The sequence below is a fragment of the Platalea leucorodia genome (genome assembly GCF_965183815.1).
Source record: "Platalea leucorodia genome assembly, chromosome: 4".
Taxonomy (NCBI): domain Eukaryota; kingdom Metazoa; phylum Chordata; class Aves; order Pelecaniformes; family Threskiornithidae; genus Platalea; species Platalea leucorodia.
In genome coordinates, this window is record NC_138826.1 from 5,810,373 (window position 1) to 6,098,730 (window position 288,358).

The window sequence follows — 288,358 nt, forward strand, 5'->3', positions numbered from 1 at the left end:
AGGCAGGGGGTGTCCGAGGGGCAGCAGCCCAGAGGGGAAAGGTGTGCGGCACCCTGGGCCAGCTCAAGGGCCAGCTCAAGCCTGAATAAAGAAGCCAAAATCAGAATTATGAATTAATTTCACACCGTCTTACAAGACACTGGGAATAGATGTTTTCCTTTCAGTGCATGCCCATAGGTTGCCCATGCTGCGAATGAAGCCTCTGCATCCCCTACCCCGCGAGCTGACCCCGCAAGTAATGTGGCAGTGATCCGTGGTAGGAGGTACGGTGCAGAGTCAGCAGATACCCTCCATTCTTCTTTTTTTAATGCCCAATACCTTATTAATAACTTTACTTAAGTGCCTCTTTTGCATTACGCTTTCCTTATTCACAAATGTGAATAAAAGCAGTTCACCCTCCTCCATAAGTTACTTTGAGATCTCTTGATGAGCCTTTAATTATTACAAATATTACCTGCCCTCTCTGGAAAGTGTCTCCTCCCTTAGGCAGATTTATTCGGCGGGGTGAATCGATATTCATCGGGCGTATTTCATGAACACTGATTGTGAAATGAAACAGAATTTCAACTCAGCTTTCAGCAGCAATATCTCATCTGATTTCCATTTCTTTTTTTTTTTTTCCAGAGTGCTAATGGATGATTAATTTCAACAAGCATCGCTATGTACATTTACATAATTATTTATGAGTAATTAAAACATCTTGCCTCCTGTTCCAGAGTCAATATCACGTGGCCAGGAATACAAAACTAGACAATGATGCAACATTAAAATGTAGGGTAGCTTATTCCTGTAGGGTGACTATGCGCTTCTTTAATGGCACACATTGAAAGCCGTGCTCAGGACCAGTTAATTTCAGTCTGTGAAGACTAAGAAAATTATTTGTATTATCTCAGTACAGATCATTGCTGTCGCCCACGCATTTCAGAAGCTTTCAAAAAAATGCAATTCAGGTTCCAGCAAGATATAATTTGAGACCTGAGGGTAATTTCCTGCTCCACACCTCTCCTTCATAGGGATGCTACAGCAAATGAACTGTACATTTATGTACTATGATTGCTATAATAAATAAAACAGCTTTCTCTGCTTCTCCATGAACACTTCAAAGGTGAAATAAAAATGTGCGCTTTGGAACAGTTTCTTATTTAAGAGTTAATTCCTGATGATGTAGGAAAACCCATTGCAAAATTAAAATTTGCATTTCAAAAAAAGCTTAAATTGGAATTGAGTTCATTTCTTTCCACTCAAATTCACATCCTTACCTGCTAAAATACAGTAGAACTGTTTCATCAGCTGTAATTATCTGGACAGTTGGATTTATCCATAGGAAAATCCACCGGAGAGTCGTTTTCAGTAGGTGAAATTCATGGAGTGTAAATAACCTGCAGGAAGAAAAGATTTGTTAATAACAGACTGGCATAAATTATTTATTCCCTTACCATGCCAGGGAGAGATCAGCCCTAAGCCGCCGTTTCCAACCGTGATGCATTCGGAAGCACTAGGAGGGGAGTCATAGACGGGACTTCTACAAATATTTGGGAAATTGTAAGACTGTACATCCAGAGTGGCTTTTGCTCTGGAAGATGTGACACAGATCAAAGGACTGATCTCTCACCGCACGTCTGCTGCTGAAGGCTCCAGGGTAAGGGCTAAACCACCTAAAATTCCCTTGCTGTGGGACACCAAGCTCCCCAGTCCCAAGGAACTTCTTACAGACCACAGGTGAGAGCCAAGTGCTCTCCTGATTTTGGGTTGTCTCATTTTTACTTGGCTTCAGGGATGAAAATTCCTTCCAGAAGACACTGAAAGAGCAAGGACAACGAACCTTTAACTTCAGAAAGCGCTGCAGCAGTGTCACTGGTGCCACCCCCTTGGTGCCCATGGCGGCACTGGCAACTCACTGACCGCTCTCGGGCATGAGAGCTTATACGGGGTAAAATACTTCAGTCTTGAGCCCAGAAGCCTGTTTCATCAAATGTCCTCATCAAAATGATAAACACAATAGATTTCTACCGTAGCTTTGCAACTACTAGAGTTGTATTGGCCTTCCTAGATTATTAATTTGTGTTTTCCTTCAACATTATGAATAATTTCTATTTCATATAATGGCCACCTGATTAATAGGGAGAAGAAGAGTGGCTGATGATTTACGCATTAGAATGCAAAGGAAAACAGCTGGAGTAGTCAGACCTACACCATGACTTGCCGTAGGGCGTGAGGATTTCAGATCGGCTGGGCAGCACCAACAGCCTGGAGGAAGAGTGGAGGCTGTGGGTGATGCATTTTGGCATCAGAGGGATACAGGGAACTGCAGAAGAGAGGTTCTGAAACAAGCCCAGGCTGCAGGAGGTGAAATGCTAGGAACCCTGCAGTCCATATCCAGCCCTAACTCGAGAGGCAGAAACCAGGGAACTCATCCGAGCCTGAGCGAGCAGATTTTCTGAGTGGACAGTTTCAAGCCAGAAGAAGACAGAAAGTATCCCTGGCTGACCATAAGGAAACCAAGCCTTGCCAGAGAAAACGTACGTGTCAAGGAGAGCGCTCGAAAGGTGAGCGTGGAGGAATCCAGTGGCCACGGGTGTTTGTGGTGACAGCTGGTGTAAAGGAAAAAGTACAGATTTTTCCAGTGGAAAAGGCGACGTCAGGACGAGTTACATCAGAAGTCGGAAAAGCAGGCTTTGTAGTGGAGGAGCCTAACAGGAACAGCCATGTATTTCTGGTTTTGCTTACCAATTGACATCAAGATCAGAAAACCTGGTTTGGGAAGGAAAAGACCATTAGTGTAACTGGTAACTAACACCTTAAAAGTCTGAAAGAAATGGTAACCTCTGCAAAGGAAGGCTCAGGTGGTGCACAGCGAGTTATAGATAGCAACAGAGACGTTGGGTCCTTCTGAATTAAACGTCTGTACTGTATTTGCCTGTGATTACGGTAACCCACGCCTGGTGCCTCCGGCGGAGCGCAGGACTGCAGGAGACCCACACCCCTAATTACGGTGAAGAAACGCAGCGGCTGCTACATGACAAACGTGGATGAATAAAGGAGCTAACTTTGCTTTAGCGTCCGTCTTCGCTCGGGTATCACCGCAAGATCAGCGAGGATGATATATTACATTTTTGATAAAGTTTTACGACCTACTCTTTCGTTTCAAATCAATTAACATTAATGAGGATTTTACATGGATTAGGGGGTGGCTCTTGTTTACCAGAGCATTGGCTATGTTTATCCATCAAGACTGGTCTCATTTTACTGACTTTCAGATCCTCACTAGATATTAAACCCAGGAACCCAAAGGGAAAAAGCCCTTCATCACATTTATCTTAAGTCGGCGTTCGCGATGACTAGGTCATGGCACTCTCTACTCATTGCTAACTTTCTTTAAATTTGAGTTTCTTTCTTATTAGAACAGAATTAACCAGATGGGATTTTTTTAGAGAGAAACTACACTTAATATCAAAAAACTGTCCTGCAGCTGAGGGTGGAAGAGCTTAAAAACAAAAGCCAGGGAGGTTTCGACTGTCAATATTTTGAACCTTCTTACAAATCTACAGACTGTTTCATTTTAAAAGGGCAGCAACAACAAATCTTCCACAAAAATTTGCTTTCATGTTTTCATGCCCATCGTCATTTCTTTGCTGTTTGTTTGTTTTAAAATGCTCCACTCCACTGGTGGCCATGGTATGCTATGTTACAACACAGTGTTTCCAGACATGGAAGAATGTTTATAAATCTGTGGGGAAAGATTTAGCTATCTTTTAAAAATAAGCTATTTATGTATCTGGGTGTAAAAGACTGATGTTCAGTTCAGAGCCTCGTCCCATCAGCCTTCCCTCTGCTCCGGGTCACTGTGGTCATGTTTACAGGGTAGACCTGGAACTATTTTTTTATGGTTGCCCTTGTAGCTGGAAGACATGACCATGAACTTCAGAGCCTTCATAAAAAATAAACTCTTAATGATGCCAATATCCCATAGAATAGTTGCAGGAGTTTGAAATAGGTCTGGATAAAACAGCTAAACAGAAAGAGGTTTTTAATTTTCTTTTTAGGTAAGATATTAAATCAGTGCAGTGTAAGAGTTCATACTTTGGGCACAATCCATTACACCTGCCTTACAGATTGATTATTTTTTTTTTTTTTGGCCATTCAACAGCATATTTGCCCGATTCCACTTTACTGCACTGGCATAAAGAAGAAGTCATTCTGTGTAAGTGAAAAACTGGAGCATAACTGGTCCAGACACCAAGCTGGGGTCTCTGCAGAAAGCAGAAATTCTGAAAAGGAGCAGGACAAAGCTCAGAAGCCAGTACTCACCCCATGGGGAAAGGCTGGCGTACGTTCCCAGCTCTGCTCCAGCGCTCCCCGACTGCGTCCCCGGAGCAATGCCGTCCTTTCTGTCCTCCGGCAGGGAGCTGAAGTGGGAATGAATGTCTAGCAGACCTAGTATTTGCACACAGGGAGATCTGGCAAGGGACATGTAATAAAAACAAACCTGCAGGCACCTGCTTTGGGCAACAGGTGATTTAACTTTTGCAAGAGTGCTTGCCAGGTCACCCAAGGACAGAAGGAAATTGGTCGATTTGTGATGTAGCACGTTATTATCATCCTCCTAAAAAAGCCTGGACACCTACAAATGTATTTTAGGATTTTTGTGTAGAAAGGCAACTCGTGGGGAGCTCGCTCCTGAGTTCAGCCCAGGTTCAGACTGGAGACGCAGCCCCATCCTTCGCGTTTGCAGAGGGCCAAGCACGGCGAGGCTTGGCTGCGCCTGGCTCGTCTCCGGCTCGCGATGGCTCCGCTCATCGCAGGGTGCGATGTGTGCTCAGCAGATAATGGCTTTTGCAGGATGCAGTAGAACTGGCCAGTGCAGGAGGTATTTAGCAGGAAGCATTACTTCTGAGGACAGTAAAATAATGTCACACCTAAAGCAGGGGGACCTACCAGGCTGACCTGGGGGATGGAGCACTCAAGGCAGTTCTGTTGGGGAGCTTCCCTGGACGGGTCTGGCAGGGGAGCTGAGGAAAAAGGTTCACTTCAAGCCGTCTTTTGAGGTCTGCTGTGTTTGCTGGTTAAATAACGAGGGGAGAGCCCAAGCCCTCGGGAAGACATTTATTTGTGAGCCCCGGGTCCCATCTGCTGGCGGGCGCGGGGAGTGCGGCGCGACGAATACCCTTGCGGTGTCAAGGGGATTTCGGCCCCTTGTTCATGCTCATAAAATTCAAAGTCTGTGGAAAAAAAAATTCAGCAACTGAAAAGATCTCACCTCAGATAGACGTAAATTGATGGGCGAATTAGTCAGCGTCTTAAATTTGGGTAGATGCCATAGTTAACAGATTTCAAGCCCAATTTTTGTCCCGTAACGTAATACAAAGCTGTGTGCGGTGATGTTATCTGCAAGTCAATGCATGCGAAAGGATTTCCCCAAGAGCTTCGAGGTGTCTAAGAGCAGCTCGATGGTTCCCGAGCCAGTCCCGAGCTTTGTCACCTCGAGACCTCCCACCCCGAGCGCGTTCCCAGACCTCAGCCATGTCCCTGTCTCACCTGGCTGGCGGCTACGGACGCAGCTGAGCAAACTCCACACTTCGTGATGGACTGACACCTGCGATAGAGAGGGAAAAAATACTTTTAAAACTTCATATAAAAAGAAATGTTTTTGTTTTGTAATCAGAAGTCAAGAGATGCGAGTTAAAAAGGTAATTTTAATAGTTAAATTGGAAAGGGGTGAGGAATCTGGTTACTAACAGCTGTTTGCCAATAAAACATTCTCTGGCATTTTCTTGGAGGAAACCTCAAAAGACCTTTTCACATTAACGGTCTCCAGAATGGGTGTTAAGTTTCCTATTATTGTAAGCAAAGCCTGGGAAGCCTGACGCCCTGCGTGGGAGCGCGAGGCCAGGCCAAGCACGGGCAGCAGCTGAGGAACTGTTGAGAAGCGACCAAGCACTGTTGCCAACTGGAAGAAAGAAGGAATTCCTGAGAAAAAGGAGTTTTGAGAAGGAATTTGAAGATGATTTGGGGAGACCAGAGCATGAATAAGCGATGGCCTGATTATTTTAGTATATGGAGGAAAAAGAAAAAGGGAAAAAAATGTTTTAGTGCTTCTAAAGAGACCGGAGCGACCAGGGGTAAGAAGGGAGGAGCTGAGGAGCTGAGACACAGCGCTCCAGAACAAGACGGCTGCTAACCCCCTCCATAACGCCATGGTAAAGAGAGACAGAGGGAAGAGAAGTTGTTTGAGAAGTTCTGAGCTGGAAGCGAGGTGCTTGTTGGAAGGGTTTCCAAATCCTCAGCTGAAAGGTGCTTTAGCTGCTGTATAACCTTGTTTCTAAAAAATAATATTACATTCCCAGGATCAAGTATATGACCCCTTGTAAAAAATCTGATTTCCATATCATCAGAATTTATTTCATCAATTTAATTTTCCTCAGGATGAAAAGGTAATGCAGATATTTCGGTTCTTCACCCTGTTAGGTGGTATCAGTGGATATCTGTATTCAGACATATATTCCTTACCTTTTATATATGTTCCTCCAGAAGGACTAATTTCTTTTTACTTGACTTGAGCATGAAAGCTCCTCTAATACTCCTCTTGTTTGGAGAACATCAGGCAGCTGATTTAATGAACCAAAAAGAAGTGATTGCTAATCAGTCAGTTCTCTATTGCTGTTTGATATCTTGCTCCATCAAAGGAACAAATCGTGAATGCGCAAATTAAGTGCGATTGAAGGACACTTAAATATTAACAGAATGGGACTGCAGATGAAATTGTAGTGGCTTTGATTCTTGTTTTTCAAAATTCCTGTCAACCGTTGTCATTGCTGTCATTATTTTGGATGTGCAAAAATGAGGTTTCCAAACCAGGCAGCTGAATAAATCAAATAAGGCGAATACAGATATGTGAAAGAGAGACACTAATAATCTCTGTCTGTAAAAGAAGTTTATATCTGGTTGCTGCTTGCCAAGAGGTTTGTGTACTCCGATAATTCAAGAAAAGTACTAAAATTTTAAACATTTATGTGTTACTTCTAGTTTAAATACCAAACCAAGAGGACTTGTTTCATGCCTGTGATCAATATTTGTTTTCGTGTGCTGCAGCAAGGTAATAGAGACATTAACTTTTTGCCATTCTCTTCCTCTGGAGATGCTGTGGGTGAGGCTCTCCTGCCGTGAGACACAGAAAATAAACCCCTGAAGAGGAAAGCAAAGTAAAATCTGGGCTATGGGTCAAAATGCCATTCGGTCACCAAGGTCACTACTGCAAGCAAGCAGCAGCACGGAGGTGCAAGCGCCATTCAAGTAGCAGCAGCTGCGTGCGTCTTAGGGATAGCAATGTCTAAAAAGTACCATGTGCGTGATGGCGACCAAATTTGCAGCCTCCCGGCTGCACGTCAGTTGGAAGAACCGTTGTCAACTCAAATATTGGATAAATACCATTGATACTCAGCTGGATTTAGCGAGGTTGTGTTGAAGAGCGCTCCCGGGAAGGAGGGTGCCCCCACGAGTGCGATAGACACCTCCTTCCTCGGCAGCGGCGCTGCAAATGGCCTAACTGTTCTTCAGCCCAGCAAGCCATTTTGCAGATGGTCCAATGGTAAGCTGTGCAAAAATAGGTTCATTCTCTAGCTAATTCAGGCGTGACGATACGCTGAAATTCTGAAGCTTTATCTGAAGCTGATGACGGGCTTCAGAGTGCACAGGGGCGTTTCCACTGACACCTTCACACTACAGATCAGCTCATCCCCTTCCTCGTGCTGAGATAACTGCTGTAGATCGAGAGAGTTTGACAATATGCAGAGTTTCCCTCTGCTGCTGCTTATTATTTTTTTTTTTTTAATTCAAAAATTTTTTAATTCTAAAGATCCCCAGCTTTCAGAAACAAGGCATTGCATCCCTGTTATTCCGGGCATGAGATGCTGAGAGGAGCACACGCCGTGGCAGGGATTGCTTCTGCCGGGGATGTAGTTTTGTAGACTGCTTTTGTTCCTGGGCTAGCTTTACCAACGTAACAGAGCTATACTATATGTCGTGTATATAAAATAATATGTCTCAGCTATCCTGGGAGCACAGCTTGGCTGCAGAATTGGAGCTATCGCTAGGGAACCGGTCCAGCAAAAAGCGTTTCACGGATGCTGAGCAGCAAATGAACGGCTGGCACAGCTCCTGCTGCGGGCCAGCCCCGTCACGGTGATGGGTAACTGAAAACTGGTTATCGCTGCCATAAGTGTCCCTCCGTGGCATTTTTTTTGTGTGCACTGTTCCCTTGCCATCAGTGAGATCATTTGACTTTTCATGGGTTAACACACTGCTTTGTGTGTACTGCTATTTTTAAAAGCAATTAAAAAGCTGAGTGACATCGCACAGCACGCTCCCGTGAGTCTCTAATAATCGAGGTGCTTACCTTCAGCTAACGGCAGCATTTTTGATTCCACTGAGATATGCAATTCTAGTTCAAGTACGCTAACTATATTTTATGGTTAAAGAACGCTACAAAGCAAATAGCTCTTCCTGAGCACTACCTCAAGTCACCAGGGCCCGCGTGGCTGAAAGCTGTTTTCTTTTTGTCCTGTCTTGAAGCCCTGATCATGATCTGTAAGGGCTGCAGCTCCTGTGTCATCCCCCTCCTTCCCAGCCCGAATTCTCCTGGGTTTTGTTGCAGCCCAGTGTTGAGGATTAGCAAATCAAACGTGCAGCTAACGCCGCTGGAGCTTTGTTAATGTACCCTCTCCTTCTGTAGGTGTGAGAAGCAGGGCTGCTCCCATTTCACTTGAAGGTAATGCAGTCCGGTGGGCAACAGCAGTCTTTCTTTGACGTGACTTCCAGCCAATATTCCAGGATAAGACACATCACGACCTGCCACAGCCAAACCTCCACCAAAACCTCGTTCGAATGGGCCTTCCCAGACCACGATGAGCTTTGTTAGTCAAAACACATGGCAATTCCTTCGTATGGACATCTGTGTTCATAGTGGAAATAAGATAGTGTAGGAAAGCCTATGGAGGTACGGCTTTTATCGGTGGTCCTTCCCTCTCTGTCTTCTCCCAGCCCTGCTTTCGTCCCCCTTGAACTGCTTCAGGGGATTAAGCTGCCAGATTTTCTTTCCACTTTTGAGGATTTAGGTTCCTGATGTGTTGCCGCCCGGGTGCAGCGGAGCAGAAGTGCGGCAGCAGCAGCAGGGGTACGGCTGGCGGCCGAGGGAGGCTGGCAGCGGCCAGCCGTTGGGTGACTTGCTCTGCAGTGTCCCGCATTCCCCATCCACTCCCGTCGCTGCCCGAAGAAGCCGAGACTGAGATCAAGCTTGCAGGAGCACGTCTACAAGCAATGCAAAAAGCTCCGGCAGTCTCTGGATTTAAATAATTAGATCCGATGAGGATCCCACAGGAAGCCCAACACTTCAAGAACACTTACAAGGAAAAAGGAAAAACTTGCATTAAAGTTCTGCTACTCGGATCAGGGAAAATAAAGTGCAATTTCCAAGGGACATCCTCTCTCAGGTCACTGTTTCTGACTTGGACCAGCATCTCCTGTAATCTCTTGCATGTGGGCAAAAAGAGTTCCTTCGGATGGGGTTTCTGGGTATATCACCTTAGCGAAGAAAAAAAAAGGAGGAAAACTTAAATATTAAAAGTTTTCAGATCTGCAGAAGGACTTCTGTGCCTGTTTCTTTTTCCAGTTTTCTTAGCTGGCCTCAGTAAAGACTCCCGCCTCCCCCCAAACCTTCCCTCACCCCTGCCTCCAGTCTGTCACCGCTGCAAGAGCATTACCCAACGCTAAGCACATTTGTACCATTTTTTTTTCTATTGTAAATTTCTATTGTTTCTATGTCATTTTTTATATTTTTACACAAATAGCAAAACCATAAGATGTGTTTGTGCTACCTATCCAGCGTGCCAACCTGGTTTTGGAGGCCACGGTGGAGCTGAGCCTGTGTGTCCCAGCCCAGACGCCAGGCCTGCTGTACTGCCCGCAGCCACCGGCGCGCCTCCGCCGAGGGCTTGAAGGCAAGTTTTCTGCTGACTGAGTGGAAGTATGTTGATTAAATGTCACCTTAAGCAGTTTCTCATCAATTGTGCAGCAAGGCAACGAAGGTGATTTTTTACCGCAGAAATAATAAAGAAGGAGCGCACTGATGCTCAAGAAAAACTCCATAAACGAGGCCCGGATTTGGCACCGCAGCCCCTTTAGGCTTTTCATGCAGAACTAGCGGAGTCTAATCCGATTTAAAATGCATCCAAATTCCCAGCAGCAACCGGCAGGAAAGCGGGACAAGGCTGACAGCCAGACGGCCAGCTCGGAGAGGGGACCTGGAGCTGAGACAGGGCTGAGACACCTGAGGGTCGGCGTCTGTCTGCAGGCACCGCGCTTCAACCAGGGCAAGCTTCCAAGGGCAGCAGCACCGCTAAACCGTGCCCTAATTCCAGCCACCGGCTCCAGTCCCAATTCCTCTGCCTGACTGGGGCTTGGGGCCACCTTGACCTCGGTTTCCCAGTTATGAAAATAATACGAATGAAAACGCTTCTGTAGTTGCTGGGCAAATCTCGAGCAAAATTGTTTAAGAAAAAAAAAAGAAAAAAAAAAAAGAGAGACAACTAGTTTAGAACTATTTTAAGAACTATTTTAAGCGCTGCAGCTGACTCTGTATTTCCCAAGACCAAAGCAGCCCACAGGCCATCTGTCTCCTGGAGAACTGGTCTCTGAGACTGGGCACAGAAACATCCTCAAGCACACCACGGCTCAGAAATCAGCTCCAAGACGGGGAGGACTGTTAGATTTGCTGGCTCGGGACACCCTTTCCATGGGCTGGTAATCCTCTGTTCATCCTCCTCTGGGAGCAAGCAGAAAGAGAGGTCACCAGGATTTGCCCCAAATAGCTCGGGTTCACAGTGTGGGCTGGAGCCAAAGTTTGGATAAGCATAAAAAGCTTTGGATAAGCCATGTTAAAGTAAAGGTCGGATGAGATCACTAGACTGCTGATCATTTATGAGCAAAGTATTTTCAGTTTCCACAAGGGATCCTGATTTTTGAGCGGGTGGAGGATGGCTTTTTCAGGGACTGCTTCTCTCTAAAGTTAACAGGAGGTGTCATCAAGGTTTTCTTTTTTTTCCCCTACCTGTCATCATCCTCAGAAGAGTCTCATCGAGGCCAGCTCCGAAAGCCTTATTGGCTTGCCCCGTTCCTAAAATACCACAGCTGAAATTGCCAGCCATCGGTGACACCCGCTCGACTGCAAAACCGCCCGCATTTCAAGAGCACTGCCCCCTGAACACGCAGATTTTTTTCCACGCACGCATCCGACTCTGGGCTGGGGTTTTGACCCCACGACTGCGCTGGGGTTCAGCAGGAAGATCTACTAAATCTAGAAGTAAACGACAGAGCGGAGCTGCACGGAGAAGATGCTTTAGCAGAAGCTCCTCCCTGTCCTAAACCTCAGGGAGATCGAACCAACCCAACCCAGGGACAAACCACCCGTTTTCATCTGCTGCCCAGGCCTCACCAAACGCAAAGCAGGCTGGTGGAGCTCTCCTCTCCACGAGCTCCTCCTACGCTTGATTACAGGAATGCTAATAAACCCGCTGCCAATGCCCACGGGCACGGCCCTGCTCGGATGACTTCCCCATGAACATTTTTCCTGGCTCAGTTAACTGCCCCACTCATGGATTTGCTTCATCCTGGTAACTGATTTGCTCTTTCCAGAGTCATATTCATTGAAACTGAATATTTAACAAAACCAGACGTGTTTATCCAATACGAGGAGTCATAGCTGGCTGGGAGAATGTGGAAACTGAAGTGATGGAGACTGCCAAATACTCATAAGCGCTGTTAACGGTACAGTGCAAGAGAAATGTCCAAAAAGACGGCTCCCAAAAGCAAAGCTTAACCCTTAGAAGGACTAAACGAGGGGAGAGATGAAGACAGGGGTTGTCACTGACTGCCCTTACCTGCCCACGTACAGCTGGTGGTGGCGGCTTTCACAGATGCAGTGAAATAGAGGTGAGACTGAAACCAGCACCGAGGCCATTTGATACTGCAAAGGTGCTTATTTCTCTTCTGTGACAGTGGATTGCTTTAAAAGCGTGTCTTAAGCCCCAGCTCTGCAGCCCCAGCAAGGCTCGATGCTCACAACTGACTGGGATTTAAATGGATCCTGCTTTAAATGCAGCTTCTGGGTGTCTGGCATGCCTGCTTGCCGGCGGGGCAGGAGTTTTTCTCCAGAGCTGACTTTTACAGCCCTTAGCCATGAAGTCTTCATACACTCAGCATAAAATAAAGTAGGGTGAAACCTACCGTGCTGATAAAGACCGAAACTAGTAGTCATCATAGAGCTGAGAGAGGCAATTTCGAGATTATTATGCTATTAGAAATGTCATTCCAGTAACACATATATATGAGAACTTGAAATTAATAAATACCCATTTTGGTATATCTTCTCTTCGTTTGATGAAAGTCCTCCAAAAGCTGCAAAAGGGGTTAAGCCCAAGTTGCTAAAGGGAGATGAACGTCCCCAGGATCTCAAGAACACATCGCAAGAGCTCTGTGAAGGGGGGAGAGCCCAGGAACAAACCCATGCATTAAAAATTTGTCTTTGAGCAAAACCAGGCCGTGAGCTGGCTGAGGAGCTGCCGGCCGGTCCCTCTGAGCCGCAGGCCGCTTCTGCAGACAGCGACCTTTTTGCACTGAAAATCAGAAACTGAGGGTTACCGGCAGTGCTAAAAATAAGATTACAGCCATCTCGGATGAAGGCGGTAGGAATCAGTGACTGCGTTTGAACACCAGCCTTAATTTTTTGGCCATGTCTCTGGCGATGTTCAAACACCTCCCCCCTTGAGTGTTTAAAGCAAAAAATGAAAAACATTTTGGTGAGGAGGAAGGGCAGGAAACCTTCAGAAAAGGGAAACAACTTCAAGTGAGAAATTCCCCTTCACCTTTCAAACATTATCTCATACTTACAAGCCTTTTGAGCTAGCAGCTAAAAGGGTAGTTTTTGAAAGAAATATTGCCCGCGGGGCTAAATCAGGCAGCTAGAAAAGGGGTAAGCAATTTAATAGCGTACTTCACGGATTGCTGGTGCTGCGTGCGGCGCGGAGGAGGGTTGGCTGGCTACAAAGCGCTCAGCATCTCCTCCCACTCGCATCCCTCTGCTTCAGTTTTGTCCCAGGGACGCGCGTTACCTGCCGCCCGCGGCAGCCCGCCCCTACGGCAACACGCAGGGCCGTGGCGGTGCAGACGTGCCAGTGCTTTGGCAGCCCCTTCTTTTTGCGACGCTTCTCACGGCAACATCCTGAGATTGTCAGAAAGATGACGAGAGCCCGCCGGTGTCCAAGATACCAGTTGGATGATTTTCTACTGAGAACTTGTTTTTGCAGTCTTTCACTCTTCCAGCTCTTGAACTCTCAGTCTGTATATCACGACTGCAATTTTATCTGAAATGTGTTGCAAAATCTATGTATTTGCCTTTATCAGCAAAAATCCGTAACCTCAAATGAGATGCTTTTGACAAGACCTACTTTCCATAAAGCCACGCTGCCAAGTATCACATGCTGCTTCTGTGGTTCCTTCTGAACTGAACCCCACATTGGCTTTTCCCTTGTTTGGTTCAGATGCGAACAAAATTTACTTGTACCAACACCACCAACACGATGAACTCCTAGCTACGCTCTTTATACACACTCTTACTTGGATTAAGTTATCATTTTTTTCCACTCTGCAGTGAGTGAATATGCGACATCTAAGCACGCCGTAAATTTCCCAATTAAAACCACCCCGTGCGCTGCTGGCTTTGGATGATAAGAGGGAATGTCTGTGTATGCAGGGTGATAACCTTCAGCTCCATGACTTGCAGTCAGGACTTCTGATTTCAAAAGCATAAAACTCCTGCCCAAGGGCAGTCACTGGCAACAGCCAACAGCTCCGGGCTACGTCCTAAACATCTACAGGGTCCAGAAAGGTTGAGACCCTTTGGAGTGATGCTCACAGCGAAATCTGTCACAGCTGGGCTTTCGTTGCACACAAAGACACGATAGCACGAGGTACAAGGGCGTTCTTTGTTTCAATCCCTACTCAACAGAGCCACACGACTAACATTTCACGTGAAAAAAAGGTTAAAAAAGAAACTGTGGTCTGTGACACCAAGATGTATTTAAAACTTCTTTCATTAAATAGCACAGCTGGTATCGAGCTAATCTTCTCTGATCCAGATGTTAAAGCTCACAAGCTTCCAGAATTGCTTATTCCTTACCAAGAGCAAGAGACAGCTTGGGACCTTACTCTCACTGCGGGAAACGTCAGGTGTGGGTGAATATCGGCACAAATGAAATCGTACGTTTGCACGTATGCTCTTTGAGAAGGTGCTCAGATGTGCCCTCCTGGTAGGGCCCAGAGGCTCTCGTTGTCTTTGAGAGGACTGGGAAAATAAGGAAACGCTATCTGTACTGCCAAAACCAGAGGATATAAAGAAATCATGGAAATAATTATGATTTGGGACTAGCTGTAAGTCCTACAGGTTACAGTGGTAATTGAGAGTTTCACTTAGAAATTGCGAATCTCTTTCTTTGAAGATTCTTTCTTGAAGGTGAGAGGGTAGCATGAAACTCAGACCCCGTGCCATGTACCAGTACTTAACGGGGAGCTACAAAGAAGACGGAGGCTCCCTTTTTACAAGGAGTCACACGGTGAGGACAAGGGGTAACGGGTACAAGTTACTGCCAGGGAGATTCCGATTGGACACAAGAGGTAAATTTTTCACCATGAGAACAGTCAATCATTGGAATAATCTCCCCAGGGAAGTGGTTGACTCCGCTACGCTGAACACGTGTAAGACTCAGCTGGACAGGGTGCTGGGCCATCTCGTCTGGATTGTGCTGGAAAGGTTGGACCAGATGATCCTCGAGGTCCCTTCCAACCTGGCATTCTATGATTCTACGATTGATTCTACAGAGCCAGCCGATCCACTGCATAGATCCACCTACTACAACAGACGAAAAAGAAGTCCTATCATTTTCAGTTGCAGCAGAAGGCATTTCATTAGCAGTTTCTGCTCCTTTTGTCCCAGCTGTCTGTCAACATTAAGGAAGACAGAAAGAGTACGCCACGCGCCGGGAACGATTAGCCTTCAGAGCAACCAAACTAAAGACAATTACTTTCTGTTTTACATGTGACTGGGAATAGCTCTGCACAGTCATGGCAATGGAAACTTCAAAATATTTTCTGTATTTTTAATGGAGTTTAAAAAATATTCCTTCTATTTTTTTCCATTTTCTCTGTGCTTGTCTTCCTGTTACTGTTTATGCCAAGAACCACTGTGAAACCCCGCTGATACCATCAATCCATGAATACGGTTTATCATTTCTAGATGTATACAGGCATGCACACTTCAGTCTCGTAATTAGGCAGGGAAAATGTCAGACCCGTAAAAAGCAAAACACAGCCCGTTTCGTGCTGGGTGGCAGAATCAAACGGAGGCGGTGGGAGGCTGTGAGCTGCCTGAAGATCTGAGTCCTGGCCGTAGTCAGGAACGACAGATGGTGTTTGTCAGGAGGATAGAGCCTTACCTTCTTATTTTATCATGGAAATATCACAGTAAGAAAATATCAACATTCACTATTTTATCTAACAGATTTAAGAAATAAATCCCACAGGAAAAAAAGCCAGAATTCCTGCTGGAAATCAGACCGCCAGATGCAACTGGAAATCCCAATTAAAAGATGCACTTCTGTTTATCAAGAGACATTGTCAGCCATCGCATGTATTTTATTTTCTTATTAGGGAAATGCACTGAGCATATACAGAGATTACATTCAGTACAGATTTATCATTACAGAACAATCAGAAAATAAAGATACAATCGATACATATTTTTTGTAGCAGAACAGATTGAACGAACTGATTCAAGCTGAGAATGAAATGAAAAATACTTAAACCAACTTAAGCGATCTTTACACAGATGAGATACTTAACTCTAAATTAACATTCTCAGCCAAAATCTGTTGCATTGTTGCAATCTTTGTATTCAACAGCTTTATCAGACTTGTGCCTAAGCGTAGACCAGAACCACCTTGTCTGAGAGCCCATTCGAACAAAACCCCAGAAGAACCGTCCCACTCTGAAGCCACAATCTACACGAGATGACGAAAGGATCCATACAGAGGAGAGTAGAATAAAATAAGGAGACAGTTTGGTCCATGTGACAGGCAACAGCTACAAGGCAGGCTAGGGTTGTACTCTACGTGGACGTTTCACTGATTTCACTTGAAGAAGCTCTCTAGAGTTTGCAGACTTAATAAAGTTTTTGTGAATGCGCAGAATTCTACGACACACTGCCTGGAATTGATTTTTTGAAGAATTACACTGAAAAAAAGTCACAACACAAAGCAAGTGGAAAAACTACTTTGCCACGTATTTTGTGAATTCCATAAACCTGACGACCAAATCTTTTTCAAATGAGCAACTAAAACTAGAACTCAAAAGACCACCTCTACTTCAATTACGCCAGCTGGACTTTAAGCCAGTCCTGGGCATTTTGTGCACCAGAGATTAGACCAGATCATCACAGTTGGACATGAAAACCTACAAGTATCACTCATCTGCTTGTCTGTCCCTCTGAGGTTTGAATCAAAGGAGGCAGCACCCTGCTCTCCAATATCACAGACCTAAGACCCCGCTTAGCGCTATCGCATCGTGCATCATGCCACTTCTCGTCTTGCCTAGTTTCAACACAACCACTTCAAAGGACCGTCTGCCTACTAGCTAGTGATGCACAACGCCTTCTACAATGTGGCCCATTCTGGATCATTTACTTGGTAAGACTGCAATGAATGGGATTATTAAAAATCTTGATTTAGTTCCTTACATCTCTAAAGATCTCCAAGTAATTTCATTCACTTTGCAAAATGAAAAGGTTATATAGACCACCACAGATCAACTCAATCACATCATTGAAGGGGGAGGTAGATACTCTTACTCTGACAGAGTGAAGTTTAGGACAGTGAAGAATTAACTACATAGTTGAAATTGCAAGAAGAATTTGGGATAAACAAAATTGTTATGACTCAAGTTATAATTTGCCTACAAGACAGGGATTAATCACTTGTTTTCAAAACCAGCAGTAGAGATAGAACGAGCTGATCTTTGGAGGGAGCTTGCCGGTTCAAAACAACTTCCAAACTCTTTTTTTTTTTCTTCTTCCTCCAATGTTGTGGCAAGGTTCTCAAAGGATTAGGAAAGAGAAGACTGGAAGGGTTTTTTTTCCAGGAAATATAGATAATATAACATACCTCCATGCATTGTTCTCTTAATGACCTTCTCTTATCAGTTTGTATTAATACTAAATCATCTTTATTTCAAGTTTTCTGGCTTTGTCCAGTTGGCAAGTGTTCTCTGAAAGACTAATTTGCTTGCTAGAATTTTCAGTCACTTTGTGCTTGAAAATTTTAGCTTGCTTTTGAACGTCTGCCAACAGTAAACAGCATTTGGAAGATATTGGTCCTTTACCCTACTACAAGGCTACTTGCAGCAAAGATTTCTCCTTCTCTTTATATAGACTAACTAAATTGTAGGAAAATGTTACATATTCGCACAATCAATCAACCCCGTATGATAAACAAGAATAGGGCAGCGTTTCTTACATATGGGTTAAGACATATTTAGCAGATGAAACAATTTTTATCTGATCATCTGTCAGGTCTGCCTACTGCTTTTTGCCTACCGAGAAACACGGTACATGGAGCAACATGGTTAGGAGATATAATCATCCCTTTCTAAGAAGGCAGACTTGTTGCTTCGGGATACTCTTTTTTTTTCCCCCCTCATGTCAGCTTCAACAACGGGTGCCACAGCAACGTAAAGACGAGGAGAGAGAAGTAGCTCACGGAGGTGGTGACTCTTGAAGCCAGGCTTTTTGCATTGCAGTTGTTTGAGTAGCAGCAGTGAACGCTCACTCCAGGCGCCCTGGATCCGTCCCTCCTTGCCCGCTCGCAGAAGGACCTGAACGAACAGGACTTCATCACGCCACCTAAAACAGAGCCACATTGAACCACACGGCCCTGCCTCTTCGTGGTCACCCGCTCCTCCCCGCATCCCCTCCGCGTGAACCTGAGCATCCCATACCGAGCAACAGCACTAGGTTTGGCCGTTCCTTACAAGCGAGTACGACTGCATCAGATTACAGCACACTAACAAGCTCCCACTTAAGTTAAATAATTGTAATTTATCTTCGATGCAACTGATGCAGCTTGAATATCTCTGAATGTGCTCAAGTGCAGTACCCCATTAGCTTCTTTTGCTCCCGAATTTCCAGGCAAGTCATTTAGCTTAAAAGTGACAGATTTAAGTAAGGAGCAGGCAATACTTAAAATGATTTTTTTACAGCTTTCACATAGCGTGGATACGGCTCATGATGGCATACTGACAAATCATACTCAGAGGGATTCTGTATCAGATTGATGCTAAACCAATAAAATTAAGGATTGAGATTTATTAATAGGGTTTGAGAGGAAGCATTTACCTTTCTTTTTCTCCTTAGCTTACTATATACTCTTCTCTTTCCAACACCTGATAACTTATTTCTATTATTAAAAATTTAATGAGTCTGAACTGTTTGTGACTACTTACTCGCTTGTCCTCTAATGATGGCACATGCATCTGAATGCCCTGGACATTGCTGAGCTCCTTGCCTGTTACAGTCTTCATCGCTAGAACCTACACAGGTGTAACACTGCAGCGCTTCGCCTGGCATCGAGGGGAAAAAAAACACTTGTAATAGTAGGGTTTAGAGTTTACAAAAAATATTTGAAACTGTCAATCAGCTACGCAGGCTTTCTAATTTTGTTTGAAGCGGAAGCAAAAAATTGCAAAAAGGTTTAAAAAAACATCTAAAGATTCTGCAAATCTTATCAATTTTTCTTTTTTAGAAGTGGTCCAGATACTGATTTTACAGATTAAAAAAAAAAAATCAGCCGTATATTATTTAGTTGTTACAACTTGCACTTAAAATAATCCAAGAACATCTGATGTTCTGTCATTGCATCCACACCTTCTTGTAACATTTTCAGAGCACAGTCCATTGTAACAAGTTGCCGTATCATTGTTTTTCCCCCTCCGTCATGATCTTTGGTCCACAGTACCGTGAAAAAGCGCATGGTAAACACATAAAATCTTATTATGATCCATATTTCATTTTCTCCTAAAGTATCACTTCAGCTGGAAGGCGCAACGGTATATCTTGAGAGTTCTGCGTTTGTTTAAACATTACAACCATAACTCGATCCTCTTTCTTTTCCTTGGTTCAAACCATATGGTATTTTCAAAGGCAAGCATGAATTGGAAATATATTTAAAATACCATACTCCAGACTTGCAGAGCAGGAGGCACACTTGCTGTCCACAGGGACATGTGCATTTAAATTTGTTAGCATACATATTTATGTTTACATTCCACAGCAGAGATGAAATTCTGTGCTGCTATCCACATACCCAAAATAATCTGAAACCAAACAAAGCCAGGAGAGCCCAGAAGAGCAAAGAGGCTCAGCCATGCCTGAAGTAGGAAATGAAAAAGAAATAAGAAAGGAAAGAAAAGGGAGTTGACTTACTTTTGGGTACAAAAAGGGAGCTGACGAGAACCAGGCTGAAGACTGTCCACATCATGGAGATACAAGAGATGCACCATTAGCCAAAGAAAGCAGTTTGTTTGCTATTAAAGCCTTAATACTTATCTTACATACCTAATCCTCTGCAGAGGATAACTTAGAGGATAAAGAGGTGTGCGAGAATGCTACTTATCTAGCTTATTCTGGTTGTGCTTCTAATCACACGTACTTCATCTCCACAAACCCTGCAGGCAACGTCTTCCAGTAGCAGGAAGAAGAAAATGTATTCACCTTTCAGTGATCGCTGTGCTTAAGGACCACCAGCCCGTCGTCGCATGTCACAGCCTCCACCTCGTGCAAAGAGCCTCATTACCTTTGCCTAGGGGATTTGCTGGATCAGGGTCAGAGTATTAAACATTTTGGAGGATTAAGCCTATGCTTGGGACATGAATAGTCCAAATCTAGCATAAATATATATATATACACATATATATTTATAGAGAGAGCAAGACATAGACATAGATATGTGCACATAAGTAGTATATTCTTGTGACCCATGGTGTGCTCCAAGCAGTGACCCACAAAGTGCTTTCTGTGAAGGAATTCATTAATGAGAGCTGCTGTATCTGGCGCTGCACATGAAGCAAGCAAGTGAAGTGCATCAAATAAAGCCATACTTATCTTCAACTTTCAACGAAAAAATTTATTTACAATAGAGAATTTCATTTAAGTGACATGCATTTTCATTTTTTTTCATTTTTAATTTTATTTTACAAATCAGCAAATGCGGATAAAGTTTACACTCCTTAAGGCAAGAGTCCCCATGCAAGTAATACATGTTTATATTAAATCCAAAAGACATCCAACATGGGAACTCATGTACAAAGGGAAGGCTAGGATCAGCAATTTGTAATTTCTTAGAGAACTTGACAATCTCCCTGATACAGGAACTTTGAGATCAACTTGCTATGAATTATACTATGAAAATGCAAACAATAGCAAGAAATTCTGATAGTCATCTTAGTACTGCATACAATTAAATCAACTTTATTTAGAAAGAAAATACAGTAGTGCATACGAAAAAGTGAAAATATAACCTGTCCACATAAATGTATGGACATCAGTGTGCCAATGGTCATATTGCACTCAATATCGAAGTCCAGAAATTTGGTTAAAAGTTAGCTTTTCCCCATTTTGGCAATCAGTTCATCACAAATCTTTGTTAATTCTTCTATCTCTTTATTCTGGAAAATAAAAGGCAATATTAAGTATTATGAAACATATTGTTGCATTAAGCTGAGGGTTTTTTTTTCAATTATCCAACCTTCAGGAGAAGTGTGGGACAATTAAGTTTTCTCCAATACTGAGAACAGAATATCTCTATATGTCTATATAGATATATATATGCATACATAGTACAGCTACGTATAGTTCATTCAAACAATATGCGTACACATTTCCACATACAGCTCCTCCGACTTCAATAAATACAATTTAGCACTAAAGCAGACAGCTTTATAGCAGTCATTGCTAGCACACGATAATAATACATAGCGTAAATTTGTTTCTAGGCTGCACTTTTATAGCATCATTTTCGCTGCTTTCCAGGGGCTCTAAGCAAGCACAAGCTGTACTATTCTGAAAGCAGGCTCCTCTGCTGAGCTAGAGGACATTAAATATAAATAGTGATTTCCTACAGTGACTTTTGCCCTAAGCCGTACAGATCTGGATCTGATCATTTTGTCTACGCTAACAGTGGAGGCATGTAAGCTAGCATTGGAATTTCAGTTAAAACTAAAAATGGAAACAAAAACTGAAAGAAGAACTAAAACAGAGATATCTTAAACCTGAGAACCAAAGCAAACCAAGGGCCCTGCTTGGTACCTAGGTGCCTGCTGAGCTTTGACCGAGTCTGAATCAGCCCCGAGCACTGGCCGGTGGCTGCGATCAAAGCCTGGCAGGTGGGTCCCTTTGCCCGAACTGCCCTTTGCATGCTGCTGGTTTTGTTATAAGGCTTGGGCAGCGCTGCTCTCCCTGGGGCCGGGGAGCTGCCGGGCCAGCTGGACGTGAGGAGCAAGACAGGTCCCTGGGCAGACCTTGGCTGTGGTCTGAGCTCCAGAGGAGAGCTGGACGCAGCCACTCCGGGGACGTTTCACTTCACTTTGGTCATCCATTGACTTCTGCGTTAACAGAGCTGAATTGCTCTTTACCTTTTGTTCCAGTGTTCTTTCCAATGCATCCACTTTCAGCTGCTCTTTACGAAGGCTGGCCTGATACGCTGCTTGCTCTTGCTGAGCCTTGCCTCTCACTTGTGCAATTTCAGCATTGGCTCTAGAAAAACACAGATTTTTGTCACGTCAGGCTCTCTACAGGAAAGGACAGCAGGTACTGAAGGACGGACTGCATCTGAACACATGGGTGGTGAGGGCAGGGCTACTTTCTGCATGTCTTTGAAACTATTCTGAGACTTGTCCCTAGAGACTTCTCACGACTCACTCTCTTGCTCAGCAGAGTCTTTTCTTAATGCCTATGTCACTCCCTTCATGCTTCTCTCAGATATCTGTGCTGGGGTCACAAATATCACTTAGGTAGAAGCGTTTTATGGCAGTTTCTAAACCTGATCTCCAGTTCTTACAGACTGGACTCACAGCTGGGACAACAGCTGGAAAGCGAATCTAAGTCTTACTTTGTTTTAGGCACTGATCAATCCTAGTGACATTTTGGAAACATCTCTTGGGTCTAGGGGACTGAGTGTATGAGTCCTGAATGTAATGAGTCCTGAATATAATGCCTAGGAATGCTTAATCAGTCATCACATGGAAGCATTAAAAAAAAAAAATCAACCAGAGCTGCCTCTCTTCAGCCACAATTTGATGTTTGCTCCTTAACAGTGGCTTAAGGAGTTCCTATCTGTGCACATCTGGCACGATCTTTTGTGCAACTGTTCCTCGCTGCCCTCAGCACAAGTTGGGCTGATCCAGCTTAGGTAACCGGTGTTACTAGGGACAGACCGCCTGACTGATTCTGCACTGAAACAGCCGAACAGCACTTACATGTTCTGTTCTGCTGACTGACATGGGGCAATGACACCGCACAGGGGCAATATCAAATCTCTGGGGGCAGGAATGCTGGCTGCAGGTGCAAATACCTGAGCACAGCCCTCCATAGCTGCATAAACCTAGCTAATGGCTTCTTTCTTGATCTCCCCTGGAAAATACATTATAGAAACATGAAGACATTTGATAAAGATAGAAGTTGAAGGTGTTCCGTACGGTCAGTAGCTGGAAGAAACACCAGCACATTACAGAAATTCTCATTACAGCATTTCATTCCACCTCCACCACAGAGCAGCCTGTGCTCTGCGTGTTGATGGAGCAGGGTTGGGACGCAAGGTCCAGCCACAGGAATCCTCCTGCAGCATGAACTCCTGAAAAGCAATGTGTACAATCAATTACCTGTCCAGTTTTTCCTCGGCGTGAATTTTGAGTGCTTGATACCTCTGCTCTTCCTTCTTCACTCGTGATAAATATTCCTGTGCACATTTCTTTAACACTTCTTCATTCTTAAATGAGAAGATTACATTAAATTTAATCCAAGAGGCTGCAGTGTAGGACAGGCACCTATTTGCAGGAGTCACATTCAGGATTTTTTAAGGGCTGCAGTCTAACACAGAGGCCATCTGAAGCAATATCACACAATGCAAAAAGCTTTACAATTCTTCTGTTTGCATTTCATACATGGCTGCAATCCTTCATCTGAGGATGACGTTATGTCGCAGACTTTTGACATAACCTCTGGCCCGAGGAATTCACGTCCTGGGTTTTAACAGAATGCTCAGGCCAGAGGCCAGCCCTGACATGTGCTCAAGTCCCGCAGTTACGTGACATTTATTGAAATCGCAGCGTCACGTATGTTACAAGTTACTCTTGTGCAAAATCTTCATCTTTTTAAAGCTATTCCAAAACGAAAGCCCAAGTGAGCATTCACGTTCTCCCTGCCCCCAGCATGCTGCAGTCTAATGCAGTACATCAGATTCGACTGGAAACAAAGAGGCGCCTTCTGCTAAGCAGCACTGGCATACATGACAGCCTGCTCAGCTTTGCTCTTTAAAGGAGGGGACTTGACTCACCTTCCGAAACCCCTCCAATACTTCTTTCATTTTTTCGTATCTCCTGAAAAGATCGGCCAGCGATTTCTCCACTGAGTTCAGATCTGCCAAAGCTTGTTCCTTCTCCACTATCAGCTGCTGAACAGTGTGATGGGAGACAGATTTCTCTCTCTGTTCATCCTCTGTTAGAAAGAAGAGAGGGTGAGGGAAAAAAAGCGATTTTCAGAAGGGTAATAGTAGTAAGAACATGATTTCACTATCATCTATAGTTCTACTATACTGTGCTCTACACTGTGCCTTAGTTAAGTTTGCAGGATCCAGAAAAGTCATTTTTATATGAAGACACAATCCTGTTTTGGAAAAAGGTTGCTAAACACAGTGACATTTAAATATGTTGATGTTGGGGAAAAATGTGAATATATCTCTGTCCTGATGACTTCTTTCACTCTGAACTCAGCTGTTCCCATGAAAAAGGCAGGTGTTGGATTTCCCTTGTTTGCCTGAAGATGCACTAGCTGAAGGAAAGGACATTTATGCATATTACTAGCACTGGCAATAAATTATTTGCCATTGCTGATATATGCTTGTCATCTCCTGGCATCTCTTCTAATCCTGTACAAACAAAGCACTTTGTTTAATGGAATTCAAATCCAATTCTTCTCTCGGAAAAACAACGCTTTGCAAACTCTCATTCTTAGGATTACTGTAGCAAGCGCCAGAAAGGAAATCTAACATTAGACAGGCTTTCTAAGCTCTGGTCTGCAGAAAACATCTTCCAAGCTTCTCCTGTGTAGAGTTAAATTTGAGGCAGGGATGGTGGCAAGAACAAGAGGAATCCAAATCCATATGGAAGAGAACTTTTCAAAGGAATTGACGTAGTAATAAATTGGAATACCCGTACAACACCAGAAGAAAAGGTCTGGCATTGTCTTCCAAAATGCTTCATTGTTTGCTTCATATCCTAAAACATGATTCTTGTGTCCATGTTTTAAGGGCTACTTTGAATGATACTGAAATGAAAACCAACCCACAAAACATAGCAGTTTTATATTACCGTTTTCCTTTGTCTATGATGGAAACTAAAATAAGGTAAGAAGCTCTCCCATGTAAAAACCACGAGGCATTTCAGAATCTACAACTTTTCATTCAGGCCTTTGTATTTTGAAATACAAAGAACTAAACAAGAGTTTATCTTGTTATTTGAATAGAAGTCTTCACCTGTATTAACTATTTCATAGCGCTGGTCAGCTCTGAAACGTCGAAGTTGATACTGTCAATTCCCAAACTGAGATTAATCTCTTCCTTTTGCATATTCAATCCTTGCATACATTTTTGCTAGCCTAACTAAGCCCAGAGCAGTGACGATGCCACGTCGTGCATCAGCCCACGTTGGCTCTGTTCTGCGCTCCCCTGCACGCCCCCTGACAGCATCTGGCTGGGGCAGAGCCTGACCTGAGGTTATTTTGCTCTATGGGATGCAGAAGATCAAAAGCCCCAGAGAAACTCTCAGGACCTGCACTGAGTTTGCAGCGCTGGAAGTTGTAACACCTTTATTTTACTGGTGAACAAATACCTTTGATATGGCAGAACTGAGAAACCCAGAGCCCTGTAATGCCACAGTTTGCTAACATTTAACGTTTCATAAAAAATAAACATTCTTTTTTATTTTGCCTTCTTAAAGACACTCTGATCATCTGTAACGTCAAAATGACTGCAGTCTCAAGGAAAATGAGGAAACCATTTGTCATCCTTCATTTATTTTTCTAAATCTGAGAAGCTGTCACCTTGTGTTCCAGCACAAGATTTGTTTAATCGTGCTGGAGATTACACACTGTCTAGCTTAATTCCAAAACACTTACTGGCAGGATCCTGTTCTTTGGCAAAACCTCTGTCGTCGCAACTCCGTGCAGGGGGAGGGATCCATTTGCATGATCACGTAAGGTGCTTAAATGCATTTAATGTCACAACTTTACTTTTTCCGAGACTGCTGTCTGCGGTATTTTAGCAACTTCCTTCTTATTTGTTTCTAGGGCAATCTAGAGAGTTAGTAACTCATGACTCACTCCCTCGCAACTACTGAGCCCTTCCTGCTCCCCCCAGGGCAGCGCGGTGCCCTCCTCTCTCCTCCGTGCCCTCCTCTCTCCTCGCTGCCTTCCTCTCTCCTCCGTGCCCTCCTCTCTCCTCGGTGCCCTCCTCTCTCCTCCGTGCCCTCCTCTCTCCTCGCTGCCTTCCTCTCTCCTCCGTGCCCTCCTCTCTCCTCGGTGCCCTCCTCTCTCCTCCGTGCCCTCCTCTCTCCTCGGCTGGACCAGCTCCTCAGATGCTCATCCCCAGCCCCACTTCAACGTGCACACGGGAATTAGGGGCAAGTGATAGCCAGCGCTCCCTTTCTCCTCGCCCGTCCACTACGTGCTAGAGGTGTCCACGGACCGGGGAGCGAGCTGAGGCCTCACTAGACTGCAAGGGGACAACGGGAATTTATACTGGGGAAGGGAGTGACATGTAAATTGGAAAGAGGGAAAGTTTCCAGTGAGCTTTAGGAAAGGGGCACCTAATAATCTCAGATAACAGTTAAGATAGATTTAAAACCAAAGTGGTGAAATACTACAGAAAACAGAAACTGGCCTCTGGCTGGAGGGGGACTGGAAGATCTGTGTGATATTTTCTAAGACTATGATTTCGCTTTAATGAAAAAGCTGCTTAGTGGAACTGCGCTGATAATAGTCTGCCAGTCAAATCTTAATCAAGCAGTTACACTTATTTCTAAGGATATTTATGAGGGTATGCGATTAAAATATTTTAATTAAATGGCTTCCATGTCTGCAACACACACTGTCCATGGCTCACCGACAATAACAACAGTAGGCTCAGGACTAACACTATCCAAATTGACAGAATCAGAGCACCACCACAGCAGATCCGCTTTCAGGCTCAGCTCAGTATTACTTACGTTACTTAATGGGAATGCAGCAAACGGAGAACAAAAGCAAAAGAAACTAAAAATGCAAAATGCTGGTGTGAAAGTTGGTGAAAAGCTTTACTTACCAGGCTTGCCTGTTTTGTTTTTGCAAGCAAATAGCAAGAAGCAACAAAAACGGAAGCAAAATAGAAAATCAGGAATTGTTAGGAAAGCAGAAAATAAGTAATGCAACAACCTGTAATGCACAAAGCATAACATCTCTTTGTTTTTCATAATGAGAATTGAATTACGTATTTAAATGTACAAGTATAAGGATACATTTTTAACAGAAAAACACCCAACATTATAGATCCATCAATAAAAAGACATCCACGAGAGGGATTTTGGAAGGGAACTGTGGATGGCTGTGATCACGGTGTGTGTAGGGTGGGGTGCAGCAAACACAGGGTTACGCAGGCTCCGTTCCATACGGCTGCCAGTGCCACGCAGTCGTGAGCTGCAAAACTTGGGCAACAGTCAGCAAAGCAGCAGCACAAGCAGCAGGCTAGCTTGGAGTGCCTGGTCTTTTTTCTCCCCCCTCCTCAATATAAACAAGAATGGGCTAGGGGCTGAGGCAAGTGTAAGAAAAAAGGAAAAAAAGAGTTAAAGCACCGGTAAAAAAATATGCAAAGAGACACTAACAGGGATCTGTATGCTGACAGCTTGCAAGCTCTGGCTGTACAGAGTGTGGCATGAAACTAAGTGCATAAGCTACGTCAGGTAATATCGGGTTCTATATGTATATGACAGCAAATCCTAGACATTCCACAGCCCTTGAAATCAAAGGCAATTACTGCTCGCAATGCATGTTTTCAGTGCCTTTATAGGCAAACATACACAATCATATATTGTTAATATGGAATATTTTCCATATTCATTATACATTCACATGACAACCTATAAAAAGCTGAGCAGGACCTACCAACCACACTGCATATTCATTAAAGGGAATTGTGAAATTGGTTCACTTGTAATGCCCTCCTAGCAGGGCTGTATAAATAGCTCAGAAGGGTTAAATCATAAACGGAAACAGCACAGGCATTTCTTTTGTTAAAATGCGTATTTCGCTTTAGCAGTAAGGCATTATTGTGATAAGAGTTCAGTGAAGTATACGCAAATAGCACACAGACAATCATTTTCCTCCACAACGTGGCATCTGAATGAGCGAATTCCTTTATCAGAAGGGACAGTAATTAACGACAAATGACAGGAGAAAGTGGGACAATTAGATCAAAAATTTACATTAAATGCAGGGAGAGGAAGCCTCCCATTTAACGTATTACCATGCTGCAGAATTTGCACGCTGCTCTAATTAACACATGCTTTCTGTGTCAGTGTTGTTTTGGTTCCTTTGCAAATGGAGAGCAAATTACATTATTGATAGCCATAGCTCTTAAAAACTTGCCATAGATCACTTGAAAAACTCTGACTGATACTCTGAATTTGAAGTTTAAAAATCTTTCTGTTTCCTCAGTGGTCAATGGCCCGATGCTTTAATTATCCTTGACTTCGTTGCAACAAGAGCAAATGGCAATTGCAGAATTTACTATGTATGTGTGGCTGTGCCTTTGCCTTAGGACCCCTAGTCTATACCTTCTTGTTGCACTGGAGTCTCACAATTTGATATTTTTTTTTAAAATCTGTTTCTCAAGAACAGAATTTGAATTTGTTATCAAAAAGAAACTTCTGTTGCTAACTATATGCATATGCTTGGGAAAAAAGGACAGGTCCTGTTTGTCCATATGAATGACCAGGTTGAGGGATGAAGCCATACCAGAGTATATTCAGTGTAAACCAAAATGAATTAAGTTCTTTGCATACTCTGTTTCGCTCCTATTTTAACACTTGCATGATGAGAATGACAGACATTATGTCAGAAGACAGGCAAATTTGCTCAGTTGTACATACAAAAGGCAACAGAGGCATAACACCATAGAGAAGAAGCCAGGCATATTATTATGATAATATATTATTAATTATTGTTGTTGTTGTTGTAATTATTATTAAATTATTAATTTATTAATTTATTTATAGGCCCATTTTTCCCTTCACTTGAAAGGAGACTGGGGTGTCTCCCAACAGCTGAGAAATGCGGGAAGGCAGCAAAAGCACCAGACATTGAACTACTTCCCCCCACTCTCTTTGGGTAAAAATAAGCAAATTTACTACAAACGTACGTAAACACAACTCAACCATTAATTAAAAAAACCCCAACAATTTAAAAGAAATAAAAAAATTTGGGGGGGGTCACACAATACTGACTGCAGATGAGGGGACTGCCAATTTTAAAAGGGGCAAAACAATATGATATGTTGATAGCTGTAATAAAAATCCTTCCCTGTTAAAAAGACGCAGGTATGCCTGTTGTGCTCCTGGCACGCTGTACTCTGTGACAGTTCTCTCAGGGGAGTTAGAGGAATATATTTTTCTTTTTATTTTTCAATAAACAGTGCAAACAGGCTGGATTCATAACCCTCCCTGCTCGCAGACATCATTAGCTAGGCTAGCCTTTCTCCTGCATCTCACAGCCCAGATTTAACTCTTAGGCCACTCCTAATGGCTTTTAACAATATTTCACAGTTCTCTGCTGCTTTACTCGAGCTTGTCCAGATGAGCTTGGTCCTGATTTCTCATCAGCCACTGCTTCTTTTCCTGCTCTTCCCAACAATTTTGGCCATAGAGACCCACGATGCCGCTCAGCCGTTCGCCTTTCTGGGAGACAGCTTGAGCTGAAGCAGGACAGGGCAGCACAAGCCACTGGCGCTTTCTATAGCCAGACTAAGAAAAAGAGCTTTGGAAATCTTATGAGGAGGCTTTAAAATCACATCCCAGGGGCCAGACCTCCCACGCCAAGGAAGCACATGAGTCCTGCAACCTTTGGGTTTGAAATGCTACTGCACATAGTGGTTTTCATTTGTGGGGCACGCTGTTAACAAAGGCTTTTTCTAATTATTGTGAGGCAAAACATGACATAATTTAGACCTTAAAGGAGACCCCTATGTCAGTAAATAACTGGGGAGGTGGATTGGCCACTCATAATCTCTCAGCTGGGATTGGAGTTAATCTAGGTTTTGGTCTGACCAATGCACTTAGCACAGCTAATCCTTGTTGTTGTAACGAGCTAAGTTTGGTATCTCCCATTAAACAGCTGGGAGTGGATGACTGAAGGGTTTTTAGGTCATTGAAAGTCTCTCCCAGAGATACCCATGAATTCTGGGCAAAGCATTTCAGTGTTTCCTATGGGACAATTTGCTTTGACGCAGAAGAAAGGGCCCTGACCTTTCTGTATTACCTGGACTGCCTCGGGGGCTGCTTTCTGTAAAATGAAGCCTAGCTTTTCATCACAAACTGGCAGCACACGCTGGTGTCCTCAGATGCATTCACAATTCCCAGCAGCGTCAGCAGATGTAGCTAGCATCAAAATGAAGCCCACAGACTTCAACCATGTTTCTAGGCTCTCTTCAGAAAATCAGAGTGGAGGATAGCATCTTTCAGAGTAGAAACACCTACCTATCATCTGAGCAATCGTCTTCTCATATTCTGAAACTATTTTCCTATAAGAGGGAAAAAAAAAAAAAGAAAAGCTTTTGGCAAACATCACAATTGCTAATGCTTACTTAGAAAATAATGCTACTCAAGAACTGAATTATGGTATTTTAAAAGAGATACAGCACCCCTTCACACTTTTATATGCTCTTTATTACCTGAGTAACAAAGAAAACTGACAGTTTAAACATTGCACGTGATTTTTATTTCTCCATGTAAATCAATATAGGTGTGGGGAGGGAAAAGGGATTGCTTTGAAACAAATTCTGTTATTTGAAACACGCCCAAAGTACATTACCAATCATTATTTAAATATAAACATAATCACATTGGTCTAATTCAAGAGTTACAAAGACTCTGATTTTTCCATTACTTTCTCCCCTCTTCTCCATGTTTGTGTTTGCTTATTTTTAATGTAACCGTTAAGTAAAATTCTAATTGGTAGCAAGTAAACCTAACGGGGGTATAGTTGGCCCTCATCCAAAATATATCTCGTCTTCCACTCTCCAAATGTGACTAAATGATCCATTAGCACTTAAGAGAACAAGACCAAAATATTCAATTCTGTAGCACAAAATCCATCGTGTCCTATTTCCCAAATCTGGTTTTGAAACAGAGGTGGCACAATGTTACTTTTAAGACTATTTTATTTCATATACTTACAGTAGGCTTTGAATTTCCTTATTGAAAAGAGGTTAGCCAAAATAAGCAGATTAAATGTGATTTAGAAAGATGATCCATCCCTTCCCAGAGCCAAATAAAGCTAATGAAATGAGACTAGCTTGATCTGTGCTTTGATTCATGAGCCACGTAGGACTGTCGACGAAAAACAAAATTACCCCACACTTCATCTGAAGTGGATATTCCAAATAGCTCACTGGTATTTGAATACATCTCTTTTGAAGTCTTAGCTCGCTTTCACTTGCTCCGTTTTGGAGAAGTCTGCTGCAGTTGGTGAGGTTACAGAAAGGATGTGGGAAATCCTGAGATGAAAGTCGGTAAGGAAAGGAAACCCGCGGAGCTCCCAAAAAACTCATGTAGTAACTCCAGTACCGCCTGTCTCAAATCTGAACCACAAAAAGAGCCCCGAAACCTCTGAGAAGGCCACTTGCCCCAAAGGTCAGTAGCGTCTCACTTGCCCTGGTGCTGCAGAGAACTCGGCAGAGCAGGGGGTTTACAGCTGCGCACCCCGCTGACCTCGCGCGGGCTTCGGGTAGAAAAAAATCTTCGGTCCTGGGGCCAGAGCCCGTCTCTGCACGGCTCGCCGTGCCTCCAGCTGCTGCCTCCACTGGGATCTGCTCAGATGCTGCTTTCCCTGCTCTCAGTCCTCTTGTTTTAATTGGCTTTTTTCTTTTTCTTTAACCATAAATGACACTTTTGAGAGCAAAGATAGCCACAAGGATTTTCCCCTAAAAGGAAGGGATTGGTTTCATGTCCAAAGAAGATTACCTCAACAGCCTGGTGTAAGCAATAAGGATTTTAAAGCCATGTCATGTCCTTGTAACACCAGGCACCTTTAGGAAGTTTTATCATCCTAGAAAATGAAGCCTAGGACCCAGGGCAACGAACATGACATTAAACACTGTTACAACACTTCCCAGCCTAGGCTGCACCACAGAAGTTGGCAGCAAAGTAGAATTACATTATCTATTTCTTTTTTACCAGCTTAGACTAGTTCAAGTAGGTACCACATTCTCTGCATTATCCAGCCTTATGAATCATGTGGCAGCTGTTCAATAGGAGTGGATACTGCAATGGCACATTGATTTTAATAATATTCAATTTAGAAAGCAAGGCAGTCAAGTGAAGTCTTGTTCCAGATTCATGTCAAAGGCCTCTTTCAGTGAAGCAGCCTACATAATGGTCATTGTGGCTGGAGAACCAAAGGATGCTGGCCACATCATTCCTCCCTGTGATGGCACATCTCAACCCTAGCTTGACATGCTGCATAGGCTTAACTTTTGTTATTTTAGATATTCGATCTATTTATTGACTTCCTGCAATTTCATAAGTTATAACACCAAAATCCAGGGCTACAAAGGATCTCAGAGGTCATCTGCTTGACTTCCCTTACTGAGGCCCAATCAATTAGACCTCCAAATAACCATATTTAAATATTTCTTGCCTGCCTCTGGTTGTACCCTTGGATTATGGTATGGCCCACCCTGGTTTAGCTCTTCAATAGTTATTACAACTTCTCGTCTTGGCTACTGTTCTCTGGAGGGGAATTTTGCCTGGTCTGACATTTTTCTGGAAACTTAGCTGAACTCGGGATATTCCAGGTAGAGTATGCAGGACTTGGGTAAAGGAGCACTGCTTCTCCTTCTGTGGAAAGTGATGCTTTTGTGCTTGCAACTCTAGATAATCCCTTCACTCCTTGCTTATCATCATGTCATATCTAAAACTGCTGCATCTCTAATTTACCACACATGGACTGTTTCAACATTTAATCTTCCAAGAGAAATCTTTCTTTGTGCACACATGCATATTTTATCATTTTGTGACAATATTAGTCAGATTTTTTTTTTTCACCCATGTGTTCTAGGGATGTGCCTGTGGAAAATTTGGCTTAGATAATGTGTTTTTTTCAAATCGAGTTTTATTGAGGGTGCAGACACACAAGTAAATTACTGTGAGGAAGAATGAAGGTACAGATCTACAGTGTGCCAGCTGCTCTGTGTCACCTCCTGCTCTCCTTTCATTAAGGAATAAGCAACCTCTGTCCGTGCCCATTTGCAGCCAGCAGGCGCGTGCACCCAGGCAGTTTCGAGAGAACAGACCGAGTGCCACACTTGAGCGTGTGCTGAACGCTGAGACGCTCCTTACACAATTCCTAACTTTGTTCATTCCTTGTTTTGCTTCCTCGGCTTGACTGCTTGCAGCAGCTCCTTTCTGTTTTGCCTCATTATGCATTTGAGGGCTATGCCAGGGTTTTGTCTCCTTTCCAAGCAGAGCGCAAGAGAGGTGAGAGAACTCAGCTGGGCACTGGGAGATGGTTTTCTGAAAGAAATAAAGCGGCTGCCCTTGCCTTTTGCAGATGCTTCTCTTAAGATGCTTTGGCTCAAAGCCCTGCGCTGCCGCTATTCCAATCTGCCATGTGCGACTCCTGGCACCCATGCTAGCGTTTTCTGAGTTCTGCACCGCAGTTCCCTTTTACCCTTTCTCCCCTAAGTACAGTTTTCCTGGATATAGTCAGGAATTGCATATGCAGGTCACCACTTGATGCAGCTCATTGGCTTTAGCTTTAAACCACTGAGACATTTAATTTTGGGAAGAAGCTGGTGCTAGAACAGAAGTGATTTTGAAGAAAATTCAGCCTCAGAAGCGACAGCAGAAATTATTACTTAAAAGGATGCTAAAATAATCTGACAGTTTCCTTTTATTTACGAGTTAAGGAGGGGGGTTGGTTTTTCTGTCTGTTTGAAGGTAGAAAATAATAGGCTTTAAAGACTCCATGAAATATTTTTATACATTCTCTTTTGCAATTGATGACTTTCTCAGATTCAGATCAATGAGCAGGTCAAGCTCATTGTATGTCGTTCTTATGGTATTACCACTGTAAAAAAAGAAAGGCTGAAACTTTCAACTGATTAAATGGGAAGCAATAGCAATTCTTTGAGCAACACCGCTCACCTCATCCACTACAGTGATTTTGTTGTCACCCTTGCATGTGGCAGGACCTGGGCTGGGAAGGAAGGTCAAACCAGTCATGTTCCAGTATACAGATGTTTAATGTAATAGAGGCAGGTTTGCAAGGAGAAATAGAATAGAACAGATACAACTAGAATAAACTGAAAAGCTCAGGATCCTTCTGTCAGCTCTCAAACGGAGCAGCAAAATCCAAGAAAACTATTGCTTAACTGAAATCAAGCTTAGTGTGTGCAGTAATTAGAAAATCATCAGCTCAGTTCAAAGAAAAGGGTGTAGAATCTCCTTGAAAGTCAACACTCAAGAGGCCAGAGTAGTTCCTCTGCAAGAAATATTTTGCTACCGGCAACTGGGTTTTTGCTTTCTATTGTTAAAGAAACTTTTTACGCTAATGTCCTGGAGGGAGCCTGTACTGCTCATACCTATCTGCACACCTTCACGTTCTTTCTTCTGTTGGCAAAACTATTTGTGGAGAGGGAATTTTAAATTAGCACATGCCTACCTCTGCCAGCTCTGCAGGCAGACTCATTCAGGCAGGCAACAGAAACATCACTATGCAATCCAAGTGAGAATTCGCAGCACAAACTGGAGGAAATTCTCCCCTTACATTAACCTAGATTGAGACCTCTCTTATCTCAGTATTTTGAGGATGCAAATGAGAGTAGCAACACAGAAGTTTTCAATGATTACCCAGAACAGGGGTGCCCACCACACAGAGCAAAGACAAAGTATCAGTTTAGGATCAATCCAAAGCCTGCAGTTAAAAATAACAAAACAAATTCAGCTAACCAAAACAGTTGTACAATCATAGTGCTCTGTGTACTGTCCACAGGCTGAAATGAGACTCTCTGTCAGTGTGATTAGTGACAAGTTCATAACCTACCTCATTTCCATCACTTCCCTTCTGCTTTCTTCATATTTCTCTTTCCATTCAGATACTTCTCTTTCCTTGGCCACAATCTGAAACAAAGCAAGTGAATGGAAAAAAAAAAAGTAAACCCAAGTGATTCATTAAAGAGGAAAATAAATAACTGTACAATATTTGATTTAATATCAAATCCTAATTAGCAGAGGTATAATTTTCAAATGCATAATGGGTTCAAATATAAGCATCCTCTGTGAATTTTTTCTTTTTCAGACTGCAAGGTGCAATTAAAAAAGTTTGGATGTGAAATCATACTCAAGTTTTGAAAAACTAACTTAGGAAAGTAGACGCAATGTTCTTGTTTCATGTTTCATTCCTGATTATAACAAGGACACTTTTCAAGAAATACTGTATTCCACTACACCATGTCTGATTTGACCGGGTGCCAAACCTGAAATACTTCTGTACATGGGTTTGGAACATGGTCCCCTGGTTGGTGCTTTAAGGGGGTTCTACTGCTTCTGCACGCATATTTAGGGCTGACTGTCCATGAAATTTTATACCCAAAGGACTGTGTTCCCTTGTGCTACCTTCCTTCACACAACCTATCATAAAGTTTGGAATACTCTAGCACTAGACTGTACCCATTTTTATTTGTTATTATTAGCCAGACTGATCTTATATGTAGCTTTGTAAAATACATAATTTTATTCCTATTTCTAGCATCTTACAATTTTTACATAATTATATAGCACTGTCATGATGCACAGAGTACACTCGAGGTTAAAAACAATAAAGATTTATTTTCATATAACATCTGCTTTTCACCTATGTCAAAAAAAGTAAAACTTACAGTGTAGCGCCTTTTGCTTTGGTAGCCTCTAGTGTGGCTTTAGCATGGCAGGGGATGGTTTCAAGAATAGAACAAGTGTTCATAACATGAATCATTTGGGAGAAAACAGGAAAGAAGGAAACCACAAGGGGCAGGTATTTCCTTTTCCAAATTCTGAAGAAAATTACCTCTGCTCTGGCGAGTCGTAGCGCAGAGTCTAAGTCTTGCTGGGGGTAGAGAAGACCCGTGGTGCTTTCTGCATCCGAGGTGCCGATCCGGGAGTACAGTGCACTTTTAGAGATGGAAACATCTGCCGGGATAGCAGGTTCTCTCTGTGTGTTTGTTTTTTTAAATACAAAGAAATGAACCATTAAATATGTGTTTAGCTTATATGTTTTCTGGGTGTAGTGCTAGGCACCAGGGTCCTGCGCTAGGACGAGAATCCTGTGCACTACTAAATTATAACAGCAATAACACTGACAAGGAACTTTGAATTTAGCAATCATAAAATATACATTTAAGATCCATAGTAAGCACAAAGAGAGCTATATTACACTTACAGAGAGAAAATAAAGACAGCACTTTGCCATCGATATTTTAAGGTCCTAGATTAGAAAATTTACTACTTTCTGATGCAGAAATTTCATCAAAACATCCACAAGAAATGCACGTCAGCAGAGGAAATTAGAATTGGAGGCAGAGAGCTTGTTAAGGGGAATTCTGCTTCCATAAAAATAGTTCAAGAAACCAGAAGCAAGAGGACAGCTCACTTTCTTAGGTCTGACCTGCCAATATACTGTATCTATCATAAACGGTATTACATAAAAAGTGTGAATATACAAGTGACGTTGCTGCCCCACTGGTATTTAGCATGCGATTAGTAAGTTAAGTGAGGTTTTATCTGCAGCTGCCAATTTTGCTCCTGCCAGTGGCCCAGATTAACGCAGGAGGAGAGCAGCATGTGAAATGAGGAAGAGAGCAAAAAAGAGGTGGGTAACACTGGGATGCATGAGATGTCTGGCAAACAACTCTAGATACAAACAACCCAAGTTACGGCACATTAAAACCAAGGAGATTATAAAAGACAGTTAGGAAGATACTAAATAAACGCCACATTTTTAGACACCATCCGTAGCAACCCCGAGCCTGCTCTGCAGCAGATGCACCACCACAGCTATATGTCCCTGTGTCTCCTACCTATGCTTTGCACCTCGCCGGCACGTGCTGGCCGCCTGGCTGGGTACTGCCTCTGGCCCTCTGGGAAACAAAATGTTCCTTCTCTCAGCTGCTGGTGGGTCACAAAATAATTTTGGGGGTGGAGGTGACCGCGTCCCTGCTGCTGGGGTTTAATGTTCCACTCCTCTGTTAGATATGCAGGGAACTGGCCGAGGGAATCAGGATTACTGGGGACGGGGAGGAGAGGGGCAGACAGTACAGAAACCACAGCTATCACCAAAACACTGCTTCCTTACAACTCGGGACTAAAACAGGGTGGAGAATCAAAATGTCACAAAAAAGTAAAATAAACTTTTTTTTTAAAACAGGAAACATTCATAGAAACCAAACAGGGGAGCAAGTTAGCGGTAGGAGGCATCTCTATGAGCTCTGTTATGCTTCCAGGCTCCAGAGCGGAGAAAGGGGACCCCCTCCAGCCCTGCAGTGCTGGGACCCTCACGACTACGCTGCACAGGCGCAGGCCACATCGTCCTCGGGAAAATTCTGCAAGACAGAGCCAGAGCAGCTCCCCTCCCCGGGCTGAGGACCCGCTCTGGCCCCCGCATTGCCCAGAGCACTCTCAGGGGAGCCCCACCTCGGGAGCACCAGGGGGGAAGACGGGCTTAGCCCTGACCAGGGATGGGCTCTCGCACTTATTAAGTGTTTTCCTTTCTCCTTCTCTTTATATGAAATCCTACCACCAAAAGAAGTTTCATAGGAAAGATCTTGTATCTGAGTATGGCTGAAACTCCTGAATTTCTGTGACCTAAGAAGATTCTTCACGTGGTGCGGATCATTCAAACACACTGACTTCAGTGGTGAGGACAGAAATGCCCAGAAATCCCTCTCTCACCGTGTATGTATACACATGACACTTGCTAATCAAAACTGCATTTTAAAATACGGAATGAATTTTTTTTTTTTAAATTTAACCTGCAGATTCAGCAGCAGAGTTTTTCAGTGGGCTCTCATGACAATTAAAATTGTCTCTAAGACGATGCCACACGTAGCCACAGAGAGGGCTGGACCATGGCCCGCAGTTTGTACAGGTGGGGAGGGAAGTCAGGTTGAGCGATGCCTTTTTCCATCCGCTGATGGAAGTGGATATTCACGTACAGCTTTTCTGGTACAGCCCTTCCTTGCTGCTGAAAAGGGGATAACATATTTTTCCAGTTTACTTGTTACCTTTGTGCATAAAGTGATATATTCTGTTCCTTCAAATTCACTAATGCAGCACCTTAGTCTTTAGGCTTTACCTACAATAATTACGAGTAGTAATCAAGATTTTTTTAATGAGCTTTTCACACAAAAGAGAGGAAAAGATTTTGGTTTATTCTATTTTAAAAGAGGGTTGGGTTCTTTTAGTTGTCTTTGTTGCTTTTTTTAAGTAAAATAGCAGAGTCACATTCTATTGCGTGAAGCGCAGGAATGTGAAAGTGAATAGATAAAGTCTGAATCAAGGCTCAGTCCTCCTCTCCGCAACGTGCACACAAACAGACCTCATTAATTGCAACACCACATGCTCTTGTTTCAACACAGTTAAAGGAAACTTTGTCAGATGCTATCCCATACATTGTTCACTTGCTCACAGTTCTTCTCACATAGCCTAGACTAATAGAAAGAATCCAAACGCACTGTTAATTTTGTTGCAATCCCTTCTGAGTTCTCACATCACTCCTTATTGAAGAAGCTGTATTAAAAATTACATACAATGCTCACTTGAGATAAACATAGGACTAGATGTTCTGGGTATCACATCTGTAGACAACATGAAGAAACCACACCGGCAACATTAAAAGACTAGGCAAGAAATTTTAATTAGAGCAAGAATAAGCTAAACAGTACTTACAAAACACTATACTGCATCTTTATTTTTATAAGAGACTCTCACTAATTTCCTCTGTATTTTCTGTTTATTTTTAAACATGGGAGTCAATTGACTATTATTTCATTTATGGAGCAGGCCATCCCTTCTCTTTTTTGCTACATTTAACCATGAACACACAAAATAATGATCAGTTCCCACATAATTAGGAGGTGCAACCTCAAATTCAGCGGATTCTCCTACCTGAGCAAAAAGCATCACAAGATCTATCAAAATTACACAGCCTATATTCTTGAAAGTATCTCCCAATATACAACAACTCTGCAGGGAAAAATACATCTGGGACACAAGTTCAGACATCTATGTAAATGTATAAATACAAAAACACATGGTGCTGTCCACAGATCTCAGTAAAGGTAAAACATCCAATAAATAAGACTACTGCTGGCTCGACTCAGTATCCTCACTTCAAAAAAATGTACTTTAGTTCCTCCTCAAACACAAGGCAAGAAAAATCGAGAGATAAAAAAGAGCCATTAGATCATCAAAGCTGCCCTCAAAAGAAAGACCATCCTGAAGATCAATCTGGTGAACTGTATGTATCATATTTCAAAAGCCTCCTGCAGCTTAATTTGCTGGATCTCATACAGAGATTGCTGGAAAATATTAATTGTGGCAAGAGAAACAGAAATTTCCTCAAGCTCATATAAAAACGTGCCCAAGTAACTGCTGGGATGATGAAAATTTTTAATGAAAAAAGAACATTTAAAGCATTTAATACATACTTATGCATATTTTTTTATATAGTGCTCAACACCTCACTAGTATAATTATGTTTTCTCTGGTTCTCTCTTGCATTTGAGTAAATTGTACAAAAGAATAGTAATAATGACATGCAAAACAACTTAAAATTTCCAAAAACTGTTGTAAAAACTCTTGGAATTTAACCATTGAGCAGAAATGCTTGCAGGAGTGGTCCAACCAGTATTGTCCTAACTCTGGAAACACTTCACACGAGTCCCCGCCGGGCTGCTGGGTTCTCTCTTTGGCAGCAGCAACCAGTAAAAGTCCTCGTGGTTTTATTTCAAAAGCCAATTTTACACATCTCCAAACTGACGTACAATTCAGTAACTCTCATTTGCTGCCTCCAAATATTCCTATTCTAAGAAAATAATATAGCCTGACCAACAGCATGGTGGTATTACCCAAAATAACTCTGTCAATGCTTTAAGTTCAACACCTAACTGCTGAGAAGGTAAGCAGTTAATTGGGGTAATAATAAGCGTAGGGATTTATAAGTCACTGAACCTCGCACAGAAAGATTAGTCTGCAGGGGAATTACTACTAAATGTAGGTCACTGCAATCTTAGTGTAAATATTTGAGAGCCCAGGGCACTTCCTCTTCTCTTCCCAGCATCTTTCACAGAAACCAGATATCTGACCAGAAAGGGAATAAATGCACATTGATTAACCAGCTGCAGTTACCTCGCTTCAAGAAGGTCAAAGTGGAAGAAAACAGAGAAAGGCACTGCAATGAAAATGAAAACTAGTTTTTATCGTACTGTTTAGGGGAATAGGTATTTGGCCCTGCTGAAAATCAGCTTGCCCTTTACAAGCATTCAAATACTGCTTGGGTGCGTATCAAATGATCTACTCTTTTAACTAATTGAGGTGTGTGCAGACAGGTCAATGGAGGCAAAACAAGACCTATTTGTGCTTGCAAATATATTGAAAAGCAAGTAAAATCCAAGCATAAGTTCTCTGCTTGTAAAGTTTTACTAGAAAAAAAGGTATGCCTGTTTGAAGGAAATATTCCTCCTTCGCTACCAGGAGAGCCCCCAAAGCTGCGATGCACTAATCCCATCTGTGCCGATGCCTTTCCTTACAGTTTCTCTCCTTTCCATGAATCTTATTTCAACTCTCAACTCTACATCGCCTCAGCATCTGTAGGGTGGTGGACACAAACCCTATTGGCTTTCCGTTCAAGTTGCACCTATAAAAAAATGGCCACAGGAGATCCTAATGGAGACTGTTTAATAGAGAAGAACTAATTCATCTCAACGCTGGAAGATAGAAATTTTGGAAAGGTAAAAATAGATGACTAGTCCTGCTGTTGTTGAAGTCTGTGACAAGAAGCCTGGGAGTGGCCAAATAACTTCCCTCTGTCTGAGAACAACAAACTGCACATCCTTATTTGCAGTCCTAGTACTAGCAGAAAATGCTTGTATTTAATCTTTATTTTACGTGACCTAGCTTGCCATAACAAGTGCTTGTGTTTTTATTTAGCAGCCTATTCTTGTTACCTCATCCTGTAATGGTTTAGCAAATGTTAAATGTAATTATACAACATTAAGAAAAGAACTGAGGCCAGCCAACCAGAAAGGAATTCTGCCAGTTAGCATCCGAATTTAAGTCACTGCAGTCGTCTGGCGGATCCTATTATACTTAATCCAGGCCACCAGTCACTGTAGGTCACAAGGGTTGTCATCACAGGCTAATTTAACATCAGCAACCTCCCACTGAAATAGTGAAGTCATGCAAGGACAAAAGTCCTTCCCAGCCTAACGTGACACCCACAGTATTGAGCTAAAAGCATTCCTATGACTGGACCAACATGGGGCTTTGTGAATGTCAAAATGCTACCGGTTCTCTGTCAGAGGGCAGAGTTTTGCTTTTCTTTCTCTCCTCGTCTCCGCTTATCGTTTTTGCTATCTTTGTTATACATATTAATGGCATTATCTAAAAATTCACATGAAAACCATTCCCCATTTCTAAGGAGTTCATAAACTTGTTCTATATAAAAGAAAATGCTGTAATGATGTTAAAAAGCATCTTTAAAATATAACTCCATGTAATCAAGTACATACTATAACATTCTTGCAGCTCAGAATCTTCCCTGGGTAGTACACAAGAATTCACCAACATACCAACCTATTCTCTGACGTCTGAAATAGTCCAATTTGTGAGTTTCTGAATTGCTGGCCAGTAGCAAAAATGCAGATGTCTAAGAGAAGTTTTTTGTATAACCTGTGAAGAGCATCTAGGTACTATTACGCATTTCATCTCGAGTGTTTCCAGGTGCTGGAGAGCCTGCCTGCTGCATGTTGCAGCAAAGCGCTGGGAGGACAAGGAGGTAGAGAGAGAACAAGGAGGTAGAGAGGATCTAGAGAGGATCCCACCTCACCCTCTTCTGCCACTCAGGGCACCGGAGCAAGGGGACACAGTCACACACAGGCTAGTACTCAAGCAGGAAAATGCTATTTATTTTTTCACTCCTTTAATTAGAAGGTTAATCTTGGTTTCTAATGAAGACAACGGCACGTTTCTCTTGATTAAATGAAAGATTCTAGCCACATACTTTAAAATACCCATAAATCTGCACAGAATGAGTTGACTTCGATAAGTTTATGTGCACTATGGAAACAGCTGGCTTGTGGGCTATTTAAGGTAAGCAAATATGATCAAATATGATCATTATCTTTTTAAAAAAGTACAGTTAATCTAAAAAAAAAATCTTTACTTTTATGAACTAGCTACTCTATGACTGATCTTCAGAGCATCGAGAAATTCTACCCTATAACCAGCTCAAATGGTTCGCACCGCATCGTAATTGAATTGTGCTTACAGGTATAATTGTTATAAAACTTGTAAACTGTGCATGTTTCGCATGCGATTCAGTTACGATGCGGTGAACTCAAGATGATACAGAACGAGGCAAAAGACTTTGCACTGACTTATTAATGAACGGTATAAGAAGAGAAAGATCACCAGAGAAGAAAGTCAGAGGCACATTCTCCTCATCTGGAATAAAATGTCTCACTGCAGCAAGACACTGCCATCCCATCGGCATCCCCTTCAGCTGATACCACCTCCCAAGAAAGCCACTAACATTTTTGCCTTGACTTTTTTGTTAAAAGCGCCACGAAGGGCATCATAAACTGGCTGCACAACTGGCTAACCACCAAACCCAGTGCATCAGAGTGAGCTTTTCTGTCCCGTTCCAAACACAGCAAGGACCACGTGCATCCCTAGAGCAGTGCAAAGCATCACTCCGAGGAGGCACTAGCCAGCACAACATAGAAGTAGCAATAAAAAAAAAGCTTTAGATCTTCATGAATAAACACACATTGTGTTGGGAGGCCTTTTTTACTTGGGAGCTCTACAGCCCTTCCAAGCCTGCTGTAGTCCCTTTTTACAGAAGCCTGAAGGCAGGGTTGATTGAACTTCTCAACTCTGAACTTTCAGGGTCAAGGTGTCTGATTTCAAGCTGAAAATACCGACAAAAGGCAAAATGCCCCTACAGTCAGAATCTATAGCATCTTTATAAGAAGCAGGTTTGGTATTGTTTTGCCATCAAACATTTTAGGACAAATCTTGCTGTAGACAGAAGACAAATGGCCACCTGATTGCAGAATTTGTCTCCTGGGAAAAGTATGTGCCTGCTTCTAGCCTTCAAATTTGCCTTTTGTTACTTTGGATGTAGCGGTACTCTGTAAGTGGAGCGGGCGACAGCATTTCCGTGTGCGGTACTGCTTTCAGCATGCTCTTCCGTGTCACACTGAGGTAGGCGCGCACAGCTTAGCACTGCACTCTGAGAGCCTTAGTTACCTTGTTAAAGAAAAAGCAGCACTCGGTTTCTTAGTCTGTGCACACTCACACACACATGGCAGGCACAAAACGGATACCTCGGAGCAGAAAGAAGACAGGGTAATCTGCCTGGCTAACTTCAGTGCTTCTATCCTCATTGCAGCAAACTCTAACTCCTCCTGTCAAGTGTTTGGTTGTGAGCAATCCACAGAAAGAAATGTATTAAGAACATAGCAAAAATGTTTAACACATTCAAAAATGGAATGTTATGTTTTAATGTATAACTCTGACCATTCCTGGGTGACAAACACATCCCATATTCCTTTCATGACTAGAACATTGGTACAAAACTCCCGTTTTTGGTTAGTTTTGAGGTAGCTGTATAGACAAACAATTTTTATTAGGCAGTAAGTATGAACAACACTTTGGGTAAAATAAATGTTTTCCGAAGCTAAAGCTGTTTTTCACAGACTCCTCTCCTTTTGTTTTCATTTTATGTGAATTTATGCCAGCTGCTGCTTTCAATTCAACTTTTGCTGTTTTAAAGTTTCACTATAAATATTCTAGAAAATATATCCTGACATACAGAACTGCTGTGCAGATAAATTTGCTTTTCCTAGAAGAAGCCATGCCAAATTACACATTAGATAGATTACCAGAAAAACAAAGCCTAATTTTCATTTCAGCAGAATTAGGGCCGAAATCTCCAAAAATAAATCTATGCATACAGACCTACTAAGGCCAGGTGTCAAGACAACTCTCCACACATCAAGTCCTGTGGTCAAGCTTAAAAGATTTGCTTTATAAAGACTTCTGAAAAATATATACATCAGTGGTATAGGATAGCTGAAAGTGTTGAAGAAATTTAAGTTTATCTTTATGTACTATAAGAATTAAATTAAAATATCTCTGTTCCTTAAGTTCCTGAAAGGCCAAAGTTACTTTGGAAAGAATCAAATCATTATTTTGCTTCTTTCCCACCACCCCTCCAAGCCTTCCCCCACCCCTTTCAGATGAGGCAAAGCATTCCTCTATCTGTGTATAGACAAACTTAAAGAAAAGCGACATTTATATTTCTGCTACAAACCTGAAGTTTCTGAGCAAATACTGGGGGGTTCTTTTCTGCTAAGTCAGGATCTAGATATTCAGGTTGATCACATATTGAGGTTTTCTTAGATATCCTATTGAGAAGAGCATCAGCAGAGACAAAGGAGTCTTCAGGAGAAGTCTGAAGGGTAAGGAGGATATAGAATAAGCAACAGAGATTTTGTCCAGGTAGTTCAGGCCAAAAGCAACATACCTGTCTGCAAATCACAGAATCATAGAACGGTTTGGGTTGGAAGGGACCTTAAAGATCATCTGGTTCCAACCCCCCTCCCATGGGCAGGGACACCTTCCACTAGACCAGGTTGCTCAAAGCCCCATCCAGCCTGGCCTTGGACACCTCCAGCGAAGGGGCATCCACAGCTTCTCTGGGCAGCCTCTTCCAGTGCCTCAGCACCCTCTTAGCGAAGAATTTCTTCCTTATATCTAATCTAAATCTCCCATCTTTCAGTTCAAAGCCATTACCCCTTGTCTTTCTTTGATTCCTAGTAATTCCATGCCCCCCTGAAGATTACTTTTGAATACATGATTCATGAAACAGACAAACACCAAGAACAATTCTTCCTAATTTAAAAGCTGAGTAAATTTTCCAAGACTAACAGGAAGTAAGTAATATTAGGACCTCTAAAGCAACGGCTTTCAAACCATGGACCACAGCCCACTCTTGATACTTCCACAATAGTTTTCAAACAGTTACCATACGTTTTGTTCATACAATAGCTTATGTTCTGTTCAGGCATCAATAAGGCAGTCCAAAAGCTTTGAAGATCACAAAAAATGAGGGGAACATCAGCAAGACTCTTTTTGCAGTCTTTACAAAGTCTTTTGCTGCTTACTGGGGATAAACTAAGTGATGTTCACAATTATAATACGCTCAGGATAAATACACAATATGAGGATGGACAGAATTAGAATGACAAAAACAAGACCTCTGGGATTTGAGTACCCAAGACTCCCTGCAGTGAGAACAGTATTCAAGCTCATAAAAAATGTTTTGTGAGATGGTATCAACAGCATTATTAATATAAATTAAGCATCGTATTAAAGTGAGCTGCTTCTTATTTTGACTCCTCAGTAAATGTATTGTCATATAGCTTAGCATGCCTAGTGCTGTAGGCGTTTGTGAAACAAGTTTGCCTCGAAGAGTGGAGGCCTTGAGGGAACCTTTATGAATTTGAGAGCCAATACTCTAAAATCTGTATGCAGCGCAGGCTGGAAGCAAGCAAGGGCTCATCACTAATTCAAATCCAATCCAGAGAAGCCACTGAAAAAAGTGACTTAACTGGAAGCTGGACTGAGTTCTAACGATCAAAAAAGTGAATCTTACATTATCGGTATCAGATGACAACAACACAGTTAACAGTTTATACTAAAATGTGAAAGGGGACCTGTTCTTTACCAACAAAATTTTGAAATTTCACAGCACATGCAACAGAACACATCATGTCTTTATGTTTATATAAACCCCCTTATTTTATATATAAAATATTTCTTCAAATATTGGGTTAAAGCACAGTGTAAAAAGGCCTGTGTGAGAAAAAAAGGACTTCAAAGTATCAACTTGGAATAAGTTATCACAAGAACATGTTAAGCTATGTTAGGAATTCAGAAAATTCCTCTGAATTCCATCAGTTCCATCAATCCACCTCCCTCATTTAGGTCCTACCACACGCTTCTACCAAGATCTTTAAGTTTCAGCGTGAGTTTCACTCTACTTTCAAGATGCACCTTTGCTACCTATGACATGAGAAATTTCTGCAGGAAAATGATTCCTAAACTCTTATTATAGATTACTCACTATTTCAATAGCCTCTGGAGTTGTTCCTAGGGTCATGGGCTCTAGGTCTTTCTGCTTTGATTTGTCAGGTGACTGTAAGTGTGCCTCTTGGCTGGCAGCTAGGACTCGGGCAGCTGGATGTTGTATTTTCATTCCAGAGGATTGCTGGGTTTCAGGGTCTTCAAAACTTGACCTGCAAAAAGATTGTGTACACGCTTTCAGGGTGGAGCACAAGGCCCTTGCAATTCTGCTTCTGGTAACAGCTAAGGAAGTCCTCTTCATTACTTTCATGTATGTGTGCATATATATATATATACAGACACATTGTTTCAAGTCAACTTTATATCATTATATCTCATAACACTTTGCAATAGCCTTTCAAAGCAATGCACCAGAGTCATCTAAATAAAGCCAGTTCTACCAGAAATGTTATGCACATTCCTTAAATATTTCTCACTTGCCTTTTTACCCCTTCCTCATTGTGACCTACATCTCTCCCCAGAAAAAACTTTTACTAACAAGAACAGATGTCCTTAACAAGCAAAATTTTTGGAAGTAAATACAACCCCCACATCCTGTTCTTATGAAATAGATTCCTTGTTCAGAAAATAGATCTAGGAAAGGCCAAGTGAAAAGTTGCAATTAGGAGATTTCCAGATTCACGTGAAAATGACCGCTGTATCTGAGAAAAAAACTGTAAGTAGGAAGCCACAGTCTAGTGAAACAGTTGCCACTGAGACTCTATTTAGTAAGAATATGAAGGAAAAATATATGTCCTTATTCTTTCCCATTATAAAACTTCTGTATCTTTGCCCTCTATTCTCTATCATATGTGTACACAGATGGGAATCTATTTTTAAACAAACAACTCAGCAATGCAGAGGCAGAGAGAGGAAGAATTGCCTGTGTATGTGCTATGATGGTAACCCATTTCCCTGACGTCCTTTTCCATTGCTGAATTTGCTTGCAGTGACATACCCTGAGCATGGTGTTGTGGAATCAGACAGTCTCATGGGAGGTGATTTGACTGGGCTCTCATGCTGTGCATCAAACATTAGGTATAAAGATTGTTTCTTCGGGGTGCTGTCATCCTGCTGGCAACAGGGAAAGAAAGACTCGTTAAGCAACTCAACCGTTCTCCATTAAAGCTAATTCAGGTCACTGAAGCTTTAAGTGACCAAATGACTTGACAGACAACTAATAATACAGGACTGTAATGTAGTCTATGCTAATACCGAGATGATCCCTTTAAGGAAGAAGCCATTAAAGAACAAAACCTATACAGTTCACTCTTTGTAATGGCTCTTCTTCTGCCACTTTGGGGTTAATCAGATTTCTGGTCCTGTCAGGCAGGAGGCATCCCTTGACTTAAAGTGTTACTAAAATATTCATTGAAACCAATGTTATTCTCATCAGTTTAAGCACCTGACATACATGCTTGATTTTTCTAACTTCCCCTGTGGATATACCCCCATTGGATCTTGTCAAGCTATCAAATCCATGAATTAAATAGAAGTAAGGCAAAATGACTGATAATGTATAGTATTGCATTCCATATTTCACATTCATTCTGTATTCTCTCCTGATTCCCTCCATCTTCTTCCAAGTTTTACTCTCAGTTTCTTAAAATCGTTCAATAGTTGATGTAGACAGCTTTGTACTCTACGCTGCTGGAAATGCTGATTTGCTTTTAATCTCCAGAAAGAACTACTATGCCGCTAGCTTAAAAATAAAACAATAAAATGGAACAAGTTCTCCAGGATATAGGAAAACAAAGCGCATGAAATTTACCCCAGTTATGCCAACTTAAAGGAACTGGTTTTGCAAATCTGCTGCAGGTAGATTATAATTAATTTAAGGGGTAGTGAGGCTGATGGCATTACCAGGATAGCATATTATGACAAGGGAATGCAAATGAATGGAAATGGACGTGAGAACTTACAGGCACAGAGGAGCCTATTTTCTCCATATATTCTATTTCATATGAGTTGCCATATTCCAATTCTGCAACAGAATCAAAAAAAAAGCCATTAAATACATGCCATGAAATGATTTTTGCATAAGTAAATGAGATCTCTTCTCATTTACAAGGGCCACTCCCATTCTGCTCAATACTTTTCTATGAGGTATTAATAGAATATACAGAGAGAAAGCAGAAGGTGCACTAATTTTCACTGATTTTCCACAATGAGCCTATGACACATTTCAGGCAAATTCATTTGCCTGAAATACTTCAGCCTTATCAATTTGCTGAAGATTCTGCCCCAGGGGCCAGAATATTAACAAAGTTTCAGAGCGCTTTCAGAGCACAGATGACTTTCCTCTATCATGTTATCTTACCACAGAAAATGCATTTTTCAACAGTGGGTAATGCTGATACCAGTTTCCTTTAATGTACACAAATAGATTTTAACAGCTGTTGAGAAATGAAGTAATTTCTATTTCTTAGTGTTTATCACACCGTTCTTAATTAAGAAGGACTACCATGGCATCACTTAAGATAAAAAGATACATAAACCCCCTCTATGCTCATGAACAAGGGGTGACACAACAGCCCAGCTTACTGGGCTGTTTGCACATTTTAGTTACAGAGGAAAAGCCTAAGGCAGGAAGATTTATGAAGAACCCTAAATCTAAACCCTAATAAAAATGCAAATCTTCACTGCTTCTCTACTTCTAATCTCCTAATTACACTGGAGGGAACAACCCGTATTTCTTTCCAATCCATGGTCACCCAGTAGTGAGCAGATACAGAGGCAGACAGATAAAACACAGCAAAATGGAAAAGAGAGCATACCTTCCTGCACCCAAATATAAGCAAAGACTTTGTTCACCGACACCTTAATTTAAAAATTAAAAACATCATTAATTTGTCCTAGTGCTGCATTTTACTCTGCTTCCATGAGTTAATTCATTAAGCCACTTGTACAATTTCATTTCCTTTATAGATAAGTAAGTCCTAATGAATGGCACACTAGCATTTACATTACAATAAAAGTATGTGCTAAAATTCTTCTGGATTTGGGCAGCTTCTCAAAAGTAGAGGTTGTAGCAGGAAGATGGTAACCATCATTAAAATGTTTGTTCTTTAAAAACAAACCGACCCTAACAGTAATCTCTTACCTGTTCTGTTAAAAAAAAAAGTTTCAAAGAGTGCAGTGTGAGTTTACAATGCTCCAAATTTTTTTATAATAAAAAATAGCACCATAGAGTACAAGCACTGTAATTCCACAAGTCTATGTATTTTGTCAAACAACCACTGAAGAGGAACAGCCACAAACTCTCAGTACCTGACACGTGGGAGGTATTAATAGCAAAACATCTAAGTGAAGAGAATGCTACAATAGCAGGCTTCTCACATTTAAATTCCTAGCACCATATGTTTTAATGGTAATAGGGAGCCAAGGAAGATAGACAACCTCCTGATATCAGCTACAAACTTCTTCCTAGTGAAAGCAGAAACAAAACTGAAACGACGAGATTCAAACCACCTCCTGGATGCAGCATTGCAGGAAAAAGCACAAAATACCAGACAACAGCATCCAGTGTTTAGCAGCTGCCTTTCTGTACTTCATTTATCTCCACGTAGCCCAGTGAGGTGCATCACGAATGTTTATGGGGCAGCTTTACGACCCCAGAGAGCGATCAGTGAGCGAGCGTGCAAGCATGCTCCTGGGCAGGAGACGGGCAGGAGACGTACCGGCACTGTCCTCTGCTGGCACAGCCGGCAGGGATCTTCCATCCGCCTTGCAGGGCTAGCAGCGGCTTTGCAATTGCAATCCAAACTGACTTTTGGGACAACACGTATTTAACCTTACTGATTTAAGGCAGAACACACATGGGAATACTTCAACTAGAAACAAAAGGAATAACATGGCTTGCTAAATGCAGTTTATTTCGTCTCATTGCTCTCAGGAGTTTCCAGCATAATTAGATACTCTCTCCTCTGCTAGGTATCTCCTCTAAGACACTATCTCCCCTCCAAAATCTTAGGCTCTGGTTATCTCTATATATTCAAAATCTCCAAATGCCCAGGATATCCCATGAAGTAAGATAATTATCTTTTATAAAGACATACGGCAGACTTACTAAGTGATGTCCTCCAACTCCTCCTACAAATAGCTGCAAGATTACATCAGAATTTTCTGCTAATAATTACTGCTTATTTCTGGTCTGTGCAACACGAAAATGGCAGCAGTTACAAGCAGCGCATGCAACAGATGAGAGCTGGATGTATCGGCTGACTCAGTAGTTGGGCTGTATCTGTACAAAAGCAGTGTTAGGTTACAGGATAACACTCATAGTAGTATCTGGGAGGGGTAAAAATATTCGCACTGAGAAACAGCCCTGGAATCACTCAAAAATTTCTCAATGCCACAGGAGCACGAATGTCAAGGGAAAAAAATTATTATTTTTAAGAGATCTGAAAAGCGGAAGCATTGTTGATTATAATTAGCATGTAATCTGAAACTCCAACTATACCATGCAGCACACATGAGACAAGACAATTAGCATTTAATTAGAAGCTTTGCTCACTTTCTTCTACCCACTTTGATAGCTAAAGTGATTGCCTTAGAGTATCTCTCACTATTCTTTTGTTCCATTTCCTTCCGTATAATTTCCATTTTCTCAGATTTGGGGGGCTTATTTTCTAAAAAATATTTCTTTAAATTATTTTTTTTTTAATACAAATGAAGTCAAGCCAATGTCTAAAATTTATAATTTGACAATGAAGTCAAATGGATTTATCCAGACTGAAATACTTATCTGAATGGAAGACTCAACAGATTTCCAAAAAGCCCAGGCCACACAAACATATAAGCATGTGCATATGAACATGTGCAATCCCATTAAAACCACTGTGATTATTCATGCCTTTTAATGTCAAACACATTTGACCTAAAAGCTTAGCAGTTCTTAATTAGGCAAAAACTCCTCAGACCCAGTCTAATACGGCATAAAGTAGCTTTAATGGTAGACTGGGACACGGGTTGAAAGCTTAGGGGAAAAAAATAAATTCTGACCAATACGAAAAAGTTTAAGCCAAGTTAAACTCATAAATTCTTCCCACCCACGACACTGAAAATCTGCCCGCGGAGCAGATGTTGCAAGGCAGTATTCCCTCTGGTAACCCCAAGGAAGGCCACACACAAAATTTTCTAAATTCTGTCTCTTCCACATTCCACAGACCTGGAATGATAGTTCTCAACAGAAACTTCCAGCTTTAGCTCACAACTGCTTACAGGAAGGTACGACAGGAAAAATCTTAATAAGCTTATCTAGAAGGAAATTTTGTCTGGCATGTGAACGGTAACTATCTCATGCAGGGAATATCCTGGACATTTTTATGCATAACGATACCTGGATCCTAGGAACCTGGAGGAGAGGTGGCATGTTAAGGATCTTAATGCAATACACAAACTTTGAGAAGAATTTTAACCTGGGACCTTCTCCCATTCAGGTTAGAGGAACAGGCTCAGGCAAAATCAGTAGTTCAGTGACTCTGGATCCAAGAGCACTAACCGAGAGCGGTATCAGACCCCCGTCTCCCGTGAAGGCACAGAGAGAACAGGTAGCACGCACAGAAGACGAGAGCCTGTCCACAATTAACCATACAAAGGAAGCAAAAGCCTTTCTCTGAAGGCCCCTTTCCTTTTCTTTAAGCTTCTTCTCTACTCTTTCTTGAAAACTCAAGGGGGGATTATGGGGGTCATACATTCAGCTCCCCATAATTATCAAGTTCCCCAGACTGGTCCAAAGAGCATCATTTTTTAGGGTTCCCAAATAATATAGTTTGCATTCAGCAAAGTATATGCCAATATTCTCAAACAAACCAAACCCCCTCTCAGTATATATAACATTAGCTGGATGCAGACAGTCCTTTATAAAGCATACCCTCTGTAGGAGAGCTGAATTTAGTCTCATTTACAAACGTAGACAGATCAGACGGTTGTGGGTAATCCTGTTTATCCGTGTTCAGGTCCACAGTCATGCAGGTCCATTTCTGACTGGTCACCGAAGATGCCAATTTCTCCTCATCTGTCGCATGAACCACCGTGGATATGACAGGAGGTGTTTCTGGAGTAGGCAGCGGAGTGGGATCCTGCAGAAAACAAGCGCCAATTAATTCTATTATCGTTCATTAACACATTGAATAGTCAAGTCCCTAAATTCCTCTGCACGATTTTTAATTCCGTACTCTTTACTACAGCTCTGTATAAAAATACTTAATGAAAAATATTAAAGTACTTCATTTAGAACTCTACTAGCAGCAAGTTGTCACAGTGTAACTAAACTCTTTGATGATAAACACTTGCATTGCAAAGCTGCCTTGATAACACGAAAGAAAGAAAATCCAGAGCCGTTTAAATCTCTTAGGCACTTGACATAAGTGGCACACATCACCCACGACTGAAGTCTTTGACTACCAAAACTGACTTTTCACGCTTCCCTCATGGGAGCAAGCCTCCGTAGGTCTGCAAGGTCGTGAACCCTTTCCTCACTTCTAGGCTGTCAGCAGCACAAATAAAAGGGAAGGACGGATAACAGGAAGACGAACAGCAGCATGGAAGGAGCTGTGCCACATCAAAGCGCTCAGGCCTTTGTAGGCAGAACAGCTTTTGTTAACTTCTCTTCCAAGAAAACCACCTGCTGGCAGTTTACAACAAGGAATAAAACCATCCAAGCACATGTTCCTGGTAGATCAGCCCACTTGTTTTATTTCTATTTCCCTTCCAGCCCACCAGTTTGATGCATTTAGTTTCTTACCTTCTAATCTAAAAATTCCATGGTAGCTAGTTACGTCTAGTTTTTCAGACAACTGATTGAAGATATTTATTCATATTGTCGCTCCATTGTAACACAGGACTTTCCAAAATCTAACGCACTAATAGTCTAACTGGAATTCCCAGAGCAAGTACTAGATCTAATATACCTTGTATACATGCTTCTAGAGACCAAAAGTTTAATACCTTATGATTATAGCCCAGTGTGCTATACTTGAACACCAATATGCTTATATCCTTTACAAAACCCTCTTCTATTATTAAATGTACAATTCTACAAATTAATAAATGAAATTTCCCTCTTTTGCCTCTACAAGAACACAAATTACATACATCAAAATCAGGCAGTACTTTACCTGAGAAGGAGGATCAGATAGTGGGGATCTTTTTGGTGATTTTTTCACCCTAAATGTATCACTGAAAATAAAGTTAAAACAGTTAATATGGCAATACCAGCAAGAATCGGGTCATTTCACACTTCACAAGAGACAGCCACAGACAATGCAACCTCTGTAAGCCCTTCTGCTTGAAAATCCCATCCATTAGGCAGCAGCACCACAGAGAAACATGCCATAGGTACACATTCTTGTCATGCACTCGGAACAGGCCTCAATTCCCCAAAAGCTGAGAAAAGCAGGATTGCCATATTTTTCATGCCAACTACCGACACATTTACAGAACGGAGCTGCTGCTTGGTTGCAATTCAAATCCCTGCTCCACCGCAGACATCCTCAGTGGCCTTAAGCAAATTATTTAGCTTCTGTCTGCTTCAATTTCCCATCTGAAAATTAGGTCTAAAACACGTCTTTAAATGAGAATTAAAACTGTGATAAACTTAGGCAGTAAGCTCCAATGACCCCATCATAAATCATTAAGGAAAAAAATGGTACGTTTTGGATGAACTACATAAAAACAGCTGAGACAGATGCTGTACCCAAGACACCAGAACAAAGCTCTATCGTTACAAATGTGCACACCAGACCGCCTCCCTCTTTAAAACAAATACAACAGCATATATGGCAATTCTGCTTCCAGTTCCCCTGACAGCTCACAGTGCAGACTGGGAGCACCGACACTGTAGCCCTTCAAAATCCCAGAGGTTTCAATCAGGCAAAAGGAATGAAGAATAAACATTATGTCCTGGTGTATAATTACGAATGTTGCCTTTATGTTTATTCATAATTGGTTAAAAATATTTTCTGACAAGGAAATAAACCAATTAATTATCCACCTGTTCTTTTGATGCATATTGCCAGAGCTATTCAAACATATTTTTGCTGCTAACTAGAAGAGGGAGAAAAATATCATACCAAACTCAGCAATAAAGAATTAATGTTTGAACTGAGATGCAAAAATTATTGCCCACCAGCTCATCCCTGATCAATGAATGGCAAGATCAACACTAGAAATTATAATGGTGGGTTTCAATCGGTAGAGGGCAAATCAATACCACATCTAGAGGGGAAAATAAATTGGACAGCTGAATATTGGTGTGTTCGACGCTACTAATTACCTAGTTATGATGCTAGAAGTAATTAGAATAACTTATTCCTTTAAGAAGGAGAAACACTTTATGCAGTATTTATGAAAAAATGATTGTACAATGTTGTTTTACAATGGTAGAAATAAAATGTTCACATTTTAGCTCAAGGATACAAAATCTATATAGTTTTTAAAAGAGGATCTTCTTTGATAGGCAAACAGATAACGAGGCAATAGATTCCTCAAACTCATTCACAGCAAGGCATTTTACTTAAAATAGCTTTCATATGTGCCAGTGGAGTGAAATAGTTAACATAAAAGCTTCATGCTGAATCATAACTGATCATGCTGCAAAATAAATGAGTAAAATTAAAAAGCCCATAAATCAAAGAGGAAACGAATTGTTAGCTTAGAATTACTTACAACAGAGAACATACAGACATCACATCTTCTACCATCCTAAGACAAATAAGACAAAGAAAAGAGAGACAGACAGAAGGAACTGACAAAAAAGATAAACCTACAAATACTGTTAATGTTAATGTGTTAAGGCAATCTGATCATGCATATTTTCTACCTGTATAATCTTAACACCTACTTTTTATTGTGAAATACATACGGAGAAAAAAAATATTCATCAAGTCCTTTAATGTTTTCAAATTCAATGTTATACTTTTGACACGCTTTCATCTTACAAAACACATTTTTCAAAGCTGAGGCCTCTGAGTTAAGTCCCTACCAACATACTAAGTGTCTTTGCCTTCCGTGACGGTAGCCACCTGCTTTCTTTTCAAAACACAGTATTCGTTATCATATGGGATGTAAAACTGTTCTTGAATGGCAGCTAGGCTTAAGGAAAGAGCAGAGTTATGCAAGGTTTTTTCATGTCTGCTGATTTGTTACGACAGTACAGAAAAAGATACTTGACCATTTCAAATCATTGACCGAAGTCAAAAAAGAAAATGACATTTCTTTAAATCTCATCTGTTTTGGCTCTCACTGAAACCTAACTTTATATTCTGACAGAACAAATCGATTGCCCCAAAACCAGAAGCAAACCTTGCCAAACAATTAAGGCTAAGAAAAGTTTTCATCGACTTATAAGCTTGGCAGCTTCTGCTCGGCTCTTCTCACGTCCAATGCTCTCGGCAGCTGGCACCTTGCGTTTCTAAACGCAGCCTCAAACCACCTAAGAGTTTCGAGAGCAATGTCTATACAAGCCACCTATTTTTATTCATCACTACAAGCAGGCACTCGGGAGGCATCAGCTGCTCTTTGTTCAGTATCATCGGAGCAAGGTGATCTATCTCAAAGCAGCTCAGCACTTAGGTACACGACCAGAGAGTAACTTGCGTCGAGCTGACGTCTCTTCTAAAAATCTCACCTCTTCACATGGAGGTCAACGCTTAGACTGCTGCTGGTTTCATTCCAGAATAAAAATTGATTATTTTTATTGATTTAACACAGGTGAGTCCTAGCATATGGCACAGATTCAAAGCAGTACAGGCTCAGCAATGGCTTAAACCCATGCCTGGCTTATCACCTCCCACAGATCTAATCTAGAAATTGCTATCTTTCCATATAAGGAACACATTTTCCAACTGGTCCATACAGTTGTATTTCTGCACCGCTCAATAGTGCTAATAAAAACCCCTGACTTCACAAAATTACCCATTATTTCGGATTTACAGGTCCTAGTATATTACAGTATCATTTCCCAACTCAAACACCCTCCTTTCTACCCCTTACAGCTGAAGCATCTTGCACTGCCTTCTCTCTCCTGTCCCACCACGACAGCAGCACCAAGAAGGGTCCCCCACCCCGTCTCCCTGCCTGGCCAGGGGTTCTGCGGCACCGCACCCCCCGGAGGAGTCATGCCAAGGGCCCTTCTTGTGGAGAGGAGAGACCAGGGACAGGCAAACAGAGCCACTGCTTCCCCTGGCATCCCCCAACAGGCCGTAGGCTAATTTTCTTCTAGAAAGTATTATGGCTCCAGGCTGCTCTGTGTATTAATATGCAGATTCTCTTCTTTGTTAGGGCCCACTAGCAAAAGTAGGTTACGGGGCTGGAGCGAGCAGACACAACACAACGCAGCGAAGCAGTCCCAGGCAAGGGCTGGGAATTCCTGCAGACCTCCTGGCCCAGGAACCTCTCAGCCCTGTTTCACTTCTCCCACCGCAATCAAGAGCAGCAGTGAACTCTGTGACTGTAGGACAGGGCCTTCCCGCGATGGATGTTCCCAAGGATGGATGTGGTTTAGCAAACTCTTTGTAAATTCGTGTTGCCCCTGAATTAACATCTTTGGGATTGATTCTAATATTCACAGCAGATGGGTGCACCCACGAGGTTTATACTGGGGGTCTGTCAACTCCACTGCAGCTGCTGGAAGACACAAGGAGACTCTGGCTGGCTGCAAATATCGGACTTAAGGATCCGGTGATATTAAAATTCCCCTTTCTCCCTCTGCACTTCCCCAGTGAAATTCAAATTGTTCCTCTCTCGCAGTCAGACTTTTAAGTCTTCTTGTTTTGGACAAAAACAGTTTGGACTGTAGGCTCGGAAAATGTGTCAGCTTAGCAAGCATCTTAGCTCCCACCTTAATTTCCCCGAAATTTCAGGCATACCTCAAAAAGAAACGACATCAGAACAACTCAAACTCAACTCAACTATACAGTGGTCTATAATTTTTGTAAGTCAGAAATGCCTAAAAAGAAAAAAATGGCACAAGCTTCCTCAAATCTGGCAAGGGACGTGAATTAGACGTCTAGAGGGTAATAGGCTGCTCAGAAAAAAATGAACAATCTCCACCTCACTCCATAAAGGAGGTAATTTTTTGTACTGCTTTACATTAACCATATTATCTCCAAATTGCCAGGCTTTTGTAATTTTAAGTCACATTTTTGTTTGTTAGCTGAAACATTTAAATCATAAAGGGACATGCAGTGAGATACTTTCTTATAGATACACACAGGGTATCAATTTCAGATAAATGGGATATAAACTTACTGATTACCAACTCCAAATAACCATGTCTGAACAGGTAAGATAACATGCACGCCAGCAAGCTAACCACGGAGTCAATGCAACCAGCCATTGAAATCATTAACCAAATATCTAAACACAACAAGCTAGAGAATTTATCCTGCAATTTGTCAACTGTGTCTAAAAGCTGGACATTTCCCTAACATGTAGCAGTCTGGAGATTTTAACCCTTCTGCAGAACTGTAAGCTCCTTCACAGAAAGGAAATTTTTCACATTTTTTAATCTTATATTTAAAAATATATATTTCAGTACTGCACTCTTCTGTTTCAGGTTATTTTCTTTTAAATACTGTAAGTCACTAGATAAAGCCATCTTCCTGCTGTGTGCAACAGGAGATTTGTTGCTGCATTACTATTTCATGTCCCACTCTCAAAACCGATGATTCACAAAATATTCTTTACTGGTGTGAATACTTCGATCAGCTTAAACAGTATCGAATTCCCAAGATGAGGTCACAGAAGATTTGGCACAAAATTGATAAAATTTGGACTTAATCAGATGCAAAGCTACAGCAAGCCCCAAAACTTCAAAAATCCAGTTGCCAGTCCAGTGGCCTTATCTGCCTTGATTTAGCCCTGGTTCTCCCCTTCAGTCTGGAAATATCAAGCTATTGAGGAAACAGGCTGAGGGAGAGCACGTACAGACCCCCGGCATGAGTCCAGTTCTGTGGCTACCAACATTCAACGGCATCTTCCTTTCTCTATTCAAATATAACCCGGGTGTAACTGTGCTAAGGGGTAGGAATGTGCTGCTTCTAATCTAGAAACATCTGTGCCCTTTAACTTACGTTTTTAGTGGCGTCTTCTTCTTTTTTGCAGGTTTATTCAAGTTGTCTCCTTCAGTTCCATTTGTTTCATTGGCAGTGGCTGGTATCTCAAAGGAAGCTGGAGATTTAGAGGGTGAGCTGGCTATCTTAGAAGAAGTCTTGAAAGGGTCGATAGAGTCCTCACACATGTCTGGCTCAAAACTGTATGTTTGTTGAGGCAGTTTGGGTGATTCTTGCATTTTTGTACTAGATGAGAACGGGTTAAAATTGGGATCATCCCACTTGTCAATATCAAAAGTGTAAGAGCCTTTTGTGATAGGGATTTCGTTTGGATCAGTGGGTGACTTGGTCGGTGTGGTTGGAGCATTGTCAAGCTTTTCCACTGACTTTTTAGTCTTTGGCCTCCGTAGTGGCATTTTAGCACCAGGCTTTTTACCTGCTTTTTTGGGAGGAGAAGTACTCTCCTGCTGGTCTTCACTCACCCCCTTTTCTTCGGAATAATCAAACTCCAGCCTCACCGCAATGCCTTTGACCGGAGGGTCTTCTTGACCCCCAGTGTCAGGCGGAGTCACCTCCACAGCCTCTGGTGCCGTTGTAAGAGGTAGTGTTTTCTTATTGGCAGGGGGAGAGTTTTGGACTTTGCTGCCTCCAGTGCTAAATGCACTAATCCCTTCAAAACTGTCTGGATCCAAAGGGTAGGATCCTTCAGGCACAGGCGGGGCCTCCTGTTTCTCAGCAGAGATTTTAGAAGGTTCAGTACATTCAGGCTTTACTGAGTCAGCCTTTGCTTCTGATACTGGTTTATCCTCACCTGGGGCACAAGCTGCTTGGCCAAGGTCAGATGGTTCTTGTGGTGTTTCCTTCACCGGTGGAGCATCCAGAGATTTTTTGGCTGACTGCTTCTTTTTTAAGGAAGCTGGTCTGGATTTCTTTGTTCTCTTAAGGGTACTAGAAGCACTACTTGAACCAGTACCGTACACATCTGCTGCCGGTGCTAATGTCTCACTATTGCCAAGATAAGATGCTCCATCAAAATCACTTGCTTGCAAGCTAAGAGAGCGAGACAATGTAGATTTGGAAACTGGGACTGAATCGGTAGATTTTCTTCGAACATTCGCTTTGGGATCACGATTCTTCGATTCGGGAGAGCTTGGTCCTAAGGCATGGAGAGAATCAACCAACTCAATGTTATCGAAGTCCAAGTTGTAAGTTCCACTGCTGGCTATTGGCTTGTCCTCATCAAAGACGGTGGAAAAAGAATGGGAAGGGGGACGGAAAGGGCTTTCTTCAACTGATTCACTGTGTGACACATCAGTTACAGGCACAGTTTCTGAACATAATCCTGTGGGAACAAACAGAAAACGCTGTGAATTTTAAACACATTTTTAAAACTGGAGCTTAATAAATTTTACTATAGTCTAATATTACTACAAGTAAAAAAAAATAAAGGGTTAAAATCATATAAATGGACTAAGCAATGATTAAAGGACATACAAACCAAAGTGACATTTCCAATATATGAACTAGATTAGAGGAAAAAAAATAGTTCTCCCCAGAAAAGGATTCAAGGCAAGTTTCATGAAAACACAAAATATGCATCTGCAATAGCCTCTAGAGCATCTCTTCTAAACTAATTATCACTTACTTAGAGAGATGGATATTACCATAACATGCTAACTATGCCAAATACCAGAAAAACTGAACATCAAGCACTTTATTACTCCCATTTTCTACTGTTATAAAGAGTTCACAGAATTATGTCAGAGCTCTTATGCAGTAAATTCCCTGTAAATTGACTGGTGCTTCAGCAATTACATGTTGATCTTAAGTTTTGTTTCCCATGTGCTATTTTTACCAATTTCCCAGAGGAACACGGCTTCCTCTCCACAACCCATCAATGCTGCTCCTCCCTCTGCCCCAAGCAGTCAATACACTCCACTTTGACCCTGTAATTCCAAGTTTATAATGAGACATGAATCACTGTGAATTTCATATGAAATCAATTATGGTAAAGGTAAGAAAATTAGTCAATTAGAGTACTGTACAAATATTCTGTGTTGAAAATCTTCCTTAAAAAAGACTGCTAGAAACTCCCTACAAATTATTTAAAAGAGATTTCTCAAAGCATAGCTCTAACTCATCGATGAAAAGAAAATTTCTAGAGAGAATGATATGCTAAAACTGTTAGACCGAGCAGCTTTTCATTGTAATTAATTAGAGATTTGCTTATTGAATGGAATCCTAGAAAGACTTCTAGAAGTCTCTTGACTTGGGATATAACAACTATATTGGACAAAGTCGAAAAAAATAGAAAACATATAGGTAGGAAAGGATTAAGATGATGGTCTTTTCTGCCTTCCAGTTCATAGAAGTTCATTAGTAAAATATTTCACAAATTCTGAGTAATGGTTTGTTCCTGCTGCCACTGTACTGCTCCCTATCTGAAGGTAACATTCCCACCTCTGCCTGTCTGTGCGTGTCCCGGTCAGGGCGTCGGAGACCTGGGAAATCTCTCTCCAGCTCACAGCTCAGGCTGGGGCGAGCCAGCTGCTCGGAGCGCTCCCTCATACCTGCTGGAGCAAAACGCCCCAGCGTTTCCTACTGAAGTATTCTTCACGTTGTCATTTTTAAAACTTATGCAATTATAAAGAAAAACAGTCAAACAAAAATGAATGCTTTGCTCATCCTTAAATGACTTCGAAGAAATTTCTACACATCTTTTTCAATCCAATCCTGACATGTTTTGCAAAACAATTCCCATTTTGCCCAGCTACATTTGTTAACGTTGCTCATAAAAGCACTACAGACAATCAATAATTACTTTTAGTCAGAAGCTATGAATGGATTAAGAACAGAAAAAAAAAAAAAATTCCTTTGTTTCAAAGGAAGTTATATGTCTGCATAGAGATTACATGACTTATTATTTATGGCTGTAGAAGACAGAAAGGATTTAAGGGAATTGGACACATTTCCCAAAGCAGTACCTTAGAGTGGCATCACATATTTCCAGAGATTGTCAAAGGAATGACAACCACACAGTTTCTCCTGTGGAAGTTTACTAAGTTACATCAATTAAAATAATATTTTAATGTGTTTTCCTGCTAAATGAATGCTAATAACATGGCAGTACTTCAGGACAGTTTATTTTTCTCCTTAATCTCCACTGGGTTGGGCTTGGTTTCAGCCTGGCTGAGAGGTCATTAATTAGACTTGATTTGCCAGCCGAGCTGGCGCTCACTTCAGACACACATCACTTTCTGACACTGATGGGACTTCTGATAAGGGGACTCAAAGGGTGCCATAAAACTCCAGCATTAGACTAATCTGTACATTTTACACTGAAACGGGAAGGGAAGACACTTAACGGGAATACATTACAATAAACACTGGCGTAGCTCTAGCATGTCAGCAGAGTACAAATGTAGGTCAGCATGAAATAAAAGGGGGATCTGAGCAAGAAATCGTCTGCAATTATGCATTGTTTTCATTCCAGCGTGCGCCAAAGGCCTCAACAGGATTGAGGCCCCTTGTTCAAAGTCAGCACAAACATGCATTTAAACAAAAAATAAAATCAAATAAACCAATGCCCTGCAGGACTTGGACTGTAAATAACAGGCATGGTAGAGCTGAGGTTAGGGATGCATCACAGCAGCAAAGAGAGCGGACAAAGCTTTCCAGCTACTCAAAGCAAAACAACGTTCAAACTTGGTGTGCTCCACAGAGTGCAGAGCTTTAATCGTCTTTAATTGCTTATTTCACAACTTCCCCCTAATCAAATCCTTCACTTAGGGTATAGATTTCTGCAGAGTGTCGCTCGACTCGCTACTGCGATATTTTTATTGTTTCTTTACGAAACAGTATGTGAAACTGTCTCAGAAAATACGGCTTTTGGTAGAAGTGAAATGCTGCTGTGGACCCTTCTGGCGGTACAACAGAATTGGCTCAGCACTAGTAACAGCAGAAATGCTGGAGAGGAAGATGTGAATGGTACTCACTATGGCAAAACAGCACGGTTTTATTACTACAGAGAGAGATGAAGACCATTCTTTCCTGACATTAACAGCCTATTCAGACAGCGGTGCCATTTGTCCTTTTACATCACAGAATTAAGCAAATCAGTATTACTAATTACAGTATTTTATTAAAATGCAAGTTGATCGCAAAGGAACACGGTACAACACAAGCTCTGAAAATTAAGGCAGGACTTGCCCTGGAGAGAGGCCAGCACAAGGTTTTAAATAAGGTTTACGCCTTTTATTGGTGCTGACAGTCACCCACAATTTATACTGGTAAGAGCTGCCCACAGGTAGCCATTAAGTTTTATAAAGCATTCCAAGAACATGAGTGATAGCAGGGAAACTTACCTTGCCATAAAAAAAAAAGCAAACCCCCAAAAACCCTCTCATTCGATTAATTAAAAGAGAAAGTCCAAGTTCTGCTCCTTCCAGAAGGAAATATCTCTGATTTCAGAGAAATTTTGCCTGGATCAGGTAGGAAAACCAAAAACAATGCCAAAGCCAAAACCAACAAGAAAACCCCAGACTTCTTGCACCCAGGTGATGAGACCTCTAAATGAGAGCTCCACGGCATGTTTAATGCTCGGCATTTTCACCTGTCACCTATTATGGCAGAAGCAAAAGTTGCTAGAAAGATATTCTAAGACTCTTTGCGTTAATAAACAGAACAAATTTCTGCTGTTAGTATCAACAAAGAGGAATAAAAAAAATATCAAAAAACCGTTTCTAATCAACTACAGAAATCTTTTTTTGTACGTTACAAAATACCAAGAGTTTGATGGCACTTAGATGCTAGTAAAGCTTCAATGTCCCCCAAGAACAGCAAGGCAGACACATACCTCACTTAACTCAGCCTTCTTTAAATAGAGATCTATAAATGGTCTGAACAATAACAAATCCCATGCATGTGCTCCAAACCGTCCGCTGATGAGGAAATAAAATTTTTACTACATCGCTACCGGTGCTTTATATTGAATATGAAAGGACAGGAGGCATTCGTAGGTTTAGAGCAGGAGTGGTATGAGGATTTACCTCTGACAGCTTATCTTTTTACAGCCTTAGGAAAGAAATGCAGAAACTCGGTGGCAGTAGTTGCAGAAGGAGCTCCAGAAGCGGCCGAAGCAAGGGCAGGCTTTTGTTTCATTTTGCTGCGGTGTCGCCCTTCTCTCCCTCACCTGCGGAGCTCTCCCTGCTGCGTGCCCTCCCCGGGGCGTCCCCCGCCACAGCGCAGGCAGCGCGCGCTCCCGCCACGTGTTCGCGAAAAGAAACATTTCCAAAAACTTTGGAACTTCAGCTTTGTTTTAAAGAGATTTTAAAGAAGAAAATGAAATATCTGCACCAGCTATGAGCTTATTGAATCTAAATCTGAACTATTTCTTTATGAATAATGAAACTATATTAAGGAGTTAGAATGTATAAAGTACTTCTAGGTATTTTTAAATATTTCTCCCTCTAAATTACAACAAATTCTTCTAGAGGGGGAGCTGCAGTGTGCACTAGGACAGTTGAGCCTTTTTTCTTTGTTGATATATCTCTAAAATAGGGGGAAACCCAACAGGCTGAAAATAGAAGGCCTTAACACTGCTGAGCTGGAAACAAAATGAAACACTATTTTGAAAGGCTTAGAAACAAAACTTAACCAGTTCTAATAAAGCAAATATAGAAGAAATTAAATTCTAGTTGTGTTTTCTTGAGAAAAACAAAGAGAAACCCTTGGAAAATACATACAGCATGCACCCACATCCTCCATTATAATGAAATAACTCAGGAGACAAGTACATTTCACCTATAGCATATAGGCATTGGAATTACCTAATACTAAAAATTTTGAAACACAGTTTATTTCAAGTTCCTGCTTGTTATGAGAAGCCTTTGAAGTTATGGAATCAATTAGTAATGCTATTTTAAAAATTACTGTAAAAATAGTTTTGCCATTTATTCTGAGAGAAAACTTTGGATATAAAGTTTATTTTCAGTTTTTCTGTGTTAGGCTTCAAGAGGAAAAGCACTGAAGAAGAATATTTTCCATCCCAAAAATTCGGTTTGTTTTTGTCTGGGTCATCGTCTCTCTACTGGAAAGCCTGACCCCAGTTTCCCTGGCACAAAAAGGACCTGAATATAGGTCTCCCATATCCTGATCGGCGGGCTGTAATGCATAGAGAAGACTCCAGCTCTCCCACCTCCCCTGTGTATATAATCTGAATTCATCACTTAATTGGGGAAGGCAGCAGGGGGACAGAAGAAATGCCCCTGCCTAGGCAGGAATTCCTGGCCAGAAACAGGGGGTATCTGGGAGAAAGGACCTGGGGCACTCTCTGGTGCTCGGATGGCTGGAACAAGGGGCAAGAGGACACTGCTGTGAGAAGCTGATGAGGCAGGCAACAATAATTTAAAATATGACAAAAATAATAATGATAAAAAATATTAAAAAGCACCCTCAAAGTCATTTGCCTCAAGAGTATAACCCATGTTTCCCACAAAAGACAAAGTATTTACGGAGGAATGGAAGGGCTCATTAGTGGCACTTTCTGGGGTTCAGAGGTACTTTCCATACATGCTCTGTTACTCCTCTTCCCCTCCAGACTCGCCCGCAGACTGACTCCCCTCTTCTGCTCTGCTGCTGATGGACTGGAGCCATGCAGCAGGTTTTACCCCACCAGGAGCTGGCACACACCCAGGATGAGTCTAGCTATATTTCACTTTCATCATGTTTATTAAGCTAGCGTTGAAGTCAACCTAATTAAAAACTCTCCTCTTGGCTTTCCAGCAGTGGGGTCCAGCTGTTGGGCTAATGATATCATGCAGCATAACTGCAACTGTCTGCATAAGTAATTATTGTCAGATATAGATGAAATAATCCTTTAAAAAAACTTACTATGCTTCCTCCTTCCACCCAAGCGCACGGTTCGTCACCAACCTCATGTAGAAGACAAAGCCAGGCAGCTGGTGAACCAAAAACCCAGCTGGATGTCGCTGCCTCTCCCTGCGCGTGTGCCAGGCTCTCCGGTTGCCCATATTCCTTACTCCTCTTTTATTGAAACCTATTTATTTAGCTGTGTGGTACAAACGAGGAACTCTGCTTTAACTGCCCATAACCCCCGAGGAAGGGACTCATTCTTTTTGAGTGCACCACATGCATAACCTATGAGGTAAGTAAACTACAAGATAACTGTTACTCAAGTGGTTTATAAAGCACAAAACATTTATCTGTTCGCATTTCTGAAGAAGCATGCAAACACCTAAGCTGTGGTTTTAGTATTATTAATTTCTTCTAAAGATTTCCAGAACAAATGAACGCTTTGTGTTGCCCTCCTACATTTGAATTTTTTCTGCATTACACATCTTCCTTCCCTCACATAAATTACCCTGTTGTATAACTTCATTTTGCATAATGTTGGAATGCTGAACATAGCTCTGTTAGTTTGCGGTAACTTGCCTCCCATGGACAAATCTTATTTGCAAATGAAATGTTTTCACCTCTGCCATCCAATGGCCTTCAATGTGGTTCACACTGGCTATGAATAGATACATTCAGTTTCCTACCTTTCTTCAGAAATATCTGAAAGAAAGGAGGGGGAGAGCTGGGATGTAGGGAGAAAAGAATCACATGTGCCAGGGAAGCACATGTGTAATCAAGGGTTTGAAGATAATCTACTGCAGTAATTAAAAACACACTACAGTCCTGTTTAGCATATGCGTTCTTTTGTTCTCTCAGCACTTATTTTGTAATCATTAGGTTACAAAAGATTAGAAAAAGGAAAGAAGATGGAGAATGAGTAATGTTGTTTGCTGCAAAGAAGAGGGAACTGTAACAGCAGAAAAGAAAAAGTGTCAGGATGTCTCAGTGCCTCGTTTTTATTTTGTGGAATCAGTTTGATGAACATCTTTCTAGCTTCTTATAAACTCGTATAATAAATCATGATCTTAAAGAGCATTCCTTAATGCATAACTCCCAGAAATGCATTAGGTGGCTCAAGACATTTGCAAGACTTATTGGTTGCTTTCCCGAAGGTTTAAATCAAAGCTGGACAGCCTTTATGATACACACACCAGCCACGGGCATTTCTTTGCCCACTGGTGAACATAGCCACTTCTACAGTGGAAATGGAAGCTTTAAAACACTGTCTGGCAATGCTGTACATCTTTCCAAATGAAATACAAGTGAGCTTTAGTCCGCTTAGAGTAAAATTACCTTTATAAAATTTAGCCAGGTGATCAAGATGACTTGACTTTCAGAGGGGAAAGAAGACAGCATAATGGGGAATTCAATCCTAAACTGTTGAGCTGTCATCTGACAGCCCAAACAAAGCTATTTTGGGCTAATAGAGTGCTTTCTACTCCCTCATATTCCATTACTCAATTTGGAGAACAAAGAACACTTTTATTGGGGAAAGGGCTTCTTTGTTTTTTTAAACAGAATATTCCCTTTTTAAAGGGAATTACTTTGCCAGTGTGTACCAATTTTTATGCATGTATACTATACATACATTCACACATACTCCCATGCTCCTCCTATACTGTACCATAGAGTAATACTATACCATAAAGCTAATATAAATATTTCTATTGTTCTATGAGCTTTTTGTTTACCTTCTGTTTCAGGCGACAACATATTTGAAATGAACATTTAGTTAACTGTCACTGTTAATGGTACTCACCCAGGTACCTGCATCTGTATCTCATACCTCATTTTTTTACTCATCTGACTCTGTAACAACCCTACAATTCTGAGAGGAGGGAATGAAGTTTGATTCAAAAGGAAGAAAGGTTTTTCTAGAAAACTCCTCTTTTCTTTATTATTTGTCAAATGTTATAGACAGATTCTCCAATACTTTATTCCAGGAGGTGACAGGGTTTTTCCTCTCAGCATGGATAAGGCCCAGCACACACTAACTCATCTTCCAGGAAACATTTTATTGGCATCAGTTCCCTGCCTGTGCTAATACAATCACCTCCCTGCAGCTTCACCCTCCTCAGTAACCTGTCCCACTCGTTACATGCTCATTACCTGTGTCTTCCAAGGGCAGCTGGGGTTTTATTTCTTGTTCTGCTATATCTGCTACAACTGCTGCTGCTGCTGCTGCCGCCGCTTCGGGGGGTGGCTGCGGAGGTGAAGGTGGTGCCTTTACCGGTGTAGTGGACTCCGGGGTCTCAAATGCTTCTTCAGAGTCAGAGCTCCTGGTGAAAATCAAATGAGAGACTAGTGAGCAGAGTGAAGATTCATGTTTGCAGGTCGTACTTGGAAACGCGGGGCTTTCTGAACTGATGGCATGGACCCCAGCTATCAGGCTACCTCTGCATTTCCCGAAGGAGGTTTTACATTGCAGTATGGTTTCCAGAGCAGAATATCATAGTTATGGTCTTCTCCACATGTAAGTATTTATGTCACTTGAGACTTCTTTGTGTTACACACACTTGGAAATAAATCCATCCTGCAAAGCCTGCTGTCCAGCGTGAAGGTGGCTCAACCACACAGACACCACCACTGACACCCCTGGGCTAGTTTCTAAAACTCTCCTTGGCACAAGCGTACCTAAATCAACAACAACAACAAAAGAATAGAAAGGATCTTCTCGAGATTCCATAGCTTCATCAAAAAAACCATCTAAAGTAGCATCAAATTTGTGTGTGTGGTCCTACAGGTGAGAAAGCAGACATGGAGATACCCGAGGTGCAGCAAATCCTTGCGCGCCCTGCTCCCACAGAAATAGTGCGTTCTACTTTTAGCAGAATTTTATCATAGCCCTTTTCAAACGGTAAGTGTATGGCTCTGTTACACAAGGTAAGACAACCTGTAAAATGCACAGTCCTGGTATTATCAATAATCCTCTTCCAGCACCATGTGCTCACACAGACACAAAAACCCAGCAAGAAAACAGCAGCCCCCAAAATGGAGGCAGTCAAATGAAGCACAAGCTTGAAAGGCAGCAGCTGTACAAAGGGATGGGTAACCTAAACATTAAGTGAGGATCTAAACCACACAAGGACACACAAGTTGCTTTTATGGCGGTACAGCCTTAGGAGACTGTCCTTCTAGATCTGAAAACTATAGATCTTATTTGTTCTTAAACCAAACGGAGACCAAATTCTGGCTTTTAAACATTTCTTCTCGAAGCCTTTTTTTGGGAGCAAGGAACAATGGTGTCATGTTCAATATGCACTGAACATATGTACAATATACTTTCACTGAGCATTTCTGTTGGTCAGATGCAGGTTTTTACTGCTGGTCTGTAATAAAGTGAATCGAATATGACAGTTTCCTAAAGGACAGGACTGATTTGCCTATTCCCAGCGATTCTTTGCAGGGCTGTAGTCTCCACTGCTCCTCACGGCTGCCCGCACCCCCCACGCCAGTGCAATGGTGACAAAATTTGCCATGAAATGAAAAGCCATTTCATCCCCCAGAAGCACTCTACAAGCTGTCCTGAATCGAGGACTCTTCTCATTTTGTTCAAGTTAAAAGATAAGTCTGAGCTGCCTGATCCTGTTTGGTTTCTCAAAGCTCATGATTATTTTAAGCAGCTCGATGTCAGGAGAAGTACAAGATTTGCATTCGATTACATTTGCCTAAATCTACCACAGCGTGAAGCCCTTGGCGAGCCGGGGAGGAAAGGACCCCGATGCCAGCCCTGGCAGCTTGAGGAGCGCGGCGGACCCGGTTCTGCCCGGCTGCCCCGCAGAATCCCAGCGGGAGCTCCCACCTCCTCGCACGCCGTCAGGGCGCACGCCACGGCCCGACGGCAACCCCCGCCGTCCCTGTCTGACCGCCTCTACTCCTGCGCAGAGCAGAAGGATTTCTACCGGATAATAGCTTCGGATGTTTGCATTGCTCGGGGATTTTTGGAGATTTTTTTTCTCCCCAAACTTAGGTCACTTTCTGGGGAACTGCTCAAAAATATCATGCCTGGCTTTCGATTATATCTATTGCTGCAGCTCCTCAAAATACCTTCTTTGTGTCATTGCTTAAATCATATTCCTTCATCAGGCCACAGAACACACAAACTGGAAGAGGTAGGCCGCAGCATTTTAGATTATAACCCTTCAAAGATGCACCATGTTTTAAGTTCAAAATATTTTAAGCTTAAGAACAGCTGCAAACAAAGAGCTTCTGTAAATAAAGCTGCACAATAGGTATTCAACAAAATAATGCTTTCTCTTCCTTCCACAGAGCTGGTTCAGGAAACTTTTAAGCTGAAGAATCAAAGAGAAACAGAGTTGTGTGATATTTTCCCAGTAGAGAAATGTTTCTTGTGTCATAAAAATAAACCTGGAAAGTTATCATCCAAACCAACAAAATGAAAGGGTAATTCATATCTCTCAGGCTTTCACATCATTCTGCATTGCGCTGTACCTAATAAATGCTTTACTCTCTTCATTTCGAACCCAAAGTGTTGCTCCGTCATACTGAAACAACAGCGGCTGCACATGTACACACCCCTTTTTTCCAAACTGTCTGTATGGCACATGTAACATATGCAGTAAATATACAGACATATGTAATACAACTGAAATTGTAGAAAGTCTCTATTTTCATGTCCTACTCATATTTGTAACTGCTTGGTTAAAACTGGCTCGATGGCACAGTTCTGCGTCCTCCTTTATTTAAACGATGGAAAGACTCTGTGCATGTTTCTCTCCCTTTTAAACCAGCTACCTTTGCCTACGTGGTCTCTTCCTTGGATGATGTGGGCATAGGCATTTGAAGTAAAGAGCAATGTCTGTTCTTTTTTGTTCGCTGTACGAACTTGCCCACTGGAGAACCTCCCGAGGCTGTGGACAGACAGTTGTGGTGCCTGAGCTCCAGCACAAGGCTTTGTTTTGCTGATATTTAATAATCCCCAACAGATTCTGGTGCAATACTCTTAAGTTTCGGCTGCACCCCTCCATAAGCAGCAATGGAATCAAGTAAGAACCCTCTTAACCGTAAACCAAATGCTGCTGAGTTTGTTATGAGAAACAATCGTGCTGGCAAAATATGGTATTAACAAAGAAATATGAAGGGAAGCTGAATACCAGAAAAACCGTTCTTTGTCATAGCCTGGGATCTGTGAGAGAGCATAAAGCCTGGAAGCACATACCAGGACTACGCTCCAAGGTCTACATTACATATATCCTGGAAAAATTAGATCCTGTGTTCAGTTTTCCTTAGTGAAAACACGGATGGTCTCTCTTGCATAGGATATTTTTAAGACTACAGTCCTACTTTCAAACTGTAAGAAAAGAATTTCCCAGAACAACAGGATTTCCTGTGAAAAGGAAATTACATATTTCAGCCAGTTCTATTCATAATGTCTCTTCTCTGAGAACTACATGGAATACACAGAAAGAAAATAATGCTGCCGTGAAGTTCATGGTGGAAAACAGGCTGCCAAATTGTGATATGCCGTGAGAATCTGCACCAATTCAAAGCTGTGCAAGGAGCAGCTACCGCGGATCCAGCTGTGGGCAGGCTCTCCCGAAAGGAAGAGCCCTTCTATCACCTCGAATATCATACTGAAGCTCCAGCCAAGGATGAAGCACGGTGAGATGGGATGCATAGGTTTTAGAGATGGAGGAGTCATTTGCTGGCCCCAGCTCAAAATGTTGTGGAGACGGGGTGTGCAAGTGCAGAGTCCAAGTCTGCAGGACTGGTTTGTGGGGCAGCGATGCGGTAAAAGCCACAGGAAGGAACACACATTCACGTGTCCTTTTAGCCAGCTTGGGAAATGAGTGGGAGCTTGCCTTGATAGCGTGTCATATATTTTCATCTGTATCCTTCGGGTTTTATACATAATGGGCAAAAAAGTATAGATTGTAGAAGCTACAAAATGATTAGATGATAGTAATAGAATACAAAATGACCAGAAATATTCTTCTAGTCCATCTCTTTCACCTCCCTTTTTGAAAGATACCAGTAACCGGTAAATGTAACATATAGAGACAGGGAGAGAAGCAGGGGAGAACTGAGAAATGCAAGAATCATACCAGACCAACACAACTCTGGCAACAACGCATCAACTTGTGGAGCAGGAGCACTCCCACTCTCATCTGGGAACTTTGAGGTCTTGCCCAGCCTGTTAGATAAATCTCTGGAGGAAATACAGAAGGGAGTCACTAGGGTTGATTTTTCTTCACCCTTGGCCTTGCAGAAATCCAGCCTCATAAGTTGCATTGTCTTTTTTTGTAAACCACAGATGCTTATAATTTTAAGTCCTCCTCTATTTCAGAATGAAAAATTGCCTTTTTGTCATTGCAGCTGGAAAGCACTCAGTAAGCAAGAATGAGATTTCTTCATTCCACTGCCTCTCCTCACTGTTTGCCCTCTTTAGGCACAACAGCCACCGCAGTGAGGTCATCCTAGCTGTCACTTGGAAACTCAATTCATTAAAAAGTAGTTTGCAACAGAGCTGTGGCCTTCAGCTGCATCGGGACCCCTGCCATCTGTCTCAGGTTCTTCTAATATTTACACTACAGCAGTATAACCGATGCAAGCGTGCACTCTGGTTTTATTTCACAGGAATGAAAGGGATGTCTGATATTTTATTGAAACCTAAAAGCAGGGCTTTGACCCCAGGACTGTGGTCGGCAGCATCATTTCCTATGGAGGGGCACAAGGGAGCAAATCTGGAACCAGTACGTGCTGAGGGAGCTCCACGGGCTTTTGTAGAGTTACTTCACTTAAAGTCAAATCTATATAGAATTTTTATTTAGCATATAGCCTGCTTCAGAAAAAAACCTCCATGCCTAACTACTTTATGGAGCACTGATCTATTGGTGTGCAATATTACGTTAAATTTGCCTTATTAGTGGAACACGTCCCAGATTGATCTGCTAATTGTTTTGTCTCTATGTACCTTTGTTTTATTGACATCAGACCAGAGGCGACCATTTCATTCTCACGGTGTCTTTGGAAATATGACATATCGGGAGGAAAAAAGTCAGGCAATCTTATAACATGCACACAACAACACCAAAACCAAGCTGTGCTCCGTTACCACTCAAGAGTGCTTGGAGGGTAATGAAACAAAAGCAAGGACTCCAAAGCTTTACCGGGGAGCTGTTGTTTACAGATTGCCCTCTACCTGTAGCGTGCAGGACGTTTGGAAACGTACAGAGAAATCGAGGGCTGTCTCTCACGATGAGCATTTCCTACCTGATCAATTTTAACTGGCAATAACTTCTAAAGTCTTTTCCTGAGCTAGAGCTGTACTCCCTGACAGGGGCGAGGCAGAAATGGATATTTTATCTTTTTTTCCATCTCGTCTTTAGATCCACATGTTCTTTAAAACTGGCTAGAGCTGGAGTTCAAGGGGAAAATGGCTGTCCAAGTACATCCATCACCTCTAGGCCACATAAAAGCACACTAGAATTATCCGCGGATCTGTTTCCCTGGGCCTCAAGAATCATATGAAAACTAAGAGCGCACAAGGCACACGCATCTGTTACCAGAAGGACGTCACGCAATGCTCGGTTCCCGCACTGAGATTCCTGTGCACCAGAGGTACCGGCAGGGCTCCGAGACGAACCGGGAGTCCAAAGCCGTGCGATGGAGGGACCCAAAGGAGCAAACACTGCAGTGCTGATACACAAGCACTACCTGTGGCAGCACCTAAAGGCAACGCACAGATTCCATCAGACCTGGCCCTCCAAAGCATCTGTGGATGTTATATCAGAAAGTTAAGGTATAAACTTCACATGAGTATTTACTGAGCCGTTTATCATACACTGTGAGAGGAATCTAAATCAGAAAAAAAAAAAAAAAAAAGGGCAATTTCTTACAATGTTCAATTTAGTACTGAAGATGAATTTTGGTTTTCATTCTTGTAAATCCCATTGGGAGATGAGCTAGAAATAAAAAGGAGGAATAAGTTTTGTAGTCTCACCTCCATCGATCATTTTCAGAGATGATCCTCATAGAACCTGCATGAATAATTCAGGTCTGGTTTACTAATGAGATCAGAACCAAGGATGCAGGACTGGCTGTATACTTCTGAGGTCCATCTGTTTTGCACATTACTTACGCAGGCACATATACGGCACTGGCAAGAGCCACACAGGCTGACAGATTTGAAAAGACACTCAGTAACTTTAAACTTTAGTTTCTAAAGCCAGAGAGGCAAGGCACTCAGAGAGGCACATTCATTTCAGTCAAAGCTCTTTCACTGTAAACAGTCTGATAAAACCTTTTCAGATTTCCTGGTGCCATTTTCAATGCTTAAACTGATTTTTCCATATAGTTCTTAAAAAAACCCAAACCCAAATAAACAACAACAACAAGAGAACACTGAGGCAGGATGTTTCAGCAATACATCTCTCCAGATGAAGATCGGTCCTACTCTCAACCCTGCCATGGAGCTGCTGCACATACATGGCCTCGGTCAGTTCGCTTCTGCATCCACCTCGAGCCTGCTTTGTCCCCTCAGCCTGGGATCTCTTAACGGCATGAACAGCTTCTTGCTGTGGATGTCAGCAGAGTCCAGAGGGGGGGAAAAAAGACTGCTTGGCACACATTACATTTGAGGGCTTTTTCCTTCTGTTCATATAAAATTCAATAACTGACAATCTCTTATAATTCATCTTGTGGTATCACTCATGTTGCAGTTACGCCACTCTGTAATACAGATACACATATAATCTTTCCTCCTTTTTCTTTTTTTCCTTCAGACTCTTACAAATACAGCTCTGGATCATAATTCAAAATCACCAAGAGAGCCCACATGGTAATTCCTTTCCCGGAGATCAAGTTACCAATTTAGGCCAGCAGCCGTTAGCTGACCCAAGGGCCTACTCACAAGGACCAAGAATATTCTATAGCTACAACAAAAGGTCATTTTTTTCATCCCAGCACTAGGTTAGGATAATATAAAAGATGTGTGAACTTTGTATGCTCTCTTTTTTCTACAGTATTTGCCTACTCAGTAACTTCCAGCTAACGTGACATTCCACAATAATTAGCTTCTTTTAACATGATGCTGTTAGCTATGCCACTGTTCACCTACATGTTTTGAATATGAAACATCCCTACAGATTTTAAATTTTAATATTAAATTTGTACAGCAACACACAGAAAGCATGGTAGATTCATCTGGCTATTTTAGGTATTAACTATTAATATTTGGTGTCTGAGTTAGTCTACCTATCAAACCTAGCATCCAAGGATCTGCTAAACGCGTGGTATTAAAAAACAACACAAACACAAACAGTGATAGGCATAAGCCTCACAAACAATATTTCCCTTCTCTCTAATAAAACACACCATTGAAATGATAGAACTTCTCTAAAGAATTAAACCGTACAGATAGCTCTGAAAACGTTTTGCCCAGAGAAGAGCAAAAGCAGTAACCTCAGCCTAGCCTACCAAAGCTCCAGGGTGGGTGACTTTTCAGGGACCACTGAAAGCCATCTGCCTTCCTGCCTTTCCCCCATGGGGAATGTTCTCAGCGCTGGATCTGACACTTCTACTGAGTCAGGAGCCGGGGAGGCACAAACATGTCACTTACATGTCACCGGTCTCCATTTGCAAGACAATTCCTTTAGGGACACATTTCTGACCATTAACTATTAATGGACTTCTCTCACGCTGTTGTAAAGGTATTCAGTGACAAGATCATCTATCCTACGATTAAATAAATTCACAACAAAGCTATACTGTGAGGAGACAAACCGCAAAACAGGTCACAAGAAGAGGATGCCGAGAGGGAAACAGTCAGATCACCACCCTTGCCTTCAGCTCACATCCTGCTCCTACTGGCATGATGCCGTTGTCCCATCTGGAACATTACTACCGATTTGCACACACAAGATGAGAATGAAGCCTTGCAAATAAAACAAAATAACGTTTGATAGCCACAAGGTAGCCGCAGGAAAACCAGAGTGTATTGGTCTCTGAGGGTCTGCTCCAGCGGCATGCAAAATGCCCCAGACTACACCAGAAGTCAGTGGGAATTCACAGCTTTCTAGCGCTGTCTGTACTAAGCAAGTACCTCACCTTACGGGGGAATACTTTTGTCTGCTATCTGATACGTACGGCATAGGTACAGAATACGTATCATATGCGTACCAGAAAAGGCAATTACGCCTTGTGCTACTCACCTGCATTGCAACATTGGTGCTGTATTTTATAGGTTTCTGACTTGCAAAGTCTGATCATCAAAACAAAACCATAATTTCATCGCAGGATTATTTCAGCTTAAACAGTAATTCTGGAGAATAATCTTAGTCTTATTTTATTGCACTCATCATTGCTGGCCTATAGATCTTCTCTATTTTTACTCTAAAACTGTACATGACTCAATGAAAAATAGGTACAACTCCAGCTTCTTTAATCACAGCAATTTAAAATAATTTTATAGAAGAAATCCCTGAACGGTGATGAAGTTAATTTCCTAGGTATCTTCATTCTTTATCCTGCTATCTTTCTGACGCATTAAAACCCTGATAAAAACAATATTGTAGGACAGAAAAACAGATAGCAAATTTTGTAAAAAGGTTTTTGTGAAAGAACATATCCAATCAAAGTTGGGAGGTTTAAATAGGAATTATGTTTTGCATTTGTGGGTTTCTGCAGCAAAGGTAATATTCCACAAAATCATCCGCAGTTTCTTCCTCAGCAGAGGTATTCTGCCCAACATAAGAGCAGGATAAACGTCACGTGTTCATTTTATGGCCTGAGCTACGACGCAGCAGAGAAGCATCCTTTGCAGTTCTCACTTAAGAATAAAGCTTTTGTCAAATAAATCCCATTCCACTGAAACGACAAAGACCTACTTTAGTGCAATGCAATTACACGAGAACTCATATTGACACCGATGTGCGCAGAAAGCAGGGCAGGCACTCCTCTCCAGAGAAGGATTTTAATATTATTTCAGCATAAATATTCCTACAAGACCCACAGAAAACATGGCTCCCCAGAAAAATAATCACTATTACATCGAAGGTGATATACTTCCCGGCCCACAAGTGATGTGTCATGACAGGCACATGGTTTAATTTAGGGACACAAGGGAGGAAGATCATTCTGCATCATGCTCAGAAGCAGCCAGAGCCGTTCCCCTGCTTTGTGCAGCTTTCTGCTTCTCCTCCACGCCGTGAGCCCAAGGGTTTCGTGTCCTCTGCTGCCCCAGCACATCGCAGACAGTTCAGCTGAAGTGTTAATGATTTACACCAGTGTAAATTTGATGTGAAAGGGTAAATACGGCTCAGTTATATACTGCTGCTGATGTGACTCTACCGAGCGACTTCACTGCTCTTCCGATAACATTCGACCTCCAATGTCAAGCCCTTGGACAACTTAGTGTCTGAGCTGAGATACAAGAATCTGATTTAAAATATTTAAAATAAAATGCTATGGCTTCCATTTTCAAATCATTATGTGGGACTTTAGCAATGGAAAGTAATACCTTGCACATCATCCAAACCACACAGGTCAGTTTGGAAATGTGTCTTCTAGAATAGATGGCAAAGAGAAACTTAAGAATCCCTTAAACATTAATCACTTACTATAAAAAGGCCAATTTTCCCTCATAGGTTGATTACATTTAGAGAACAGGATTAGAACTGCAGTAGAGGAGAATTAGAAGGGCATGCTGACCTTAAAAATAATGTTGATTTTTGGTTTTTAACCTATTGCATGATAAGTAATCTTCCTACCATAACTGATATGGCAAGAAAGAATTATGTTTTCCTGCTTTTTCTGCTTGTTTAGTCGGTGATTTTGAGAGCATTTTGTGCAGAAGCCAAATTCACACTCCCCCAACAAAAGCCGTTTCCTGCTTTCACACAGCAACCAGAAAGAAATGTCTCAAGCTGTGGGAAGCCACATCTGAAGGAAAAAAGACTGAGGAATATAACATGGCATACTTACAGCAGCACTTCAAACTACTTAAATCATTTTTCTAACTGATTAGCAAGAAGTTCCCCGTATTGCTTTAAATCATGTTAAATTTTTCCTTTTTATTGCTTTTCCTGAGATCTAACAGGGTATGTTTTTCAACACTACTGATACAAATGAATAATGAAATGAACCCCCATCCTTTCTGGCCAGCCTGCCTTCCCTTTTACTGGCTTGAGTCTGAATGATGGAAATATCTACGTTACAAAAACAGGACTCGGAATTGAAGATTTTTTTTAATCCCTATGTGCTTTTCAGGCAGATGCTTCATTCTCAGAGGAACAACAGGAAAATCCCATTCAATTAAAGGCACTCATCTTCAGACATCACAACAGCAGATATACTAACGTGTCCCTAAATCACCAGAGGCTGCTAAATATTCAAACACATGAATCTCTTAAGAGATGAGAAGAAACAGTAAAGATGCAGGATACCCCAATATCCAAGGTAGAAAATACTTACCGCATATACAGTTATAACCAGTCAATACATAATAACCCCAGCCAGTGCTGCACTTTGTTCACCCTACCAGGTTAGGGATTGGTATTTGAATCAGTAGTTGATGTTTAAGTATTTAATACCCATGGCCAATACCTCTCCTCTGCCTTTGCTAACAAGCTCTAAAGTTTTAATCCAGGAAACAACATCCTGTTAACTATCTCCTCGGAAAGCATCCGTGTGCCTGTGCTCACTGCTATCCAGCATCATGCGATGGCTTCAAGGGAGGACAATCAATAATTCATTGGGAGCCAGAGCCATAGGTTTGAAATTGCTTTGTTTATTGGAGCTACCTTTTAAATGCAACAAGGCTTTCCAGAGCCACATCTCTGCTCAGCCATGCTGCTCAAAAGCAGGACCCGGGGACAAAACAGCAACCGTGAAGTGCAAAGATGAATATATGACGCCCGTAATCCCTGGGGGACCGGTTTATCTTGAGTGGCGTGGAGATTTGTGAAAATAGTGAGATGTGGAAATAAGACTGTGTTCCTGTAATGCTTATGGTCCTTTCTTTCAGAAAGGAGATGAGGGCTACATGGAGGGTGGAGAAGGGAGGCGGGGAGTCCCTTTGCTAAAAGGGAAGAGAAAAGAGTCCCTCTGCCCCCAACCTGCTCCATATTCTGCCTATTTTACCCCTGCACAGCCTCCGTAAAGCTGAGCAGAGCTTCACACAGATCCTCACTAACCCTTATTCCTCTACTTCAACACGTGAAGCAGCTGCACGGATAGAAACACAGCCAGGAAGCAATAGGAGCAAAGGACAAAAAACATCTCAACCTCTTAACAACAACAAAATCTCTCGTTGGGCTACAATAATTTAATCTCCTGACTTCAGGGTGGGTGTGATCCTTCTGCTGCCGCTCCAGCCCGGTGTAGCCCTGGGAGATTTCTCATTGACTTCAGCTTTACCTCTCCCGTGGGCACGTTCGGTGCTGCTCCAGCTCTCAGCGCAACGAAACCGCCCCTTTCAGTGGGTGCTGGGGGAAGGCCGGGCTGAGGGAAGCGCCTACTCAGCACAGCAGCGTGCTGCAAAAGGCAGTCCCCGCTTTGCAGTGGCACCTCACCAGCTGGCACCCCAGCTGCACTGCCCACAGCTCGGCGAGGTGAGGAACAACGGCACTAAACCTCCTCTTCCCAGGCTCCCGCTTGGGAAGGGGACAGTCCTGCACTTGGGAAGTTAAACAAAGGGATTCAAATTCCTTGCTCATCCTCCTCCTCCTTTAGCAACCAAGCCTTTTCCCAGCACAACACTGGACTCATTTCTAATGAGAGCAATGAACTGTTATTAACAAGACCAATAAATACAGGTTTCTATCCTGATTAAAATCAAAACCCAAAAGCAGGAGTTATTTGATTCTAACTACTACTAGCTTTCAGATACAGTCTGGTCTATATAGAGCCATAGAAACAAGCTGCTTTTGTTTAGGAAAACCCTATCTTGTAAATGTGAACGTAATTCTAAGAATCCCGTTTAATCGGAATCAAAGAAACTTGAAATGGAAAGCCTCAGATTTTCCCAAAGTTTACGCTTCATCCCAACAGAACCAACGGCCCCAGTTCTTCCTCCCAAAAGCAGGAGGCTTCCCAAGCACCCATTCCTCTCGCTAATCAGACCTCACGGCGCAGGAGAGGAGCTGTAGCAAACAGTACCGTGGGGATGCAACAATTAATACAGCCCTACAATTACCCCGAGGCCTGTCTACAAGATATCTACACTTGCTTTAACCCAAATTTTCCCAGTTCACACACTATATTTTTAGACTATTTTATGCTGCAAACTTCACATTGGTTTCTAGAGCTAAGGAGGGATCTTACTATCTTGTCTAGTATCACCATCTATGAAGGTTCTCAGGCCAAAACATGCCTTAAAATAAATCTTCGAAAGCTCAGACTGTGGTGGAAAACAGAAACTAATTCATTTTTTTTCCCATTAAGCTGGCTCTCTGGAGCTAATGGAAGTACAGAACATGATATCCATAGTCTGCTACTAAATTCAGACAGTTGCTTCAGAGCATTTAAGGATCTGATGAGAAATGACACCTTTTTTCCCTTAAAAGTTTTTCCACAGTAAAAAATATAGGTTTTTGTTTGTTTCTTTCTTTTGTTTGTTTCTTCTTTTGTTTGTTCTTACAAACACTCCCAGTTCCTCAAAGAAAATGCAAACTGCATTGAAATTCTAGCTATAATTAAAACTCTGCCTTTTGCCCCAGAAAAGCCTGCTTACCTGGGCTAAATAAGAAGTTTGTTACATAGCTAAATCCTTACAACGCATCAGAGATGGATAAGGAAATGGTACCTAAGACATTAGCAAATACAAAAACTCTCCATAGGTGTAAGGTCTTAAAAGAAAGGAAATGTGTTTATAATAGAACCACTTTTCTATGCACTGTCATCATGTTAGAGAAATATTAAAAGCACCCAGACTATTACCTCTTGAAACACACAGGACTGAGGAGCATCTTTGATTTAAATTTAACAAGCAGTTACTTAAACTGCTGGGTCAAGCAAAGCAAAAAGCAAAAGCAGACAGGGAAACAGTTCTGACTGTGACAGCCACAATGCATGTGCAGGAACGCCTTTTCATTCATGTTTTTACTACCTCACATCAGTTTGTATTTTCCAATTTGCCCGTATGTCATAATACATAATAGATGACAGCAGCTCCATTATGCATGCCACAGGGCACACCATTCACTGTAGAGAGCTTTATAATATACACGTATTTGCCAAATGTGTGGCATGCCTTGCTAATAGAAGGGTGAGTGATTCTGGGGTCTTTTTATTTTGTTTTCAAGTCTAAACGTGACCTGCCTACTTCTAGTGACAGATGTAGCAGCTGATGTAATAACCTCTCATATCAAAGGAAGCGCTGTCATTGACTTCAGAGGTGCGATCCTTTGGACTCAAATAAGGGAGGCTGGAATAAAAGACAGGGGAGCTTGACAGAAGAATTTGCTTGTTACTTCTGGTCCATTTTCTCTGAAGTAAAACACCCCCACGTCTTCCAGCAATTCACCCTATTTAGTAGACAGATCTAGTAGATAGAGTGTGCTCTACTTATTGATGGGGATGCTTACCGATGACCGTCAATAAGAGGAAGAAGAAAACAAATTTAGGTAGAACGCTGACAATAGGCAGAACTACCTGTCAAGGGATTAACTCAGACTAAATACTAATTCAGTAACAGAAGCCTCCCCTCCTCCCAAGACCCAAATTCTTTTCAATACTTTCTATATACATATATATATCTATATATCTATATCTCCCACTCTTCCATGTATATAGTCATTAAGATGATTTTCCTAGGTATGAGCATATAAAACTGTGCAAATATTTTACCAGACTAATTTCTTTCAAACTTTTAAGAACCGTACAGTGGATTCTTTTAAGTTTGGGAAACAGAAAAATAAAAAATGTGGTAGCAAGCAAGGGCTGCATTTTTGTGCATATGCACAGGTAACTTTTATATATATATATATATATATACACACGTACGCACAGAACAGCTGCTCCCATCTCTGATGGGAGCCTCACAAGGCTGAGTCAATCCAGTTTAAATTTTCCTGAGTCTGTCCAGCAACCAACCAACAAATGAAAAGACCAGGCAGCAGAAGAAATATTGCAAAACAACCCACAAGGGCACCAACATTTTGGCCTGCTACCAATGATCAGTAACATTCAATTTCTTTCTTGGAGGCTGATCCAGCTCCCACTGAAGTCAGTGGGCATTTCACCATCAACTTCAGTGGGAGCTGGCTCAGCCTTCAGTCATTTTCCTCTTGGATTGGCAAGGGATGAAAACGTTAGAGACGCAGCACGTAGAGCTCCTGATGGGAGGAAATAACACATCATCAGCCCTTTGGCTGATCAAGAAATGGGCACTGAATGTAAATCCTGCCCAGTTGCTGCAAGGAGTGCAACCATAACGCTCCACAAAAGGAAGGTGTGGTTCGTGCTCAGGAGAAAGAAACCCTTTCCATCGGAGAAAAAAAATGATTCAGAGATGACAATTGGCTAAGAGCTACCAACATGTAAACACCTAGCAACATTTCCAGTTTTCTAATGCTTAAAAAGTATTACCAAGAGATAGAAATACATTACTATTAAAAAGAAAATGACTGATGTATAGGTGATAGCATTTGGCAAGCTGAACTGTGTTCACATCCTCAGCAGGACAAAACTGGCGTCTCAGCGTAGCACAAACGGCGCACACACGGGTACCGTCACAAGCGCGCTAGATCTAAGTGTGTACGCCCCTCAACAAATTCATGTACACTAAACATCATCATACTGTCATTGACTTTCATTTCAACCGAGTCCATTCCTATTATCTGATTGAAACGTGCCCTTGATTTAGCTAAATCTGTGACCACCAGGGTGCCTGCTCCAATTTGCAAAGCACATGACAGTGCTTATAATGTCAATAGCGAGGTCTGAACCACACCACTTTTATCTGCAGTTAACTTTTATTGCCACGGGCTTCCCTTGGGCTTTCCTGTTTTTATCATTCAAAATTGACTTTTTTTTTTCTTTAAATAAAAGGATAATTGTCTACTGCCAGTGACTGAGTCGCTAACAATCCACAATGAACAACGGAATACCCCAGGCTGTCAGTATCAATACTGGTTTTATTACAAATACTTTTAACCTGGCTGAAATAAATTTACATTAAAATTGAAAATTTGGCATACACATGCAAAAAGAGCATATGTAATTATGGATACACTCTAAAAATCCTAACCTAGACCCCTTTTCAGGATCGATTCTACTATCGATTTCTTTCTACGACTTTCCCTACTGTTTAGCGAACAAGTCCGTCATAGGACACTTTGGAGGAATTCCTAAACCGGCAGGTATTTAAGGAATTGTTTGTCTCTGTACTGTTTTGATGGTAACATAACTCTATTTCAGTAATGATTTCTAATTTACACCCCTCTAATCTAATGAACTCAGGGCAGCCAAAGCCAACTCGGCTTTCCCTTTGTTAAGAAGCTGTCTCCACTGAGCAGTCAGCCTCTGCTGATGGCTAAAATGATGACTTCAGGGATGCTGTAACTGCATGGGCAGTTACCCAACTTGCCTGGGACACGGCCAGATGTTTTTGCCTCTGAACTATCACCACCATTAAGGAATTTGCTTGTGTCTGCAAAATAAGTTAAATGTAACCTCATTAAAAAAGTGTTGGTAAAAGTTACAGTTATTAGAGTACAAAGTCGAAACCTCAGACCAGAACTGATTACCATGACATCCTATAAGGAGGTTCTTGTTTTGGGAAAACAGGCTCACACTTTATCAAGGATAAAGAAACATCTTCATACTTATCTTATTTTAAAGCGTATGTAGTTGGAGTGAAGAAAATGGAACACTCTCTTAGTGATTTATTTAATGCAAGATGAGTAATATCTTTCACAAACTCTTCCCAAGGACATCAACAGTTATTGAATGACGCCTGTGCTAAAAGTGTATCTGTTGATTCTGTTGGGCCTTAAAAGATCATATTGAAACCCCACAGGAATGACTAACTGCGGAAGATGAGTATATTTATATATAAAAGAAGTCATTGAAAGAGATGACAATCTAATTTAGTCATGTGCCCCCAAAATATATACATATATATATACACACACACACACACCCCTTGATCAATATGTTCTTCAACAGAATGAATTCTTAAAAGGCTGTGAAAATTGTAGATAAAAACCACTGAACCTTGCTTTAGCCACATCTCTTCTATTGCCCAGTCGTTGGATCACTGTTAAAAATCAGCACCAGTTTGTGCAGATGAAAATGTAATTTACAGTACCTTAAAGATAATGAGGCACCAGCTTATTCCACCATCTCATTAAAGTAGATGCTGTATATAGGAATGCCAGTACTATGTAAGATGGAACTATATAGAAAAAAATCTTAATTGGCGCAGCTGTACATCAAAGGAACAAAGGATGCAGAAATGCTGTTAGGCTTGTATCTTACAAATTTAAGACGACAGTATCAAGCAAAGCTATCTGCTGGTATACTGGAATATGACAATAGGGAGCATATACCTCCTTGGAAGGCCTATTATAGAGGCAAAACTATCAGTTACTGCTCTATCATTCCCCATTGACTCTGAAGCACTTATCTCAAACATACAAATGATGTCTCAACCATAACCAGATCTACCTTAATAAGCAGACATAACATTAAAAAAAAAAAAATTTAAGAGACCTACATGAGGCTGGTTTATAGACTAGCCCTAGTGGATACATACCTAAAACTTACCAAAATACATGATCAGAAATGAACTCGGCGTTCAGACATGTTAGATAAATGTGATTTATGTAACTGAAATGGCAATAGGAGACAAGGCAATTCTTCTAAAATCCATTCAGAGGTAAGGTCCATGCTCTAGCATGCCAGCTTAGTAGTTTGGGGTGGAGGGTTAGGGAGAAAAGACTGTTGGCTAAGTAAACCGATAAATCCTCAACCAATAAATGCCAAAATCCTGTTTACAAATGGGAAATGACTCTGCTATTTCTGCCTGCACATACATATTTGTGCACTTTCATACATGATTTAGCCATCTGAAAAAGTGATAACTTGTTCTGAATAACCGCTAATTGTTTGCTTTTTCCTCCCTCCCCTCAATGAACCTTTCAGAGTTGGCCTTCAGTGAGAAGAGATCTAAGGACCCCTTGCTTATGATTCATCAGAGGATATAATACCATGACAGGGACGGATGCTGACAAGGGTGATGTGACCTGAAAAACAGTATCTGTATAGAGAAAAGCAAAAAGAAGCTCTGAAAAACCAGTGAAATGCAGCTCCATGCTGTGCATTTTAAATAGAAAACACAGAGGTGGTGGGTTTGGGAGGGGGGAAGGGGTGTGTTTTTGTTCACTGGAAATGGTCATTGTGTTTGATTGATTATGCATCCAAAACATAAAAAGACAAAACATATGGTACACAGCTATTGCTCGACACAAATGAACCGAGGTGGTCAGTCCAAGCAAGGTGCCTTCCTACTAGGAAAGCATTATAAAAGAGAAGTCGCAATATTCAGCAAAACCTTAACTATGTCTCCAGCTGAATGCAATTAGCATTAAACAAAGGCCTCAGACACAAAAGTCAGCCCCTTAACGCACCGCACAGGTTAAGTGCAGAAAGGCTGCAGGCCCAACGGTACAGAGAGAAAAGAGGAGAGCAAAGGGAATCCACACTTACATGGCCTCTGACGGTTCCCGGTTCAGGCTACCTGTCTGTGCCTGCTGCAGAGACTGCGACCCTCCCATCCTCAGCGTGCCCTTGGGTTGAAGCTAGATGCGAGCAAGGCCAGCTTCCTCCGTAATTCCACCAGCAAGGAGCCCTGAGAGCTCTGACTGTGTAGAGGCTGCAATACTGCAGTGCAGATGGAAACAGCTGCTTGCATCAGTGGCAGCACAAGCAGAAACACTTCAGCAGCAGCTTCTCTTCTCTGAACTGTTGCCAGTTATTTTTTTCTTTTTTTGTCCAGATGAACACTATTTATAAAATAAAATAAAATCCCAGCCACTGGGACAGGCTAATCATCTGCTAAACATCAGTGGTCCAAGCAGCTACGGTGCAAGCGCCTCTAACACAGGACTATTGGCTATTGAAACTGGTTTCAAAAAGAAAAAAAAAAAAAAAAAAAAAGAAGAAGAAGAAAAGCAGACCCTCCCTTTAAGCACACATTGTCAGCTACTGTGGCTCCCTAAGGACCTACAGGCAGGACCATTATATTGTGTTGACTCAGCTGATTTGAAATGCAAATGCATGTGTGCGCTGGATGCCGTGCATACATTTCCCTTTAATAACAGGCAAGTTGTGCATATCGGGATGATTGCAGAGAGGATTAATAAGCAGAACGGCTGCTTTTTTTTCATTTAAACAAATGAGCTCATCCCTCTTGCAAAAATGGAATCTTCCATGAGGAACGGAGGGAGAATATCATGAGCAGCCAAGGTAAACAAGCCAATGTGGGAGCGGACCCTACCCGGCACAGCTCCATCCAACAGATCGGTGCACTTAACCGTTTTGCTTCTGCCTGCACAGACCCCCTTGCTGGACGATGAGGTGGAGAGCCATGGGGATGCTCATCATCTAATACCGATGCGATTGGTGGTGAGGATCTTTAAGCCCAGAAAGCGCAAGGCCAAGCAAACAGCATTCCAAACCCTACGAATAAGCTTATCCTTTTGCCACCGCGGAGGTACCAGGGTACTGGGAATTCACGTGCGTAACAAGCTGAAAGGGCTGGGCACCATCGCTCTCCACATCACCGTCTTTAGCAAATAACAGATGCTCCACATACAAGTTATGTTTCACATCATTAAAGGAGCAAAAGAAAGAAAATCAGCTGCACTATTGTCTATACTAGGAATTAAACTCTAGGGAGACAAATGGCTTGAAGCTATGTAACAATTCTGGATACATGACAGGGCAGAGAGGTCAAAAGGATCAAATAAATTGAACAGAAATATTAAAACGTACTAACTTCCAAGCACCTACCACAGCATGGCTTTTGTGTTTCAGTGGAGGCCTCACTAGGGTCACACCTTAAACAGCTTCTGGTTTTTTTCTCTGCTTGCAAAAAGGGAAATCCAGTAGGGTTTGCTTACTTTACAAAAAATAAGGGTTGCTGTATACACGTGCAAGGTTCTGTCTCTCTGGATGCACCCACAATAAATTGTTCTTGGGATAAGAAGAAAGAAAGATGCTTAGTGAACACAAAGCACATTTCATTTCCAGAGACTGCCTAAAATGAAATTCTGTTTTATGAACAGCATCAAAATAAATGTATCTTTTTTTCTCTTTTTTTTTTTTTTTTAAACTAAAGGGAAAAGCTAGTGAGCCAGCAATTTGTTTAGCCACAAACTTCCAAGCAAGTTACAATTTTGGGGTTGTTTCGTTTCTGGTGAAAGCCAAACCCTCATTTCTAGTGTCGTTGCTCAACGCTCCTCTCAAGTCCCCCAGAGAAGCAGCAGCACCACCTCGCTCAGGGACCGAGCTTCCGAATTTCTGGTGGCCAGCTGGGTGCCTGAGCCAGGTTTGACCCCGAGCGCTGCAGCAGAGCCCAGCTCTGATGCTCCCTTGTCAAGGTGGTGGCAGCTCACTACGCTTTCCCTGTTTGCCAGCTGCCAGGGGAAGGCTCTCAGTGCTTGGGCAGCCCGACCGGCCCAAACAGCCATTTCCAGTCATCGCCAGGCAAGAGGTGAGGAACCGGACCCGTCCCAGGCACCCTCACAACTCTGCAACTCTCAGAGTCAGAGTTGAAAACACAGGACGGTGTCACTTGACAGGTTTGCACCTCTTCTGTGCTAGAGAATACAGGCTGCTTTTTAGCCCTTTTAAGGCAGTATCTGCTTCACCAGACATTTACCAGGATAAGCATAAAATGCCATGAACTGGACAATTTTGTTAATGACAGCAAATCAGCAGAGCCAAATAAAAACACAACTCAGTGTGCAAAATTTTAACGTAATGTCAGGTAAACACTCGTCGGGAGCATTCCCAAGTAAGTAAAGCACAGAACTTGAAGAAAATGTATGAAAAGCCCCACGTACGCTCTAGCAGTAGATTTGAAATGGTTAATAACTCCAGTATTTCCATCCAATACGGGAAATGAATAGTACCAGCCAACAGACTAAAATTACACGGCTGTGTTCAGAGACCCTATTAGGTTGAGGTTACAGCTCAGCTTCAGTTTTGCATGTGGTAGCTCTACTGAACTACAAAGGACTGGTCTTTTGAATATCGTAAGAGCTCCCTACTGGATTTCATTTGTTACAGAGAAAAGACAGACATTAAAAAAAAAAAATTTTCCTTAGAAAGGCAAACACCGTATTGAGAAAGTAAAGCCCTAGCAGGTACCTGGAAGGCAAGAGGGAGAACACAGGCACTGTTTGTCCTGCCACTGGGGAAAAACAGGAATATTGTGGCATCGTCCTCACAAGTGTAAAGAATACACTTAAAATCATAGAATCACAGAATCACTAAGGTGGGAAAGGACCTCTGAGATCACCGAGTCCAACCGTTAACCTAACTGCCAGGTCCACCTCTAAACCATGTCCCTAAGTCAACTCCCTCAAGTTTCACATGTACATCTATTAAATAAACAAAGGCCCAATAAAAAAAGGCTTGGATTGAATCCTATTCTGCGGCAGCATGGTCCCTTCAGGAGCTGTATAGTAAAGAAAACTTTTATCCCATTCCCCAACACTTCTATGCAACAGATGTTTGAGTTCCACTCGAAATCGCAGGTCTTGGCTAGTATGTTCACTGACAGTCTGCAGGATCAAAGGCTTCAGCCTTTCAAGCCCAAGTACAGCCCTGGTCTCTTTGCACGTACTGTCCGGGTTAGCAGGGGGCTCTGGTCTATCGTGAGGGGTGTCATGACAAGGTATTGCCGCCTCCTCCCCTCGCTCCTGCCCCAGTTTGTGTGCACAGCTCACGGCACGGCTCAGAGAGTCACCACGAGGACAGCTCACCGCCTCTATGCCGCTCCTGCTTATAAAGGGGACAGGATTTAACTCTTCTCTTTGAAAAATAACCATCCAAGCAGCTCAATTACAGCACTGTGAACTGGAGCACTGGTAAATCAAGAACATGGGCTGTAACACTAGTGAGACCTTGATGGATGTGCTTCTGTCAGTTTAGTGTCAATACTTCATTGACTGGCCAGAAGAGAGCTGCTTGGAGCCTCGGGAAAATGTCTCAGACCAAAAACGAAGGAGCTCAGTCCATCACACTCAAAGGCACCTGCACAAAGAGAAGTTACATGCTCGAAAGCAGTGGCAGCTCTGACCAAGTACTACATCAGCAAGACCCAAAGAGAGAAACTAAACTTAGGGGAAAAAAAAAAATCAAATCAACCTTTACATGCAAATTTCTAATAGTGAGTACAGTTACCTCACAGGGAAGCAACATATTTAATAATTTTAAAACTCCAGACTGCAATGGTCTTTCAAAAAAAGATGTGCTGTAACTGAGCCTTGAACTTGAAAATGTCTGTTGACTAAGGGATGCAAGTGTAACAAATAAGAGACGGCAGTCTCTCGCCAACAGCGTGCAAGAAGCCAGGCTGTGGATTTACTTCTGATTTGGCCATAAAATCTTGTTACACTACAAAGCTGTCTGTGGACCAAGCCTATGTTGAGGTTTGGAGAGGATCTGTCATTCTGCTTGTTGCTACGTTCACCTGAACCCACGTATTCTTTAAACTACTCCAGGTGCTCAGAGGATCACGTCACTCATTTCACTTCTTGCACTTCAGAGAGAGGGGACATGTAATTACGCATCATGCAACTACAGCAGTGAGCTTGCAAAGCTGGCTCTGGCCTTTGATTTCTCTGTGGGGCAGAAGCACAAAGTCTGGTAGACCTCGAGTCTGAACAGAAACGCGGTGTGATCAGCAGCATTGGAAGGTTTTCCCTGCAGCGTGCCCTGATCGGTAAGAAAGACCTCGGATGAGAGGGGAGCTCTCCCTCTCCTGCCTGGCCCCGCTCCATCCTCTGGGCCTGCCAAGAAGCATCAGTTTAGTACTAAATTTAGTGCTGCCTTTTAAAAATATAAGAACTGTGTTGACACTATAAGTACATTCTGTAAGAACTTCTCTGGAACCTGAAAAACACACAGATATAGCTAAAAAAGAAAAAAAAAATAAAAAAGAAATCCCACTGTAGCTTCAAAGGACTTAAAGATGCCCCAGGCATTTCAGCCTAGGGATGAACAGCCACATAACAACTTATTGTGATCCCACTGCTGAAAAAGACTATTTAAGTATTCACTACCATCCTTTAAAATTTATCATTTTCTCTTCCTGCCTGGTTCATCCATTTCAGCAAGAGCCATAGTTTGGCCTATGCTAAATTAATGTTTTATTGAAACTTGATGTCTATTGGTTAGTGGTTTAAAATGCTGTACAGGCTCCTAAATATTTGGTCTTATTACAGTTCATGTTTATATATAAATTCAGACTTCTGTCACTTGCACCCAATTTGAAATTTTTGGCTTCCATCAAAAAACAGTGCTGGACAGGACTGTGATAAGGTTTATGAAATACTGAAATTTACGTTCTGTTTCTTTGCTCTTGGCTTCACTGTCCATCACGCTACGCATTTACGCTGGTTATAAACATGACCACGGAAACATCAAAGAGCCTACTGAAAGAAAACCCTCCCTCACACATCTACCCCCCCTGGGAAGGAGTGGGTGAATATTAAGCTATGCCTCCTAGCTGCAATGCATTATTGAGGTACTGTGCAGAAATGAGCACCATATAAAGCAAACTGCACAGAACAGAGCAAAACCAAACATCCCAATAACAAGAAGAGGTATCTCTAGTGTCCTGAAGGCTGCTGCCAAAGCTCTGAGGAACAGTACTGTCTACCAAAAACAAACAAACCAAAAAAAAAGGAAGTGTTAACAAAGGATAGATTATTGTTTAAACAGAGAAACATCCCCCCCCCCCAAAATATATTTTTTTATATTTAGATGATATTGCCTTTGGATCCCAAAGCCTTGAGTGCAGCCTGGGAAGAAGTTTTCACCCCAAGATCTCCCTTATTCTTAGGCTGACAGGTATCAAAGGGCTCATGGCTAGGGCATCCACAACATCAGACTGCTAAGAAACAACATCATCTTTCTTAAAGGACTAAAAGGACCAAACTGCTCAAAAAAATCAACACTCTTCTGTATAGACACAGTTGCAAGGCAAAGCAGTGCCTCTGGGAGGCTGGCTGTACTTTTGAGAACACATTAGCACACAAAAGCATTGACATCTTTTGAAGTGCAGCGGTGACAACCTTTTTAGGACGCCCAAGGCTGGAGACTCCTGTACTCTAAAACCCCTCCAGGAGCACCAGCCCTCCTTGGCCTTTGCTGATAGACCATCTAAGCACAGGCTCCGTCTGCTGAGTCCTTCCCAGAAATAGGGGTCTCCCAGGACCAGTGTTGATCCTTGTGTTACAGAGAAGGTCAAGCATTTCAACCACCTGGGCACTCAAGGTTTGGAGTTCACCTTTCTGAAGGTTATACAGTAAGCAGTTTTACAGGCTTTTAACGAATTCAAGCATTCTTCATTATAGGCTGCACAAAAATACATGGCTCTAGGCACCTTACTCATATTCCTGTGCTAATTTACTCACCATGCATTTTTTCAGGCCTGGGACGCTTAGGATTTCTTTTTTTGTTGTTTATTATCCAAATCACTCTCTCTCACTCCTGCAGACAGATTTTTGCTCCTTAGTCTTACCTCCCTCTCTAAAGTGACCAAGAGTGGATCTATCTTACAATTTCTACTTGCCTTGAGGAGAGTCACTTAAGAGACCTCTTCAAGCACTGAACTGCTGAGGCTGCCGGTTGAACGCTACAAGGCATTTGCTACCCTTCACTTTGGTTCTTCACTTTATCCTATTACCTCTACTCTTACGTTACGCCCAGAGATGTGCCAGCAGGAATCTTTGTGAGACCACATCGATCTTGCATGTGTTTTTCCAGCCAGGTCACTCCAGGAGCCAGCTCACTGCCTGCACTCCTGCACTGCTGTGGGACAGGGACAGCCTCAATACTTCATGCTGGTACAGTCCTCAAATCCTTCAGAAAGTCACACCTAAGCACAGAAAGCAACCCTAATGCCTTCAATCTCTCTCTCCCCAGAGGAGCAATTCTTATTTTTTTTGCTTTAGGGAATAGCCACAGTCTTGCATGTGAATAGACCACCACTTAAAATTAAAAATCTTTGTTATTTTGAAGGATGATATCCCAAAGAGAGAACCTAAGCAAATGCCACCTCCTGGAGAGCCATGCCAATTCTCAGAGAGAGGAATGACCTCTTGCTATCAGGGCACCAAGAGCAGTGGAAGAAAAGCAGATTTCTTTCTTTCTCTCCCTTAGGTTTATGGGGCAACTTTGTGCTACAAATAAAAGAGTAAGTATGAAAAGTAACCTGAAACAGGCAACAAATTTATTCCACTTTGGTTTACTGGCAAAAAAACAGTAAAGCATTAACATAAATTGTAACACTTACGCTTCAGTAGTGCCTAATAAATAGGCATTTAGTGCAGTTCATGTCCACAGTATAATTAAAATATGATTATAGTCTCTAATTAGCAATTTAAAGGCACATTCATCACCATCCTTCAAAGATCCAGTTATCCCTAATTTAATCCCACTCCAGTACAGATAAATCAGAAATTCAGCCCTAAAGTAAGAATGACAGACTGTCAGATTGAAACCACAGTCTTGTTGGGTTTTGTTTTTTTTATAGCTGTTTCTTTTTTTTTTTTTTAATGGGCTTAGCGTGGGGTACAGATTCATGACTAAAGAGTGTAAATGGACTCTGAGGAGTAAAATAATTAAAGACTGTTAAATCAGTGGGATATTTTTCAATATTCTCTTCAAGAAAAATAAAATCAATTCATTCAATTGCCTCTGTACAATACCTGGCATAACACAGCCCTATCTGTGTTGCCATGTTTTAAAATAATAGACCACAGAATAACATGAGGAGACACTAGGTGTAAAGCTTCAGAGATTTAACTTACTCTTATAGATTAAATACTTTGATAAACACATTGTCTGCTCCACCACTTATCTAGATTAACACAGTGTGAGTGCTTTATTTGCATTGATACATTGTTAGTTCACCAAAAAAACCCACTGGCTCAGAATTTTATGCTTGAGCACGCTGACAGAGTATTTCCATCTGACAAGTCAAAGAAGAATGGAGTGACCAGTGATGATGCGCCCAGGATGGACACTGCAACTCACAGGAAACAATCGCTAGAATGGATGTCTTAAAACAATAAAAATAAAAATACAAAAATAAATAACTGTGCCCCCTCCCTCCCCCACTGATCACTGTTTGGTTGCTAAGGTCACTGCTTAATCTAAATTGCAAGTGAGATTAATGGCATTAAGAGTTATGAATAACCAAGATGCCTGCTTAGTTATTGAAATTTCCTGCATGGGAAACCCACTGCAAAGATAACAAAAGGGGCCTCTGCACGGTGCTATTCAGGATGCCAGGGGGGGCTACAGTCTTTCAGAGGTCGGCAGTGAATTATGGTCAGTAACGTGAGAACTAAACACACCAGAAGATTCCGTGTACAAAAGCGTTTTATGAAATTAAGAAGCCATACAAACAGGGAGATTAGGTTTCCGAGAGCTGAGCGCACCCTCGAGTGTGGAAGCCTCCGCGGTGGCCGTGCAGAGATTTCCCCGAAGGACGAGGGGGTCTGTGTACCGCGCGGATCTACGGAGGAGACCCGAGCTAAGGCTCCAGGGCAGCCAAACCCCTGTGGAAAGCTCTTGTCCCGCATCATTCCGTGCAGCCTCTGGCCTGTCATTTGCTCCTTTGCTTTCCCCTTCTGCTGAGGCACAGACACTTCAATTTTGGATTCCATCTGTATCATGCTACTGCTGTATGAACCAGGCCTGAATTCACTGGATCACAAACAAAACTTTAAACCCCTGTTATCCAAATTTCTGGCCCAGCCTTCAGGCTGGGACCACAAGCATAACCACATCAAAGGAGGGAGTTTGTTTTACTGCTGTATATGCCTCTGCAGACCGCATCCCTGGGGCAAACGCCCAAAGCTCTGTTGACATTTCCGTGGACTGGAGTTGCAGAACCACCATCACAGACCATGGGACCTTTTCTTGCTTCTGTGCTTCCTTCTAAGCCTTTCAACATCCCGAGGTAGAAGATCCCCAAGACAGCTGGAGCCAGGCTTGTTAGGAAAGGAGCTGCGTAACGCTGGGAGGGGACTGACATTTTTAAGGGTTTTCATGCACCTGCCCTCAGCCGACAAGATCAGTGTGAATAACATTCTCCAGGGGCACCTTGTTGCAGGAGGTTTCAGGAGGCAGAATCCAAAGGTCTCTTGCCCTCGGGGCCTACGTGAAGAATTAGATTATGAAAATACAGGATGAAGAAATCAGACAAGAAATGTATTCCTGCCTGGTGCAAGTCTTTGCTGTGACTGCCAAGGATGAGTGGTCAAATGATGACTGGGTAACTTCTTTAAGTTAGCTTACAGCTTCAATTTGATTTCAAAAGAGTTAACAGAAAATTGGTTTGAAGTATTTTTGGTATTTTTCAGGGGTTTCTTTTTGCTTTTGTTTTTCAAAGATTTACCATTAGGGGTAGAGTGCTCCAAAACACAGGCCATATTTAAGCATAACGTTGATTATTGAGAAATACAAGATACACCTGACTCAACAGTTTTAACCCACGCGTTACCTGCTCTAGGACAAGAGGTGATCCCCTGCAAGTCCTCCACCCTCCTGGCAGTGCCAGGCTCCTCTGGTGCCCTCAGAGCTGTCACCGTGCGTGCCACAGCGCCAGGGAACAGCAACCCAAGCCAGCTGTATAATCTCTGCCTTGAATCTGTACTGCCGGTTTTGTAGGGTTGATGCAAGATGATTAATGCCATTCTAAAATTCCTTGTGGATGGATTAATTAGTGTAACGACATATTCATTTTCATGCTGCTGAACCTGTTCTAGCAGCAAGGAAATTACCATATATCGCCTGAGGGAACCTGTAAAATACACAGTAATAACAAGCAAACAGAGGGCTACCATCACCCTTTTGTCCACTGCCACATACAGAGAGCAGCTTTACAACACACACAAATAATTGCTCTCTTTGAGCATAAACATGCAGGCAGAACACACCCCAGAGAGCCCAAATTCTGAACAAAGACATGGTTAGAAAACGGGTGAAATTTTCCACTTCTGTCAAGCATCCATTAATGCTTTGCCTTTTAAAAATGCAGTTACTGGAAGCTATTTGTTGAATTGCTGCTGTTTTATGGAAGCTGTCCTCTGCCAGCACACAACATGGGGGTCCCCAGGCACCCCACCCATCACACACAGGACCGTGTCCCCCCCAGTCATGGGTTCACCCAGAGAAGCCTGCAGGATCCAGTCCCTCGTCTGGGGACCCCACCATACCAGTCCCACAATCAGCTACAAGAAAATGCACTTAGTCCACAACATTTTTGGCTAGAAACACAGCAGACATCCCAGGATTTGATGCTATTACTCAGGAATAGTCTGAAGAGATCTACACTGAGCAACACAGAGCATCCTCCTGCCTGGGGCTGAGCGGTTCTGAACACATCGCTCAGGAGACACAAACTCTTTTAAAAACCTGAAATGAAGGAAATGAATGAAGAGCAGGACTGTGGCTCATTCCTGGCCATTTGTTACAGACTGGCTGATTATGTGGAAGGTATCTATTTTTTATGTTGTGCTTCAGAAGATGGTGAATGCTTTTTGGGATATCCGCCACACAGCCTCAAGAAAAATCCTTGGGTTTTAGTTTCCAAGACCTAAGCAACTTCATTTCAATGCCTTCCTTCTGTTGCTATTATAAAAAAACGTCACTTCACTTGTGCACCAGACAGTCCAGACACACATTAAAAGTATACTACCATCCAGTTCATACAATACATGTAAAAAAACCACCCCACCCCACCCTAAAAAATCAAAAACCCTCAAAACCCCACACTTTGGAAATAAGGAGGAGTTGAGATTGCATTTGTATCCCTCACTTGTATTTCCCATCTCTGCCTTGCTCAGTGCACTCGTAAACTCAGTGGAACGACTCATCCCTTTCAAAAGGGTTAAATTCACTCAAGGAAAAAAGCCTTGTGTTTTTGAATCCCATTTAATCCCTTCTTGGTTTTCATTACACCATTAAAAGCAACTCAGTCTAGAGATTATCAGTATTGGTCATAAATGAAGGCAATACATTAATTTTTTACTTAGTTTTACACCAGGTGGGCAAAAGGAGAAAACTTGTTTTCAAGATGCGATCAAGCAAATAAAACCCAGAAGTCATAAAGCTTATCCTGTTTTTCTGCGTGACACCAATAATTCAGCTTTGCTTCCTCCCGGGGAAGTATTATGAAACCACCTTTTGGAAACCAACAACACAGAAAGCGGAGCTTTCTGTAAAGACTGTTGTGACTTTTTGCTTTCAGATAGAAAGATTTGTTGCTGTGCTCCCAATTTGTCCCAGGCTCACTTCAGGAAAACTGGGTAAGACAGAGATGTGTATTTGATTTCAGAGATTCAGAGATCAGCAGAAGTCCCCTGTCCATCCAGAGACTCTCAAAATGAACCGACTCCAGCCTGGTTTAGCTTTTGAAAGAAAACCCACCCTCTATCTGACAAGGAGGACCCACCTTTCCGATCACACCAGTGACATTTAACATCACAGGTGGAGCTTCCCAAGTAGGTAGTGAGGCTACAGAGGAGGACATGCACAGAGCCAGCATTTGCATTTTGCTCTACAGAATGGACTGTGTCTATCTCTCTTCCTCGTAGGACAATCAGAGGGATGGATCAGCTTTTCAGAGCCTTTCCAGCTCTATCCGTAGGGCTTCCATAAAGGACAAGCTACACTCACTAGCAATATTTCAGCACTTCTCCCAAATTATGAAGTGTCTGACAGTTCATAATGTGACCATCATAATCACAGAGGAGACTGAAATGCCTCAAGGATCCATTTTGCAGCAAATTGTGCAGTGGCACAGCATTTGCAGAAGTTTAGCACCTTGCCGTCCAGGCAGTTGCCATAAACATGACAAAGTGAAACATAACCCAATTTTCCATGGCTGATTTGACTTGATACACATGAATCACATAAAAATGCAAGCTAGTCCAAGAAGTATTTACATAAGGAGCTGATTATAACAGCAAAGAGCTATTTGGACAATGATATGTTTGCTTTTCAAGAGGATGCAAAAGTTATCTTTCGTCCCACAGATATTTGTAATTCTCATCTCTGTACTCATCTTAATTTCCATTAAGATCTGTGAAAGTCTGTGTTCACGTTACAAAAAGAGCAAACACACAAGTCCAGCTTTAGAGAAAGAAGGCTGTGGGTGATAGCACTGCTATTCTCAAGGCCTAATGAGGATGCTTGCGAGTGTACATTTTGGTTACTGACATCCTAGGCTGGATTTTGATTCTGCAGTAAGCAGTTCTGCTCACAGTACTTAATTACACCATTGTTTACCCCATCCAAGAGATTCTCACACACACATAGATATTTACATTATTAAACACACTACATCATTATCAAAACCAAACACAAACTTCAGAGGAACAAGCCATTCTAAATACGTGAGAACAGCAGCTCTGCTTGTCTGCAGAGTTCTCAAATTATTTCTCCTCTCTTTGATGCTGAATTCTGGTGAAAAGGACAAAAATAATCACCATGTGTTTTGCCAGTTTCAAATTGGATTTGTAAACGACAGTCATCTGTGACTACACTAAAGCACTCACAGAATGTGAAATTCAGTCCAGGGTATCCATAAAGTTCAAACAATTTTGGATGATTCTCTGGAAAGAGCCAACATCTTGGAGTGAATATTTTCTAACTTACAACCTCACCTGACCATTTCTCTCCATTTTTAGAGAATGACCATGGTATCTACCCTTCATTCAGAAAATTCTCTCCAGATTACAGAACTTGCATACTGGTGCAAACCAGACCTTTGAGCACTTCTGTTCCCCACCAACTATCCACAGGTTAAAAAGTGCGGGTCCAGTACAGTATCATGAAGGAACGTGACACAGGAGGCTTGGCCTAACTAGAGGCAAGCACTAGAGGTGAGGACACCATTTGCTGATCAAAATTATCAGAGCTTTAGAACAAATAGTTAACCAACATGTTTCCTAGATACTATACTGTGGACGATTTTTCGAATAGCATTTGCTGATAGGTATCCATTCACCGTTCCACAGCAGAACATGTCTATTGTGTACGTTTTCATTCCTGATTCAGAGTATCCTCCTGCTGACAGCAGCATCTTTTGACATTTCTGAACAGAGCTTCAGTGGAATAGCTGTATTTCCCATGGTGTCTCCTGTCTTGTACCGTACTTGTCACGAGATGCCGGCCTGTATTTGTGGGGTGGAGAACGCTATTCTCCAGGGAGTGCCCATTTAATATTCTCAGCTGTGCTGTGACCTTTTCCATTAATAGATGTCACAATAAGGGCATGCCTTTATTGCTGAGCCACAACAGCATACTGGTTAATCACCCACAAGACAGGCGTCATCTGAAGCTCTGACATGCATATCCAAGCGCATGTCTCGTCTTGACTATATTTGAGATGGGAGGACTCAGTTTGGGGGTTTTCCAAGCAAAAATTTCCCAGGCATCTATCAAACACTATGGCACCAACCAATGTAAATCTGAAGGAGAGAAACATTTAACTTTGGAATCAAGATAATTCAACATTTCTTCAGCAAGATCAAAAACAAGTTGAACTTCTTCCTTCAGTACTGACAACTGCAATACAAATCACTAGTGTGGGGTGGGGAAGATGCTGGCAGCATCTGAAGGGGAATGAGTAGAACAGTCCTCTTGAATATAACCTGATCTTGCACAGTTTCACACACAAAAAAAAAAGACAAAACAAACCAAAACAAACTTGAACTTCAAGAAGGGAAAATATTTGGAAAAACACCTAAAAATTTATTAACTTAAAAATAGTAGGGAAGAGCAACACAGTGATAACCAGTGTAGTCCAAGCTCCCTCTTCTGGTCTTTTGCAGTAAATATACTGGAGCAAGCAGGTCTTGATAGTCTACCACTTGGTGTCAAAATCTAGCAGCAAAGTGTTCATATAACTTAGACAAAATGCTTGTTAAAGTTATTCAGCCTCTTTCACACTACTTATGTTTTCTTAAGCAAAGGATGTATAGACATGGAAATTTATTGTAACATATGAAATAACAACATTGCACAATACCTCTTTTTTTCCCTTGTGAAACCTTCGGTTTCTTGAGCAGGCAGTTCTACACCATCACCAGGGGCCGCAGCCAAAGGTACATCCCCAGAAACGAGGGTATCAACTTCTTTGCAGCTATCAGACTTGGAAGTGCTGCAAAACAATTATTAAAAATAAGCTGACAAATTTCAGGAGTGGCCATGAAGTTTCAGTGAAGTCTCCTTAAAAGATGAACTTTGGCTGGATCTAAACTAAGGAGCTCTAAGGAGCACATCGTCCCCTCCCCAATACTGTCTCTCTCGCACCTTCCACACATTACTTCTTCCCACCAACCCTATTTCACTGAATTTCTCAGATCACCACATAACCAGTAATATTCCAAAGTTTTGACAGCTCTTATACACCGTAACATTAACTGCCAGAGAAATTTAACTGTATGTGAAATTAGTAAAATAAATAAATCACTAATGACTACTTTGCAGATCCCACACAGCCCTTTCTCCTCACTGTACAATACAAACATTCAATTAAGTGACTTGAGTGACTTGTCTTTTAGAAAAAGCTAAACCCCAGGACTAAAAAATTCTTTTACTTTAAAAGCTCTCCCTATACCGTAAAGCTAAAAGCACAATAATCCCTGAACTCATGACATGAATCTTAAGATTACAGGACTGTAATACTGCTGTATTTGTTAATTCCTACAAGTCTCTCTGCTCGGCAAAGCCCCGCAAGACCCAAGCTCAGAAGCATGACAGCCACGTAATGATTTCCAGAGCACGTAAACACAGATTGGAAAGAGCGAGTTTCTTCACAGCAAGGGAAGGCACCGCGGGGTGCCGTGGGGAGGCGTGCCCTCTCCCGCTCCCCGCAGAAAAGGAGCTCTGGCACACGGACACCAGCCAGAGCACAGGAGGGAACAGCCCTCTGCCCAAACCCCTGGCACGTCGCCGTTCCCCCTCCTCAAGGCAGACCGGAGCAGAACGCACCGTTACAGCTCCATTAACTTGCTGTTTTCTTAAGCAAAACCCAAAGTAGAAAAAACCCTCGACAGCAACACAAATAAAACACTTCTCTCATGAGCCTTCTAATGCTCTTTAAGACGGTACATCACCATGTATCCAAAAGATCACCCCACGAGAAGCTCACTTGCATTCTCCCTCACTTTAAGCAGACTGGTAACCGTACTACTCCCCCTGCTCCTGGCCACACTCATTAAACTCAGGACAGAAAAGGAACTAAATAGCCAATGACTTCATGTCTCAAAAGCAGGAGCGGCGTAGGGTCTTGTCACGCCACGTTGTCCTTTCCAGGGCACCTCCAACATACCAGAGGGACACGGACAGCAGCCACACGCAACAGCCTCCCCTCCTGCCAGCTCCTGCTTCCACAGATCCAGACACAAACGTTTAAGGAAACGGTGGTGGAACCAGGCCTTGGCTGAGAAGTTTCTTTTAGATTTCCTGAACTAAATATAAACAGTTATCTTTGCCATTCCTTTTAAAATTTCCTCTCCCTTCCTCCCCCAGTAATTACACTGTAATTGTAGAAGGTAGATTAAGTTGTGTTACTGAATAAGAGTTGGTGAGGTTCAGGGACAGATTGTTCCTTTCTTTAGAAACGTGTATACAAACAGAGGACAAACATCAATCATAACCCTAACTTTAGTTCCAATACACAGGAGCATGAGAACAGTTATTCCCCGAAGTGTCTATCCACTAACTGACTAAGATCACAAAAGCTCTTTCTGAGAGTGCTTTAGCTTGATTAGCTCATATCCATGAAGTTGCTTTGTGCCACATGGGATATTCAGTTATTTCTTCTAAGGTATTCTCTCTGCTTTACGCTCTCCTTCGTGCCTTCCTAAATTTTCAGTCACATCAAGTTAAAATAAATAAATAAATAAATATTAAAAAGCGAGCTCTTTCCTTTTTCATGCAAAGGACTTTTCCCTTTGCTAAAAATGTCTTTGTCCTAATATAGTAATAGCATCAAATATATACAAAGGCGATGTGACTATATAGGGTCACACGGAGCTTAGAGAAAGTAAGATTTTAAAGCAAAAAGTAAACTGCTAAAAATAAGCGAATGCTGAACATCTGTTTGGAGAGTAAACAAAGAACTGCAAAACCCAAACAATTCACAAGAGGGCCCAGCCAAGCAAGAATACCCAACGCACATAAAATTACGGACCTTATGTTATGCACACATAAAACCCTCCCAGTTAATCGCTCCCAGTAGCACCTGTTCCCCTCGCACCCACACGCTTCGCACAGGCCCCACTGCCCATCTGCAGCCCTCGGCTTCCCCCTTTAAGTCTTTCCACATAAAACGAAACAATTTTCAGAGATATACTTTGACTAATGTCATTTCTAATGCTCTCTGCAAAGCAAAAGTAGCTATCAAAATACAGGCATTTTTAGAAGAGCTCTGCTCCCTGGCCTTCACAAAGCACAGGGCTTACTTTTATGAGCTATAGTATCTGTGTGTGTTAAAATCCACAAAAAATTTCCCTTCATCTTTCCAAGCTTCACCTAAACCATCAAATACCGGGTTCCCATAAAGACTACGCCTGCCAAGGGTCAGCTGCCTACTTGTGCAAGTGAGCTTGTAAAGGAACACGGCCAAAACGCAGCTGGGACTTGCATTTTCTCCGACATCTTGCCCCACCACCAGTACCAGGAGGTACCCACCCCCGTGCCGCGGGACCGTAGGACAGGGTGCCACGGGCAGCCCCCACCCCTCTTCCCCACCGCTGTCGCTCTGACAAGGGGTCCCCAGTACAAACGAGTGTTGAGCAAGGCCACGAAAAGTAGGTTGCAAGGCTAATCACGCCAGGTCCGGGGCTAATATTGCCACATAATAATTCTGGCACTGTTCAGCGTGGTTTGCAGGTAGAATTGCAACAGCGTAGTGCTACTGGTTATTGCCCATCACCAGACGGGCACTGCCTGCAGATGGGTGCTGCCCACTGGTGGCATAATAAGCTCGTGAGGGACAAGGCAGAAGCAGAGCAGCTCAGAAATGGTACAGACTGCACAAACCGAGGCAGGGTAGCACAGCACCGCTGTGTCCAAAACACAGACTTCGTGTCCACTTTAAACAATCCTACCTAACTCTGCATCAGCTCTGGCACATATATCAACTCATGGTACTTGTATCAGCTCAGACACGAAGTGGCTACATTAAAACTTCTGCTTCTCCACAGCTGTTACTAAAACAAGACTTGCCATTAAACTTATTTTCCAACAAGTAATATTCCAATGGTTGTAGCAAGGATACTACCAAAGGGGCCAAGTCTTCCCAGTGCACAATAAACTATACATTGGCCAGTCTTTATCCTGTAGAGTCAAGCTGATTAGAAAACAAACATTTTTCAAGCTCCATCTATTTAAGTAATTCTCAAAAGTCACTTTCTGACCATCTGCATATACAGATAACCCTGGGTACTCCTGCCTGCTTGTGCTGCTGAGGAGCACACCCTGAGAGCATCACAGTTCCCAGGCTGTGAGCTATGCCACCAGGAAAGGCCCGTCTGCAGATAAAGCAACACAGCTTGTACTGCATCCGACATCAAATTGCCTTACGACAGCTTAATGTGCCCTCCGCATAACAGGAGCTGGGAGAGAGGCTGATGCAGGGGAACACAGCATTTTCCAATGCCAGCTCAGGTTTAGAATAGTTTTCACTCCCTAGTATTCACGACAGAGCTGCGACAGCTCTGTCTGGTCTGGACTAAATCCTGTGCTGCAGCTCCACAACCTCAGCTGGAGATTAAATGCAAGAGCAGAAGCTTTCCTTAGCATGTGGAAGGGACCAGATTGGTTTGCCCTGCCTGTTACCTACAGCCTGACCTGAAAGACAACTCATGCAGCAAGTGCTTTCCAAGCTGCCGTTTTTTCCTGGGCACTTGCAGGTTTTTTTGCCCACAAGACAGGCAGCAAGTTGCAGGGAACAGATAGACACTGCTCAGAAAGGTTTAACCCCTCTAACCACGGAGCCCAGCTAAGCTGGGGTCTCGTGCAGCCAGGGCACTTATCTGCCTTCTCTGCCTTTCCAGTGCAAACACTTCTCATCTAAAACAGAAGTCTGGTTGCAGAGCTCTGCACCTGCAGCACAAAGATGTGTCTGGCCAAAACTTCTCCTAGTGCAACGTGTACTGGCAAATCAGAGTGAACTTGGCTTTTCAGTTTCATTGCTAAACAAAAATGCTTGGCAGAACAGCCAGTGAACTTTTTACCTAGTTCTTTTCAGGGCACTCCTCTGCAGATACAGTAAATAAGATCTACTTACTGAGCAGACGATACCATGTTGTCCCTGATCAATATGTAATCAGCAGGGGAGGAGAGAGGCAGACAGTCATCCTCAAGAAGCAAAACAAAGATACAGTTTCTTGACTGGACAGATGGAGGGACAACCTGATCTCTTACTATGCACTGCCATCTGGAAGACATTTAGCACAAACTGACCCCTGCCTTATATGCACCATTATTTTTCCCTGTCAAAGTGCACACCATCTGCATTATATGATACCCCTGATGGGGAAATAAATGGAAACAAAAGGAACTTATTAGTAAATAATGAAATATATTGGGGAAAAACACTTTATAATTGTACTTTACTGCAGACAGACTGGAAGAACACCGTGCCATCTAATAGTCCTGGCGAGATTTCAAAAGTACAGTGCACAGGTATAACCAGAAAGCGTCAACACAGTGACATGGTATGTGTGTGCACTAGAGAATTTTTTTGCAGTCATACTGAAAAGCAGTGGTGCAGTATTTCTACACAAAATGCCAAAAAAGCAGCGGCTTTAATATGATCATCTTATTTATATAGGCAAGAATCTGCTCCATGTCACAGGTGAAGAGAAGATGAGGGATAAGGCAATGCTGTGAAACAACAGACATCACTGAAACTCTTCCCTTGGATAAGAAAAGCCCTGTCCTGCTGTTACGGATCCTCACTGTGAGCGTAATCCCACGCATTTTAACAGTACTACTTTCATTTGCTATTAACATTACGTTGTTATCAGTTTAGGTCTGACCAAACCACCGAGAAGTCAGCAGTGTTTGCTGCTGCTGGAAGAGGGTCATGCCTGTTTCAGACAGGAGCTAAAGCAGGGGTCCAGCTGCACCGATATAAACCCCTCTTCTGCCGATCAGCTGCCTCTGCGGGTGGGCACACGTGGGAGCTACTGCGTTTCTGCCGCAGGGACACCAGGGAACACCTCTGCAAGGCTCACAGAGAAGCTGGCAAGCAACAACAGCCTGGACGGGAAAGACAGGTGCAAGGAGAACAGGTAGGCTTTTATGTCTAAAGCTGAACAAGGATGCAAAATAAAGGAGTAAGAAAAACAAACAATACTGACAAGAGTTAACTTGTGCAGCTTTTTAAAAAAATAAACAAAAAAAATTAAAACCAACAAACATAGGCGAACTACCTGCAGCCAGAGTCACTCCAGTTCTCCACAGCGGATTTCTCTCTCACCTTCCTCTGTTTCAGGAGCTGAAAAACTACCTGCTTCCACCCTGAATACCCCTGGTTTGCAGCTTTTTAGCTCTGAACCCTTGCAAACATCCTCGCACCTTCATCAAGGTCAGGATATGGAAAGAAGAGCCCTGTGCGGGCTGACCACCGCTCAGCACCAACACTCGCAGCCGGCGCAACTGGGATGAAGCAAGGAACCCCGAGGCTAACTTCTGGACGTTAACGGTGAAAATATTTTAAAGACAGAAGTTATCAAGTAGATCAAAAGAAAAGGTATAATATAATTAACTTGAAATTCCAGATCCAGATGAGAATGTGAACAGTGTGAATTCAGGAGGTTTAGCAGAAGCAGTAAATTAGAACACTTTTAAGACTGCTCTTCCTAAATGTTTCCTAAGGTGACATTTCATCATAGACAGCTTGTGTGCCTTTTTCCCTACAAACAACAAACTATCACCCCAAGGGCAACAGAGTCTTCTATTTCAGACTGTAGTCCAGAGAGCATATATAAATCTTCCTGGCACTTTTGGTCTTAGTCTTTTTTCATTCCTCTGCATTCAGAAAGTAGCTCATAGCTCCACCTCAATTACTGCTCACTCTTTTCTAACTGCCTCGCTACTATGGCCAACAATCCATTAGCAAGAAAAAACAGAATCCACAAAACCCCATGTGTAACCCAATTACACTTGTTAAAAACAAAGAAACACAACTCTTTTTGAGTAAAAACTTACAAGAACTGGAAGAAATCCACATCATTAGCTTCCCAAGATCATCTTACCCCGATTGTAGGAAAAAGTTTGTTTCTCACAGATTCACTCAGCCAGCATTAGCGACTAACCAGCCTGGGGACTGACGGAAGACCAGTATAGGCTAAACAGCAAAGTCACCCAGCTTTTAAGGTGGATTCAGCAAAGCACACAAGCTCCTTTCTGCCTTTGATAGCATATTATTGCTATTTCAGCTAACCAATTTAATGCTAGCTTAAATATATTGTGTATGTTTACACTCCGCTGAATTCACAACGATTGAAGGGTAAACACACCCTACAAGGCTTCCTCTGCTGCTGGCTGTTAAGACAAACTCGTACACCCAAAGATCTTGACAACCCAACTGCCACCAGCACAAATAAAGCAACCGTTTCCCTTTTCAGTGCAAGTAAAAGCAGACAAAAAGCCCACTGTCCAACAGAGATAAGATACCTGAATGCTTTATAATCAGCATTATACTGTTAAGGAACTTCTCAAAATTAAAGAAAATCCCCAAAGGATCAGTTACCTTGTACTAATGCAAAAAAAAAGTATAAGCACCTAAAAAAATATAAGGTATACATTGCACCTTCACATGGCATGACGCTCCAAAGTGCCAAAGTGATTCAATCTCAGGGAAAGGTAAACAGCATCTTTCTTTGAAGGTTTTGATAGAGGGAGATTTAAATTCTGGTCAAGATTTCCACTGACAGATGCTCCACTGACTACAGGCAGAGTCAGCAAAGCCATCATACTGGCCATACCAGATATATATCCATCCACGAAGAGCGACAGCAATTCCTTCGCTGGCGCTGACCTCCGCGGTCCTCCACCCGCCCACATCAGTAAGGAGCCTGCAGCTGCTTCCCACCGCTCCAGCTGCACCGGCTCTGTACGATACCTCGCTGCAGTCAGCTCAGCAGCATCCACGGGGTCAACATTTCCATACGCCGCAGAAACAGCTAAGGGTCGCTCAGAAGGGTCAAGGGGAGAAGCCAACTGTATATCATCACCTGGCCCAGGAGGGCTGCGGAGAGAAAAGACATGGAAAAAGGCAGCCTTAGAGGTCTGAGTTATTGCAGAACTATTGCCATTTGGCTGTCTGAACCCCCAGACTTTAGCACGCGTATGCTAACTTGTGTGTTAGGGAACGCAGCGAAAGTTGCTGGCTTTAATATAAGTTGCTTTTGTGCACAGCTCTACTGTTCCCGCTGGCCTGAAGTCACTGCATTTTTGTCTGTGTTACAACTGCAGGAGCAATGAGGTAGTACAATCCAACAGCAAATTAACCCCATTTGGATTCTGATTTTAAAAAGCAAACGAGAAAACGAGCTACTGCTTGAACAAGAGAAATGGCAAGACTTCCTCGCTCAGACACCAGGTAACACACAGGGAGCTCGAGTCCGGCATTCGCCTGCCACGGAGCTGCGCGGGGGCTCACCAGTGGGAGCACAGGGTCAGGCAAAGGTGTCCCAGTGCTGCAGGGAGACAGCCAGCCGTGTCCCCTACCCGGGGAAAGCAGGGCACAGCCAAGTACTACATCGCTAAAAGAAACCAATTTTGTTTGTTTTTTAACAAAGACACCAAACCATGGGAATGCCCTGAAAACAATGTTTTTGTTGCCTGCTTCAACCTGACTTTCTCATGTGGCCACCCAGTGACCAGGGCCCTGGAAGTGTCAGTTTTCCCTGGAACTCACTGAAATTCTCAGGTTTTTGTAAAACATAAAATGGGACTTTTAATTGAGGTTCCAATTTCACACTGCAGGTTCACCCAACTGGCTGGGTTTTGAGGCGCCTCTTTCCTGAGCCCCCTTCTGTCCATGTTGTTGCCAGTACTACCAAGTGAACACAACCCTGCACGCAGACGGATGGTACCGTACACAGATGGATTTCAGCAGAACTGTATAAACTTAAAACTCTCACTCAGCATTTGGAATTTCAGCTTAAAAATAAAAATCCCTAAATCATGGACCTCGGCTTTCACACTAGACAATTACTTCCTTACCTAACTGCAAATCCAGTGGATGGGTATGACTCTCTACTACAGTCTTATTTTTGTTCAAAGAACACAACAAGGCGTTAAACTGCACTATAATAACGTCAGTATTATTCCGGTAACTTCACACTTCACATATTTTATCTAAAGGACTCTGTAAAGTAACACGTTCATATGGGAAAAATGATTTGTCAAAGTTGTTTTCTGATTGTTTTTTTATTTTCTTTTTAATTCATTACACCTGTGATCCTTTGTAAGCCAGCGTTTCTGCTGTTCATTTCCAGTGTTCATAGAATCATAGAATCGTTAAGGTTGGAAAAGACCCTTAAGATCATCAGGTCCAACCGTTAACCCAGCACGGCCAAGGCCACCACTAAACCATGGCCCTAAGCACCACGTCCACCCGTCTTTTAAATACCTCCAGGGATGGGGAGGGACTCAACCACTTCCCTGGGCAGCCTGTGCCAGGGCCTGACTGCCCTTTCGGTGAAGAACCACCCTTTCGGTGAAGAACCACCCTTTCGGTGAAGAACCACCCTTTTGGGTGTTCTCACAGCATCACTCTGCACTCAGTCCACTTCATTTGTCCACAGCATCCCTGGCAAGCCAGGCGGCATTCTCCCCTCCGTTACACCAACGCTAACGAGAGCAGGGTTAAGCCACTGCACTGAGCGCAGTTCTCAGATGACGGCCTAGAACATTTGATTATGTTTTAAACTTACAATATTACTTTTATCTAATTACAATACTTAGCAAGTAACTGTCCACACGTTCTCTGGTTTGACCACACCTGAAGGCTCAGCCCGTTGTAGGAAACTTTGAGCTAAGATGTTTACAAGTTCCGAAGTCCTCTAGCTTATCAGTATAAAAGGATCAGTTTTTACTCATCGCTAAGAGTTTGATATACTTATAGCACAAACCGGGGTGCCCCCTCTGCTTTGCCTTCAAATGAGCGTTTAAAAAGTAGACCTTGACAACAGAACATTGCAACTTCTTTCTCATACACGTAAGGATGAAAACGTAGATGGGCAAGTCTTGTTCTGGCTGCTGACAGAGCATAAGGGTCTTTGCTGTGAACACACGGAAGGTGCAGCACAAGCCAAAACTGCAGCTGAAGCTGTTGTACAGGTGTGCCGCAGCCCGGTGAGAAGCGAAGTGTTTGCCCACCACCACTCACACCTGCTGCAGGACAAACTCCGAGACAGCGATTTTCATCCAGACTACGGACAACGTAACTTGAAACTCGGGCTTGGGGAGGTGATGGCGGCGCTGCTCACTGCCAAGCCACCCGGCTCCGTGCAGGCACAAACAATGAAGCTATCCAAAAGCCGCTCAAACGAGTTCCACCACTGACATTCCCGGGCATCGCATCCGCCTTCGCCTCGCAGGCGCCCGCCACCAGGTCGCTGCTGCAAGTCCTTTCCAGCAACCGGCCTTTTAGACCAGTTTGTTTCAAGAAACGAGCTCTGTAAAAAGTCCATGAGCTTTTTCCATTCCATTGCCTGAGTTCTGGGTCAAGTCTGGAAGAGGAGCTACTTAAAATGACTTCCAAATTCTACTTATGACAAGCATGACTGAAATACTTTTCAAAGGAAAATACCTCACAGTTTAACAAGCAGTTGCTAACTAACAGCTGCAGCGAGCATACTAAATTCGGCCCAAAGACCAAGGGTTTCAGGCTGTTATTAGTGTGTCACAAGTGAAAGACGTTGCCCATCAAGCATCCTTAGGCTCTTGAGTTTCACAATTTCACTTTTAAGGCCTCGACTTACCCTTGAAAAGAGATTTTCCAAGTCACTGTTAGAAGGCAGGTACAAAAATAGCACGTTTCAGACAAAGCTTGACCCACAGTAGTCATTACCATGAATGAATGAGAAATAACTGCACAAACCTATGTAATGTCTTCTGTTTAAACAGAGGAGGTCTGACCTCTGTCTATGTAAGAAGCTTTCGAACCAAGGCAGGAAATGTATTTAAAACACGTAAAAAAGCACGGCTTTACACAGGCGGACACAGAGGCAAGCAGGGTCAGCTCCTCGGCACCAGCCCCGCGAACACAGCGAGGGCTGGGTGCCCTGCTGGTTCCATTTCTTCCTCTCCTACTGGCATCAGTGAGATGCAAACCTTAAAACCCCAATTTCATGCTAAAGTTTTAAAGCGTTTTGACACTGGTGCTGGAGACAGAAGGCAGCTACGGGTCTTGGCATTTTCTCCCTGTCCATGTTTTTCCAATCAGGAGAGCTGGATGTGGCTCCCTTTGAACAGTCAACAACAGCTCCAAGTTTACTCCAAGGGAAACCAATAAGCATTTCAAGCCCTGCTATCTCCTAGTCCCAAACATTTGGTTGCTTTTAATGAGATAAGGGTAAGATTTATAGATCCTGCTCTTACTCCAGAAACCTCTGGAAAATGGCACCAACAACTGCAAGGCAGGAGTGAGCTCTCAGCACTCTCATCACCCGCTATTTCGCTTTCTTCAAGAAACGAGATGTGGCTCACCGGGTACTGCAAGGCTGATAGGCAAAATCCTCTAGATTTCATATTTGGCTTTGTAATAACTTGGGCCTAAGAGTCACTTTTTGAGCCTCAGTTTACACATGCATAAGAAAAAATGTTAATTAATCACAGAAAAATACTGAGAGGATTTGCTCTTTCTGGTAGAGTTCTTACACTGCAATTCTTTGTACGGGAAAGAGATCTAGCAGCATCCACATCAGTTCAAATTCATTCATTCACATGGCACCTTGCAAAATTTCATCCATTTTATTAAGTAGTTCCTTCATAATATTCATTTTTACCTTCTCACACTTTATTTTGTAGCTTATCTCATACATCAGCCACATTCATTGAAATCAACTTCATGTGTAGAAAGTCCGACAATAACCTGGTATAGTAACTCTATGCACCTTTGGTATTTCTGTTCTTCACAAGTATTTTCATGATTATTGGGACGCCTGTCAATATAATTCAGCAGAATAGGAGGTAAGAAGCTATTTCTCAGATTAGAAATCGACATTACTGGTATCAGAAACTAAACCTAATCTTGTTCAGGAAGCAGCTCAGGGCTGCTGCAGAAGCTACCAGCACAGGATTAAAAACAAACCAACCCCTCTTTTTTCCCCATACTACTTCTTGTGAGGTAATTTAAGATCGATTAAAATATTAATAGAATTTTAGGAAAAATATGAGATGCTAAGATTGAAATGGCGAGTTTGGCTTTATTTCCCAGTGAACTAAGGGGACATCCATACAACCAAAGGATGTCCCCACAGGGCAAGTCCATATGCCAGCAATGGCTTTAAAAGCTCAAATACAGCTATGACTGGGGGTCACCGGCTACTTTTGCTGGTCGCTATGCATAGATACAACCAAGGCTTTACTTTTACCAGCTAAACACACACTCACAGTCACAAGTTTAAGTTTTGGGAAACACGCTGCCTTTCGTAAACCCAACAAAGACTTACTTATGCGTTTAAATAGGTGATTTTGGAAAAATCTCTCAAATTCCTTCTGTACTCTGAAGGAGAAACTATGCCTGAAGTGCCTCGCATCAGCACTTTGTATTTACACTGCAGGCCCTCCTGCACGCCTCAGCCAGGCCGAGTCCCGCGGAGCTGGGTGCTGTACAAACACGGTAACGAAGGTATCCAAGAGATGAACTGGCATGTGTTAATTAAACAAGTCAAATCACTCTCATTCAGGGGACATGAGTTTGATGTACAGTACTGTGCACAGCAGCATTTCTGCGCTTACAGAAAAAAGACAGTACCACCAGGATAGCAGAACTGGCTCCTGGGGGACTTACTCCAGTGTCTCAGATATACGTGCTCTTCCTCTGAGCCGGACTTGAGCAATCAGAACAGGCCTGGATGCTGGGTGCCCGTGCTCAGAGTGCCCAGGGAGAGCCAGCCCAGCCCGCCGCGGCTCGGGCAGCACCTGAGTCCCACCTGGCCCCGAGGAAGGGCACTGCCATCGTCCTCGCTGAGCAACAGGGACCAGCCGCACCTCCCCAGGGCTGCGGGCTGCCTGCAGGCCACGGGGGAACGCGCGACCGCCCGGCTCCCGACACGAGACTGTGCTTCCAGCAACAAGGGAGTCTCTTCTCCTACTGCAAATTTCCATACTGATAAAGTAAGAAAGGAAAACAAACGCAGAAACTGCATTCTGGAGAAATGAAAGCATCTTTTAAAAGGCTTCCTGAAGGCAATACCCCACCTACTAAAAGCAACGCCAGAAACCCAGCTGCAGAGCAGCTGGCAATCCCTGCAGGTAACTCCGAATTACCCGGCCGAGCGGGATGATGGTGCTATCGCTGTCAGGCAATCCGCGCACGTGACGATGGCGAGTAGTCCTCAGAAGGGATAATTTTCTGGCAGTGCTTGTGGAAATCCTGACAAGATAGAGAAGTTATCTTGGCAGGGGATGGTGTTTAGTCACACATTACCTGAGGGCCTGGACTTCCTCTCTCACCCAACCCTTCTTGCTTAGAAGTCCCTTAATTTTTGTAAAACACGTGCATCCAGATTGATCATCGATGTGATCAGTCATAACCATAACATAGAAAAATGTAATTTTTTTTTTGCCTGAGTGTTCTACATTACTGTGGTCACATTAAAACCTAAAAGTTATGGTGAGTTATTACATTAGACAAATACAATTATTTTAGATTAAAAGACTTAAGGGGACTGAAACACGCGTTACAGTATTACTTCCTTCGCAAGCTAAAAGAGGGACAACAGAAAGCCACATAAAAGTGTTAGAAGTATAAATCACGCCTGCACAGGATGAATAAGCATATTTGCTGTAATAACTGTCAACCATTACAAAAAGCCCATAACGTCACCACCGTGCAGCTTTTAGAGCCTCCGAAGGGCTCTCAGTCACGTCCTGATGTCATTGCTGCAGAATTTAAAAGTCTCCAAATTCCAGCTAGTAAACCTGAACCAGAAGTTTCTCGGTGTGATCAACTTTCCCCCCAAAAAAGTCTCCTCACCCGCGGACACTCTGCCCGAGCAGAAACCCAACCGCAAGCCATGGCAGGAGCCACAAAACCATCCGGTCTCTGTCTTGGAGGTAAGGAGAGTTAATCCTCTCCCGGAGCTGGAGGCAGCGCTGGGTGAGCAGGAGGGCATTTTTTTACTGGGTAGAAGTGTTACTTTTCAAAAGGTTGTTCAAAGGAAAAAAAGGAGGGGGGAAAAAAAAGTGAGAGAGAAAAGCAGCGGCAAACAAGAGCTAACTTTTAATTTCTGATACAGACTGCAACTGCACGTTGCTTTTGTTATTTCCTTGGCTAACTTTCCCCTCACAAGTGTCTACTTACCAAGGCCAGGAAATAATCACCAGCTTCGCTATTCCCAGTCATCCTCGCTTCCAACACAACACCCCGCAACAGGCCTTCAGTTTAACACCAATTCCCTCCGCTTCCACCATCCCGCGTCGGGAGCGGCGGGCTCCGCCGCACGCCAAAAGCCCGGTCCCGATCGCGGCAGCTTGGGCGAGCTCTGAAGCGTAGAAAAAGGCCTGGAGCTGCTTTTCGGAGGCTCCTCCCCATGAGGCTCCCTGAGGAAAGGCCGGAGCGACCAAGGCTGCCGCGCCCCGCGTCCTCCCCCGACGGGGTCGGATGCTCCGGGGCGGTCGCCCCGGAGCATCCGACCCCGTCGGGGGAGGACGCGGGGCGCGGCCCGGAGCGCTTGCAGCAACCGGAGAGAGCTGGGACACCCCCCCCACACACACAGAGAACCCCCCAAAGCTGCAGAGAGATGAAGCCGTGGCTCCCACGTGGGTTTTGTTCTTTTTTTTTTTTTTTTTTTTTTTATTTGGCGGTGGAATTTTTTCCAGGATTTTTTTGAGTCACGGCAAAACGATGGTTGCTCGGAGTTCCCCCATCTGCTGCGCCCGGTGGGGGATGTGGACAGATTAAATTACGACACTTAAAGCATACACAACGTTTTAAAAACCGCTCCAGCAGAGCCTGGCTTAATTGATGGTGTTTGGCAACTTTTTTAAAGTTTCAGGATGCAGGAGTGGTGTTTGGCCCCGCTTTAAAGATAACTTTTAAAAAGTTTCAGGAGGCGGGAGAAGTTTTTAACAACTTCCACTGAAACTTTGTTTGTTTATAGCTGTAAATCTAAACCAAAACTTTTTATTCCTACTCTAATTCTTCCAGCTCCTAAAGCTACACAGGTTTTCTTATGGGTTTCCTTCCCTACAAGAAAATGGAGCAGTTTAAATTAGTTGCATGCCCTTATTAATCTCTTAGGTTTCCTGTGGGTTTATTACAACACAAAAGAATGGCTTCGCAGGTAAATAACTTTTTGCATTGAGATACACCAAATTGCATATGCAAGCTGCCAGCACCCGAGGGATTAATTGAGTCTCTACCCAGGGAGATCATTATCATCTTTATAACATGTCATACCATAACTGCGCGCTAAATGTCTGTAATATCTATCCCACAGCAAGATAGTTGGTAGAGTCGTTGCTTACCAAATGCCCCATCGAGATATTTCAGATGAAATGCTGGGGCTATAGAGACTTAATTTAGCCGAGTTAGAGTTTCCCAGCTGACTCCGTGTGCGCTCTGCCCAAACCCTGGACACGCAGCTGCGGTGCCAGCTCCGCCTGCCTGGGTGACAAACCCAGCGTTCCCTCTTCCTCAGCACTCGGTCCAGCTCGTAGCAGGACTGTGCAGCTCCTTTTAATGTTAGGGTACAGCAATGATACCAGTCGGACCTCTCAAAGCATCCATTCAGAACCAAGCCTCAGGTGTAAAAAGGTATTAATTTTTTTAAATTTTTTTTTTTTCACTCTTGAACTGTTTCTCCTTCTAGGCCTTGTTTGTTTTTCTATGAGCAAAAGGAGGGAGCAGATTTTTGCCCAGGTAAATTTTGTGTTACAGGAGAACTTTCACATCCATGAGTCTGAAAGCAGATGACAGGGATTTCCCCTGGATGTGCTCATTGCTGCTTTTAACGATTCGGATACCTGTAGAAGAAATAGAAGAATACACCAAATGACCCCCGGAGACCAAGGCAGATACTGCAATGGGTGAAAATGCTGAAAAACGTGTAGACTACCGACACCGCCTGGGCTGCAAGGTATGGCTCATGGAGGGGTAAACATCCCTTACGGAATGATACACTGTGGAGAGTTGGTTTAGTGGCAGCAGCGGGAGCCAGTAGCACCCACTCCGACAGCAAGGATTAAGATCAGGCAGAGAGTTACAGTTTCTGGGGAGAGCAGCTCTCTCAGATCCTGCCTCCCAAGCAGCAGGAAACCAGGCATGGAAAAAGTTACTGTGATCTCTGATACAGGTACAGGCATCCAGCCACCCTCTCGTTTTGGGGGGAACTAAACTCTTTTGTCATCTGGAAACCATTTCACAAATAGCTTCTGCAGGTATAACAGCCCTGAGGAGGAGGGAGACCCTGGAGAGAATAAGATTCATTAAAATAAATTTTTATTTTCTTTGCAAGCAGCGCTTCAGTCTGGCGCAAAGCCATGGACACGGACTAGCTATGCTCCTGCTAACAAAACTAAATTTAGCATTTTTGGAATGAAATGATCATTTTGCTCAAATAACACGCCTCTCCCTGTTTATTTGTTAGCCTCTTGCTGTACCAAACCCCTTTCACCTACTGCTAAGCAATCTCAACCCACCTTTGTCACAAAAATATTTCCACTTTCCTCCCAGCGCCCTCTGCTACTTAAACATAGGAAAACTGATACGCAGTAACTCCAGGAACACGGTGCTAAGGTGCACTTGATTACCTGATTTTCCTGTGAGGATTAATTAATCTGCGTTAATAGGCGGCTTGGGGGAGGAGAGAGGAAACAAGCTGAAAAGCAACAGGAAAACAAGAGATAAGCAACCTCCCCGCAAGGCTGGGGAGACAATTACAGGAGAGGGGCTGACTGTCAGCCTGCAGTGACGGGCTGTCTGGCCCAGGCTGGGAGCCTGCAGATCAAAGAGCTGAGACACAGAAAGTGTTGCAAAAGATTTCTCCGGAGGGCCGGAGCTGGATGGGAGCGGTGAGCGTGCTGCGGAGACGTCCTGCAGGATGGCCCCGCTGGAGCCCGGGCCCTTCCCGCGCTCCCGGGGAACAGCCAGCCTCAAGGAAAGGCCAGAAGGCCTTTGGATGGCTTACGCTGGGGGGAACGGTTGGGGGTTTTTAATGTAGATCCCAAACATTTTTAAAGAACACCAGTATTTTGCGTTTGGGTGAAGGATTTTATCTTTGCTAGATCCCCACTTTTTCCTTTTCTACATATGTGCGCGTCCGTGAAAATAACATTGACCAAGCTACACGTGAGAAGTTAGGTTGCAATCTGAGGGGCGGAGGAAACCCTAAAGAAATCATCTTCTTTTTAGTTTGGCAATGCTAACTAGTTCATGACACAGGTACAATGAAGTTCCTGTGGTGACACTGTAGTTACCTGACATTACATAGGCACATGGTGCTGGAAGGCAGAGCATATACATACATATATATACACACACGCATATAATTCACCCACATCCCACATTGCTCCTAACTGTGGGACTGACACATGAATATTCTCCTCAGGCGCGCAACATTTTTACCCTATGCTCGGGAAGATGGGAAACTGAATTACAGAAAAATTAAAGGTCCTCGAGCTCAGTACCTTCAGACGTAGCGTGATTCCAGAGCAGCAGTTTAGGTTGCATTTTCGGGTCTGGACTATGACTTGAGAAATGCCGTCAGAGACCGCATCGTTCTGGCTGTGCTCCATGGTCAGGGTGATTTTAGACTGTGGCTGGACACCTGGTGAAAGCTGCTGATGGCCACCATGGGGCTAGTGGTGACCCACTCTGCCCAGCTCCTGTGAATTCGATCCGAGGGTTTTTCCCATAAACCATGTCACTTTTGCCAAACCAAAGGACTTGGGGGGGGGGGGTGGGGGGTGGAAAATGAGCTAGCCCTCAAAAGAACTATGAAAACCCCATGAAATTGGCTTGGAAAGAACATTGCATTAAATAAATGTTAAAAAAAAAACCAAACCTCAACCCACACAGTTTTTCTTTTAAATTTGCATTCTGTTTTTTGAGACTACAGGATGAACTCAGATCAGACTGTCAAGTTTTCCCCTGTGAGAATGAAAACAAGGCTCTTTCTTCTCCAGCTCTTTAAACTGACATTAAGATTATCACTGGTCTATAAGCAAATACAAATACTACCATATTTGTGATAAACTTGCAAAAAAGCTGGCAAAACAGCAATGCCTGTGCTTCTTCTGAGCAATAAGGCTGCATCATGCGACTAATCTTTAAGAAAATGTGCCTGTGTGATTTTAAATTGTTCTTTGTGAAAACTTAGCGCCCATTTTTAAGGCCATTTTCGACAAAGAAACATGTATAAATATACTTTAGTTTGTTTAAAATTAAAGAGGAGTTTCTCTTTTGCATTTGCTAATCAGAGGTTCATAGTCATCCACTCTGCAAAACCACAGACCCAATTATCTCAGCCTGGCTGAGATATCCAAGCCGCTTCTGTAACAAACACCTGAACTTTATATTTCCACTACTTTCCACATACAAATGGCCCACAACCATCATTTGCGGTCGTTGAAAATTAGGTTGTGCGATTCTCAGCAATTTTTATTGGCCAGGCTTTGGTATGGCCGTCTCTTTAAACTCCCAGACTTTTACCTTAAGCTTCTGCTTTGGAAAAAAAAAAAAGAAAGTTTAATGTTAGCCACTACATTTTTGAGGATCAAAGTGCCATTTTGAAAATTTCCAAATTACTAAGATCAATTACTAGAAAACCCTAGGCTAGACTCAAATCTTCACAAATTCCAATGGTAACTTCTCTAGCACACCAAGTTTATTTGGAGTTTCTACCAGAAGAACAAGATTTGAAGAACACTGCATGCAACAGAAGTTTCATGTCCCATCACAGCATTCAAAAAAAAAAAAAAGAAAAAAAAGGGAATATGTGGAAAATCTTGAAGACTTTCAAACAGCAAAACTAAGTCTATATTTTGACTTGTTTAATGACATTGTTAAGAAGGGGAGATGGGAGTTTTAAGTGTCCATTTATTTTCATGACAGCTAAAATTTTTTCCTTAGTGGTCAGAAACTGAGCAATGCATACATGCTTTTTGCTTTCATTCCAGGAAACAAATCCAGTCTTCTCTGTCTGCTGCAGAGTTATTCTTAGCTGGCTTTGATATTTCTATCAGCTAGGAGAGCATAACAATGTTATCATGCTAACAAATTCCAAAGATTTTACATAAGCTCTTGAGTGCCTTTAAAAAAAAAAAAAAAAAGCTTTATTGATTACACTGTTTGTGTTTCATTAGCCAAAGGAGCCATGAAAAACAGGCTGAAAGAGAATAAAAAAGCAGTTTGATGAGTTTCAGTTTCATGAAGCAAGTGCTTGGTGTTTTTCAGAGCATCATTTACAAAGAGGAGCCAAGCTTTACAGGTTTGAGGTTGGAAAACACCAGGTAGTGCAGGCCAATGAATCATTTAAATCCTACTTGTCTACATACAGCCTATTTTCCTAATTTGATTTTTTTATCAGTTGAAACAACTAGACACCCCCCTTATTTAAGCAAAGCAGGATAACTGGGAGTATAGTGCTTGCAGGATGGTCTGGGTGAAAAAGGATCACGGGGCTGCACAGCGTTCTCCCTGGCTGATCTGTTAAGAGGCTCAGGGCCAAATTCTTTGCTGATATCACTCCACTGGCGCAGAGATTTTGGCCCAACATTTATTGACTTTAAGGGTAGGCTGCGGCCGTAGCCTTCTCTCACACAGCTGTCTTGAAAGGAATGTACCAAGAGGTAACGAAAGTAAATTAGTGAAATTACTTTGGAAACAACCTTGCAGAGTCTCACAGCACTTTCAGAGGGCTGGTTATTTTACTGAGGAGGATGGATGAATGGGGCAGGTACCGGCTAGGGAGAGCAGGGAAGAGGAAGGATTAAGCCTGGGTGAACAAAGAAGAGTTCATCAGGAAATGCTCAGTCTGGGAGGAGATCCCAAGCACATTTCGGCATGGAGAACAAGATTAACATACCATACTCGGGCTGGTTCTTGACAACAGCACAGAATGGTGGCACTCAGCATTTCACAGGGACCTTAGAATCCAGAACAATTAAGCCTTTGATTGGAGCAATTAACATTTCTACACTTACTGCAATTTGAGATGCAGAGCTTCTTATAGGCCAAAGAGACTCTACTATAAGAATTAACCTGTCAAGGTGAATGTAGATGAACAGGCCCAAACAGATCCATGTAACAATTTTTGACTTTTCCAGAATACCCGAGTGTTAAGGAATAGCAATATCTAAATAAGCCCCACCTGCTACTAGCAATGCACATGTGGGCTTCCACATGCCTCGACCAATATTGATAAGACGGGCTCCAAGGAGATCAACACAAAAGACAGCAGGAGGAAAAACAGAAAGCAAAGGATGAGGCAAGTAGTAGGGAGTTCTGGCTCTTCAGACATGTCTCCAGAGGAGTCTCTACTGAGAAGCACTAGTGCAATGCAAGCATGCCAAGACGCAGAAAAACTGGAAGGAAGCCACATCCAAGTCATGGAGAATATGCCTGTGTCTGTAATTGCTGTTCTCAGAGCTGCCCTCCGCAGGGTTCAAAGCTGGGGCTAATCCTACTTTGCATATTCTATTAGAAACAGGGACGGTGGAACTAGCTCCATGGTATCCAATTTTGCAAGAAGCCAGAAGATACAGCGTTGGAATAGAGAAAATATGGGGATCTGTAGGATACGCGAAAACAATTTTGAGAAAATAGGCAGCTTACTTGGAAGAAGCAAGGCTGAAAAACACATCTGGGGAAAGCTAATCAGAAAAAAAAAGTAATCTGAAAGTAATTTTTAACTTAACGAGAAACGAAGACAAAAATTGATGCTAAAGTGCCTGTCCAGACATTGGACAAAGTATCAGTGTCCTTGCTGGATTTCTTTAGCAAATGCCTATATTTGATTGAATGAATGTAATTTCTTGAGAAACATAAAAGGATGTGTGAAAAAAGTGGCTCATGTATTATCCATCCATGTCAATGCCTACCCTAAAAATATGTGGCTAATGTTCTCAAGAGTGTTACAGAATGTTTTCAATACAGCAAGAAGTAGCAGCAATTTGGCAGGACCAGAGATGATTTACTTCTGTACTTTTGTGTAGCAGAGGCATACGTAAATAAAATAAAAAAATAACCAGCACGGTATCGCATACCTAGTTTTCCATTGGTATGTGCTTTGAGTACAACAGGGCATACCATCAAATCAGCATTTTCTAAATACTTTACACTGACTTAGACGCTGCCTAAAACAGTGGTGAGTTTGGTCAGTGGCATCCATTAAAGTAGATGGCAAAACTCCCTTTCACTTCTTAGAAAGCAATGTGAGATGTCCGCTGGGGAAGAGTGAAGTTATCTTAATTTTGCTCTTCTGCAAATAGAAAAGTACCAAAATTAAATATCACAGACTTCACACAGACAAAATTCCCACAGAACTCCCCGTCCAGTTAATTTAGTTAAGGACTGCAGGCCGAGCTGCTTGTACCTCCAAAAGCACAACTGTACCAACAGCTGCACCTACGGAGGATAACAATGGCAGTAAGATGGGAGGGAAATATAGAGAAAGAATTCAGATGCAAAGGGAGAGGGACAGGAGAGACAAATAGCCTGATTTATTTTGTGCATTTCATTTATGTGTAAATCACCTTCAGCTGTTTTTCCCTGTGATTTGTGATCCTGAGACGCTGCACACCTGAGTTAATTTTGAAGGCAAAAAAAATAGGGAAATAAAGCAAGCTGCATAATCACTGTTTTGATAAATTTCCTTTTAACTCCAAACTCTTGTTTTCAGATGCTAACGACACAAAGCCTTAGCGCTCAAAACCCACTTGACTGATCTGAAAAGCAGTTCTACATTCCATACCTCATCCAGCAGGACTGTTAAAATACTTAATACTGTATTTGTTATGCAGACAAAAAAGACCAAGTCAGTATTTACTAAGGAGCGAACATTCTTTTCGGACTTATTGAACTTGCCAATTTTTGATAGCAAGAACAAAGCATGAAGCAAATCCAAAAGTATGTCTGGACCAACTTTAGAGATCTTGTCTGATCTATGCATAGGACATAAAGAATGTTTTTCAAGTAGCTTTGCTGATGCCAGCTGCTGCAACATACTTCCCATATAAGAATATTGTTTAGATTTGTAAGTGATGGGAGTCAATGCAACAGAACTCTATTCTCTAAAAACCAACGGCAGCGACAGGAGAGCGCCTACGATACCATGCTGTAGCTGGGAAAGGGTTCTGCCAGTGGAGCTTCTTGCAGCGTCAAAACTGTGAGGGAACACTTGTCCCCAAAGCAGCATGGTGCTACAGCCTCCTCGCCCTTTACGGCTAGCTTTATGTGCCGCTCACGTAGTGAGCAGCATGTCGAGGTACAGCCAGCAAGGAAGGTTCAGGCACCACAGAGAAAGAGTGAGCACCTGCATGAGTACAGCTATGAAAGCACTGCGTCTGGTCTATTGATTTGCATAGACAGGCTGGAATAAGGATTGCTTCTGCAGCATAAGCTCCAGGAGTTGGTAGCACCAGAAGCTCTGGAATGCCAAGCCTGCACAGTGCCCTCCTGCATCCGAGGCCCGTGCAGGCACGGGGTGCGTTGCTCAGCACTGCAGCCAGCGCAGCCCACGCCGCTCCGTGCAGCAAACCGGTTCTGCCGAGGGGTGCAGAGGAGAGCCTCACCTTACTACAAAATGAGTGTCATTGCTTGCAGCAGGTTTACGGCTCCTTGTGCTCTTCCCTCACCAGCACACCCAGCCCCAAGCCGAGGCTGTGAGCATCTCCACAACCCTGGGACACCCAAAGGCCTGTTCACAAGCCGAGCGTTTTGCCAAACCAACAAATCAGCAAATGATGCAATCTCTTCCCTGTACCTTACGTATGCACATCTGGGAATGACTTCACAGTCTCCACTTCAAAAAGCTCCCGCGGCCCTTTTTCCAAGAGACAATGGCAGTTTGCACATACCAGCCAGATGAATTACAGGGGGGAAGTTATCAAAAAACTCCACACCGCCTCTAAACACCCCTAAATTTTGCCATCATTTCCAATGTTGTTCCATGCTCTGCTCAACATCTGCCATACCCCACGATGCAAACAGGAGCATTTCAGTGGCATAAGGTATAAGGACTCCCTGTACATATATGAACCTCCTTTCTCCCTCCGTACAAGAATGAAGATGTATGGGTGTAGACATTACAAAAGGAGGAAAAAACCAGACCCTCAAGTCCTGATCTTCCTTTCCAAGTAAAACTCAGACAGCAAAATGGCACGGCTGGACGCCCAGTCGTAAAGTGGGAAGGATGACATTTTGATGCCCAGATGTGGCCACCATGAACACAGGTTTTCAGTCACAGATTCAGCAGAGAGACAGAAATGTCAAAACCATCAAAGAAAGGGTTATTTTTTACTCCTTTTCAGTGCTGACAGACAGGTTTGCCAAAATCCAACCCTTCCCTACTTCTGCTAATAGCACAGCTGTACTTCCACAAGAAAGTGGGGCTAATGCTTCAGCCACTGCCTCCTTTCCAAAAATAATTATCCTTTTTACTGAAGATTTGAAGGGAAGTTATTGATGCTGTACTATTGCCTTCAGACACAAAGGCTCTTCTTATTACCACTGTCCCACTCCTAAAGGAGGTGGGGGCAGGAGTGACTGCAGACAGTTCTTGGACCTACTGTTCATCACAAGACCACCCCCCTCCCGGTGCCATAGCCACGAAGGAAAGAAATTCCTCTCTTTCCTCTAGAGGAGGAAAGCCTAAGAAGGACTTAAGAGTCAAATGACACAACTTTGCCCCCTCACCCGCAGTTCAGTGGGGTTTCAACATCAGAGATCTTATAAGAGATGGAGCTATACAGAAGCAGTGCGGTGGGGAGAAAACTGCTGAAATAATTCAGAACATACCATTTCCTTCTCCTAAATATAATATACTTCTTACTACTATTTATTTTGAGAGCTGGGGAGGATTCTTGCTCCCTGGAGTTCTTTCCACTGGGCCCAAATCCCCTCTTTTAGAAATGCGCACCTTTTTTTGCACGGCTCTAATAGTTTATCCTCTGTAAGGATTATAGGGCAATAAACAACTGGAAACCACTCTGCAGCAACAAGTGGTGTGATCGGAGTACACAGGGTATGGAATACAGCTTGAAATTCAACTGTACAAAACCAGTTTTAAGCTCAGAGGAAAACTGGACTGGTCAGCGTGTTGGATCCACTGAAGACAGACCAGCCAGCTCAACTAATGCTTTCTACTTCTCTTTCGTATTATAAATGCATACTCCTCTAAGAAACAAGCCTGATCAAAAGCAGAGGCTCCTCTCTACCTCTGAGAGTCCCCAGTGTTTAAGTCTACAATACTGCAATCGCATACGGCTCTGCAGGCAGTATCTCCGGCGTGCGTATGCACACTTGGTATGTGTGTGACACCACTTACAGCTGCAGTCCAAAAGTAGCAGCTGCCTGCTGATACAAACCCTCACGCTGGAAAAACAGGTGATAATGAATTCTTAAAGCATATGCAAGTATTAAGCAACTACTCCATGAATTGCCAGCAGCTGTTTCAAGAACCCTGCCCTGCTTGCCACAGGTATTTATTTAAAGTATGATACCCGCCCTGATAGAAAACACATGCGTAGACATATGCATGTACTGCCCCATAGTCCCTTAAGGCTTCTGAACCAGGCCATGCCAGCAATTTGTTTGGTAATTTCAAAGCTACCCACTGTGAAGCTTCCCATCATATCAAGGGAAAAGAAAAGAAAGGAGCCAGGGAGAAGTAACAGGGTCTAATTTCCTTGTCATTTTATAGACAGATCCTTAAAGAGAAAGTCATATAGCTGTTCGGATGTCCAACACTTCTAATATTCTTTTAATGTACATTTTGCTGACACAATCAGACCATATTCAGTCTCCCTCCCAGACTCACATACAACAGGAAGAACTCCCCCACATTTTCACAACAACAGAAACACTTCAGGTATTCTCACTTACAATATGGTTTTATCATTTTACCCTTTAAGGAATGTGGCACTGAAACATTTTCCCTCCTTATTCAGTTAGTATCATCTAATTTTTGGTAACACTTAGACAGATTCCACCTATGCAGACCATTCACTGATGTTGTCTGACATAGTTCAGCTTTTCACTGTACCCTTCTGCTCCGCTGTTGTCCCAGCAGTTACAGCTACAGCTGCCTCCCCCGGTACGGGACGGAGAGGGACAGCGTGGAAGAAAGTTGCTGAGGTTCCAGAGGAAGCAGTGCCATGACTAGATAAAGGGAAAGCATCTCTTCTAAGATCATAATCCTTTTGAATTAACTGCACATCAAACCGAGAATTCAGACAGCAAAGTAGAAACTCACAAAAAAAAAAAAAAAAAAGTCTTAACTTTATTAAAGCAGTTACTGCTTGGTTTGGAAAATAAAAAAAACCCAACAACTCTTAGGCTCCACAAATCCCAGCTAAGAAGAATTCACATCTGAAACAACTCCATGTCATTAGAAGCACTGAATAACACAGTGATCAAAGGCACTGTCAATACAATTCTATTATATGGGAGGATAAGAGGGAGGCCTAGACAGCTAACAGTGTGAGTAATTGGGTTATACTGAAGGCTTGTTTTTAAATACTGCAATCCACCATGTGAATGCCGCAGGTCTCATTTAACTGGGTCACCAAAACTTAGGCAAAAGCCTACTAACTTAAGGCTAGGAAGTGCTATTTGTTTGCCTAACTTTAGGCTACAAGATGTGAACACTGGGAAGAGTAAGCAAATCCACACAGGTAAGGGCAGGAATCTGGACCGGCAGGTGGAACAGGTAAGAATTGTGCTCCTCAGCTTTCAGGACCCCTCTGCCCTTACAAATTATTTTGAATTTCTTCCACACAGTTCACATTTAGAAGCAACAGAAATTTAATAAAAATTTAAGAACAGAGTAAGTGCCGTGCCCTCCCAAACCGCCCAGACAATGGGTATCCGCCTTGAAAATTGTATCCCTATCAAGCCCCAGGGTCCTGACAACCATTTCACATCATAGTAATTTAAAGTAAATACCTTTCAGTAGGTAATCCTGCCACAGCCATGTCTTGAAGTTCATTGAGGTCAAGGTTCTTAGGCTCAGTTAATGCAAGCGGTGATAGCTTTCTTTTGGCATCCTGAAGTGGGCTTTCACATTCTGAATTCATCTTGCTCGGCTGATTTTCAGCAACAGTGAGATCTGTGCACGCAGAATGCTCACCCTGCTCCATCACAGGAACGGTGGGAGAGTGATTTTTGTACAGGTCTGTCTCCTGCTCTTCAGCACTCGTGTTTACAGCTAAGTCGCCTTCACCAGTGACTAACATCCTTGCAGTACCTGTTTCAGGGATGTCTCCGGATTTTTCGTTACCTGTCTTTGCTGTGCTCAACACTGTGTCACTGTTCTCTTTTACATCTCCCTCAGTCATATTGCTAGATTGTAGTTTAGAGTCAGTTTGCAAGCAATCACCCAGGCTTACTTCGTTTTTTAAGTAATCTATTAACCCATGCATGGTCACTTTGTTTTCTTGCTGTGCATCTTGTGAATTTTCCAATGTTTCCAAGCATTTCCTATTTACTGGATCATCCTGTATCATCTGCATGTCATTCTGAGACTTAATGTCATGCGTAAAATTGCTGCAAATGGGTGTCTCCTGATTTTCCCCAGGTGACACATTAAAATTGTCTGGCAATTTTTCATGAGTGTAAGATCCTCCCAGGACAAGTGTTGAAGCTGCCATGTCAGAGATGCTCTTGGCAACATCTGCATCACCGTACTCACTTTTCTCCTGTTCATTTGGCTTAGGATCCTGGCACTGTTCAGTAGGAAGACTTACATCCTCTTCAGATGAAACTGGTTCTGCATTACGCTCTGTAATTAAGTTATTTCCCTCTGCGGCAGCAGCATCTTCCGAGTCCCTCTTCTGCACATCGCCTGTAGAGATAACAGCTACAGTGGGTTGTTGCTTGCTGTCAGAACATGCAGGGAAGTTCTCAGCTGCTGCCCCATCAAATGAAGCTGGTCCTTGCTTCTTTATCTCTAAGCTTATTAGCGATTCAGGATCAACGCCACTAGCACACACGCCTTCCTTTCTTTCCATCTCACTGCTCTCTGGATGCTCAGTGGTTTTGGCTGGCTTTTGCAGATTTTCCGGAGCACATTCAGCAGGTGTAGTGCCATCCAATCTAGGAACCACTTCTAAACAGCTACCGGGCTGCCCATTTTTCTCAGTGTCCTGGAGACTGGCTGGTGGCAGCTCTGCCACTGTGTTTTCTTGTTGCAGAGATTTGCCTTCGGCAGCTTTGCAGGCAGTCTCAGTAGCTAAAGACAACTCTTGCCCCTCTGCTTCTGAGGTGCCCTCGGGAGCTCCTTCGCTCGCCTTGTTTGATTCTGAAAAGTTCTCAGCACCGCACAGTTCTGCTGTATCCTTGGCCACTGGACTCTGCTTGAAGCCTGCATGGTTTTCAGACAGAAGTTGGGGTAATTCAGCACTCAGTGTGCTGTGGACAGTTTTTTTAAATATCTGGCTGATATGCTCCCTGAAGTCTGGGAGGCTGGAGCCAATGTCCAGAGAGCTGCAAGTCAGAGCCTCATGCTCCCTTCCAGAGCTCTCTGCAGGCTGCTCGGAAATACTGATCTCTGCCCTGGTTATGTTATTATTTTCTTTTGAAAGCTCTTCCATTTTTTCTGAATTCCCAGGTTTCTCTAAGATCTTACCGTACTTGTCATCTATGCAGATATTGGTTGCAATTTCCTCATTACAGCCTTCTTGTTTACCAACAGATGAAAGGCTCAGCAGCTTCCCTTCTAGAGCAGGGAGAGCTAACAGAGACTCTGCTGAACTGTCACTTTGCTGTTCTTTGAAGTTTACCTCACTTTTTGTCTCTTTGGATTTAATTGCAGATATCTCTTTCTTCAGCTTCTCAGAATTGAACTGTGATAAGTTTCCAGCACTCTGCCCCACACTTAAAGTCTCTGGCAGGGCTAGACTTCTGTCTCCATCACCCTGAAAACTTTGGTCTGGAGCACCTTTTTCATTCACACGCACACTCCCTGCAGAGCTCTCTTCTGATTTTGCTGGTTTACCTGTATTTACCCTGGGTGAAGGACCTAAGTGCACAGACACCTGAGAACCTGCAGCAATCTGCAAATTAGAGTTACCTTCTAAGGCGCTTTGGCATGCTACAACTTCCAGCTCATTATTTAGTAATTCCCCCCCAGTACCATTGTTCGTATTCTTTCCAGGTTGCTGGCTAGGATGGCTGAGTGCAGAGGGTGGTGTAGAGGGGGCTGTAAAATTTGCTTGACAATAACCAGGCTCCTCTGGTGTCTTTTGAATGCAGCTGGATTCATATGACTTATCAGCGGGAATTACTTCCCCGTGTGCCTGCAATGGTGAGGGAGATCCTCGCGCCCCTGGACTTTTATCACTTTTCATATTGCTTGTTTCTGTGACAGAAGCACTGTCCTCACAACTTATCTCCGTGTTTCCATCTTTGCGGATGATTTCCCCATCAGCAGTCAGACTTTCAATCTTTTCTGAGTTTTTTGCCATTAATGGCATTTCCCCTTGAGTTTCTGGATGAGATATTTGAGGATCATTTTTCTCCGAATTATCAGAAGTATGTGCTATTTCTGTATCACTTGGCAAAGCCTGTGATATGTTAGTGCCACTTGCAGAATTCTGTGTCCCTGGAAGAGCATTTATAGCAGCAGCACGGCTTTCACCAGTATTATCCTTTATCCTGCATACGCTGCCTGGCTGTTCATTCTTGTCAGATTCTTTAGAAAACGTATCGCTATGACATGCTGCTTCATGCTGACTAGCTGAGATCAAAGAATTATTACCCTGCTCGGGCTTGTTTGAGTTTTGCTTACTGCGGCAGTTTTCTTCTGCCTTGAGATCAGTTTTGTTTTGCTCGTTGCAATCTTGCAAATTAAGCATGGTCGCAACAGAAATATTTTGCCCGTGTTCGCTGCTGCACATCTCTGACACCACAGCACCGCTTTTATCCTTGTCCTTTTCTTTTGCTGTGTCAGAGTCGCATTGGATCGGTGCCGGACCTAGCACAGAAGATTCTTTATTGAGGCTGTTTGAAATGTTTAGAGGTATTTCTGGTATGTTGCTGAGATTATTTAGGTCCAATGGCCGTGCAGGTTTTAGAGGCCTTTCGTTGTGTTCCTGATCGTCTGCTCTTGCGACAGTTGTCAGACTGCTTTGCTGCTTCTGTTGTTCGAGTCCTGTATTTGAAACCTCGCTGCTCTCACCAGCAACAGACACCAACTTCTCCATTTGCTTTGCCTGGGGAAGAGCAGTTGGAACACCTGCATTTTCCTGCAGTTCTCTGACACTGCACCGCGGGGCCTCAGAAGCGCTGCAGGTGTCACCCGCGGAGGGGCCGCTCCTTTCACTGATGTGCCTGTCACCCCCTTCCTCCACGGCAGCTTGCTGAGGAGCGAGTCCTGAAGTACCGGCTACAGCTCGGGAGGTTTCTGAACCAGCCATCTCCATCCCTCTGTGACTTTCCGCAGCCACTTGCTCCTGCTGAGCTTGCATCAGCACATCCGCTTTGCATTCACTTTTCAGTGCCAAACCTTTGTCCTCCACAAAACTTTTCACCGCAGTTTGGGGCTTCTCTTGTTGAATACCCTCATTTTCTTTACCATCCAGGGCACTGCTTTGTGCAGCTGCAGGTCCTTGCTCTGGATCGCTGCGAGGCACTTCAGTGATGTGCCCGGTCTGTTCTTTGGTTTCTGAAACCCGCGAGGCCTCCTCAGTTTGTACAGCCACGCGGTCCGTAGTCCCTGCCAACTCATTTAAGCCCTGGAGCTCGAGTTCTGATTTGGACATTTTTGCACTTTCTTCTGACTTGCTATAGTGCTTAGGCTTTTCTTGACTCTCAGTTTTGCATTCAGGTTCTAACACAGTTTCTCTAGCAAAAGCCTCTTCCCAGGAGTCATCCTGCTTACTCTGCTTGGTATTATTGTTCTTGGAGTGGAGGAGCGATGAACTGTGTGCACCAGCTAAACAAACCTTTTCAGTCCCGTTATAGCCTGGCTGGCCCAAAGTTTTGTCTTCTGCTTTGGTGTTAAAACAATCAAAACCCAGTGGGCATTCTTCCCTTGGAAACTGCGGTGAAGCCACGAGCTTATTCTCCAGGTCATCTGTGGCAGCTGTTTTCTCTTTACTCATTTGTTGTTCAGGTTTACAACCAAGAGAATTGTCTTCAGGTGATTTAAAGTTACTGCCTAAATTCAGAGGCTTTTCCCCAGCTTCTTCCCTTAGGTCACCTGCTGGAGTCTTTTCGCAAAGACTGAATTCTTCGGAGTTGTGTCCCAAGTGGGTATTTTCTGTGTCCTGGTGGTGGGTGCTAACAGAGTTCAAGAGTTGTCCTTCTGCCCCACTTGACCCCTCAGGTAATTCCCTGGTGTCTCTCACTTGTGCCTCCTCTGTTCTGATTTTGTTTTTTTCTCCTGTTACGTTCACCTCGATTTCTTTTTGATTCAGCTCTGTGGATCTGCTCAGAGAAGTACTTAATGCATATTCTTCCAGTGATAATCTTTTATCTACCAGGGAATTTTCCTTGGTGGGATTGATAACGCTTTCTGTTTCAGAAAGTGTGGTGCTTTCTCTAGACACATCATCAGCTTTTATAATTTCATTGCTACTGGCTTCATCTTTTGGGCTTTCAGTTGTGACAGCTGATTTTTGTTCTTCCTCGCACTTAAATGATAAAGGCAGACGGAAATGCTCGGCACTAACAAGCTCATCCTCCTTTTGAAGCTCTCTTTGAAAAATGGGTTCGTTTTTTTCCGAGGCTGTTTTCACTGCTTCACTCCTTATTGGATCTTGAGAGTCATTTCCAGGCACATGTTCCCTCAAAGGCTCTTCAGGTTTTGGTACCAGGAAGAGATTGGGAGGGTTAGAAGGCAACTCTGACATTAAAATACAGGCTTCCGATTGCTTCCCTTGGCTTCCAGATAGAGCTGGGTTTGCCTCATCCCTTTTAGCTGTTGTTACAGCCCCCATCCATAGATTACAGACTTCACTGATCTCAGTGAAGCCCTGAGCATTCACAATTGCTCCAAATTTTTCACTGTCTGAGCCTCCTGTTGCTGGATAATTTAGGATTAAGGTTTCCTTTTTCATTAGCAGACCCTCTCTGCCATCTGTGTTCTGTCTACCTTGCTGCATTACAGTCTGCGGCTGACCTACTTCCCAAACTCCTCGCTCCTGCTTGGCCTCCTGAGCAGTAAAATAATCTCCTGCTTCTTTACCCTGGGGAAACGTGCTGACATGTGGTTCCCTCATGCCACCCAGCTGTTCGCTCTGCCAGAGCGATCCTAATTCACTCAAACTCATTTGTGTGACTCCTCGCATTTCTGTAATTGCCACAGGATGGCTGGGCTCCAGGCTGGGGTTCCTGGGATCATTCTCATTGGTTTTGATAGAAGTGGCAGCAATATTGTCACATTTTGGGCCTCTGCCCACAGATAGGGCATGCGCTATTCCTTCTTCTTTGTCATTCGCTGGACCTGGGGATGGCACTGCTTCCTTGCAATTTGAGGTTGGTAACTTGTCATTGTTGCTTGTAAGACCTGCTGTGGCATGTTCTTTGGCACCGCACGCAAAAGGCGCTGAGGTAGGCGGACTTATCTCTCTTGCTTCTGCAGCCTGCTTTAAGAAATCAGAGCCTGTTTGTCCTCCGTGTTCTTGCAAGATACTGTTCTTCTGTCCTGTCACCTCTGAAGACACCGTGCTTGAATTTGGATTGGATAAATCTTCAGCACTGTAGCTACTGATGCCTTCGTTACTGATGCTGCCAACAATGGAAATGTTTATTCGTTTCACATTGATAAAGAAAATAAAGAAAAGAATAACAATAGTTCGTGCCATTGACGGTTCAAAGCCATGCAGCACATGCACTGAGAAGCTGATCATCTGCTTTTAGGAGCTAAACTATCAGACATACATTACAGTGATTTAAACACTCATTACTCTGGAAAACATGTCCCTAGCCTTACCTGACAGCCACTGTGCTCGTGGCATGCATTTAACCATTCCAAAATTTGTCTTAGTTAAGTGTGGGGAGAGCGGATGCACATCTAACGGTCTAAGGGAGCAACATGGGAAAAAGTGACAAGAATACTGGAAAAACCACCAGTACCTCAAAGAAAGGTTTTTAGTTCTGCTTCTATGAGACTACTTTGCAGAAAGCTACAGGCCGTGCAATCCACAGTAATTGCTGTTATCTGGCTATGCTTTTATTGTGTAGCAGAAGATTAAGAAGGGCCCATCTGTTGCATGTTTTCTCCAACTAATCAGCACAGTCGGTTCTCACCAGAAGGTCAAAGGTCTCACCCTGCCGCACGATGATACACACCCTATGAGGTCATTTTATTGCAGTGTTTGATTTCAATGCATATAAGCTATAACTGTTTGTATGATCTCTCTCCCTGCCCATTAAAGATAAGGTAGAATAAATGGAAGCAGAGATGATGTGGGTGCACTAACTGCAGAGAAGGAGAGGCTATTTTTGATATTTTTCACGTGGACTGTGTGGACCTCCGTTTCCATACCTAGGTTTGTAGTGATGGAATGGGTTAACCTCGTTGTCTCCCTCACCTCCCCTGGGAAGCCTGGGCATATTTTCATTGCCTTAGGGAACATGGAGTGAAAGATCAATTCAAAACTGAACCTGGAATTGTACCTAGGAGCAAGGGGCATCATTTACTTAACATGAAATAATAAATGTCCCACCTGCCCGCCCCATGCAAAGGAAGATAGACAGACAACACGGTCTCAGATGCTGGGGGGTCAGTGTGACAGCAGTGCGCTCTAGTTCCGTAACTGCACGCAGAGAGCTCGTTCATGGTGAGCCCGTCACTGGGGCTTTGCCACAGCTCAGCAGTAACAGGCTACATTTCAGAAATTCAAGGTGCCCTACAAACTGGAGTGATAAAAAGATGCTTAAAACACCTTCTGTAAGGCTGAGCATAGATTGGATTTTAAGTAATCTCCAGAAATCTGAGAAGCCTCTCTCTTTTTCTCTGCCCAAGTTTCACACACGTAAGACTTGACCGAAAAGCAAGTCAGTGACCAGCTCTCGGGTCCCTGCAGCTTAGGTCTGTGTTTGTACAAACGCTGCCCCTTCAGTCGAAGCAGCATTGAAGCCCCACGCTTTTGGGCTGTGCTACAGTACACAAAATGCGCTTCCAGGTGGGGTTAAATCCCCTCCTTATACTGAGGACTGCCCAACGCAACAATTTCTTTATGAGAGGGCTGCAGGTAAAACTGAAGGTGAGCCTGTCTTCGACCCTAAAAACCTTCTTCAGAGTCATTATGATGGAAAACGAACTAGTCTTTAAAGAGCTATTGAAATTTGCCTGTATTTAGGGTAAGCTTCAAAACTAAGGTAAAGTATCTGTACCATACAATTAGTTTATAGTTTAACCAAGTTTCAGCAATGCTTGGCATCAGTTTGTACATTTAATTTATAACACTAATACATTTTATTTAAACTTTTAAAAATTCTTTTGCCCAAAAGTTTGTCTTTTCCTAGCATGCTGAAAACACCTATCCATATAAAACTTACTGAGACTGGGAACACCACAGGTGGCAACGCAATATCTGGTGTTTGTTGGATCATTGACAACACGGGGCATGATGGGACGTGAACAAACAACAAGGAGATGCCAGGAGGCTTTCCCTAAGGAAGGAATAGACTTTATCATTTGACATTAATTTTGCACTCAGGGACTCTTAATTAGAAGAGGAGGGGCAGAAACCACAACACTGAATTGGGGAGGGGATGGAAAAGTGGGAGTCAATTGCCATTCCAGCTTTTTGTTCCTGTTGCAGGTTTATCTTTTTACTGATTAAATTGCTCATTAGCAGCTGTGTGCCCAGGGTTCTTCAACCTGGAAGCATGTTCCTGTCAGAGACATGGTCTTCAGGGGAAGAACAAAAGTGGGTGCAGGTTGGGGGGTGGCCCTCTAATCTCTGTGAAACTGAGGGTTGGAAAAAGTAGAAAACACCACCTACAATTACAGATTCTCCTTATCACTTATCTTTAACCTCTGATTCTTTACTTGTTCTTAATCCCACTTGTCAGCTGAGTTAGGAAAAGCATGGTAATAAATCTGGGATTGAAACATTGGTAATGTTTATCATACAGACCATACATCATTATATATTTGCATTTTACAGATTTCAGCTGACTGAAATTTCTCTACGACCTTTACAGATATGACTTCTTTGTTACGTTAGACTTCTATTTGCAACTATTAAATATGGAACAGTTCCAAACACATCCAAAGTGGTTAAGTTTTCTTGAATACAATTGCTAAACCCATGAACTACCTACTGCCATGCTGGTAGCAACTTTGTGAAAGTAAACCTGTGACTTAGCAGGTTCAAGGGCAGATGACAATCCTATGAACTAAGCTATTCAGCACTATGAATCAACTAAAACAGTTTTTCTGGCGTTCGATCATGCTGCAAACTGTTCATTTTACTCAGGAGTAGATGAAGGAATTGGGTCAACTTCGTAATTAACGTATGCTGAACAGAATTACAATGACGGTGTTGGCACATGCTGTGACAGTAACTTAAACTATCACTTTTGGAATGAAGTAGTACACGTTCATCATCTGTGCTACTTCTGCTTCCTTCAATGTTTTATTCAGGACATAACAGAGAACTGAAAGGTTCGATTTTCCAATCGTACCAAGATACGTCCAGACTGACCTGTTTGGATACCTCCATTTATGTTTCTCCTTCTGATGTAGGTAACAAGGAAAACTATATCGGGAACATATCCTACATCTTCCTTTTCATTTTTTTGTGATCTTGCTTTTCTGTCTGCAAGACACTGCTGGGGTTGGACAAACATCTGTTGGGAATGACTTAAGCACAGTTGATCCTGCTTTAGGGCAGAAGGATGGACTAGATAACCTAAGGTCACACCTAGTGCCGTTAGCTTCCACTCTTTTTAAAAGGAATACCACTACAGGGAAATGACACCACATGCTGAAGATAATTCCCCTGCGTAAAACCCAATCTACATGAAAAAGCATTAGCAATCAATAATTACCTGCAGGGAGCATGTATTTTCAGACAACCCATTCAATACGATCAACATAAAGATATGACCCTAAAAGTTGGGGTTTTTTAAATACAGGAAAATAAAATGCGTTCTCTTTTGTGGTTACTTGATCTCTTTTTTTTGAACTCTGAACTAGCTTGGTCTTATTAAGGGAAAATTTCATTCATATTTAAAACAAAGCATGCAAATGACAAAGCATGAAAGAACAGTGGAGTTCCTCATAGTTCGTGTGGAGCTTAGGGCAGAAAGAGTCATTTTGCTAGGAATAATTGCTGCACGTAATTGATGATATGTTAAAAAAAAAAAAGAAAATGCAGTCATGCAAAGACCTAGGTGCATATATAACTTGAAATATGCAAGTCTCCCACTGCACTCAAGAGTGATCAAAGGGAACTTTTCCCTTGTCTTAGAAGTTAAGCACACAATTAAGGATTTGCAAGTTCAAGGCCTTAACATACTGACCATATGAATGCTATCCTTCCAGTTACAACATCGAATAACAATGAGTTAAATCTCTATATGTCTAAAGTGTTTATTTTGCATAAGTAATTACTGAGAAATTGCTTGTTTGGAAGCACATTGCAAATTTACCAATTAATTTTTAATACCTGTAGTTAACCTCTTCCACCTTCAGAATATATTGTGGCAAGTTCGAATTTTCCTGGAACAAATCAAGAGTACTGCCCAGTTACTAAGATGTTTATTAGGACAGTACTGCCTGGTTTGTGTTTAGGGTGTGAATCTATAAAGGATGTTAAGAAATCGATGACTGATGGTGCATCTCCCATAAATACTTCTCGATTAAGAGCCATACCCGATCTACCAGCCATTAACACTTGAAGTCGCAACTTCCATTGCTCTGTGTCGCCATCCATAGCAAAGGCAAGGGGACAGAAGATAAAGCCACACAAAAGCTCTCTCACTGGTGTTTACTGTCTGAGGGGGGGTGGAGGGGTGGGGGGTAGAGATGCCCGAAGATGTTAAGCCTGCTTGATAAACGATAGGAAATGATGATCGAACAACAGAAAATCGGAGATAATCTAAAATTTCCCTTTCTTATTCCTTTGCTTTCCTTCTAAACCATGCAGTAGTTGTTGAAAGGACAGGCAGCCTTTCCAACTCAGTCACACTTGCGAGGGAAAAACACCAAGTGCTGAAGCCTATGAAACCCAGAGGTCACATACGCTTGCTCTCCGTGCTGATGTAACTCAGAGCCTGAGTGGTTCTATTCCCAGGAGTGCAAGAGCCTGAAATCTGAGGATGAATTTAGAAAGCACTGAAGGCGACAAATGCACAGCCAGCTCTGCAACCATGGCACACGCATAGCTGCTTCTCAAATGTTTCTGTTCTGTTTCCCCTGACACACGAGATCAGCATCTACATTTTGAGTTTACACATTTGGACATGCTGTACTGGAGGACTTGAGTTAACTTAAAGAATCCTGCACTTTAATCTGTCCCTAAGAGGTACTGAAAGTTAATTAGGAACATGGAAATAATTTCTACATTCCCTTTAAAAAAAAAGTCAGAGTTTTAGAGGCAGAGCAAGTCACTATTTCAACTTTTCAGTGTAAACAAACACATGAGAAATCCATCATTGCTGCTAACAGCAGCCAGCTTCCCCCACCCTCCCTGTATATCTAAGCTTTCAGGAAAAAGTGAAGCAGGAATAATGATCTATATGATCCTCCTGGGAACTGTCCTCCCCTTCTCCCCCCACCCCCAATCACTTTTCACCTCCTCCTTCCATACACAGAATAAAATGCAGGGCCTGCAATGTTTGAAGTATGACCGAACTAAATTATTCTAACATTTAAAAAGTAAGCTGTACTACTGCTGCAGCAAGCAAACACGGCCAGATCTTCAGTTCCAGTTCCACAACCGGCTCCTGGTCTCCATCCCAGCTATGCGGAGAGTCAGCAGGAAGCACGGCACGGAACGGATGGTCCCGCAGGATGCGTGGCAGCCTCAGCCTGTCGTTCTGCAGCGGCTCTGGGGGTCCCACAGGATCTGTCCGCAGCGCTGGAGGTGGGAAAGCGGCCAAGTTCATCCACAAAGAGTGCTCATTCCCTTGAACTGCTTCTGGGTGTGTACCTTTTAAACTGCTGTATCTGCTTCTTCCTGAACCTGCAGGAAAAAATGCTTCTCGGGGGTAGAGTTGTCCAGCTAAGGATTCCCCAGGCCTTTTCCTCTGTGTGCACCAGGAGAATGGTTACATCTTGTGCAGACACCAATGCTGGCAAGCCTGAGGCTTGCTAGCTATTCTAGTTCTTCAGCATTTTTATTTCGCACGGAAAGTTTACAGATTAATTGCTGATGGCGTTACTTTTCAGCATACAGGACTAGTGAGAAACAGGTAAAAAACTTGGACTGAAACAGAATATTTTAAAATAAGAGTCACAGATGTTTTGAATTCCAAAACATAAGAATTTAAAAGTGACTGAAACAATTTCTGAGAATTTGTGGAGGATGGAAGAAGGCCACCCAGAAGACTGGAAAAAAGCAAACGTGGTAGTTTTCCACACAGAGATCCTCCATCTGAAGATGGCAGGTCATACGCCCTTAAGACTCTAAGAGTTCACTTCAGGGTGGAAAAGATGCGTTCAATGCAGCATACAGGAGCGAGTTAAAAATAAACAACCTGGAATCTGAAACTTCAAAGATTTCTGTTAATTGTCTTTGTTTCTGTTTTGGCAGGATATAACTTAGAAGCCACCCAAAACTGGCATGTGCCAGCACTTTCAGGACTAAGGCTAAATAAAAAGTAATTGCCTGAGCTCCTGCCCATCTAATAAGTTTCCTCAAACAAGAATCTTATGAATCCCTTCAAGCTGACTCATCCATGTAACATTCATCTCATAAGAGTCATAATTTTGCATGCTTAAGTGTAAAGCTGTTTTAGCCAGCTAGAATATAAGTCTAAGTGCTCTCAGTACTCCCATTTTGAAAAGGAACCCCTAAAGAACTGCAGCTATGCCATTTTTGAGCAACGTGTTTTTAAAAATGCAAATTGGTCACAGAACAGTATAGAACTACCTATGCTAATATTAAAAAAAAAAAAAAAAAAAAAAAAAGGCAAGACTGCATTTGCTGCAGCCAAACCACAAATATTCAAAACCCAAGATAAGAGACCCCACCCCACAGTCTCCCTTTCTACTGCTGGCCCGTTCTAACACCAGTTTGGACAGCTTACTGTGCTGGGTGGCTGACAGCGTAGCCTTGTTCTAATTAGCTGTACTCAGTCCATTGTTTCAAACCGCACCAGTGTGTAACTACTTGCTTCTTCAGTTAACCCAGTCTTCCAAAAGGCCACGTTCAAGAATTGCTGACACTAATGTAAACCATCGCGCACCGCACCTCGGCTCCGGTGTTTGTTGTTTTTACATTCGTCCTTAGTGCTCCTCTACCTGCGTACAGCTGGAGCCTGAACTTGTGCCTCCACTAAAATCCAGACCCGCAGAGAGAAAATGATCTGGCCCGCTTCCTCGTTGGACGACTTCAGGCTTCAAATCAGACTCCGTTAACCAGTTATCTCTACCACCACTAGAGCAGGAAGAAGAGAGATACTTGCTACTTTGAGATTAAAAAATAAACACTTTGAAATCCTGCTGTTGCGAGTCCTACGGTATGCTAAAGCATCAGTACAAACAATGGCAGGTTTTGAAAAAGAATAGCATGGATACAATAACTTGAGGGTTAAATTTTGCTCTGTCCCAGTACACCAATGTCAGCATGTAAGTTTTGCAACACATTTAATAGATTTCTGAATTCTCAAGGGAGATTCCACCAGTAAGACAGGCCATTCCTTGTTGTGTTAAAAGCCACGGTAACATCTTCAGCCACGACCTTGTAGCTTTGTTTCCCTTCAATGGCAGGATTGCCCAACCTTGCCCACAGGATGAAGATACAAGGCTGTATGAGTCTCTGAGATGAGAGACTCTCTGTGATGAGTCTCTGAGAAGTTTACCATGTCCTTCCAGTACTGACAGTGATGTAGATCCATCTGCAGGCTGTATTAAATGGTTTCCCACATTTGAGTGGCTAGAGGAACTTGAAGCTGGCACTTCCTTCTTCATGCCACCAAAAAAACGCCAAAATTTTATCCTTTTCTTTCCTAGCTGCGACTGCACACACACTTCATCAAGAATAGTTTTCACCAGATTGGGTGAGAGCGACAGAATCCTGCTGCATGGACGAATACAGTTTCATGCCTGGCTGCTTGATATGACTTACCACCTACTATCATTTTTCTTGAAGACAGAAGTAGAGGAAGATATTGCTGACCAGGGTGAAACAACCTCCCCTGCCCCAAAGCCCCCTCCTTGATTTTATACATTTTGAATTTTAAAAATGAACCAAACATCACAGAAGTCATGGAAAGCTATTTCCTCTGGACTCATATGGGGCCCTCTGATTTGGGGTACCTGAGTTCCTTACATTTCCACAAATGTAAGAGCAAGAATGTCAGAAAGTTTAAATCTCCACATACTTCTTGCTGCTTTCTGGCAACATCTAAGAACTCTTACTCTTTAACATACCACACTGTGAATATTCTATACCCATTTTACAGGTGCAGAAAATGAAATTTAGAAAGATTAATTGCTTTGATAAGGTTCATTCCTGGGAGTTAGTCAGGGAGTTGAAAGCACATTTTCCATTTTGAGTGTTTCACGGTGTTACTGCCCCTGCCAGCTTCCTGGTAGCTAGTTAGAAGGGTCTGTATAGGCAGCCATTGCAGATAGTTGTGTATATATCTTCCTCAAGATGTGGACAAGAAAGTAATTGTAGAGATGCTTTTTGAGAAACAAGAAGAACAAATATAATTTAAGCCCCCCGAGGTGAGTTCTGCTGGTGCTTCATTCACAGGATGGAGGCCGTACATAAGGCAGGTTTTAGTGGTTGGCACAAACGCTGCATTAGGTGGGTGCTGGTACAAATGCTGTCAGTCAGAGGGTGTACGGCTGTTGCAGTTCTAAGTACACAGTCTAAGAACCATCATTTTGCAGTTTCACAAACAAATCTAATTTTTAGGAATGTTACTCATGATAGGCCTACATATAAAATTTAACAGTTGCTAATACTCATCATTTCCCCCAAAACTCTCTTTCCCCCTTTCCATGATATAACCTGCATATTGATAAGAGTACCAGAAAATGACTATTTTATTGTCACAAATCACAATAGGACGTGTTTTAAGCAGCTTACAATAAATTTATATTTTCTTCAGCTACGACAGTATGGTTACTGACCATTACACACACATAGAATACAGTGATCACGCACAATACTGTCGAGAGAGACTAGAAGCTTGAGGATACATGTAGTAATTGTTAACTGTAATAACATACGAACAAAACGTGCATCTAAAATTCTCTTCCTGTCCAAGTTTACATCACAACTGCAAACTCCATTTTTTCTAACTAGTGTGAATGATGTCTGTGGCTTTTCTCATTGACATGAGAGTGGAGAGACCCTCTCAAAGACATAAGGAACTCATCTAAGGAAGAGCTGCTTTATGTATAGACCTGGTGCTAGATAGTACAGAGATGCCACGTTGGAAGAGAAATAGTCATACATCTCTAGGAAAGGTGTGCAGCCTTTCATCACTTTAAACTTCAAGCCTAAATATCTTTATCATTGTAAACTGACTTTGAAGTCTTCGTCTTGCTGAGAATTTATTATTTTCAGTAAATAATTAAGATGTGCTAGTGGCAGTCAGAACAAATAGAACTAATAGTAAATATATTCCTGTGTGTATACTGAAGTATGACAACCGACTGAACTGTAAGAGCTCCGTAGCACAGCCAAACTATCCCTTCCAGAAAGTCACCTGCTTTTTCTTGGTAGGACTTTATAGATTGTGTCATGTCTCTAAGTTTCACTGAAATTTCCCTGACGTGGTCAATTATGGTCTTACTTAATACCTGCATTTGGACTTAAACTGCCACGAACTATTGCATGACACCAATAATTTTAGAATGGAATGGAATGGAATGGAATGGAATGGAATGGAATAGAATAGAATAGAATAGAATAGAATAGAATAGAATAGAATAGAATAGAATAGAATAGAATAGAATATCGGAAGGGACCCGCAATGATCATCTAGTCCAACTGCCTGACCGCTTTGGAGCTGACCAAAAGTTAAAGCATGTTATTAAGGGCATTGTCCAAATGCCTCTTAAACACTGAAAGGCACGGGACATCGACCACCTCTCTAGGAAGCCTGTTCCAGTGTTTGACCACCCTCTCAGTAAAGAAATGCTTAATTTTCATAATTTCTTATTAAAAAAAGCAGAAGAAGAGTTTATTGCCTGGGATAACATTAACAGCATTTGAAATATTTTAATTGACTACTGTTTGTTCTTGATTTTCATTTCTCCAGTTTACATCTTTCAAAGACAGTGGCAATCAGAAATGGCAGCCAGGGTTGGTGGAAACAGGAAAAGGCCCAAATCACACAAACTCCCCTTGAAAAGGATGCAGCCAATCTTTTTGCAGTGAATTCTCCAATCTTAAAGAAAGTTAATGCAAACACTTAAAAAGGTGCCCACAGCCTAAAAATCCTACGCATTTATCAGCAAGTTACTGCTACCCCTTCTAAGCTGTATCTGTCGTTCTATCCCAGGTAACACTGATGATCAGGAAAGTATTCAGCCCTATGGTAGAATCATACTGGCATTAGATAATTTCTTCATTGCAGCAGATGAAAACCCTAGTACCATCGGAAAATTCAAGTATTCAAGGTAAAAGTATTAATGCTTCAGACAAAACATTCCCTTTGGGGTATTTAATAAAATCCAGGTTATGTTACCTTCTGCCATCCTTAATAGCACTGAAGAATACCTTAACTCTTAAAGTGGTACTATTTATTTAATCAGGTGAATTTTAAGACATTTAGAAGAGTACAGTGCTAGTAAATATTAGCTGCGTTGGTACTTTTTAATAGGATTGTTATACAGAGCTGAGCACGGCATTTTGCAATTGTTTACAATTACATCTCGCTTCACAATCATATATGACTACAAAAGACTTCAATATTTCTCTGTCTCAGATAAGAGTTTATTAGTATGAGCAAAAAGCATAGGAAGTTTAGGTCAAGGGTTACTACAACAGCTGGCGTCTTGTTTATAGCTATGCAGTAAGGCGAGAAAGTCAGTTTGGTTAACAGTAAGTAGCCTTGTTTTGTCAGGTTATTTTGAAGACTGCATCATCATCCATCAGGATTTTGAAAATCAGTCACACAAGAACAGAAACTTAACAAACAACCCCCAACTATCAACAGCAGCAGGGCTTCAATTCTATTCACAGGAAGAAACTTCATTTCTTACCTTGTAGGTGCTGGAATTGATGGGGATATGCTCTCAGCCAGTGGCACGGCAGCAGGAAGAAGATCTGAGATGTCCTGACCTCCAGATCTTTCTACGCTGTTTTCCTGAGGGCTCCTTTTTAAACCATGCCCATTACCTGGAGGTTGGCCTAATTCTGAATCTTGTGGAGCGCTCTAGAATGAAAAAAGAATAATTTAAATAGCTACTGCTATTTTAGAGTACAGGAAATTTTGGAGAATACATAAGCTTAAGGAGTTTTGTTCTGACGGACAACTTCTGTGGTAGATTTCACTACTTTGATGGAACGTGCAGGTTCCAAAGCCAAGCTATTTTTTTTTTCTTAATGACAGAAAAACAGAAGGAAGTGGTTGAGCCAAAAATAAATACTAGGAAAAGAACAGGGATAGAAGAACGCAACAATTGTTCTAAAGCAGCCAGGGCCTTTACTGACCCAAGGAGGATATTGTCTTCTCTTATTCCAAGCCTGGGAAATGCTTCCTTGCTAAGCAAGTTGAAAATGAGAAAGGGTGGAAACAAGCTATAAACTTTGACACTCATAATATGAGCAGTATCTTTGGAGTGAAGTTAAGAGATAAAGCCAACGTCAGTCAAGACCCAGCACTTGAATCCAAGTCCAGATTCTTTCCCTCCCACTTCAACAAAGCTCAGAATGCCTCTGAACTGAAATGGAGGGCCTGATTCTCCACCGCGATGCCTTTCTCTAATAACAGCAACACGACATGCTGCAGTTTCTGTAGTAATAGCTACAGAAATGCTATTACACAAATATGGTGATGCTGCACCTTCTCAAAGGTAAATATAAATATAAATTACCTTCTCAAAGGTAAATATTTACCCAGGATCTTCATCCATGGAGACATGCCTTTACATGAGCGGGTTTTTTGTTTTGGTTTGGTTTGTTTTTATTGCAAACTGTTGTTTTTGCTCCAGGGAGGAAGAGAGTCCTGGTCAGGTGCCAGGCTGTGACCCATGGTGTGCCTGCACATCCCTGGGGTTCTACAATACCCCCATGGAGATGCTTACAACAGGTTGTGGCACCTTGCTGCTGAGGGGTTTCTTTTTGGCAGAAGTATCTTTAGAAGGCAAAGAAGAGCTGGTAAAAGCTGCTTTGAACAGTAGCTGAGGATGTTCTTCAAGTATAACAAAAGAACTGGGGAGAAACAATTAAGTGTAAAGCAAAACATTAAAAAATTAAGTGTAAAGCAAAAAAAAAAAAAAAAAAAAAGTCTGAATGAAGAAGCTCCATTTCAAATCCTCTGGTACATCAGGCAATAGTGAAAGAGAAGGAAAACTGCTTAATCAGATCACCCTCAACATACAGTCACTGTTGTTTTAAGAACTGTTAACTGTAATTGTAAACACTTACGGTAAAGACACATAAGCGTATGAACTGACGACGGGAGAACCTCTTCAGAAGAATGTCATAGATGAAAAGCACAGTACACAATTCCGACTAATCTCTTGGGGTTTTTTCTCTCAATTTTTAGGTTTATTTTGCTCTAGAAGTAGTCAATAAATTGCAGAAAGCTATTGTTTACAAAATTACTCTTCTCTGTGTGAACATGGTGTGCTCTCACAAAACCAAAGGCTTCTCGTGATCAGAGCCAGGAATGAGAGACACCCAGTGGACAAGAAAAGCCCGTGTAATGAGCAATGGAAAAGGCCAGGGCATACTGAAAATATAAAAAGACTTCCTTTAGACTTAAGGCAAATTTGATTAACTCACATATCCTCTGCCTTTCCCTGGAGGAATCCCTTCAGTACAGCTTTGTTTGCAGAAGTCTCCTTTATCACACCGCTTTCCGCTGGGATAGACCAAGGGCTCTTGGTTTCATGATTATTAAGCACTTACCCAGCATGTGCTGACATCTGGCATTTGGAGTATTTATCTAAGTATATATGTTGGCCCCAAAACCACAGTATATGGCAAAAAAATACTAGAACATCAAGATTTATACAAGGAAATTTGTTTCTTCCAGCCAGAAAAAAAAATAAAAATAGAGCTTAGTTAGCTTACAGGGTTCTGTTTTGCTTTTGGTGCTATGTTTTGGGCAGTCTTGCTTTTGTTTCAATGAGAAAGTTCGCATGGAGAATTTATTTCAGCATGCATACATGTGTGCAGAGAGAAAGAACTATGAAAAAATGTGTTATTAAATTAATCTTAGGAAAAAACCCCAACCAACCAAAACAGTGACATATTGGGTCATGTCATACGTAATCATGCTGGAGCACATCCATTGCCCACCACACACCACTACCATCTCCGCACCCCAGAGCCTCCCCTGCTCGCCAGTTAGGGTGGGTGGTATTTATATCTTGACAGAAGAGGAACTCCTTCAACTAGGTGGGTCCAACCCCAGGGAGATTCAGTCTTCAGAGCATGCACTGGCCTTGACCCACCAGGGAAGTGGGACAAGAGCAGGGTGATGGGTTGGTAAACGCGCAACCAGCCATGCGAGGCAGCCGTGGTGCCACGCTCTTATTTAGTCACCCTATCGTGTCTGATTGCGACAGCTACAGTTGGGTCAGTCTGGGAGGTGGGCCACAAATGAGTGCCTCACAGTAGCAGCCAAATGAAGTGTAATTTTCAGGCCACTTGCAGACAAAAAAGACCTCCTTTCCCTTCCCAGCAGGGCCAGGAGGGTGGGGGAACCACACGAAGAACCCCAAGAAATTAGGCCAATTTACAAATTTGTCCAGATGCCTCCAGCAGTTGGCAAGAGAAGTGAGAACTAATTCTTTAATTTTCCTCCTTTCTATTACCACCATCTCAAATTTTCTTCAGCTGATTTGGGTGCGAGGCAGGAGGAATACCTCACAGCTCTCTGCAGAAGTTGAAGAGCTGCATGTTTTGTCTCTTTCTAAAGCCTCTGTCATCTTCCATGGCAGATGGGAACACAGCAAAGAATTAAGTCAGTCATTAACCTACTGCACTCTTAGTACCCACACATTGCTTCTAATTAATCTCTCTTTCACAAGATCAGCCACTTAACTCAAAGGGCTCCTTTAGGTTATAATCCTCTGTTCTACTGACCTGCCGTCATCCCACTTTTGGAGCCGCAGCATAACGGGAATGCCTCTGGCACACAAATCTCTAACGTAAAACTCCTTTCTGTGAGAGAAACGTATCCTTTCTGAGAGAACCCGTATCCTTTGGATTGCCACCCAGAGCCACGAATCCCATGAGCCACGTGATAACCCATAGTTAATCAGCAACGTGGGCTCAGTTATGGCATTAGAAAGAAACATCAGCCTGTCATATAATAAATCCAATAGCCCATTGCTATCAAAGGTCAAATAGCACTAACAAATACAAGCAGACCTAACACTGTGGTTGCAGCTGGTAGCTACTTACCGGCCAGAAGTACAATTATTTCAGGACAGTTTGAAACCGTAACATGGAGTCTGGCTAAGTTGTCATTGACTACCTGAGTCTCACACTTCACACAACACTTTGGGGCCACGATAATTTTGGTAGAAATTTGCTGAATTTTACTTTTACTATTCATCTCCATAAATCACAAGTTAACTACATAATATAGCCATTTATCTGCCTGTTATACCTGGACACTCATCTCATCAAAACTAGGATGTTTCCATATTAGACACAGAGAAGGGCCCGTGTCCCAGTGATTTTATCAGCTGTTACACCAAGTCTTAATACCAAAACAAAAACACATTGGGAGGGGCAGACTGAGAAGGCAAGGAGGATGATCACAACAAAAGGTTAGTTATATGCACTATTTTGAAGACTACTTTTAACATTTTCCATAGGTTGTTTGGGGGGGCTGAGGGGGGTTTTTGTTTGGTTGGTTGTTTTTGACTTTTTTTGGTTTTAAACAGTTTTGTGCTTTCAGGGATCTAATGTTTAAGAAGTTATAGTTCATCTCCCAGCTATCCCTAAGCAACTGTCATTGGCCTCAGAAAAATCTGACTCTTGTTCTTCCAGTTCTGAACGTGACCAAATTTTACATATATTAAAACAATCTTTGCAACATAGCTCCTGTTGGGAGCAGAGAGGAGTGTGAATTTTTGACACCCCTCTTTCTTTCTTTCTTTCCAGGGTGTCAGGTGTTTGAATGATCAAAAAGCACAGTTTGATCATTTTACCTTGTCAGGCAAGAGCGCACGTGGCCAGGAAAATGTATTTTCCAAAGAAGCTCAAAGGAGGATTTTAACAATAATCTAAAATAAATCCTAATGTAGATATTTAAATGTAAAAGGAACTACTAATATTCCAAGATATAGGAAAGCTTTATATATTGGTCTTCTACATTTAATGTATTAATTTAATCATCACAAAAGAACCTGCTCTGTGAATCTGTGCCAGCCAGCAGAAAAACATAATTCAATTTCTCTATCAAGTTTTTCAAATTTAAGCTAGTTATGCAAATCAGGCCCTGAACTAGCTTTGCAGAGCATGCTTTTTTATTTTTAATTAACATCTGTGAAAACAATTAGAAAGACTATGTTTTGTTCAAAACTGTCGTTAGAAAGCTGCTGTTAAATTACTTTTGAGGTTTCAACACATACAGGCTCTGAAGTGATTTACTACAGAAGCTTGCAGCTAAATTTGCTCTACATTCGTTTCAGATGTAGCATACTCCTTTTTGAAAAGGATTCTGAGATTATAAAAAGTTACTTAATTGAAAGACTTAAAGAAATAATTATATTAAAAATCAGAATACAGAGGTTCTCAGCAGATTTCTTTTTATGTCTAGGATAATTTAAAAAACCCAACAACAAACAAAGCAAGTTTGTCACAGAGAGTGTACAAACAACAGAAAGAAAACTAAACAGCCTCTACTTCTTTTTCCTTTAAGCCAGCATACTATTTAAATGAATAAAACTGATTCTCCTGAAATAGGCAATGTAATTTGCATTAAACCTTTCCACAACCGTTGGACTCTGCAAGAACACAAAGTAAATTACAGGATCACTTTATTTTCCTGATGACTTTGAACAGGCTTTTAAAAGTTAAAAAAAAAAAAAAAAAAAGAGACCTCCATTAACACTGTAGCCAAAAGGATTATGTGCGCTGCTGTACTCTGGCTAAAGTTATCATACCAGAAAGAAATTCCTTTAAGGCTACATGGGAGCCTGTTCACAGCTCGGCTCCCAAAACACTGACTCTTCCCTCCCGGTTCAAAGCCATAGCAACAGCATTAGGCACTGCCACAGCCTTGTGTTACTGCAGTTCAAGAAGCCTCGTGTTTCTCAACAAGCCACCAGGATCCCGATCACAAAGCACACAACGGGTCTGGTTTTAAAACCTAGCATTCACACTCAAACCCCTCCAAATAAGTGAACTTCCTTTGATTCCCCTTTCTCCTTTCTCTCAATAAAAGTTGTTGCCTTTTACATCTGCCCTCTGCAACATTCCTCCATTAAACACACATCCTTTTATAGCAGTTGCTGGAACATGCCATAGCTCTGACTAGCTGAAAGTAATCTTTGAAGAGTTACATTAAGTTTCCATTCCCACTAACTCCCTCTGGTTACTGGCGGGGAAGCTGGAACAAGCCTTTACAAGTCTCAATCAATAAACCAGAACTTACCTTTTATTTTTCTCCATCTCTTCCATTACAAGTTGGGGTTTTTTTAATAGGGTTTTTTAAAGCCTGCCTGCTAGAAGCGTTGGGTGTTTGCTCCCAGCCACCACCTCCTCCGCGGGGATGGGAGCGGGCAGCAGCAGCGCAGGTGAATGCCGGGACGCGGAGCAAAGGTCGGCCCTGCAGCGCCCGGGCTCCGGTTTCAGGATCAACCGCCAAGCCGACCGCATCGGGAAGACGGACACATGGTCCCCGTTAGGGACAGCGGGCCACACACGTCCTCAGCCAAACGCCTCGCCCGTGTGTGGCTGAGCAGGCTAGCACCGAGCAGAAAAGCGTGCACATGGTGCTCTTTGGAAAGGTTTCACTGCAATGCTTTGCAGCAATTGCTCATTTCGTTGCAGGACTGGCTGCAGAGAAAGGGAGTGAAAAGTTGTTCATCCAAAGCCTTAATCAATAGGCTGTTTCTCGTTATTTTTATTGTACTTCAGCATTAAATCCATTCCTTGAAAATGGAACTGAGACGCCAGAAAATGGCTTGCTGCGATTCTTAAAACAATCAAGTTAACATAACAGTTCATGAGTCTGCCTAATACCCTGGTACCTACTAGAAATCAATACCAATGAAATATGAATAACCCAGTCTATGTCAGAAAAGTGGATAGAAGAAAAGTTTTCAAGGTCACGTTTTTCTAAAAACAGAATTGTAAGGGTCACATGGTTGGGAAATCACATTTTTAAAATGGTTGTTGCAATTTTTTAAGACAGAGCAGGTTTTAGGAGCTACCTTTTTGCTCTTCTGGCTTTTTTTTTGTTTGTTTGTTTTTTGCTGTTCTGCAGGTACAGTAACTGAGTAGTAACTTAGATTTTTCAATCTTTATATCCTTGGAGAACCATTGTTTCTCCATTGTTTAGAGAAATGGTACCAAAACATATAAAAATTAGATAATGAGTGGATATTGCTCTAAAACAACCAGAACTTTTCAATCAAATCAGCAAACACTGGTCAGCAAAACTACTGATCACGGGACAGTATCAAACTGGTACCCGACATACTGGGCCAAGCTTGAACTCCATGTGACAATTCAGATCTGAAGAATTACAGTAAAACTTGGTTTTGTCACATCTCAAGGGAGCTAAAATCTGATTTTAATAAACAACTTGTGCAGCAATCTGCATTATTCAGTGCCTGCCCCTTGTTGAGAGTGGCTGGAGTACAGCAGTTTAGAGATGGGGCTGACCATCGTGACCACTTCTTGAGTTTTTGCCCAAACATCACGACTACTTAATTAGCTGGATGTAACTATGACATGATCAGATGTGAAAAGCAGACTCTTTCCTTAAGGGAGATTCCATATAGACTTTTACCATTGCAGTAGGATTTTTTTCATCAGTAATGGTGTAATTTGCTATTGCTTCTGGCTTGGTTTATTTGTCTCTCGCAGGAGTAGAATTTTAAGTTCATGCCTTTTCTGATTAAAATCCTCAAAGCGACAGGAATGCAAAAATTGGCATTTGGTGGAAGTCTCATTTAATCTGCTCCTTACAAATATAACAAGCAAAGCAAACTGTGATACGGTAACAACGGTATTTGAAAAATTCTGGTTACAACATTCTATTGTAAGTACCTATGACCTTTTCTTAGAGAAAAAGGGTGCTTTCCCTCCTGAGAAATACCTACTGAAATGACTCTGGCTGTGAACATAAAAATAAACTGGGGGGTGTGCGCGCGTGCGTGTGTGTGTGTATTTATATATAGTCACCATCTTCTCCTTGGTTTAGCATTCTTCGCAGAATACACAACTTCCTCGCAGTACAGCAAGAGCAATTCAAACCCTCAGGCTTCCTCGTTCACGTTTACAACCCTTTCAATCCACTGAGGGCACTAAACTGTTTATCTTCAGATCCTTGTAATGTCAACATAAGTGTCTTCTCAACAACTTGCTGCTATGTTTAAGCCTTAGTCTGTTTGAATGTACATAGCATGAGTCTGCGCTGGGCTAAATGAAGCATAGCTGTATAAGTGGCTTCATGGCTCTTGTTAACCTAATCTTTCCATCTGTTTATGTCATCTATGTTCAGTAGGCAAAGGAAAATTCATAGTTATCCTTGTAACTCCACTAGTCTTGCTGCAGCTTCTTATTTTCCTTTGTCCCTTTCCTGACAGTTGGATGAAGGCCTGCTGAGTACCTACATTATTTTCTCAAGGATGGCAGGTGTGTGAGATACAGCAGGCGGGACAGAATAAAGTTGATGATCTTGGGGAAAAAATCTTCATCAAATAACTTGTAATTTCCAGTCACTATAATTTTAACTAAAGCAGCTTTCTGATGCGTGGTTCTTAGCAGCCTAACAATGAAACACTTGAGAAGATGCTGTTAGATTCATATGAAGTACTATTGGGAAAATCGTCTCCAAGCTGAGTTCTAAACTCTGTTGTGCTCCTCAGCCGATAGTGTTTGCTTGCCTAGGTCTAACTACCCATAGCTGTGGAAAACGTAGGTCCAACATTTTCACACTATTTCTAAATGGAGAAATGTAGTAAATAGTTCTAGAGGCTCTTTATAAATATAAAATATTTTTCCTTTTCATCTGTACCCATACATATACATTTCGCATTAGAAATGGTGGTGGCTTTGCAGATGCAAAGGAAGCTTTAACCATTAATTCAGAAGAGAAGGAATAGTCTTCCAACTTCCTTTTCACTATGCTTTCAAGTTAAGAACCCTGTCACAACTTTGGATCTTTATTCTTCTGTCATCCTCCCTCCTTCATTCACAGGGAAGATGAGAACAAGTATAATAATTATTCATGGCAGTGAGAAGTGTCCCAGAATTTGCGGCATTTGCATAAATGGACGTATAATTCTCTGAAAACAGACAATGTTCTTTTTGTGTAAACTCAAACAAATACTTGGCATTACTCACCATAGAATATTGGACCAGTAGTAATTACCCTTGGAAGTAAGCATTAATGAGTATGGTGACTAGAGGTACGCTAGAACTACCTAAGCATCAGTAATGGGCATACTGGCCTGTAGCCAGCTGCCATCGACACCCTGTTGTGGGCAAATGTTGACTGAAAGGGTGTGGAAGAGTTCTGCTGTCCTGCACACTCCTGATGTGCAATGGATGAAGTGGAAAGAAAAATGAAAGAAAAGAACAATTTAGAGAGTAAAACTGGTGAATCATGTGGACACAACAAACAAAAAAAAGCCTGTGTAGGGTAACAACATACCTCATTAAAATGCTATAGGCAAAATGATTATGCAGGAAATTGGGAATGTATTTTTGTTCCAAATTGAATATAAACAATGGAATGTATACAGATGTTATTGCACTATTCAAAAAGTATGTAAACACAGAGTATGAGCACCAGAGCTCAGAGGAATTTGCCCAGTTATCATCTGCGGGAATGGAGACTGAAGGCTGGGAAGCTGCTAACGTGCCCAGTGCTTTCTCTGCTGATCCCCGTAATACTGGGATCTGAAAGAAGAACCATGCCAATCAACTAGATCCATCATTTTGCACCGGCATAAGGAAGTTGAAATATGGGGAAAGTAATAATGCAGAATATTAACTGCAGAATGTGCAGCAGTCAGATTTGTTCACAACAATTAAATGGAGAAACCCTAGCAGGAACACAGCGTGACGCTTCAGACAAACAAACAGACTCTTCAGAAGTTATGGCCCCTCTGGCAAGAATGCATGTCTTGCCTATCTTACACATTTCACAGTAGAAAAAACACAAGAACAAAAAAGATAATCACGCGTTAGAATTTATGTTTAAAGAGAAATGGACAATAACATAGATGTGGAATAACCAGCTTTGTTTGGCTATTTACTTATTCAGAAAACAAAGAAGAAGAAAGGATAAAGCAAAATATATAGAAATAACTTATGTGGTAACTGACTTTGAAATTCCCTCTTCAACTGGGGGGCAAAATATGCGCTGCTAGAATTTCAATTCAGTTTTCACTTTCAAAGAGCTTTACAATTACTTGGTAACTTTGACTTTTCTGTAATCACAAGAAAGGCTGTGAAAGATGACAGCTCTCCTCATCAGAACTCTGAGTGGCAAGAATTAAAAACCTGAGTTAAAATTATTACATATTAGAAAATCCAGCCTGTTCGAGCTTTAGAAAATTTTATGCTCATGTTTCCAATGATAGAGAACTCCTGTTTTTTACATCCTCCACCCACCCCTTTAAAATGAAAGCAAGATGTCCTGGTAACAGCATAATTCTAGTAGATGTGAGACCATGATAAAACCAGTCATGAACGTCAATAATAATCCTGTGATGTACTTTGGGAGCCGGTCCCTGAGTTAACTGCACAAACCCCCGGAGCAGCATGGACAAGGCTGGGCTGCACAGCTGGCATGCTGGGCTCACGCTCCTTCACACAGGCCACGTGCCTCATCCTGCCAAACTGTTTAGATAGCAGATCGTTTCCTTGGTCCTGGTCAGCTTGGGTTTGTTTGTAAGTGGAGCTTTATTAGCTGGCATCTGAGCCCAGGCTACCAAGGCTATCAAGGGCTGAGGGAGTGCACAGATACGTCAGTGTCTACAAAACTATGAGCCTTTTCTTTTTATTACAGCCATGCAGATGATTTTTGAACATTTGGCTGTCCAGAAAAGTCAGGGAAAAGCCTGAGGACAAACCTTGCCGTTCCTCTACACCATCGGATGCATTTGGATGGATGAAGAAGGATGTGTCTAATGGGCAGCACAATGGCTGAGACCTTCTAGAGTTCCATAAACTGTAGTACTTTCCATAGCTTCCCATGAAGGAATACTTCCTTTACTTCCCCTGTATTCTCTCTGCTAAAGGCTGGATCTCAAGGGTCAAAATATCTGTTCTTCTAGATTGTTTCTTTTTCAATTTAAACACATGACTCTTCGTGTGGAGTTTTGCTTTTCAAGGAAAATGCATCTTAAAAATAGCTTACATTTGGTTCAACCTAAGCCCAACAAGCTGTGCCACTGACAGAGACCCTTGTTTGGAAGCAAGCTTTGCCATTCTCATAGAGCAGGGCACAAACCTAAAATCTCTCAGCAGTTTGGACTTCGCGCACTGTTACAGCAAAACAGAATGTGGTTAGTATATGTAAAATCACATTGTTAAATATACTGCTGGCCCCAGCCTCGTTTTATCTATTTATTATTTTTGCTCATTTCTACTAAATTTAGATTATATTTTCTTCAGCGTCTGGTCTTTACAAGACGTATTGGGTATTTACTTTTTCTCTAAGTGCCTACTACATTCTTCATAGTAGCACATTTATTTCACACATCTTCCCTCTCATTAAATGAGTTCTGAACTTAGCACAGGCTCTCCCATCTTTAATGCAAACCATGTGTACGGCTTCCAAATGACTCAGCTGAGAGCTAGAGCTGGGCAATGGTGTTCTCCAATAAATACATAAACAACAACAACAACTCATGTCAATTGGTACCGAGTAGACAAACAACATCCACTGAGCTATTTTAATTGTGTTAGAACTGGAAGGAAAGCCAGCATGCAAAGAGGGTCACATACGGGCCGTTTCTCTAAAGCATAGATTGCTACCAAAGAGAAAAAGTTAAAAGAAACCAGATTTTTTTTTTACAACTTGATGAAAATTTAAGTGTAGCTGCCTTGCAAATTTGCAGTGTCAAAAAAACAAAAGCCAGAAGCAGATGCACAAGAAAACGCACAGCCAAGCCTGATGCTAACATTTCGAAATGCAAACCATGCAAACCAGTTTCATCATCCACTACCTGCTGTGTTCCTTGGCTTGGTGGTATAAGCATGAATTTATTTGCATTGGGAACTTCTGACTAAAAATGAACATATTTAGACATTTCAGTGACAGTATGAATTTTGACTATTCATTAAGCAATACTTTTTCAATACCTGTTCAGCAGATTAAGTGGCTTTCAAGATTTTATTACTACTTCTTGTTTTTTCTCTGTTAAGAGTGACTTTTAAAGTAATTTGGTTTTCTAGCATTTTTTTTTTTTTGCTTTGGGGTTTTGTTTGTTTGTTTGTTTTATTGTTCAGTTGTTTTTTTTACAGTGTGAAATGGAGACCAGAAGCTTACTTTCCTTATTAGAAAAGAAGAGCTTTTTATTCAATTTCTTAATAAATTCAATAACTTTCAAGTAAAGTTTTCTCAGCCTCAGGAGGACTCCTGAAGAAATGTATTTGACTTTCAAAAACTTCCTAAGTGAAAGCTGTACACTTTGGAGAAGAAATTCTCATTAGTTAGTTACAGGAATGAACACATTCCCTCTTCCCAAAGCCTGAAAAAAGCTGGGACCAAATCTTTGGCTAACAATACAACTGGGCCAGAACAACCACGACTTAGAGCAGATTTTTCTTCTAAAGAAACCTTTGTGAAAAAATCTGGCTAACTTGCAATACTGATTCCCTTGAGAGGGTCCACTTTGCAATGGACAAGGCACAGCAGATCTGCTGAGACCTCAAGTGGAAGCAAAATGAACCCTAAAGCATTTTATCATCTACCATAACATATGGAAGAAGAGAAGATGAAACACATTCTGGTATTTTAACTGCTGAAATTCGATGAATTAAAACCTTTATTCAAACTTACATCAACATAGCAACTTCCAATGTAATTGTACACAACTGGCCATAGCATATGGGTTCCCTTCATTTCAAGAATTTAAAAACAAATTACCAAACACCAAGAGGCATTAACAAAGCACCCTTCTAAAACGGGTGTAAATTCCTGGATCAGCACACATATGTTCATTTCCAAACCAGGAGAAGCTACCATGTGTCAGAGCTCTGAGGGCACCTCAGGCATCACCTGGCTCCCAGGGCCTTTCCCACCCTGCCCATGGCCCAGGACCCTGTTTCAGTTTCCCCAGGGACGTCATCCCCAGCGATGCCATAGGATGTTGGTCTGCTGCTCCACCACGGTCCTGCCCTGCCCGGCCATCGGCCCCGCTGAGCTGGGCCGAACCAGGGGCTGACATCCTGGACCCATCTTGGCCTCTCCCTTTCTCCAGGGATGTGCCCAGTGCCCGGAGCTGGGGCTGCCCCTGCCTGCTCCCCAGCTGCCCCCCGGCTGCCCTGCTCCTGGCTGGGGAGGTGGGGTGAGCCAGCCCTGCTCACCCCGTGGGGATCCCGTGGGGATCCTCCATGACTCCTGTCCCGCAGGGAACAACCACCTGCACAGTGCCCTGACGCTATGTAGCAGTGTCACTGCCAAAGAAAAAACCGAACAAAAAATTGCCTTCAATTACCATTAATGACACTTAAATAGGAGTGTAACTGGGAGCAGAAGATAAATGTGGGGTAAGCGGCCCGTGAAAGCAATTTCTGTAGGGTTTGCTCTAGGCTAGCAGGGAAGGGAAATGCAATCACACTGTCACACTCACCGGATTTTCTGCACTACTGTTCTCATTGCCCATTTTGGTGCGGACGTCCAGTATCACACAGCAATTAAAGATCGATCACTGGAAGAAAAGAAAAAGTTCTAAGTCTTCAGTAAGAAAAAAAAGCAGGAGGAGTGTCATCTCAGTCACTCTATCAGCTGCCCCTCCTGGCATTCAGTCTTACAATGATTTTAAGTCATAAATCAGGGGAAGATAACTCCTAATGGCTCTAGTTTCTAATGTCTCTCTGCTGTCCTCCCTACACTGGCTCCACTGATGCTGAAAGACACTCCTTGAAACTCAGCTTTGTTACTCTGTTTCTGGATTATCCCATGTCATTTGAGCAGAAAGGCATTTTCCTTGCCAAAGTTACTTTGGATGGACAGCCCATACGAAAACCTTATTGTTTTAACTGTATTCAAACCACTTGTATTTCTTGGAGATCCTGGACTGAACTGCATGCTCAGATTCTCAGAACCACAATGTTAAACCTGACCGTTACTGTAACAGAAACAATTTTCCATATATGCACTCAGCATTAAGAAAGAGTAAATGGATTTCATATATGCACTCAGCTTTAAGAAAGAGTAAATGGATTTCATATATGCACTCAGCTTTAAGAAAGAGTAAATGGATTTTTTATCCTTAGCACTGGAGTCGTACCCTGGTTTTCTTAGGCATTATTCTGCTTACAATGTTAGGATCTAAGCACATTTTCTTTACACTTAGCAGGACCTGCCCACCTTAATTACTATTGGTTTTGTACTAGTTCAACTCTAATTATTTAATTTCAAAAAAACCCTCAGAGCATTAGAACTGTAACCAGCAGCTCTGTCTCCCCGGGCATTATTAATGTCTGTATTTTTTTGAAAAGGATACTCAATAGTAAATGTACACAATAGAGATTCACTTATAGACATTTCCTTCTTGTTCTAGACATTTTATTTTGGAGCTCAGGAATTTAAATTCACTGTATTTTTTGTATTACTGGATAGGTGAAAATTACACACTCTCTTCAATTTTTTTTTTTCCCAAAGAATGTGAGGTTGGCCTGCGGCATATGTCAAGAAAAACTCCATTAAAATCAGGCTGGAAAAGAAAGATTGCACTTTGTTAGCCAAGGAAACCATATAAGCTTTTAAGGAATGTTATTACTTATTACTACAGTACACTTTTTTAAACTTGAAAGATTATTTTTCTTCACAGGAGGCTTAGAGAGAGAGAGAAGTTTGGTATCGTGCTTTTAAGCTATGCTCTGTTTAAACTTGAGTGTCTTCAGGGGATATATTGGTGCTTGAACTTGCTCCTGTTGAAATCACTGAGGCCAGGATTGCACTTTTAGTGATTAATTAGCAACACTAGGTTTTATCTGCTGAGATTACTGCCAAATCCTCTACTGTTTTAAAATAGTACTGAACTAAATTAAAGACTGTATGTAATATTTTCAAAATCACTATTCCCCAAGTACGAAGTACTCCATCATGAAGCAGTGCGCACACACAAATCTTTTCAGGCCCAGCTCAGTGAAACATTCCAAGACCACAGGTTAAGATTATAATATTTTACGTATGTATTGATACAACAAAATATTCTCACGCTGTTAGAGCAGCTAACTAAGGTTTCAATGCACATGAGAGAAATAATAACTTCGCTATAGCAATATGCTTCTCTCAACAGCCAGCAGATTTCCCTAGGAGTGAATGTACTGGCATTTCTGTGCCACCAACCTAACGAGCTTTCTCTTCCCAGCTCCCCTCCTGTTTCCACAGACATCGCGTGAAAACACCAGGAAATTTAAAGCTCTCAAAACTGTCCCCTCACAAGCACTTGCAGTAATAACATAAGCTGAATGCAATGAATGAAAGTCTCCAAGTTAATGGTTAATTGGGGTTGGGTCTTGTATATCCGTTGTGGAAAATGCAAATTTTGCTTATCAAGTTCTTAAATAGATTAGCCAGTGTATGACATAATGTTACTCTATTTATTTTAAGTTCACTCCAGTGCATAATATACTCCCAGTGCTTCTGCACCAACTCAGCAATACTGACTGTTAAGAACAGCAACTGCTAATAGAGGCCAAATTTGTAATATTCAGTTGAAAGAATAAATACTTTATTTGCAGTTTTTTATTAAAATGTACAGGAATCAAAGTAGAAAATTACAAAAGCATGGCAAAAGTGCCAGCTATCACAAATCTCCACTAACATATCATATCACGCTGTCTGCTTACTCTTTTCTTTCCCTAGAGTATGAAATTTCACAATTGACACATAATTCTCACATTACCATCTGCTTAATAATGAAGATAAATGTCATAAATAGGGAATATAGTCATTATAGATTCTGCCATAATGAGACAAGTGATAATAATAATGCATGAATTACACTGCAGAGTAACTAAGATAATTTTTCAGATTACAATGCCATTGTAATCCTTTTTACATACATGATTTCTAAAACATTTTCTCAGTGCACAAGCATTACTTAGGTTGCAAACTACAAGTGCTTTATCATATGTATAGAATTTCAAATAAACATTAAAAACATGCTAAAAATCCATTCATTAAATAAACATAGGTTAACCAAAAGATAATCTTTCTCATCTTTCTATACTATCATCTTTTACAATTTACATGTCATTATTAAAAGTATTTTAACACTACATATCTCAAAAATTGCTCACTAGTACCAAATTGGTCTGATCAGCCCATAGAGACTTTTGCACTTGTACAGTAAAATAGCTGCTTTCCTGAAAGCGAGCGAGCAAATGTTTAACTTTACACTTACATTCCAGGATTAATCTGGCAGCTTTGGATTCACTGACACTCTTAGAGCATGTCTTCAAACCATTCCTTCCATCTTCTCCTCACAAGTTTTCACCTTATTTTCCTCCTACTTCTCCTCAGACTGACATGAAATGTAGGCTTTCTTTCAGGGACCCACCTTCATAACCTGCTGAACAACCAACTTGCCTCCACCCCAGGCGAAAAAGAAAACAAGTTATACTTCCTCCACCCGGGCCTCCCCCTGCTCCTGGGAGACTGCTATGGCTCTGCATGTCATAAATTGAGTACTAATGTTTTTCACAAAAGCAACCCCAGAGAAAATGGATTTTGGTTAAAATATATTTCACTTCCAGTGTTTCTTGGCCTGTGGTATGAGCCGTGCTTCTGGCACTACAAAAATTGTTCAGTGAAATAGTATCAACAGTACCTTCAAGTTATGTGTGTGTTTTTGAGGCAAAATTAGTATTGGGGGGAGTAGCTGTTCAGCATTTTGTTTTCAAGTTCATTTATGTGTTTAAGTCTGTCTTTCATTTTCTCGTATTACTCTTGAAAGCTCTCAGAAATACCTGCTAACAAATGTTGATGTTCTTGTTCAGCTTATGCTGAAATCATTTCCCATTTAATCATCCTGAAGGGTGGAGACATGACAAAAACCCTTTGAAATGTGATGTTGCAAGAAGTTCTGGTTTATGGGCGAGCTAATTGTTATTATTAATGCTCATTGTCCGTTCCAGCAATGCTTCCACGAAGGGGTGCTCAGAAAGACAGCTGATAACAAAAGACAGCGTATTTATCATTAGTGGCAACTCCAAGCGATTAACAAGTTTCTGTAAACACCCGTGGTGCTTGGTGGTGCCACCAGCAAAGGAACTGCCAACTGTTGGTTTACTGCACCTTGAAGAGCTCCTAGGCAGCATTACTGACTCTAGCATGGAAAATTCATATCTGCCATGAAGAGGCAGGGTTTCATAGGGCAGCTACACGCTGTCTGCTGGCTTTCCTGTGGTTGTTCTCTGTCCCACAAAGTCTTGGTCTACAAACATCTGGCTTGAAAACACTAGGCATGTGAAGAGCTGGAATGAACAGTTGCAGGGTCAGGGACTGCATGAACAGCCCTGTCTTTTTAACCTTTCCTTTTTTATGAAGTCGGTGATCCAGCAATCCAAGCCTCCAGCATTATTATACCACCTTAAGCCACTGTTACTGATCAAAGAACAATTCCACAGATCAGAAATAAATTACCTGTATTCCCTGAGCTTTTTCAGGTTATAAAGTAAGGTACATGTGAGTGGGTTTGGTGGTGTGTGGGTAATAGAACATGTCAAATAAATCTGTGCTATACCTGTAAGAGTTCAAGGTGGAAAAGTCAAGATCTATAGTGAAGCTCAAAAACTAAAAGATATGAAAGCGGCTGTCACATCCCATTTTCTCTGGTCTCCCCAGCCTGCTTCAGAATCCAGAAAAGCTGAAGCTAATCAAATCAAAGTTTTAGTGTGGTCTTCCTTAGAAAACAAAATAGGGCCATTGTAAAATTCATTGCCTATAGACAACAAATTATGCAATGTTTTTGTTTAGGCGCTCTGCCATGAATTTAAGAACAGGGATCCTGTGAGAGCTCAGGAAAACACAAGCCTGGCAATATATCCTCACTTCTGCTAGCTGCATTATTTCCTCATAAACAGAAACTGAACTCGTATTTGCTATTCCATTTCTATAGCCAAGGCCAGAAAATGCCACAAGGTGAAAGTGAAGAAGCTGCCTTGCAAAACAATTGTCTGGCACTAACTGTGGGGAAAATGACCTTCTGGTAGTTGATCATAATTTCTGATTTATATTTTTATGTTTTATCAACACATGTGCAAAGGAGAATCCCTCTGTTTGGCTAACCTTGTGTAAGGTTTGCAAAGCCACGCAGACAACTGCACTACTGCCAGAACTGTGAGTCATGTGAAACGAGGGGAGTGACATACATGTGAATAGAGCAACTGCGCTCTCTGATCTCTGGACCTAGAACAACTCTGTCTGACAACACTGACATTACATCTTTGGGTCAGTTTTCTGGCCCACTCTCGTGTCTAAATTAGGATACGCTCCGGTCCTATCCCAAGCAACACCTATTCACTGCAAGTTGTTCCCACCTATGCAGATGCTACCCTTCTCCTCTGTTCCAGTATGAAGTGAAGTCAGTTTGCATAAACCACTAACTGTGAAAGCATTCCTCATCCTCTGATGTCTCGATTTATTCTCTTTGATTTTATGACAGAACTGGTGGGAGAAGATGTACTCACATCGGGTTGCTTGACTGTTATTTGCTGGAATTCCCCTGCGGTTCCTCATCCACGATTCATGCTCATCCAGGGAGATTGCCTCTTCTTGATCAAAAGAGGATCTAACCCAGGAGGACTGGAAGACTCAAACTAGGGGAAAGTACAGCTCAGACTTAAAGGTAAGCTATGTAGCGGGTTCATGAGTTAGGCATTTCAGTAAGATCCAAGTAATTTGTCATGAGTGATCACATGTAATCCTAGTATATACAGTATTTGGTATACTTACCAACCACACACTACTCAGATACGTTAGCTTCTTATATATTGAATACATGCTACCTTAGGTATTTATATAAGATAATTTAGTTTGAACTCATTTTACTTTATGGTATAAACACTGCCAAAATAAGACAAAATGTTTTTATGTTCCTTACTTTCACATGATTGATACTACACATACATCATTGCAAAGCTCTGCTGAAGCACCGAGCATACCATTATGCACCAGCTATTCTCGAAGGTAAGAGAAGAAAGGGGGGCTGTTCAGACTTTCGCTCTTCTCTGATTGTGATGTAACTGATGCAAAATAATTCTTAGTTTGTGCATATTAGAACAGTATCGTAGAGATCTGCAAGAATGACTGACCTACGACAGTCCTTCAGCCCTTGTTTTCTTACAAATTCTAACAGTGCAAACATCAAGATCTGGGAGGGAAAACATAATCCTATAATGAGAATTAGTAAACATGTAACGATTTAAAAGTGCACAACTTGATGGGAAAGATGTTGCTTAGCAACATCAGCAGCTGGATCTGCTGTAAAATCGTGATGTTGCTTGGCAACAAAAAGCTGAGCTGGCCTTTTGTGAGAGCTGTGAAATGGTATTTTGCTGCCCTCCCCCCAGGATAACCAGAAACTGCCTATCAGGACTGCATCGCTGAATATAGGGTAGGACTGAGGATTTAAAGGACAGCGAATGGGACAGCTCTTTGACACAGCACAGCCTTGGCTGATTTGCTCCACTTAATGTACAAGTATGAAAGAAAAGAAACAGGAGGACTCTGAGCACCTGTTACCAAGAGACAAAAGAATTTTTTTAAAAACAGATTAAGAAAGTTAAAAATTATTCTTCCCATTTCGGGCTAATTTTCAATCAGTATAACCACCTGGCCTGGAAAAATCCGATCTATGGCACACTTGCATTGCTTCTCAGCACGCCAGTGCAGCATTTCATGGCACTCCTGCGCTGCGCCGTCAGCGCACCGTGGGGTCCAGCTGCGGCACCGGAGGGGGTCAGGCTGCAAAGTCTCAGTGCTCGGGGAGGAACTGAACGGGAATTATTTTGCTACAGTGTGAAACCTGGAAAAAACCATTGCGATCCAAAAGTGTTTTGACTGCTGATGGGGTTCAACCTCTTCATATAGCTAAGGTATTTGGAAAAGTTTTATTCACACTCACAGTAAGGAAGTAACCGACAACAGTTATGGAAAGATGTGACTGCCTCATTACGCATAGTATCCTTAGAAATCAGTTTAGAAAGTAGTGAAAGACATCAAGTGCCTGCAAGATTTTACCTCTCATTTTAGTGCCTGTACACATAGTCCCTCCTCCCTCCTTCAGATCTTTTAGTCTAAACATTCATGGCACAAATGGTGCAGAAGACGACGCGTATTTCTTTGGAGAATTGATGATCTCAAGGTAAAAAAACCCACCAAGTGGCAGAACTAGGATGTCAGCACTGGCTTCCTCAGCGTGCTCCGGTTGCCAGACTATGCTGGAATTTGAGCTAATGTCATTTGAATCTCCATCAGGAGGTACCCTTCCTAAAGCAACACGGGGGTGCTAATTAATTTTATTTTACATTCTGTGTAGGAATATTTTCTCAGCTGAAAAAAAACAACCTCTGTCCTCTCAACTTGTAACGGAACTTTCATAATACTGTATAGTTTCACGCAATAATAAATAGAAGTGTTTCTGGAAATCTTAGTTGTGATTCTACTGCCTAAAAGAGACACCTAGTGTCACACTGGACACCTTAGGGTATCCTGCTTATCCTCTCACTGCTTCTCTGGAAGGCACAGGTCTCAGATAAGTTTTGTGGTTTATCTGCCAGTCCCATGAGGATGTCACGGCCACCTCAGGGTGTTTAAAATGGTTCTCAGTGCCTCCATCTGCGGATCTGAATAATCTTTCCCTTGTGCATTGAGCATTAAATGTTTTGAGCACATGTATATTCCCTTTTATTTGCACTGATTGCAGATGTCAAAGTAATGCAGAGGACTTTCAGTCTTTAAAAGTGATGCCAAAAGTATTTCACAAAATAGATATGATCCAGAAAATAACATCCAAGTATTGGAGCATTTCTTTTTCCAAACCACATTTATACCAGCAGTTTTTCACCAGATTCCATATGCAGCACTTAAGTCAGCAGGAAGGCTGGTGATCCAGATAAAACACAGCTCTGTGCGGTGGCACTGACTCTCTCTCTGTCCACATGCAGTATGTGGCTATGGAGAGCTGGATAAAGGCTTCATATTTAAGTTCCTAACGCCACAATCAGCTAGCAGGCCTTGGGAGCTATAGAGGAGGCTGACCTACATAGCTCACCTGGTCAATCTGTGCCTGTCACTGTGCAGGACTGCAAATGATTTCCTTATTATTATTGCCTGCCTTTTAAAAACAGCTGATTATGATTTATGAAAAATATCTCACCCACGCTTGTATGATGTGATATATGACTGTATAATTCAGGTCCATAGCCAGATTGGCAGAGCGCACGTGTGTTGTCACACTCGAAATGCACAGTCATTCACTCAAAGTGAAGGATCCCTGTTCCTAAAGCTCAAAGATGAGGCAGGAAGAATATTGCTCTGACTTGGGGCAAAGTTTTGGAAGGAACGGTGGGAGGTCTGAGGTGACGGGTGGATTTCAGAACCTGCTGGCTCTCTGCTCCCAGAGCTGTCTGCCTGCTGTGGTGTCCCATCACAGCACTGGGGATGGTGGGACTCAACTCAGAGAGACAAAAATCCATGTTATGTTGAGGCAGAAGAGGAGACATAAGCAAGGTGGGGACCAGTTGGAGCAAGGTGGGGACTAGTTGGTTTAACACGTCTCTACAGGCACATATAAAGCATGGGAAGAATGCATCACAAGGCAAATTATTTCTTGCTTCTTTTCAGGTTCTTTCTTCTTCAAACTGTTTTCCTTGCTGTCCCCTCTGTAGTGTTTACCTGTTTCTTCTGTCCATGCATTCCCTTTTTTCTCCTCCCTTTGGCTAAGCCATTCAGTGGATCTACAAGGGAGAGCAAAGGGTTGTCATATGGTCTGGTTTTCTGAGAGCTGAGGAAAATGGCAGAGAAGAGGCAAGGCATAAAGCTGCTCAGAAGGTAAGAGATTCCTTCCTTCTTGTTCTCCTTTAGCTGTGGAGTCCGAACCAGCTGTCAGCAACTGTCTCTCCCTAATTGCGGATGGCAGCAGTATTTCATCTCCTGCTTTCTTGGCCTGAGGTGTGTGTTGACATGTCAGAGTTGGCAGGTTGCAGCTGCTTTCTGGGCTTCGTGCTAACACACCCGTCATGCCCACACAAATATCACAGGAGGGGAGGACTCGTTCTTGGGCTTCTAGAAAGCCTCCAGCACTCAGAGACTTTCCTTGGGCTGAGGGCTGGACACTTACTGACTTTTTGTGCCGGCCCAACACAGGTATGTAATCAGGTATCTGCACACTCAAACACATATATACACATATAAATATTACATATCATGTATATATAAAAGCATATATCCTATACAGGTTACATCCTTCATCCTCAGTTAGAGACAATTTAGCCTGAAGCTGTTTTTCATAATCTCATGATAGTTGTTTGATCACTGGGTGAGAATAAATTTGGTTACAAACTCAGCTACTGAATATTTAGCAGTGAACAATATTCTCACTCCAGATGTGCCATGTTTTATCAGTAGTGAGGGCAGGCTATGAAAATAAGCCTCTCAGTAGACTTGCACCTCAAGACAACTTGTGAATAGCCAGACCAGGGTTGGGTTTCAGACTCTAGTCCAAGGAACTATACTAGATCTTTGCAGGACTAATTCTGGGAACTGAGTTGCTGACCCCTGAAATGATTTTGTAGTCCAGATAGTGTTCATAAAGCCACGAATGATTGTTTACAAAGATGCTGAAGTTGGCTGAAAAAATATTTATTTTGAAATTAAACTGGTTGAGTTCCTTCAATCTTCTGCACCTTGAAAATAGTTATATTAAGTAAGCACAACACTTTTACATTCATGTACTGTAAATATTTAGGTAGGATTACTTATGCAAGTTCTTCACTGATTCACAAAGCAGGATAACACTGCCGATATTTTACAAAAATAGAAATTGAGGCACAGAGGTCTTGAGTGATCAGGCCCTTAATATACTGTGTAATCCTGGACAAAATGGGAAAATAGGGCTAGTGTTCAACCCTCAGAATATCAGTACAGAGTGAAAATAACAACTGATTTGATTTGGCATTGGTGTTCTAAAAGAATAGGTTATATTTTACATGGACTATATACTGAAGAGGGACTCTTCTCAAGGATATTACACTGATCTAGCCCTGCACAAAAAGACCTCATCACAATTCAAGGCTGATCAGGACCAAAATACTTCCTTAGGCTTATTTGTAAGGGCTAGCCAAGAACATTTTTGTGCACAATAACATCACAGAGGTATCATTAAAGATATCATAAATAAAGAAGGAAAGAAAAACAGTAAGGCTAAAATAATTTTCACTTGCTTTTTTCCAAAGGATAATAATTGCATAATAACGAGAATGCTTCCTTACTGTCATTACCATTGTTTCATCACTGTTATAATGTTTACAATGAGTTTAATGAATGACTGTTTAAGATGAATATGAATGTAAATTATAAACCTATGTGCCCCCTTAACTCCTTTGATTCAACTAAGCAGGCATGCAAAACAAGATTGAGAAGTCAGTTAAAGACAGTCCCTAAAGTTTTTATGATAATCTGGTGACAATGACTGGTGCCTAAACTGCATTATCCTACTCTAAATTGGAGCTCTTGACGTTTGCCTTTGTGGGAGTGGCTTTTTTAAAAGGCAATCTAATGACATGTTGGTGGGAAGTGGTCCTGCGGATCCATGGTGGTTGGTGGAAATAAAGTTAACTAGGCTGCTCACTGTTGTTACAGATGGCACAAGTCTTCATCCTTTTGACAGACATAAACCTAATCAGCTTCTCCTAACGACAGATTTAAACTCATATAACGTATTGCCTTGTCCAGCTGGGTCTACACTATTTATATTCATGTTATCATTTTCCACTAATATAAACAATATCCAGTTTCAGAAGTTCACTCTTCATTTACAGGCGTATTTTTCCATTGGCATTTCTTCATCGTTAGTGAATATGTTAGACGCAGGCTTTGCAGTACGTTAGCTCAATCTCAGTTTTGAATTGGGGAAGGTTCCCTGGAGACCAGGCTCACAAAATCATTGTTGTTATACATAATTAGGCATTATATTTACATTTTTAAGCAGGGATTGTAATACTGAATGAAAATTTGGGAAGAAAATCTTCAGAAATCATCTGCAAATGGCAGCAATATTGGCTTCCTGAGTCTGGAAACAGCCTGGTTCTTAAAGATGCGAATTTCCCCTTTCATCTCAGTAAGATTTTAACATCAAAATCTAATTATGTTTTTTGAACGTTGGCTATCATTATTTTGGTTTTGGTTGTTACAACAGACGGAACTTGACAGATGAATAGATGAAATTTGATTTTGCAGTTGGTTTCTATTTATCTACCATTTATCTATTTGTCTACTGTCATTGAGCTGTTCTTTTCATCCCTAAAAAAATAACAAAAGGTAATTAAGTGAATGGAAATAAGCAACATCATTGCCCCAGTTCTCCTCCAGCTGCACCTATGATGTCTATAACCTTAGCACACAGTGCTATCACTGCAATCCAGTGCCTGGATGCATATTTGGATGCGGACTCAAAAGTAAAGATTCATTGGGGTGCAAAATGCTAAGAGTCAGCACCAGTATCTTAGATGATGGCAGAAGACCAGTGCAGTGGGAAAAGTAGCACTGAAATGTTTTAGCTTGGCAGATTTTTTTTGAGATTTCATATTTCAGATAGAAATACTACATGTTTATGCAAGCCTTATGACGGTCTCTTTTGGATATTAAAGATCCATGTGCCTTTTTGTACTGCACATCCTTGACTTGCTGGCAAAGAACCACCTTTTCCTGTTAGAGCAGGAGCTAATATTAAAAAGAATGCCTGGGCTGACGCCATATGCAAGTCCACAGATGGCACTTCTGTCTCCCAGTTACATCAATTGTTTTTAATCACAAAGCACTTTAAGGTATTAGTAAACGGAAAAATACAAAGCTTCTACTTTTAACATGAAACCATGACAGAACATAGGGAACTAAATATCAGTCCCTTTTACACCCAAAAAGTGGATACTAACTGTATTTCAAGTCAATGGAATGAGCACAAAATAAGACCCACAATTTTTTGTTCAGTTTAAAGTTCAGGTACGATTGGAGTATATACAGTACCACCTTCTGTAATTTAAGGGCTAAAGTGAATCAAGATTGGTATCTTCTTATATCCTGTTGTGGTTTAACCCCAGTCAGCAAGTAAGCACCACACAGCCACTCGCTCACCCTCCCCACCCCGGTGGGATGAGGGACGGAATTGGGGAAAAAAAGTAAAACCTGTGGGTTGAGATAAAGACAGTTTAATAGGGCAGCAGAGGAAGAGAAAATAATAATAATGATAAAAGAATATACAAAGCAAGTGGTGCACAATGCAATTGCCCACCACCTGCTGACCGATGCCCAGCCTGTCCCTGAGCAGCAATCGCTGCCCCGCGGCCAACTCCCCCAGTTTATATACTGGGCATGATGTCATACGGTATGGAATAGCCCTGTGGCCAGTCTGGGTCAGCCGTCCTGGCTGTGCCCCCTCCCAGCTTCTTGTGCACCTGGCAGAGCATGGGAAGCTGAAAAGTCCTTGACTGGTATAAACACTCCTTAGCAACAACTAAACCATCAGTGTGTTATCAACATTATCTCATCCTAAATCCAAACCACAGCACTATACCAGCTACTAGGAAGAAAATTAACTCTATCCCAGCCGAAACCAGGACAATCCAGATGTGATTCTTTTTTGTTGCACGAGCAAACTCTTAAGGGTTACTTGGTGAAGTCCTGTACATCTAGAAAAGAATAATATTCTTCTCTGAAAAGTGTGATAGCCTATAGGTTGAATCAAACCTCTTTTAACTTCAGGTGTAAGAACAGAACTTGACATAGAAAGATATGATGAGACTGTAGGATATGCTAATCCAAAAGGCTTAAGCGCAATTTCCAAAACTCTTGAAATCTTTTTACCAATAGAAATGGTTTAATAGTGCCATGATTCGAATATTGGTTTTGGGCTGGCAAGTCTTCATGCAGGGACTAAATATTGCAAGTATGACAATTAAGAAATGTAAGGCTAGTTTATTCGAATGCAAGAATATCTCCATGCTCAATGCTGCCAACACACATCACCTTTTGATGTGAATAATGCAATGAGTTAAGAGTCTACCCCAGAAACTCAAAAAAACCCCCAACTTTATGTAGACCATGAATTTAAACCTCTGCCCCCTTGCATCATGCAGAGATTTTCATATGGGTTCAATAAAACTGCAATGCTCCAAATTTGTGGGTAAAATCAGCTCTTTCTCATAAAGAAAGTGGTTAAGTATAATTTTCAGTTTACAGTTGGAAGTGGCATGGAAACTGTGAGTAATAGACAATGTAACAAGTAGGCATGCAACTTATTCCAACGGTTAATAATAATTACTGTAGTTTCAATTGTATCAATATGCTGTATATATAATACAGAGACACATACAGAAATATAAAACCAAAAATCTTTATAGTCTAATCAAAAGTTTTTTTGTGAGGATGAAAAATAGGTCAACAGCTCACATTATACTAAGGTAATAGTAACAAAAGTGAAAGACAGCTATGTATAATAAATCACACACATATCCCTCGGAAGTGTTGGAGGATTCGCAGTCTCTACCATGCTAAAAACAAAATGGAGCACATTAAAATCTAGGCAGGTAAGGTCCAAAACTGTGCCATAAAAATTAGCATTTTGATACTCATGAACTGTATTTTGTACTTTTGTTCCTTCCTTTACTGCAGCAATCTCTGTGCTTCTGGCTTCAACTAGAAGTTGCTCACGATGTCAGTGTGTTAACATCAAAAATTGCTTTTGCTCCAGAAGATCTAGAAACATCCTCTCTGCCTCTTTTGGAGGATGAGCGAAATCTGACATTGAACCCTAAGTGCACGGAAATGGTGCTGTTTGGCTGACACTTCATAGAATCATAGAAAATAGGGCTGAGGGACATCATAGCCCTCCTCTATTTTAGTGTAGATCTCCCCAAAATAGCTGTATTTTTTACAGGTCTGCTGGAGGAAGCATGTTTGGGGAATGGGGGAAAATGTTCTGAAATCAGATTTCCCAAAGAACTCCTTTGAAAATACATGCCATTTTGTCTAATTTGATCAATTCCTTAGTCAGATCTATTCTGCAGAAACAGCTACAGTGTCGGTTCACTAATAAAGTTTCCTGTTTTCTTTCATTGCCTCTACGGAGATAATCTCATGGTCCTGCTTTCCTACTCACAATTATACTGCTCCTGTTTCCTTCTAAAATATTTCTGTTGCACATATGGCTACCGTTAATACACAAAAAAATTATTAGCATTATATCTATCACATTATGTTTTGATAGCAAGAAAAAGTGTTTACACTACACACCCAGTCAGCTTGCCATGAATCAGTGAAGCTTTTCTGATTACTTATATTCAGAAAAGCACATTTCATCTAGGTAACAAAATAAATCGTTCTTACCTTTTATCTATGTACAGTCCTATTACAGTCCTATAAATTCCCCGCAGCACACTACTGGTTACACATGAAGCAAACAAACATATCCTAATCCATTTGCAAGGACTCAGAGCTGGCGGAGTCTTTGGTTTGACCAAGAACCAAGAGTGCTATCTGGATCATATGCTTGCTGTGAAACCAGAGAAGTAAGTGAGTCTGTCAAGTCTTAACTAGCATTTTATGACAAATTTAATTTGGCAAGAATATATAGTTCAGTATTTTGTCAAACTTGCTGAGCCTTGTATATTCTGTACATGTATCTTGATCAACTGATATATTTTCATAATATCTTGCGTTCAGGAACTTCTAATGAAAACATACAAAAATTAAATCGAACTTGTTTCACCATGTGATTTTTAGAAGCCAGTACTTAAAAAGGTTTATGTCAAGAAAAATGAAAACTATAATCTGTGATGGCACTACTCTTATACTGGCTGTCCAACCATTAGTTGCTACAATTGAATGCAGAATCAACTGAATTTAAGCTATTCATTTAGCTTTAAGCCTGGATCATAGATGTAGGATAAGATTTTACTCTTTTCAGACTTGTTATGGACTTAAGGGGCTTCTATAAATGTTGTTCCACTGGCATCAGAAAACAAAAGCTGATCTGAAAGTCTTCTGCAGCCTGAGTAGTGGCTCCCACCTCCCCCAGAATGAAGGCCCATCTTTCCAGAAAAAAGGTCAGTGATCACTATGAAAGCTTGGTTCCCTCACTGAAAGAAGCAGCACAGCACTGATCAAAAGCTGCCCAGTGTTACAGGTCAATCATTCTCTGATACTCTAACAGTGCCATAAAAGATGATAGATGGAAGAGAATTGTAAAGAAAGCCCCAAGTGACAAGAAAGGAATATCCTCGATATTCTTCAAAAATACCTTCCTCCCATCCACCTGAATGGAAGTTGCCAAAGACAAAAGGGACCCTACCACAGCCTGCAGGAGATTTCACCACCTGAACCTTCACAGAGATGTTTCCCCCTCGGCCCCCCTCCGCTGCCTACTCTGGAAGCTCTCCAAACTATTGCTTCTCTTTCTATTTATATCCTGCTTGCTTTGTATCAAGCCCCACAAAATAACAAGCAAGCAATTTACAATGTAAATTATTTTTTGTATAAGGGAGAAATGGTCTGCAGGCATACCTGTGAATATGAAGTGTAAGGCTGGAACTGGGGGCATTTATTTTATTCCTTTTTTGCAGCCGGCTGTTTGAGTGGCTTTGAGCAGGTGTCCTTTCTAATCAGCCCCACAAACCAGTGCCCGTGTGACAACCCAAGCACATCCAGTCATTGACAACTTGCTTTACTGATAAAATAACCAAGCTATAATATAACTTAGATCAGCTTTTTCCTAGACTAGGTGGCTTTCCACAGCTTGCCCTGGGATTGTCAAAACGCTGACGAAAAATACTAACTAGATAATTCCGGAGCATGTGCAAAGTGATTACGGATCTCCCCAAGGCAGGGTATCCAACCTGTCATTGTCACAGATCTCTGTTTTAAAGATGGAAAAATGCATGGATGTAGGTGCAGATGGCAGGGTACTGAAAACTAAGCCAATGAGGATTAGATCTCCATCCATAGGCCCATCTTTCTTACATTTCTGGCCAACTACCAGCCCTTCTACCTCTCTCCCTTCCAAAATCCCTTTAAAATAAGATTTATGGATATGTGTATTAAGATCTACTTAATTATGATCTAAATCTATAATTAAAAAGCTTTGACATGAAGGGATGGAGATTTTTTTCTCAACTCCTACATGTATGGTGGGTTTCTAACCCATCTCCTGGACTGTGTAAAGGGAAAGAGGTCTACGCCAAGGTAATTAGCAGCTTGGTCCTGAATAGCTGAATCATGAGAAACAAATTCAAGCAATAAGCACTCTGTTTTTTATAGGATCAGGTTTTGTAGGAAATACCAACTTTATAATACAGAAAAAGCATGTCTGCCACTGTCATACTGCGTCTGTCAATATGATTGCTAGTTTCTGCCTGAAGATAAACCTATCTCTTTCAAGGCAGATTACTTAAAAAATAGTTTCCAAAACATACAAAACATACCAAAACATTGTGGTAATATAAACCCTGTTCATTAAAAACATCCAGAAATAGTTGAAGGGGCCATGGACTTACATGTTGAGAACATATTTCAATATAATGCCATCGACGTTCAAAATAATAATATAATCACATTCTTGTTAATCTCAAACTAATAAAGTATTATTTTAATCCGATTAGTTCTCCTAGTGGGAAAGGCTAGGAGTGACTTCAGCTACCCGAAGATCTGTAAAAGGTTTGGCTCACCAGAGGCAATATTCTACCTACAGATGTTCAGTGTAGTGTTTTACAGCCTGAAGCAAACTTCGTTATGCATGAAAGGACAAAACATCGTAGTCAGTTCTCCCTTAAGAACATCGTCAAACATCTGCATATTCTTTCTAGTGACTAGCCAGCTAATTTTATCTCTGCAATTCTGCATGAGAACCACACATTCTTGTCGTTACGTGGCAACTTAAAATCAACAAGCAATCCTTTCTGAAACAAATCCTTAGAACTATTTCTGAAAAAAGAACAACGGTGGAAGAGAGCCATATTGAACAACTCCAGCATTTGCAAATAGCTATTACAATCTGTAATGTTGTAACATGTTTTTAAAACAGCTGTTTTAGGACATGCACACTTAATGATCAGTCTCTTGGTCTTAGAAAGATACTGACTAAATAGACATCATCCTGCAGACTACTTTATAGGTTACGTGGATTTTAAAACAAGTTATACAAGAGATCATGGAAGTATGGAACCTCAAAGGAGCCACTGTTTTTTTCTGGTAAGGAGAAAACTTTCTTTTACTTATAAGACACGTCCTCTGCCTTTTTGTAATGACTAAAACATAATTAGTAAACTGTTTTGAGTCTAAATATTTTTAAATTTAAAGAACTAATAAAAAACTACTTACCCAATTTTCCTCTAGACTAAAAATGAAAAAGGTACCACTCTGTGCCTGATTTTTATAACCTTCTGCACTCCTTCACTCCTAGCTGGTGTATGGATCCCCTTTCTCCCTGGATCACATGAAAGTGTTCTATTAATGTGAATTGGCTTATGTTTGAGAACACTATGCTGGATAGCTATGAAGTGTAAGGAATCTGACCCAGGGAGTTGTAGGGCTATGACACATCAGTTCTTCACAGGAATTCTCAGTTGCTGGATGAGAATAACAGGAGATAGGTCCTGTACACCGGGCGCAGGCTGCTGTCCTTGTTGTTAGTATACTGTTTGCTTAAGGCAGTGAGGCAAGTTCCACGATACACTGATGTAACTGGAATTTTACCCTCTGGCTTTTCACTCCAGGACTGTAACTACTAAGTATCAGGCTGTCAGACTCTCTCTCACCTGACTAACTTAGTAAGCTAAGTTTGGGAAAACTGATCACTTTAGCATATGACAAAGGTATATAACCACAGCATCGCTAAAAGTGATAGCTGCCTTAAGAAAACCATTGCAAGTCAGCACTGCTTGGCATATTTCATGAGGAATGATTTGCTGGAGTTCAGAATAAACATTTAAAGTCTAGGAATGCTAGTAGATTACCTGGCAGGAGGGAGAGAAGGAAAAAGCAGAAGTCGCCTGCCTCCATTCCATTCTTCATCCCTTTGCCTGTGTTCAGTCTTCTCTTGCCCACACGGTCAGAAAAGCGGGAAAGCAGCTTGTCTCCTCGCACGATGGGTAAGATGGATCTTTCAGCCCACTTGTTTGAATGTAGTGGTTGAAGTCAGAGCGTTACATCTGTAAGCCTTTCAGGAAAAAACACATGCCACTTCAGTACAGAATTGTCTTAACTATAAACCCCCAAAGCACGTGTCACTGGAACGGGAAACCCACACCAATCATAGAAATGACTTTTAAGTAGAGCATGTTTTCAGTTACATGGTACTTTTGGAAAATCCTCCCTTGGAATACACTATTTCAGAGAGGAAAAAAATTATTTCTTTCAAAATAGGTTGTGAATTGCAGGCCTTTAAACACATGTAGTAAAAATATATTCACATCATCACAAAGCGTGAAGAAATGATTACTGTGATAGGAATAAACCTATCACAGAAGTGCTTAGGTTTAAGTTAATTGTTTGCATGGTGTTGGCAATGTCTAATAGGTGATAACTTCTAGAGATTGCTATAAAGAAAAGTGAATTCCTGTGAATTTTCTGACAATACAGAAATTATTGGCATATTACAATTTCAATGTCAAAAAACTGCCATGCAGTTATGCAAAATATGGGCACAATTCTACAGAGCACTAATTGGCTTTTTCTTTTGCAAAAATCTGACACTCTTCTGCATTTGCTTTTAATTCCTTTGTTCCTCCATTAGAAATGTACTGGATGGACCACCAAGGCAGCAGCTGTCTGGCTATTCGCCGCTCTGAGGCATCATTGATGTATGTATATATTTCCTGCTCCTTCTTGCAAAGATTTTTTTTTTTTTATTTTCCTAAACTAAATTGCTGTTTGATTGTAGGGAAAAAGTGGAAGGTTTTGAGCATTTTAGTCTCCGCCAGCATGACTTCCACACGTTGTTGTAGCAATCTTGTGTCAATCTTTCACTTAATGAAACCTTCCAAGTCATTAAAAAGAAAGAGTTCCTGGTACCAATGAGGGTTTGATCCTGTCGGGTTTTTTTTCCCTGACATCCCACCAGATTGGGCCCCAGGTTTTTCTCAGACTTCTATTAATGATTGTTCTTTCATATTCCTCTGAAAATACCTTAGACTGGCACAATGTATGCTGTGATTTGACAGGCTGTAACCTAATCCACTCTGCTGAAAGAATATCTGGTGCCAGACTTTTACCTCCCACAGGATTATCTGTAAATATGGAAATAAAAGCTTCTGCAAGAACCAAGTACATGAACTTACACTTCTACATTGCTAAAACATTTTTTTTTAAGTTAGCTGCACTCATTAAAAGAAATTCCCCTCATCTGTGTTTGCTTGCAGAGCTGGCAGCTGAATGGCAAGTATCGCAAGATGTTTTGTTTGTGATGTTTTCAATTAGTCTAGGCCCCATTTCAGATTACCAGGATTATCTTTATGTCAGGAACAGCCATCACTGGGCAACAGGTCCTGTATAGCAACGTTCACAGACAATGAATTTCTTGCTTTATCTCTTCATCCTGAATAGCAGCATTTATTTTGGTGTATTCAAGGGAAATGCAAAAAGTTTATGCTTTAAAATCATATGCAACACTCCTGGGCAGTGACTAAACTGTCTCATTTAAAAACATGTCTTTTTCCATTAAGGCCTAGGAACATCTGCGAGCAGATTGGGGATCTTCAGACCAGGAGACCAATCTTCTAGAATGGGACAAATGATTAGATTTGATATGCGATCGAATGGTGGTAGATCCACAGTTTATTGGCTCTAGATGACAGCACCTGCATGCTGGGCAGCTCCCTAGTTATCTGAGACGCACAGTCAACGCCACTGGTAATTCACTGCTCAGCACCATAAAAAAAACCAAACATTATTTCTCTGTATTTGATGACAATGGAGACTGCCTATTGCTTGCTGAAACACAGTTTCCATTTGAGCTGCTGCGTATCATGGTATATACAAAGTATGCAGAATTAAGAATTAGAATTCAGTTGGAGATCCTCTGCTAAATGCCAGAAACTTTATGTGCGTTTCTGCACTCTGACAGGAGGAAAAAGGGAATGGTGAAATCTGCACACAGTGAATCTCTGCTAATAAATATTAAATATTTATTTTAAGATTCCTCTCTGTGAGTCTTCTCATTTCAATGAGAATAAGGTTTTTCATATGTGCATGTATGAGAACTGAATGGACGTCACACAAAAAAATACTCTCGGTGAGTAAAAACAATTTGAAAATCTCACAATCAACTGATCATGGACCATTTTTTTAAGTTACTGTTGACGATAACTATTGGCATATATACACAATAAGAGTCAGGAAAGTAGAGATCTGATCATCTGGACAAACAGAACTCTCAAAATAAAAATGCAGGGGAGTGTCTGACAATATTGCAAGATGTTGAGTTCATATTAAGCATAGTCAGATGACATTAAAAAAATTGTAACTCACATATACTCACATTTGTTAAGCCTATATTTGCATCCTGACATCTGGACTCACTGGGAGGAGAAAGCCCACATATGTTAAGGGCATATATGGTAGTTTCTTAATAGCACCCCCCTATATTTCCCCTTTTTCTGAAGCTGTGTGTTGTGAGTCAGCTTATAGAAGGCAATGGCATTATTTTAGAAGGTGAGGTCTGGGACACGAGAGGTGATATTGCATGTGTTGTAAATTAATTTTCAGATAAATAATGTAATTCTTAAACAGAGTTAGTGGCATAGGAGGCAGAATCTGCTGGTTGCATGATGCCGCTTCTGGCTTCCAGCAGTTAAACTGTGTTTGAAAATCGGCTTACTGCACAGTCTGCTCATGTTTTCCTACGAAAATAATTGTCAGTGGGATGCCAAGTCACTGTGAATGGGAGGGAAACGCTGCTGCGAATTCTCTTGAATAATGCACGATATGCCCTTGCTATAGCTGAGACTGGTAAGAGTTCCTCACCACCTGTCCTATAGCCCGAAACACTGGTTTTAGCCCTCATTCTTCTGCTCTTCTATGCCTTTCACTGTCTGTATCAGGAACCTGCTGGCCACAATACTGCTACAGCACAGGTCAAAAATCATTCACTTGATTGATAAGATAGTTTATGGACAACTGTTACAGCAAGAGCTGGAAATACAGCATCCAGTTACTGCACAATTTAGGCACTTCTTCCCACTGAAATCAACAGGAGTCGAGAACCTGGACATCTTTGCAGAGCTAAGGCAGGACTGCAAAACATATGTGCCTACCTACATGCAGGACAATCAGTGCTGGCACAACGGCTCTGTGTCACGCTCCAGTCACAAGGGAGCACACTGAGGCTTGGGCTGGCTGACACTTCCACCCCTGAAATTCCGTCCTCCTGCAAAAAGGTGAAGTTATTATACCTTCATGCTTGGTGCTCCCAGATTCAGTTTCTCCAGATGACCCAAGATGACGTGATACTTGGTTAAGCTGTCTGAAACTGCCAGTCTGCTCTCTGCAACAAGAAGATGGAACAGGAATTAGGAGTCTTGATAGCATCCACCTTCTGTCTCACGCAGAGCTGCATGGTGTGTGCTGTGACAGACTGGTCCACACAAAGAGCAGCAGCAGGCTTTTCCGCTCATTCCTACCACTCCCAAGTGACGTGTGTAGCTTCAGTAAAAGAGTTTTTTGTGATGAAACTGAAAACTGAATTCAGATTAAACTCCACTGATCTATGCGGGGTGGTCTTATTTCACATATAAATACAAGCTACTGTAGGAATGAGACAGTAATTGTTCAAATCCTTTTATAGTGCACAACAATCTTGTTAAAAGTGAATTTATATACTGTACAGTATTTGTGGCACTATAGTACTTTTTAGTGTTTCATTTTTGGTTAATGTGGGTTGCCTCTTTAAGAACACTTTTTGCTACTTTGGCGTATATTTGAGACAAAGAGCAGTCTGTGGGATATTTTGCTCTTGTACCCAATGAATAAAAGGCCCTGCTTGTCTAAGCACCAAGAAAGGTCAAACACAGATTTCAAGAAAGCAAGCATCATCTTCAGAAACACAAGATTAGTGTTTTTATGAGACTGGATACAACACGATTTCATCAGCAAGGTACTGAACCTTTCGCCCCATATTGAACCTTTTACTACTTTGCCTCCCACCCAGCTCAGCGTTTTGCATTTTGTACTGTGTTACAAAGGCTTTGGAATAGGAAGTATTTCTTACTGTGTGTTTGTGTACTGCATTGTACAATGGGCCCCAGTCCTGTTTGGATCCTCTCTGGGGACTTTCTGTGTTAGGGTCCAAAAGCACATTACTCATAAGGAATTTGCAACGCAAATTTGACAGCGCTGTACTAGTCGCACAAAGTATAAGAACAGAAAATTGTTCAATAGTCCAAACTATAATTCAATCATTTTGTGCTGAAAACCAAAATATTTTAAACATATATTTTGAAAGATAGCTTATGCGCAGTTGCAGTCTGTAGGCCAGCAGAAGTACTGATTTGGGGAAGACAAGGTAGACCCATGGCTGTATACTGAATCAGTCTGATTTATGAAGGTGTTTTAGAATGCCTGCTAAAAATACTCCAATAAAACACCACAATAATTAGAGCAACACAATAGTATTAATCACATAATGAAATACTAAAAGTGTTACGTATTTATATTTTGCAGGATTAATTTAAACCTGGAAATTAAGCAGAGAAAGCTACAAATAAATTCCTAGATTCCTTGCAATGAAAAGGTATAATTTTTAAAAACTCATTAGGAAAGTTCCTAGAAATCAACTTTTAATGTACTATATTGTAATTCTAATAATGTATTATAATAAGCCCCTTATATTGATAATTTGCAATTATATTGAGTGGCACCCATTGTCTTTGAAACAATGTATTTGGTTAAAATCATCCTTTAGGATAGCTTTGTTGGAGTCAATGGATTCACACAAGGAATTCATTTTGATGAGCAATATTTTTGTATGGATCAGAGATTGTGCAAGCTATGATTCTATGAAAATTTTCATATTAATTGTATCAACCTGCTGTAAGTAGTGCATTTAGATTTTGCCTCAAGTTTCACAAATATGTTAAGTTCTCAGGAGAACCCAACACACCTCTGGGTTAATGCTCAACTGAATTATGAACCTATAAGAAAATATGGAGTTGACTGACATGCACTATGAAGAAAAGAAGATTGTGTTTTGGGACTTCAGGGGGATGGAAATCCCTGCTATTGTACGTGTTCTTTTAAAAAATCTGGGATTCATCAATGCAAGTAACAATATGGTTTTGTTGTTAATGATCTTCCCTCTTAATAAAATGACTGTTATTTTCTGTTAAAATTACAGAATACTTCACCCCAATGCCTTTTCTGTAATACAAAGTGTATTTCATCCTGTCTCAATAACGTGGAAGATTCCCAAATTTGAAAATCTCCTATAATGCTAGTGTTCATTGTACCTAGAATGCCTTCTTGTTCTAGCTTGTTACATGAATATACATTAACAGTGAAAGAAGAGTCAGTTGGAAGATGTAGTCTTGCAACTGTGAATCCTGTGTATGAGAACTTGCTTTAGAACCAGTACAAAATCAGACTTAAATGATCCAAATGATGATGAAGCTACTTCTTTTTGTCTCTCTGGCTGCTTTACCAGTTTCCAGCCTACTGAAGCCCTCAAGGAGTCACTGTGAAAGTCTGAAGGTTCTGATCTCTTGCCTCCTGTTTCACAGTCTACTGAAATTGTAAAAATTTCTAGGCAATCCTGTCACTATGTTTGAACACTACGTAGTACACTGAAGCAGAGAGCATATGCATTACTGTAACATTATGAATTCCATGATTAAGAGGAGTTACATGCCGTAACCAGGAAAGCAGGAATTAAACCTTTAGCATATATGGCTGTTTTAAATTTCTTACCGATTATAGCAACTCGATATTATTACATATTCCTTTAATTCTCTTTTCATCAGAATCTTATGCAAACTCTATACTGACAACTGAAATAGACTGCTAACGATTGTTTTATCTGATTGGTGTGATAACATAAAGCAAAAGTCTATTGCAAGGAACTTTAAAAGTAGGATCATCAGAAATAATCATTCAGCACACTTCTAAACTACTGATATTTATACAAGAGTACTACTACTTATGATGAACTATGAGAAAATAAGGGCAATGAGGGACTTCACACGGCCTCGCTGCTCCAAATTAGAAGCCAGATCCATCATTACGCTAAACTCAACTCTAATGGGACCGGCACTGGGAAAGGAATAGGAAGAGAGGAGAAAGTATATATTAAAGAACTTTTCTTTTAGTCTGTAATATGAAATGCTCATCATTAAATGACAATTTGAATATTGCTGAATTTTCCAGAGTTGTAATGCATGGTTGTGGGTAACTTAAAAATACTGAAGATACATTTCTTCCTGGTAAATTAATAATACATATTCTTACATTTAACCCTGCTTTAATTTTGTTGTCTTTCATATAAACACCACCACCGGTCATGGTTAACTAATTTAGGAGTCTATTCCACTTCAAAGTATACATTTGTGACTTTATTTGCCAGAGCACAGATCCCTGCTTAGTGATTAATCTATACGTATTATATGGAAATATATGTATTGGAGATGCTCAGTCAAGTGTATCATCCCCTTGCCTCTAATTTTCACCTCTTCTGCTCCTCAGATGTTAGAGAAGCTTAAAGTAGATGACAGATTTGTTACCATCGGGTTCATCATTACGTTTTCCCCTCCTTAATTAAAGGTGAAAACTCTAGGACCTTTCTGCTCAACTTTTTTAAAAGCAGAAAACTTGCTTAATCTGCCTCGGACGTCCGTGAGCGGACCTCAGCGGCCGACTTTCGGGGATTTACTCGAAATGACCGACTTCGGCGCAACTTCTCGTGGAACGAGGCAATGACAACTACCTGCGAGGCCCGGCGCCGCCCGGGGGGCTGCCGGCGGCGGTGGGCCCGGCTGCTGCCTTCCCGCCCCGCTACGAGGCCGCCGTTCCCTCAGGGGAGGCCTCCGTTCCCTCAGGGGAGGCCGCCTCCCGCCCGCTGCGCACCGCGGGCGCTGCTGCTTTCCCGCCCCGGCAGCGACCTCACGGGGCGGCGGCGGCGGCGGCGGCGGCGGCGCGCGCTGCGGGGCGGGCTGTGGGGCGGGCTGTGGGGCGGGCTGTGGCGGCCTCGGCCCCGCCCCGCGGGTTTGGCCCTCTCGGGCCGCCGTCGCGACCGGTAACGGCGTCTCCGCGGCCTTGGCGCCTTCCGCGGGGCCGGGCTGCCCGGGCGGCGGCCCGTGAAGGCCCGGGGCGCCCACCAGCCATGTCGGAGGCGAGTGGAAGCGGAGATTCTTCCTCCTCCTCCTCCTCCTCCTCGCGGGGCTCGGGCGCGGACCGCGGCCGCCTCTCGCTGCCGTCCACCTCCCGCAACGGCGCCGTGCCCCAGCACAATCAGCAACGGCGCCCGCCGGCCTCCGGGGAGGAGGGAGAGGAGCCGGAGGCGGCGGGCGAGGAGCCCAGGCGGCCGGGGAGCGCCGAGGGCGCCGGCGATGAGCGCGGCAGGAGGATGATCCGCAACCAGTACCGGGAGCTCATCTACAGCGTGCAGCGTAAGCCCGGGGTGCGGCTCCCCTCAGCAGGGCCCGGAGCGCGGTGGGGGCCGCCGGCCTCTGCGCGGCCCCGGGGCGGGCGCGCCTGTCCTCCGGCGGGGACGCCTCTTTGTCCGTCCGGGGGCTGTGGTTTGTCTGTCTGCCGGGGCAGCCGCTTAGGTGCCAGGCTGGTAGCCTGGCCTCATTGCTTGAGGAACTCTTAAAGCTTTTGTGGGAACTCCCGAGTTCCTCCGCCTGCTGAAATTTTGGGCCTGTAGTTAGATCGACATTTGCCTCCCAGGAAGCACTGGCAGACGGTTCGGTGAATGGCAAACTGGCTGGGTGGTCGCACGCAGAGGGTAGTGGTAATGGCTCGATGTCCAGATGCAGACCAGTGACAAGCAGTGTCCCTCAGGGGTCTGTACTGGGGCCAGTGCTGGTCAACATCTTCATCAGTGACACAGACAGCGGGGTCGAGTGCACCCTCAGCAAGTTTGCAGTTGGCACCAAGCTGAGGGGTGCAGTGACACGCCTGAGGGATGGGATGCCATCCAGGGGGACCTGGACAGGCTGGAGAGGTGGGCCTGTGTGAACCTCATGAGGTTCAACAAGGCCAAGTGCAGGGTCCTGCACCTTGGTCAGGGCAATCCCCGGTGTCAATGCAGACTGGGGGATGAAGGGATTGAGAGCAGCCCTGCCGAGAAGGACTTGGGGGTACTGATAGATGAAAAGCTGGACACGAGCCGGCAATGTGCTCTCACAGCCCAGAAAGCCAACCATATCTTGGGCTGCATCACCTGCAGTGTGGCCAGCAGGTCCAGGGAGGGGATCCTGCCCCTCTGCTCCGCTCTGGTGAGACCCCACCTGGAGCCCTGCGTCCAGCTCTGGGGTCCTCAGCACAGGAAGGACATGGACCTGTTGGAGCAGGGCCAGAAGAGGGCCACAAAAATGACCAGAGGGATGGAACACCTCTGCTGTGAGGAAAGGCTGAGAGAGCTAGGGTTGTTCAGCCTGGAGAAGAGAGGGCTGCGGGGAGACCTTATTACGGCCTTTCAGTACTTAAAGGGGCTCATAAGAAAGATGGAGATAGTCTTTTTAGCAAGGCCTGCTGTGACAGGACAAGGGGTGATGGTTTTAAACTAAAGGAGGGTAGATTTAGACTAAACACAAGGAGAAAAATTTTCATAATGAGGGTGGTGAAACACTGGAAGGGGTTGCCCAGAGGGGTGGGAGATGCCCTGTCCTTGGAAACCTTCAAGGCCAGGCTGGACGGGGCTCTGAGCAACCTGATCTGGTTGTAGATGTCCCTGCCCATTGCAGGGGGGTTGGACTAGATGGCCTTTAAAGGTCCCTTCCATTCCAAAGCTTTCTGTGATTCGCATGCCAAGGGATAGCAAGGTTAGGAGGGATTTACCTGCACGTAACATGTGTGTGACTCTGTTGATGCAGTGGAACTATCAGCTTCAGACCTGGAGATACACTGAAAGCCTTTAATTCTGTGTTCATGGTGTTTGAGCTTTAACTTGAAACTGCAGGTACCAGTATCTGCCCGGACCAGAAAGTCATTCTTAGGCTTTCCAGAAAGTGCTATGGGATTTTTAGCATCTCCGTAGATAGGAGTTGTCAGTACTCCTCCCATGTATGTTTGGAGTGTGCCGCTCTTTTCATGAAAGCATAACAATGGTTGTTTGAGTAAGCACTGCCAAACTTAGCAATATGTGGTGTTGGTTGTTTTCTGCATGCTTACTAAATTTGTAGGGTGGTTTTACAAGAGAATACAATGCAGTTTATGGGTGATGCAGTCTGCGTTTATGCAGAAAAACAACAGTGGTATGTCAGTGCACTGAGTATGGTGTGCGTCCTTAAAAGCAGTGCTGTGAGTAGCTGTTCAGAATTGAACACCTGAAAGCCTCGTTAAATCATATGTATACCAGCACATATAAGTAACTGTGTTTGACTTGGTGATCTTTGGAAATCACCAAGCATGCATTTTTGGGGATTTGTTTGTTTCTTTCATGAAAATCCTTAATAACTTATGGGTAAGATGAATAACATAAATAAAACTAGGGTATCTGGTAGCTGCTTTGGCACAGATATAGATATTTTACTGGAAGCAAGAGGAATCTGGGATCTGCTAACATAAATTCAGCCACGTAAATCTTATTTCCTTGAAGTAAATGGAAAATTACTATTTCAAACTGAGCTAATGCGTAAGCATTAATAAAAATGGAGCCTACATAATCTTGCAATTAATGTACTATAGCTATATTCTGTATTTTTGTGTGTATGATGGGCTATGAACCAGCCAGTTTTGATTAAGGTGTAAGTATGTATTTCTTGATGCTTCTATATTTAAGTAATTTAGGATTTCATTTGTGTCCTTTCCCCCCTGCCAGAAAATCGTGAGGATATGCTGAGCTCAAAAAGCAACAGACTGACAGAAGCTTTGGAAGAAGCCAATAAACTGTTCAGTGGAGGTAAAACAAATTCTGTGGTCCTTACTAGAGGTGTTTGCTTGAGAGTTGGGCAAGTGTGAGGCGATGATGCCTAGTAAACTAAAAAGGGCAAGATAATGAAGTTGAGGTCCAAGTACTTTATCAGAATTATTAAAGTATAACTTGAAATAGATATGTTTAGTTGAAGAGGAATTGTTTGAATAAGTTGATATGAGAAAATAAATATCATTACTTTAGTGTTTATTTGCACTTAGAAATACTCCTTGCTTTATTTTTACTCTGTAGAACAGTATGTGTAAGTAGTACATATAAAAGATATCAGTGTAGAGAGGTTCATTTCACTCGGAGAGATGGAAAATATGTCAAATATGAAAAATGCATTTTATTCTTTAAGATAATGTATTATTTTTCCATGCTTGCCTCTGTCACTGTCATCCTCTCCTTTTCTCTCTCTCTTTTTTTAATGCAAATATTATTATAAGGATTATGTAAGTAATTGTGTTAGAGGCCATTGCAATAAAATGGTTTACAAAGCTCTATACCCAGGATAGTCTGTATGCTAAATTTTATTATTATATTTTTGACAATTTAATATTATTAACATAATTTTTTTTCTGTAACAGTTTTCTGTGCGCGAGAGGCTGCGCTGGATGCCCAATTTCTTGTCTTAGCATCAAATCTAGGAAAGGAGAAGGCCAATGAGTTGCACTCTGAGATGACAGCGTTTGATTCACTAGCATTTGCAGAAGACTTGGTAAGTTCCAGACTCTGAATTTGCCAACAATTTTGCTAGAGGTTTGCCCTGTTTGTTAGAGAATCGTAAAATAAAAGCCTCAGATTGTCAGTCGATACATGACAGTTCTGATGGAATTTAACACTCTTCTCTACGAATTTCTGTGATTAACTTTCAGGTTAATGTTGTTAATTGTTTTAAACTGTGTATTAAGCATTTCCAATATATGTAGGGGAAAACCTAACTTAAAATGCAGACACCCCTCCCCACTGTTGCTTTGCTGCTACTTTATCACAGTCCCGTCAGTTCACGCTCTTAGGGTAGTCTTGTGCACCTTTTTTATGCTCACTGTTTTGTAGTTTCCCAGTAGCTAAGTATTTTCTTTATCCTGTACACTGCTGCATACGTTTTTGGATGGAGTTCTCAAGGCCCTGTGTCACTGACATGAAATGGGACTTTGGATTACTTGCGTGCTTTTAGACTTGACATGTTTGTCTCGTCGTACTGTCATTGAGTGGAAGAGTCAGTTCAGAATAGCAGACTTTTGAAGCAGACTTTCTTTTTTTTTTTCCTCTGACAATTTTCTCTTACAGTAGATGAATAAGGAATTGGTCTTTGGTCAAGTCTAGAGCTCTGCAATATAAAAACCCATCAAGTTCAATTGTTTTATTGAAGTTTTTCCTGGGGAAGTCTGGATTGGTGGATGCAGGGTTGGGCCAAATAAGTTGTTTTATGGTATTGAGGAGCGAGGCTTCCTGGGAGTGTGTGGTGTTCAGAAACTGTGAGACATCTTAGCTGTATAGTGCAATTTAAGTAATGCTTTGCTACTTCATACATCATTGAAACTCTATTGGAATATAGGCAGTTTTATTTACCTATAGCTCTTTTTTTCATTGCTTGCTGATGCATGCTGAACACAACAAATCTGTATGTGAGTGTTTTTCTGTTTTCACGGTATCTTCAGTAAAGTCAAGGTTCTTATGCAGCGATATTAAATATTAATCGAGCAGAACAAACACCATAATACGGTATTTTACCATTAATGTATCTACTGATCTTTCTCTAAGTGAATTTTCATTGCAGCTTTTTTTCTTTTGTAGCTGACCTTCATGGGTATAAATCGCATAGAAGTAGAAGAAAATGATAGTGATTCTGAGGGCGTTTCAGGTGGCTATTTACCTGGCGATGCCTGGCATAAACTGGGAGAAGAAACAGAAAAGTACTTCAGAAAAGCACCTTCTTTTCACTATATGTAAGTTTATTTAAGGAAATAGTATATAACGCAGCACAAGTTAATGGCCTTAATTGATGCTTCTCTTTAATGCCCTGGGCTTGAGTAGAGTTTAATCTCAGGTCACAGAGTGTTAACAAGAAGTTCTGTGTGGTCTCTGTTCTTATGGTACAGTGAACTCCTTGTCTCCGAAATATTTCATAACATTTCTCTCTTTGATTTTGATTTGGCTTGGCTACAAAATAATGGCACTTTTATCTAGCAGAGATAGCAAGGTATTCTTGATTTACCTGTTTCAGACCAAAACCAGTAGAAGTGATCCTCTTTCCTTTAAGAGCTGACTCTTCCCTCATCTTTCACTCTCTGTACAAGCTGCAGCCAGAATCATGAATAGAGGAACTCCCCCTGCCCCCCCAGACAGTTACAGAAGGTCAGTCCATCAGGGTCTATATCTTTTACCTGACGATTGTATTCTCATGAAGAGACCAACAGTTCTTCGTGTATGTCTGTGTTAATGGATTGTCTTTTAGAATCTTGCTTTCTGGCTCTGCCTTCAGAAGAAATCACCTGATTACTGGGAAGTGGCCTTATGTAGAATCATCTCTCCTTATGCTTAGGCAACCCGTTTAGTAGGAGCCTTTTTAGCTGCTGTCAAATGACCCGTAGTCACCTGGCTTATCGACAACGCTCCGATTTAAATCTCTCGTAAAGTCAGCCTACAACAGCAGGATCTAATTCAATTAAATTATCAACAGTAGAGCTGATAGAATATTATTCAGTTGTCTATGCTTTTGTACTTGTTCCACCCCCAATAAGTATCACTGTAATTACAAGGAAGTTGGTGAATACAGTAATTTGATCATACAATATCTGATATTTAAATGTTGGATAGCTAATTGAGATATTTCAGATTTATGTTTACACTTTCAAGCTGTAAGCTCTAAATGATAAGTATATTTTCCAATAATTTTTATGATCTTAAGACAGAACTGACTGCAAGAAAGACATTTTTTCTCATTAGTTGCATTTTGACATCTTAGATAATGATGGGCTTCTTTTGATAGAGGATGTGTGAATATTTGCAAAGTGTTAATTTTAAATAATAAAGTGTAGTTATCAGTTTAGGAAAAGGACTACTTATTTCTGACTCCATCTATTCTTATCTGATGCCTGAGTTATTTTTTTTCATGGTCAGACCGCGACTTCTGAAATTCAGCAGTCGCAACTCGACCAAGATAGCGAAAAATATGTGCTGCGGAATTTTTGGGTACTTGCTGAACTAACTTGAATTGAGTCTCAATTCACACTCTCTCCTTTAGGCATCTAACTTGGTGGAGATGCAAGGCAACCAAAAAGTTAGGAGCCTAAGTTCCTTATATAGTCAATGGAGAGAGGTAAGCACTTCAAGAAAGTGCCTAAATCTAGCACGTATATTACAGTCACGTTGTTTAATGAGAAACTTTGGATCTCTTCTTAGTGTACTGAATGTCCTATTGATTGAGTAGGTTTTAAAAATTTGTGGCTTTTTTTTCTTTAAAAAAAAAAAAGCTTACTGCAAACCTGAACTTACAGAAACTAGGCAATAGATGAAGAAGAGATAAATATTGTATGGAGAGAGTTTTCAGACAGAAAAGTTTGCAATAAATTCAAATGGAGGTATTGGAGGATATGAACCATATACTCTGTGTCATTTCTTAACTAGTTGTAAAAAAAGTAGATTTAAAGTTTTCAGTTTAAAAAGAAAAAAAAGTTGGAATAATTGCATCAAATTTTATACATCTGTTGATAATTCTGGTATGAGGCTGCCAACATATATTGGAAGCAACTTTTGGGCATGGTTGTTTACAGAAATCTCTAAATGCGATGAGGCTTTATTTTTAGATGTCAGTCATTACTTTGCACTTTTATCAGGAGATCAACTGCTCAGTATATAGATTTATTAGCATACAATGTAAAACATATTTCTATATATCCGTTCTTTTTGTTTCGGTTAGGTTGGGATCTTTCAAGTCTGATCCTCCTGTACCAAGGCAACGGATTGAGAGGCAGAGGAAGGCTACAGGAGGAGAAGGAAAACGGGCAATGCCTGCTCAGGTTCGTGAAGTGTTATCTTTATTCATGATTTGTTATGGCATAGTTATTACGAGTGACTTTTAAATCTTTCTGTTCATGTTGTTTCGGGTTTTGTAATTATGAGCCTTGTAGTACTAAAGGATTCAGACTTCATTATCAGGCTTCTTGATTTGTTTTGTGTGGAACTGCAGTATTTCACTGAGTGAAAGGAAACAGGATTTACAGACTGATTTCAAGTTCAGAAATAGGATTTACAGGCTGATTTTTCAAGTTCAAAGTAGCTTATTTGCTCTGATGCTCATTGCTTTCAAAGGAAACAAAAAAGAAAATTCTTTATATTAGTGTGCTTTCAACTTTTATTTAAAAAGTGTCTAACTGTGTGGCATTTGCACAGAAATGTGGTTAACAGCAGCAAACTAGTTAGCTCACTTAACTGCTGTTTTCCCTGCTTTCTGTTTCCCTGTTCTTTCTGCCTGACTCTGGCAGAAATGCAAAAGTCTGAGAATACTTACAGAGAGGCTTGCATTTGACACTTTGAAAAAATAAACCATGTTGTTCTGGGGAACCTCTGGTTGATGACGCCAGTACGTAGAGGCAGAATGTTGAGTGTGTCTTTTTAAATACCGCCTACCTCATAATAATCCAAATAGTGATAGAAATTATTCTGATACAGTTTGTACTGAGAAGAAGAGGAGCTGAAGGGTTTGAGGGAGTTGCTTCCAGAAGTGAGTGACTGCTCTTTGTGGTTTGCTTAGGTAAACACTGCTCATCAGCATTAATCTGTGTTAGATACACGGTTATGTGTGGCAGTTACTGTTGCTTGCTTTGTTGCAAGGTGGCCAAAGGGAAAGCCTTAGCTAAGGGGAACAGCGAAGGGGTTACTGAAGACGGTAGGTGAAAAGGGAATGACAGTACTTGAAGGGTGATTTGGAGTACCCTGCTTTACTGATAATGAACAAATCTGTAAAATCACAATAATCGTGTCCTTTGAGCACATCAAACTTCATGCCATGACATTTCTTACACATAAACTTTGGTGCATTTTCTGAAAAAAAGATCATAATGAGCTGCCCTTCTACGCTTATAAATAAACTTTTTCAGTAACCTCACAGACCGTGTACCACTAGGGGTTATCCAATTCCACAGAGCTATTGGAAAGTAAGCGTAGACCTGCAAATAGGCTCAAAACATACAAACTGTCGCCTTTCAGTTTGATATTATAAGACGGGAATTAATTCCTAAAGCACTTTGTAAGTTGTCTCATGTTTGCATGAGTGTGTCTGTAACTGTGCATGTGTGGTGCAGAGAGATAAATTTGTCTTTTATGTTATGTGTTCATAGCAGGCCCTTTTCATACTCCTGTCTTGCAACAATGGTTATTTGAGGTGAAACTATGTTTCTTTTTTCCAGTTAAAAAAAATGGAGGAGTCTCATCAGGAAGCTACAGAAAAAGAAGTGGAGAGGATCTTGGGATTATTGCAAACTCATTTTAAAAATGATCGTAAGTATGATTCAATTAAGCTTTAAGCTTAATTAAGCATTAATTTGAGAAAATGAATACTCTTCTACAGTTAAGAGTGGTTAAACTATAGAAACAAAATTAGGTGGAGTTTGCAAGTAGAAATCTTGATGTTGAAAGATATATAGTGACTTTGTCTTTTTTTATGAACACAAATCAGTTGCTGTTTGATTGTGAAGTAAATTTAAATCCTACCCTCACCTCTTATTCGAGCATGCCATGTTTTAGAAGGCAAATAGTCACTGCGTCTGTGTATGCGTGTGGCAAAAGATGGAAGAAAATAATATTCTCTGGAAACTTTGTTTTTTCCTGTAGGCAACTGGGAATTCAGCATTGTAACTAAATGGACATAAACATTCAGTTAGCTTTTAGAAGGAGTACTGACTTAAGTTTGTGTTTACATATATTAGCTCTGTGTATACCACCTGTTTGTTTATTTGTTTTTTTAACAAACCCATTTTTGCATCTGTAGCTGATACACCTATTTCCTTCTTTGATCTTGTGATTGATCCAAACTCTTTCGCACGTACTGTGGAAAACATCTTTCACGTGTCCTTCATTATAAGGGTAAGGCATGACATGTTCTTGAAATCTTATTTTAGATATTGGAATTATCTGGAAATACTGATTTGTTGTTTTTATGGCTTTAATATTGACAGATTAGGATTTAAATATTAGGAATCCTAATTTGTTTTCTACAAACAGTCTATGATGTTTTGGTAATTGAATAAAAAAGAAAACAGAGTTGACAGACTGATTTCTTTTACTAGATTTTTCTGCTACAGTCAATTTACCAACAAAACAATAGTGAAATTTTTGCTGTTAATACACTTTTCAAGAAGGGATTCTAGCTCACATTATTTTAGATTATAGGAGAGTAGTCATAGAGTACAGAAGAGTTATTGAGGTTGTAGGACAGTATGTCAGTGCAGCGTTTTACGTTCTTTTCGAATCTGTAGAATTGCACTTCATACTTTACTTAGTTTGTCTAATAAATAAAATGAATTTGGGAAAAGAGAAAAACTTAGAAGTATATTTTGACTAAATTCAAGTTTATAGTGAATAGCGATGTGATTATGAAAGGTTAACTCAAGTACATTTAATGAATAATAATGATTTTAATAAAACAGATTTTTTATAATCCAGCAGTTACCAGCTGTCCCATATTAGCTGCATTCTTTATGAATGAGTGCTATATTTAAATAATTTTTCTTATTTAGTATGCCAATTAAGATTCTTTATCAATATATGTACCTGTTTGTGATTATGTAATATATTAATTAAAAATATGAAATCTCAGTGCATTGTCCTAACTAGATAGCTCTAATTTCTGAAACTTTAAATCCTACTGTCTTTTAGGATGGTTTTGCAAGATTAAAGCTGGATGACGATAAATTGCCGATAATAGGTAAAATCTAGCTTTAAAAGACTGTTTTTTGTTACAGTATTGAAAAGTAGCTACATCTTATGTGTTCACAAAGTTTTAGGTATGTTTTTAGCTGCAGTTGTAGAGATTCGGGGATACGCAGTGAATGTAATTGAAGGCATGAAGAGATTTATGAGAGGAACTGAAAGGATTGAGTCTCTTTAAAATATGGGAAAAGGCTGTTATGCTGATCTAAACAAATTAATTCTATTAATAGAAATAAAAGGTTATTGCCTTTCCTTTTTAAATGATATTTCTGCTAATAAGTATATGAACAGTGTTACTCTTTGCTGAGAAAAGATACTTTTGTGTGCAAGAAGTCTCCTTTGTCTGTCTGAGTTGGGAAGTGGTGCAACTTCAAAACAGTTGAAAAGGAAATGCCATCCTACGTACGAGGTCTCTGGCTTTCATTCACACAGGATATCAATGGGATTAAGACTTTGGTGGGATTTCATAAAGGATTAAATACTTAGGTCCTTCTGAGACTCTGAAAAATGTTAGTTTCTAAATTTTTAGGAGGTAAGACTAAAGAGATGTCTTAAGAAGCAGCCTATGGTACAGGCTATTGATAGACACTAGCTTAGTGGAGCCTGTGTAATTAATTTGCTTTTGGTGAAGCTTTTGTGTTCCTGGAGGAACCTGACTTTACGAGTGTAAAGACGATGCAAATCCTGTATTTTGAACAGAGCCTTCAAAAGACAACGAGGGAATGGATGACCATAGCGCTGGAGCACGGAACCAGGTTGTCATATCTCTGAACCATCAAGAATGGAAGGTATAATAGATAGCACTTGATACTTTTGATTATTTTTTTTTCCTTAAGTGTAAGAATGCATTTGAGAGCTGTGCTGTTACGTGCTCTGATGAGGATAGGTGTTCCTGTATCACTACATTTAATTTTATGGATTCCAGAACAATCACAAATCTAATGAATGCTTTTAACTGCAAGAAAACTGAGACTTGGGAATAGCAATTTCATCTTTGATCCTTGAAGCCTGGTCAGTTTAAGTGCTTTGAAGTTGCGCAGTGACTTGCCTTTACTGTTTTATATGAGGACTGCGTGAGTATGGAGTCTGTTTCTTCCCTTATATAGGGTACTTGCTTCTAGAGGGGAAGTCCTCCATACAATTTCCTCACTGTTTGGTGTTTGTAATAAATCTTAGACAAAAAGTAGTTTTTAGCACATAGGACTCTTCTCCTTTGTCCCTCACTCAGAATGTGCAGAAGAAACTTAGTAATTTGGAATAGTGCTTTAGTATGAGAAACTTTGTTACTGACCTGGTAGTAACTGCAATTAAACTGAAATAGTTCAGCTCTTGTAACTTACAAACTCTTGTCCTCTCTAATCAGGAGATCGTAGAAACGTATGAAATAACAGAACCCATGATTAGCCCTCCTTATCAGAGAAATGAAGATGAAATGGAGATAGCTTAATTCTTCAAGTAAGTTCTTTTAATAAATCTAAACTAAATAAGTGTACAGTGCATGAGTTCCTTATACATGTGGAAGAACGGCAGGGAAACTACCTGTGACTTACGAATGGAGAAAAACTATAAGCAGGGTAGCTGTATAATGTCTGGAACATTTCTGTATTCTTGATCTCTTCATGGAACAAAATGTAATCTGGTCTACTATGCAGTAATTAACTGAAAAAAACCTCTCTATTTTTACATTTGATGGTCAGTTAATTGACATACTTGAGTTAATTTTTGGAACTTTGTACTTGTACTTGAAATGCGATGCTGTCAAGAACCATAGCTTAGTTTTTATCTTTTTTTTTTTAACCTACTGACAGCTGATGTTGTTAATAGAGTAGGCTGAAGAAGGACTTAGGGGAGCAGGAAGGGAAGACAGCCTGGTTCCCTCTAAAATCCTTTAAATAATAGGATTGAATTCTTTTGTTGTCACAGTTGTTTGGAAGTTCTAATTCTGAATGCATGTTGTCTTATTGTCTTCTCTTTTTTCTTTCCCCCTAGGTGCCTTAAAGAAAATATTTTAAAATGTTTCCTTCAGAAAAGATTTTATATGTATATATTGTAAAATTAAATTTATTTTTATTGGAACATCTCGACACTTTATATAAGCTGTCTTGATTATACCTGTCACAGGGTTATTACCGTACAGTTTCTATTTATTATGGCTTAGTTTACTACTTTATATAAAGCTTACTGACACAAGCTTTCATAAAGAGGAAATGCCATCCCCCTTCTTTCGTCCCTTGTCTCTCCCCAGTAGCAGCCTGCAAGTGGAATTTCCATGGTTAACCATCTCTGCTGTGGTAGTCTTGTTATCTAGATGATCTTGGGTGCTGCAGGAGAAATTGATACTGTCTTTCTGTTCTCACTCTTCTGGAAATCAAGGTTAGAGTTTGGAAATTTGGTCTCAATTACAGATAAAAATTCCTCCTTCCTTTTCTTTTTTAAGTCCGTCATGTGTATTTGGTTTTGTAACTTAGGCAGGACAGCCATATTAGGCCATGACATTATTTTTTTCAACATAAATAAAGTCTAGCTCCATCTCCTGAAAATACTCTTCAGAGGACCGCGTTCTCTGGAGTTTTTAGGATTTCTTCCTTCCTTCTGCCGTTAGGCCGGGTTTCTGACCGAGCAGCCGAGGGAGTCGGTGCCAAGTGATCCGCTGTCCTGCTGCCGGCACCGCTGTCGGAGCACGTTCTGGGGGGTGATAAAGTGCGGTCAGGCTATGGGAGTATGCGGAAACGCGGTTTGGCCACCTACAACACGAGGGAGAGCTGTGTGTCCGTGCAAATCCCGCAGCCGGGGGGAGGCCTCCTCCGGCCGGGCCCGCGGAGGGCGGCAGCCGGGCGGGGCGCTGCGGGGCTGGGCCGCCGGGCGCCATGCCTGCCGCCGTGGTGGAGTACAAGGGCTGGAAGGAGGGCTACCGCTGCGGCTACTGCGCCTCGGAGCGGGGCAAGGTCTCCGCCGGTAAGCGGGAGGAGGCGGGACGGGACGGGGCTGCCGGGCTCCGGCGGCGGGGGAGCGCGGCCGCCCTCACTAAAGATGGGGGAGCTCGCCGGGGCCCCGCGGGGAAGGCGCCGCAGCTGCCCGCGCTAAACATGGCGGGGCCGCCGTTTCCTGTGGGCGCTGCCCGTGCCCTGCCCTTAGCAAAGATGGCGGCGGCGGCGGCTGGTTCCGGGCGTCCCGGGCTGCCGTGTGGGGCGGCGGGCGGGCTGCTGTCCTGAGCCGGGCGGCGGGGCCAGGGGGAGATGGCGGCGGCCGGCGGCTCTCCGAGCATCGTCGAGTACTTCGGCGGAGAGGATGGCTACCGCTGCGGCTACTGCAAGAACGAGACCGGCAACCTCTCCCACGGTGCGGCCCCGGGGGCAGGGCGGGCTGCGAGAGGAGCCGGGAGCGGGCCGGGCCGCGCCGCGCCGCTGCTGCCGGAGACGGGGGCGGCTGGAGGCTACCGGGCCGCTCCTGCCTGGTGCCGGCGGAGCCGAGGGAGGCCGGCGGGCTGGCAGCAGCCTCCGCCCGAAGCCCCTCGCCCGGGGCTTCCCGGGGCAGCCGGCGAGGAGGGGCCGGTGTGGGGCCGGGGGCTCTCGGGGAATCCTCTCCTCACGGTCCTGTTTCATAGCAGTAGGGCAAACCATCAAAAATAACGGGAAAGCTTTGTAAAGGATGAAGTGTTTTAATTACCACTATCATAATACGCGCACCCTAACCGGGGATGTAGTTAGGATCGCTCGGGACAGTTTTGCTGCTCAGGTGCAGCTGCCCTGCCCGGCCCTCCGCTCCGGCCCGGCTTAGCCCTGGGTAAGGGCGCCTGCCTGGCAAGGCTCGGTGCCTCTAAAGCTGCGGCTAGACAAGTTTTGCTTAGGCCAGCTCAAGGAGAAGCTATGTTCTTTTGCCTGGTGAAGAGGTGAGGGTCCCTGAGCTCCGCTCGGCTCTGCGGCCGCCTCGGCTGTTGCTCTCCGAGGGGTCCCGGGGAAGGGCCTCTGTCAGCTTCAGCGCCTCTCAGAAGGGTTCTTCTGGCCCGGTGTTTGTGATTGATTTTTAACAAAATTAAGGAGCGATTTAATGTTATTTTGTTGGTGTATCTCTGGGAAAGATAGCAGGTGGAGAGGTAAACTTTTAACTTGATTGCATCCCAAGATTTATGTTGGTTTTGGTTTTTTTTACACTTAACGTGGATGTTGAAATCAGTAATTTATGAGAGTTATGAATACGCCAAATCGTTGAAAGACATCTATTCGAAAGTTGCCATTAGCTACTCAGATTTACAGCAGTATTTCTGTAGAACTTGTTGTATTTTAAAGCATAACTGTGGTCGGTCAGTCAAGTGTGTTACTGTATTATTTATTTCAGGTATGTGGGCACATTCAATGACAGTTCAAGATTACCAGGATCTCATAGACAGAGGATGGAGAAGGTAAATTTAAAAAGAAAATAGAAAGCTGTGTTGGCAGTTTAGATACAATTTAGAATCCAGATTTAAAAGTTAGGTCTGTAAAAAGTTAACTGGTTTCCATAAGTAATTGAAATAGAACTATTTGTCCAACGCTCTGCGACTTTTTGTAACATGACACTGTCAAACAGGAAAATATTGTTATTTTAGAAGGGTAGTATTTTAGTATAGCAGCAAAAAGCTAAGAACTTGCTTCTTGACTTTTGTTACTTGTCGTGTAATATTTTGATGTTATTTTAACAAAAAAGGTTGGTCTTCCGTTTATTTTGTAGCATAAGCAACAAAAAATCAATATGTATTTATTATTATTTGTAGAAGTGGAAAATATGTCTACAAACCTATCATGAATCAAACGTGTTGTCCTCAATACACGATAAGGTAAGAAGCTTAAAATATGCTATTGTAAGTGATTTGGCCGCTTCAAATATGTTCAACCATTTGTGTTTACTGCTTTAAATACATAATACTTGAAAAGTTTATCTACTTTTAATGATACTTTGAACACTAAATATCTGTTGTTGGGTTTGTGCACAAGCACATCAGCGGCTCAGGGATGTTTTCCTGTAAGCACTCTGCTAAGTGTGTACCCTTGCCTTTTGCTTCTGGGTTGCAAGCCAAAGCGAGAGTCCTGCGGTTGCTCTCTTGCTCACTGGCTGCAGATGAACCGCTATGTCTGTATCCCAGTGCTTTAGTGGCCCAAATAAGAGAGGCTGTCAGTTGAATAGGTATGAATAATTCTAGATACACTTTTCCAGCATTAGTAGTTAGTGTCAATGCTGTATCTATGAGATGGATAAGTGAAAAATTCTAGTGTATTGGCCTCCTAGGAAACCTTTTTCATGAATTGCTTGAGGTCATCTTGGCATATTTTAGTGATTATAGTGATATACACACAAAACATGCCATAAAGAAGGATATTATGCAGTACAAGGCAACATGATTTTATTAACTCAAAAGTATTGATAAAATATTTGACCGCTTAATATAGGGAAATGTAAGAAATGATTAGAAAATACATATACAGTGTAATTTTTTGAAGTGATTCCTTAACATTTTTTTCTGAAATAATCTTTCACAAAAGAAATGGTGATAATTTCTTTCTTTTTAAGGTGCCAGGCTTTGTGTTTTCAGACCTCCAAATCTCACAAGAAAGTTCTGAAGAAAATGTTGAAATTTATTTCCAAAGGAGATGTTTCGAAAGTAGTAAGTGAAGGTAAGAAATTCTAATTTAACTAATACTGGTGCTTGAAAGGAGGATCAAGTACCTGCTTGAGTGATCAAATGGCTAATACGCTTTGATTTTTGAATATAGACCCTTTTATAAAGGTCTGGGGAGGTTGTGTCTTTACAGTGTGTTTTGAATCAAGAGCACTATGTAGCTCAGAGACCAGCTTGTGCAGCTGACTTGCTCTATTGAAGAATACATTTCCTTACTTTTTGCATAGACCAGCTTATTTTCTTTTTCATCTCTGGGTACACGCTTACTTTCTAGTTGGGTGCCATAGAGAATTAGACCCTGCTTTTACCTCTGTCATAAAAGTGATAATCTGGAGAGGACTAAGCAGGGCAGTGGGTGGCAGAGAAGAGGAAGAGCAAGCAGGGAAAGGAGCGTTTTTCTTCCACGTGATTGAACAGTCACATCCCATTTATCCGACACCAAAACCATCTGTTCTCAGTTGTGGTGGAACTTGGGTTGGTTCTGAATCGTTACAATTTGCCTCTTTTGTGTGGGTGTGTTAGGTTTTTGGATTTTGTTGTTGTTGTTGTTTGTTTGAAGTTATGGCATGAGATTAGTTGACTGCCCCATTTTAGTGGAGAAAATAAAGCTCATAAATGAGTTGGTGCTAGTAATTCAGGGTCATAAAGGAAGCTTTCTGTTTTCAGACTATTGCAGTCACTTTATCTATGGGAAAACAGTTGTAAAATTGGAAGTGAGTTAATATTAATGTTAATTGTGCAAAGTGTGAGCTGTGGTTATACAGAGAGAAATTCACTCATGCAGTTTTTTAATTATTTGCAGAAGAGCCTATGGATTCCCATATAGAGGATGTGGTCGCCTGCGACTTTGCATACAAAAGTGAATCTCAGGTCAGTCAGTCCGAACTGACTCCCTTGAGTGTGGATCACACAGAGGGGGTGGAGAGTGAAGATAAGGACACAGGAGAAACAAAAGAAGAGGTGAATGTGCAGAAGGTGGAATCGGATTCTCTTCAGATATGTGCAGATAAAGACACACCAGTCCCTGGAGAATCATCACGTCCAGCTAAAACTGTTCATGCACCACCTAAGCCAGGTAGTCAAATTTCTAGTAGTAACTGGAATATACTATCATGATTTCGCAATGTTGTTGAAGTCCTTTTTATCTTGCCTAGTAAATCAATAATTGTTTCTCCCGGAGTTGGAGTCCTTGGTTGTGCAAGACTAAGAGCTGGATACAGCTCTGGCTGGTGCTGCAGGAGTGTTAGTTACTGGGTTAGTTTGAGGCTTGGAGTGCTAGTTACTGAGTTAGCTTAAGGCTTAACCTTGTCTCTTGTGCGGCAAGTGGGAAACCAGTTTAAGCCCCAAGAAAAACACCCTAGGTATTGTTTTTACATGTCTTCATTTCTGCAGGTCATCTTGTTGTAGTAGAAGTTGTGTTGTTTACACCCTGTGAATACACCCCTGTGTTTAACACTATATTTTTTACGCTTTCATAGACCACATTTGCTACAGATCTAACTGGCATTGGAAATACGTTCAGCATATTGTTGTGTTGTTATTTTGTGGGCTTAAAGAAAATTGTATAGCTTTCTGCTGATTTAAAAAAAAAAAGTACAGATTCTTCTGATCCTCTATAAACAATGACATTTTCTAGTTGAGCTTTTTTTAATCTGCTTGGGAGCTTGCCTTGGTTTAGATTTTTGGCTAACTTTAGATTAGAAAAGCAATGTCACTAGAGGATGTGAAATTATGAAAAACTAGTAATTTCTCCTTTTTTTTTTTTCTTGCTGTGAACTTAGTATTACATTTCTGTAAGGAAGTGCAGTAAGTATGTACAAGGAATAAGGTGATCTCCCTCATTTTACTTCTGATGCATTTATACAGAGCTACAGCTCTCACGTGCCAAAAACTGAAGGTAAATGCTTATTCATTTCTACAGTTTTATGTGAAGGTACATGGAATATTGGTGGCAGTTTTAATATAATGATATTAATAATTTTTAGTGTAATACTAGTTTTAATAGTATGGTCACTTTTTTCAATATGGAAGTTATTCCTCAGTCAAGCTTTTGTATCGTAATTGTAAAGATTTCTGAAATGCTGCCTTTGGGCTGAATTCGAACATGAAATCTTTACCCTAAAAAAGGATAATCTCATTGTCAGTCATCTGACTGTAATCTTTTTCGTGTGATAGCTGTTACTGTACCCCTTGCTGTGGCACGAGAGCCTGGAATCTACGTCTGCTTGCAGTGGTGTTAAGCTTTTCACGTAGCTTGTTGTGACAGGGAGGTGTCACGGATGAGTGGGCTTGTGATAACTGGCGTGTCACGTATGTCACAGCTGGTGGGTGATCCTCTGCGTGGGGCGATCAAGCAGAGGAGTCCTTCAGGGTCCTCGGGGTAAAAAGAAATGCTGGGAACTACTGCTACCAGGACGTGCCCGCAGAGTGCTGTGGGTTGCCTCTCCTACGGCTTCTCTTGTGTCCTGGCTGCGTTCCTGTGGGACATGGGTGCTTTCTGGAAGGAAGATGGTAAGGAGTGGATGGATTATTGCCAGAATAATTCATTTGACCAAAAGCCTGCTCTGGAAAAGAAGGTAGAATTGCTGACAGGCTCTTTGTGGCCCAAAGGCTGCAGATGAGGCAGGCTTGTCTTACAGATCACGTTTCCAGTTTTGCATAGCCTCTACAATGGCCTGTTTAGAAAAATAAACGGTATTTTCTGAATTGCAGTTAGCCAGTACGCGGCGAGTAATGTTAGTTAAAATCCTAGGGGGACTGGATACTTCAGAGTTTCTGCATGTGTTGGGACGTCATACTAATTCCTAATTTCACTCACCTGTTACATGTTGTGCCAGTATATATGAGAACTTCAAAGTGCTTTTTCCTTCACAAAAGTTTTTGTCTCCTTCTATAGGGTGGCTAATTTCAAGTAAAATAATGTTGGTTTTTTTCCTTAATGAACACTTATTCCAGTTGGATTGGGTTTTCATCAGCTTAACAAGCAATTTTGCATCTAAACAAAAAGGAAAGTTTTCAGAAATGCTTGACCAGAAAACGAGTAGTGCTGCATGGAAGCAGTACTGTTACACATTCCTGGAAAACTATTCCAGAATTTTTAAGACTGTATTTTATATTTTGATTTTATAAAATGCAGTCAAAACTTTTATAGCTCTTATATAGTTCATAGTTTATATAACTTCTATTTGTTGTGCAAATTTTCAAAACCCTCTTGTTTTTATAATAATTGATGACAAACTTTGGGTTATGTAAACTTCATTTTGGAAGCAAACTAAGTGGATATTGACAGCAGATGGCAGTCTTGGGTAAATTATTAGTGTAAACCTGCCTCACCTTTGAAAAAAGTGAGGTACGGTCTTCAGTTGTGTTAATAGCATTGGGTAAAACTGGAAACACTGGAAATGCAGATAAAGCAAGCCTGAAACATTGTTTGTACTCTATTTCAGAAAAAGAGGATTTACTTTATAGAGGGGAAATATGCATTAGTGTGCTTCTTTCTTTCTGGAGGTTTTAAATGAAATATAAAAGTGAATAATAAATGCATCAGAAAGCTTATTTAATTTGTCCTTTTCTTTTTTTTTTTTTTTTTTTTTTTTTTTTTAAGGGTAGGTGGTGTCCCAGGTCAAATTCAGTTTAAAATTTTCCAGATAGAAAGATGTTTAGTTTTCATCTTGGAAAAGGTAGACTTATTCCATAATAAGATTGTTTAATTGCATTTTTATTCCTTTATAAGCAAAACAGGTCGTTGTCCTATAGGAATAATGGGCTTTCTGCACAGTTTCAGGAAGAAAAGGTTTGCTTATGTCTATATACACATTCATTGTTTTAAAAAGTTTTTCTTGCTAACTTACAGCTTATAGCAGATATGAGACATGAAACAGATACCAATACAGATGAAGTACTCAAACATTCTTCAAATTTATCATGACTATTTTAAATAAACTCTTCCTCTGACTTGTTTGCCCATGGACAGGTCACATAATATTGGTAATTTCCTCATAGTATTTGTCCTTTTCTGGTGTATAATTTTATCTGTATCGATGAAACAAATACTGAAAAACCTTTGCTGAGAGGTGAGAACACTCAATCATAAAATCTACTAGTGCAATTGTAGGCTGTCTGAAGAGTTGTATTAGTGGTATTAGCTGTATTGTTGTATTAGTGGTATTAGCTGTTATTATTATTATTATATTATTATTATTATTATATTATTATTATTAGTTGTATTAGTGGTATAAGCTCCTTCTCCAAGTCCTTGAGATGCTCCCAACATTTCAGCTGTCACGGAGGCTGCATAGCACAACCAGACCGGGACTTTGCTGGGTGAGCCATGAAGAGCTTGCTGCTCACTTGCCCCAGGAGTGCGCTTATAAACGCTGTAAATTCAGTATGGTATGCACATTAAAAAGAATAGTTCACAGCTTTACTGATACTTGAAAATTGATCCCAATATAAAGTATTTTGCCAATTTCTGTGGCGTATCTATTGGTAAAGAAAGATGCAGGCAGTGGCTCTGAGGGCTGCGGTTCTTTGCAGGTGAAGTGACTCCTAAACAGATCAGTGAGCTTTTAAAATATCAGTGCTCTCACCGTTTCCAGTTTGAAGGAGGATATCACTGTTCCCATTGTCCATGGGAAGGTTTGAAGCTGATAGGGGACAAGAAAAATGTCACTTTTGGCTAATAAGTTACTAGTAAGAAGAAAGAGGAGGAAAGAAAGCTCTAACTATGTTTTCACAGGAGTTCTGGAAAAAAACAATTTCCATGTAAGTTCCAGGCCTCCAAGAAAGTGAAGTGGGATAAGCTGTACTTAAGTCTGGGTTTGGATTCTTCTTTATTTCTTATAAATATTAGCAGAGTTGGAAATGTGTCTTCTTCCTAATGCTTCAAATGAAAGCACCTCACCGTTCAGGGTACTTTCCCATTTGAAAAGGCAAGTCTTTCAAAAGTTGCCAATGTGTCTTTTGCAGATACATGGATTTCAGGAGAAAGCGAATGGCACAAAAGACTTCTTCAGCAGTTTGTCATAATATTTGTTACAGTTTTTGTTCTGTGCAAGATGTATGACTGTATTTCCCTATAGGGGAGTAGTTTTTTCCACTCTTCCTCTCCTTTTGAATTTTTTAATATTACAGCTCTTTTTTTGGCCTCTACCCCATCTACCACTGCCTTAAAAAAAAGTAATAAAAACTGGAGAATTAGAGTTACTTTGTATTACATTAGCTGGCTGCTGATGAAATTTTGAGTGCAACTTTCCCTCTCTATGGAACTCACAACAGCAGCTGCCAGGCTGAGACAGGTATTCCTTGAAAATGGATTATTTGTCCCCCCACTGTTTCCAGCGTACAGCTCTTACACAGCTTCTAGGGTGAGGTATCGTGTTCAGTTGCTTGTGTGCGCTACATGGAATAGCCAACAATGACGTACAAAATTTAAGGAAAGATGAAAGGCAGCACTGAGAGTGTTAGGAAAATGTTTCTTGCTTTTTGTAATTTTTACAAATTTGAATTTATGACTTTACAATCAGTATTGATGAAAATAATACTGTCTAGGGAAATTGCTACTTGTAAATAGATCCTTTCAGTGCCTTCAGTGGGTAGCATGGGGACCAGCCATCTTTTTTTTTTTTTTCTTTTAATTGAAGAAAATTCTGTATTTTTCTAGTACTGGCACTCTTATATCTTTACTTTTTATCTTGCATTACTGTCCTAACTATAAAATTAATCTGATCCCTTTGAGGAATTTCAACTGCTTTACATTTTTATTTGTGCATGCCTTTGGAACTACTAAGTTCTTATATTACTAATTACTATTTCCCATGCACATCCATTTGTTTTCTACGTTTGAATTCTCTTTCAAGTAAATAGCATTTCACAAATAGAATGTTATGAACAGTTATCTGTTAAAGATGAAGGTAAATTGATAAAAGTGAATCGATTAGTAAAAACAGACAATCTGAATATAATTTTAAGCAAAGATGTAAGCTTATGTGGCCTTTTACTCTTCTTTTTCCTGGCATTAGTAGCATTGCCAGTAATGGCACTGGCATTGTCATTTCTATATACTGCGTAAGGATTCCAGGTGACAAAAAATAAATGCTTTTTTTTTTTGTGTGTGTGTCTTCTACAGGCGTCTGTTTTGTAGCCACCTGGGTTTTTGATGCAGTAGAACAATTCTCTGTGAATTTGACTGTGACGTTTTGTGGTCGTGTTTTTTTCCTTTCAGTATTTCAAGCTGATCCCGTAGCTGTTTGGAAGTAGTAGACCATCATACCATACATTAAACAGGAGCTTTTCTTTGTTTCTGAGAGGGGGATGTGCCAAAATGATTTAAGGATGGACTTAGCAGGAAGTCTTTTCATTTTAGTTTTTAAATATATTCTTGGCTCTGGAGTGGAATCGTGGTCAAGGTGTTTCCATATTAAAGTGCTGTGTTAAACAGCTGTAGAGGAAAAAATCACTGCAGCTTAGCTTTGTTGGCATCAGGTGTTGTCAGTAGTTGTAAATGGGAAAAACATGTTATGTTCAGACTGTGGTCTGCAATTAATGGAGATTTTAACCATTTATTTTGAGTGATTTTGTAAGAACTACTTGTTTGTTGCAAAATGTGGTGTTTAATTCTTTGCTTGTGCCCTCACAGGCAAAGGGGCTGATCTGAGCAAGCCACCATGTCGAAAAGCAAAGGACATACGGAAAGAAAGAAAACTGCAGAAACTCCTTCAGAACCAGAAGTGCGCATCTGAAGGCTCTCCGCTTCAAGCAGGAGATCAAGTTTTCCTCTTGCAAAACTCTAAATCTAAACCAAACCAACCTAAAACCATAGAAGACTTCGTTTTTGTCTCTTTACCTGATGATGCACCACACAAATTAGAGGTAAAGTCTCATTCACTGTTGTTGGAGGCAAATTAAGGAAAAGTGTAGTTAAGGAGTTTTTGAAATGCTTGAGTGTTTAGTATTTGTGACTTTATGGAATGGTTATAGTTTAAATCTTGGAATATATGTGGTACTGCATGATATATATATGGTGCAGCTGAGCTGTGTGTAGCCACAAGAGGGTACTCTTGCCCTTGCTGTCAGTCGTAGCAGAGGCCACTACAGTTACCAAAATAACTTGTAAATTGATTTCGTACAGCGTGACTTGAAAATGAAAGACTTTGAATTAACTGAGTGTTGAATGATGAGATTCAATATTTAGTTCTGCAGTATATAAATACTTAAACTCTCTATGCTAATGAATCTTGACAAGACAGCAGTAACTGTTCATAAAATTAAGCAGATAAGAATAGAGTTGCTCTTTCTAAATGTCATTGATGTGTGTTGATGTCTTTGAAAGCCGTAAAAGTGATGGTAGAAAAATTTGCTTAATATGCTGGTTGCCATTAAATCTATTAGTAATATGGAGACAGTCATCTGGAAGACTTTTGGACTTTCTAACCCATAAACCCAATTTTTTCTTTTTCCACCCCCCCACCCCCCCCGGAAGCTGGAAAACTATCTGAATATAAGTATTTTCCTGGAGTTACTATGATCAATGATGATATTGGAAGAGAAATTTTTAATATTCTTTTGGTAATTATTCAAAAAGATAGTGATGATGACTTAAAAGATTCACCCTGAATAACTGACAAGAAGCCATGAAATTGATCCATCTCACTAACTCCTCCGGATTTGCTGATGAGTTGTATAACAGAAGTACAATGGCTTTGTCTGAACATCTTCATTTAGAAGATGCAGGGAGAATTAAAAGGAGGATGGTTCCAGCAGTGTTTTCCCAGATTGTCTTTGCTTCTTACTATGACTGTCAAGTGTGGTGGTTTTTTTTTTTTTTTTTTTTTTTATCAGAACCAATGCTATTTGTGAAAATAGAATCATACTGAAAATTAAGTGTTTTTTGAAATGAACGTGTCCTTAAACATGCTTGAAAAGAAATGCACTGTTGCTCATGTGATAGCATTGTTTTGGTTAGGGAGCAATCACTTTTACTAAGAACAATTTTTAATTTGTAGATTTTTTAAAAATAATTATTTTATTTTTGTATGTGTAAGGGTGATGGTGGGGAAGATGGATAACTTCCTATTACATTAACTCATAATTGAATATGGAAACATTGTTTCATCTTCCTCTTTCAATTTGAAAAATATCAAGAAATCCCCTTGGGATTACTGCAAAAAAACATGGTCTTTATCTAAAGAGCACAGATATGAGTCTTCCAAATGCATAGGTCCTTCAAGTATTTTTCAGTCTAGTGTGAAACTACAAGAAAGATTTTTAAAAAGTACAGAAAATCTCTTTAAAATGTCAATCTGCATACCATTTGTTGGTTTTATTTCCTGCAAACTATTTGTGTAGTTATTCTATATGCATTTTAGCCATCTTAATTTGCAGTTTGAAAACCTTGTATGTTATTCAGCGTAAATATAAAAGTCTTCAGTAGCCTAAATTGAGCTGAAGAATTGGAAGGCTATTGGCTAATATTAATTACATTGTTAGGGCCTTTGTGCAGGAATTCAAAATTTCTCTCTGTTATGATATTTGTATATGTATAAATATATAGTTATTGCATGGTATTGTAATAATAAATGTGTTTAACTTCTTCTGAAGGTGAGGGTGGTGAGATCATCTCCACCAAGTTCACAGTTCAAAGCCACATTTCAGGAGTCTTACCAGGTCTATAAACGTTACCAGATGGTTGTTCACAAGGACCCACCTGATAAACCAACTATAAATCAGGTCAGAAAGCCAAATGAATTTTATGCAAAGCTCAGCTTCCCCTCCATTTCACATGTCTTGTTTCTAGGAGAAACAAATGTGGATTTCATATCCATTGTATACTCAGGAGCGTGTAAAATACTGTATCAAATAAAACCAACGTCCTGAAAGTGCAAACTCTTTTGGTATCTCTTTGTGAGTGCCACAAATATTTGGTCTTAACTGCAGACAAAAAAGTTAAGGAAGTTAAGTGGGGATGCTATTGGGTAAGAGTTGGAGAGGATGAGGCTTTTGGAGATAGATATTGTGGGCCTTATAAATACAAATCTCATAAGAACTAAAACCAGCTGGACACTTACCCTGATAACTAGTCTCATTGGCTTTGGTTCGAATGCTTCCATAAGGAGGAACAAGCATGATCAGGGCCAACACGTGAGTGAAGAATTTATCACGCATACAAATTGTTGGTTTAAGGTTCACAGAAGTTTTATAAACCTCTTCAATTTAAGCCCTTCAAGAAGTAATCAGTGCACTCCATCTAAATTACACATCGTTACTGCTTCTTGTAATGAGCAGGCGGTGTGTAATAGTTAACTGTCAGACATATTACCTCTCTGATACTATGAAGAAAAAAATTCAGGCGACTGGAGAAAAAGTATATGTAGCAAGAATATGTAATTGCTAAACTGGGGCAATGAGTGATGTGCCATTAAAAATAATACATTTTAAAAGTCCTTGAGACTGTACAATGAGAATAAAATTTGTGGTTGCTTGCTTAGATAACTTGGTCAAAAAACAGGCTGAATAAACTGATGCTTTGAAGTGTTCTAGTGTTATACAATTTTTATTCTTTAATGAAAGTATCAACAGTCAGTTTAAGCTTAGGGTTAGTTGTCAGACTTTCCCCTGTAGGATTTTCTTGTTACACGTTTAAAGTAGAAAACTGACTTCAGAGGCTTTGAAGTGGTTAGGAGGAGATCTTTCACTAGCCTTACCTTCAGAAGCATGTTATCTGATTATATGGACTCAAAATAGTATGCTTGTATTTTCCTTGCTCTGAAGGTGAGGTTAGTTCCTGTCTCCTTTGAGGACCCCCAGTTCAAATCATCCTTCAACCAATCAGCCACTTTATTTGCCAAGTATCAGATGGCTATACACAAGGATACACCTTCTGACTGTGGCGAAAATGAGGTACAGTTCCCTGCATGCCCCTTTATGAAAACTTTTTTTTTTAATGCACAGTTAAATGATGGGAAATGGTGTCTCTGAGAGGGATTCTAAATACTAAAATATTGCCGTTTCCATTTGGGAGAGAAAGCATTGTGGTTTTTAGCCAGCTTCTGTTGCAGGCTTCAGCCCAAGGGAAACTGAGCTGAAGAGGGAGGGATTATGCATCATCATAACTTAAAAAACTTAGTAATGAGTTAAGTAGAGCTGCTGTGTGTACGTGATGGGACTGAGATCTCCACTGGCAATGGGATAATGGTATGGAAGTGCTTTTTTGATGGCAAAAGCATCTTCTGCTTTAAAGCTGTTTGGTACCTTTTCCACATTTCTCCTTAATTTTTTGTTGTCTTGCTTAATTTAACAGGTGAAAGTTTTTTAAAAAAAAAATCTCAGTTTTATTCACATTTCATTGCTAAGCATAACTCTCAACTAGAAGTCTCCTTTGCAGTAGAAACAGTGCAAAAATATTCCCACCAGCTGATTGTCTGAGATTCAGTGAGAGTACATTGCCTATGAATAAAGCCTGCTTTTAAAATGGTATTTACAGGATGCTAGTCCTAATCTAACAAGTTAAAAAAAACCAAAAAACCCAACCTCATAGGGTTCTAAACAAGCAGCTATTCTGCATTTCACTGGCAGGTGGCACAACATTAGCAGAATTAATAAAACTGCTACCTCCGATCTGTCTTTTCTATCTACTGGAACTGTAAGACTTCCATATTGATCAACTCTCTAGTCAGACTTTTCTGTTTTTGAGAGCAATACTTGCAGAAGTGATACCTAGCAAGCTGTGGCTGCTTTCCAGGTAGAATAATAAAACCACGTAATCATTTTTGGCTTTAGTTCAAAAGAGTGTAAGGAGAGCTTTTTTGTGAGAACTCTGTAATGCTACTGTGGAAAGCCATAAAATTTATTCCACTTTGTTTTGTAAAATAATAGGACTCATAACAATAAGTAGTAGTCTCTGCCCTTTTTATAATTACTGACATAAATTGGGTTAATTACAATAAGGTAAAAATTGGAAACGTGCCAAGAAAGATTGAGCTATTTACTAAATTTGTACCAGGCCTGATTAGGGACTTGATTTTTCTGCTACGGTGAATGTATTTCAGCCCTAATGCTTAGATATAGCCTATATTCCACCATGCTTTTGCTCTGAAAATCTTGTTGCTGCAGAGAGGGTGGTAAGAACTTCATATGCTTACTTACTCTTTGTTTAAAATTATGAATTTTTTTTAATACAATCATTACATCATGAAAAATCAAGAGCAAAATCATGATGGCTGCTTGCAGTTCAGTTCTGAATAGCAGTTAGCTCCCAGTTCATCTAATCTCTGTTTGGGTCAGAGTGCGGGGCTTGGTGTAGACTTGGCTTTGATGGCCTTCATCACTCCTGGAACTTTGTTTTTTTAACTGGGGGAGTCTGGGGAGGAAAGCTGATAAAGATGCATTAAGGACAGTTCTCGTTTCCACCACCTTAAGGTGTAAAGTCTGTCATGGGAATTGCTGTTGAATAGGAAGGAGATGGATTTATATTCATACTGCTAATAGTTTAATGGATTTTTATCCTCTTTTTCCTTGTTACTTGCCATAGGGGTTTGCCTACTCTGCCTTTATCTTCCCTGTCTCGTATTAGGTTTGTTCAGGCTTAGTGTACTATTCCAGAGGAGACACAGGATCTTCTCTGAAGCTTCTAGTAAATGTAAAAACTCAGTCTGATGCTGATGTCTGTTAATTTAGGTCCTGCTTTAGCACTAGTAAATTATCTTGTGTGTTCATGTGACTACCTGGCTAAGAAGGCCTTTCTATTCACAGTTAGTAGGCACTAAAGCTCTGTCACTTCAATCAAAAGCATTTTGTATTTGATCCCTGCAGGAAGTAAACTGAAGAATACTTTACACAAAATATATTTTGATGTAGATTAGAAGACTTTTTTTTTTTTTTAAAATACTGAATTTCTGTGGGAGGAGAATTATCTGAGTCACTTCTAAGAACAGAAGATACCAAGTAGGGTAAAATTGATCCAAGTTATTGAGAGGAAGGGTGGAAAATGCTATTTGAAAGACCTCAAACTTTTTCTTCTTCCTGTTTTTCAGACTTTTTAATGTATCACACAGACATTATGGAGCCAAGCAGTTCTTTAAGTAAAGGTAGAATGAAATTCTGTCCTATACACAGGGCTTTTTATCAGGGTAGTAACAAGTCTGCTTTGGGCTTTAAACTGGCAAACATCCAGGAATTTTTTTTCTCTAAAAATTAAATTTAGCTTTTAATCTGTGCAAGGTAATATATCTGTGTATGGTAGGTGAGCCTCCTTTTCAGGGAGAGTCCTGCACACTTTTGTGTTTGGAAAGTTTCTAGTTTAGGAAAAGTATTTAATTTTATATTTGGCTGAACACTTCATATTTAGAAACCTGCCTATATTTAAATCCAGAATCCAACAAAAATTTTTATGGGACATATTAACAACTTCTTTTTGGAATATATTCTTAGATTGTCGGCATTACAATATACTCTCTGCCTATATTAGCTGCTAGACTAGTTTAATATTAACCTTACTACATTAAAAGGCAATTTTAGGAACAGATTTAGAATTGTGATTATTTGAAAATAACACTAATGCGGAAAGTTATAAAACAGTTCACAATATTAACAAAAGTATGTGAACCGTGAAGCCGACTGTGGCTCAATGAGTGTGAAAGAAGGCCCTCTCTTGGTACCTATGCAATGTCTATACATCTTTTCATCAAGATTTTATGTGAGAAAGGGGAATAGATAACTTCCAGGACAGAGAATCCTTTGAATACTTGACACCAAAGATTTCTTTGAACTTCTAGGCACTCTCTGGTTAGTGCCACTTTGAGACCAGTGATAACTGGTGTTTCAGCGCCCTTCAAGATGGTGGGTTTTTCTGAATTTTGCCTTTCCCTCCTTACTTTCTCCTCCTTCTTCTGCATCTCTGATGGAGACTGCAGTAGCACCAATAACTGTGTCTTCATTAAAAAGAATTTATTTTGAGATTTTGCTGGGGAGAGTTCTGTGATGCATTTTGGTGATGCAGTACTGATTCCTGATTGAGGCAGTTAACTTCTGTTTGTTTTAATAAAAAGCAAGGTAGAAATTTCATAATGGAATAAACTTTTTCCAAGTCCCAGAGTTGGTGTTACCCCTGTGGTGATGAAACTTGCCTTTACTATGGAAGCATCGTCACAGCCTTTGGTGACGCTCTCATCGGCGAGTACAGGATTTGGTAAAGTAGAAGTATATTTGCTATCTATCTGCCAAATAAGTTAATATTCTAGGAACAGTTTTGAGTATCCCCTTGCTCCTGGAATTAAAACCAATTTAGCTTGCAAGTGAAAATGTTTCAAATGTTTTTACCTTGATGTAAAAGCTACAACTCTTCTCTGCATAGGCTTTTAAACTCTTGATTATCACCTTTTCTCTTAGTTTGTCTTGTATAAATTGAATTTCCCTTGGAAATCTTCTCAACCCTCTGAAAAACCTTTGGTCAGTTGCTACAGGATTCAGCTTCAAAACTGCCCTGGTTGTCTGCGCTTCAGAGTGCAGTCGAGTACTGATGTTACGCAAAGTTGTTGGCACCTAAGAATGTTTAAGTCAGCGTGTTTTTGAATTGGTGTCCTGAGGAAAAATATAGCAAATGATTTTCTAATTAAAGGTTGCTTCATAATACTTAAATACTGCTGTGGAAGAACTGATTTTTCAGTTTTTCTCTGTGGGAACACAAAACCTTATTAAGCTGCTATGTAAATGCACTCATCCACTGTTTTAGTGATATATGCACTCTTATCTTAAAAAGAGTTGTTGGAAAAAATCAGAAGAATTAGGGGGAACCTCAACAAATTATTAAGTGGTAAAGTATAGATAGCTTCTGAATGAGGTAAGACACAGTCATGAAAAATAGGTGTATCGCTGCCTATTGGAGAAGTTTATCCAAGGCTACTCTTGAATTAGCCAAGTCTCTGAACTGCTCATTTTTGGAAACTGTGAAAATGAGCAAGGGAAGAATCTGTTTTAGCATTTATCACGTTCTATGAATTTCTTCTGGCCCTTTATGGAAGTACTGTACATGGACCTTTATCTCGGGTCCAAGACGGTAGCTGCCATGTACTGTTCCCAATATAATACAGCTATTATTCAATAGCTTTTTTTTTTATTTCCCCCCCCCCTTAAAGTAGTGGAAGACTATAATCATGTTTAATATGAGAGTCTGTGTCTATAATATACAAAAAGTCACTAATGTAACCCATTGCGAGGATTTATTTAACATGTCTACAAGTTACCTGTTTGGGTTTTTATCTGCTGGGGTGGTGGTTATATCTATTTTGTGAAACAAGTCAAGCTATAATGAAAAAAATTGAAATCATGACAGCTTAGAAAAACTGAAAAAGGGAGACTGCTGTAATGAACAGGAGAGGAGAGAGTAGGCTGAGCATCCCTTCACTGAACAGGCGTTGTTTCCCCTGTATTACCAGTGAAAGATCGGTTGGAACACAAATTATAGAGCTGATCAGCAGATCAAGAGTACCATAATTATGCAAACAAATTGTATGTGTGGAGGTTGGTCCATCTTTTTTTCTTGATTTGTCATAAGAAATATAATAAATCATAATATAGCTTTGTTGTAATAATTCACGCACAGAGAAATGGATGAATATGGGTTTGGAACCTGTTTGTTTGGTTGGTTTTTAAATTGAGTAACTTTTAACAGCATTTGGTTATATTTCTGGGAGAAAATGCGTAGATTAGTGTATAGAAGGATGATCTGAGAATAAGACAGAAGAGTGAACTTTTTATGTGTCTTGTATAATCCCAAGAGGCAGAAATACGCTGATAATTGAATCAAGCGCTGGGGCCAGGCCGTGCTAGTGGAGGCAGCCTTCTCTGCAGATGTACTGCTGTCTGTTAGTCTGGTTTTACCTCAAGGAGCAGGCAAGACTCTGAGAGTGACCAGGTAGTATTTTATGCTGTAGCTTTGTAGAATTACAGTACAAAAATCTGAAAACAAGATAGAAGCAGGACAGAAAGAAACAAGATAGGAACAGTAACTAGCTCTGAGGGCATAGGCTGGCTCTTCAGATGAGAATATTGGATTTAAGGAAGCTTAGTAATAGCTCCGGCTTGTCTTCTGCTTTGCTAAGAGCAATCCATATCTGCAAACGTTTTAACTCTTGCTCAACAGCAAAAATACCTGTGTTTCTGTGTAAGAAATGCAGGGAGGGCTTTGCAGAATACAAGTCACCTGGAAGATGCTATGATCCAACTCTACCCCAGCTTCAGGATGATTAAGAAAGTACGTGGAAATATATATATAAATGTTTCAGAACATTTTGCCACCTGCACGTCTTTTGTGTTTTAGATGAAGTGTCAAAATGTATTCCTTGGTGTTTAAATGATAGATACAGATGTGGAACTGTGTAGCTCTGGAGGCAAAGATTTTAAATGAAATGAATACAGAGAAAACATTTCTTCTTGGCCCTTTAATCTCAAGAAGGAAATTTTTTGATCCCAGTGATGTAATCAATGGCTAATTTGGATGGGATATCTCTAGCAGTTCTTCTTAAGGAAGTATCATCTCGCTAGAGGCATTGCATTTCTGACCCAATGTTGTCCTTTTTAAAATGCTTCTTGAAGTCAATTATAGAAGCCGTCAACGTACTTATAGACACATACACATATATCTCTCTAAAAGCTCTCAGCTACTTTAGTTCTTTAGCTGTATTCAGATCTTGTGCTAAAAAAATAATAGTGCCTATCATTCCAAACTGAGTTTTACATATAACAGATTGTCATGTAAAAATTTGAAATTAAGCATTTTTTTCTTCCTGCCTCTTCTCCACTGAACTTAATGATGGATCTGGGTGGTTTAAACCACTGATACAATACATCTAGTCCATTAATGTGATTTTTAGGCTTTAAGTCTTTTTACAGTAGTCTTTGTCTTTAAGAAACACAGCTGAAGTGTAACTGAAACAAGCTATGTGGCAGCTACACAAGTTAGAAAACATTTCCATAAAAGATCATAAAAATTCTACAGTAGTTTCCAGAAAGAGCAAGAGTGAACAGTTTATTGCTGTTTAGACCTTCTGAAGCAAACGTTTCATTTAACTTTTCATGAGTGTTTTATAATGACGAACTTGTAGAAAAATAGTACGAGTCTCCGTTCCCGCTGCAAAGCTAGCTGGACGCTCTCTTTGCTTTGTGCTTAACTAAATATTTGTCTTGGAAGAAAAGAATTTCACAACACACAAAAGATACACTGTTTGAAAAGGTGCAAAAAATTACTGAAATAGGTATAGTGGGGTTTTTTCTTTCCCAGTTTGTTTTTAATTGCCTCCCAGAAATCCACTTGAACTAATATAGAAAACTGAGCGAATAGTCTGGGAAATGCCAAGGAGCACGTTGCGGTCGGTTTGAAAGCTGCTATCAGCAGCCAGTTGCAAACTTTTAGGTCTCTCTAACCTAGTTTCCTCTTTCTTTTTTTATTTTCTAGTGAGAGAAGGCTTAAAAAATCAATAGCTTTTGTGGTTATTTTTAACCTTCTGTAGCTTGCAGCCATACGTTTCTACAACGCTCTCGAATTAGCTCTTTTAGCATTTCGGTTGGTGGCAGCACTAATCTGATGGCTGGCTCTCCGTGGTCGGCTGCTGCTGCGGCAGAACGTCTCACTGCAGTGAGCTGGCGCTTCAGATCTCTGATAACACCGACTTAAAGACTTACACCTAGCACTTCTGTATCAGCTGGATTCCTTCGGTTTCCTTGTGTGGCCCTTGTGACTGAGGTGCCATGGATTCATGGATTTTGTTCTTGAAATGCCTATAAGAGCCTAAGAATTTAGGCATCCAGACAATTAACCAACTTGTCCATAGTCATATCATTTCAGTTCAGATTCTTTTTGCATAATGTTCTTCCTGATTTTGACAGTTTTCTATATAAATCCATATAAAATAAAAAAAACTCCTCTACTGTAAGACTGACAGATCTCCATTATTTTGAGAGTAAGTTTCTTCTGAGCAGACAAAGCCGCAGTGACTTTTTTCACTCCATAAGGCAACTGAAATTGTAATTCTGAAATGTACGTTCTGTCCCATCAGCAATTATTTCTATTTCATTAGTCCGATTCTTGTACTGAAAACAACATTTGAAGCATGCATTTAAACTTTAAATCCTCTCTTTGCTTAGGTACTATGTTTTGAAGGCTCTTTCTTCACCGTTGGGTCTGTAGATATCTCTGAAACTGTATTTTGTTAGCATTCCTATGTTTTTGTAAGTCACTGTTGAAAATGCTAAATTGAGCCAGCCCTAGACTAAGTCTTTGATTCCTCTGCTAACTTAGCTCTAGTGTATTGACCACTTCAAGGACAGCAGGATAGCTTGGCACCATCTTTCCTTGTAAACATGCTGCGTTTTGTCCCATTTTACCGATTTTTACATGAAGTTACAGAATTTTGTTCATTTTCCAGCCTAATTTCAATCTGTTTTCCTAGATAGCTTCTTTTTATTGTTGTTTTGGGTTTTTTTGGGTGTGTGTGTGGTCATTTAATAGCTTCTTCTAATCTTACTGAAAGTTTTACTTTTTTTTTTATTGTTTATTTTTACAAGGATGCTAGCTCTTTATTTCCCTGCGTATGTAAGATACCTAACAATTGCCCTACTTGAGGAGGAAAAACTCTTCATAAAATGAATATATGGGGAAGGTGCCAGGAGCCCTCTAGACAGAATGCCATCTTTTTATGGCTCGTTTCTGTTAGTGGGTACGCTAAGATTCGTTTGGCCACTCTTAGTTCCAAAGGTGGGGAAGCATTCGTTATGTTGGTCTTGGAAACAGGAGAGGGAAGAGAGGATAAGCTTGCTTGATACACATGAAGGTGATACACTGGAACTGTAGCTTGTTTGATTTGTCTTCTGTACGGAAACTCATTACATTATTTTTTATTTTATTATGAGCCTGGCACCTTTATGAAAAACAAAACCAAAAAACAACGAACGCTTTGGTTTATTTTAATCCCATTCAGAGATTAGATTTAAAAAAAAAAAAACAAAAACCCAAACTTGCCAATTCCCATATCCATTCCTCAGCCCTGCTTTACTCAAAGGAATACTCAGTTTTCCTTTACAGTGAATTGCAAATATGAGCAAACTCTAATACTGTCAAAGGGAAAATTATAAATGAACGCCCTTCTGTGATATCTTCCCACTGAAGATCTGAGATAATTTTACAGTTGCCGGTGATGACAGTTCAAAGCTGTTTTTTCCCGCGAAGGCTATGATGTCATTGTGTGACATCAGTAACCCTCACTTGCAGGAAGTTACTGAGCTACCGGGTGAAACCTGTTCTGATTTAGCATCCAAAGTATCTGAATGTCTTCCCCCCGCTTGGAAAAGGAAGCAGGTGTTAACACTCTAGTTGTATTATAGCTTTTTAAAGCTGTGCATGCACTTTCACTTGACCAAGTGGCTTTGGGTTGAATCAAACCTTCCTTTTATTTTTCTGCCTTTTCCCCCCGCTTTGATTTAATTCTCAGTGATGTATTCCTATCTTAGTTTTATTAATTATGTTTGAACTTATTTCATGTTGTTCTGTTGATTCTTTCTGGCAATTGTAATTAGTTTGCACGAAAGAAAGAATGCTGTGGATTTCACATATATAGTTTTTAAAAGACTAAAGTTTATGTAGTTCAGTTTGAAATTAAAATTAGAAAAACATGACTTTGTGAAAGGAATTTTGATTGTGCTTGTTTGACAGATTGAGTTATTTTACTTGCAATGCCACCTTTTAACTGTATTTCTTTCATGATTTGTTGAATCATTTTTGAATTGTGTTCATAATAATCTTACAGTATTAAATGAGTTTGTTAGTTTAGAAACTGAATCTTACTTTTACTTCAGTTTAGATAAATGTATAGATTAGATATATTCCTGGGTTATGATGAAAGTGCTGTGGATTTGGGGGTGGGAGGGGAGAGTAAGGGTTGAGAAGATAACAGCAGAGGTCAATGGATCTAAAATATTTATTAAATTCTCCATCTCTATGGGTCAATTAAATTCTTCCTTAAAAAACAAACAAACAAACAAAAAAAAACCAACCAAAACACAACAAACCCACAGCAGAAAATTGTTGGGTTTTGGGGTAATTGTTTCTTAATTGACTTCTAGAGAAGATTCACAGTCTTCTGAAATTTTCTAGGACTTGATTAAGAAAATTGTCTAACCTGAGAAATTTAGCAAGTATCAACAGGTGAAATAATATGTAATGAGACCTGCAATGATTTTTTTTTTTTTCCCCATGAGATTGTGATACAAATTCAAGTGCAGTTAAGAATTTTTTTCTAGCCAGCAGTATAGCTGGTTGTAACAGTATATACTCCCTAGCAAGCAGCTACACTCAGGTACACTTAAAAAGTCCCCCCTCACCCCCAAAGCCAAGGGATTGTATGGCAGAGCCTGGAGAATGGATAAAACTATTTGAAAAGTGTCGTTGGCTCGGTTTTCTCACCCATAGGGTTTAACTTGCACTATAAAGCTAAAGTTACAGATTAAGAACTATTGGGGGTCTTCTGACATGAAAATTAATAACACATGGTTTATTTTCTCTGAAGCCTGCACATTCTAAAATCGCTGGCTGTAAGGACTGATGCACTCGGAGTGTAGGAATTTGTAACTCTGTTCTGTTTTTATGGGAACATAATTCAAATTTAGAATTACTTTTTTTTTTTCTCTGTAACTATTACTTGGTTTTTTTTCTCTTGTTCTCTCTCCCTATCCACCAAATCAATAAAAATTCTAGAATTTAATTAAGATACCGCAGTCATTCGTTCTTCCAAACTCTGAGTAATTTAGAGTGGCGGTGACTAGATCTGAAATGGTTAATCATAGGAAATGCACAATCCCCTGTCTTCACCAGCACCTTATAGAAATTCAGTGTTCTTCTGTAAAGTCTGTGTCCAAAGGTTTACCATTCATCCATAGATCAGATACTGCTGGGTGTTTGAGGGGGAAAAGTCTGAAATACGACTTCTGCAAAGTCTTGCTTCTTTTAGCATCAACAGATGCACTCTCTTAGAGACACAGTCTTGGAGAAGGCTAAGGTTGTGTTCACTGTGAGCTACGGTGAGAACGGTCCAATTAATGTTTGCAGATCAAGATACATATACATCTGCCAGAGGCTGTGTTTTTATTTCTAGTGTCTGCTTTATAGCGCCTTCTGAAGAAAAGAGAAAGTTTGAATTACTTAGGCTGTATGTGGAACTCCGTCCTAAGTCAGCAACTTACAATATTGGCACTTTTTATTGTTGCCTGCCTTCCTCTCCTCCCCTTCCCTGGGAAAAATGGGATGAAGTAATCACCCCATTTTTTGTATTCCTCCTTAAATAGAATAATCTTCTTTAATTAATCTCAGAAATTCATAGAATTCTTGACAGCAATCAGGTTTTTGTAGGTGTCTCTATATATTCTTTTTATCAAATTCTTTATTAAAAGTTCCTGTTTACTATTACTTTGCAGTTTGCGAACTGCTGACTTGGTAAATCATCCAGCCATTACAAGAGGGGGAATTAAACTGTGTAACACATACTAGCTTCTTAACAAAGGAGTGTGGGGGGGTTAAATGCATACCAGAACTTTGTAACATGTTTAATGTGGAATCCACCAAGAAGGAAGTATTTGTATCAAATAAGTAAATGATGGTAAATAAATACCTATTATATGTTATTACTCTTAGAATCTTGAACAAGCTCCAGATCATTAAAACCTTGCCTTTTTGATTGATTATCTGCAGCACATAATTTTGTATTGAGTAAAGAATTGAGTTTTGAAAATGCTTGCACTTTCAGGAAGTTGATTTTTTTTTTTTCCTTCTTCCTCTTCTTCAGCCTTAAAACAGGCTTGCTTATGATTTTGAATGTAAATAGACTTAATCAATTTATATGAAGAGGTATGAGGGCCCTAACCCCCTTGCTTTAGTGATGGGGCAAGTACCAATGGAACGGTGGGAAAAGACTCCCTGTTGCAGGCAGTCACAGAGCAGGGTAATGTGTAATTTAGAATTAAAGACACCAGAAGCAGACCTGTATTGCAAGGTGATAATTCTCTTGCATCACAATTTTTAAAAATCTTCTTCTATTTTATAGAAAGGAAGTACTTTGGATGATTGATTATTATATCTATTTGTACTTCTAAACAAAATAGAAAGTGGGAGGTGGTTTATGGAAATTTGGTTTTAACTCTTAGAATCTGATGGTGTTTCTCAAATATATGGTTTTGAAAGAGCATATTTGTCTGACTGTTAATGTATCCTGAAGAATTGCTAATATTTTTCTCGGTTTTCTGCTTTGCATATTTGGACTGTCTTCTTGGGCACATGTTTCTGATGAATCTACCTCGATGCAGTTCACACGATTCCTCTGTGATTCTCCTCTGGAGGTATGTATTTGTTGTAGATGCAAGTTTTGAAAGGAATGTCTTCTTTCCCCTTCGCTCTCTGTAGACAGCAAACCATTATGGTATAGGTGGTATAGATGGGTGTCACAGTACTTGTATCATCACCGACTGGTAAGGAAGATAGCACTGTGCTTTCAAAGGAGTCTGAGGACTCCTTTGCTGGATAATAAGCTACCACTGAATTTCATATCACTACATTAAGAAACAGTAGCAGAAAATGCTGTGTCTTTTCTGTTCTTGATTTATTTCTATGAAAGAAAAAAAACATATTACTAATCTTACTGAACTGGTATTTGACTGCAATCTGAGTTAAAAGTTCAGGAGAGATGCTCTTGCTTCATTTCATGTAAGCAAACTGCTGCAGATTTCTTGCACTGTCTTTCTTGTTAGTCTTAAAGAGTTAAGTACTGCGTGACTGTAATGAAATTGTCAGGTTATAGTAATTACGCTAGTAATTTGATATGTCGCAGTTTGAATGAATCCATGTGTGGAGAGTTTGTTGCTGTTCTCTGCTGAGCCCACTGGCCCTTACATTCCTGAAAGCTGAAGAGTAATAGAGCTCATTAGACTTTATAGGAAAAAGGCTTTTATCACCTCGTCAACTCAGGCAGCAGACTGCCATTATATTCTTAATTTTGTATGGCTACGTAGATGTTGATGCACACTTCCCTGCCAGGTTTATACCAGTATTGTTTCTTACAGACACTTTTTATTGACATTTTGAAGCTTGAATTAAATTTTGTGTGGCACCACTACAGATGTCTTCAATTAGATGAAGTTAAATAAAAGGGGTTATGTATCAGAGGCCAAGGGATTCTTGAAATTCTTTATTCTGAAACAGTTGCCACAAGCAAATCTAGTAGCATGTAGCCTGTTTACTCTTTTGAACAAAAATAATTTAAAATCAAATTTAAACCTTACATGATTTCAATTTGTAATTTTTTGAATTTTTAATATTATTAGCAGCGAATAGCAGGAACCCAAGCTCTTCCTGTATTTTTATTTCCTCATTTTATTATTCTGTTTAGTTTCAGTTTTGGCTTTGGGCTCTGGCACAAAAAATGAATAGTTTAAAAAATGATGCAGACTGTAGTAGCAGAAAACTAGGCAATTTTCTAGCAGTAAACAGGATAATGTATAGAGAACTGTTTGGGGTTTATTATTCATCCTTTTGTCATGGAAGCTGCATTTAAACATTTGCCATTTTATCACTTCGCACGTGCAAATGCCACCTTGTTTGGAGAGGTACGGTTATAACGGTTCAGTATAGGAGAACGGGACGGAGGAGTCGTAACCAAAACCCAGCGTGGCCTGGTACCACGCTGCGGCCCGAGCGAGAGCGTTTAGGGAAGAAGGGCACAGGGAAAACCTGAACTGCTCGGGGCGGGTTCCTAGGTTTGGGTGCTGAGGGAGTTGGGGGGTGTTCTGGGCCAGCGGTTGTATCGGCATCATTAACAGTCATCTCTGCGTTTGCCCTTCCCGAGCTGTTCCACGTCGCCTTGCTACAACCGTTGGAACGAGCCTCAGTACTCGGATGCGCCGTGGCGTTACGCAGTCGCGTGATGATTTGTTTTGGTTTTCTTGTTTTGTTTTCAAATCCTTCTCTAATTGCTCTTTAGTCTTTTTCCATTTTGACTGATGCTAAGCATTAAGTCAATGATTTTATAAAACTGCTCTCAAAAGCATCTTTTTGAGCAAATTGCTAATTTATACCCATTGTTTTAGATGTGTGTATAGCAATATTTTTTTCCTCATGCGTTTACGTTCCATGCGTTTATGAACATTTGATATTTCCTCTGCGTTTTTAATCACTCGGTATTGTGGGATTTTTCTGTAGTTGTTTACACTCAGCTCTTGTTTAACCATCCTGAATACTTTTAAATTTTCAGCTCAGTTTGCTGAACATTGTTCAGTCTTCAATGATTCACATCCCAGTATGGGGAACAGAATAGATCCAGCGCGATGGAAAGTGAGCTGCTTTCCATTATGTAAATGATCATTTCTTACTTCGTTTGCTTTTATCTGTATTGAGATGCTTTTGAATCCTAAAGAACTGAAAGGCGTTTGTGAATCTAGGTCTTTGCTCTTCGAAAAGCACATCAGCTTCTGCTCCACTTTGTTTATTGATATGTGTTAATTTTTAGGAGATGTAATAACAAATGACTCGGTCGCAGGTCTGTAATTCCCAGGATCACCTTCTGTAGGATGTCATATTTTGGTCACATTTGATGCACTGCTCAGGACTAAATCAAAACTCATTTAATTGAGAGATCTTGGCAAATTGCGTTTTCTTTTTTTTTTCTTACAGTGGTGTAGACATCACCATGATGTTTACATGGTGATACTCAAAGTCTCTTGCTATTGAAGTCCATTGTACCCTCACAGCTTCACTAATCTTTTTAGCATTTTAAGCTTACTATCACTGTCCTGATTAAATAGTTGAAGGTATAGCTCAAATACGACACTTTTCCAACAAGGCACAGAAGTTAGCTCTGTAGACAGTGTCTTAGATTTTGATGCAGTGAGTTAATTTACTTTTGTTTTGATACAGAATCACAGAATTGTTCAGGTTGGAAGGGACGTCTCGAGATCGCCTAGTCCAACCCCCTGCTCGAGCAGGGTCAGCTAGAGCAGGTTGTCAGGACCGTGGGTGTTGAATATCTCCAAGGATGGACACTCCAGAGGCTTTCAGGCCAGCCTGTGCCATTGTTTGACCACCTTCTCAGTTAAAACCTGTTTTCTTCTGTTCAGATTGAATGTCATGTTTTAATTTGCGCGCATTGCCTCTTGTCCTGTCAGTGGTAACTACTGAGAAGAATCTGGCTCCCTTATCTTCATTCCCTCCCATCAGGTATTTCTACATACTGATAAAACCTCCCCCCTGCACCGACTGTTCTCGAGGCTGAAGAGTCCCAGCTTTCTCAAGTTCTCTTTATACCTCAGGTCCCTGAGCCCCCTAATCATCTTTATGGCCGTTATGGACTCGCCCCAGTAAGTCCTTATTTTTCTCGTACTGGGGAGCCCAGCACTGGACCCAGTGCTGCTGATGCAGCCTCACCAGTGCTGAGCAGAGAGGAAAGCTCACCTCCCTCGACCCGCGGCCAGCGCTCTGCCTGGTGCAGCCCAGGATGCTGTGAGGGTGCGTTGCTGGCTTTTTTTAATGAAAATATGCAGTGCTACCTCTCTGCCGCCACAGCCTATATTTGTAGGCTGCTTTCACAGCATTTCCACTAATCCCTAATGAAAGGAGGACGTAGTAGTGAAAAGGAAATATGTTGCTAACCAAGAGATAGAAATCTACCATATGGTAGGTTGTGTGTGTGCCTCTGGGAAAGGAACTGCTGGAATTAATCACTTCACTTCTTCGGCAAATAATTTCCACTGGAGTGTAGAAGTCAAGGGTTTCCTGGCTTTTTTTGTTTTTGTGTAAGGGATAGCATGGATTTCATATCTTCCTCCTCCCTCGATCCGCAGCAGAGGGTAAAATGGAAAAGTTCAAAATAGGAAATGTCATTAAACCTTCCAGAGAAAAAATAATCATGCAGTTAGTACGGTCAGGACCCATTTTTGGTAGGTGAGTATGCAGTGCCTCCTGCAGTTGCGCACTGGTCAGGCATGCGGGTTAATAAGTGCAATTTCCATAATAATAATAATAATGATGGTGATGATGATGTAGTAAAACATCTCTTAAAAGTAAAGAGAAAGACCAATGTGCTTTGAAGAAAATTGAGTGCTCTCACCGTCATTGAAGTTCAATTATAAGCAGTTATTACATTGTGGTGTACTAATTGGGGCAATATGTAATACCAGTTGCTATTAAATATTTAAATTTTAATAATGCGTTATAAAATATGAGCAGTCAAATGTGTTAACGGAATCATTAGCTAGCAGAATATGAAGACAGGTAGAATTAATGTGTGATGGAATATATTGTATTTTTCTCTGCATTATAGTCCAAACGTTGGAGAGAGAATGATTTGTTTTAATTTTTGTCCTGTGTTTAGTTCTTTTTTTGATTGTTTCAATATCATCAGATTATAATAATTCATTGTATTGAAGTTTGAATATAAATCGTTAATTTGAAATAAGCTGGTCCCTGTGGATTGATTCCAGGGCTAATGTGTATTATTTTGGGTAGATAAGGTAAGCTCTCTCTGGGGGGGGCTTGCTCACCTGATGTCACTGGTATATTTTATATCACCTTTGACAAATACGGTCCCAGGTGGACATGGGAATAGTGTGAAATGGTATAACCTGCTTCAGGAAAATGTTTAATATTCTAGACCTGCTTCAGGTCAAGTTGCCTGGATGGTACATGAGAAATTAGGTTAAAGGAGCCAAGTATGCATTGAGAAATTGGAGAAAATATAATACCTACAAGCTTTACAAAGGATTACATTGTATGAAAACTTTTCAAGGAGAAGGAAAATGTTACTCTCCTAAAAATGTTATTTACTTAATGTAATGGAAATGCCTGAACATTTTGCCTGAAGTCAGTGCCGTGCTTATTATGTTTGTTGCAGAACATAGCCTCTTTTATGCTCATGACATTTCATTGTAATTGCATTAGTGAAATAACTGTAGTTTACACTTTACTAGAAGTCCTTAGCTGATGCTAATACTTCAGTTTGTAGAGGTCTGGTGGCTGAATGAACCCATGCGATGCCGTTTGGAGGTTTGGGGTCACACACAGACACAGCATTCATTTAACTTCAGAAGGGTTTGCTTTGAGTGAAAATCTTCTCCGTGTTGGGTTAGACTATCTTTTTTAACATTCATTAAATCCTATATGATGAGTTTTTGACAAAGAAAGAAAATCTATTTAACTGAAACTTATTTAAGCAAGTCTGTGTTATATTACCAATCCCATTTGCCCTTGGCTTGCAGGAGATGTTTCATTTTTTCTGTCACTGGCTGCACCCTGGTAGCTGAGAGGAGAACTTAACCTGTGCTGAGAAATCCTTGGAGCAAATCTCTTACTTGATTGTGTCCCAGCTTAAAAGTTTTACTGCTGACCATGTGATTTCATTTGGCTCTACTGAAAAGTTGAGGATATTGTATGAAACCATAGCTGTTGAATAAGTAGGCTTTACCTGAATGAGAAGAATCCCTGTTTAATATGCTAGTATCCGCGTCTAATATCCTCGTATACTGCAGATTGAACTCTCCAATGTTTGATCGTTTCACTTTTATGGTATCTGTAGCTCCATATCTAGTTTTATGCTACAGAACCATATGAAAATGCAAACATTTTATTATATGGCCTTTATTTTGGGACTTATTGGTTGGGTAAGTCAGTTGAAATTATTTTTGTTCACGTGACTGATTTCTTTTGATACATGTGGTACCAATTAGAATAACTTCTACTGCCCATCATCTCTTCAGTCTGCGCTACTGTATCAAAATACTTGATTAAACCCACCTTCTGTTGTTGTAATGCAAAACAGTTGGTAATAGTAGGCAATATTGTCAGATTTATTGAGTGAGAAGCAGCTTTCTGAAGATCTGGCAATGCAGTGAAAAACATGACTAGATGGATAATTAAGTTGAGCACAGTGGAATTCAGGATTAAAGTAAACTTGACGTGGGAGAAAATCGCATGCCAAAGTTGGTTGTGTAATACAGTTTAAACTAGGAGATCATTTTCTTCTTAATTTGAAGCATCAGTTTCTGGCTCTAGGTGCTTTACCCCGTCCAGAGGCATATTTCACTGCATATCCAAAACTGCAGTACCCAAGAGTAGCGATTCCTTGGTGTTTTTGCAGAAGATACTCTGATGTAGGCTGACAAAGAAGCAGCTCCACAGTTTCTGTTGCAACAGAGAGTTACAGGTTCTTAGATAAAAGTTGTTTTGTTGGTCATAAAGAGTAAACCTCCTGTAAAGAGTAACGTGTTCTGTTCTTTTTATAAATGCTCTTCTCAAGCAACTTTAATGGCCACTCTGAGAAACTGAATTTCTGTGGCCAAAGTGCTTCCAGTACCTGGGGCCGTGGGGGGAGAGAAACAGTAGGGTCACTGCCGTGACACGAAATGTGGGAGGAACGAGGAGTCGAGCCAGCTTTGGGAAGCGCCAGCATAGCGTAATGTAATGGCTGCATTTCACCTTTCTGCCTTTGGGCTTCGTCTCCTGTTGAAGAGTAAGTGGGTCAAATTAAAGGCCAAACTATGGAAAAAAAAAAAAGAATATCTGTAGAACTTGTTTGCTTGTAATAATGCATTAATAACTTGATGAATCACATTGTTGTTAGATCATTTCAGTAGTGTAAGTGCTAGATGGCAGAGGCTGTTTGCAGATTTGTGTTTGGCATGGGTGATATGTAGAGGTTACTGATCATGAGCACAATGACGGTCAGAAATGATACAGTGAACTAACGTTGTTTTCCCTACTTCTCAAATTCCTTTTTTCCTTTTTCTAAGCATGGATAGCAGGAGTAATTTCTCACAGTATATGCTTTTGTCTTAAAATTCTTTCTAAAATTGTTTTTGTGTTGAAAGTTTACCTGTCTGACAATTACATCCCTCTCTTGTTTTTGCTTAGGCGGAGCATGCACCAAATGGGCCAGAATGTGGCTATGGTTCTTTCCACCAGCAGTACTGGCTGGACGGGAAGATAATTGCTGTCGGTGTAATTGATATCCTGCCCTACTGCGTGTCCTCCGTCTATCTGTACTATGATCCAGACTATTCTTTCTTATCTTTGGGAGTCTACTCTGCGTTACGGTAAGAGGACATTTTTGTTATCTGGTTCGACATAATAGTAAGAATTGATACTTGTTCCTAAACTTGAGCTTTTATTTCCAGTCTAAACATATACTGGTAACACTATCTCTAGTAAAGTATTTGTGTGGGTTTTGTTTTTGTTTTTTAAATTCTCTACGGTTGGTTGCATTCCAAATAAATTTATAATTGTCATCCTTGAATAAGGATCTATCTTTCTAGTTAGCTAAATACTTTTAAAGATAAAAAAACACTCAGAAACAAAATACCTAGTTTTTATTGCCCCTGGAAATAATTTAGTATTGCTTGGTTTCAGCAGGAAAAACCCCTTTTTTGTTTGAATAGAAATAATTTTTCCTTTGACCATTTTCCTTAGCCCAGTCACAAAATGAAATTAATCACTTTTATAGTTTTATGCACATTGAGATCATAAATAATAGAGTACCTAAAAACTGTTGTCTTCTGAATTAGTGGTCTCCTGCTGTACTAGCACTAAGTATGTTTTTCAGGTATGTTAATCTCATTGTCTTTAGAAAGTCTGATGGAGAGAGTAATCCTATGAATTTTAAAGCCTTAAATTAACTATCAACCGAGTCTTGCAAAACAGTAGGAATAGTGAGTAACGCTTTTCACTGTGAATAAGACTTGTATGTTAAATTTCAAGTTACTGTTTTTCTTCCATAAGCAATTTTATGATTCCATTATTATTATAAGGAAAAAAAACCTTAAACGAGTGGAGATATTTGTGCATCTCAATTTTTTTCTTGGCTTTTTTGCTTCTCTGTTTACATGAACTAAGCTGATCACAGACGTGTGGTGTTCCCAGGGAGGTTCTCATGAAGCAGCTGGGTTTGTCTATTTTCAAGTTTCCCTAGGTCTGAGAAGTTCTAGCAAAAGTCTTTACCTGTTGAGATTTGCACTACACTCTTTCAGGTACGAAAGAAGCACTAGAATTGTGAGATCCAGCTTGCTGCTTTCTCCAATGCATCCTGTTGAGAGGCATCTTCTCTATAGGTGGAGTTTCTTAGCTATTTTTGAGTGTTATCCACCAGGGTGGGTAAATATGACATGACTTTTGAAACATGAAAGCATAAACACTATTTTTAGGAAACCTCTTCTTATCACAGTTACTTCGTGTATTTTTGGGATAACAAATGAACCATGTGCAATTTAATCTCTCAGAAGTGTAAGCACTCGTAATTTGTTTAGATTTTGATTAGGATCTTTTGATTTCCTAAGAATCTGGGGTGGGGTTTTTTTGGTTTTGTTTGTTTTTTTTTTTTTTTTTTTTATTCTTCTTTTGGGTGTATTCTTCTCTTTGCAGTGGTGAATTTTGTGATTCCCGAATAATCTTTACATGAGTTATTCAAATGCATATGTCAAAGGGTTTTTCCCACAAAGTTCACTGTTAAATTGCTGACATCAGTCTAGTGGTTTATTGCTGCTGAAATGAGGTGCTGCAATCACTCTTCTCAGTCTCTGCTATGTGCTGGGCTTCTAGCAACCATGTATTTAGCCAGTTTAATTTACTGAGCAGAAGACTGTTTGCTTTAGCAACCTGGTTAGTGAGCTGAGTTGGCTCAGTGAAGAACCTGTTAACACCAGAGCTGGTGCAAGAGTTGTGACAGCCACAATGTGCAGGTGAGAGTGGCTAGGGAGTGAGAGAGCAGGACCCTCTCCCACTCTCGGGTAAGCTCTGAGATCAGTTAAGTCCTAAAGTGCCGTTTCTCCGAGTGTGTCACCGTTAATGACAGCTGATAACACTGCCTTCCCGTTGGCTCTCCCCACCTTGTTCTAGAGTGGCTCTTTATGAAAGAGAAACTGTAGAATCATAGAAGAGTTGAGGTGAGAAGGGACCTCTGGATGTCATCTGGTTCACTTCCAGCACAAATCAGGGCTACCTTCAAAGTCGTCATGAGCACTAACGTAGCGGTTGCTGCAGCATCTCCAGTGGTCTATGTCTAAAAGAGTCTGAATTGTCATTTTTCTGAGGCGTTCGGTGGCACTGGGGATTTTATAAAACTAATCAGAATTAACAATTGTAGAAAAAATGTTGGAACTCCTATGATTTATAATTGATCTTTTTTCTATTAGTGGTCTCGATTTTTATAAGTATTTTATTACATATGCTAGATACTTGAAATTAGACTGATTGTTATTTTTTTCCATGCAAGGTGAGTGTATAACATAAAATACGAAGTCCTCCTAAGAGTTGTTTTTTAGTATTTGTACATATCACATTACTTTATGTAATAATAGACTGACATAATCCATGCTTATGAATTCTTGAACTGATTTTAGATTTTCTACATAATAAATTTAAAACTTTGTCAGTGCAACATGTGTGCGTGTCTCAACTAGTGCAAAAGCGGCTTATAAATTCTGCAGCATTTAAGGCAATAAAAATGAGTTCCCAACAGTCTTAGAGGGAGCCAACTTTGTTCTTCTTTCAAAAAGGGAAAAAAAACTTGAGAGTTAGGGAGGATTTAGGAAGTTGCAAAGGAATCTGATACCTTCAAAGCTGTTGCCAATTTTACTCTGAGGAGGTTAAACCGCATTCTGGTGCTGTCACTTCCACTTCATGCTACTTTGAGAATTTTTGCTGCTGAGTCGTAGAAAGGATGGCATTTGAAGATCATTTGAAATATGTAGGCATGTAAGTAAAGAATGAGGGGAGAAGCAGCTACTTGTGAAATACTTGTGAAAAAAAATCATTAAGAAATATTGAGTGATTCTTATTTGCAGGAAAAAGTTAAACCTTCCCCCTACTACCTAAGCCCATGAATAGTAGACAAGCGTAGTATTCATAATCTCTATTTTGTAAGAGGACAAGTACTTGAACTTCTTTTGGAATTGGGTTATGGAGCACTGAAATACTAAGTCTGAATTTTGTGTTGATTAATGAATATACCTCTTCCTCACTAGTTGACTACTCTTGCCAAGCACTAACAGCCATTATAACTCTTTAGATATGTACCATAACTAAAAGCTTTACAAAAAGGTAATTGCAAGTCTGTAGTCCCTTTTCCATAGGGATTTAGGCAGAACGAATGAAGGTTAGATGCGAGTTAGGCATTACGGCGACACCTGATTGCCGCTCCTGGTTTAACACGATGGAGGGTTCTCTTGCATTGGATCCCAGCACACTCTCCTGGATAGAGGAAAGAGAAGGATGCTTTAGCATCCCCCCGGTAAAACTTTGCCTGGAGTGGGGCTGGCTGAACAGATGAATGAAAGATAGAGCAAGAGCTTGAGTTAAGGGTCCTTACCTAGGGCGTATCACTGGAGGCTGTAGTACACGTGAAGACACTGGCAGTAGTTCTAAGCAAGCTGGCTTTGGTATCATGTGCACTAATTTGCTTGCACGAAGCTTTGTTGCCCGTGGTCAGACTGCTGCTGCAGCCAAGTTTTTACCTCATTACATTATGGTCTGTTTACTTCACTTTCTGCTCACTTTGAGTCTTTCTGTTTTATTAAATCAGATGGTGTAGTCCAATTGGAAAGAGTGTTTAAGAGATTTTGAAATGCAAAGATAATGTTTTTTCCCTGTAGTGTTCCAGCTTTTTGAGTTGCAGAAGGGTATTTGTTTAATTAGGACCAGGATAATCTGCATGAAACAGTAACGTTGTTTACCTTTATGCCATGTCTTAAAGATTATATATATCTGAAGTACATGTTTGTAGATTTTTGGGAGTGCATAAATCTCACTTCTGGTATCTGTTGTATTTACCTGGATTTTCAGATGTGGAGTAACTTTTTTCTAGACATTCTCCACTTGAAATGGATGTGTATTGATAGTTATCATGGACCCATGATGGTCTCAGCAAGCTCCATGCAACTGAAATGTTAGGTTTTCAATGTATTTAAACATCTTCATTACTGGCTTAATATTAAGTGATTAAAAAAACCCCAGTATTTTTACATGCTTCCTATATGCATATGCTCATATCCTCTTATTGCTTCGACATTGAAAGTAAGAAACAACATCCATATTTTATCAAATTTGGTACAAATGTGAACTGCAAAGTTACAATGCTGTAAAAATGAGTGTTACAGTGGAAATATTGGTGGAATCTTTGTAATAATACTATTTTCCTTGTGCCAGTGAAATAAAAAGCAAAGTTACTTTGGAATCCATTGACACATCTCTTTCAGAATAAATGAGAAAATCAAACAAATAAACATGGGATAGGTGAAAAATACATTTTGTTGCATAAAGATGGATGTTTTTACATGTAAACTGCTAGAATGCAAATAAGAGAACAAACAAGAGGCTTATCCTCAAATCTGGTTTTTTAAAAATACTCTGATGTTTCCCTGAGCCACGTTAGCCAGTATGTGTACAATAGCTGGGTCAGATTTCTGTAGAATTCTGATGTACATGAATATTAACAAGAAACCTGTTAAATAGAGGCCCTTAGTCACTTTTATTTGAGTTTCAAGTCAGTCAACTGGCAGGACAAAACACAAAAATGAAAGTATTTTTAAGCCTGACATGGTGTTTTGCATTTTGGTGATTTGTTTGTTTGTTTGCTTTTTAAGCATTAATTTTCAGTTTATTATCTTTGGGTTTTTTTAAGCATTAGTTTTGAGTTTATTATCTTCATTTTTTATTTGATAGAAGTCTAGTCCTTTAAATAGGTCAAGAGCCAGGTAGCTGTGAAATATTTCAATATGAAGAGGTAAAACGAATGTAAGAATTGTATTCAAAAGTAATTAGTATCTTCTTTCCTTTCACAGGGAAATTGCTTTTACTAGGCAACTTCATGAAAAAGCTCCTGATCTCTGTTTTTATTATATGGGTTTCTACATTCATTCATGCCCCAAAATGAGATACAAGGTAAAGTGTGTTTTTACTTATTTCCTTAGTGTACTATTATTCAAAGCATTTGACAGTGTGCATAGTAATATAATATTTTGTAACTGTCATTTTGGATTTTAATGTAGACTTTATATGGTTAAATCTGAACGTTGGTTACTATTTAACTTGGCTTAGGCTTTTTTTTTTTTTAAGTTTAGCTGCATGTGGTATTTATTACAAGTTGGCTTAAAAGCAGTTCACATGGAGGGGTTTTCAAAGCTGTCAGATAATAGTTTGTCATTTGGTTACCTGGCTATCTCATGTTTACAGTATATCTTCCAATAGACTAAAATTCTCCCTTTTTTAGGTTTGCATGTTTGTGGAACTGTTGCTTAGTGACTATATGCAGTGATAACATGCCTTCGTGCTCTTGGCTGTGCTTGGGTTTTTCCTTTGGTTTTTGTTAGAGATAGGGGACTTGCTCTGCCGATGAAACCAGTGAGAAGCTAGGTTAGCAGCAATTTTGAGCCAGGTAGCCGATTTTTGAGGAAAGGGTCAGGAGAATCCACAGATAACCAATCTGTCACCAACCCTCCTTTGTAACCCCTGTTAGCGTCCACTTTGTTTAGACCTGAGTGCCTAAGGGTGTGTCTCTTCGGTGTTTTTTAGATCTCGTGAATGTGGTATCTTTTCTTTGTAAACCTATCATTGCTTTTTGAAGGTTATGATACAATTTCAGAGTACTGAACATTGGTAGAAATTTGCTGAACATTTACACCTAACCAAATATATCTGTTAATAATGTGGAAAGATATAAAGCTCAGGAAATCTAGAGTAAGAGATGCAGTGTTTTCTTTTCTTTTTTTTTTTTTTTTTTTTTTTTGTTTGTTCTCAAAGTGTGCTAAAAATCTGCAGTGTTTTTAGCTAGTTTTCAAGTAGCCAAAAAATCGTGAGGCTCATTAAAGTGATGGTTGTGAAGGAAAAACCATTTCAGCTTTATTGTGGCCTATACTACAAGTGACCATGATGATTCAGTCTTCTGAAAATAACAAATAACAAATCCCTCCCTCTCCTTTTGTTAGATGTTTGTCATTTTTTTTTCCCCTCCCTTTGCCAACTTGAGTTTATCATCTACATCTGCTGGCCAAACAAAGAGAATATTAAGTTTGAGCGGAGCAAATGGGTGAGTTGGAAAACACTGCCTCTGCCATCTAAATCATCTTAAAGGCTATCGCATCACCAGCGTGAACCATAGGTTCTGATTACTTGCTCTAGTCTTTGGAAATATTTTAAAGTTTGGGATGATTTGTTCATGTTGAGACACTGCAATTTAACACCCCTTGTCTATTCTACAACCTACGTAGTTCAAGACTTGTAAAAAGGATGCGTTTAGTTTACTAGGGCCTTTAAGAAAAGAAACAAATTTGACTGTAATGGCAAAAAGCGTCCCAGTTCTGAAGATCATTGCTAAGAAACTTTGGGTTCAGCCGCTTGTAGTAAGTTTTAATAAACACATGAACTTTGTACACATGGCTTAAAAAAAGCTCATACATGAGTCAATGTATTAAAGTAGCTATTAAAATATGAAGATTAAATGCTGTAAAACTGGGAGCTAACCTCACTAGCCACAACAAATTTGCATTATTTATTATAATGTGGTATCTCTTCTGTTGGGCCTGTGCTGTTATTTGAAAATGATTGCATCAAGAATATAAGATTCTCACGATGCTTTTTGAGTTTTCATTCTCAAATAATGGAAATTAAATGAATGGTAGTGGGAGTATTAGAGATTTTTTTTTTCCACAAAAGCTCCTTTTCTTTGCTTACTTAGACTTAATAACTATCTGATATGATTGTGATTTGGTAGAATATATATTTTAGTCTTCCAGAAACCTATACATGTCAATGTGCTTAGGTAATTAAATGTGGCCCAGTATGAGAATTACCAGGGCAGGGGGTGGGGAGAAGAAGAAAGCCTGTACATGTATATTTAGAACACACACAACAGCAGGTAAGTAATGCTCTGTGTTGGGAGAGTAATAATTTAATAAATTAATTGCAGGTGTTTTTATTTTATATTTCTTTTCCTGTGTATATTTGTTTTGGAAGTGGCCAAATGTAATGCAATTGAAAATCAGGTTGACATTAATTCTGGAGTTCCACTTTACCCTCACTGAAATAGTACACCAGAAACAAATTTTAAAACTAAGCTTTGAAATGCGTCTGGATAATGCTACTACTCTTGTAAAGTGATTGGTAGTGGTAAAGTAGGGTGGGTAAGTACTGACTTTGCAGATTAAGTAATTTCAGTAATGCCTGGTTGACTTAGAGGCATTACATGTTGAAGACTTTGCTTTATTCCAGTTTAATAGAGATGTTAGAGGCTCCGTTCCCTTAATGATATTAGTGTGGAAGAATGACAGGCTGTAGGTAGCTGTTGTTAAACTGATGTCAGGTAAGCAAATTAAATGAAGGAAAGAAAAGGAAGGAGCTGAAGAGCTAACCACTGTTTTTTATCCTCTGCTTGTAATTTTCTTTGCAAGTTATTTGTCCTAGGATGTTTAGAAATGGAGGCTAGGCACAGCATCACTTCTTTATATAAGCAGTGTCCTATGAAGAACACATGCATGCTGTACTTATTTACAGGGAAGTCACAGGATTTTGGAAATCTTTGAAAATTTTCCTTCATTTAGTCACAGATTGTGAGCAGTGGAAATGCCTAAGCCGACATTTGTATTTGATTTTTGACAGAAACGCAGTACTACTGGTTTGTGCTGTACGGGTGTCTGTCTTCCTGCTGATTGAGGAGGGATAGCTGATGAACTGGGATGTATAAGGAACAGCGACTTTATGATGTTGATTTAAGGAGTTTGACAGTGTTCCACTTTGCATGGAGTAAAACTCAGTCTTCTGTACAAGATGTGGTTGGAGTAATTGGGGATCTGTGCAATGAATTGTTGTACTCATGTTACAGTCCAAGACTGGTACATTAATATTGTGCGCTTGAACTGGACTTTTTGGTTTTAAATACGTATGACTCCTAGATTGGAGGTACAGATATCCAACAGCAAGCGTTAAAGCCTTGTTCTGCATGGGTACTTTCGCGGAATGCAAATTGTAGACATTTCTTCTGGATTCTAGCTTTTTGGTGGATGTAAAGTAACAGTCAAACATCATTTTTTAAAGCCTTGGTAATAGGTGATCATATATACCAGTGAGTGAGCCATATACAGTGACAGCTCCTCCCTTCTGCATCAGATCATCTCGGTTACGTTGTGTGCTCTCAGGAGGTCCGAGGCATTGATAGACTATTTCGTTGAAGTATTTATTTTTTAATAAGGCTGCTAGTATGCTTGTTCTGCTTTTTATGCAGTTGTTCTTAAAATGATATCTGTATCTTTATCCAAGAAAGTTTCTTTGAGCAGTCACCTTCCAATATGGCCAGAACATCACACCAGTTGTGCCGTGCAGCCGCTGAATGGTTTTAGCCAGCGCTGAGCAGGTCGGGGGCTGAACGGGCAGAGAATACATTATTGGACCTTTTCATCGCAAGTGTTCTACTTCCACGAATGGGACAAGTTTGGACATAAATAGTGCGTAGTCCAGTGGAAGGTCAGAGGCCTGAGTGTCCTGAAGGAGGATCCCCAACTCAGGATTCCTGTGGCTCAGTAATAGAGTTGAAGAATTCTGGATTATCCGGCAGGAAGATCAATGGTTAATGAGTATCATCCACCCCGTGGATCAGACGTAATTACAGAAATTTTTAAAAATAAAGCTCCCTTTTGACTCTCTGTTCCCTTCCCTTTCCTTTTGCTCCCAAACAGCTTGCGTTTGATTGCAATGTGATTTTAAAACAGTGGCGTACCAGTGAAGTTACTTAAGATGGGGGAAGGGAATATATTGCAATACTAGGCTATTTTTTAGGTCCTAGCTTCTGTTAGATTTGTGCCTATGTATGGGTTAATATTTATGAACTGGTAAAATAAAATCTACATTAAATTGAGACAAAAGGATTTCTGTACTCCTATTGACTATAATAATATGGAAAACTGCTATGAAAAACCTTAAGCAATGGCTTTGTTCCATTTTTTTTCCGGGTAGGTTAGGGTAATACAAGATTAAAATGGTTCTCCGAAGAAATTCATGACCTTGTGGTAAAACTTTTCAGGCTCTGTTAGATGTGGTACTTCTTATGTTGGAAAATAGTCTCCTGGAACATTTTCCAGGATTCATGAGATGCAAAGTCTTTTTCCTAATGCATTTTGGAGTCTGTGATAAAATTTTAAGTATAAGAAAGTATTTTACTTTAGGATGATGTTGGTTTCAGGCTTGCTTGTCATGTGTTTAAGTACAGTATCTGTACTTGTTAATACTTTTCAGTTAAAGACATTTTTTTACAAACATAGTTACAGAATTACAGAAATAAAAGAAGCACCTTTAGCGAACAGCCGTATCAGAGAGATGCTTGAGAGGATGTTGGATTTTTTTCCTATACTGATACTCTGTCTGTTTTATCCTGCATCTTTCCAAGTAAAAAATTTTACTCCATGGCTCTGTGTTACTAAATTCACATTTTCCAGTCACTACTGAACTCCTTGAGATCCTTTCTGTTCTTTCCATTACAGTTCTTTGATACTGATTTTGAGTCTTGTGGTGGGTGACACTAAATAGATTTGGGCTTTATGCTTCTGGTGTAAATAATAAATGTACTTGCTGCCCTGCATTTGCCATTTAGATCTTTGCTTACCTTAAATCAAGTTCTGCTCTACGTTCTTGCATTGGGAAGGGGTTGTTGGTGAAGTTTTCTGCATGAATTTCCTTACTTCTGGGTTTTCTGAGGCTTTTTCAATGTCAATATTTGCATGAGAATACTGCAGTTGGAGCACCTATCTTTACTTGTTTTGGTCAATGATCTGCTTTCCCTGAAGTCGCTCTGCTAAGCCTGTAAATAACCATCCGCGTACTTTGAAGTGTCTAACGATTTAATGTCGTCTTGCTGTGTTATCTGTGTACCATTTTAAGACTGTTCTATGATGTGAAGAGGTGTTTTGACTGAAATCTTTATCCAGACTTGTGTGCAGGCCAAAGTAAATGGAATTGTTTCAAACAGTCTCCTTCGGTATCAAGGCATGGCCAGACTTCAGATAGATGGAATACTAGAAAGGGTTGTGAAATGTCAGAAAAGAAACAAAAGGCTGATTCATCTGTGATTAATCATTCTTAAACTAAATACCTCGGACTGACTGTGGTCGTAAGCGGTGCCCCTGGAATTTTATGGCACTCGAGAGCCAATTGCTTTGGCTGCTTTCAGGAATTTCAGCATCACTCCTGCAGCAGTGAAATGCATCCAGTGGTAGCCTGGACTCCCGCGTCCATGGGATCCACAAAGGTCTGGCCCATCCTTGCCTGTCCTGACTCTTTGGCCGTTTCTGACTGTGGAATTTAGTTAACCTTTTCAGTAAGCTTGGATTTGCTATATAAGCTGAAATGTGTAAGGGAAAGAGGCTTAATGTGACGTGACTTACTGTGATCCTCTATGGTTTTTGGGGTATAAGCACATGCTGTTACAGTTCTGCCACTGAGCAGCAGACAGCTTTGCAAAATGTGTCACTAGTTCCACACAAAAAGAGCTGGCATTTTTATACCTCCGTGCTTGGTCTTTTTATTCAGCATGTATTGAAGTTGCTACTAGCTGTCAGCCTGCTTTTCTCACTGGTATTGCTATTTACCTTGATCATGGGAAAAGATGATAAGCTGAGAGTAGTTTGGAGGACTGGAGTTGCTCTGCTTGAGTCTGTTAGCATTTGTACTAATGGCTTTTCCAGGGTTAATTTTGTCAGTTTACAGGAATAAATATGCATTCAAATTAATACAAACCAATAAACAGGTCATAAATAGTCAACTAAATATTCTGAAAAGTCAGTACACTACAGAGTGCCAAGTTGTTTGCAATGCCATTTGTTAATAAAGAACTGAAATATTTGGGTTGAAAAAACATTATCTACTCTAAGCAAGCAATAAAAGTTTTGGCAACATAACTGTTTTGATTTTTTGGCAAGACTGTGAAAAACAAGCAACAAAATAATAAACAAAGGCAGAAACATACCATAGTAATAAAGCCCTGAAAATGATGAGTTGCAGACGTGGGGGGAAAAAAAATCCCTATTTATCTGTATGTCTTGTTAACATTACTTTTAACTGCCTCCCTTCTTCCTTCCGTCCTTCCGTCCTTCCCCGCCGGCCAGGATGCTCCTCTACATGAGCAGCAGCAGCTAAGATTGAACATTCGTTTCTTCAGAGCTGTGAGCTCCCCCCATGCCTTCCTCCTGGTGGTTTGGGTTAGGGACTGAAGGAAAAAGCCTACTCTGAATTATATCAGAGTTTTGGCATTAAAACGCAAAGGGATTTTGAGAAGTCTTTTAAAGTGGCGGGCCAAGACTTCCATAAGTATTTTGGATGATTGACTCAGGGTACATGTGTTAAATGCTTCTGAAAATCACATTGCTTTAATATTCTTTCAAGTTGTAACTAGTGCAAAAACTCCTTATCTCTCTACATATATTTTATCAAATGTGTTTTGACTAGAAGGTTGGCTGTCTGTTTTTTTGTTTTGGTTTTTTGTTTGGTTTTTTGTTTGTTTGGTTTGGGTTTTTTGGGGGTTTTTTTGGTGGTTTTTTTTTTCGATCTGATAAGTCATATGCTATATTCAGGACTGCAGTGTCCCTCACAGATTGCTGTTCCCCCCCCCCCCCCCCCCCCTTTTTTTTCCCTGTTTTTTCTTTTTTTATTTTGTTCCTTTCTTCCATAAAAGCTTTCTCCTTTCACCTTTCCTCAACTGGAAGATTCTTACTAACTACTTAGGGCCCACACTGAGTAAATGGAACTAAACATCTTGGAATAAACAACAAAATAAAAAATACCATGGGTGAAAAATTCTTAGTTCTTGTTTTAGTGCTACTGATAAATATTTAAAAGTATTTCTTATTTACTTTGAACAGCATCTTACAAAGTGTTTGAGGCCACTTTCTAGGTTGCTTTTCTTTTTTCTTTAAGACATTTCTAGTCAGGCTGTGAAAACTACATTATTAGGAGCATGAAAAAGCAGGAATAAGGAGATGCTCTCTTCTGGATAGCAACAGCCGTTAGTGAATGCTGACAGTGGATTTCCACTGAAAATATAATTATTAAAAGCAGAATATCAGTTTCCATGTTGTCTTCATAGCAGGTAAAGGTAGTGAATGCAATTATGTCTTTATTTTTTTCCTAAGCTGCTGCTTTATATCGTGTGTAATTGGTAAATTATTATAGTTTTTCCTTGGTGCAAGTGTTGAAGCTGTGCTGAATTTCACACAGCATTTACAGGGTTCAAAACAGTTGGAATCCCATTTTTCTACTAGAAGCAAACACAGGTGCCAGCCATGTCTTTTTTCCTAACTTTATTTTTCCTTTTAAAATATTTGCAATCAGGACTTTTTTTTTTTTTTTGTCAGCTAGAACTCCCTTGAGAAAAATGGGAGCATGTCCCTGGGGCTTTATTTTTCTGATTTTGGAAATGTGGATTTCTTTTCAGTTGTTTGCTTGACGTTTAAGATGATTGAAGCGTATATTTATGCCTGTTTGTATTTTTGTAGATTTTTATCAGGGCAGAAAGAAATGTCTGTTGTATAGCTCTCAGGTGACCTCTGCAGTGAGCAGGTCTCTTTCTCATTATTGTACTGCCCCTTGAGAAAATAAACATGTGCCCAGAAGCAGAAATTTTGGGGTGTACGTTGTACAAGCTTCGAAGGAATTGTATCTGAAAGTCATTTTCAGAGTGAAGTTGTATTTGTGAGACATGGCCTTTCTACAGTTTCAGCTGTATGCCTGTAACTTTTTATTTGATGGGTCTTTGATTAGAAAACAAATTTCCTCAAATTGAGTAAAGGATTTGGTTTTGTTTTTTGGTGCTTTACTTCTCTGTACTGGAGAAATAAATGTTATTAAATAGGAGTAGGTCCTCTTAAAACTATCCATTTGTTATCTTCTGTATGAGGTTTGGATTAGGTTACATTATTTTCATGCAGTCTTTAAAAAAACAAGCACATCCCTCAGCCCGAAACCAAGCAAACGAAAAACCCCAAAAGAACCAGTTCCCATATAGGTTATTTCAAAGGAATGTTCAAAGTCACACACTGCGTCTCTTAAGTAATTCCAAATATGAGGCAATTTAAATATCAGACTTGAATATTGATGTCTTAATGATTTTTATGATGATAATATTGATGCTATTAATGATTTTAATAGCTATCAGTAAAGATTTTGTTCTGCATACAACAGGAATATGTTTGCGCGTAAGGAGGTATATACTTAGGATTCACAGTTCAGATGTTCTGAAGAATAAACATAGAAATGTGATAGAGATGGTATTAACTACCTACATATGCACATCAGCAGGGATACTACATATGCATATCCCTGCGCATCAGCAGGGAGAAGTTCTACACCTTTTACACAGGAATTTTATTAATTTGGGACAACTTCCCTGTAGTGTTTCTTTAATAAATGTGATTTTGTTCATTTGTGTGAGGCTTAAGTGAACTAGAATCTAACCTCACTTTCATAAAAGCACAAGAATAAGAGGTATGGTTTATTAAATTGTAGGCCAGTTCCGTACCGGTGGATGTTTTCAAAGTTATTAGAGGTAACTTGCCTGTCTCTGTCAAAAAGAACTGCTAAAAAGATTTATTCAGGATCATGTTAATAAACCTGAGGCAAACCATCTTCTGAATGATAATAGCTGGTAGAAATTTGTCATGTCTAATTCATGACTCCGCATAGTCATAAATTCACTGCTTATTGCTGACTTGTACTAAATCTTATTTGGGGGCTCCATAGCAACTGTTAGCAATTCAAGTGAGAACTGTAAGCTGTGAAATACATAGACAGAAGAGGTGTGGGTTTTGTTTGCGTGGGTTTTTTTCTGGAGGGGGAATAATATACTTCACAACTCATGTGTCTTTAATTTTTCTCCTTCTGAGGAATGAGGTCACAACTCACGTTTCAGAATGTTCCAATTATAGTTCTATAAATCCATTAGTCCTTTCTAGTAAGCGTAAGAATGCATGGAATTGAGTGTATTTTTAAAGTTTCTAACAAGCGAATGAATATAGTGCTGCTTTGTCAGCTTCACTTCATTGATTTTATCATTGATTTAATTTACTTATTGATTTAATCATTGATTTGATTTAATCATTGATTTAATCATTTTTGGATGGTCCTCCAACACTAGTTAACGTTCTTTACTTCTGAATTTTGTCTGTCTACCTGTCTCTTTGTGGGTATTCCCGAAAGTGAGTGAATTTGAATATGCAGAGATGGACATCTTACAATGCTGTGATGCAAAAGGTTAAAATATATTTATGAAGATACCACTCTTTGCTTTTCCTAACATAGTCTCTGTGTGAAGTTGTTCATAGCCATGCCAGTTTTCAGTTGTTGGGCAAAATACCAAAGTTCTTGTGTCCTGGAGGAAAATCAGCCCTTTAAATCTGTCATTGAAGTATAAGTCATTGAAACACTGGTTCATTTTATCTGTGCACCACATCTATTGAATCTGGCCACACTTGGAGGACTGGATCTCTCATTTAACTTCAAATCTGATCGTTCTTATTGTATTCTTTCTTATTTTTGGTCTTTTGCTGATTATATTAGCTCTAATTAGGCAATATTGTCAAGTGGAATTTATTTGGTCTGAAAGCCAGGAACTCCTGCTTTTCCTGGCTCTGCCGTATTTCACCTTGTGGTCTTTACAGTAGGAGCTGGCTGACAAGTCAGTTAATCTCCACAAGAGATGTTTTTTCTCCAATTTTCCAGGAAAGATTTAATGGTAGATACTTTAATGAGGTCTGGTTTTACTGAGACCTCATTAATTTTACAGAGGTATCACAGTACACTTCTCTGAAGTGTTACATTTAATCTAGATGACAATTCATTATTTTGAATGATTATTTTCTTTGTCTGAGTTTGTTTAGCTGGTGACTGTACTGAGTCTCCAAGTAAAAGTACATTAATGAGGTTCTATTATTTATCCTCAGTCCTGATATTAAACACAATGCTGCTAACAGTCTAGTTTGCAAAAAGTTCAACGTCAGTATTTGGGAACGAGAGTCCCAGACTCCTATAGAGGGGAATGACTTGGAGCCAGGAGGGAATAGTGCAACCGTAGAAAAGTAGACTTGTCAAGGGCCATGGGGGTTATGTAGTCCATCCCCTTACACCAAGGCAGGGTCAACTATATTTGTGTTAACTTTTAAGACCCGTTGGACGTATTTGTGCTAAAAGTCTCCTTTGATAAATTTATGCACGTCTCCATGTGTTGGCGGTTATATCCCTATATATTCTTGTGCTTTATTAGTCTTCCCATTGGATTTTTTTCTTCATGTCTGACCTGAACTTTTCTTCCTAAAGAATGTTACATTGTGTCCTACCTACCATGCACATAAAAACCCATGTTATTCCTTTTTTATTTTTTGCAACACCCTTCTTTCTAAACCTGATGGCTACCATCATGTCTGCATTTCTGTCTAAGTGATGTCTAAAATTAGGCCTTCTGTCCAAGGCCTGCCAATGCTGACATCAGCTTCTACCATTTGTCTATATAACATAGTTACGGCCTTCATTGTACTAAAGAAGATAGTAGACTCTGGAGGCAAGGAGAAAGGGTGGAAAGGAGAAAAAAAATGGGAATTGTGCGAGTACAAAGTTTTCAGAATGGGCTAAATTGGGACTTGGGCTGAGTTATTTTTAGTGTCAAGATTTGTGACTAAGTGACGAGGAAAGCACATCTGTATATGCTCTCAAATCTCTGCTGTTCATTCTGGTTTAGCTAAGTCTCTATTTAAAGTTGCATTTTTCTTTCTTTCAGGAGAGCATATTGCATTAAACGAGGTGACAAAACATAGAGGGTTTTATGGTTGTTCCTTACAGTGCCTATGGAGATCTGGATGAGTTTTATCTTCCTTGTTATAGTAAATTATTATTTATAGTATTACAGTAAGTGCTGGAAGTGGCAGCTCAAAGAAAGTAACAAGAATAAGCAAAACCAACAGCAAAGATGCGTTAGTACTGGATTGCAGGTGATGGTAATTAATGGTATTTTCACACCACCGGCATATCAGTAGTAGGGGAGCAACTTGCTTTGTGGTATCCTGTGGTAGCCACCACCGCTATTCAGATGCAAATAATTGAAAAACAAATTTATACTCTCTTTAATTGGTATTAGAGGCAGTAGTCGAAGATTGTGGAGCCTGGCAGGCTCTTGGGTGGTGCTGTGTTTTCGTGAAGACTATGAGGGCACTGGAGCTCTGAGAGGTTGCACAGAGCAGGGCCCTGAGCAGAAGGGTCAATGGAGACGTGAAATATTTTTATTACAGCTTCTTTAAAGCTTTTTCTTAATCTAACAAAATCAGTTCCCAAAGGCTTTCAAAGGTTACCTTACTGGGGAGGCCTGGCGAGACCTGGGAACTTGGCAAACTGTTGTCTTTTGAGTGGGGAAAAAAAAAACCCACACAAACTCCCCTTGCTGTTTCCAGACACTGCCCTGAGGTTTCTGCCTATCATGCAAGAGAGTTAACCGCTGCCGAAAACTTTATTTTGTTTAGTTGTTTTCAACTGAATAACTGAACTGTTCTAAAAGGAATGACTGAAACTGTTAAGAGTAGTTATTTGCTGTGTCAGATGTGTAGGATAATTTTGGGATTCTTACTAGAGAGGTTGTAAGGGAGTAGATCATCTTTATTAATAGAATATTATACTGTTTGCTTCCTTCCCCTTTCTTGTTCCGAATAAAAATGTTTTCACAAATAACACTGAGCTAGAATGACAAAAAAAGGGTATGAAAATGACCCCATTGTCAGCTAATTGAAGAAGAATGGGTTCATGGAGCAAAAGCACACAGGAACCAAGTTCTCTGTTCGTCCCAACACAAATGCGCTGCTGTTTTATGAATGGACAGAAGACAAGATGAGCTTTTTGTTCCACTGATTTTATGTATTTATTTATTTATTTATTTAAGATATTGAGGCTAGTGTTCCGAAGGGCTATTTAGTGCTAATATGGCCAGTAAAGTTGACCCATGATTTATTTTATGAATTATTTTTTTTATATTCTTTCCATTTTAGTCTTTATCAGTTGGCATCGGGTGGCTTGCTATTGTTTTTAATTGTCTTCCATTCAGGGGAAAGGAGAGGAAAGCAGAGAAATATTACAGTATATTTGGAGGGGCTTGCTACTCTTTGCATCCTCCATTTATATCTTACAGTGGGAGTGAAGGACACTGAATGAAAAGCTGTAGTCCTGGCTGAGAGCCAGTCCCAAGGTCTGCCCCTGCTTCTCAGTCTGGGCAATCGGAGGGTGCTGTGCGGGGAGATCGGGGGAAGGTCTCCCTAGGGAGAAGCTTTGGGGCTGCTCCACCACAATTCCTGCTAAGTTAGGTGTGGCATTGAGAAAGGATCCAAAGGACAGCACCTGTGCAGCCTAAATTTTTGCAAGATGGTATTTTATGTGTTTCTCATAAATCGTTGCATGCTTCTAATAGAGCTCAATTTGTAAGCCCTGACTGAAACTTCATTTTAGAAGATAAATTGGTTTCTTTCTCAGAACTGTATCTGTTTTGCTGTTTGTTGCTGATGATGGTTTAATGGATTTATAAGCACAAAATGGTTCTCTTCAGTGGGGGACAGTAAAGAAACTGTACGTTAAATGTCTTCTTGATCCCATCGATGACTGAATTGTTTGCCCTCAACTGCCTGTACTAACAGCCCCACCTTCTGATGAAGTTTTAAATGTTAGTACATTTACCCCTTTTACTTGTGATGTGGGAAGAAGTTAGTGGATGATCAAACCAAGAAAAAAGATGTTCATATTCCTCAAGCCAATACCTGTTAAGTCGAAAAAGTTGCAAACTGCCACAGAAGTATCTAAAATCTCTAGTACGCTTCAAGCTAAATTCTGCTCAAGATGGGCTTTCTTTAATCCTCTTGCCTCTGTGGTTGTGCATGTCTCTAGGACAACAACAAACAAGAATGACTGTGAACCTTCTCCTGAGAGTCTCAAAACTGCAGATATTGTTCCTTCCCTGAGATTTATGAGCTCTTTCTGGGTTTTCAGCCAGATCTTTGGCTCCTGGCTGTGCTGGGTCGCTTGGACTGTGCAACACCAACAGAAAACTTCCCGAAAGGGGCAGCTGGAGACCTTCTGCAGGGGGCGGTGGTGGAGTCGGAACGTGCCGCGCTTCTGCCGAGCCTCGTCAGCCCCACCGCCTCCCCGCGCCCACCGCGTGCTGCTGTCCAGCGAAGCAGCTCCCGGTGCCACCAAGGCTGAACAGCAGGCAGAAGAGTTTAGAACTATTTTTGGCCGCTGTCCTTTAGATGTGTAGATCCGGCTTAAACTATTGGGTCAATATTTATTGGCATATGATGCTGAGCATACAAGTATTTATTGTACTTTGCTCTCTATTTTAGAAATGTGTTAAAAATGCATGGAAGTGCATGAAACTGCTTTCATGTTTCAAGATATGCATGCACGTGAATACAGTGTGGAGCTTTATTGATTTTAAAATAAAGTGATTGCCAGGGCAATTTTTAATTATTTAACTCTGAAAAGTGAGGATTATAAACTGTTAGAATGTCAACAAAGTGCTTGATTTTTATAAGTGCAGTTCTAATTTTAGTACTCCCCTGATCCTCTATTTGGATGTATGTTTAATATACCCTTGAATTGCCAGGTTTTGGCGTGATCAGGATTTAACGTAGCATATGGTAGAGCTACTGATTCCAGCCCATTTGCCTTCAAACTTGTTTTCTTCTGCGAAGGTGATTATAAAGAAAAGAGTTTCCAAACATCTGGCCTTAAGAGAAAACTGAAGTGTTCATGCTTCAGCTCAAAGACTGTGGGGATACATGAAGTTAAACAGCATTTTTTCCTAAACGTGCAAGTAGACATTTGTGTACCTTTTAATGGTAGTAATTCAGATGAAAGCATAATAGTGAATCTGTTCTAACCAACTATGAGAATAGTGTTGGGCAGTTTTACAGAGCCACAAGCATGCACGTGTGTATTTACATTGCTAATAGATGCACAAGCTGCATGCAGAATTACTGCTACAGAATTTGCTACTATAATTTCATGTTGTTCAGTTTTGTGTAATAAAAATGGACTTACTTGACAAGAATTGCAGTATGAAAAGTTTAATGTTTCGTTTATAATTAAGGAGACAGAATTCATTAACTTAAGGAGGAGTTTGAAAACAAGTCAATGTCAAAAAGAACATGTTGAAAGGATACAATTGTTTTTACTCTATTATGTCCTCAGGCAGTTATTATTCCCTGCAAAATAGCTTAACAAAAATTCAATACATCCATCTAGCCATGTTTTCTATGTCTTATTCCTACATTTGTTTAGTGTTACTATATTTGGATTCTTTCCCCACTTTTTTATATTTAGCATGGTCCCAGAGGGACTCAAATGCATTGAAGCCCAGAAACTCCGGGGCTCTCCCAGTTTAGTATTTCTTCTGGCAACTACTACAGCTACAGCCTGCTTTTCGGTTTCGAGTTTTAAGGCTGAGAAGATGAATGGAAGCTGGTGTGGGCTGTGGTGGCAGTTCAGATCCTGCTTTCTGCAGCATTGGGGTTTGTGGCTCTTTATAGTAGGTGTTTGCGTGCGCTGTAGGGGAGGCGCGATGCCTGGCTGCTTTGCTTTACGTATTTCCAGATTTGGAGACCACGTACGATCTCCGCTACGGTGACAAAACTTAACGTTTTTTCACAATATAGATTTTTGTCTCGTTTTGAGACTGTTGCAGTGAGGTCGATAATGGCTTCGGTTCAGCCGTGTGGTTCGTGAGCTCCACGTGCCGAGGTGGTCCCAAGGTGGAGCAGGATGGTCTCCTGCTGAGGACGGGCTCCTCGGGGAGCGCAGAGAGGCTTTGTTTACAAATTCTCCTCTCCCAGCAAACAAAGCAAGCTTGTTTAACAAACACTTGACAAACAAAATGGACCGAAAATTAGAATGCTTATTTCATGAATGAAAATTTACTATGAAAATAAACATTTTTAGGGACAGCAGAAGAAAGTTGTTTTGAAGTGCACTTCTTTTGATGGTCCAAAATTTTTGTAAAGATACTTGTTGATACTTTGTACAGATAGCTGTTGCTTTACGTGCTGTTAAGGTTTAAGTTCTAACACATGCTTGGAATACTGTGGTAAAGTGAGCCTTTTTATTTATTTATTCATTTTTTAATCTGCAGATGTAGGGGAGAAAAGTAGGTTTATATATTTTGGCCGAGGGGTGTTACTCTATCCTGATAATATAAACTGTAGACACTTAAACACTGAGATTTATCATTGCCTTATTTTCTCCTTCAGATTTTGAGTTTGAATAACATCTTTTTGTGTGTGTTAAGGACGTGTTAACTTGAATTTTGCAATATTATTTAGTCAAGATCCGCAGAAATTAAGTTTTTACTAATAAGCTTTCCTGTGCTGTTTTCTCCCCTTTGTCCTACAACTTCACTCTCTTCTGCTATCCTAAGATTACTGTTAACACCTATCTACATGTATCACTGTTGTTGAAGTTGTTTCTTCAATGCTAGGTTGTGTATATTTCGGTGTTGAATGACTAAAGCTAAATTATTTGGCTTTTGCTAGGGTTTTTATTGTTGGACTTGAAAAAACATGTCAAGTGTACCATATATTGATAGAAAGCCGTAAAGTTAAAAATCTTGTACTGTTCTGAATTATCGATTCAGAATGTTATTTCTTGTTCATAGATGTATGAAAGCAAATAGAAATGAAAAAAGCTGGAGTGGCAGTTTTTAAAGTGACATTGGTTTTCAGCATGATTTGATTGCATAAACACTATAAACGCTTTTGAAAATCCCACATGACATATCGTAATCTAAAGGCAACATCTCTCATCTGATTTCTTAATTAGGAGTGTGTTTCAACTCGTGAATATCAGTGTTTCACACTTTGAAAAGCTGTCAATTAGTCTAGTATTTATTATGTCGTCAAATATTCCACAGACTGAGTCAAGAGCTGGGCATGAAGGTGAAGTATGAAATTATTTATTCAGTATAAGGCTACCGTCAGCCCAGACTTTCCTGGGTAGGTCTTATTTTCTTGCCCTCAGAGTCTTGTCTGGAGAGATTTTTGGCAAGCTCTCTGTGTTTCTGGCTGAGTTTTTGGAAACCCCATTAGAGGCAGAAGCAAGGCTTTGGGAAAGTGTAGGGCAGAGGCAGCATGGCCGGTGGTGGTGGGATGGGGATAGGTGGTAAGGCAGAGCGAGATCTGACCCGTAAGGCTGAGCAGAAGAAGGGGCACTGAGTAGCAAGTGCTAGCCTGTGCTCTGAGCGGCCTGGGGCCCGGGGGTGGTTGAGTGGGATGAAGGGTTGAGTTTTGGAGCTGGGAGAGGAGAAGGTTTGGGCCTCCAGGGAAAACCCTTTGAGGAGGGTCGTTGGAGAGATGCTAGGAAAGATGGGGAAGGCTGGGATGCTGATGAGCACTGGTGCTTGCTGGGGGAAACGGCACAAGGTCTTGGAGGTAACCACAGAACACAGCAGCGGTAACAGGGAGTTTGATTTGAAGATAGACATGCAGGCAAAGAATGATCAAAAGGGTTAAAAATATAGAGAAAGTCACGGACAGGAAGAAACACAGGTTTCTGTGCGCTCTGTCGGTGCACAGCAGTGAATGGTTTTATCCAGAAGCCGAGAAGCTACGGTTGAGTTAAGTTGCAAGAGCAATGCATGCGTTATGCATGTATAAAAAGAGTAAATTGGTGACTTAATAGATACCTGAAAAGTAAATACTGTGTCTTGCTGTAGAACATACCGGCTTTTCTCTTGTGTCGTCGTTTAGGATTATTCAGGGTCTTTATTGCTTTAAAAGATGAGAAAACACAGATTTGAGTTGAAGTGAGTTGTATGAGTAAGGGTAGCAGGTTTAGTCCCGGCTTTCTTTTAATCATCACAAAGGATTAAAAAGTTAATTTGCATTGGTTTACTTTTTGGTACACCATAGTCATGGTCAATGTTTTTAAAAAATAAAAATAAAAAATGATGCTCACTGCCCTCACACCCATTTCTGTTGTGCTGGTGGTTTAGTTCTGGTGAACGTTAATGTTCTGCTTCCCTGTGCAGTTGTACAGAAAAATATTTTAAAACACGCTCACTTTCATTGAAATTCTACCAATTTAATTTTGTGTTTGGATATTTTTTTTTTCTGTTAAATAAACATGGCCTGTAGTGTTTTTACTTTGATAGCTAGGTAGTAGAAGCCTCTTTGACAGGGCATTAATTTCACTTTCCTGCGGAGTATGTCTGTAAGCTGCTTAGATGAATGCTGTTCTTTTAGATAGGACTCCAGCTAGGGAGGTATTAATGAATGTTTAAAGCTATTTGATATCAATGTGACAATTTTGTGTGTGTAAGTGTAAAGCGTGAGTATGATATATTAGGTTGTGCATATTTTTCCTGTGATTATTTCACTTTATGTTAAATATAAGAAAATAAACTTTAATACTTAATTTCATATGTTTAATTTAATGAACTCAAATATTGTCAGTTTATGGCAACTCTTCAAGAGAAAGATATGGGATCCACATGATTGAAACACTCACTTCTCTTTCTTTTTTTTTCTTTTTTTTTTTTTTCTTTTGCTTCTCACAGCTGCCAAAATAAACTCCTTTTGAGATAGACCTAAGTCAACATAGTTGGTGTGTCTCTAATGAAGCATTCCTCTTGAGGCCCCTACTTGGGTTTTATTTTTTTGTCATAGTTTTTTTTTAATCTCTCTTTCCAACTTTAATGTTAGGGTCTCCTTAAGAATTTCTGCTGCAGATTTAAAATAAACAAGTTCCATTTCAGTAATCATGCGATTTTGATTCCCCGAGACCTTTGTTTTTTGAAGTAAAAAGGCAATGCATGTTACATTTTTTCCTGTAATATACTTGATATTTTTTTAAGTTGCTGAAAAAGTTGGCTAAAATTCAGAGAAGCTAATATTCATCAAGTGTACGAGCTTAGCTCTTCTTTTTTATTGTTTTCCACTCAAGGTTTCTCAAACTGTGCTACTTTTTTTAGGATTCTTGTGTAGCTTCTCTATGAGCAAGATGGATACTAGCTTCCAGTTTCAGAAGTATGTCCGTGTGGTACCATCTTTAATTAGCTTGTTCCCAACTGGATGTTTAATGGCAATTTCCAGTAAATGTTAACTAGTTTTATATATTTTATTTAAAATCACAAAATCATGTTTTTTCCTATAAAATTTTTGAACATATGGCTGTTTTAATTTCATAGGGAATCTCAGTCTGTAAACGTGTACAAATACACCTTGAATTAGAAACATGCTTTAGAATTTGTCGTGTGTTGATGTCACTCTTCTGCCAGTTTAGTATCACTGATACTAAATATTAGTAAATGAGAGAGATAAAATGGCAATATTTGAAGCTATGCAATGTTTTAAAATTCTTGGTGGCAGTCTCTGGAATTCCAGCCAGGAATGTACAGTATGGTTTTCCTGTAAGTACCATCCCAGGTCAGCATCACTTATTTTTGTATGCGAAACACAAAGTTTATGTAGCAACATTGAAAGCTAAACTTAGTTTCGGTAGTCTGTTTTAATCACATGCCATTGTGTACAGCACAGATTGGCAGATATAAGCAAAAAAGAAATAATAATAAAACAAGGAGCCTTGGGAAATACAAAAAGGCAAAATAGATGCATCAGTAATTTGATGGTGTAAAAGTACTTAGAAAACATAAGTTTAAGTACTAGGAAAACATAAGCTTAAAAAGTGACCCTAATTTTATGTAAGCTTTTTTGAGTAGCTACATACTTGTAATATTTCTCTTTCTTTCTCAGTTTCAGAAGTTGTCTTCATGCTTGTCTGTCATTTGGATATTATTATTTCAGGTTTAGATAAACAGTCAGCCAACTTAGGTTGTTCAGAATCCATAAACTTGCTGTTTCTGTCATCAGAAGTCTGGAACCAGGGCACAATAGCTGTTGTAGGGTAAATAATGCTCTTTATTGGTCTTGAAGGGACCATTTTGTAATGTTTTATACTGTTGTCTCTACAGTGTGAAACACCATATACGTGGCAAATTCAGCCCAGTAGCATTCACTGTTTAGATTAAGCTTACTGAAATCTAAGAACAGTAAACGCAGAACTTGTTTGTGGTATGTATCTATCCATCTGTCTTAGCCAGAAAAAAAATGAGTGAGAACAGGTATGGGGTGGGAATAGGTACAGATGTTTAATGGCTTGTGTCCAAGTTCAGAAATGTTACTGTACACTAGACACCCATTGGCCTGAGTAAATCTCAAAATGCAAAGAATAGGAACATCAAAGTCTGGCAACCGCCCCCCTGCAAGTTATCTTTAAATTATCTTGTCATAAGTATTCATTTACATATGTGGTTCTCTATCTAGTCATCAAGGAGATGTTGTCATTCCTGAACACACAGGTTTCTTTTTTTCCTCTGCTGTGCGAGCCTAATCACTGACTTTATTTCAGATATAGTGGCTTTAATATGATGGCTTCAGATAGAGTGGCTTTAGTTGCTTAAAACAAGCAATGGAAAACTCTCACTTACTGGTCTTTATAAATGAAAAAGAACAAACTCTTGGCAAGAAGTCTTGGAGGAGTGTTCAGTGCTGGAAAGTGGTTGACAGCGTATGCCCAGAGCTGTGCGTTATCTTTAGCTCTGGCCCGTTGCAGCCCAAGCTGATAAAACAGAGGTGATAAACGCCCGCCGTGCACGCATCCCTTCTGCGGCAGCCCTCCACGACAGCGAAGCCAGAGTCTCTTGAGCATATTAACTACTGTTAACTTCTAAACTCAAAACCAGAATTATCTCATTGATTAATACGGTGGCGTTAGAGAGGATAGTGGGATCTGTTTGAGTACGGTTGTGGCTATACGTTATCTAAAGCGGCGCTTTGTTGGGTCTTGCTGATGGCACGTTTGTATATTAATGTGCAGCAGTTCATAGCTTGCATCTTGTGACATAAACACCCACAGCCTCCCGTAGCTTGTTATACTCAGTGAGTGGAGGGGAAGATAACATAGGCATAGGAAAGGAGGAAGAAGAGCTGGGCATAATTAGAGACTAAAGGGGAAAGAAAAAAAAAAACTCCCAAATTTTCCCGTTTTTCCTCAATGGAAAGCAATTTTTTCTCTAGCAGTCCATGAGCCTTTTCAGACACCTGCTGGCCATTTTCCAATATCAAAAGCAGGCGAGAAAGTGTTAAATATTTCAGATTATTTTTATGAAAGAGGACAAGGTGAAAGCAGCTATTTAAAGTACGCTGAGTTAGGAAGACAGCAGAATCCAAACAATTCAGGAGATTCCTAGGAACAGCATGTGTTGGGAAAACAAATGATAATACTTTCTGAAAGTATTTCAAGGGACAGGGGGAAGTATTTCTTTGTAAGTGCTTTGCCATAGGCAAATAAAGTGCTGAGATTTACCTTAAATCAGAGTGAAATTTAAGATAAATTTCATTCTATTTTTGTGGTGGGTTAAGAGCATGGTTAATGCAGTTAATGGCCAAATAATGGCGTGATAGTTGTAGGATATTGAGTGTGAATCTTGGCTGTCTTCCTTTTTGTCTTTTACTCATTATCTTAATCTGTTTTACACTTACCTGAGATATTTTATGTACCTGAGGGACACTATGAAAACCTTCTGCAACAGTAAATTTTTTTTATATTGAGTGAAGAACAGCTAAGCATGAATATGCAGTCAACATTTATAGGGAATTATTTGTTTCCTACTAGTTGTAAGACATGTAGGAAACAAGTGTTATAACTATTTTCACCTTGGAAACAGTTCATCATTAGTTATTTCTGTGAATAACTTGCACTGAATTGGGAAATAAACAGAAAAGAGGTGATAGTTGGCAAATTATACCATTGCTTTGGTCAGTTTAAAGATTGTTGGGGCACATTTAAAAGCAAAATAGCAGAAAAGTAACATCATAACAAATTAACTGATCTAAATAAGTGTCGGTGCACCTCTGTTCGAAATAAAACATGAAATATTTGCATTTCGCTTGTAGAAAATCAAACAATATAGGAGAAGGTGAGCATTTGCTCTGCGTTTCTGTGTTTGAGGTGCATTGGGAAGCGCATTACAGCTCCCTGGCTGGCCTGTAAAATTCCCATTATAGAGGTTTTGTGCCTCTGATAATGTAACTAAAAGAGTGAGAATCAGCACAGCTTTTGGAAGAGGGAGGAATGTTTCCCGTGCACTTTATATACTTCTCAAAAGCAGTTTGAGTTTTATGAGCTAGAAAATTAATTTTGGTTATTATTCATAGCATCTTTTAAGGATTACAATGCGTTATTCGTTATTAAAAGAGAAAGGTAGCTAAGCTCTCAAGAATGCAGCTCTGGGGTCCTAAAAACATTGGTTGTGTAATTAATTCGAAGTTTGCTGCTTGGATAAAGTCAGCTTGTTTGATACCGGCACTGGAGTATCAGGCAGTCTGTTTGCACATGCAACCGTGGACCCCACCGTTAAACCCAACTTAGTGTTACTTATTCGTTGAGTAACCCGCAAAGTACACGTTGGCTGATTTAGCTCCTCTTTGGTATATACTTTCTTGTGCGCTGAATATTTTTTGGTGATAAATCTGGAGTCTCCATCCATCTCTCGTTGATAAATAAAGCTGCTTGCTTTATTCCATATCTATTAGTCTTAGGAGGCTTTTTAGTTTACAAAGATAAAAAAACCCCACCTGACTATGAGGTGGGAGTGAATTTGTGTAGGTTGTTTTTGGGGTGGGTTTTTTTGTGGTTGTTTTTCTGAAGTCTTTCAGGCCTTCCGCAGATGGATCCCACGCGAGTGACCGCGGACGGCTGGAAGCACAAACGGATTCAGATGTTGGGCGCTTTGTCCCCGCCGGCGCTGGCTCATCCGTGGCGCGGGCCAGCCTCCGCCTGGGAAAACACGGCGGTTAGGGTTACTTGCAAAGGACTCTCCTGGGGATCGATAAAGTCTATTTCTGTTTATGTAATGAAATCAGGGAGCAAGGGTCTGCTGTAGTACTTTGCTGATGGGATTCCAGCGGGGTTGTCTTTCAATGAAAAGACTGAATTTAATAAACCTGTAGTCTGGCGCGCTCGTTCTGGGGCAGTGCTGCCTCGCTCTAATGGATTGCTGTTGATAATTTAGGGTTACTTTGTTTACGTAGTCTGAGAGCTTCTTTTTAAGCAGCTGGCTGGAAATGGAGATGAAGGCAGTCTTAATTCACTTTTAATAAAAGATCAATGGGTTTATTGTGAAAAAATAGAATACAGATGTAAAATGTACCTGATAAAAGAATTAAATGTGTGTTTAACCTTCCTATTTTGTTTTTTCAGTGCTACTGGTGCTTGACCTTCTTCGTTTTTCAGACTATTCTCTTTCTTGGTAGTTTTACATTTTAAATTTTACTTAGACTACAAAAACAAACTCTGCTGGTGTTTTTCATCTCAAGTGCTTACCAAATCCCTCAGATTTTACAAAATATTTAAAAAGTAATCTCCAGACTAAAGTCTCATTAAAACCTTTGCCCTTACTGTGGAACAAAAGTTCAGAGAAGTTCTGCTCGATTCTGATTTGGAAACTGTAAAACAAAAAATATCATGGTGTGAAGTATTAATTTAGGCTTGGCAGCCTCACCGTAAAATTTATTTCCAGAAGTTTCCAATTAAAATGCAGCACGTCTAATAGTATAAGGGAAAGCACCTTAAAGGCTCTTTCTTTTATATTATATAGGAGGAAAAATACCCCAAACATTAGTGAAAATAAAACATCTTGGAGGTATTTTTTATTAAACAGTCACATATATATTGCAATGAGTTGACTTGGTAGAAGAAACCACATACTTAGGAATTTCTTAGCTGTACTAATTTTCAGTATTGCTTTTTAATCAAGCCATTTGATAGATTAGTCAGATATTTCTAAAGATGCAATTTTTTCTTTTGGGTTTCTTTATATCTTTATTCTACCTTGTGCTCTCCTGCTCCTTGAACAATGCACTTTGGATGTTTTCCCCCTGTGGCCTTTTCCCCCTGTTTCAAAGGAGAGAAAGCAAAATTGGAAAGAGGATCGATTGACTAGGATGGTTAAAAGTATAGAATACCTTATGTAAGAGGATGCAGTAAAGAATTTATGTCCCTTTGGACTGATGGAGGTACCATATTTGCTGTCATGAGTGGCATGGTGATTGCTCACTGCATTTCTGTAATAGAGGTAGGAATGGTCATCAAACAGAACTGCATTTTGCAGGTTGAAGTAAATCAAAGCAGTTGTTTAGGATTTTTGAATGGCAAAATGCATTGTTGCTGAAGTTATCTGGTTGTGGAAGGATCTGTATTGCAAACTGTTGGAGGTCAAGAGAGTATTGGCAGAGTAACACTATCTGCTTATACTGTTCGTTTGGTCTTCACTGGATATTTTCTACTGACAGCTGTCAGAGATGGGATATTTAACTATCCCATGGACATCTGGTATGGCCCGCAGTGGCTGTTACGTTAGAACAGCTTAAAATGTTCTGTCTCAAGACGGGTGTTTCTGGATGTCTATGAAAACTTTAAACAGCATCAAAAATAATGAAATTTTAAGCAAATGTACTTTTTTATTTCCAAAAACATTTCAAAATATCACATTTTACATCTTGTTATATATTTCTCAACCAAATGTAGATGCACAGACAGAACTATGTGCAGTTGTTGTATATTGACGGAGTGCTTTTCATCAGCAGGTGGTATTGGATTTAAGAAGCTGAAACATAAGACAAGTGCTTAGGGATGGTCTGTAAGGTGATACTGCTTGTTGAAAGTCTTGTAGTTAAGTATTCCCAGGATGGTCTGGACAGCATAAACAGTGCTACTGTGCAAGAGCTTTTATATTATGAGATAAAAGAAGGCAAAATGTTTTCAGTTGTGGAATTTTACCGTAGAGAGAATTACTTCTGCAACGTATGCTAATTTAATCTAAAGCCAAAGAGAAATGATTTTCAAAAACAGTTTTGCAAATCTGATGAACAACTTCTACTGTGAGAAACAGTTGTGCAGCAGTTCCCTTCAGGAGATCCCCTTTCTATTTTGGATTTATGTTGGGTGTGTACTGCAAACCAGCAATATTAACAATAAGAAGGAAGATAAATAGCATGCTTAGAGGCAATTTTTTTTGGTGATGATGTAATCATTTTAGAGTGAATAATGAAATTTGAACATTTTTCTTGACGGACAGGTGCTCCTGTACATGAGGCAGAATCTGGCTGGGTTTTCAGGTTCAGATTTTTCACAGTCCAGAAATAAAGGGAGCGGGGGGGGGGAAAAAGTGAGGTGGATTCATAGTTGTTTATTTTCATATTGAAGTTTTAAACATTTTTAAGAAAGCAAGTAAATTGAGAGTAAGTGCTTAGGGGAGGGGGGAAAAAAAAAAGGCAAAAGCTCTTAGAAATTATTGCATTCAATTTAACAAATTCTGTGGATTCTCTTTTTAATTCTATCGATATAGACATAGTAGCAATGTTGTTCACAGGGAAACTCACCTCGGTATGTCGTTGTGTTCCCACTTCCTCCACGGAATGAGTCATGGGATGTGGGTTTAACCAGTGGTGTAAATAAAATGCCTTGACGGAAGAAATATCTTACTTCTAGTATGTTTGGAAATACTTTTAGAAAGGGAGGATACTGAAGAGCATCAATGGCTTGTTGAATTTTTACCCCTAACTACATTGCGTGTCACTGGGCAGTGATGTGTCATCGCCTCAGCCTCATATATCTTCAGGGAAGTTTAGTAACAAGACTCTAAATTTTGGGGGAAGGAAACATCTAAAGGAAGTCGCCTCAGAACTATTTCTTCCTTTTTCCCTCCTAAGTCGGGTATTTTGATGCCTAAAATAAATACTGAATCTACAGTGATGGGTTGGATAATCAAATTTTCCCATGGCTGTTTTGCTCAGTACTAAAGAAGCTCTTTTTTGTTATAACCAAACTAGTGATGCTGCAATGCAGTTAATTTTATACATCACATTTTATGACAGAATATGACATTATAGCAGTAATTGGGAAATTTAGAATAGGGCTGTGTAGCGATAAGATTTTCACGCATGGGATTCATAAATGTGATGTATTTCAAGATGTAGGGGCAGTAATTTCTAGGAAAGTGACTGAGCAATCTTCACTTATACCCACGAGTATTCCCATGCTACTAGGAAAGACTAAACTGCCACCTTGTACTTTCTGTACTTAAGCAGCAACCCTGAAAGATGGTTACTTGGCTATCTCTACCTTCTTGGCCAGTTAAGAAAATGTCTTTAAATCAACAAGTAATTAGGTTCTATTTTTTAAAAAATCTGACTGAAAAGGCATATTTTTTCTCTAAGTCCTTAAATTGTTTCATCTGAGTAACGGTGACTAAAAGTGTTCTTTAAGCATTACCTTCACATACCCTTTCAACTATTTCTGTTTAGACAGCGTAACATTTCAAAGTGGTTTATTTAATAATGTCATTTCCATTCTCTGGCTCTAGAGGATTTTCTAAGGCCTTGAGGTTTAAGCTTCTGCATGGAATTGGAGGAATATTGTTTTAACTTAATATAGAAATTTGCATTTAATTTAAAAGAAAAAAAAAAAAACAACAAGAAAAACTGAACAATGGTAGTTACAAGTCAATCCTGAATGTTTTTCAAGTGAGAAAATCAGAGTCATACAAACTCATTTCATAGAACCAGAGAATCGTTAAGGTTGGAAAAGACCTTTAAGATCATCAAGTCCAACCGTTAACCCAGCACTGCCAAGCCCACCACTAAACCACGTCCCTAAGCGCCACATTTTGGAAAGATACGTCAGGTATTTGACAAGGTTCACTATGAAGCTTTTTTTTTTTTATGTGGACAGTTATGACTTTGTTTTTATGAGAGAGAATTTTTGTATTTCTCAACAATTTAAAGCTGGTGGGAAATGTATAATGAAAAAAAGTTAATTCTGCTATAAATATTGTGAAGAGTCGAACAGTGAGAGAATGAAAGGGATTGGGAATCTCTGCAACATTCAAAAAATGGTTCTTCTGATTCTCCAAAACTGGGTGTTGCAGCATAAGGATGTGTCTAAAAGAATAGCAGAGATTGTGAATGCGACTTTTAAAAATGCTTCTTTATCACCAGACTGTAGTCACAGTAATTATCTGTGTCCCTTCCCAAGCATTGGTCAGCTTCATTTAAGACCACTTTGCATTTTCATAGTAGATGTTGGAGAAAAAGCAACTTCATATCCAGACGATCATCTTCATTACCTATTTAATATTACTGATATGAAGAACTCCTAATTGCATCGACTGCAGTGTGATTTCCTATAGCACTCAGTCTTTTAACTGTTGCCTCAAGACCTGTATAATTGAGATCCTTAAACTTTTTCATTCTATTTATTATATCAGCTTGAAAACAGACATACATGTAATGAATTTTCAGTTTAAAAGTTAATTTGATATTGCCACCATATAGCTCTGAACATTGAGAGGGTATGGATTAAATGAATAGTGGCTCACAGATTTTTGACTTACGTTATAGGCTGATGAATAATCTTATTTTAAATCAAATGAAGATCTGATTAGAGGAGGTGGTTATTGCTGAGGTGGTGATTTCCTGTGTAGCTGATGGGAAAACAATTATGGCTGTTTAGTTTCTGGGAATGTCTGCAAAGAATATCTTTTTAATAAATCAACAAAAAATGGTAGAATTTCACTAATCATTACCTGTAAGCTATTCCAGGAAAAACTCTATGAACTAAAAAGAAAATGTTGCTATTTATGTAGCAATGAACAAAATGCTCCATCACTAATGCAATAAAAATAGCATCCTGCTTACTGTTAAGTGGGTTTTTTTCCGTTAGATTTTTTTTTTGGGGGTCTTCATTATTTGCTAGAATGACCAACACTTGAGACGAGCTGCTTTTGGAGGTGCTGAGTTTTTTAGTGTCGGCACCAGCTCAGCAGAACTCTAGAGGATAGCTTAAATACAGAGCTTCAGTAAGCAAAGCCAAAACTTTTCTAGTTCATCTTGGATACCATAAAAACGTGTTATGTTAATTTTACGTTTTCTTCAAGTGCCAAGGTTAAGTTTGTATTCCTGAGATGGTGCTGAAATTACGAAAGGAGTAAGCCTGTGGTTTCAGTGAAGCTGTTTCTGACTCATTTGGTGTAGATTAGATTAAAACTATTCCTTGTTCATAGGAAAATCTGGAAAGGTGTACCCAGAGTGTTCTTGTGCAACTGATATGACTACTTTCTTTTTCCTTTTCTCCTTTCTAGGGTCAGTATAGGCCCTCTGACTTGTTGTGTCCAGAGACATACGTCTGGACGCCTATAGAGCAATGTCTACCCCTGCTCGAGCGCTCGAAATACTGTCGATTCAACCAGGATGTAAAAGCCGGTAAGTTTACAAGTAATGATAGATCTGTAAATTATCTTGTTTTCATAATGTATTGGTATCATCTGCTGCTGAAGCATTATGGACATCTTATCTGTAAAGGATAAAAACTGTAAAATTCACGATCACAACAAGCGTTAGCAAATAGAGAATTTAATCTTTTAACATAAAATAAGCAATACAAATTTTAAGTACGTTCTGTTTTACAGGCTATATGTAGTTCAAAAGTAACACGCATTGCTGCCTTTCAGATAATTATATTTGTTATTCTGTGCATGAACAAAACCTATCAAATCATTATTCCTCCCTTAGATTCCAGTCGGATGAATGTATAAAGAAAGGAAATTAGAATCAATACAGGAAAGTGAAAGGGATGGAGACGCTTAAAGGCATCAGGTGCTTTTGTTAAGAAACAAACTGGCAGATTTAGTTTAACAATCTGTCAGAGAATTTGAAGGATACAATGAACAGCAGAGGCACCTTAAACATTTTGAAGTAGATGGGACATAGATTTTTACATTCTCTAAAATAGATACTTAGTGATTTGCCAGCATAGAACGGTCAAAAATATTACTGACCAGAACATACTATAATAATGATACTGTAAACCAATGCAATCAAATGGAAAAAAATAACTGTACTTGCTTTAGCTACTGGCTCTGTGGGCTGATTGCAGGCCCCAAGGGAGCTGTGTTAGAGAATGCTTCGTCTGGTGCTTGGGTGGGAAACAAAAAAGTGATTTAACTTTTTTTTATTAATTGCAAATTGCTGAATATCTTCTTCTTGAAATTTTCTCTTTCCCCACTGAATAGCAGTTGAGAAAGGTGGTGGTATTATTCAGACGTGTTGGTGATTAAGCTCGAGAGTACATAACACCATGGTCTGTTTCTAGCCATCAAAATACAGATTTACCTGTCTCTGAGTTTGAGTAGTCTTCAACAGCTGCTGCTTGCTTTTTATTTTTCATGGCTGTAGTTTAAAAAAAATTTCATTGACGAGCTGGTTAACTGTTGGAAGGGCAGGATATAGATAAATGAAGGGAATTTGATGAGAGATGACCACTTCAGGAGGATTGTGAACTTCTGGAGAAGCTGCTTCCTTTTCTTGCTTTTCCTCAACCTGCGCATGTTACCATTTGTGATGTGACTTGGATGCTCGTCTGGAACACTAAGATAATAATACTTCCTAATTGTAAATGTTCTGAAAGGGTAATACTCTAGTAAAAATACTACAGTAATGAGATGAAATATATTTCTAGATATAGATACTGATTTAAAAGTTTTAATAGCAGAATTATGTTCTGTGTAAATAGAGAATGTCCTTTAGGGATCGTGCAGGTAGCCATGCGATGTGGTGGCAAATAGACTGGGGAGCGTGCTTGCATGCTCTTTGAAAAGAGTATCTGTCACCATGGGAAGAGCTCAGTGCATAAGAGATTTAAACGGGTAGCACATCCATGTCTTGATCAGCTAGAATCATTAGATCATCATTAGATTGGTGAGAGGAAATTGGAAAAAAATTACAAAGGTAGGAGGAAGAAGGGAAATGGTTTTGCAGCACAGTGGTGTTCAAGATACTCTTGTATACAGAAATAAAAGAAGTGCATTCATTTAAGCGCAAAAATGACAACTAAACTACTGCCTTTGAAGGTGTTAAACCTGTACAAGCAAAGGGGCATCATCTTCTCAATTCTGTGAAATGCCTGTGGCATACCACGCATTTGGAAACTGCAGGATATAAAACTTTGCATCGTTATCAGCACAGAATATCTCACTCCAGACACTACTGGAACTGTGACTTATGTCCTGTGGTTTAAGGAAATTAAAACATAGCTACATGTTGAAATGCACTGGACCTGCTGTGAGCTTATAGTCATTTGAGGTTGAAGTAGTTGCTAGCTCTAAGGAAGCTATTTCTCAACAGTAAAATCAGTTTCCTTCTTACTTCTTTATTCTCTACAATAGTCAGTAATATGAGTTTAACGAAGTTACAGTGAATTTAAAGAGCAGCAATAGGAATGATGGTGTGCTTTATTCCTCTTGAATCAGCTTTCTATAATACTGCCCACAATTATGTCAGTTAAGTAGGTCGTGATTTATCAGGAGTGGGACTTCCGACGTGGAAACTGAGGGCAATAACCAGATCCAGGAAGCAACTGGGAGAAATAGTGCGACTTGCGTTGCTGCCTGGGGCAATAAAACAGTCACTGGAAATGGTAATCTTTTAATATTGTCCGTAACGTCAGAAAATTTCTGAAACGTTACCTCACACTAGTTTGTTCATCATGTTTGGCAATTTTTTAACAACTTTTCCTTCCCTTAAAAAAAAATAAAAAAATTTACCTAATAAATTTACCAGTTGCAGGTTATAAAAATGTGTTATAGAACAGCAGTGGGTGCTGCTTCAGGAGAGTGTTATGCGCTCTGACCTTCCACGTCTCTGCAATATGAAAAGATTTCTGAATATTCATACACATTACGTTGCAGAGCTCCTTTCTGTAATCAGATTTATTTTTTCTTTTCTGAAAAAGAAAAAGAAAAAAGAGATGCTCACAAAAAGTAGCAAAACTTTTCTAAAGTACCAGGAAATATTAATTGATATTTGCAGAGGATTTTTGCCTGGTTTGCATTATGTGGTTATCCTGAGCCTGAGCATTTTCAAATGGTTTTGAAGTGTATTGTTTTCCATCCCCTTCTCCTCTGACGTCTAATACTTCTGTTAACAGTTGGAGAATGAAGAAGAGAGGACAGATAAACGAAACAAAGTTCTTAACTCTTTATTCCACAGAGATAAGTCTAAAAGAAGTGTCTAACAGTTAATAAGTTAAAAAAGTAATCATAGGAATGATAATCACTTTTTATTGTTTTGGATGGCAAATCATGGGTGCCTGATGGTTGAAATAGGTCCAACTCTTTACTACTTCTGGCCAGTGTAATGAGATTCAACCTTATTTAACCTCAAAACAGTCATACAGAGACAACGATGAGGTCTTGTGCCAGCCAACTCTCAAATTTGATGTTTAAATAAGCTGCTAGTAGGCTCCTTATGTGCAGTTCCTAACATGTGTTGAAAAACAGCAGTTACTTCAGAAAAAAAAATTCCATAGCAATGCTCAGACAGCATTCATGGATAAAAGGTCGTGTTTGTCAAATATTCTTGCTTTTATAAATTACCAGTTTTGCCTAAATTACTCATGCCTCAGAACAGATTTTTCATTTTTGTTGTCAGTTCAATTTGGAAAATTCAGAAGACCTGGCATCATCTTATAAATGAGAGAGGTTTCTTAGGATTCTGATGTGTTTATTATTAAACAGTGGCCAGTCATTTACTTACAAATAAATAAGCAGTTAGCGAGGTAGGGCAGTAATAGAGGCTTTGGATACTGATGCATTCTGAAAATTGAGATAGTGCTAAAGTGCATCTAATGGGCCATTAGCCTTTACTTTGTAAGAATGAACCCTGTGTGAAATGAAGCTGTAAGTACGGATGGAATTATGTTGAAGAAAAAAGAAGTGAATTAAAAGATTGCTCTGCAGATAAGTGCTTGTCAGTGACAACATATCAAAACTGATGAGCAAAATTCAGTCACATGATAGTGTCTGCTAAAATATTCCCAGGCATGGGTTGTCTGTCATACCAGTTAACTTCCTCCACTCTAAACTGGTTTCAGGTTTTTACTTCTTTGGTACTTTAACAGCTTTCCCCATGGAACAAATGCAGTATGAAAGGAATTATAATTTACTTGCTATCCTGGCAATACTTTTATCCTTCCACTTTCCATTTTTCTGAGACTAACCAACTGATATGTCTTTTTTTTTCTAACATCTGTTGAGAATTTCAGTTTGTTGCTCCTGAGAGAGGCCTGTGAAAAATGTCTTTATGAAAACCTACTTTTGGGATGCTAATTAAATTAGTGGGAAACTTCAAATCTTTCTTCCCATCACCACTGGACTGTCAACACCTTTAAGAAGCAAATTCAGATAAGGGCAGATACAATCCCAGTCTAAAGTGGTGGCTTGAAAGCCTTCATAGTTCTCTAGCCTCTTGACTGCGTCACGTAACGTGGGGTGCATGTGTGCCAACCAGGGCGAACAGGGCGCTTTTACCCAAGTGAAAAAGCTGGTCTTGAGCCGAATTGCTAGGCATGGCCCGTAGCAATCTCGGTGGTGGAAGCTGCTTCCCACCTTCCTGTGTCTGCCGCTTTGAGCAGAAGCTTTGAGCGGCGCAGATCAAAAAGGACTTTAATGCTCTTTTTTTTTTTCTTGACTGATGTGTTTGCTGAAGTTGATAAATTGGCTAAGCTAATACACATCTATTCGGCTTCCTGTATTCTAATGACAGAGTGAAATTAAAATGGAATTGAATGGAATACATTAATTAAAATGAAAGTACTCTCTCCAGTGTTGAAAAATACACGACAAAGGCATACATAGACTTCTCTGTGTTGGCTTTGTGTGTTCTTGGAGACAAGACACTCTTTGCTCCAGAGAGTATAGTCTAACACAGACCACGATGGATGCAAATGGACGGTATAAAGAATCAGAGAAGCACTTCTGGTTTGTCCGGTCAATTATGGTAATAGACTAAATTACAGTCTAGTAATAGACTAAATAGTAATAGACTAAACTGACTAAACTGTATGAATTTTTTTGTAAACATCACAGTGAATGAGAGTTTTGAAGAGGGATCTAAGGAACTACATTGTTATCTTTTAGAGTTTATGGAGAAATCTTTCGCAGCATGAGAGGTGTAGAAGAAATGAAGAATATGGGGAGACACAAAGGAGTTTCATTCAAAAACAGATATACTGGTCTGGGATATCAGATCCCATAGTCGGTCCGAGGTAGAACTTGTGTTACTGCCTGCAGGTGCTGGGAATGACGATGGGGTTGAAACAGACTGTGGAAAGCTTTAGAAGGGAGGTCGGTCTGATATGATTAGAGTACGGGTAGCTGGTAGAGACAGGCGTGGAAAGATGGGGAAGGAAACTTTGCAGTAGTTCATATAGGTAGAATGATGCAAAGAAGGACTTGCCAAGAACAGAAGGAAGCTGTTGAAATAAGTAATGGTAGGATTAAAACTTGAAAATCTAGATAGATATTTGTAGAGATGAATGAGAGAGGCTGTTTTTTAGATACATGATGTAGAAAGATACTAGATGTGAAAACCCGAAGAGATTACAAAGCCAAGGTCATATGCCAGCAGAAATATGCCAGTGCCTAACAATTCAGCAACCACCTTCCTCATTGCTCTTGATGTAGACCAGACTTTGCCTCTGGCATCTCCACACAGCAATAAAGATCTTCCTTCTTCCAGCAGAGGAGTGGAGGTCTTTAGAAGAATTTAGGCTTTAGACTACTTCCAGCTGGTCTGAGCCAAAATGATGATAGGCATTGGAATCAAGAGAAGATAATTTGTCTTTTCTGTGCTTTTCGGTGATCTGCTTGCAGCCGTCCAGGAACTGGTGAGGCTATGTCTGCACAAAGGACAGATGTTGAAACCCAAAAAGTCTTATAAATTGTCTCCTGTTCACATACAAGTCTTAACCATCTGAAAAAAACAAAACAACACTAAAATCGGTGCCTGAGCTCTCCTTTCCAGGAGTATCAGTCCAGTGATCAGAGCCAGAGGCCTGGGACACTCCACGTACCTACGTAGAAGTCAGAATGTGAAATGAGGGGTCTCGCTTCAGGCTCACAAGAATCACTCTGTAAAACCCCCATTCGATGTATTACGTTGTGAACAGAGTTGATACCAGATCACTAGTGTTTTTGAGTTACTGAACTAAAGAAAATTACTTAAGATTTCTAGTCTTTTTCTGTAGTACACTTGTAACTTCTGTTGCAAGTTTTTAACAGATTTTTAAAACTTCTCCATTTTCTTTGCTACATGCAAAATGAAAATTTTCACAGCTTTGCAGCATTGTTATTCTGCTGCACATAATAAGCTAGAGGAGTAAAAGGCAAACAACATTCCCAGTATTTAATAACTTCTGAATCCTCTTATTAGCGACTTGATTATGCATCGTAATGCTTCTTGCAAGAAACTCAGGGTTATTAGTTCTAGTAAATAAAACTTAGAATTTTTACCCAGAAATCTGCAGGCTTGGGCAGTTATACAAAACTGTATTTATTTTAAAAATATATTTGTGTGCATAGTGCTTTTAGTAGGAAAATAATCTGTCACAACTATTTCAATAACCTTGATTTCTTGTGCTGTGTTTTTCAAAACATTTACTTTTATGTATAATTTAGATACTATTCTTTGCTGATAAAAAGGGTGTATGTCAAACATGTTTTACATTTATTGTGTATGTGAACTCAAGTACTTCGAATCTTTTTTCTTTTTTTTTTTTTTCCCCCATCAAGTACAGAGGCTGTTTAATTTTAAGATACACTTAAAAGGTATAGTGTAGTAGCATGATTCTGGTCTTATTCCTCCTCCCTCTCTTAACGTAAAAGCCACGGTCACATATTTGTATCCATGAAGTGAACTGCGGTCGCCATTTGGTCACGTCTGATAGTTTAGATCCCTCGCAGAGGGATGTATACGTGTAGTGGTGCATCTTTGAATCTAGTCAGATGGGTTAATGCAAAAGACAGCATAGGTCAATGTTTACGAGGGTAGTGTGATGCAGATTACTGTTTATAAGGATAAATGCACTGAAGTTCTTGAGACGATGAAAATGTAGTCACAAAACTATCACAGATGGAAAACATTAAACATTGTTTAGAACTGTGCAATCATCTGATTATGGAGACATTGCTGGTCTGCTCTACGACAACTGCTGTTTATCATTTTGTAAAGATACAGTGTTGTGTACTTTGGAGAGTTAGGCAACAGTTTAACTAAATTCTGATAGATCATGAACTAAATTCTTCTGAAGAACTAACTTTCCACTATCTTATCAGAGCTAAAGGTAATAAATTTGAATTCTACAACCAAGAAAAAGACATATCCGTTATTTCTAGCAGCCCCTCTAGAAGAGAGATATCTTACAAGTTTGTATCTGTTTCTAATTAAGTTTATAAACACTTGGAATCATCAGAATGCATATTTCTAAATCCAGTGTGATCCTTGAGCATACAAGATCTTTAAACAATGCAGATAGTGCCAATAAGGTGTAGCCAGGGAAATTTTTTCCCTCACTTTTTAGTATGTTTGGATTAAATTGAAATGACTGGTGTGGGGTTTTAGCCTCATATGCAAAAATATGCTTAAATATTCCAGTGCTTCTGTAATAAAAAGGTAATCTTATTAACCTAATTTGTGGGTCCTAAATAACTGGCACTGCATAAATTGGCTTGTGGGTTAGAAATTACCCTGAACCCTCAGCTCTGCCACAGAGTCTCCCAAAACAATCAATTGCAAAGACAGAAAGGTCTTTAAAATGTGATTTGAAGTACGGTCATAATATGAACTCCATTTTGCATTGTTCTAGCAAATCTCAAACTTTGCTAAATATTTGTGATTTAAAAATTTGTATTTACTGATTTTCTAAATATATCTGCTTCTCACATATGTGTAGCGGAGCAAACCAACGCCCCTCAAGAAGCCCCATCATCTGACTTGTAGTGTAGTTCATGAAGCATTTGGCTTGGACTGCAAAATTCCCTGAAATATGTTTTAATCCAAAATGACCGTCATAGAGATTGTGTAATGAACAGATGTATTTTGAAATTACATAAATTTTTGAGGACTTTGCTTGAAAAATAAAGATATCCTGGCATACTTCTCCTCGCATTGAAGAGATGAATCTTGATGGTTGTGTGCTCAAGATACTCCTTCACCGTTTGAATGTTGTGACATTTGATTCTCTAGCAGAATCCTTCTACTCTTTTTTGTGACTGGACCAGAAGTGAACTCATTAATTGGTGAAGATTCAGGGGAACGTGAGGAAGGACCAGGACTGCCAAATCTTGTAGGAATAATTTTCCATACTCAGAAGGTGTTAGAAACACAAGAGCAGAAATTAAATAATGTGGGATAAGTAGAGTGATCATGCAGATTTATTTCATGCCGAGGATAACTAGCATATGGGATTAGTTTCAAAATGTGATAAAAGTTAAAAGCTGTAATTAGGCGCAGAGACAGAGCAGCTGTGGAAGCGACACCACAGGCATGTGCCGAATCCCAGCACAGCCCCACGCTACCAGCCACCACGGCAAGCTTTTTCCAGGGTCAGACCTTTTGTAACGATCCTCGGTGCCTCAGAACATGTTTACTCTCTGCTCTGGTGACATCATCCCGACTTTTCACATGCAACATAATTGATTCCATGTTTTAATTAATTTAGCCAGTAAATTGATTGCTGTAATCTGATTTATTTAGCTGATAAGCTACTGCCAATTGCTTCAATTTTGCCTATTTCATGGAAATGCTTGCATTTGTAATTCTCAGCTTGACTCTTGTATTTGGATATTTTCTCCTTCTCATATATCAACCTTAACGAGGACTTTGCCCTTCTTTTCAAAAGCTCCTCTTAGTGCCATTTTCACTTCTATACAGTTCAAATATTTTAATAAATACTATTTAACTCTCTTACTCTTTCAGATGCTTTCCTGTTTCCATCCCGTTTTTTGGAGCTGTAACTCCCTAAAGCACGACCCTGTAACTTTTGTCTTTCATACTATTTTTTTATTCCATTGGTTTTACTGTCACTGTAAGCTTGGGGCTCAGTACTGCGTTTTGCTGTCGGCTTGAAGTGGCATTAAAACTTGTGATTAAAAGTCCCTAGAAGTCTGGTTGAAAGTGGAGCTGCCTCCTGGGAAGCCTTCTTGTGAAAGTCTGAAGTCCTCGTTAGTACGCCTTCACTATCAGCTGCCTTGGGGTCAGTCCCATGGGAAGGTTTTGCTTCAGAAAAAGAAACAAAGCTGCCAACATTTTTTATTCTTACATAAATGTGATGAAAATAAGTATATGGAAATATATTTATAAAATAGAATTAAAAAAAAATCCAGAATTGCTAAAATTCCCTTTATTTTAATTAATATTACTATCTCAGCCACAAATTTTTTTTTTAATTCCCTGGAAGTAAGGTTATAATCCAGAGGTGATGATGGCCTATTAAAATTACAAAGTATGTCTTCTTAATTTGTTTGTGCAATGCAAAATGACTCTAAACTATATAAAATGAGACAATAACGCTATTCCTCCATTTTTAGCCCTTGTAAAATTAATTTGACATGAAAAAATAAAGTCTGAAACGCTTTTATGTGTCATAAATGTCAGCTTTGCAATCGGTGGAAGTTGCAGCAATTGAGATGCTGGGAAGGACAGTCGTGGTTTGCTCTCACGCAGGCCTGAAGGCCAGTACGTCGTCGTCTTAGGCACTGTTCATGCTCCAAAACCGTGACTCGTTAGTGTCACGTTGTAGTTAGAAAATTACTGATTTTAGTGGAGTTGAGTATTTGGCTCCTTGGGTAAATCTTTTACAAGGTATTTTAGCTACCAGTTGAAATGAAAATGCAGTTTATGTAGCGTTTCTGTTTTTTCTTATGCAAAATATGTTCAGGAAACAGATGGAATAAGCTGTTCTGTTTGAGATGTCAGTGCAGTTACTGGTTTTAAAGCTCTACTAGAGTTAGTAATGAGGTAAGCATTCTGTGTTTATCTAAGAAAAATACTTAAATTTATGTTTTTCATGAGAAATGAATGAAACGTTTCATTCATCCCTAACAGGAAGTGTTGGTGTGGCAGTTGCTTTCCACCCCTCATCTTTTCTATTTAAGATGCATCCCTAATTTAGTATTCTCAACCTTTAATTCACAGATTTAATAGCATGTTTGATGTGTTTCTCCCAAAGGTAACCGAGTCACTTTTGATGATGTTCTTGAGTTGACAGGTACCTTGCTAGACTCCCTGGAAAGGTATGTGTGCAGTTTTGATTCCCTGTTAGTGAGCGAATTAGAGTTCCTTTCATTTGCTGTTTCCAAGGGCTGGTTCGATTTTGACCATCATTTTCCGTTCTGTCTCTAAATAGAAATGAGCAGCTCAAAATACTGAACATGCCTATGTTGTTCTGAATAACTCGGATGCTTTGAGGAACAGAAAAATTCAGCTAACAAAGGTTCTGAGAAGCACTGGGGAGAGGCGTCTGATGCAGGATAAAACGTGGTCAGTCTCATCAGTGCTGCCCCAGAGCAAATAAACCTTCCCAGAACCCAGTGTGATCAGGCTTATGTATTAGAAACACCCGCAGAGCCCAGCAAAAATGAGTTGGGAAGTGAATGAGCTTATAAACTTGACCTAGCTAGCGTGGATCTGGAAAACTGCCTTGTGCAGTCTGCTGGTTGCCTGGGTCCTGCGGTCGCAGAACCTAGTTTAGGGAGAGAGTCTGCAGGGCCGGGCACAGAACTAGGGTCTCACAGTGTTGATGCTTTTAAAACCTAGCTGTACCTGCTGCAGGGGCACTCTCACCTTCCTGGTCCTGCTGGCCACACTATCCCTGATACAGGCCAGGGTGCCATTGGCCCTCTTGGCCACCTGGGCACACTGATGGCTCATGTTCAGGAGGCTGTCGACCAACACCCCCAGGTCCTTTTCTGCCGGGCAGCTCCCAGCCGCTCCTCCCCACGCCTGCAGCGGTGCCTGGGGTTGTTGTGACCCAAGTGCAGGACCCAGCCCTGAGCCTTGTTGAACCTCATACAGTTGAGAGCTCCTCGTAAATAATCTGGGAATTTTACACTTATTATTTTATGTGCATCTCTTTCAAATGTGTCCAAAACAGCAGGCCATACTTGGATTTTAGTGTTAGGCAATGTGGTCAAAGGATTGTATTTGCAGGTAAGCAGAAGCCTTTGCAGGTTGCTGTGAATTACAGCCGAAAATGAGAACTACTACGAATTGCTGTATTCCCAGGAAATGTTTTCCATTGGCCCCTATTCATGTTTACTCCTAGAATAATAAGAGTCAAAACACAATGAGTTATTGTTTCCGCGTGGCACAGCAGGGTGAGCGGATTTGGAAGGGGTTTGCCAAGCGATTAGTCTGCTTGCTGCTCAAGATTGAATTGCAAATCATAAACCAGTTGTATGATTGCAGGCACGAAGCCCAAAAGTTTTGTTCGTAAGATGTCTTTAGGATTTACCCTCGTAACGTCCTGTCTTTACCCTTTTTAAGGTTCCCTCTAAGTTATACTTGTAAAACTGTAATTGTTCTGTCTTCATGTATTAGGGATCATTGATAATATTTTGATAAGGTACATTTTTTCCCCTTCGAAACGTTCTCTTTTTCAGCAGTGATTTCAAAAGTTCTTTTTTTTTTCTTGTTAGAGTAACTGCAAAGAGTTGGCCGATTGAAAATATCCCGAACGTTTTACTGTACTTCCTCTGTGACTTGTGCCTTCTGGTTTTAATTGAGAATTCTCTTCGTTGATTTTTTTGTTGTTGTTTATGCTTCATTTTAACTGTACTCTTATTTTGGTTCGAGTTAGTATTTTTATACCCCAAGGCACACTGGTCTTTAATATTTCTTAATGTATGAGTCTAGTTTGAGAGAAGCAACGTGAGAAAAAACACATTTCAACTCACTGTTTTATATAAATATTACTATTATATTACTACTATATTGTCTGTTTTGTTTTGGAGGATGACTTCCTATGCTTTGCTGGTGAAGGAAAAGAAATAATGCTTTAAATTGAGTAAGAAATGAGCTTAAATTCAAAGGTCAGATACATTAGACTTCTGATTGAGGTGGAAACATTTTCTATTTCCAGTAATTAATATGTCCTATATTTCAGTCATAAAATTTGAACAGTTAATTTGTTTTTTCCTTTTAAAGTTTCTTTGTTTCAGAATCATTGATCATTAACTGTGACAAGGTCATGTAAACCAGATGTAGCTTTTCTTCAAAAAAAATGCAACAAGGCTGTAGTGTTTCTCAAATAAACTAATATAAATGTAGTGTAACCAGCAAGGGATGGGTGCTTCTTTTGATCATTTTTACACCCAGTTTGAAAGCTCTGTTATCATGAAACCTTTTAACTCCATGTAAATTGAATTTTAAACCTGTTATTTTTCTTTGATTTGGAAAATGTGAACACTGTGTTCATCTTTAAAAACAATGAAAGTCCTAACTGCTTCAAAATTGAAAATTAAAAACTGAGAACAACTTGAAACAAAACCAAAACCGAAGCACCCCCTTTGGGCTGTCAGTCTGAAAGTACGGCAGTTGTCAGGTGTTAATCTTCGTGCCTTTTTTTTCACTGTGGATTTAATGTTTAGAGGTAAAAATAGGTTTTCTGAGATTCCATTTTTAAGCAAAATGGAAACTAGTTTATAATGTGAGTTATATCTGTGGGAGTTTCCTTCAAAGACTGCTTTCAAAGTGAATCACAGGTTTCAGTTAATGGCACAGTTTAAAATATTTTTAAATTTTGAATTAGGACTGGTTCTTTGTCTGTTTCCCTCTCTCTTCCACTGTTTCATCCTGAGAAAAGAAAATCCAGGGTCTCTGTGTAGCATGGATGCAGAAGCACAAAGTGAAGGTGGCCAAATACTTTCTTTGTTCCAGGGGGTTTAAGTAACATTAAGGAAACTGAAATTTATGATCAGAAACAGCGTAATTTCAGAGTTTGGCAGGAGTGCCATTTTTCTTTTTTGAATTAGAAATACCAGACCTCAGTAAGGCTTCTTACTAATTCTGAGTCCATTCTGTACAGAAAATGTAAGAAATATTTTCCTGTGACTAATGTGGTTTTTTTTTAAATTGGTAGTTGTCTTTTTTCCTATTTAAAAAATAAGAAAGTCAGTAATTTTGTCACTTATTTTTAATGATTTCTTCACTTATTTTCCTATAAATGGAAAAAGGTACTGTAAAAAAAAATGTTAGCTTGCTTGCATCTCTAGATTATGCCCCTGACAAATTTAAAAATGTCATCTTTGTGAGGAGCATATTCAAGGGGATGAGAGAAGAGGCACCATTGACTTGGTGTCCATCACACATGGCTCTGAAGAGCAGTACAGAATGCTGCCGGCGGTCTTTCCAAATTGCTGTTTATCAAAACCAGCTTGACCCAAATCAGCCACCACCGAAAAGCAGGTTTAGTAATAGTTTGCTACAAAAGTCTTTGAACCATTACACTTTTTTCAACGCGGCGTTGGCTCCCAGCCTACGTAGCGTTGCAGCAGGCTGTTGCAGAGCTCGCTCTCCGCTCTCTCAGTTGTACGGCTTTGCACGTGCTTACCCAGCTTTCTGACCAGCTGTAGCTGTTTTTCACTTCAGCTTATATTAGATAGTAATAATAAAGATTAATGTACTTGGAGAATAAAAATATTTTGATATTAGCTTCCCAAAATAATTTTATAAAAATGCTAATCGATTCCTACGCTGTAAGAAAAAAATTCAGAACGTGAAACTTTGAATTTCTATGTAAATGCACACTGGTGCCCATTTTGCTATTGCTGGGAATAAAAATGGGAATATAATTGCTCCTTATTTTATGTTGGTATTTCAACAGGAATGCATATCAGCATTTGAAACTCACGTTTTGGTTTCGGGAGGGAGCTCGCAGTTTTGGGGGGAAGTTGCTTTGGTTTGTGCAAAGAAATAAAAACTGAATTGTAGAGGAGTATGTCAGACTGCCTGCTCTTCGCATTCCTCCTAGTCTCTTGAGTATAAAAGTATTTCTGGGGCTGATTGCTGGATGAGGCTGCCTTTGAAGACCACTGCTGTTACCTTCAGCTTAATACTCAGTGTCGCTCGGCAATATTGACTCTGCTTTTGACAGAAGTGCACGTGTCTAGCTGGGCCAAGAAATCAAACCAGTATCTGCCTGACATCTGCCAAGACAAATTACATAGAGGGTCTTTAGATCACTTCTACTTTTTACTTTGTTTTTTACCGATACTTAGCAACATTTCTGAACAAACAAAGCATATCAGATAATAAATCCTCCATGTATGAATTGCACTTAATACTGATATGGGGGTGAGAACAAAGAATTTTAACACCTCTTTGCAATCTTTGCAATTTTTTTATGGGGTCACAGTGGCAAGGTTGAATTATACATGAAATCTCTCCTATATTCAAATTTCAGTAGATGAATGCTATATAAATAATTTGCTGGTTTAGGACTAGAGGGGAGAAGAGAAAGAAGTGACAGTTAATTTATGCAACAAGAATTCAGGTGGGTTTTTTTTAGCTTTGAGACTTACAGGATGATATTTCTGTAAAGACAGACAGTTGGCATCCACAGTTGCTCAGTTCCCTAAAATGACAGGTACTTTCAATCTGCAAAATTGATTTTTCTGAAGTTTAGGTTTTTTATGTATCTACCACCCAAACTATATTGATACATGTAACCGAATTATGGGGTTAAATCTTGTCTGGTTTATATGTGAAGTGTCAGTGTCTCTTCTGTAGACCACAATTAATCAACAGCTCCCTGAGAAGATAATCGTCACAGATACAAAGGCAAAGTCCCAAGAATTCAAACGCACATTAGTAGTACTGTACCGCCTTATAGTACTATTGCTCCTTTATAATGCTCTTTGTTAATAGAGCTGCTTCCACCAAATCCAGTCATTTTGAATGATAAAGATGAAGTGATTCCGGAGGTGTCAGGAGAGAATGCACAGAAATAGATAAATGGTAAAAAATTGTAAAAAAACCCATAAAAATATGTCCCAGGACTCAGTGATACTTGCTCAAATGAACAAAATGTGGACTTAGAGGAGGATGGTTTCTACAATATTCTTAAGAAGCAATTTACCACGTGAGCTGCGTGGCACAGTCTTTGAAACTGTGGCGTACAAGGTCTGGTCTTAGTCATACAGGGCTGGACTGGGGTGATGGCTGAAGAAACAAGCCTTAGAAAATTAACTGGCTGTAAATGATAACTTGATGAGACATCCAAGAATTATGCGCTTGCAAAAGAAATTTTGTCTTTAAACCCATGATTTTCTCTGGTTTGAGATTTCTATAAATTAATGCACCAGTTACTTGTGAGGAGAAGCAGAGGTTAGTGGGAGACTCAGGAGGTATAAAATGAGAAAGTGTAAGGAGGAAAAAATAAGCTTTTTTTAGCTTTTTAATGGTGACAATATTGCGTTCAGTACTTAGAATAATGATTAAAGTTACCATATCGTATTTTTCTACTATCTGATCAGCCTGGGTCCTTCCAGAAATAGAAGTCACTAACTGAAGTTGCTTTAATAAAGCACGGAAATAATACTCAATGAAATAAGATGTTGTTTTCTTATTTTCAACAAGTAATTTCATTAAATAGAGTATATGATCTCATTTTCAATTGGGATTGCTCCCAGTTGCTGTATCCCAGCATCGGTCACACAGAGAAGGGGTATTAGAAGTCAGTTGGCATCTTCTTAAATGTAAAGCAAACTTTATCATGTGCCACTCAGCAGGAGCAGATATTTAATTTTTCTTTTTTTGGGGGGGGGGGGGGGGGGGGGGGGGGGCAGATAGTTTCTTTTTTAAACAATACTGGAGTTCAATCTGTTTTTATTTGCCATTAAATTCTCTTAAAGCCATTCTGCTTAGGTTAAAATCATGAGCAAAGGGAGTACTTTCCTGAATTCATGTGGTGTTGCCTCCAGAGCAGTAGCAATTGAAAGGTGGCTGAATTTTAACTTTGGGATTTGTTATTATGGTGACACAAGTTCCTATTCGCCTCCTCTGAAAGCTTAACTATGTACCTGAGATTATTTTACTGATACTTAACATTTCAGTAAAAGGGTTCTTTTTCAGATGGAGTTTAAATTATATATACTTAAGTACATTTACAGAAGGTTATTTTTATGATTAAAGTTTTGATTTTGATTGGAGGGAGTCAATGGAAAAATGTTCACTGAAACAGGTCATCTTTGTAAAGACATTTTGGAAGTTTTAAGGACCGTTATTTTTCTGCCTTTCAAACCTTATTTGAAGAATCTGGAATCAACCTTAATGTGTAGTAGAAACAGAAATACAGTCAATCAAATGTAAGTTTGTAAGACCAAACATATCTGGGTTTAAACTTTTCCTGATGATAAACTCATTACCAAGTCTTTATATATGTAGTTTATACTGTCTGTGTTAAGCTTAAAACATGTCTGAAGTATTCATATTACAGTGATTTTTTTTCAAGATATTGGTATTTTCTCAATTGCCTTGGGAGAGCCTTCTCCTGCCTGAGGGTTGCGTTATAAACCTGTGCCGCGGTCCAAGAAAGGACTGGTCTACAGCATGGTTTGGCAAGCCTTACTTCTCCCCAGAAAACACTTGGCTGTCGTGCTTAACAAATTTGCTAGAAGCCTCATCGTAATAGCTGTTTCATATAGTTGCACAGCTAGAGCTAGCATGGGCCTGATGGCAAGAAGGATAATGCCCCGACGGCGCTTGATGTAATGAGTAAAAGTGGAGTAAGGGTATAAATGCTGAGCAACGAGAACTGAGTTCAGCTGAGCCAGTAAGGCTCAGTGAAACTGAAGGTACAGTAGCTTTAGTTACTGTAAGAAATTGAATCTGGGGCCAGGAACACTACAAGCCAAAAGATGAACTCATCCAGAGTATCAGGCTTCAGTATTATTTGAAAGCAATGAGTATCAAACAGTGAGTAGTGAGCGGCTTTGAAAGTGCTTTTGGCATGAGACTACGAAGGCTAGGCTTGGCGTAAATCCATTTCAGGACACAAATTTACAGTCAGCCTAGAGGTGCAGTAAATACGAACTTTCAAATTTAAGAAGTTAAAATAACTTTACGCTTGTGTCACCTCCAGAAGCTAAACTTGCAAATTTTTCCTTGGTGAACTTTCAGAAATGAGGAGGACGTAATAGAAGAGGCAGTAGGGCTGGTAGTAAAAACAACCTATTGGGATATCAGAAAGGTGTTGGCCACACATCAAAAACCTAATGGATTTCAAAGAGGGAGAGAAAGCCATAAAGCGATTTTGACTTGGGTGTTTATCTAAAGCAATTGCCAACAATAATTAGTAGAGAATGCAATCTTAGCAGGTACTATTCAGATTCTCTTCCTTCAAACCATATTTTCCTAGTTAAATCGTAAGAAATACATTGTGCTTTCATGTCGGGAGTCAAAACATAGATAAAAGTAATGAAGTCATTCTAAACTTTGTAAAGCAGGCTTTGTTAAGTTTCACATACTAAATTCAGGCAATCCACAGAAAAATGGTTATAAGGCATAAGGCAGGGTCTTAAGAATGTCTGGCAAAGAAAAGCATTTAATGACCTCCTTTGTCTTTAATAAAGCATAAAGAATATTAAGCTTTTCTGTAGTGAGGGGTACATTTGAATAGAGATTTGTCTTAAAGATTTTTTCAGATTCTTCCAGACAAGTTGCTTAGCTTACCGGTGGCAAGCCTAGTGAGCTTCAGGTATGTAAAAAGAAAAAGTAAGACAGGACTTGGTGACCAAGTTGCTTCCCTGAGCTGGTGTCATATCCTCTGCACTTTGGATCTATTGCTATTTCTGAAATTTCCTGGGAAAGTTCTACCTCTGTTTATTCTCTTATTAAAAAAAAAACAACTTATTTTTGCCTGTGAATTAGCTATTTGAACTACCTGGTTTTCCACAGCAGTTGGTTTGATTTTTGAGTCAACTGATGATCAGCAGAAGGCTTAATTGCATGTGTTGTAAGCGGAGAACGGTGTAGAGTGGATACCATTCAGATCCTGTTCAAGAAGCCTTAAATGTTCTAACCTAAAAGAAACAAGTACATGAACATATAAAGTATTTTAATTTGGGGCAGATTGACGCAGTACTTAAAGCTAAGTAATTATACTTACCTGTTCTGTCTCTTCAGTCAGAATAATGTCCTGATGCTGAAAAAAGACTGAGTCTTTGCATAGTTTACGTCCCCAGATGCTGACCTTCTAGTAAGCATCTCTGTTGCTCTTTGAATTTATATGGTTCTATTCTCAAACTCATATTTCAGCTTCTGTGTTTAAGTTGACTCTTACATCGGTGGCTTTTTAAACCTGAGGTTCAGAAAACTCCAAGATTTCTTTTACTGGTATTTTATAATAATTTTATTAATTTATCCTGCCATGGCCTCAGGCATGTGGCATGTTCTCTCACTTTCTTTAAAGAGTTTTCTAGCACTGTAGGGCCAATTTTTCTGACACGCAGCAGCTGTATAACATTATTATTCTGCATTAGTAGCATCAATTGGATTCATAAAAATAAGGAAGTTTTAACTTGTTCAACGATGCTCTTATGTGTATGATTCTGGTTAAATTAAGTCACAAGGGGTCTGTAGGTGAGGTTAATAAGATTCAACTATGGTGTGTGTATCTTTGAAAGCTTGAGGAATTATGTCGTGCCCACCCAGCTAGTCCTTGCACTGCTAACTCTGTCGGTCTGCAGAACTTAGGGATCAGACCTGAAGTCAGTATTTAACTTCATTCTACTAGAGAAATTCAGAAACTGGTGTAAATGAGGAAAAAAAGATGGGGGCTGGAGGGCCAGGGAGTTTCAGCTGGGAAGGTGGTTTATTGCCTGATGCGTACCTAAGGCAAACAGTGTGGAGGCTTCTTGCTGGTTTTAATACACTTTTCACAACCGGGGAAAGGGAGTGCTCTGTGCTGGTGGATTTTGCAAGCGGTGCAGCAATGAAGTGCAGTATGGCAATAACAGCAAGTCTCTTCTGGTCGGTTGTGTTTGAAAGTATGTCCCAGCTAGAGTTTCACTTCTGGCAGTGGGCTCAGCGAGCGTTAAATGAACGTGAATTTTAAAATACAGCAGTAGAGGTATTTTCAGAAATGCTATGTATCACCATTAGAAATGTGTGATGTATGATTTATTTTTTCACACACCACAAATACAGTTCCTTTGCAGGCCAGGTTTTGTTTTCAGCTATGATTCAAGAAGACGGCTCTGTAGATCAGCTCTGCTTTCATCTGCTGTTCATCCGCAGATTAGTTTTATTACTTCCTACAGTTTTCATTATGCTTATTGAAGTTAGTTGCATAAATTAAGATCATATGGACAATATCCATAAGTGATTTTTGTGTTCTCTGATTCTCTTTGCAGTTGATGAAGGTCGCGTTAAGGAACTGGGCAGAGTGAGAGTACTTCACAAGAGAACCGTGATGCCTTACAGTGTGTATAAGAAAAGAAGGAAGGGGCCAAGCGACGAAGCCAGTGTTCAGCAATATGCAAGTTTGGTTGGACAGACCTGTTCAGAAAGAATGTTGTTGTTTAGAAGTTGAAAAATCATTAAATGGCATTTCGATGGCGCTACATTTTCTTGCACTGCCACTGGATGATATGTACTATAGTTGTGTGTTGGTATGCCTACTCAAATAGCAGTATGAAATACAGGTATATATCTAGGCTTGTGTGAATACATGGTACTGTGTTTAAAGGCCAACTCCAATAAAACTTAGAATATAGCAAGGCTTTAGCAATATAAGTTTAGAAAAACATGCTTGCAATATATTTTAATTAAGTAGCTCTAGCCTTTCTATGCATTTTGAATAATTCTAAGTATCTAAGCAAGATGAAAAACAGGTGTCTTTTTTGTAGAGACAAAGGTTGACTAAATCTAGATTAACAATAATTAAAGTACAAATGTTTTCAAATAGCACCTTGGATATCTGTCGTTAAAAATTGCCATGAAATTTATGCTTGCGTTTGTATGCTTCTAAAGTCTTGCAAGAGAATTGAAACGTGCTGTTACTTTCTAACGTGAAATCTGGCATGGTTTAATTTTATTTCAATAGTATATTTAAAAACAGGAAGAACTTATTTTCACTGCACATTCTTCATTTCTTTAAAGCAGTAGGTTGGTGTCTGGGGTCCTAGTGAATGTAGGAGTTCATAGTAGGTTCTCAGTGGCAGGGGACGCAGTGCTTTGGAAAACTTTCCCCTCTTGAGATGAAACAGAATAGTTGCACTATAAATATACCAAAGATATGCAGCCAAGCGGCACAGTGGTTTTTTGGTATAAGCCTTATCCTTTGTCAAAAAAGAGTGGATATTTTAATGCACATCACTAATGTGAAATAGAGCTTGGAAGGTTTATTCTACAGCTCTTCAGTGTACACTTCAAAACTATGCTAAAAAAAAAAGACATGAGGTACCACTGCTGGGTTTTGTTGCAATTTTTTTCTGCAGAATTGTGTGGGAAGACTTAAATATCATATTCCTGCGTTTTTACTGACTGTTTTGTTTATGGTGCAGCAGCTCACAGTTTAACATCTTTAATAACATTTTACTAAACACTTCTGTTGGGAACACTGGAGGTTGTGATGCTCATAAAGAAAGCACTTTATTACCTGATTTATGAGCGTTGTCATTAGTTGTCTGTGTCCCTATCAAGTCATACAAGTCACAGGAATTTTGGGAAATAACACTGTTGTATAATTCAGTAATGTGTTACAACATTGTAACAATACCAATGCATTTGTGTTTCTTATCTTCTTGGATAACAGGAGCTAGTATTTACCTTGAATCAACTTGAAGTTTCCTGTTAACCTTTGAAGAAAGATTCTTATTCAAGAACATATGTGCAGGTGTTTTTCCCCAGAAAGGAGCCAAATTCAATTATACCCTCTGAGGGTTACCTCTCCTATCATTCATGGGCTTGATTTAATTTTAAACACTTGGCCAATATTATTAATTGTTGATTTTTATGTGGAACAGACGTAAGAATTTTGGGATTCAAGTGCATCGCAGATTTAACTTTTTTTTCCCCATATCTGTTTGCTCGTTGTAATATTATTGATATAGAGTACAGCTTCAACAGGAATTTTAAAAAGTAATTTTATGTTTTATAAATTGGGATGTATTGTATTGATCTACTCCCACTCTGAAACAAAATTGATTATTTCTTTCAGCATTATATCTAGTATGTGTTTATCTGTTGCCTGGTACCGAGAAGTTTCTGTATGCCGTACAATCTGGTTCGTGCATGTCTTATCTAAACCTATTGCCATAGGAAAACCACTAAATACTACTTATGAACATTATCATAAGGAGTTCCTTTCTGTGGAGAAAATACTCTTGCCACTCAGTGAAATGTCAGATAGTGTAGCATTTAGCCTGGAGAAGAGAAGGCTGCAGGGAGACCTTATTGCAGCCTTTCAATACTTAAAGAGGGCCTACAAGAAAGATGAGGACAGACTTTTTAGCAAGGCCTGCTGCGACAGGACAAGGGGTAATGGTTTTAAACTAAAGGAGGGTAGATTTAGACTAAACACAAGGAAAATGTTTTTCACGATGGGGGTGGTGAAAGACTGGAACGGGTCGCCTGGAGAGGTGCTAGATGCCCCATCCTTGGAAACATTCAAGGCCAGGTTGGACGGGGCTCTGAGCAACCTGATCTGGTTGTGGATGTCCCTGCCCATTGCAGGGGGGTTGGACTAGGTGACCTTTAAAGGTCCCTTCCATCCAAAGCATTCTGTGATTCTATGATTCTGTTTTCTGCCTACACGATGTGTTGAAAAGCGGTCATGCCCATACGGCTTAAAACCAAAATAAAGGAGAAAACCTTTTTATATGATATAAAATCAGTTAATGGGCACAGAGGAATTCCAGTATGACTTCCCAAATCTTAAAGATTATCAAAACCATTGCATTATGGTCTTGCTGTGCTCCTGGAGAAGTTAAAGTTTCTGTTAAATTGCAAGGGAGCAGACTTAACGTCACCACTGACAGTTCTTGAAGAGCTCCATCTTTTTGTGCCCGCTGTTTGTTACTGATATGCCTTCTAGGTATGTATTAGACTTTTAGCTGATGCTCTGTTTCTCTTGGGAAGCTTTTAGGGACTGCAGTTAAAGAAAAGTGAGAGAAGTCTAAAATTGAAAATTGAGTTGTCGTTAGTGTGACCACTAAAGGTAAATGACCATTTCCTGTGAATTCTGAAATGGTGCTTTCACTTCCCGACCTCCACCAGAACGGCAGCACCACGGCACGCTGGGCTTCTGACTCTTACTGAACTTAAATATATATATATATATGTATGTATGTGTGTATATATATATATGTATGTGTATATATATAAAAAAAAGTCAACATTGAGATTAACTCAAAAATTGAGTTCATCTGAGGTAGTATGCTGAGATCTGACTCGCTGCTTTAGTGTGATTTTTGAAGGAAATTGGTGCAGTATTTTCAGGACTGATACCTCTATCCCTGTTTTAGAAGTGGAATAGAGTCTGAGGATGAAGTTCTGTAAATTTTGCCATTACTTCTGAGGAGCTGAACCTTCATCACTATTACAATTTTGTTTAATAAGATGTTGTCATTGAGAATTATTGAATTCAGAGATATTTAATTTAGTACAAACTATTTTATAAGAGTTTCTTTAGTGTAGTTAGTTTGTGAGAGTTAATCCCTAACGTAAGGTTGCCTTGTTCTATCGTCTGTTGATAAATGAGCATAGAATGGGGGTAAGGAAACGCAGAGCTGTGACCAGTGCTAAAAAATACCATTCTTTGTTTTAATTGGAAATAAATGGGGAGCTTACTCATTTCCAGCATCAACACATTTCAGTAAATGCAAAAGAACCCGCACGTTGAGTTTGTAATTGCTTTTCAGCAGACCTGTTTGACTTGTAAGTACAGAAAATAAAGTTATTTCTAGTCTCTGTGAATTATTATAAGTAAGTAATAGCTCCGAGTGTGACCTGTCTTACTTTGTAGGAATTCATTATCTTGGAGGTTGACTAAGTGTCCAGTGAACAGCAAGATCAGGGAAGTCAAAGAGTAGCAGTGATTAGAAGGGATTCCTATCAGTTCAAAACACATAACCATATTCTAGAACTAAATTACAGTTCTAGCTAGACAGATTAATGAAGAGTTTATGCGTTGAAACAGAATTTATAATTCTTTTGTGAATAGAATAAAATAAAATAAAGAGGCTTTTCACAAATGGAGACTAGATAGGACTGGCTATTTATTTTAGTTAGGCTATACCATTTCTAGTTGGTTGAAAAATAACCTTTCCCTGAAGTAAGCAGCCAAACAAGCAACACAGAAATCTGGATTATGCGCACAAAGATAGCCAAACACTGATTCGTTTTCCTGCTGAATGAGGCAGAATTCCAGCTAATTCTGGGATTCCTGAATGAGACTTTTGGTGGAGCCCAGTTCCACCATGGCTTGAAATTTTGGTGTGCCGAGGCTTGCGGTGGTCCAGCGCACGAGGCTCTGTCCTTCAGATCGTACTTCCTGGGAGCATTTATCTTTCCTGTTTCATTGCTCCTTTGGAGTCTACATCCATCGCTCTTTCTGAAGCTCTGGTAATATCTTTGCCCCGTGATCATTTTGAAGCTACCAGCCTGATCAGTCATGTGTTTCTGAATTCCCTCTCATTCTGGTTGTCCCAGATAATCCTGCAGGTGTGTATTATGTGCTCTCCTCATCGTGTGTCCCCCCGGGCTTTAATGGTTCTTCTTGCTCGTTCTGTCCCAGTCCCGCTGCAGCAAGAGTCTGCATTTGGAAGGGTGTAGACAATATTTAGGGCAGAAATCATCACCGCATTTCGGGGAAATCATCAGCGTTTCCAGAGGTGTTGTAGCCACATAGTGTACCCAATATATTTATAAAACTGCACCTTTAGAGCCTCTTGCGTACGATCTCACGTACTGAGCATAAAAAAAAGCCAGATTACGTTTCCACTTGCCAAATGATTTGTTTTCTTAAGTTAGTCGAAGCGATGGAGAGTTTCCAAGCCCTGACTCCGTGGCTGTCCTTAGGAGGCCGCGGCGGTGAGCTGGGTTCCTCGGTCAGGCTTGAGCGTCGGCTGAGGAAGGTGCTGCGGAGGACACACCGAGGAAGGGCTGGCCATGACCCTGCGTGACGGAGAGAGGAACCGAAGGTGGCTGCTGCTCAGAGGAGCATTAGCAGGTGAGCAGCCATGTGATTTGCCTTTAGTTATGAGACAGATATTAGTCTCACTGGGGAAATAAAAATGCACAGTGGAAAACAAATTGCATAAATAACACCATTTATACATGGTGTTAACCATGTATGTTAACCATAGCTGCTAACAAAATGGGTGTACCAGCTAGGTTGACTATAATAAGCTCATTTTATTTGGGTGTTTTTGAAAAGCATGGTGACTAAGTCACCAAATATACAAGCACTGACTAAACAGAACATTTTGTGAATAGAACTGCTTAAGTACAAAGATAATGGAGGCTGTTAAAATATGTCGTTTAAGCCAAAACGCATTTACAGGAACAGATGTGCAATAGTAACGCATACTAAACATAGTATCCAGGTGCTAGCTGTGGTCAGTGGATTCCTAAATAAAATAATATTCTATAAATTAATCTACTCTATGCATTTTATAGCGCATTTAAAGCTCATCTTGTGAGAGCTTTGCTTTCTAGCAGTATTAAATAGGAATGTAAATAGAGGAAATTAATATGCTATACTTGAGTTTATATGTTAATGCTATCTGTATTAATGCAAAATAATCTTAACTCTGAAAACAGTGGCTTTTACTGATCATCTTAGACAAGTAACAGCTCAGAAGCTTTCTGGCTGTCTCCCTTCATGGTTATGTTTTGCTGTTTTGATGCTTATTCATTTCCTTATTATAACTATTCCCATCAGATTTTTGTGCTTCCCATCAGTTATTTCCACTTCACTTTTGACACATAATACATGTGTCTGCCAAAAGTCCTGCTGAGAGATTGCAATCGGGACAAAAGAAAGTGTTAGAAAGTCTGTTAAGGAGCGAGAAGAGAGCAGAGTCCGCAGGGACAGTCAGTCTGCAACCTTTGTGCTGCAGAAAAAGGAGGATTTATTTACAATTTAGTCTGCTGCAGGCTTTAAAATAAATGTGTCAGATTTCATTCATTTCCCTTTGTCTGTGACATCTGACTGTCGTTGGCCAGGAAGAATCAATGGAGCATTGTAGAATATTAAAAAAAAAAAAGAATATGTTAAGGTCCGTGTACTGCATTTATGGCGAAAAGCTTGAGTTAAGGAATGAAATTGCATGAATTCTGTTGAAATTCTCACTCGATGTCTACATAGGAGCAGAAAAGTGTAGGCTGGATGGGACTTTCAAAAACTGTTTGCTGCTTCTCCCCATCTTCTCTTCTCCAGGCTGAAGCAGGGCAAGAACACATCCAGCATCCCTGCAGGGGTGAACCTTACTGTTTGCATTCATCTCTAACGAAGGCAGTTCAATAAGCTCCTTCCAGTGATTTTCTGCAGGGAATAGTATCCTTGTTATTGAAAGTTTTTAACACCTGCTGTCTAATTGTCATACTTTTGGGTGCAAGTGAACCTGGTTTGCTTTGTCCTACCTGAATGCAAAGAGCGATTGCTGAGGTTCCTCTTTGCAACAGCTCTAGACATTTTTGAAGACTGTTGCCAAGTCAGCCTGCTGGGTTTGTCTCTAAACTAACCGATCCCAACTACCTTTCCAAATAGTCATGTTTTTAAGATATTTTATTGGGCTTTCTTAAGTATTCCCCCATTGGTCCACTTTTTTAGTGTGGTGCCCTACTGCCGGCTGCTCCAGTAATCAAAGTAATAATTATTTCAGCGTTTTACATCGGCAAATACATGTTGCTTTTTCAGAATAATAATTGGCACTATCCTAACTGATTTTTCTGTTTAACACAGATGCATATTTTTGTTTATCTACCACACTTCAGTAAAATAGGGTGAAGAACTAACCCTTACTATACCAGCAAACATAATTTTTCTCTCCTCAAATGCTCCCAACCTGCAGCCAGCAGAGGGCACGTTCCAGCTTGGGAAGTTCATCGTAGCACTGACGTTACTTCTTGTCTGACTATCCAAATTTTCTGGGTCTCTTATATTAACATCTCATTCAGAGTTTAATTTTTTACTCTGCTCTTAATGGTGGTCTATCAGAAAAACAAATTATTGTCAGGTGGGGTTGACAAAGTTCTGTGCTTCATTAGTTGAATAAAGCACAAATTTGTTAAAAATCAGGATTAAAAGCTATTTCAAGACAAATAGTCTAGATTTTATAACACTAGATTTATTAGATACGTTCTACTGCTAGTATATTACAGAAATTAAGGTCTGTAGCACACATAAGGAGGGGCCAGCTGGCAGTTACCTACCTCGAAATCCTTTTGATGCCATTCCTTTCCATGTTGTTCCTATCAAACTGTGTGCAGTAGGAGCATTAATAATGTCTAATATACTGTTCATTGCATGCGTTTTGACAGCTGCTCTGTATTTCTCAATGGGATTGCAACAACTAAATCACGGTGCATCTCAGCAAAAATGCCATCTCCAAAAGTGAGCAAAGTGTGCTCGCATCTTCTGGTGCAAGAGAGCAGTACGTTGTGCTCACCGACAGTTAACTTAGAAGCTGCACTTTCAGTTACTAACAGCTTGTCCGTTGCCTTGCTAAGCCCCTCTCTTTTCAGCAGCCAACTGATTTTTAAGTCAAAACGCAAATTTTTTTTTAAAAAAACCAATGCTCAGTTCACACCTGCCCTGAAAAAAAAAAAAAATCTCTTCATTGTCAATAGATGTCTTGGTGAGATTTCTGGTGCGTTGATTGTGAAAGCTAACAAAAAATTTCAAAAGTCTATTATTTTTCTGCTTTCTCCTTATCCCTCTTTCATTTTTAAGCTAAATTATTTTGATATCAGGATTTCTTTCTCGCCTGTGCAGGGAATAAAATGATGTCGAAATAAGGTTTCTAATAGTGAACTTTAGAGGTCGGGAGACTGCAATGCTTTTCTTTATTGCCAAGGGCATTGCAACCCATTTGTTTTGTGAATATATTAGTCGCTATTGCTCAAGACAAAAGCAGTCAAAGACAGATCAGTTGAAAAAGCAAGGTTCCCAATTTTAAATTATTTATTATTTTTCATACAAATACATTATTGCGGTGCCCAGAATCCTGGAAGAGGCTTTGCTACAACAGCTGCTGCGTGTGTCCTCAAGTTGAGATTATCCTCATCCCTGAAATTTTTGCAGTCCGTAAAATTCCAGATGTCTTGTAAATACTCCTTTCTAAGCTGGCTTCAGTAAAGGGAGTGAGTAACTGCTTTCCAGGAACAAGGCAGAAGGCTCGGAGGGGCTGGGGTTCAGAGGAATGTCCTGCCCCAGTTACTGCGCCTCTGCTCCAGGGACTCTGGTGCCCTAAGGCTCAGCCTGGCCATCGCGGGAGAGGGGACTTTCAAACCAGCACACGTGATTTCCTTCTTATTGTATAATATTTTTATTGTATAATATTCTATAATATTATCATATATTGTATTTTTATACTCTTCTTGCTATGTTAGCATCCTTGAGAGCTTGTATGCTTTATGATAACTCTTACAGCTTGTTCCCTGTCTCCTGAAAATACTTTTATGGAGAGGCATTGCCATTCTTAGGTGAAATGGGGACGTTCCATGGCGCTATGGGACAGCAGTGTTTGTGTCGCTTCCTTCTTTCAGTTGGAGGCTGTCAGCACATTTCAGCCAGGAATAAATTAGCACATTCTTACCAAGTTGTAATAAGGGGATAGGTGAGACACTGCCTTCTCAGCGAAAATAAACATGGCAGCAGTCTGACAAAACTCTTGAGCAATTAAAGTATTGAGTTGGGACGAGAAGGGCATTTGCCTGGATAAAAGGTAGCGACCCCAGGAGGGACCTGGCAGCAAAGCTGCTGGAATGACGTTGCACCGTGACTAACGTGCGGTCTTCAGTTTTACACCGAACAGCTTCAGCTTCTGACATGGAGTCATTAGTGACACCCTTCACTCCAAATCAATCCCTCCGTCAGGTGGTGATCCTCTCAAACCTCCCGCATCCATGGGCCTGTTTAACAGGATAGAGATATTCTAGGAATCCCAGTGCGGTGTAATGAAATTGGAGCTTAGGTCTCTTCTTCTGGTCTGCTTTTAATATATTAAATCTATATTTTTCTTTTATTGCCTTGTATTGTAAAACAAAAATAATAATTATTATTTACATAATTGGAAAAAGCAGAACACTGAAATAGAAAAATGAGATGTGCTAAAATTAAAATTGGACGTTCCTGAAAAGGCAGAACTCTCCTAACAGAAACCCACTCAATCCAAAGGAGTGAAGTTGTCAAAATATACCTCCCATTTACCAAGAGGAATATACTTTCTGTGCCTGAAGATTTTGATGCTTTTTAACAGCTGATTTTCCATTCACATTTCCTTTGGGGTTTTTTTGTCATGTCCTCAGTTTGTCTTGTGCACATGGGAGCATCTTTCGGTTCTTTAGCCTCTTTCGAAATTGAGACATTTATCCAGAGCTAGTAATTCAAAAGCATATTTAGTCAAGTGATGTGTGGCCTTCATTATTACCTTGCAGCGTGACCTCCTAGGAAAGAACGAACGCGTTGACATGTGCAGTTGATAATCTATTGATTCACGGTAGAAAACAAAGGCAATCAACGGGAGGGCTGTAATTGTTTCATTAAGTCCTGTGAACAGCACATCGTACATTGATCCAAAACGCCTTGGAGCTACAGCTTCACAATGTCATGACTCTCCCCATGGGCACCTTATTTTTCAATTTGCTGGTACTTGAAAGTGCTTTGATGATAGTCTCACAAAGTCCCATCATTCCGAATCACTCCTACCGAGTGTGACGGTGTGGCAGGGAAGCTACTCTCAAATCTAGATAGCTGAGTGCAGAATGGGTTCCTACCCTTACATAGGTGTTTAAGCCTTTAGAAGTGACCACTTGTCTCAAAAGTAAGGTCAGGGAAATCAAATACACTGATATCTGGCCTTCAGCGAGCCTGAGCTCTCTTCTGGACGGGCTCCATGGAGTGTAATCACTTTTTCTTACTCTGCATCGAGCAGAAATGATATGGTGGTTTTAAAAGCCAGCAGTCTGTCCCCATTAGAAGTCCTGCAGTCACTAATGATGTGTACTAATAGTTGGATATTTAATAAAAAGTTTGATTCTGACATAACAAGGAAGAGCTTTTCCAGCTCCTGTTTCAGCCAGCATCTGGCTGGGATCCTTTTCAAACCTCTCTATAGCATTGTTCGTGACTGTATTTAATAGTAAGTACAATCAGGATTTCAGTCTCTTGAACCTTCTGGTGGTACTACAAGTGCAACAAATAATTGTCTATGCATCTTGTTTTTACTGCAGATAAAAATCACCTGGATCAAGAAATAACCGTGTACTATAGCAAAGCTGTAAGCACTTGTTCTTCTTAAAAGGCTGAAGGTAGGGTGTAACATATCTATAAACTCAATGATTTCTCTTCAGTGTGTCGCCTCTGACTTCAGGAGCTCGGTGGAATAACCACACATCTTGTGATTTCATCCCTTTTCTGAAGGGTTCACACGTGGCCCTGTCCCTTTTCCCTGCTGCACACCTGCAGCAGTAACTTTGGTGTGTCTAGCCCATAAAGATCTCATGCTGGTCATGCTTCTCAACAATTTTACCTATAGAAATGCGTGTGGAAAGATGGCGTCTGGCCGTTAGATGCAATACCTGAGATTTCTCAAAGTTCTTGCTGAGTTAATCCTCCTCTTTTTCAAGGATTGTACTAATAAGAAAGGCCATAAATTACCTGCAGTATTTCTTTTGTTGTTAACCAAGAAAAAGGGAAGGCTTTTTATGCGCCAACTATTTGCTTAGTTGCCTGCAGTTTGAAGTAAGGGTCTCCTGTTTTGGGCAACGAGGCTTTTCACAGTAAGTGTGGTCATATTTAAAATAGAAAAGCCTTCCTGAAACCCTTCAGCAAAACAGCCAGAGCAGTTCTAGCTCTTCTCATGATGATGGTACAAACCCTCACCAAACTTCTAATGATTCTGATGTTTATAGCTTGGAATATTTTGCACACATGTTCCAACTTTGCATTCACAACATTTGTTAAACCAACAAGTCTGTAGCAGACATGATAGCTACCATCAGGAAACTTGTTTGACAGTTTAAACAGACAGCATCTGTGTTTCCTACATTTCATAGTACACAAAAAGAACGAGGATTGCCCATAGCTCAATTAATTCAAGATGTTGTCGCACGATGGAACTCTGTTTTGGAGATGTTAAAAACATCTAATTGAAAAAAGGGATTTTGCTCTTGTATTTGGCTGAGTTTCATCAATATCAGCTCCTCAGTGGAATATTACTGAAAGCAGTTGGCTTGAGTTTGGGGAATTAAGATAAATCGGTGTACATCAGGGCTGTCCTCCTGTGCTTCCAGCTATGTCTTTGTTGGAAGTGAATTTAGGATTTTGAAATTTCAAAGCAATGTAAGAGACTTGAGTTGGGTACCACTTAAGCGTCTTTGAAAATAACACTGAAATTGTCACCATTGTCAACAAAAAGGCAATGAAAAAAGAAAAGAAACCCCAAGTGCAGCAAAGACAAACCGCTGGGATGTTAGCGCTGTGAAATCGGGGTGGTGGCACGCAATCAGAAGTGAGTTGCGTGACGGGGGGCATCCTACGTTTGCCTCCTTCATATTGTGTAATGACAGTCATTGCCTTAACGATGACTCAAAATTGTCATTCTCTGTGTCAGTGAAGTAAAAACCAGAACGAAACCAAATACAGAGCACCGCACGTGGAAATGCTCTACAGCAATAACACCAGCCGCTGTAGACTAGCATAGCTCCGTTGATCGAGGGCCCTTCTTGTAGGGACCAGTTGCGTTGCACGGCTTGGGCTCAGCAGACCACATAAACACATGCTTAAGGCTAAGCCCATGAGGAATGTTTTCATGAGGTGGCCTCCACGAGAGCCAGGACACCACACTGTGGTCCAGCGTTGCCATTTGCTATAGAAGGCTTAAAACATTACAACGTTTTGATTATAATTAATAAGACCAGGTTTTGGCACTTGCTTCAGAATTTTCCAGATTTATGTTGCTATAAAGCACTAAGATAAAATAAAAATTTCCTCTTCTATGACAAAATCCCTTCAACTTGTCTAAAATTGGGTGGAGGGAAGAAGTGGGAACGTTTTCCCAGAAGCTGTAATCATGGATCAAATTGCGATAGCTGCGTTCAATGGTATCTGAGCCCATGATTTCATCTGTTGGCTTCAGTGAGGCTCTTTGCAGGGTAAGGTATTATTCAATGTTATGTCTGAGCCTCTGACTCTTGCCTCCGGTAACATGAGGTACTTCTGTCTACAGAAGCAGGGTTTTATATGGACTGTTGATCTGTGCCGTGGCGTGTGCTGGTACAATAGCTGGCCTCTGGTGAAACAGTCCACAAATATGCCAGTTTTGTGTCAGTGTCTTTATTGAATGTCTGCTCGGAAACCCTTCCCCACACAACTTTCTGGCTTTTTTAATAGAGGACATGCAGTGAAAATCATGCACGCTTATTTGAAAATTTATGGGCTGACCTGAGTGTTATCTCTGGGGAGGACTCCTTGGGTCAGTCAACGTGAATTAAAACCAAATGTGTCTGTTTTTCATGTTTACTCTTTCCATAAACATAGCACATACGCAGTGTGCAGCTGCTATCCTGAAAGGGTTTTTTCCCCCGGTATTTGGGAGATCTGCACTTTAAGAGCACATTCTATTGATAGCGCCGTAGAAAGAACCAGTGATGCTGGACCACTTCACAATTCATTCATCAAACTGCCTGGAAGAATTTCAAGTAAGGTAAGACAACAATGAAGCTGGAGTTAAGACAGTCGGTATCTAGTGCATTTGAGTAAATAAAAAGTAACAAAAAGTCAATGTCTTTCCCCTCTGCTTCTATCAACTCCAGAAGAAATGAGATAAAAATGTAGCAACATTTCCTTGGGGGAAGATTAGCGTTTATTTTTATTGATTAGGGCCCTCAGGCTGTGACCTCAAGCACTCCTGACAGCTTCTTCCCCCTCCTTTAGTCACTCCTCACTGCTGATTTTTGCTTTGACGAAGCGGTTTGCGCTCCCCTTTGGCAGCGAAGGCTCCTCAGAGCCAGAGGTGCCGCGATGCTCCGTTCCGCTGCGGTGCAACCAGCTGGGCCTGTCGCGGACACGTGGACAAGAAGAATTCGCCAAGCCACTTAATCTTTTGAAGGCACCATTCTTCCTTCTGTAAAACAAAGGAAGATATTTAATCATCCCCCCCAGGAACTCTGACATCCTCAGACAAGGGATTGTACGTGCAAAGAACTACTACGAACGCTGCGGGAGGGTGAAAGTCCACCAAGCAGCTGCTGTATCAAGAAGATGAGAGATAAGGTGAAGCTCAGGGACAGGTTACAAGAGAACTTTTATGAATTCAAAAAATAGACTGGTGAATGGAAATGTTTGGATAACACAGAGCTGGACCAGCTGACCTCCAAAGGTCCCCCCTTCCCACCTAAATTATTCTCTGAGTCCACGATTGAGTGAAAACCAAAATTAGATCCTCGTGAGGAGTGTGGGAGCAGGTGAGGAACACAGGACTGTGTGACTAACTTGATCCAGAGTGAGTGGGGAAGAAATCAGCAGCTTGGATCAGGCTCTGCAGAGGACAGCTGAAGTGCTTGAGAGGTTCATGCAAGACTTTAGGACTCCTATTCTTACGGCAAGTTAACGGCATTTTCGAACTGAAAGTGGAGAAAGGCTGCATTTTGCCACACAGGTGCAAGGTTCTCCAGTGAAGACAAAAGCACAGTACAGGAACCTGCCCCAGCAACGTAACGTTCACCAGCCTAGATGTTCAAACTCTTGTGGTTGCTTCCCTGTCTGCTCCCTTCAGAGTGTAAATGAGGATGCTCTTTCTCCTAGGTACTTTTTTGTATCATCAACTAAGCCTCTGGATAGTGAGCTCTATAGAAGATGACAGCGATCAATGGAAGAGAGTTGAAGTTTTAAGGGAAAGACATCATATAGCCCATCTACTGAGAAACCAGCCGTAGCAGCTGTAAGACCCAGGCGGTGTGCATGCCTTTTGGTTGGCAAAAAGCGTAACTCCTGTTGTTAAGCTGCAGTCAGTCCCCGCACCAGGTATCTTGTAGCTCTGGGTGTGCAGTGTGCTGAATCAGCTGATGAAGCAGAACTTAACCTTTACCTGAGCTAGTGGGAAGCCTCAAGCTGGCTTTGACCTGGTGTTTTTCTTTCCCTGTTTTTTCTTCCCCAACAGTTTCAGCAAGTAGCAATTAACCATGTCCTTCTCCCTCCTTTTAGCAGCACGGTTTCCTTTCAAAACCCCACCATTTTAGGGGTCTGGATGAGCTCTCCTTTTCCTGCTCTCTTCTTGTCCCATCCCTGGCAGTGGGCTTGGGGGGGAACACGTGATGGGACCCATCAACCCGGGGGAAGTGCACATAATGAAACCCTTTCCTGGTTGAATAGGCTTGCAGAATGTCAACCAATTTCCCCAGCCAGCCAGGACCTTTCGGAGTCATTCTATATCCTTTTATTGCCGTTGCCATAGCGAAAGACACTAATTCACCTTTGTGTGAAACTTAATAAAAATCAGCCCATCATTCACTTGTCCGTAGACCATTAGAAATGCTTGTGCTGAATTTTAGAGACGGGCTTTTCACAATCTATTAATCCACTCGCTAAAGAGTTGGTTATCTCATTCTCTTGCGCGGGATCTTTACAGGGCACCGAGGAGTCGCTGTACTTGCTTTGACTACAGTTGTCTGGAAATAGGCAAAAAGGCCCACAGTTACTGTGGTTTAATTTAAATGCCAAAATTACCTTTGGGCTGAGCGTTCTTTGGCCTTCGGAGGAGAACGGAGCTGTCTGGGAAACGCCTGCAGAGTACTGAGAACACTAAATTGACCTGACACTAATCAGAAATAGTCTTATGGGCTGAATTAAAGGGGCTATTTTACAGATACCGAGGCTTGCATTTGGGCTGTTAGGCAAGTTAACAGGGCGGCGTATTGTGCAGAGCCAGATTGCAAGCGGCAGCGTGCCGTGGGTTGGTCTACCTGAGTTGCATGTTCTTGGAAGACAAAATACACAAATTTACCCTTTAAACTGCAAGAGCTGCTTTTGGTTTGAAGGTGTATGGCCACCACGGCTCCTGTCAGAAGCCACTGATCGTAAAGCCTTGTTTCTTGGCGTTCTCTAAAACTAGCCTAAAAAGGCAGGAGGAAGCAAAAAAAGGCAGAAACAAACCAGTATGAGCACTGGGATGTGAATTCAATAGGGTTTTTTGGTGTTTCATTTTACAGCAAAAATTTTTGCAGTAGTGTAGTTTTGCTTAGCGGAGCGCCTGAACCGTCGTGCGATAAATGAATGGTTCTCACGTTCAAGCTAACACAGCGGCTCCACCGTCTGCAGCCAGACTTGGATCACGGCAAAGAGGTTTATCCTACCCCCCAAAACCCCAGATCCAAACTGTGGCGGGGGATCCCCCTGGCACGGGGCGGCTGAGCTGCGGCCAGTCCCCGGACCGCGGCGGGGATCCCCGCATTGTGCTCCGGGCATAAATGCTCTCAATGAGATTAGCGTGGAGAAGGGGCGAAAGGCTGTGGGAAAACCTGCGTGTGTCATATTTCTGTCGTCTGCCGTCGCAGCTGAACATCGCCGCTCGGCCGACAATGGGGTTAGAAAAGTTAAGAGCAACTGTTGTGGTAGCTTGATTTTGAATTATGTATTCATGAATCTGCATAATAGCCTTTCAGCTGCGGTATTGTTGTTTAAAGCACAATCTGGGAATTGTGAGAGGGGATGGGGGGGGAAGGGATGGAGAAGCACAGAGAGTGAAAAATGTGGAAAACTAAGACTGAATCAAAGGAGAGTGACAAATTGTATGAAATGAGATTTTCTTCCCTGCTTACACTGTGCCTCCGAAACAAGTTTTCACTTGGAAATGCTGACTTCTCTCCCAACCTAATAATACTTGTATTTTCTCTCTTGGCTA

At 40.7% G+C, this 288,358-nt stretch overlaps 3 protein-coding genes across 8 annotated transcripts; 2 read left to right on the forward strand and 1 right to left on the reverse strand.

The window, feature by feature from the left end:
- Positions 1 to 20,306: 20,306 nt before the first annotated feature.
- On the reverse strand, positions 20,307 to 153,004 carry TACC2 (transforming acidic coiled-coil containing protein 2; the record flags this gene model as incomplete). Its single annotated transcript, XM_082309124.1, has 22 exons — positions 20,307 to 20,817; positions 21,784 to 21,904; positions 23,029 to 23,135; positions 23,703 to 23,863; positions 30,148 to 30,191; positions 34,715 to 34,791; positions 35,717 to 35,860; positions 43,254 to 43,334; positions 44,243 to 44,383; positions 46,058 to 46,229; positions 47,015 to 47,130; positions 47,979 to 48,040; positions 51,932 to 52,139; positions 53,178 to 53,238; positions 58,134 to 59,454; positions 67,137 to 67,306; positions 98,272 to 98,403; positions 105,385 to 105,510; positions 123,607 to 129,390; positions 140,009 to 140,181; positions 151,343 to 151,402; positions 152,972 to 153,004. The coding sequence occupies 22 exons, from the start codon at positions 153,002 to 153,004 to the stop codon at positions 20,752 to 20,754; spliced, it is 9,360 nt and encodes a 3,119-aa protein (XP_082165250.1). The 3' UTR covers positions 20,307 to 20,751.
- Positions 153,005 to 177,827: 24,823 nt separating this feature from the next.
- NSMCE4A (NSE4 homolog A, SMC5-SMC6 complex component) lies at positions 177,828 to 190,327 on the forward strand. 3 transcript variants are annotated; one of them, XM_082309662.1, is made up of 11 exons: positions 177,828 to 178,217; positions 180,593 to 180,673; positions 181,276 to 181,406; positions 182,486 to 182,637; positions 184,611 to 184,710; positions 186,100 to 186,190; positions 186,681 to 186,775; positions 187,568 to 187,616; positions 188,321 to 188,409; positions 188,985 to 189,076; positions 189,867 to 190,327. In XM_082309662.1, the coding sequence occupies exons 1-10, from the start codon at positions 177,932 to 177,934 to the stop codon at positions 189,066 to 189,068; spliced, it is 1,158 nt and encodes a 385-aa protein (XP_082165788.1). In that variant the 5' UTR covers positions 177,828 to 177,931; the 3' UTR covers positions 189,069 to 189,076; positions 189,867 to 190,327. The 3 variants fall into 3 exon arrangements, with proteins under 3 accessions (XP_082165788.1, XP_082165787.1, XP_082165786.1); XM_082309661.1 differs by having other exon boundaries at positions 189,870 to 190,327; XM_082309660.1 differs by lacking the exon at positions 189,867 to 190,327 and adding an exon at positions 189,611 to 189,697.
- A 159-nt stretch (positions 190,328 to 190,486) lies between these two features.
- On the forward strand, positions 190,487 to 276,126 carry ATE1 (arginyltransferase 1). Of its 4 annotated transcripts, none has more exons than XM_082309657.1 (13): positions 190,487 to 190,576; positions 191,957 to 192,020; positions 192,372 to 192,434; positions 193,166 to 193,269; positions 194,077 to 194,349; positions 199,912 to 200,144; positions 201,873 to 202,001; positions 203,043 to 203,171; positions 214,617 to 214,649; positions 221,206 to 221,387; positions 226,125 to 226,224; positions 253,535 to 253,655; positions 272,642 to 276,126. In XM_082309657.1, the coding sequence occupies exons 1-13, from the start codon at positions 190,489 to 190,491 to the stop codon at positions 272,818 to 272,820; spliced, it is 1,698 nt and encodes a 565-aa protein (XP_082165783.1). In that variant the 5' UTR covers positions 190,487 to 190,488; the 3' UTR covers positions 272,821 to 276,126. The 4 variants fall into 4 exon arrangements, with proteins under 4 accessions (XP_082165783.1, XP_082165782.1, XP_082165785.1 ...); XM_082309656.1 differs by lacking the exon at positions 190,487 to 190,576 and adding an exon at positions 190,757 to 190,960; XM_082309659.1 differs by lacking the exons at positions 190,487 to 190,576; positions 203,043 to 203,171 and adding an exon at positions 190,757 to 190,960.
- Positions 276,127 to 288,358: the final 12,232 nt, after the last annotated feature.

Excerpts from the sequence above, each read along its gene's own strand:
- NSMCE4A (XM_082309662.1), top strand. The coding sequence starts at position 177,932 with ATGTCGGAGGCGAGTGGAAGCGGAGATTCTTCCTCCTCCTCCTCCTCC. Across the intron at positions 180,674-181,275 it reads CAATAAACTGTTCAGTGGAG|TTTTCTGTGCGCGAGAGGCT; the intron begins GTAAAACAAATT and ends TTTCTGTAACAG. Across the intron at positions 186,776-187,567 it reads ACGTGTCCTTCATTATAAGG|GATGGTTTTGCAAGATTAAA; the intron begins GTAAGGCATGAC and ends ACTGTCTTTTAG.
- ATE1 (XM_082309656.1), top strand. The coding sequence starts at position 190,858 with ATGGCGGCGGCCGGCGGCTCTCCGAGCATCGTCGAGTACTTCGGCGGA. Across the intron at positions 192,021-192,371 it reads ATAGACAGAGGATGGAGAAG|AAGTGGAAAATATGTCTACA; the intron begins GTAAATTTAAAA and ends TATTATTTGTAG. Across the intron at positions 193,270-194,076 it reads TTCGAAAGTAGTAAGTGAAG|AAGAGCCTATGGATTCCCAT; the intron begins GTAAGAAATTCT and ends AATTATTTGCAG.